This window comes from Pleurodeles waltl, chromosome 6, assembly GCF_031143425.1.
Source record: "Pleurodeles waltl isolate 20211129_DDA chromosome 6, aPleWal1.hap1.20221129, whole genome shotgun sequence".
NCBI lineage: Eukaryota > Metazoa > Chordata > Amphibia > Caudata > Salamandridae > Pleurodeles > Pleurodeles waltl.
In genome coordinates, this window is record NC_090445.1 from 1,070,153,175 (window position 1) to 1,070,441,532 (window position 288,358).

The 288,358-nt window shown below is 45.5% G+C and overlaps 1 protein-coding gene across 1 annotated transcript; it reads right to left on the minus strand.

Moving 5' to 3' along the window:
* Positions 1 to 12,232: 12,232 nt before the first annotated feature.
* Positions 12,233 to 201,050, minus strand: LOC138300552 (alkaline phosphatase-like). Its single transcript, XM_069240084.1, has 11 exons — positions 200,727 to 201,050; positions 148,966 to 149,085; positions 148,069 to 148,184; positions 132,639 to 132,813; positions 120,813 to 120,988; positions 49,398 to 49,541; positions 47,956 to 48,025; positions 32,013 to 32,147; positions 31,153 to 31,344; positions 22,801 to 22,920; positions 12,233 to 13,824 (listed from the first exon to the last, which is right to left on the minus strand). Exons 1-11 carry the CDS (start codon positions 200,788 to 200,790, stop codon positions 13,553 to 13,555), a joined length of 1,584 nt encoding a protein of 527 aa, XP_069096185.1. The 5' UTR covers positions 200,791 to 201,050; the 3' UTR covers positions 12,233 to 13,552.
* Between the last annotated feature and the right edge of the window lie 87,308 nt (positions 201,051 to 288,358).

The following is a 288,358-nucleotide window of genomic DNA, read 5'->3' on the forward strand; positions in this document are numbered from 1 at the left end:
TCATAGTCAAACAATTCTTCAACTTCAATAAGTGAAAGTGATGAAAGTGATTGTGTCATGTCGATGTTTACCTCAGAAAAAATTTGCATGTTTTGCACTGGGCATATGTGAAGAAAAATGTCAGTCAAAGAAAAGTCGACATGTCAAAGCAGCAAAGTCATACATACACTGTCCAAAGACTACAGTAAAAGTATATTGATGTTCAATACCTTTCATTATCAGCAGGGGTGTATTAATAAAATTAATGACTGAACAGAAATACAATGAACTGTCCCCATTACAGTGGCTTACACTGTTGAAGCCTAAAGTGTATACTTGGGCTTGATCAATGCCCATGAAGAGTCAAGGTTGGTTTATAGCGACAGTGAAGCATAAGAAAATGAAGGTACAAGCACCGATACATGTGCTTCAAGGTACAGCAGCAAGTGCTTGTTTTTTCATTTTTTACACGGTTCCTGACAAGGGACTGATTTCTCTGAATTGCAACATGAATGTTCATCAAGAAATAGTAAGTCAATTCCCTTTGTTGTTTCATAGTTTTGGAAAGTTAAAAACTATGAAAGTAAAGCTGTAATTAATGAGGATGACCGTTGTGTTGCTCAGAGACATAGACAAATTGATTTTCATTTAGAAGAAACTGTTGAAAAAGAACTTGAATTGTTATTTAAGCATGACATTATTAATTGCTCCACTGGTCCAACACCATGGGTTCCTCTTCTAGTAATAGTGCCCAGAAAGGACAGTGAAGGAGCTGTAGGCATGTGCGTTTACAAGCATCATGCGAAGAAAACAATTGAAGAAGAACGACATCCAGGGCCCCCCACTGCTGACATGATAACGCAATTGAATGGCGCCAAGGTCTTGTCTCAACTTGATTTAAATAAAGGCATGATCAGCAGAAACTTGAAGAAAGCTGCAGGTACTTTATAACATTTGTTACACATATTGGTTTAATTAGATACATGAGACTTAGGCGCACATTACAACCCCGGCGGTAAAAACCGCCCACCGCCACGGCTGCCAAAAGACCATCGCCGCGGCTACCAGCCATCCGCCCTATTATGACGACAGCCGGATCTCTGCCAGAAGGTTGGCGGAAATCCGGCTGTTGCCATGCAGACCCATGATACGGCCTGGCGGTGTTCTGCTGGCGGGCGCTGCTGCTGGTAGCAGTGTCCCATCCCGTCTCCTGCCAGAGGACCCTCTGACAACAGGTAACATGGGTGCTCCGACAGGGAAGGGGGGTGGGGGTGTTGTGTGTGTGGGTGGGTGTGTGTGTGTGTATGTCTGTGCGTGCATGTATGCGGGTGTGTGATGTGTGTTGTATGTGTGTGCATGTATCGATATGTGAGTGTTGTGTTGTGTGAATGCGTGTGTGCTTGTATGTATGTCAGTGTGTGTGGATGTGTGTGTTAATGGATGTATGCATGCGTGGATAAATTTGGAAATGAGTTTGTGTATGCATGTGTTCGTGTGTGAATGAAGGTGCATGCATGTAGTGGGGGGTCTTGGAAGGAGGGGTGTGGGGAGGAATCTGGGAAAGGGGAGGGGGTGGGGAAGACCCTTGTCAGTGACAGGGAAGGGATTCTCTGTCACTGATAGTGCATACCAACATGGTTTTCGTGGCGGTAAGGTTGCCACGAAAACCATGGCTGTAGGCGGGGTCATAATCCCACAGGTGGGCAAGTGACAGCCGCTGGGCTGGAGACTGAAGTCTCCAGCCCAGTGGTCATTACCGCTGTGGCGGTCGGTCTGGCTTTAGCCAAACCGCCAATGTCTTAATAAGGAGAAAAGTACCGCCAGCCTGTTGGCAGTACTTTCCTCCATATTAACGCCGTCCGCTGGGGTCATAATGACCCCCTACGTTTTGGTATGTCATCGGATGAAGAACTTTTGCACTATGTCATTCAACGCATCATACAGCCTATTTTCAATTAATTTAACAACAGCCATGACATATTCGTTTTCAGAGCTACACAGAAGGAGCACGTTAGAGCTCTCACACAAGTATGTCAATTACTCAGTGATGCAGGTTTGACTTTGAATGCAGACAAGTGTATGTTCAACAAGACAAAACTGAAACTCTTTGACCATATAATTTCTAATCGGGGGATGACACCTGACCCTGCAAAAGTACAAACTTTGTCAAATGTTGACTCCCCCCACCCCCAGGATGTTTCAATGCCACATTCTTTTCTTGGCATGGTCAGTCAATGTTCAAGAAACATAAAGGACTTTGCCACTGTTAGCACTCCCTTACAAGAGTTAGCTAAGAATTTTTTTTCTTTTCAATGGTCACAAGAGTGTGACAAAAGTTTCAAGAGAATCAAACTCAACATTGAAAATGCTGCAGAAATTGCATACTTTAATCCAAAGCTTCATACAGAGGTTGTGGTCAAATCTAGCCCAGTCGGGTTAGGCACTATTCTTGCACAACATGTGAGACGCTCAAATAATTAAAGGCATATTGTGGTCATTGCTAGTAGACATTTGTCCGAAACACAGCATGCTTACTCACAACTGGAGAAAGAAAGTTTAACTTTGGTATGGGCTTGTGAACATTTCCATGTATTCCTGTATGGAAAGCCTTTTTTGCTGGTAACTGATCATCATGGTTTGCTGACCATCTTTGGCAATCCAAGAGCCAAGATATCTCCTCACCTTGAAAGATGTGGACTACGATTACAAGAGAATGATTATACAATTGTGCATTGTCTAGGAAAGGATCAGAATCCTGCTGACTACTTTTCAAGATTGCCTATACAAGGTCAGGGTACTCAATCCAAGACCGCTAAGGCCTACATTAATTTCATTGTCAAGTCAAGTACACCAGCTACTGTATTGTTAGCCCAGATTGTTACTGCTATGAGCCATGATAGTGGCCTGCTGAATTTAAAAGATATAATTACACATTGTCATGGAACAAATACACTTGATCTCTCAATAATGATGGGGAATATCAAAAGTATAAAAAAATTCAAAGATAAATTATCCATAACTCAAGAAGGAATTATACATTGAGGATTGAGAATCCTGATTCCAGAGAGTCTGCAACAGAAAGTGATGGAAGTGGCTTATGAAGAACATTGTGGTAAAGTTGTCACAAAGAGAGCTTAGTTTCCACATCTACATAAAAGAGTTGAAAAGGGAGCCAGGGCCTGTCACATATGCAATTGTCTATCAACCATTGTTGCTCAGCATACTTTGAACATGTCAGAGCTCCCTAGACATGCCTTGGAGAGAATAGCCATCGATTTCTTTGGTCCACTTGATAATGGACATCATCTAATGGTGATTGTAGATGAATACTCACATTTTCCTTTGGTTGAAGATTTTTCATCCACAGCTCATGAATCAAAAGCGGGGCCACCCCTCTTCTCCCCAAAGTACATTAACAGGGTATTTCAGGACTATTATGTCTCCATTTATCGGCTAATAGAGGCTGGCCTTCTTATGATGTTTGGCCCATTCTTGGATCGTCTCTCCAGAGCTTCCCTGCAGAAGAAAATGAGATGCTGACGGGCCCCGGTCTCAGTCCTGAAAATTCCAAGTCCAAATGGGTAAGATGCCAGGCCCTGATGGAGTCCTGTGAGAGTTCTATGTGGTGTTCAAAGTCGAACTGGCACCAAGACTAGAAGAAATGTATGCAGAGAATCCTCCTGCCACAACCAGGGAAGCCTTGGTGATCCCCCTGCCCAAGTCCAGTACCCCTGAGGCAAAGGTTTCTGGCTTCCGGCCTCTCCCCATGCTTAATACTGATTTAAAAATACTTAGCAAAGTGCTGGCCTTTTGGTTATTACCCTATATGCAAGACCTGATCTGTGCAAATCAAAATGGGTTTATATCAACTTGTAAAACCTCCCTGAACCTCCATCAACTCTACTCTGTCCTCTACACCGACAACCGTTCCTCCAACCCCCAAGCAATGATCATGGTGGTAGACCATGAGAAGGCCTTTGACATGGTAAGATGGTACTTTCTAGAGGCCACAATGCCGCAAATGGGACTGGGCGCTCTGTGGATTCACTGGGTGCACTTGCTCTACGCTGGCCCAATATGATGGGTTAAAACGGGGCGAATGATCTCTGAAGCTTAGGAGGTGCTCTGGGGTATTAGACAGGGATGCCCACTTTCACCACTGCTGTTCACTATACCCATTGAGCCCCGGGCAGAGAGGTTCCAGGTGGAGAGTATGTGTAGGGGCATAGAACGACCCATGCCATCTCACTATTTGTCGACGACCTACTCATTCATATTTGGAATAGCGAACAAGACATGCCCGGGCACTGCAGGTTCTCAAGGAATTTGGCATGTAGTCAGGCCTTCAAGTGAAGCGGGGCAATACCTGCGTGGTTCCGGTGGTCAGCGGAACCCCCATGACTCATCTCTTGCCCACCTGATATACTCTGAGCACAGCACACTTTTCGATACCTGAGCATCCAGATTTTCCATGGCGTCATGGACCTCCACAAAGGTAACCTGGGGAAGGCACTTAGATCTCTCAAGTCTTGTGTGCCCTTTTGGCACTCACTGAAATTGCCCATCATGGCACATATAGCGCTCTCCAAAATAATCATGCTCCCACAACCCCTTTACTTCTTCGTGAATCTCCCGGTGAGGGGTCCGAACAGCTTGGTTCTGGAGTCTTGATGTACTCCTTCAGGAGCTGATCTGGGATGGCGGCTGCCACAAGTTCGCAATGACCACCCTCTGTTGCCCCCGACTCGAAGGTGGGCTGTGAGTGTTGGACTTTCAACTACATTTCTTAGCAGCTTAGCTTGAGTGAATAACAAAAAGGTTGAACAGAGTGGACCTGTCAGAACTTGGTCCGATGGGCTCTGGACCCAAACAGGAGATGTTACTGGCCAAACTCCTGAAACCTGCCATGAAGATTCCCCGACTGGGTATTCTTTTGCCGTAGGCCTTGTTTTGCTAGCAGCACAGTGTGCAATGTATGGGGGAGGGTGGGCTACATCCTATGCCCCTAAGCTACCATTGGTGGGCTTACCTCACTGTGACAACTTAACTTTCATCGTGGCGGTGTAACTATGCCCATGGACAGGCAGGGTTAGTGACTATGAGTGACTGCTTCCAAGCAAACATTCTAATCCCTCTTAGAGATGTATTGGTAAAATCCGTCCTACCCCTAGGCCAATTCCTCAATTATAAAATGCTTACACTCACTTTCCGAGGTTTATGGGGGTCAGCTGAAACGGAACCTCCAACAGACGGGTCCTCCAACTCTTACTGACATTGTGATAAAGCAGACACCGGCCGCCAGGGCCACCGACCACGGGAGCACCGCCAACAGGCTGGCGGTGCTCCCACGAGCATTCTGACCGCGGCGGTCGCCGACTTACCGCTGCTCGGGGGAATCCTTCATGGCGGCGGAGCGCGCTCCGCCGCCATGAGGATTCTGACAGCCCCTACCTCCATCCTGTTCATGGCGGGAAACCCGCCATGAACAGGATGGCGGTAGGGGGTGCCGCGGGGCCCCTGGGGGCCCCTGCCGTGCCCATGCCTATGCCATGGGCACGGCAGGGGCCCCCGTAAGAGGGCCCCGCAAAGTATTTCAGTGTCTGCCTTGCAGACACTGAAATACGCGACGGGTGCAACTGCACCCGTCGCACCCCTGCAACTACGCCGGCTCAATTCTGAGCCGGCGTCCTCGTTGCAGGGGCATTTCCTCTGGGCCGGCGGGTGCTCTTTCGGAGAGCGCCCGCCGGGCCAGAGGAAATGTTTAAATGGCCGCCGCGGTCTTTTGACCGCGGTGCGGTCATTTCACGGCGGTACCTTGGCGGACGGCCTCCGCCGTCCGCCAAGGTTAAAATCAGGGCCTTAGTCACAAGCTTCTATAGGGCACTTAACAGCTTGGCCCGGGAGACCATTAGATGCTCTCCGAGTTCGCTGGACAATGGACATGGGTCGGGACTTAGCAGACACTGAATGGAGGAGGGTTTTAGCCTATCCCCAGCAGGTTTCCTTTAATTTGCACCTCAAGTATATCCAATACAACTACACACCAAGGACCTACCGAACCCCACATAGGATAAGGGCCATATATGGCAGGGACCCCAGGGGATGCCCCCTATGTGCGATATTAGACTCTGAAAACGGACATATGACCTGTCGCTGCCCTGGACTCTCTGGGTTCTGGGATGAGCTTGTCCTGAAACAAAACAAGATCCTGAAAATAACTCTTACCAACATTGGCAAAGTCTGCCTCCTGGGTATCTTCCTCAGGCCAACACCTAAGAAGGTAGGAAATAGGTTTCTTGACTTGGCACTGGTCCTGGCAAACAATGCATTGACGTGCTGGAAGTCTCTTGGGGGGCACATGGTAGAACCTTGGACAAAGGATGTCACCCTATGGCCTCGACCTGAAGAGAGCGTCCTGATCCGGGAGGAGGCTCGGCGAATCAGCTGCAGGCCCATAGCACTCTAGTGGTCTGAGGTAGTGGATTAATGAGAGTTCCCTATGTCTGCAATGAAGGTGGGAGACCAGAGGAGGAGACTTAGGGCCATATTTATACTTTTTGACGCAAAACTGCGCTAACGCAGTTTTGCGTAAAAAAAATTAGCGCCGGCTAACGCCATTCTGAAGCGCCATGCGGGCGCCGTATTTATTCAATGACGTTAGCCGGCGTTAGCCGCCGGCGCTGCCTGGTGTGCGTGAAAAAAAACGACGTACACCAGGCAGCGCCGGCGTAGGGGGATATGGAGCTTGGGCGCCAAAAAATGGGGCAAGTCAGGCTGAGGCAAATTTTTCGCCTCAACCCCATTTGCGCCATTTTTTTCCGACTCCCAACCCCATAGAAATGACTTCTGTCTTAGCAAAGACAGGAGTCATGCCCCCTTGCCCAATGGTCATGCCCAGGGGACTTATGTCCCCTGGGCCTGGTCATTGGGCATAGTGGCATGTAGGGGGGCACAAATCAGGTCCCCCTATGCCACAAAAAAAAAAAAAAACCACTTACCTGAACTTACCTTAATGTCCCTGGGATGGGTCCCTCCATCCTTAGGCGTCCTCCTGTGGTGGGCAAGGGTGACAGGGGGGGTCCCTGGGGGAATGGGAGGGCATCTCTGGGCTCCTTCCGAGCCCACAGGTCCCTTAACGCCTGCCCTGACCAGGCGCTAAAAAACGGCGCAAAAGCGGCCGTACGTCATTTTTTTTGACCCGCCCACTCCCGGGCGTGAATTTTGCCCGGGAGTGTAAATACGGCGCACATGCCTCGGAGTCAATTTTTTAGACGGGAGCGCCTACTTTGCATATCATTAACGCAAAGTAGGTGTCCACGCTAAAAAATGACGCAAACTCCATGGACTTTGGCGCTAGACGCGTCTAACGCCAAAGTATAAATATGGAGTTAGTTTTGCGTCGGAATTGCGTAAAAAAAAACGACGCAATTCCGGCGCAAACAGAGTATAAATATGCCCCTTAGCCTTACTTTGTTCCTGAGACCTGTGTCCAAGACTACCCCGCATGTGGGCAGTCAGGGACTCTCTATGGCCAGCCCCCAGAGGCAGATGATGATACCAGAGGGCTTCCCCCTGCCCCCTTTGGACTTGATCCCCTGACACTCTGCCTCCCACCACATCCCTGATGTTACCAAGACACTCCTCTGAGACAGTAAGGTTTGCACAAACACAGTTTAGTTTGCCCCCATTGGACCTGTCTCCCTGACAGTGTGCCCCCACCCACACTCCTGATGTTACCAAGACACTGCCCTGACACAATAAGGTATGCATGAACACAGTTTAGTTTGCATGTTATCTTTTTTTCTGACTATTAGCATTTCTACCCTGGCACTGAAGTCGCACTTCTCCTGACCCCCACGAGGGAGGGCCAGATCATGATTACACTCTGAAAATCTTTACAGACCATGGAAGCTTAATAAGAACAACTTGAAACACTGTCTATAATGTCTTATTGCTACCTATGTTGCCAATACTTAATTATATGTCTATTCTGACTTATAGTATTAACTAAAATGCCAATTAAACATAAGCGTTAAAAAATGAATGAGAAATCAAACAAAATTAATGGCTTCTTTGCGACATGGGGCATAGCAGCCACTTTAAAGTCTGAAAATGGCCCACCCTTCAACAGTAAAGAATGTAAAGAATTTCTAGAGCATCTAAACAAAAAGTATGAAAAGATTACTCCTTTATGGCCACAGGCCAATTGACTTGTTGAGAATTTTAGGTGTACACCAAAGAAAGTAGTGCAGCATGCAACTCTTGAGAAGCTCAAATTCAAAACAGTATTGAATTCTACTCTATGAGCTTATCATTCGAAACCTCACTCGACCACAGGTGAGAGTCCTGCAACTTTGATTTTTGGGAGAGCAATGACAACCAAGTTACCTCAATGGACCAATAAGAGAGTAAAAGTGAAAACATGATTCGTGCTAGAGACTGGATTAACAAACAGAAAATGAAAGCTTATGCAAACAAAAAAAAACATGGAAAAGACATCCCATTTTGAAAAGGAGATTTGGTGATCGCCAGACAGATGCACAAAAGATAATCTGATGCTCCTTATGATGCTGAACCTTTCCGATTGGTGTCTACCACATGGTGACTGCCCAGCATCCTGGGAAGTCTGTTATCAGAGACTCTTCTCATTTTAGGCCTGTGTTTCATCTGTCGTCAACTCAAAAGTATGAAGGAAAGAAGGACTCTGAAAACTCAGTGACTGATACTTTCTCTCTACCATCCCTGGAAATTTCTGACAATAACGACAATAGCTTCCAGTAACCTGATTGGGTGTTATGATCAATGAGCCAAGAAGATTATATATATACTTATATATACATATATACGTATTTTGTATATATACTGATTTTCTATATATATTTCTACTGACTGGGATGCTGCAAAGGTGGTCATCTGAAGTGAACTAATATCCCACTCAGCTACTTCCAAGCACCTCACCAAATGCAAAAAATAGGAGCTAAAATCACAGCTTCTTCAGGCTGAACACTGCCACAAATAAGGTTGTTAATTACAAGTGGCAGTAGTGATGCTCCAAATTTGTGTGGAGCTGAATGAGGTGGCCCAAAAATTGCTCTATATAAAACAAACCTATTATGAGAAGAGAGAAAAGCTGAGAGATTATTAGCATACAAACTGAAGCAATAAATCATATTAAAGAAATTGTGGATAGGGAGGCTAACAAACAAACAAATCACTAAAAACTATTAGATATCTGCTAGGTGTACTATTCTGCAGTCTTTAAGTGCCAGCAATTACCCTCCCCAATATCAACATGTTTATCTTTCTGAATATACTCCTCCACTCTAACAAGAAGACTTTAAAGAACTGGTGGAGGAAATCACATTAGAAGAGGTGCGAGAGGAAAGTAAAGTCCCAGTCATAAAGCCCAAGGCCCAGATAACTTCCCTGCCTCTTTTTACAACACATACCTAAACATACCCCTGAGAAGTGTATTTAATTACTTTTTTATAGTCACTAGTAGTCACAGACAACATGTTGCTCTCCCATCTGACATTACTGCTCAAACCAGACAAAACCCTGCAAGCCACAGGTCATCCCACCCAATCAGGCTCCTCATCTGTGATGTGAAGCAGTTTGCCTTCATCGTCGTTGGGAGACTCCATACATTTTGGCTTAAATTAATATCGGCTTAACAATTGGGCTTTCTTAGGGGAAGAGAAGAGGGGGACAATACCAGACTAGCTTCCATTATAGTTGAGGTGGCTGAGGAAAAATGACTTAAACAGTCCTTCTCTCGCTTGATGATGAGAAGGATTTTGACATTGCTGACTGGTCGTTTCTCTTCAAGGCCCTGGATAAAACATCTGTGGGAGAGGAGATGCTCCTTATGATGCTGAACCTTTCCAAGGGATGTCTATCACAGAACACTATTGATGTTTGCGCTTTTGAAGGAGCCACTAGTCTAGCAAATCCTGGGAAATCTGGATATTAAGGGCACCAGGGTCAGAGAAGTAGAACATAAACTGGCTGTATTTGCAGACAGCACTTTGGACCTCATCTACAAGGAAATGGTGCAGCGCAGTGCAGCAAGCAATCTTGTTGCACCAAGCTGCATCATTTTTAAAATGCAGCAATGTGCCCCAGCTGGGTACCATATTGTAAGTGGAAGTATGGGTTTTTAAGCATTTGAAGCAGCATATGCAGCATAATATAATTTAAAGGGGCTAAAAATAGGTTAAGAGAGAAATCCCTACAAAAGTCCAACACCCCCTTTCCACATATGTTTTTCTCAAGCTTTCCTGTTTCTTAGGGTCAGATGTATGAAGCATTTCTGACATCGCAAGCAGCCTGATTCACGGAATCAGACTTTGGCAACCTCAAAAATTATTTTTGTTATGTAGAAACATCAAACTGTGGTTCTACAGAATCCCAAATTGGGTTTACGATTCAGTATTTGGAAGGTGTGTGTGTTTAGGGCATCCCTTCTAAATACTGAATCGCAGTGGTAAATAATATTGTTTGTGAAAGGGTTTTGGTCTCAAAACATGAATATCAAGCTACTAATTTAAAACTGGACGTAAACCATTCACAAATGAGAAGGGGTCCCGTGGCAACTCTTCTCCTTTGAAAATGTTTTTAAAAAAGAATAATAAGAGCATGCAGTAGTCCCATGTACCACTGCTGACTCTTAAAAGAATGAAAGTTAAACGTTTTTCTTTTTTTTTTTAATGTATCCCATTTCTTTTAAGAGAAATGGGAAGTGTTTTTTTAAGAAGAGATTGCTAAAAGCAATCATAGACACGGCGGTCTGCTGCACCAGCAGGCCACCATCCCTGTGATGACAATTGTTCCTAGTGGTTTGCAAACTGCGGCCTACCTCGTTAAGATTCATGTGATATGTCGATTTGTGACCCACAAAGAATTACTAATTTAAAAATAAAGTTTCATGCATCAGGAATAGAGATATCCCAATTGTGATTCACAGAAAATTTGGAAATCGCTGTCTCCAAAGTTACTACAGCTGGCATTTAGGGCCTGATTTAGAGTTTGTTGGAGGGGGTTACTCCATGACGAATGTGATGGATATTCCGTCTGCCGTATTACAATCCCATAATTGCCTATGAGATAGTAATACGGTAGGCGGGCTATCCATCATGTTTGTGATGGAGTAACCCATCTGCCAAACTCCAAATCAGGCCCTTATTTTCTTTATAACATCTGAATTGTAAAATCGTAACATTTTATCATTTTGGTAGACATAAATGTTTTTTCCAATCTTTCATGTATGTGTATGTAAGTAGGGTTTCCTATAGAAGTGGGTAGACAGATCTAGTAATTAAAATTAATAGCTTTGTGATTCGTGGGTAGTTAGAGACCTGAAGTAGTTTCTGTTTGTGTATTTATTTTTTCTTTTTAATTTAAACCCACTTAAACCCACTTCTGCTTGTCATGAGTTGCATCACCCTGCCTACATGTTTGTACATAATTGTTTTATTGTGAGTTAAATAAAAGGACATTATAAAACATTTCAAATATATAGGGGCAGATTAATGAAAAGTGCCGCTCCTCCTAGTGCAGAGCCACTTTTCTTGCACCCCTTATCGCCCCCTAATGTCACCATGTGCGTGCCGTATTTGAAATACGGCGTACTATGACGGTAGCTAGAGTTACAAGCGTCATCATTTTTTACACTAGTCTGACGCTTTGCATGATTAGTGTCAAAAATGTTGACGCTAATCCTACAAAGCACCCAGAGGCCCATTGAAACCAATGGAAGTATCCTTTTAATGCCTGCTTGGAGCATGCGTTAAAAGTGACGAAAACAATGGCGCAGGGAAATCTCTTCCTTGGGACATTTGTTTGGCACTCCTAATGAGGGAACGTCTGGCGCAGGCATAATGTGGCGCAAAGGGTTACAAAGTGGCACAATGCATGCATTGCACCACTTTGTAAATATGTTGCAGCGTTTTTGGTCTTCTGAAGCCAAATTAGCATCACAAAAATGACGCTATTGTGAAATTAGAATGGCACAAGGCCCTATTAAATCTGGGTCATATTGTTTGTCTATAAAATGTCTCTTGTTTTTCTGTATAACTTATAAACTGCTACCTTCAAAGATAAATGAAGCATATTTAAAACTAATCAACATTGTAAATTGGGCAAAACAATTAGGGTACTATTTTAAAAAACAATGAAAAACTACCAAAGACAGCACAGTTTTTACACATTTGCAACACTTTATATGTATAGAATACTAACACACAGAAAGGAATATTTTCAGGGTTACATTTATTTCAGGGTTGCGTGGTGGTAGGAATAAGAAACATTTCCATGTACATATTAAACCTTCTGTAGGAAATTGAATAATTCTAAAACCATCTTCTCAGGAAGCATACCTCCCACAGCATGCACCTTCTGTGAGATAGGTGAATATACTAGTTCTTTCTTTATCTATGATCTTCACAGGCAGCTGTTATGGGAAAAAGGAATAGTGATATGGAGCTTGATACTGTAATGAAGCTTGTCTCAGGAGTTAGCTGTGAATTTCCTGTTTAGATACCGATCGGCTAGGAGCCAGTCAAAATGCAGCCTCTTTGGCAGTGTACAGCTGTCTCATTTACAATAATGAGTATAATTCAACACTAATTCACTGACAAACACATTTGTTCATATTCAACCTATCTTCAAAATACATACTTGCAGCGGCAGTGGTGACACATAGCTCGCTGTATCTAAAAATGTGCTGGACTGATCATGTTCTTTGTTTGTTGTTTATGCTGTCAGGAAGTGAACAAGCACAATTTTATTGTACTATTCTGATTTGATAGATGGTGCACAGCGTTAGGTGAAATTAGATTGCTTGTTTCCTTTTGACGAAAACAATAAAATAAAAGTTTACTAGTCCTTTGTCTGGTTGGCCAACAAGCGTGGATACATTGTTCTTTAGAACAAGAACATTAAAAACTGTTAAAATTATATTTTATCTAATTTTACCTGGATTCAAACCAATATGTAACATGAATCTTTAATATGTTTAGCTCGGGTAGCAAATACCTACTGCAGAATTTTCAAAGAACTATCCATCCAAGGTATTTGTCAAGTCAAGACAACAACATGTTTAGATGAGAGGCCTGCATCAGGTCACTAATGAATAAGGCGTGCGAAAAACTCCCACTAGGACTTCCAAGCACTTGATTTAGCATTCCTTTATACAACAGGCTGCAATACCTGTGCCAGAGCTACTCTGGGCATATGTATTTGCTGGGTTGGGAAAGCCTTGTTTTTATTCTCTCTAGAAGAGGAAATTACATTGGTATTGTCCACTCTAAGGGAAGTAATATAAAAAATAACGATTCAGAGAGGCTGTGTAGGGGTTTCAACATGACCTGGTATCAGCTCTTTTGGCATCTTGAATGCCTAGGGGAAGGAATGCCAATGAGAACATGTGAAGACAAAGAGCGGTAAAAAAAAAAAAAAAAAAAAAAAAAATGAATCTATACAGCTAAAGTTAATTCTACCATTAAACCCTGACTATGTTTTCACTCAAGACAACACAGCTGAGGTTTGAAATCAAGAGGGGGAGCCTATTCGCTTAGAGCAAGTACCACAACAGGGCCAGTACTAGTAGTGTGTATGCAGAGGCTGTAGGCTGCATGGCCCTATCTTTTTGGTAGTCTAGTTCGCAGTGGTTCAAATTCTGACCAATGCATGTGGCATAGGCCATTGCATGAGGGATGTAGTTCTGCTCACGAACGCCATGAAGAAGGTGTGCCATGGGACCTTTGGCAAAGATTGCCACATCTTCACCACCGTGGGTTTCGTGGCCCAGAGGCACGGCTGCTTGAGCCCCATAGTTCTTATTAGCTGTGGAAACAAAACAAGAAAGTGTTACAAAATGAATGCTCTCTCAGGCAGCCATTTAGGTTTTCCCCTTGTAAAGTGACAGAGCCACTAACATTCTTCCCACGTATAGGTCCCATTCTTGCCTGTGGTTAATATTCATTCTCTGATTACTACTGGTGTCATTACAGAGAGTCTTGCTATTCCTGGGCACATCCCTATGACTATGAAGGTTTGTAGTATCTAAAAAAGATCCAAGTGCATTAGTCCCATAAATTTAACGATTTTTAGCTGTACACTTCGTTCTGACGACACAAATACAGAACCCTCCCTACATGCCCTTTCTCAGTGAGAATTATCACAATGATCAAAGACATAGACTACACAGGTGGGGTTATGAGGACATCCAGGACTTTGATAAGGAAGAAATTAACCACAACATAGTACTCCACATCACATTCCAAACTGTATAACATTGGACTTGGAAGAGAACAGGGAGAGTGACTCTGCTTCCTGTGCTTCCTGGGAAGAAATCTGAGGCTGGCCTTCTGTCCACTGGTATCCAAGGACTACAAGTGCTCTCAAGGCTTACTACCAGGATATTGACATTAAAATGTCCTCCTTCCAAAATAACAAAGTCATAATATCAACTATTAGAATATTATGAAGGTAGACATATAAAGGCACGTAAATGTTTACTATAATTAGCCCTTTTACTGCTGGTGTATTTGTGCACCTCTGTGCCAGAATGATTGTTTTCCCAAACAATCGGTATTAGGTTATTTAAACACATGTACCTCTTTGGTTTCTCCGTGTAATCCTGCTAACCATACGTTTTGTTCAGCACATTCAGGGCTATGTAATAGTGCAAATTCTGCAGCAATATCTCATTACAATACAATAAAAATGTGGAGGTATTTTAATGTTTTTCAAACTACTTTGCTGTGTATTTTGTTGCATTTCTTAAATGTACAAACATAAATCCCAGGGTGCTAACTTGGGAAAAGTCTCTCTTAATGCCAATACCAACTATGTGTGGAATTTTCAAGGAGGTCTAGTCTGTACAATCATTGCGTACTATTCGACCACAGCACAAAAATTGTGTCACGATCGCTGTTTATAGGGCGTGGTTCATTTGATGACAGATGCCAATCTCAGGATTGTATGGAAAATATAACAAATATATATTTTATATTTTTGCATGATATAAGGAATTTGTTGGTGCAGGCTCAGTCTCTTTTGCCCTGAATGGCTGGCCATTAGAACAGAGTGAACATGACATTTGTCAGATTTTTAGATTTTGTTTCACAAAAACACAGTAACACCCTCCAATGTCCCTTGTGCAGGAACATATATCACTGCCAGCGCATGACCTCGCGCTCTGTTCCCCAGAGTTTCCTGAGCAAGGCAGTAGCAGACATGCATGGGTGTTCTACGAGTTCGGGGTATCCATGGGCAATAAGTGAGCGGAGTGCATTTTGCAAAATTAGAAAGAAACTTCAAGCAAAATGCTGTTTTTTGTCACAGCTATCACACCTGGCATGCATGGAAACATACGACAACCATATGTGTGTAGGTGTGTGTGTGTATTTATGCGGTGTTTCTATAGCACAAACATAACCAATAGTCAGGTGAACATTGAACAGGCTCAAAGACGAGCATAAAGTGAACGAGTGATAGAATTGGTAGCTGCTTCTGGACTGTTATGGCATTGTGATGTTCTATTCTTTACAGAGATGCATCTTAAACGCTTTCCTAGAGTGGAGCAGTGTTAGGGCAGTCCTGATGGATGCAGTATTGACATTGCTGAGTGTATATATTGCAAAAAGTCACCTGCTTTGTTTTTTTTTTCTTTTTACAGTACTTAGGGGCATATTTTAGAGCACCTAGTGACATTCTAATGCCATATTAGCGTCATTTTCTTATACTAATGTGGAGTTCGAAGCCCCAAAATGCCACACCATATTTACAAAGTGGTGCAATGCATGCATTGCGCCACTTTGTAACCCTTTGCGCTACATTATGCCTGTGCCAGGCATAATGCATGCAAAGTGGGCGTTCCTCTTTTAGGGGGGCCAAAAAAATGGTGCAAGGAAATATAACAGATTTCCTTGGGTCATGTTTTTTGGCGCTTTTAACACCTGCTCAGAGTAGGCATTAAAGGGGTGGCATGCCATTGAATACAATGGGTCCCTGTGTACTCTGCAGGAGTACCACCAAAATGTTGGCGCAACTCCTGGGGAGTACATCAATAGCATCAAAAAATGACGCTATTGCCCCTTACCCTGTGCCATGGTGCGCTGTATTTTAAATAAGGCACACACATGGTGGTGGTAGGGGCGCTAAAGGGCGCAAGAAAAGTGGCGCTGCACTGTGTGCATCGCCACTTTTCTTAAATATGCCCCTTAGTCTGCAGTCTGATGGTGCCCTGTCTATGGATGTGCTGTGAGCCATTAGAGATGGTGAGCATGTCCTCAAGATAAGCATGGGTGCTGGTTGTAAAAGATGTGGCAGGTTATGAAGATATGAAGGTCGGCAAAGGAACTGAATGGAATTCCATCAGATGGTGTGATGTAATCATATTTCTGCGGGACCTAGATGAGAAGTGCTGCGACATGTTGGATGCCATTAGGGGGCTGCAGTGTGCAGTCTGGGAAGCATGGAACAGGACATTAACACTATCCAGATGTGAGATTACAAAGGCTTGAACAGCAGTTCCTAAGCTGCTTTCTGGAAGAAATGGCTTCACATTTTTTAAGAAGAGACAGCTGGTTCGAGGCTGTCTTTGTTTTTTGGAAATGTGCCCAAGAGAGTGAGGTTGGTGTCCATGGTGAATAAAAGTGACTTGGCATCCAGCAAAAGTTGGCATTCAAAGCATTCAAGGTTCATTTTATCGAGCCTGTTTTGTACTGCTTCTTTGTATAGTTCTAGTCAAATAACAAGATTTTTGTCTTGGTTGGGTTTAGCTTCATGTAAGCACTGAGAATCCACATTGGATGATGTGCAGACAGCGTTTGAGGCATTGGATGTCTGAAGAAGAAGAGACATTCAACAAGAGTTATGTATAATCAGTTTGGTGAATTTTTCTTGCTCTGCAGCTTATCTAGCTCCATTGGGAGCTGAAGGTGCTTATGTGAACAAACTGGTGTTGGGTGTAAAGACTGGAGAACCACTGAAGAACATTGCTGGTCAAAGCTATTCAAGACTCCAGGGTGTGTATAAAGGTCGGATGTTAGATTGTGCTGGAGGCAGCTAGGAGGTCCACGAATATCAGGAGACAAGGCCTATCTTCATCTGTGATCAGGAGGGCATCATCACATATGTGTAAGGTTGCGCTCTCTGTGTTGCAGTGTGATCAGATGCCAGACTGATAATTGTGCAGGAGAAGGTTGACTATATATTATAGCATCTATACATCCTAAAATTTCTATCACTGAGTACCTGTCCTCCTCTCTGTTTGGCTGGCCTGGAGATCACGCTGAACATGACATTTGATCTTTGGTATTTGTCCTTCAAAGCATAGGGCCATATTTATGAAGGCCCTAGTGCCACCTTGCGCCATATTAGCATCATTATTTTACGCTAATGTGGCATTAGGGTGGCAAAAATGCCACGCCATATTTGCAAAGTGCTGCAATGCATGCAACTGGGGCATTCTGATGTTAGAAGGCCCAGAAAAAGGTGCAATGAAATTCCACTGCACAATGTTTTGCGCCATTTTTAATTCTTCCTTAAGGCAGGCATTAAAATAAGGCTCCCATTGTTTTCAATGGGCCTCTTTCACTTTGCAGGATGTGTCAACATTTTTGGTGCTAATCCTGCAAAGCGGCAAACTAGCGTAAAAACTTCTGACACTAGTTCCCTAATGTGCGCCATGGTGCACAGGTCATAAAAACACATGGTGGCGTTAGGTGCCAGTAGGGGGGCCCAGAAAAGGTGGCGCACCAGCTCTGATGCATCACATTTTCATAAATATGCCCCATATTTTCCTCCAGTCTCCATTAAGCAGGAACATATCTGTGCCTTAGCTTGTCCCACAGCTTTGTTCCGCAGGGCCTCCTGAGTGAGGGAGTATCAGATGTTTGGGTTTTCTATGTGTCCTGAGTGTCCATAGATGATCGACTTGGTTCAATACGTTTTGGAAATTCGGAAAGCAATTGCAAGCAAAATGCTGGTTTAGTCTGCCTAGCTTTTAGTTTCAGGTATTACCATATGCATGTAAGTAAACATACAACAACCCTATATTTGGCCACTTGGTGCCAGTCCTGCTTCATCCTGATTGACGGGCCCGGGGATCCTATTGAAGATTATATTTGCTAGATCTTTAGCATTTTGTTATAAAACGTGCTAATTCCCTCAGGTCTCCCTTGCACAGGAACATATTCCTGTCAACATTTGAGCCCAGCTTTGTTTATATGTCTGCTGAGCTTCTGGGTATCAGACAGGTATGTGTTTTCTATTGGTTGGGGTGTCCACATGTAATAAACTTAGTGCAGGGCATTTGGACATATGGAAAGCATCTGTAGGCGAAATGCTGGTTCTGGCCACTTATCTTGTGGTCGCAGGTATCACTCATGGCTTTTTAGGAACCATACTAGATCAATATCTATATTCTTTTCAACATCTACACATTATAAGGCTTCCTTTGCTCAGTTGCAAACCACTCTCACCTTGGCTAGCTCACTAGGACAACACACTGAACAATACAGATCAGATTTTAAGCATTTTTCCCAAAACATGGTAGTTTGCATCAGTCTCCTTACACAAAGACATATTTTTGTCCAGGCTTGGCCCACGTCTGTGTTCCTCTGGGTCTTTTGATTCTTGGATTATCAGACAAGTATTGGATTTTTATAGATTTGAGAAAGCTTTCACACAAGAAACTCCAGGGAATGTTTTTGAATATGGGGGCGTCCACCTGGAATATCTGGAGTATTCGAGCCTGTGGGCGACTGGCTAATCAGGAATCCTAGTAACCAAAACATTTCTGAAAACTAGAGACACCGCAGATCCACAATAAATAAGGCTTCCATGAATCCTGCATGTTTAATTACAGTGAATCTCCTGCAAATGTCAAAGCATGGGTGAAAAATCTCACAATTTCTTTACTTCTGTATGACAGAAACCTCCAGACCTTCAAGTGAATAGCATAAGTCCTATCATCCAAAGTCCGGACTCTTCTCTCAATAAAAACAGTACCCAACATTTATGGATGAGCCTATTGCTTAGGACATAAATAACCAAAATAGTGATCATGTGAAGACCAAATTGACAATATTTTTCCCGAAACTCTTTTTATTGAAGTTTCTTAAGTTCGCACTGTGTATCAACAAGACAGTAACATTTGAATGACAGCTGTTACAATATAGTTCACCACAACAGTCCATGAGTCCCAGTGTATTGTTGGGGATGGGAATGTGTCTGGCTGTGGTGGAGCTGCAGCATTATGTACATTCACCAGAGTCCGGAGTGTGTCTAGAGGTCGTGTAGCCAACCCCTGGGAGAGCTCCAGAGCAATGTGTGAGATAAGTCCACAGTTAGAATGGAAACTGCGGGATACGTGGAGGGGTCTGGCAGCAGCACGGGCATGGTCAGTGCACAGTGCAATAAAGAGGGCTACTGTAGTGACAGGGGCGGGGGTGTCAGTGTTGCAGTGGTGCCCAGGGGTCAGAGGCTTATATGGCCTCAGGGTGTTAGTCGGAGACATCAGCGTGGGCTGGGTATTGCAGAAGGGTTGGGGGAGAAACCACTATGGGTCATTAAGGAGGGGGGGTTATGGTCAAGCACCCAACACTCCAACTGCTTTAGCATGGTGTCTCATGCTGCCGCAATGGGTCATTTTTAAAGATGGCGTACCATCTTGTAATGTAGGTTGGTGCTTTTACCTTCACCCCGACGAAGGAGAGCCTTGTGCCACAGTGCCATGGATGGCAGCTGTGGTGCCCGCCAATGTAGTGTAAGGGTGCTCTTCGAAAGCAGAATGGGGAGGTTCACAAAGCGGGCTACATGGTTCTTGTTGTGCTTATAAATCCAGAGGATGGTTGCGGCCTAAGGTTCAGATGGGTGAGTTCTGTGACTGTAGCAAGGGTATCATGGATGGCGCATCAATATTGTGTCAGGGTGAAGCATACCCTGAGCATGTGTTGAAAACTGGCAGTGGGGGAATTGCACCTGGGGCATATGAGGTAGGCTGTTGAGAAAAGGCACTTTAACTTGGACGGTCTTCAGTAGGCCCTCTCTAGTATTATGTATTGAACACTCTTGAACCTGGCATTACGGAGACATTTTGAGGTGACTTGAGTGTCAATTTCCATTCTGAGTTGTGTAGAGGGTGTCCAATGTCATCCTTCCGCAACTGCCTGAGGGGTGCGAGAGAGGTCCCAATGTGTTTTCTGATGGCTTTGTTGAGCCATGTAATCAGGCGGTGCCAAGAACCAATGATGTATAAGGTGTATATGACAGCATAGGAGGGTGGTTTCTCTTCGACAGTTCACCACAGATGACACCTAGTTAATAGTTGGCCATGGAGGAGGAATTGGCCAGGGGTGATATCATAGTCTTGCCTCAGCTGGTCGGACATCAGTAGGTGATGGCCCTGGAATAGATTCTCTATCGTGTCAATAGACCTTTCATGTCAAAGGGCTAAGTTCTCCAGGGTGAAGGACCCAGGGTATCGCGGTAGGCCTTGCAGGGGTTTGAGGGGGCATATCGGAGGACTTGGCACGTTAATTTGAGTACCTGGGCAAGGCACTTGCAAGGTACCCAGACATGTAGCCACTACGTGCTGCTTATTTTGACTGATTGCTGCTGGAATTAGAAGGTATCAAATGGTAAAGGTCTATCACTAGTACAGGTTTCCTATATATTGCTGCTTGCCAATCAATGCAGCACCCACTGAAGCTAGGCAATAAGAAGTATGATTCAAAGGGCAGGGCTCCCAGCCCACCCTGGCCTACTGGTAGCTGGAGTTTAAGAAGAGCTGTTCAGTGTTGTTTTTACAGCCCATATCAGCTCCCCACAGCATGGAGTCCAACTCTCGGAAGAACGACCCTGGTGGCAAACCAGCACATTAATGAAATAGTACAGGAGGTAGGGGAGGATTACCATCATGGAGAGGGCAATTTTACCAGTGACCGGCAGGGTAAGAGCTTCCAGAACTTGGTCTGGGATTTGAGGACTGTGAGGGCCCACTTCAGATTGCCCTCAAAGAGATCACTCTGTGAGTACTATAGTTGAATCCCGAGATACCACCCCTTATCCCTCACCCAGGTCAGTCGAGTGTCTCCAAGTCGGACGTCGTGTGGGGTGGAGGTGGACATGTCAGCAGAGGGGATCAGCATGGGACCTTGTTCAGTTTACTCACTGGTTCCAATTGTTAGAGAGTGGTGGGAATCGCCGTAATGCCGGTTCAGACATTGCGGAAATACAATTGCAAATCGTCGGCATACAGCAGCGCTGTGTAGGTTGTCCCTCTTAGTGGTATCCCCAGTGTTTGCCCTCCGCCCAGAGGTGAATAGCTAGGGGCTCCATGTCGATGGTGAACAGGACAGGTGAGAGAGGGCAACCTGACCGGTGCCATGGCCAATCAAAAAGGAGGAAGGAGGTGGAGATAAGACAGACGATTAGCACTCGGGATGTGGGGTTGATGTACAATAATTTTGCTACGCTAGGAGACATTCACCAGTGCCCAGCCTATCCAAACCACGGAGAAAGTAGTCTCGACCACATTGATACTATTTTGACTTCACATAGGCAGAAAGTTGGCCTGTTGCTATCAGTTACAATAGGTCCAACCACACGTTTTTATTCATAGAAGTGTGGAAACAGTGGGTGATCGGAGTTTTCCAGTTCCCCACAAACTCTGGACATGTTTGCCTCGGGGAGGCATAAGGGTGGCCCAAGGGACAGCTGCATGCCCTCTCGCCAAGTGCCATTCATACACAGTTTATTTTTTATAGCATTCCTCGCCCCTTCAAGGGGCAGTGTGTGCAATTAAAAAGAAAATCTGCAGGAACAGTGGTCTCCTGTTCCATGCAGGCTTCCATCCCAGCATTCAAAATAGGTTTCAAGGGGCTGCGATCTCATTCTTGATAATTAATGCTATTTGGGAAGAATGTTTGTGAATCCTTGCGACCTCTTCCTTTGAGATGCAGGCTTTAGTATATCTCTTGTACCTCAAAGGGAAAGACTTCTCACAGCACAATGCAATTTCTGCACTAAGGCGAACCTTTATTGTACATCAGGCCATTAGAGCGCATGCACTAGAACTGGCTCAAAGGTTTTTTGACCCTGTTTAGCACTAGTGCCCATTGGAAGATGGTCACAAATCGTGCTAGAAGAAGCGTTGCCACTTAATACAAGATTTTACTGGAGGTATTCAACAACACAAAATGTTAAAGACATAATTGCATATTAACACGTACAAAAGTGAAAAAGATTTGAACACTCAACTCAGTATTTGTTAATATTAAACTCCATACTGAACACATAAACACACCCAATGTATGGCACAAAGGCTGTTTGCACTAGAGTATTTGATCCATAACATACCAAGTGTATATCTCATTGTGTGATTATAGTACATTCACCCAGTGCTTAATTCATAAAAAAAGGTGAGTGCTAGGGCCATTCTCATGAAACCAATGAGGCTTGCACCACCCATTGCCTCACCAGTGCTGCTTGTGACAGTAACAGCTAAGCTACTAACATCACACAAGCCACTGCGAGCGTGACAAATCAGCCTATTTCAATCTACTCAAAGCCGTAAGAATGGTGTGGCAGCAAATACTATTCATGTTAATATATATTCAGTTATTAAACACTGTTGTTGTGCTTATCTCAGAATTAGACAGACAGTGCCATCATGTGGTGGACTATCATTAGTGCTGGTGTTGAGAATTTTGTGCTGGAGCTGGGCACTGGAACCCACTAGCTCAAATTAAGCACTGCATTCAATGTTTCTGCACAGGTTGCCATTGTCAGTCAGTCATTAGTACTTACTGGTATCAACACTGGAAATGTTCTCTCTGCTGCCATTCACTAGTTTGTACCCTGGCCCGTTTCCGTACAAAAGGGTTGTGTAAGGTTTCCCATCAATATCACTCAAGTCAGGTGCGAGACCTATACACAAGAGACAGGGGTTAAGTCAGTAAGGCTAAAATTGACCTAATAGACATATAGATTGTGACGTCACAGATTTGAACTGCTTGTCTGTTCATCCTTTGCAACACTGGAGGGAAACTTTGGAAAGAAAAACAAATAATGGGTTTACCTTTCAGTAAAAATACATACACATTAAGGAACAAAACAGTTTCTTGGCTGAGAGGATGTGTTATAACAAAACTCAGTGCAACATATTCAATTTATTATCATTAGTAGTAGTATCATTATTATTACATTTTTGTTTTTTTGTTTTATAATACCCTCTGTTCAGTTCACACAATATGTTTATTTAGACCGTAGACCATTAAACAATGCCCAGGCAATAATTCCATTTAAAACATTAAAATATTCTCTAAAATAAAACCAGTTTTTAACAATGACATACATCAGATTTTACAAATCCCTTACTTTTAATCATACTTAAAATATCCTTTTCATATCCAAAAAAACTACACAGCACTAACGCTAATCAATCTTTCATTACTTGCACTTAGGAAAAACACTATTGCACAAACCACAGAAAAAACTGCATATTGGATAAAACCTTAAAAGGTTCCTGTCTCTAAAAAATATCACATTTCAATAGAACTGGTTTGAAAACTCTGCACTGCCATCCTAATAAACCGGCAAACTGTTAAACTATGTACATTCGGATATTTAATTCCCAGCCCACAATTACCCTCTGTTCTAATTAATTAACAAAATATGGGCAACTTTAATATGACCATCGTATACAAACAGGAAGTAGCCATCAAACGATACACAACTATTTAGAAAAAATAAAACATTACATCTGGATTTCAGATCATAAATCATACTCTTCTGCTGACATACCCACCACTGCCTGTTATAAAAATAACAAAATTATCACTGGCAGTTTACAAATTGAACTTTAAATTTGACTGCAGCATGCCTTCGTGTCTTTAATCACACATCTCTAATTCTCTGGGGCTAAAGTATATTTCAGTGGCATCAATTTTGATCATACCTTCCACTCCTTACCTTTTTATGTTTACCTTTCCTATTTAGCAGGGTCATTTTGTTGTTTGAATTCACATTTGTTTCTTTCTTCCAGAGGTTGGGTAACATTAGGTTACAGGGAGAGACAGCCATTCCACTTTGTTTCTGATCCACGCAACATTCTACTTCAAACCTTCTACGCGAGGGTGTCTTCAAAACCAGAAGAGGCTAGAGTTCAGAAATAGATGTTTTTGAGTCGGATACAACTTGGCTTTGGAGTGAAGCACTAATGTAGTTTAGCCAGAGAGGTGTACAGGCATCCATGTGTCTTTTGCCCCTAGGCGGAGTGATATGATTGCTGTGGTATTGTGCTAGACTGATTTCACTGATGGCTTTTTAATGCATTATATAGTGACTGGAGCAAAAGTGCACCATTTAGCTGAGAAGTCACTCATGTGAAGGTTTCCAGATTTCTTCAGTGATGGAGCAGTGTCAGCCCCTTTTCTAAGCACATTGATTTTATTCCAAAAGTAGATAGCAAATCTTTGCACCTTGAATGAAGGAGCCAGTAGGGTGGAGCTGAGGACTGGTACTTAAGGAGGCTAAATACCTCTGAATTACATTTTCTGGTATTATTTTACCTTAAGGAATGTGTGCTTTGCTTTATAAAGAATCGTTTGTCTTGTCTGCCTTGAGGTCTTGATTTGTGTGACAGAAATTCAGATGGGTGCGTTCTCCATTTCCATTTCCTTTTTCTCAGTGTTTGCTTTTGCTTGCTTGCTTAGTGAGAGGAGTAATGGGAGTTTTTTCTTTCCTCTTTTTAATGTGGTTAGAGGAGAGGAAGTGGGTCCCAGCATTTTGATCATATTGGAGTTTGTTTCTACAATTGCTAAGTCTGGATTGGTTCATGGTGTGTGGCTAGCCCATGAGGAGGGATTCAAGTTGTTGATGGATATTTTGGTGGTATCTTGTAGCTTTCTGGCATCTTCCTCGAGGTGTGCCTTGCACGGAAGGAGTGAAGTGGAGTTAAAAAGAGAGGTATTAGACTAATATTTTGACATTTTAGAGTGGAGTTGTTATGATTTCTTGCCTGCCAATAAGGATGTCAATTATGAAGACTTTATTTTGTGAATGAGACTTGGCGTACTGGGCAAGATCTTTTTTCAAGAACATCTTTCAGTTTACTGGTGGTCTTCTTTTTATCCTTGTGTGATTGTTTTGGAAGTCACCAATTAATTAGAAGTCATATGGAGACAGGAGTTAGTCAGCTATATATTTGTTGAAATCACAAGTGAAATGGTTATTATTATCCAGACGGTGGAAGATGATGCTAATTCTAATCTGGTTATCCTTGCTGGAGGGAATTTCGTGGTGAGGGTTTGAAATATGAGGTAAAACTGAACCCAGATGCTGCTGCAGTTTTCACACTCTTTGTAGATGAGTGCAACCCCCTCTCTGGACTTTGCAGAATTGTCTTTGCATAAGATGCCGTACTCAACTGTGCATTATTTGGGAACAACACCTCCCACTAGACTGACACATGGTGGCCCGCAAAGCTCAGCACACCTCCCATCTCAACAGACCACACTGGCAACCTCAGCATCATCCTGGATAGCAGATTATCCATGAAGAAACAAGTCGATGCAGTCTTGTCTGCCTGCTTCAACACCCTTTGCGTGCTCCACAAGATCCTCAGGTGGCTCCCAGCAGATACCAGTAGGACTGTCACACAGGCCTTCATCACCAGCAGACTGGATTACGGAAACACACTCTTTTAGGAACCAAAGCACTCCTCTTGAAGAGACTCCCGACAATCCAGAACTCAGCAGCAAGACTTGTATCCACCTCCCCAGAAGGACCCACATCACACTCCATCTCAAAAACCTATACTGGCTCCCGATTCAGAAATGCCAGTTCAAGATACTGACCCATGCCTAAAAGGCCCTGCACAATGATGGACAAGCATACATCAACAAACACCTGACCTTCCACCAACTGACCAGGCACCTACGAACAGCTTCCCTCTCCCTCGCAGACAGCCTCCAGATCCGTTGAGGCAGCAGCTGAGGTCACTCCTTCTCGTACCTGACAGCCAAGGCCTAAAACAACCTCCCCATGCACCTCAGGACCTCACTGTTACTCCAGCAATTCAGAAGAGAACTGAAGACCTGGCTGTTCGAATGATCATTCTTCCAGGCAGCAGCTTACAGCTCTAGTGCCTCCAGACCCTCTCTGGTGAATTGCAGTGCTCTGTAAATGTTTGATTGATTGATCAATGGTAGGTTGAGATGATGGATTGAAGCAAGTCTCATTGAGGCGGCCATTTATAGGGGTGATGGTTGCAGCTGAGTGGATTTGGACATTTGGTTTGATGGAAAATGTAGAAAAACTTGGGCTAAGATTTAAATGGCTGTAGGTGAGGGAAGCACTTGTCTTGACATAGAGAATCAAGACTTTGGCAGCTGTAGACTGAGCTCATGGAAGTACAGAACTAAAAACATCTCTACCTGTTGCAAGCAATCTTTACATACATTAAAAGAACACAGTAAAAGACAAAAACCTTCTACCCTGAACCTCTGTAACAAGGAAAAAAGAACCAATAGTGCTCTATGCTGGTTCCACTGGGCCCCAATCCACAATCAGAAGGCTCCCCCTCATACCATAAAGAATGGGAGCTAATTAAATGTATACATCATACAAAGGAATGGTGCCTGCATTTTTTTGCAACTTTATATAGGGCAAATTTAACACAAGAGTCTTAGAACACTTAACATAAGAATTAGATTACATTACACATTTTTAGGTTGAGTCTAGGCAGCACGTAAGCACTGTCTCTCGACATTTAATCTACATCTGAGGGCTTGCAACATGTACATCTCACGCCCATCACTTCCATTTGTTCCTTGGCCTGTCAAAATTCCCTTGATTTCATAGGTAGATGCTTTATGTTTATCCAGCCTTGAGGCTGCTTTGTTACCACCTTCGAGACTGACCCTGTTACATGGATTATTGCATGATTGGCCATATACCTTAGTGTGGTGCACTACTTTTTTATTTATTATTTTTATTTTGTCCCACCACTTTGCGCTGTGTGGCCATATGTTGTTTCTTCCTCTTACTTGTTTTGGGCATGCCCCTGTTTCCTTGTGGTATCTGCACACAAAAGCTGCAAGCTAGAGGGGGACTCTTTTTAATTTATTTAATAATTTTTTTAAGGTTTATATAGCGCAAACTCAATCAGAGGAGCGCTGTTGGGCTTTTTTTCCTTTGCAGGGTCATCTCCAATCTTTTTGCCTCCTATTTGTTTCTGATCTGTTGTTGTTGGCATTAGGACTCTGGGCACTTTACCACTGCTAACCAGTGCTAAAGTGCATATGCACTCTGTGTAAATTGTATTGTTGATTGGTTTATCCATGATTGGCATATTTGATTTACTAATAAGTCCCTAGTAAAGTGCATTAGAGGTGGCCAGGGCCTGTAAATCCAGTGCTACTGGTGGGCCTGCAGCACTGGTTGTGCCACCCACATTAGTAGCCCTGTAAACATGGGTCAGACCTGCCACTGCAGGGTCTGTGTGTGCAGCTTTATACTGCCAATTGGACATGGCAAGTGTATCCACTTGCCAGGCCTAAACCTTCCCTTTTCTTATAGAATCCCCTGAGGTAGGCCCTAGGTAGCCCCAGGGGCAGGGTGCGGTGTATATTTAAGGTAGGACATATACTAATGTGTTTTATATGTCCTGACAGTGAAATACTGCTAAATTCGTTTTTCACTGTTGCAAGGCCTATATCTCTCATAGGTTAACATGGGGGATACCTTTAAATATGATTAAAGTGTAGATTCCCTTTGGGAGCAGATGGACATATGGAGTTTGGGGTCTCTGAACCCATAATTTAAAAATACATCTTTTAGTAAAGTTGGTTTTGAGATTTTGTGTTTGAAAATGCCACTTTTAGAAAGTGGGCATTTTCTTGCTTAAACCATTCTGTGACTCAGCCTGTTTGTGGATTCCCTATCTGGGTTAGTTTGTCAGTTGGGCTGTTTTCACCTCTCTCTAGACAGTGACACAAAGGGAGCTGGACTGTAGCCTGCATATCCTGATGAGTCATCTATACTAGGATGGAGGGGAGAAGTGGTCACTTACACCTGAAAGGGCTGTGCCTGTTCTCACCCAATGTAGTCTCCAACCCCCTGGTGTGTGTCTGGGGCCTGGCTTGGTAAAGGCAGGATTTCACAAACAAGAGAGACTTTCTTTTGAAGTAGGCCTACTTCAAAGGCCAAAATGGGAATAAGAAGAGCACTCAACCCCCTGAAAAACTAGATCACTACTAGACATCACGAAGAACCTCTGCCAAGGGAAAGAGCTGAAGAGCTGAGAAGTGCTGCCCTGCCTGTGACTGCGCTTTGTGGAGCTCTCCTGCAGTTGCTGCTTCTGCCTGTGAAAGGGGACAAAGACTGGACTTTGTTGTGCATTCATGCTTGTGAAGAAATCTTTAAGGGCTTGACCTGAGCTTGCCTTCTGTTGTTGAAGTCTCGGGGCCATCAAAGACTTCCCATGCTAGTACCTGGACTGTCTGCTGAGACTCCTGCCCTTGAAAGGTGCAGCTGACAGCCAAAGACTGAAAATCCACGCACAGACCGCCGTGAGGGGAAATTTTCGATGCACCTTCCGAGACGTGGCTGAGACATGACACGCCGTTGGCTTCGTGGCTCAAATCTACGCTCCACCTGCATCGCGTCTGGAAGATCGACGCAACGCGGCTGGGGAAAAGATACGCAACACTCACTAATGGAGGCTGATAACAACGCAAACCCCAAGCAGCGAGGTTTTGTGATACTGTGCGACTAGATTTTCTACGCAACATCGCTGGGTGCTGAAAAACAACACAATGCCTGCCCGGACTCGAGGGTGCCTGTCCGGATCGATGCATCGCTCTCCTGCAGAGAGGTAAAACGACACACGCTGACCCGACCAGAGGAGGAACGACGCACGGTCTTGCATGAGAGTGAGAAATCAAAGCATTGCTGGCCTATTCCGATGCACACTCGCCAGTGTGATGTTATTTTGACTCAACCCAGGTACCTTTTCACACTAACAGTGTTAGCACTGTTTTCTAAGGATTTAAGACTCTTTTTGCTTTTTAATTCATAATGTGTATGGTAGATTTTTCGTCGTTTTGGTCTTGTTTTGTTTAGATAAATATTACCTATTTCTGTAAACCTGTGTTGTGTCATTTTATAGTGTTTTCACTGAGTTACTGAGTGTGTTGGTCTAAATACTTTACACCTAGACTCTGAAGTTAAGCCTGCCTGCTTGTGCCAAGCTACCAAGAGGGTGAGTGGGGGTTAACTGAGGGTGATTCTCCTTTACCCTGACTAGAGTGCGGGACCTTGCTTGGACAGGGGGTAACCTGATTGTCAACAAAAGACCCCATTTCTAACAAGCGCTTTACATGAAGATGTGAAGTTTTATATAGTGCAAACTCGATCGGAGGAGTGCTTTACATGAGTACCACTGAAGTTTCGCAATTGAAAAATATACAAACTGGAGCATTTAAAACAGAAAAAAAAAAACACAGAAATCCTCAAAGTGTCTCTCTTGGCACAGCGGGAGAGCCGATACTACAATATTCGCTGCACTCTGGAAACTTGCCCCATAATGCTTTTCGGGGCATTTCTTTTTCAAAACATTGTTGCCCATAACTCTGACTGTGGTGGTCCTATGACAATGGGACCACCACCAAACTGTTCATCACAACATGCTCTTTCTGTCTATGTCATCTCTGGGTTCCCACACTAAGTTGGGGGTACCCAAATATAGTAACCTCTCCCACCAGTCAACATCTTTTGAAGCTCTCTAATTGCTGTAACTTTTGTTTTACAGCTGGGAGCAGTTTGAGTTTTAAGGCCCTTGTTTATAATAGTATTGCTATAGGCCTGAAAATGTGTAAGGTACTACCCCTTCTATGGGTTACATATATGATTGCACTGAATTACATTCTGCTGTTCAGTGTGCATGTCATTACGCCCTCTGGGGCTGACTATGTGGTTACATGACCATGCTTTTTTTACAAATGCTATTTTTAATACAGTGTCCTCTAGGTGCTGCTCTGAGCATTACAATCAAGATACTACAATATTCACTGCACTCTTGCCCCATATTGCTTTGTGTGGCATTCCTTTAACAAAACATTTTTTCTCATAACTCACTGTGTAATGGTCCTAGGACAATGGGACCAACATCAAAATGTTCAGCACAATACAGTCTTTCTGTTTAGGGATTCTCTGGGTCCCCACATTAGGTTGCGAGGCACAGCAGAATGATAATCCCTCCTACCAGTCAATGTTTTTTAAGTTCTCTCATGGCTGAAACTTTAGTTTTACAGCTGGGAGTAGTTTGTATTTTAAGGGCTTGTTTGTAATATTATTCTAGTAGGTCTGCTAGGCTTAAAAATGTGTAATGCACTAAGCTCTCTATGGTCTAAACATATGGTTACACTGCATTACGTTCTGCCATTCTGTTTTCATGTCATTATGCTCTCTAGTGACTGACTATATGGTCACATGACCATGTTTCTTACAAGCGGTGCCCTCTAAAGGCTGTTCTGAGCATTACAGTCAAGATACTACAGCATTCTCTGCACTAGAAAACTCACCCCATAATGCTTTGCAGGGCATTCCTTTTACAAAACAATTTTGCACATAACTCACCACACGATGTGCTCTTTCTAGGTCATCTCTGGGTCCCCCCACTAGGTTGGGGGGACCCCAAATAATAATACAAAAAATATAATAAATAATGACAGCATTTATATTGTTTCTGCAGTTAGAGGAAGATGGTAAATGGAAGTGCTTTAGTTATATGCAGGGCCACTGGAATTATGTGGCAGAGTGGACCAGATTATGTGGCAGGGTTGGCCAATTTATGTGGGAAGAAAAGTCCAGTTGTTCATTTACAATGCCAATAGCTCTAACTCAAGCAACTGTGAGACCTATTTCATTGCAAATGCTTGTTTTATTTTCAGGCACGAGGAGATTAAGAGATTTGCTCAGAATCGCAGGACGTGAGCCCAACCAGATTTCATAGACAGATGTTTGGAGCAGTGCTATTTAGCATGGGAAGAATGTTCGCAGTTAGAGGTTATTTCACTACTACATGACGCCACAGAATTTCTACCTCTGACATGTTTGTGCTTTGACACCACTACAAAAGGGGGCAATGGTACTTACCAAAGATGGAATTTCCACGTCTGGGGTTGCCGCCAATCGTAAAAACATGAGAATGGTCAGCTGTGACCACGGTCAAGGTGTCGATTTCTGAGGTCATCTTGTCTGCTAGGCCAATGGCGTTGTCCATTTCTATTGCCTCGTGCAGTGACAGCTGAGCCTTCCCCGCGTGGTGGGCATGGTCGATCCTTCCTCCTAGTGAAAGAGAACAGTGGCAGAAGCAGGAACCCTTAAGGGCCAGATCTCAGGATGAGTCCTTCTTCAGTTTCAGTTTTTAGAAATTTGGGCAGCATTGAATACATTTCAAATGTGGGATCAAGACAATAAGATCAATGTATAACTTCGTGCCGAAAAATGGCAACGTGGAAGGGAGGGGAATGGGAAGACAGAGGCAGCATTTTGAGTCATTACTTGTACTGTAAACTGAATGACATCCATTATGCTAAAAGAGCTGCAATAAAACAACTCATTCCTTCCATCTGCAACCCCTCCCCATCCTCCATCTAATAGCTGTTGCAGTCTATCTCAACATCCTCCAACGAAAATCTCCTCTTCCCTCTCCCATGCTACACCTATTCATAATCTATCCTTTCCCTCACTCTACCTACCCATTGTTTCCTTCTACCCGCGCTAAATCCCTCTTTTATGAAGAATTCTGCCCATCCCTCCCACTGCCCTGCCATTATTAGTGCATTGTAACTGCTTTCATACACTATTAAAGCCTCCCAGCCCCCCCCCCTCCTTATCTAGTAATGGTACCGCTACTCTCCAGCACTGTCCCCTGACCAATAGCATTCGCTGATGACAAGTGCCGCCTTTCTCATTTCAGTATCCATCCAATACGACGGAGGTTGCCCACTCACCTTCCACGAGCAGGAAGAATCCGTTAGGGTTCTTCTTGAGGATGCGGATGGCCACCCCCACCATCTCCGTCAAGGAGGGGTCCGTGGAGTTCTCTCTCTCTAATTCAAACATCAGATCCCCGGGCTCGAAGAGGCCTGTGACGGGGACAGAAGCACCCAGACATAAGAACGGGGTGAAGGGTGATGGGAGTTAGAATTACTGAACATTTTTATTTAGAAGCAAAGGCGTCTCGGCAATAGTGTAGCAAGAGCAGTGGCACCGGTGCTCAGGGGTGTGAAAGCCACCTTGACCCAAATTACAGCTGCCTGTCTGCACCAAACTGTGAGCAAAGGGGGCATTTTGGTTGCTTGCTTGAGGGCCCATGTCACCTTTTCTAAGCCACAGGCTCAAAGGTGTGGCCAAGATCTCTGTGCTTTAAATGGGAAGGTACTCACAGGTACAGGCACTTCTTGAATCGGGAAGGAAGAGGACCTGCACTTATGAGCAGGCGTGCAATGCTTTTAGTAGGGGAGTACCGGTACTTCTCAGTAGCATACAGGCACACTGGAATAGTGAACACCCGCATTTTTATATTTCAATGCCAAGCACTGACCTCAGCCATTCAAAAAACCGATGACCCCAACTTATCTAAGATGTGGCTTGATTTGGCCACTCATGCCCTTTATTTTTACTCTTCAGTGCTTTTAATGGGGAGAGGCGGCCACATTTATGTAAATATTCTGGCATGCTTTGGCAGGACACGTTGAGCCTACCTTGGTAAATTGTGTTCTCTTTTGCACATTAAAGCCCATATTTATACTTTTTAGCGCCGCATTTGCGCCGCTTTTTGACCGCAAAAACGGCGCAAACTTACAAAATACACATGTATTTTGTAAGTTTGCTCTGATTTTGCGTCAAAAAATGACGCAAATGCAGCGCTAAAAAAGTATAAATATGGGCCTATGTGTTTTAAGAACTGCTTTAGAGCGGCGTTAGTATTTCTCTAGGAAGGGCGTTTTTTCCAGAAATCTATTGGCAAATGGTGTACTTGACAGCTCTAATTCCATTAAAACTGGTCAAAATGTTGTAGGATTTAAATAGTAATTTGCAGTTTTTTTTTTCCAAGGATGAGTATCAAATATTTTGTGGTAAATAGTGGATTTATAAGTGGAGCGTGTGCCAAGTGCTGGTCAAAATGTATCATTTTAAGATTTCTCATTTTCAATGGAGCATTAGGATTAGTAATAGCCAATGAAAGGGAAATAGCTGGATGAGGAAAGAAATAGAAAAACAGGGCAAAAAAGGAAGCAGACTAACAAAGATTTCCATAAGACGTGGGACCTGATTTAGAGTTTGGTGGATAGGTTACTCCGTCACAAACGTGCTGGATATCCCGTCCACCTTAAGCTCTCCATTTGCTATAATGGGATCGTAATTGGCAGATGAGATATCCTTCACATTTGTGAAGGAGTCACTCCCCACGTCAAACTCTAAATCAGGCCCTTTGTGTTAATACACTCTGCAAAAAATACAGAATTGGTGTATAGTTGAAACCTCCGAGTGTCTCCGAGTTGGAGACAGCAGGCCCAGTCTGACTGGGAGCGCAAAGCCAGGGCTCTCAGGCCAATCCTGATGCTGCTCTCCGGCTGCCAGCAGAATGAGAGCAGTGTTAGGATTGGCCGCAGGTCAGGCTGGAAGCCTGTGTCTGGGAGCCTGCAGTCCAGTGGAGACTTGACGAAGTGCGGTGAGGTGCGGCAGGACGAAGTACATTTTTAAAAAATATATATTATTATTTATTTATTTTGTTCACCCTCCCCTTGCCACATTACCCCTCTGCCAGCTGCAACTTTGTTACCTGACTCAAATTTCCTACTGCCTGAGGCCTCAATATGTAAATATTGCGTAGCTTGAGAGATAGCCCTGCTATCTGGTGTCATAATGCATACATTTGAAGTCACTCAAAGTCTAGCTAAGTAGTTTAAAGCAACACCTGTAGGTTTTGTATAACCTGAGAAATAGCTCTGAAGTCCAAAGTCAAAACTTGCATATTCTTTACCACTTATAGGATGGGTCTGCTGTGTGAGGCCTGATGTTGTAAGGTTTGTAAAACCTGAGATATAGGTTTGCTTTGTAAATGTACTGTATAGTAAGTGTAACCTGAAGTAAACATCTGCTGTACGAGGCCTGAGCCAGTTTATTCAGTGTCTCCTGGGATACAACTCTTGTGTATAAAGACAGCGCTGGTATTTTTTTTTTTTAACAAAGTGGAGGAAATATATGAAAAATTGAACTTCAGCTGTGTGGCACAAGCCTGGTTTTACAAACAAACTGGGTAGCCCTTAATAAGATCGACTTCGGTAAGTTCCCTCCTCTCCCCTTGGAAAGAATAATAGATCTTATCAGACACACTGTATCAGGAGCCCGGTCCAACCCTTCCCCACCAAAAATCATACATGATACAGTAGAGAATGTTGCTTCTCCACTAACCACATTATTAAGTAAAATCTGTAATTCTGGTCATTTTCCTTTCAAATGGAAGAAGGCCTGCATCCTACCTTTGCTGAAGAAGCCTTCAATGGATCCAAATGAGATGGAATTGTATATATATATATATTGTCTATATCCTGCCTCCCCTTCTCAGCAAAAATGATTGAGAAACACATGACCATCTCACTCCTTGAGTTTTTGGAGGTTAAAGGAATTTTGGATTTCACACAGTTTGGCTGTATGCCGAATCACAGCACCGAGTCGCCTCTGGTAGTGGCAACGGAGGAGCTTAGAAGTGTTCTGGACAGTGGTGGGAAGGCTGCAGTGATCCTGTTGGATCTATCTGTATCCTTTGACACCGTGAGCCATTGTGTTCTTCTGGATCGTCTGGCAGAGATTGGTATCGGTGGCTTAGCCAGCGATTTTCTACATCCCTTCCTCTCCGATAGGGAACAAGCAGTCACCTTACGGACTTTGGGGGTTATTCTAACTTTGGAGGAGTGTTAATCCGTCCCAAAAGTGACGGTAAAGTGACGGATATACCACCAGCCGTATTACGAGTTCCATAGGATATAATGGACTCGTAATACGGCTGGTGGTAAATCCGTCACTTTTCCGTCACTTTTGGGACGGATTAACACCTCCTCCAAAGTTAGAATAACCCCCTTTGTGTCTAAGCCTTTTTCTTTGCCATGTGGGGCCCCACAGGGGTCGTCACATAGCTTAGCACTCGTTAACATCTATGTGCCCCCTTTACTAGGCTAATTCTAACTTTTGACGTTTCATCAGTTGCATATGCAGATGACATTCAAATTGTTGTGTGAAACTGCTCACCGTTTAAATAGCTGTATGGGTCCAGTGGTTGAGTGGATGAACAATAACAGGCTCAAGCTGAGCTCTGATAAAACTTAGGTTCTTCTCCTTGGCAAGAACACTACTTTCCGGGATGAAACTTGGTGGCTTTGGTCCATGGGCCTCCCCCCGCTCCAGTATCTTCAGTTAGTAATTTGGGAGTGATTTTTGACCCCTGCATTCTTTTAATGCCCAGATCAACAAATTCATTTCATGTTGTTTCTTTTTGCTGCGTACTTTAAGAAAAATCCTCCCCTTCTTTCCATATGATCTCCAGAAATCTGCAGTCACAGAGCTGGTTCTGTCTAAGCCAGGTTATTGTAATGCCTTATGCACAGACATTCATCAACAAAGCATCAAGGAAGCTTCATACTCTGCAAAATGCTTCAGCTCGACTGCTTAGGAAAATCCCTAAGTTGAATTCAGTGCCAAAGGTACTAGTGGAGCTCCATTGACTCCCGTTTAAGAATAAAATTGCTTTTAAGGGACTCTGCTTGGCACACAAAGCGCTTCTTGGTAGAGGTCCAGATCACCTATAGAGGAAATGTTCCTGGTACGCTCCCAGAAGAACTTAGCACTCTGTTACCTTCAGAACAGTTAACGTTCCTAAAATTAAGAGAATTACATAGGGTGTCAGAATGCTTTGTTTACACTACATGCCAACTTTGGAACAAGCTACTGGCACACCTTAGAGGTCAAAATAACTTGTCCGGCTTTAGGAAACATCTCAAGACTTGGCTATTTTCTTGCTCTCTATGATATGTTATGTTATATGCTCATGTCTCAGTGCTACTCTAGTAGACACCAGCGCCAAGACACCCTAGGGCATATGTGCGCTATATAAAATTGCTCAGTATCAATATCTGTGACCTGCAGGGCAGTTATGCCTCAAGTGGCATGAGACTAAGCCCAGGTTTACAAAAATTATGCGTTGGGTTTGTGTTACTTTGTTAACACAGACCAGACGCAAAGTCTACTGGTGTTATATATAATCCAACATAAATCGTGATCTGTGCTGGTTTATAATGCAAAGTAATGCTAAGTGTTTATTTGCATCATCGGGTGTTCGATGGGTGTTTCATAGGCATTACCATGTAATCATCCAAGGGTTTCAATGCAAATCCCCATCAAAAAATAATTTGTTGACAGGGATTTGCGTAAAAATCCTACATCTCCCCAAAGCAGGCATAACAAGGAGAAATGCTTTAATTTCTCCTCATTTTTACCTCTTTGCACCTGTAGTTCTTTCTACAGCACACATACAAAGAGGAAAATGCCTTTAACCATAATTTCTGTACAGGAAGGGAAGGGACACCTTCCTGCACTAAAACTTTGATGGTCACAGCACAGTCGCACTTGCCCTATGATGTGAGGGTGTCTGCATTGGCGCATGGCTGTTAAAAGTGCACCAGCTCAGGGAGACAACAGAACTGCACCACTTCTTAGTAGATAACACGGTTTTGCTCTCTCCTGTTCACGCAATGTAGCACAGCAACTTTAATTGCTGCATTGTATTATGTCTACTCTGTCTACGTCTGGCCCTTAGTTCTGAAGTTTTGTATCAACATTAATTATGTTAACATTTTTTGGGAAGGGGGCTTGGACATCTAAAAGTTTAGTTTTTTCAACTTCTCACACTCTTTTAAAAATACTGGAATAGACAAACACTACAGTATTGGATGGTAGGGGATCAAGAACGTTTTGTAAGTGTAAATGCAGCCTGCAGTTCTCTTGTTAATTTTTTAAAAATTTTCCATTAATTTTGATTATTCCATCTCCCTCCCACAGATTTTGAATATACCATGCCTGCCTCCTCCAACTAATCGTTGTATACTGAGTCCACTGGCAAATGAGGGGATCACTGACAGAATATCGGAAACATAAATATTGTGTCGAAAGAACATCATGTCAAAACATCGAAGACCAAAAACATGAGAAGGTAAGTGCAAATAGGTAAGTGTAAATTTACTATCCTTAACTCCACATCTACTTACCTTGAAGATATATATATTGTCAGGGTACAGATATGCGGAGTTATATATATTAAAACTTGGTTTACTTATAGAAACTTACCATCACAATATTTCTGTCCTAATTATTCTTGGCATGATTTTTTTGTCCCACAGTATTTTTGGTTCCAGAGTTCTGTCTAACCACAGCAACTATTGGAAATGCTGGTGTGGTGTTGAATATTTTTTAGCACAGATACAAGCACACCTTGACAGTGCACTGGGCATTCTGGACTATCAAAAAAAAGAGGGACTGGGAGAATCACCATAGTCCCGTGCACAGTCTCCCAAAGTATAAATATGCAGTCTAGCAAGGTACACTGTTCTGAAAATACTATGCCCCAGTACTTAGTCGTCAAGAACACATTGGTCCTTCAAAGCATTAGCTTTTTAGGATCAAGTGCCCCTTACCCACCATTATGAAGCATGCTTCATCCTCGGGCATTGCTCCTCATTGGGCCGGTGCTGCATTGCCCAATGGGCCCGTGATAGGGCTCTTTGCCAGATATCTTTTCAGTAGGTGCCAGCTAACACCAAGCATAAAGATTCTGCTTGAGTGTAATGGGAGTGGGAATCACTGGAAAAAGTGGATTCAAATTAGCTACAGGCATCAGGGTTGTAACTTTACTATAAGTGGTCAGATCTATGCCAAGATTTAAAAACAACGGGGACAGAAATCAGAACTGATGATCCGAGAATCCCCAATGACTATCTCTGTATATAAATCCTACAGTGCCAGGGTAAGGTCTACATGTTTCACACCCCTCTTAGTTCCTATGGATCTAAAGGCATTTCTTCAAGACCTTAGAAAACAACCTTACTGGAAGAGAGTAAGATGGCCCTCTTGACAAATGTGTCTACATCTTAATGTTTCCTACATGGATGTGTGTATGTACCTCCTTTACTGGTGACCTGTAATAAAAGCAAGAAAACATAAACACATCAAATGAGTAAATGGCAAGAAACATACTGGCTGTGTGTGTTGTCATGCACACATTGTTCGGGGAAACAACAGTGAGTGAACATGCCAAAGTAGCAGGTGGAAAATATAAGATATAACATCCAGTGGTTTAAAATGATCTTACCCTCCCACGGTCTGAATAGGGCTCCTTCAGGTTGTGTGGGCTAAGCAGCGCCTATGAATCTAATAACACATAATGCAAATAACAAAGGTGCACATGTCTGAAATAGGATGTTGCCAACAAGCCAGTACCTGCAAACACAGACAGCAACACAAAAACAAAATGGCCTGTGCATGAACACCGAGGAAGTATACATATTAGTATACTGACATGTTTGTTGTTAGTTCAAAAGCACAGCCATCGAATTAGACATTGTTGTCAGACAGTCAGCCTCAGAGCCACAAAAAAAGTATAAACAAATGCCACTCACAGCCCAGTTCCTGATAGTAGGATAATATCACTGCCTCCACCGAGTGGGTTCAAATCCTATTTGTTATCTAGATATAGTTGCTATTTCAGTAAAGGTGAAGTAGTATGAGAAAACCTTATGTTATTCGGGTGGAATGAAACATGTTCTTGAAAGTTCATTCCAAAGTTTTCTGAGATAGCACCATATCCAATCAACGCTGTGTCAAAGTTACTCTTTTTTCTGTATCTAATGCCATGGCCAAGGTTGCTCACAACAATACTGGGTACAAGAACCTGAAAGCTCAATGTAGTAGGCCGACCCACACCGTGGGACTAAAAAGGGGGTCATCCACTAGCTTCCTTAACACACATGCTTGTACACAGTTAATTTTATATATTAGAATATCTAGGACCACAAAATAAAATAAAAGGAATAGTCCATGATGTACCCTGTCTCCCACCAAAGAGCTCCATTGTGGGCAGAGCTGTGCAGTCTGAAGTGCACCTGTAAGGTGGGTGGAGCTAAGGCCCGAGGCTGGAAGAGGAGCACCGGGCTGGTGATATGCCTGTGCGGGTAAAGAACCCAGATAAGAACCGTTCAGGGAAACATGTCCTCGACCGCTGCCCGGGAGCCCAATCAAATAGAGGTGGAGTGAGCAGAAAACCCCGGCCTCTGCCCAGGGGCCCAATTAGTTTGACATGCTGAGCGCTGATCCAGGGAAATCTCCTTGGACTGACATCTGAGATCTCATATCATAAAGCATCAGCAACAGAAAACCTATTTTATAGTATCTAAAACAGGTAGTTACCTGACATCAGGTTTGGAAACAGTGTGGATGGGCAGCTGGACTGTCATGTGATATGTTTAGGGAATACCATACACATCCAATCTGCAGTCTTGAAACAATGCAACATAGGGAACCTTATGCTGAAGTCATGCCATGCCAACAGCAAGTACCACATGCCTTTGACAGTATAGCAGCTACAGCTTCCCTGTTAATATCTCAGCATCCCATCAAAATGCATAACACAGACGGATGTATGTAGTACACTTGCATCCCCTGATGCAAAACACAAGAAGGGATAATGTCACTAGGCTGACATGGTTAGAGGTCCCATAAACTTTAGACCACATGTACCTTGCATTCATTGGAAGAATTGCTGAATCAACTCAGTCCTAGTCAGCTGCATCCTCTTCATCTGCCTCCTCGTCAGTTCCAGAGTCATCAGCCAGAGCCACTGGTCCAGCTGCCACCTCCTCCTCATCCAACAGTGGAATGTGTCTTCTCAGGGCAAGATTGTGTAGCATGCAACATACTACAATGATTTGGCAGACTTTCCGGGGGTTTTACTGAAGGGCACCACCGGACACATGTAAGCATCTGCGTCTTGCTTTCAGTAGCCCAAATGTCCTCTCGATTACATGCCTCGTTCGGCCATGCGCCTCATTGTAACTGTCCTCCCCATTTGTTGTAGGGTGCCTCACTGGTGTCAGGAGTCAGACCAGGTTGGGGTGGCTGGAGTCACCTGTGTGCACAAGGGTACAAATCATTAGGGAACTATGAAAGGCTCAGAGCTGACTGTGAAGTGAAGTTGCATAGACGGCAGACATAGACAGAGGTACACTTACCAATGAGCCAGGCCCTATCTCTGTAGTCGCTACATCCTTTATGGGACACTGTTGTTCCTCAAGATGTAAGATTCATGTACAGATCCAGGAAACTTTGCTGCCACATGGGATAAGTATTGGTTGCCAAGACACACCACCTGCACATTGATCGAATAGTGATTCTTCCTGTTCCTGCAGACTTGCTCATTGGCCCTGGGAGGAACTAAAGTGATGTGGGTGCCATCGATGGCCCCTATGACATGTGGAACATGTGCAATGTAAAAAAAGGCTGACTTCACAGTGTACAGATCAGCACGTTATGGGACCCTGATGTAGCTGTTCATGTGCTTGAGTAAGACATCCAGTACATCCTGTAACACAAAACTGAACATCAACTGTGACATTCCTGCAGACAATCCCACTGTCACCTGAAAAGAACCTGAGGCGAGGCAATGCAGGACAGATAACACCTGTACTGTTGGCGGGATGGCATATGGATTAAGTATGGCTGGCAGGTGATCCGGCTCCAACTGGGTACACAATTCCCTGACGGTCTGACGATTCCAATGAAAAGTCTGTATTATGTGTCTTTTTTCCATGGTAGCAAGGTCGACTTGGGGCCGGTAGACCGGTGCATTTCTCAATTTCCCCATTGGACGGTTTCTAGGCATAGGACAGAACACATTTCAGGACATCTGTTACACTGTTGTTACTAAAGTACACCATAGAAGGGGTAAATAGGACAAGTCATGAAACCTGACACAGGAAAACAGTTATTCACAAACTGCACAACTGTGATATCCTGGCTGTCAATTCCATTGATCTACTTGTCACAAGGGTTCTGTACAGAGATGAATGTCAGACATAATAAACTCGTCCCTAAGTCGGATACAGTTATCAAACATCCACACATTGAAAAGATTATACATCAGACATATTGGCAGGTGACACTCACTTCACTAGTAAGTTCACCTGAGTTGACATAGTACATCAAGCAACTAGTAATTAACTTCATGCTATGACGCACTAGGATGACATAGAAATCTTTAAAATGTGTGAAATGGCAACCGCCTATCCTGCATGCAGAGGAAAGAGGGAGGTGACCTCATTCCACCGGCATTAGTCGTCATGGCGGTAGGCAGCCGGAACCACGGTGCAACTCCTCACTGGTTAACATTGATATCTATGGGAAACCGGGGCCAATGATGGTCATCGCCAGTGGTGACAGTCATGACCGCAGCAGCTGTGACTGCCATTTTCTATAGCCCAGCTCACTTGACTCCTGACACTCAAGCAAGAAAGACCTCCACTGCATGATCTGCTGTGTTCTGTATCTGGAAGTCACAATGGCACGTCCTGCAGGAGATAGGCCCCCTGCCTTCACCTCGGATGAACTCGAGAAACTGGTGGAAGGGGCCTTACCCCTGTATGGACAGTTGTATGGGGCTCCAGATAAACAGGTCAGTACAATGTGGTGTACTCATCAGCTAGGGTGTTGTTTGATGACGAACGTGCGTGAATATAGACATGGCATCATTGACTGCTGAGGTTGTGTTGTTTGAATGATAATGGTTTATTGTGAACTCTGTATGAGCAAGTGCTGTGCATGCTGTGTATAGGCCACTGCTGTAGGTGTACTGTAACTCTACATGAATATCTCCTTTTGTCTGTGTCTCCCGTGCAAGTCACACCCATCACAAAATGGGGTTTTGGAGGGCCATCGCCAAGCAAGTGCAGACCCTGGGGAGCCATAGCTGGCGGAGTACCCACTGCAGAAGGACCTGAGAAGCTGGGCCCGGAAGATGGTGGAGGCCCAGCTGGGGATGTCCTCCCAACAAGGGACGGGTGCTCATCGGACCCTGACCCCCCCCAGTGGCCCGCATATTAGCGGTGACCTACCTGGAGTTAAATGGGTGCTTGAGGGCAGCACAGCAGCCACAAGGGGGTGAGTACCGACTGTTTCATTTCAGTTTTATGGGCTTCTATTGTGTCAGTTGGATTACGTAGGTACTAATGAGGTATTTGTACATTGAATAATATCACAGTCCTGGCTATTACTTCCACTGTTTATAAGTGATGTGAGTTAGCTTTTAAACACCATGCAAGCAGTAATATGTTGATGCTATACCTCCTTGTCTAGTTACGTTTAGACACACTTCTATGTTGAGTGGTTTCCAAACCTTATTTCCCTATCCCTGTGTCTGCTTAAGTTAGCCAATGTCATCTAGTTAGGGCTGATATTGGGTATTAATTCCTGTGACCAGGTAACTTCTACTTTGAAATCATTGTATCCTCAATGGACTTCTGAACATCATAAGTCCTTTACCAAACTGTAATATTTTGTGTGCAATTAATCTATCCAGGAGATATGAAAAACAATGTGCCAAACAGTCAGATTTTACATATATATGGGTAGTTGGTAGTTTTTACCATTGTAGAATGACTGATGACAGACTGCAGCATTTCCAAACTAGTAATTTTGTTGGAATTAGGAGGTAACAGCTTGCATATTGGGTTTTGTCTTCATGACCAATGTTTGAGGGCAATGTTTCATAGCCATTCCTTGCCACGCCAGAGGAGTGGTAGATTACTTGCTGGTATGTGTAATAGATGGGTAGGTATTGACCCTTTCCTTCCTTTCTTTTTCTCCCACCTTCTCTTCCCATTCTCTTCTAAACTTATGTGCATCAGCATCATCAGGCAAAGGAGAAGTGGCAACAGCGAGTGGGGAAGCTGCAGCCCACGGGACCCAGGAGGCAGAGTCCACTGCCGCCAAAGGGATCAGTGGGACAGAGGGTGAGGGGAGCACCATGGGGGAGACCAGTACAGCAACATCATCTTCGGATTCCTCTTCCGATGGAAGCTCCCTGGTGGTCGCGGACCCATCTGGAACCATCCCAGCACCATTCTTGTCTGCCACTACCCTTACCAACACCACCCTCCTCATAGCCCCCCACTCAGTTGCCCGTGCCCATTCACCCAGGAGGGTGGGCATCTCCTTCACGGCAGACACCTCTGTCCCTGTCCCCGTCAGCCCTGCTGCTCTCAATGAGGAGGATATTGACCTCCTGAGGTCCATCTCTGTGGGGCAGTCAACCATTGTGAATGCCATCCAGGGACTGGCATCCCAGATGCAACAAATTAATGCCTACCTGGATGTCATTCACAGTGGCTTGGCTGGCCTACATAGATCGTTTCAGCCTCTGGCCTCCTCTTTGATGGCAGCCAGTGTCCTTTCATTTTCCATGCCCCCTCCAGCTACCTGTGCCCAATCCAACACCCCTCCCCCCTCCCATTCAGAGCACATATACAGACCAGGATTCACCCACTAGAATAGACAAGGTGTATAAAGACAAACACGGGCACCACAGGACACACCAAAAGCATGCACACAGTCAACACACACCTGCAGACATGACAACAGCCACTCCATGCACTGTCTTCCCCTCCACCTCCTCCATCACAGTCACATCACCACTCACACCTGCCATCACTACACCAACACTCCCTGATCCCGCCACCAGTCTTTTCATACTCATAGACACCACACGAGCAAACCCCATACATCCACCCCACACACCACATCCATACTCACCACGACAACCATCATGACCACATGCAGCACATCCACCTTATTTCCAGCCACCACCCCAACATACACTCACACATCTTGCATAACATCTCCCTGTGTCTTTTCCCCTCTCCTCCCAAAAAACATAAAAGCCTTCACTCACCTACCAAACATACGCACACCACACACAAGAAAACATTGCACACGTCCAGCACACCTACACCTCCTACAACCACACCTTTTACCTCCACTCCTAAACTTTTTACCCATGAACGCCCCGGGTACCTAAAAAAGTTTTCCTTGCCAGTCTTTACCTGTTCCCTGCTTCTGTCCCACCCCGTGATGCCCCTAAGCACCATGTCTCCCTGCCTCAAGCCAGACCTTCTACCTCCCAGTCCTCCCATGCCCCTCTGCCTGCTAAGAAACCACCCCATCCAAAGCCTAAGGTCCCTACTCCTACCCCAAAATCCAAAACCCCTCCCCCACAATCAAAATCGAAGCATAACCCCCCCCCCGGTCAAACCTAAACTCAAGGACCCCTTTCCAAGCCCAAGCCCCCAACAGTACCCCCACCCCAGCCCCCTCTCACTTTTGAGGTGCCTGCCTGCTTGCCCCATTGATGCCCCTGCCATGTGGAGGCCAGTTTGCAGTCAGGAGTCAAGCTAGGGCATGTGAATTTGCCCAATGTGCCTGGAGCACATCAGACATTTGGACTGACAGGTAAGGCTCATCGGTATATAGTTTTATCTATTTATAATATTTTAATACATCTGCCCACATAGATGTGGATGTCAAGTTTGAGAAATTGTCCTGGTTTCCTTCAACATGGTTGTGTTATAGCTGTATACTTTGATGTGCGTGTTGTATGTGTATGGGATGTATCAATGTTGCTGCATGCTTGTTATAATGTGTTGTTATGGTTGTGTGCGGCATTGATTGGTGGTGGTGTGTGCGTCTATGAGTATAGTGATGCATCTGTGATATCCTTTGTATGTTGGTTGGACGTGGCATTCACCTGAGGCCTTGTTTGGGTGTCTGTACTTTTTCTATGATTATGTGTTGTTGCTATTGCTGCCAGTATCTATTGTTGGGTGCAGTTGTTAGACGTGCCTTTCTGACTACGCATTTGAGTGTTTGTGATGTTGTTGTTGTGTGACTGTGGTGTGTTGTGTATGGCTGTGGCCTCTAATGACATTTTATGGCAATCCCCGAAATAAAGTGTTATCAATCAAATCATTTATATTGTACTCGAGGTGTAGTGAATTGTCATGTCTAAGTCACAACACACAAGCTCTGTACCCTAGTCTCGTCTTTCAAAGCCCCTTCGCTGGCAAATGCATTTTTTTACCACTTTCCATGATGTGCAAAGTGCCGCAGGCCAAAAGGATCCCAAATCTTTAAATAAATACAAAAATCCGTGCAAAACTACAGATATGCCACGTCGAATCAACACATTGACATGAACGTTACCAAGTTTGAAAATGTTGTCTTCGGCTTTACTTTCTTCTGTCGAATATCCTTCCACAAGGTATTTGCTCTGAGGCAAATAAGACTTGTTTCAAAACCGAATGCAATGCCTGCGAATCAGTGCATTTCTGTGAAGTTAAATCCAGAAGTAACCATTCTTCAATTAAGTTGAAACTTAATTGGGTCATAGATCGTTACAATGTTACTAATCGGTGCTTAGTCTGTAAAATAATAAATGCTAGGGCCTAAGGTCTTTCACAGGAGGCCACTGAAGCTTGGACCATCTGTGGTCCCTACCAACACTACCAAAGATCAGTAACAATGACACCTACTTGCCATTGTGGTCGTACAAATGTGACAATTGGACTAAACTAGGTGGCACAAAGCTGTATGAATGGTCTGAGAGCCTTAGTATTATATATTTTATTATTGTATCTTGAATTGCTAAACGTTTTGCTTATGTGTTTTTATGAAAAATGGACTGAGAGTGCCACTATTTGTTGGACTGTCATACATAGGTGCCTGTGTTATGAAACACGTGCTGTGCTGGAGCTCAGCAGCAGCAAACACCGGCACATATTACACCCTGTTATCAATGAAAAGAGCACAACACTACATTACATATATGGACGTGGCCTAAGACAAGCAGGTGCAGGTGTGAAACCTGTCACCTTGTGTGTCACTCCCAGTGCGGTGCATTACTGTTGCAGATAGTCTGACTAAAAATGCATCATCTTTTACATTGAAAATCTGATTTCCAAAGAAATCTTCAGATTTGTGTCCCTACATTCTTCACTTTGATACTCACGCACAGGGCTTCTATCCCCAAAGCCATCTTGTTTAAGCATGAGCCAAACAGAATTTGCCACAAACCTGAAACACTTACAATTCTCAGTTCTATGAAGTTATTTCTAATAAATGTTGGATAAATTGGCTAAGAGTTCAGGGGACAAAAATGTATGCATTTTTTTGATTGGTTACGATGCGTCTACTATCAGTAAAGAAACCATAAAATACAGTGAGACCTAAAGGGAACAATGAGTACAGTTTGAGTGAGTATTGCTAGGTGGAAGAGAATATGTTGACAACGAATCGCAGAGTTGTATGTTCTTATCCGAGCTTTAGAACGTGAGCAAACACTTTATCATTCTGGGCAAATCAATTCATCTTCCTATGCCTGAAAGTTTGAATATCTATAGTGCAAAGTAAAAAATCCAACATATTTGTGTGCATATGTCCCATATAAATGAAGTAATTTACTGCATTCGCTTTTGTATGGTTTTGACGCAATTGTTCGATGGAAGTGTTGTTTCTAGCACCACACAAGAATTGTTTTTTCTGTCATGGTTTCTTTGAGTGAAGAGGCATGTGTAGGCATCAATACAGAGGCACTTAGGCCCATATTTATACTTTTTTAGCGCCGCATTTGCGTCGCTTTTTGACGCAAAAACGGTGCAAACTTACAAAATACGATTGTATTTTGCAAGTTTGCGCCGTTTTTGCGTCAAAAAATGACGGACATGTAGCGCTAAAAAAGTATAAATACATGACTAAGTGGGTCATTACGACCCTGGCGGCCGGCAGTAAGGTGGCAGTAACACCGCCAACAGGCTGGCGGTGTTCCGCCAGCAATTATGACCGTGGCGCAAAAGCCACAGCCATACCGCCGGGGCTGTAAGGGGACTTGGGGTGCCCCTGGGGGCCCCTGCACTGCCCATGCACTTGCCATGGGCAGTGCAGGGGCCCCCAGGCATAGCCCCGTCATGCATTTCACTGCCCGAATTTCGGGCAGTGAAATGCGCGACAGTTGCTACTGCACCCGCTGCACATCAGCATTGCCGCCGGCTCTATTACGAGCCGGCAGCAATGTTGATGTGACATTTCCGCTGGGCCAGCGGACGGTAACACTGTTACCGTCCGATGGCCCAGCGGAAATGTCATAATAGGGAGCCAGGAATACCGCCGGCAATGGCGGTATTCTGTCTCCCGCAGCCTCGGCGGTCTTCTTGCAAGACCGCCGAGGTTGTAATGACCCCCTAAGTTTTTTTGGACCACTTGCAGTCTGGTGGAATTTTTGATCTCAGATTTAGGACTTGTTACGAAGTGTCCTGCGCACATTTATACCATATTGGGACAGACTAAATGGCTCTGGAAGATGTTGTCAGTAATGGAGTACGAATAAGAGACACACATCGGCCGATTGGTGATTTTCAAAACTCAAATGCACCATATGCTATGGGTGACTCAGGATTTGGTTTTGCAAATAGCTTGAGAGCTTCATTATGAATGGGGTGTTAATTTTACACCCGTTGAGTTAACTTACTGGGGTCCCTTTAACTACGGGGGTGCAGATTTAACGTGGATTAAGGGTTAAACCCTGAGAATCCCCAGAGTATCTAGGATAAAGATGCTGTTGACATCCAAACATCCTACTAAAGGCAAATATATATATATATATATATATATATATATATATATATATATACCAGCTTTCTCTTGTTATGCTTCTGCAGTTTCCTCCTTCTCCTCTTCCTTCTCACACATGAATCTCCAGCCCCAGCGCCGGATGCCTTCCTGTTCCTTTTCAGCGAAACTCACCCATGAGATAGTCCACGTTGTCAGTGTTCAGATTTAACAGAGCTGTCCGGTTCCAGACGTAGTGAGCCCTCTGTGTACAGTGAAATGATTAGAGGTATGAGTATAGATCACATTATTAAAAGCATTGGATTAATACATTAGAATAGTTATTTCTACACAAGACATCTGCTTTGGTGACCTTGCCGTTTAACCTACAGCAAAATCATTTCCCAAGCAAGAGTGTGGAATACCATGTCCTAGTTAGTAACAGCTAAGGATGGAAAATATATTGTACCTTTTTCTGAAATTGGAGACATATTTGACTTGACTCCTAGTGAGCACTCAAGCCGGAGAAGTTTGTTTTGCCTATGTTGGTATTATTTTTGTTTTAATAGTATTTGATTTGCAAGATGAACCTTTTCCTATTGAAACAACAATGCTGTGATGTACAGAACTGTCTTTCTTGGCATAGGCTGAATTAGACCTCAATTAGGTCTCGACTCCATCTTGGATATAGAAATATCCATGTTTTAACTTTTCATTGACATCGCACACAGTATAATATGCACTGATGTTTTATATTGACACACACTGTTCCTGAAGAGCCAAGGGAGCAGTTCTTTAGTTAAATAGTTGCTCTCCAAAGTCTCTTCCTGTTCATGCACTGTAAGCCTACTTACTTATTCATAAGACTGCTATTGTTTATGTAACCAGATCTGTGCTAATATATCCAATGACATCAGGCCAGAGACGTTTTATTGTTATTCATTTAGGGGGATAGTGCTAGGAATTTGGTGTTATATGACATTTTTATAATGCCGTATTTTGATTTGATGATACGTTGATACATTTGCTCACCCTATGCTAATTGTGTGATTTTTGTCTATAAAAAGATGTGTTTTTTTTGCGGTGAGCTAGAGAAAATCTTCATGGCCTCAAAGAATACCACCCAATTATCTATTGATTTGTTGTTTATTATAGGCTTGGACTTTTCCAGATTTTGCTCAAGCAGCATCTAATTTAAATTATTCCTGAGATTTATGCTTATGACTGAAAATATTATGCATTACTGCATTAATGCATATAGTCTTACCTTCCGTACTGCACTTTAATATTTGTAATAAACCTTTGTGGTTTCTAAATTAGTGACCTCAAGCCTTTCTAAGTCAAGGCTAATTTTTATTTGAAATGCTGATTTAAATGTTATTTTTAGGGACACATTTCCTCATCTATTCTTGAGGAGAACACCGGCCTGGACAACTTATTAGTCACTTCATTTCTAACATGTCAAATTACTAGAATTAGTGCTGCACCTAATTGTCTGATCCATTCTCAGACCTTCACTCTGTGATTTCCACAACAGAGACCCACCTTCGAAAGCACTTCCAGAGCACAGGTTACCTCTTTTATCGATCATTAAAGTTGAGTTTTTTCAACTTCATATAAATAAATACATTCCTTACCTTTTGTGCATGTTTCCTTTCAGCCCACACCTTTACCAAGTCCTCACCATCTAGACGTGTACCATTAGCAGCAGGGTCCTTGGGGTACTCTACATCAGCGGTGCCATTGGGGAACATATACTTCCGCCCGCCCCCTAAGATCACCTAAGGAAAAATAAAGATGTCTGAGTGATGCATATTTTCAGTTTAATTCCATATCTTCTGTTATTCTGTCAGCTCCTGCATAATTTCAGTTGTACCTTTGTATTTTTTAAGGCCAAGTTAATATTCATAAGATGCTGATGAAACTGATGCTGGGTCACTCAGATATTGATATATGAAATATGATAATTATCTCAAAAAGGCCAATAGAGCTGCATCAGAGCTTCTCACGTGCCACAGTGTATGAGACTGGTGGGACTAGTAAACTCACATGAGCATCCACTCTCCCATTGCCTTAAGATACCTTACAAACACTATGTAGCCAGGAGCTATGGAAGCATTGCCTCCGATAGGAGCAGAATGCATCAACGAAGTCCCCAAGAATTAAAATATTCCCACCGATGTGTCAAAATGTACATAAAAAGAGATTTCATATCATTGGTTTTTGCCAAGAAATGTAATGAAACTAATGTGCAGCTGGGGAAATATTTCCATGTTCTTTTTATATGACTAGTATGCGTCTGTGAGGGTACTTATATAGATATAACTTGGAAGAAGACGGTTTAGTCGAAACACGTTGTTTTTTTGCACTGAATAAACTGAAGAAATAAGTCTTAACGGAGTGCGTTGCTATAATCCTTTTGTTTTACACACACACACACATATGTATATATATATATATATATATATATATATATATATATATATATATATATATATATATATATATATATACAAAGGTTACAGGGATGTTATAGTTAGGTTTGGAATTTTACTTGTTCAAAAGCTTAGAAATTCAGCAGTTATAGTTAAATCATACATAGTTTTTCTTCATTAATTTGACTTCTAATGCTTCATTTATATTTTTAATGACATTATAAAAGTTGTCATGATTGCTGTAATATCCCGTGTGATTAGCAGTGCATGGCAAGGGCGCGAGTTATAGCTACCTCAGGGCGCGAGTTATAATTACTTGAAATAACTAAACTATAACATCTGCAATTCTAAGGTTTTAAATGATTAAATGTTGTTTCCCCTGGGGAAGGGGGACAGGCAGCCCACCTACCCCGGCCACAGATACACATACACTTGAACCTGTAGCGTCCAGACTTAGCTAAGACATTCAACCCAAAGTTTTGAGTAGAAAAGTTTTTCAATGGTACATCACAAGGAATGGTTAACATTCAAAACACTGGAAAATAAACAGATACAATGATTTAAACCTTTAGCCTAGTGAGTGACAGTCCAAGAGCTTTACCATTAGGCCAGAAGTGATCATGGTCTGCTGCCCAACAAAAGTAACTATAACATTTTTACCAAACATCTTGTTGGTCTGTCTCTTTGAAGTCGTATGGTGAAACCACTGAAATAACAGTCTCTCACTTTTTCTCTTCCATTCCAATATAGGATGGAAGAGAGAGAGTGACAGAACTGCAGGGGGAGCCTCAAGGCCCTCACGGTCCTAGTCGTTTCCCTGGGTCCTGCGGGAGCCGGCATTGCTCTCACAAGCAAGGAGCTGCTTTAAATAGCAATTCCCTGCTTGCTGGAGTAATGTTTTCTTCTATTTCCCTGCACACATATTTGTATGAAGGGAAACAGATGAAAACTTCACTTTTGCAAGTGAGAGCTGTTTGACAGTGAAGTGAAGTGTTTCCTTCGACTTGGTGGAAACTGTCAAAGCTCTTGCCAAGTGAGAGCTAACAGCTATGTCTCAGGGGTGGGCACCCTAGGACACAGCAAAAGCCTGCCTTGGGGGGGTAGCAGTCCCCAAGGCCATCATTTGCTCCTCAAGGGGGGCCTTGTGGCCCCCTCCAATGTTCTATTTGCCTCAGGGAGGTGGTAGTCCCCCGGACTGTTGGGGGGGGTGCACAGACCCCCATATGCGTAGTGTATTCTGACCCAAGGAGGCAGGGGCTGCAGGGGGGGGGCATGTGGCTTTCCACATAAAATTGTATATTAGCCCCGGGGGGGTGGCGCTCTCTGGGGCTGCGATTACATAGTGTATTTAGCCCCAGCGAGGTGGTGGTCCCAGGGCTGTGGGGAGGCTGTGCGACCCCATGCATAAAATTGTATCTTTGCCCTGGGGAGGAGGCGGTCACCGGGGCTAACAGAAGCCCAAGGATGGGGGTCCGTTGTGCCCCCCACTCCTTTTAAAAGCCCCCAATGCCTCCGGGCCCTGGCCCACCCAGGGGGCTATTTAAAAAGAAAAGGGCAGGAAACAGCCCTTTTTTAAAAACGTTGGAAAAATCGGCAGATCTGGATCCACAGATTTTTCTGATGTTTTAAATCAAATAATTATTTTCAGCCCTGGCGGTGTCCCTCTCGGACCCCGGCACCAGAGTTAAGGTGTCAGGGTAACCGTACCCTGCCCCCTTTTTATTTTTTTTTAAATCTTTTTTCTGTGAGACTTGGCTGAAGCCAGGTCCTAAGATGGCTGCCAACACTTCTTTGTTAAGGTGTTGAGATCCCATCAGATATCAGCATGGGACCCGCTGGATCTGCAGAGTATTCATGTGCCCAGATATGGAGCAGTGTGTGTGTGTGTTTGTGTGTATATATATATGTGTGTGTGTGTGTATATATATATATATATATGTATATATATATATATATACCATTAAGGTCCACGTTTCCTATGAAACAAGCTTTCTTTAGGAAAGAGTAGTAGGTACAAGTAAAAAGGAACATGCATTCTTTTGTTAGGAGGGGAATCAAAACTCACATGCTTTTTATTGTTAATGAGACATGATGGACTGAAGGAAAAATTAACTAATTTTAACTAGTTTGATCAATATTAGCTGTTCAATCGCCAGAATCTAAAACACCAAAGTTGTGAACATCAGTCTTCCAGGTTTAGGTTCCATCATTATTAGCCTCATTTATGCTTTGCTCTTCACTAGTAATAATCCCCTAAAAACTCAAACATGTTTTCAGCACTTTATTCCTCAAAATCAAGAGCAACTGCAATCCCAGAGATCTAACTATAGACACATGTTCAGGCTCCTTTCCATATCAAAGGATTTAGAATCTGCAGCGAGTTATCAACTCTTCACCCCCCTTGAATCTAAGCACTTGCTGGTAGCTTCCAGTTAAGTACCTGCTCCAGCACAGTACAGAAAGAACTGTCAAAAAGTAAATACTCACTACAAGAGACTAAGGTGAAGGGGTCATCTTGATAGTCCTTGACCTTGGTGTCTCATTTGACACTATCGATCAACTACCTTCCTAACCTGGGTAGTGACATCTGCAGAGGTGGGTGACAAAGCCTTATCTTGGGTCTCGTTGCTCCAGTCATACCCATCAGAGGGTGAAGAGTCCCCCAGGGTTCTGCACTTTCAGCCTACTTTTATAAGGTGTACCTAGCCTCTTTAGCAAACATTGTGGCTGCTCACAACGTCGGCAATTATATCATAGGGGTGAAGCACAGTTTCTTTCCATTTCCAACAAATTGACAGTGGCAGTTTCAGCATCAAGTGCTAACTGCTTGATGCAAGTTCAAAGTTGGAGAAGAAACAACTGACTCTATCAGAAGGTATCAATTTTGTTGCCCAACTGAGTCCTTACCTCTCCCGTTTTTCTTTGCCAGACACCAGTGTTTCACCTTCAAACTCAGTTCAGAAGGTTTGTAAACCAGGTGTTCCCTTTGACATTAATCTCACCTTCGCATATCCAGGTGAATTGTCATTAGATTTGGTATTTGTATTCTACTACGGCATTCTCCTGTTCCATCAAGTATTTCAAAAATTACAATTAATCGTCAAGATGGTGGTATCTTGCCTTGATTACTGACATAGCATTTTACAGCCCCCAACCCCTTGTTATTTATTGAAAAATAGCAAATAACTCAAAATCATGCAGCAGCCTTAGGCAAAAAAAACACTATCTACACCCTAAAACTACTTCATTGGCTGTCTAATAAAAAGATATCCCACTTAAAATCTCTCAGCACTGTACATACATCTGTTCATGGTTATGCACCAGGCTACGACACTAAGGGCTGATGTAATACGGCGAAATTTGCCGTTTGTGACCGCTAAATGGCCTTCTACCATGTAGCAACCCTATTTTGCGAGTTGGTAACCTATTACCAACTCACAAAATAGGATTTGTGACTTGCTATTAGGAAGGGCATGCCAAGAGTGTCCCTTCCGTAATATTGAGTTGCAGGGTTTGTATGATTTTTTTGCAACAGGGAATGTGGTCGCAAAACAATCAGTTACCATCAATTTCAAATTGGTGGTAACCCATTTGCAAACCGGAAGGGGTCCCCAAAGGACCCCTTCCCCTTTGTGAATGAGAGCAGCAACATTATTTCAGAGCAAGCAGTGGTCCCCCGGACCACTGCCTACTCTGAAAAAATAAATGAAAAGGAAACTTTTAATTTCTTTTTTTCATTTCTTTTTGTAGTGCATTGACTTTTCCTTAAAGGAAAACAGGCTGCGTTTAAAAAAAAAAAAAGGACTGCTTTATTTAGAAAGCAAACACAGACATGGTGGTCTGCTGACTTCAGCAGGCCACCATCCCCGTTAGTGCTGGCCATTCCCGAATGGGTCGCAAATTGCGACCTGCCTCATGAATATTAATGAGGCAGGTCCATTGCGACCCATTTGCGAATCGCAAACCATGTCCGAGACACTGTTCTACATCAGCTTTTGCGACTTGCAAATTGTGTGTTGCCAAAAATCGCAATTTGCGAGTTGGATAAGCTGACCATCGTACAACTGGCCCCAAGCTCTTTTGGCCCAGATATCCATCAAGGCACCAGAAAACATTCTATACAAACCTCCTGGTTGTTAAACTACCTAAGATGAAAAGATTTGGGGGGAAATCTGTCCTCACACAGGACGTACCCCTGAAACTCTCGAACCGAGCCACTGCGAATGGTAAAAGACTAATGTACAGGGAATCCATAGTCCAAGTGTTCCGCTCTCTGTGTGGCCCAAGCTCTGTATTCATCAGACAGCTTTGTCTGTGATCATTCTGTTACTACGCCTTACATTTGTTTGCCAGCCATATTCCTATGACTGCCTTATTATATGCTCATCCCTTCACCTACAAAGCGTTTTCAATATCATCAAGGCAGTATCAGATCTTGTGTATCTGATTTCCTTCGGATGTCCTGTTTTGCTATCACCTCTGTGACATATCAACGGTTGGGATGATTTGACGCCTTTACCTTGAGATGGCAACCTGAAGTTTGATGGCTTTACAAACACTTTAGATAAGCACATAAAAACAGTTACGTAGATAATTTGAGGCATATGTTAACATAATGTGGAAATTAAATAGGGCTCCACAGTCTTTATCACTTTAAGGTTTGTTCCAAGGTAATAAATAGCATACAGAAGGCTCCTGCTCTTGTTTGGGCGATAGTCGTCCAGTTCATGCTCTCCCTACTTCTCTGTTACCACACGCAGGCCCATATTTATACTTTCTCAGCGCCGCATTTGCGCCGCTTTTTGATGCAAAAACGGCACTTACTTACAAAATACAATTGGCCCATATTTATACTTTTTTAGCACTGCATTTGCGTCATTATTTGACGCAAAAGCGGGGCAAACTTACAAAATACAATTGTATTTTGTAAGTTTGAGCCGCTTTTTCAAATATACCCATATTTATACTTTTTTAGCGCCGCATTTGCGCTGCTTTTTGATGCAAAAACGGCGCAAACTTACAAAATACAATTGTATTTTGTAAGTTTGCGCCGCTTTTGCGTCAAATAATTACGCAAATGCGGTGCTAAAAAAGTATAAATATGGGCCGCAATGTTTGTTTTCTGCAAGAACCTTACTGATTTGTGTTTGAATGGCGCTGTTTGCACCCACACGCCTCTTCAGTCGTTTGCTTCAGTCACAACATGTCTTGCTAGCACGATGGGAAAAGATGTGTTGTAACAACAATTATTACTTTTTCCAGAGTTTATAAAGTCAGTGCAGTTGAAGTGGGGCCATATTTTCCGAACTATCTGCCACAGTGTGTATCTCCCTCAGACGTGAGCTATTCCCTGGTCAGCTTTTCATCCCACCAAGGTCAGTGGAATAACAATTTTTGTAGATATTACAGCAAGGACAGTTTATGGGAGGTCTGTACCGTTCTGCGGAGGCAGTGTAAATCACGTCAGGCATGTGTGGTGCTGCCTTTAACCGAAATGTAAGCTGGTGTAAAAAGAAAATCACACAGGCCAACCCCTCGGCTGGTCTTATACCGTAGGTCTTCATTATCACACGTATATGCATTGACGCTGGCCTTTATGGAGGTCCTGAAGAGTCGGGGGCCGCCTAAGGGTGCCCCCCCATTTCGCAATCTCTTTGAAATGCTAAGAACCAGTTTGAGTACAAATGCTCATGAGGGAACGCCTGCATTTTGGTTTTGCTATTACAAACAAACTTCACGCCCGGATGACCGGTGTAATCCCATGTCACTTCCTGCATTGCGTATTATAAATGTTACATAAAAAGCCTGAGATTATGCAAGTATGCCACATCACCTAACTGAGACCATTCAGGTAAAAACACTGCGGGAGCACAGGACATCCGGGAGTGAATGGAAGGTGAGCAGCAGCTGTTAAAAAATAGGGCACGATGCTGAGGCTGGCATTTCACGTAATAAACCATAACTTCGTGAAACTGTTGAGCATTTCATATGCAAAGTAAGTTATATGTTTTTCATCCAGGCCTTTACAAACTTCAAATCTATCACAATTTAAAGATAATGTAATTGAGAAAGTTACGACCAAATCGTTTGAATTTAATGCTAAACCTACTGATGCCACCCAGTTCTCTGAGGACAGTATGTGCTGTTATGCTCATTCAGATGTAAAGGTTGGGAGAACAGAATAGTTACCCCGCTGCATGACAGCGTTGGTGAGAACAGTATGTATATCTCGGAAACTGGAATTAAAGGGGTGAAAAGAAAAAAATACTTCCAAAAGAGAACCAGTGAAAGAAAATGTGGACTACTACTGTGTAAAATTAAGACGTATTCTTCTAAATTGTTTTTAAATATTTTTATTGAGCAGATAACCAGACAATTAACAAATAATGTAGCTTAAAACCTTATTTACCAAAAGAGAGCAGTACTACTAATCATAATTACTACACATAATTCATTATCATCGATCTTAGGTAATCATCAAAACAGTGACATCCACTCTATACACCGCTTAGCATGTAATGACCCAAAATAATCGACACAGCACATGAAAAAGGTATCAACATTTCAAAAATTAAAGTGTCAATGTGCAAACAAGGTTTAAAAAAACACTTACAAGGAAATTTCATGGTTCCCCCTTATAGCTGCATTGAAACCTATAGATTGCACCAAGGATACAAGTGAAGAAACATAATTTAACCCCTCACCAGATCTAATGTACTACACCCTCTATGGAAAAGCCCATTTTATAGTCTCATCCTATAGTCAGAGGACATCCAGCTTAATGCGGCTAGGAAAATGCCATGGGGCTGGCTTAGTCTATAACTATTTCGTAAATTGCTCCTACCAGTCACTAATGACATTCCTAATACATAGTGCAAAAATTATAAGTATTCAAGCAGTAAAAATACATTACAAAAGATAGCACCATTTTTATCGAATAAAAGGGCAAGCGTAGTAAAGTGCTAAAATAACCCCTCCAAAATGTCAACAATTTAAAGTGCTAAGTGTAGGAAAGTACCATCTTGCCTGGCATGTTACCTCCATATTTCACTGTATATATGGTGTTTTAGTTGTATGTGTTACTGGGTCCCTGCCAGCCAGGGCCCCAATGCTCATAAGTGTGCCCTGTATGTGTTCCCTGTGTGATGACTAACTGTCTCACTGAGGCTCTGCTAACCAGAACCTCAGTGGTTATGCTCTCTCTTTGCTTTCAAAATTGTCACTAACAGGCTAGTGACCAATTTCACCAATTCACATTGGCATACTGGAACACCCTTATAATTCCCTAGTATATGGTACTGTCAAACTACCTTTCCCGGGGTTTCACTGCAGCTGCTGCTGCTGCCAACCCCTCAGACAAGTTTCTGCCCTCCTGGGGTCCAGCCAGGCTTGGCCCAGGAAGACAGAACAAAGGACTTCCTCAGAGAGAGGGTGTTACACCCTCTCCCTTTGGAAAAAGGTGTCAGGGCTGGGGAGGAGTAGCCTCCCCCAGCCTCTGGAAATGCTTTGATGGGCACAGATGGTGCCCATCTCTGCATAAGCCAGTCTACACCGGTTCAGGGATCCCCCAGCCCTGCTCTGGTGCGAAACTGGACAAAGGAAAGGGGAGTAACCACTCCCCTGACCTGCACCTCCCCTGGAAGGTGCCCAGAGCTCCTCCAGTGTGCTCCAGACCTCTGCCATCTTGGAAACAGAGGTGCTGCTGGCACACTGGACTGCTCTGAGTGGCCAGTGCCAGCAGGTGACATCAGAGACTCCTGCTGATAGGCTCTTACGTGTGTTGCTAGCCTATCCTCCTTCCTAAGTAGCCAAACCTCCTTTTCTGGCTATTTAGGGTCTCTGCTTTGGGGAATTCTTTAGATAACGAATGCAAGAGCTCATCAGAGTTCCTCTGCATCTCTCTCTTCACCTTCTGGCAAGGAATCGACCGCTGACTGCTCTGGACGCCTGCAAAACCGCAACAAAGTAGCAAAGACGACTACTGCAACCTTGTATTGCTGATCCGGCCACCTTCTCGACTGTTTTCCTGGTGGTGCATGGTGTGGGGGTAGTCTGCCTCCTCTCTGCACTAGAAGCTCCGAAGAAATCTCCTGTGGGTCGACGGAATCTCCCCCCTGCAACCACAGGCAACAAAAGACTGCATCACCGGTCCTCTGGGTCCCCTCTCAGCACAACGAGCGTGGTCCCTGGAACTCAGCAACTCAGTCCAAGTGACTCTCACAGTCCAGTGACTCTTCAGTCCAAGTTTGGTGAAGGTAAGTCCTTGCCTCACCACGCTAGACTGCATTGCTGGGTACAGCGTGATTTGCAGCTGCTCCGGCTCCTGTGCACTCTTCCAGGATTTCCTTTGTGCACAGCCAAGCCTGGGTCCCCGACACTGTAACCTGCAGTGCACAACCTCCTGAGTTGTCCTCCGGCGTCGTGGGATCTTCTTTTGTGACTTCGGGTGAGCTCCGGTTCACTCCTCTTCGTAGTGCCTGTTCTGGCACTTGAGCGGGTGCTGCCTGCTTTTGTGAGGGCTCCTTGTCTTGCTGGGCGCCCCCTCTGTCTCCTCACGCAATTGACGATATCCTGGTCCCTCCTGGGCCACAGCAGCATCCAAAAACCCTATCCGCGACCCTTGCAGCTAGCAAGGCTTGTTTGTGGTCTTTCTGCATGGGAACACCTCCTGCAAGCTTCTTCACGACGTGGGACATCCATCCTCCAAAGGGGAAGTTCCTAGTCCTCTTCGTTCTTGCAGAATCCACAGCTTCTACCATCCGGTGGCAGCTTCTTTGCACCCTCAGCTGGCATTTCCTGGGCATCTGCCCAATCTCGACTTTGTTGCGACTCTTGGACTTGGTCCCCTTGTTCCACAGGTACTCTCGTCCGGAAATCCATCGTTGTTGCATTGCTGGTGTTGGTCTTCCTTGCAGAATTCCCCTATCACGACTTCTGTGCTCTCTGGGGAACTTATGTGCACATTACACCTACTTTTTAGGGTCTTGGGGTGTGCTATTTTTCTAACCCTCACTGTTTTCTTACAGTCCCAGCGACCCTCTACAAGCTCACATAGGTTTGGGGTCCATTCGTGGTTCGCATTCCACTTTTGGAGTATATGGTTTGTGTTGCCCCTATACCTATGTGCTCTCATTGCAATCTATTGTGACTGTACATTGCTTGCATTGCTTTCTATTGCTATTACTGCATATTTTTGGTATTGTGTACATATATCTTGTGTATATTTGCTATCCTCATACTGAGGGTACTCACTGAGATACTTTTGGCATATTGTCATAAAAATAAAGTAACTTTATTTTTAGTATATCTGTGTATTGTGTTTTCTTATGATATTGTGCATATGACACCAGTGGTATAGTAGGAGCTTTGCATGTCTCCTAGTTCAGCCTAAGCTGCTTTGCTAAGCTACCTTTTCTATCAGCCTAAGCTGGTAGAACACCTCTTCTACACTATTAAAGGATACCTGGACCTGGTGCAGAGTGTAAGTACCCCTTGGTACCCACTAAAAACCAGGCCAGCCTCCTACATTGGTGGCAGCGGTGGGATAAGTACTTGCAACTACTTACCACTTTGTCATTTTGTACTTTTCATAAGAGAAAAATATACAAAACAAGTTCAGTGTATGTACACCTAACCAAAAAGTTTTGCTTTTCTTCTCTTACTCTATTGCTAAGTGCTGAAAAGTACCTCTAAAACTTTCAAAAAGTTTCTAAAAAGTTGAAAAAGTTTTTTTCTGTTTCCTTAAAAAGTTCTGAAACGTTTTCTTTCTTTTTCTGTCCCTTAAACTCTTTTCTAGCATGTCTGGTACAGGTCTTACTCTTGATCTGGCCAGCACAGCTTATGACCACCTTAACTGGAAAGGTGTAAGGAGTCTCTGCATTGATAGAGGTTTAGGGGTAGGGAAGAATCCCTCTAGAGCAGTGGTTCCCAAACTGTGCGCCGCGGCTCCCTGGTGCGCCCTCAAAACTAGCCAGGGGCGCCGCACACAGTCTGGAAACCACTCGGAGGTGCTTTGAATCGGCAGCTTTTAATCGTGGTATTGGAAACAAAACCCCCTGCATTAATTATTGTGACCAGCGGAGGGCGCCAAAGTACCATTAATTATGACCAAAGAACAAAAATAGTTTCCAATAAATGGTTTTCAGCAACCTGAAGGAGAGAATAAAGAAGTCAAACTGTAAATAGTGTAGGTACAGGTACAGGCTGGGATTACGTTCCCCCACCCGCCAAAAAAAAGTTACATAATGGGGAGCAGTGACCAACACGGCCAATAGGTCAAAGGAGCCGGGGATCGAAAAAGTTTGGGAACCACTGCTCTAGAGAATTGTTAGTTAACATGCTCATTGAAAATGATAAGGCCTTAGCTGGCACATCTGTTGAGAAGTTAGCAGATGGTTCACATTCTGACTCTGGGGCAGCCCCAGCAAGAATGTTTGATGGTATTCTTTCCAACCTGCCCCTTAGCAGGCCACCTAGCATGGCTGGTACTAATGTGAGGTCTCATCACAGTAGGGATGTTATTCCTTTAGGCCAGGTTGTTAGAGTGCCAACTGTTAGGGCCAGGTCTCCCTCTGTTCATTCACACAATTCTTCTGTGTCGAAGCATGCCCAACCCACCCACCCTGATGACAGAATGTTAGAAAGGGAACTCAATAGATTGAGAGTGGAAGAGTCCAGACTGAAGCTTAAACAGCAACAGCTGGCTCTAGACAGGGAAACTTTAGACTTAGAAAAAGAAAGGCAGAGGTTGGGGTTAGGACCCCATGGTGGCAGCAGCAGTATTACAGATAGTAATCCTGTGAAAGAGCATGATTCTAGGAATCTGCACAAGATAGTTCCCCCTTATAAGGAGGGGGATGACATTAACAAGTGGTTTGCTGCACTTGAGAGGGCCTGTGCTGTACAGGGGGTCCCTCAAAGGCAGTGGGCTGATATCCTATGGCTATCTTTCAGTGGAAAGGGTAGAGATAGGCTCCTTACTGTGAAGGAAAGTGATGCCAATAATTTTACAGTTTTAAAGAATGCACTCCTGGATGGTTATGGCTTAACCACTGAACAATACAGGATTAAATTCAGAGAAACCAAAAAGGAGTCTTCACAAGACTGGGTAGACTTTGTTGACCATTCAGTGAAGGCCTTGGAGGGGTGGTTACATGGCAGTAAAGTTTCTGACTATGAAAGCCTGTATAACCTGATCCTGAGAGAGCATATTCTTAATTGTTACACCAATATCTAGTGGACTCAGATCTGACCTCTCCCCAAGAATTGGGAAAGAAGGCAGACAAATGGGTCAGAACAAGAGTGAACAGAAAAGTTCATACGGGGGTGACAAGGAAGGCAAGAAGAAGGATGGTAAGTATTCAGACAAGGGTGGGGACAAATCTAAAAATGAGTCTTCATCAGGCCCACAAAAACACTCTGGTGGGGGTGGTGGGTCCAAATCCTCTTCTAATCAAGTAAAGAAACCATGGTGCTATTTATGTAAAGTAAAAGGCCATTGGACAACTGATGCCAGTTGTCCAAAGAAAAGCACCAAGCCTCTCACTACCACAACCCCTACTGCTATACCTAGTGCCCCTAGTAATAGCAGTGGTGGTGGGAGCAAACCTACTAATAGCCAATCCAAGGGAGTAGCTGGGCTCACTTTTGGTAATTTAGTTGGGGTTGGTCTTGTTAGGGAGACCACAGAGGCTGTGTTAGTCTCTGAAGGTGCCATTGATTTGGCCACCTTGGTTGCATGTCCCCTTAATATGGATAAGTACAAGCAACTTCCCCTAATAAATGGTGTTGAGGTTCAGGCCTACAGGGACACAGGTGCCAGTGTTACCATGGTAATAGAGAAACTGGTCCACCCTGAACAACACCTACTTGGTCACCAGTACCAAGTGACTGATGCTCATAACAACACTCTTAGTCACCCCATGGCTGTTGTGAATCTCAACTGGGGGGGGGGGGGTGGGGGTGGTTACTGGTCCAAAGAAAGTTGTGGTTGCCTCAGATTTACCTGTAGACTGTCTACTAGGAAACGATTTAGAGACATCAGCTTGGGCAGAAGTGGAGTTGGAGGCTCATGCAGCAATGCTGGGCATTCCTGGGCATATTTTTGCTTTGACAAGGGCTCAGGCCAAAAAGCAAAAAGGACAGGGTGACTTGGATCCTGGAACAATGGACCAAGTGCTCCCTAAAGCTAGGGTTAGTAAAGGTAAATCACTACCTACTATCCCTCCCTCTACAGTGGATTCAACTTCTGAGGAAGAAGAATTTCCCCCCTGTGCAGAACCTTCACCAGAGGAGCTGGAAGCAGACACTGCTGAGCTTTTGGGTGGAGGGGGGCCTGCCAGGGAGGAGCTGAGTGTGGCACAGTAGACCTGTCCCACACTAGAGGGTCTAAGACAGCAAGCTGTCAAACAGCAAAATGGGGATGTCAGTGACTCTCACAGAGTTTACTGGGAGGACAACCTCTTGTATACATAGGCAAGGGACCCAAAACCTGGAGCTGCCAGGAGATTGGTTATTCCCCTGCAATACAGAGAGTTCCTCCTAACTCTAGCCCACGACATTCCCTTAGCTGGACATTTGGGGCAGATGAAAACATGGGATAGGCTTGTCCCCCTGTTTCATTGGCCTAGAATGTCAGAGGACACAAAGGAATTTTGTAAGTCTTGTGTCACCTGTCAAGCCAGTGGCAAAACAGGTGGCACCCCCAAGGCTCCTCTTATTCCACTACCTGTGGTTGGGGTTCCCTTTGAAAGGGTAGGGGTTGACATAGTTGGCCCCCTTAACCCTCTTACTGCTTCAGGCAATAGGTTTATCTTGGTGGTAGTGGACCATGCCACAAGATATCCTGAAGCAATTCCTCTAAGGACCACTACAGCTCCTGCAGTGGCAAAGGCCCTCCTGGGAATCTTTTCCAGGGTGGGTTTCCCAAAAGAGGTGGTATCAGACAGGGGTAGCAACTTTATGTCTGCATACTTAAAGGCCATGTGGAAGGAATGTGGTGTAACATACAAATTCACCACGCCTTATCATCCACAAACAAATGGACTGGTTGAGAGATTTAACAAAACTCTCAAAGGAATGATAATGGGACTCCCTGAAAAACTCAGGAGGAGATGGGATGTCCTGTTACCTTGCCTCCTTTCTGCTTACGGGGGGTACCCCAGAAAGGAGTGGGCTTCAGCCCCTTTGAACTCCTATTTGGGCACCCTGTAAGAGGTCCTCTAACACTTGTAAAGGAGGGTTGGGAACAACCTTTAAAAGCTCCTAAGCAAGACATAGATAGTGGACTATGTACTTGGCCTAAGATCCAGAATGGCTGAGTATATGAAAAAGGCCAGTAAAAACCATCAGGCTAGCCAAGAGCTCCAAAAGCAATGGCATGATCAGAAGGCTGTTCTGATTCAGTTCCAACCAGGGCAGAAAGTGTGGGTCTTGGAGCCTGTGGCACCAAGAGCACTCCAAGACAAATGGAGTGGACCCCACATTATTGTTGAAAAAAAGGGAGAAGTCACCTACTTGGTTGACTTGGGCACTGCCAGGAGTCCCCTTAGGGTGCTCCATGTCAATCGCCTGAAACCCTACTATGACAGGGCTGATCTCACCCTGCTCATGGCAACAGATGAAGGACAGAAAGAATAGAGTGACCCTGTCCCTGATCTCTTCTCTTCCACAGAACAAGATGCTCTAGTGGAAGGTGTAGTTTTGGCAGATTGTCTTACTGCTGAGCAGAAAGACCACTGCATAAATCTCCTGGGTCAGTTTTCTGAACTCTTTTCTACTGTGCCAGGCACCACTTCTTGGTGTAAGCACACTATAGATACTGGAGACAGCTTGCCTGTCAAAAGTAAGATCTATAGGCAGCCTGACCATGTCAGGGACTGCATAAAACAAGAAGTTCAGAAAATGCTTGAACTGGGAGTCGTTGAGCACTCTGAAAGTCCATGGGCCTCTCCTGTGGTACTTGTACCAAAACCCCATTCCAAAGATGGGAAAAGGGAAACGAGATTTTGTGTGGATTACAGAGGTCTCAACCAGGTAACTAAAACTGATGCTCACCCTATACCCAGGGCAGATGAGCTAATAGAAACACTGGCATCTGCCAAGTATCTAAGCACCTTTGATTTGACTGCAGGGTATTGGCAGATCAAGTTATCAGAGGATGCTAAAGCAAAAACTGCATTTTCGACTATTGGAGGGCACTACCAATTCACAGTAATGCCCTTTGGTTTGAAAAATGCACCTGCCACTTTTCAGAGGTTGGTGAATACAGTCCTGCAAGGGTTGGAGGCTTTTAGTGCAGCATATCTAGATGATATAGCTGTCTTTAGCTCCACCTGGTCCACCTGTGGAAGGTTTTGGAGGCCCTGCAGAAGGCAGGCCTCACTATCAAGGCTTCAAAGTGCCAGATAGGGCAGGGGAAAGAGGTTTATCTGGGACATCTTGTAGGTGGAGAACAGATTGCACCACTTCAGGGGAAAATCCAAACTATTATAGATTGGGTTCCCCCTACAACTCAGACCCAGGTGAGAGCCTTCTTAGGCCTCACTGGGTATTACAGGAGGTTCATAAAGAACTATGGCTCCATAGCAGCCCCTCTTAATGACCTCACATCAAAGAAAATGCCTAAAAAGGTATTATGGACAGCTAGCTGTCAGAAAGCTTTTGAGGAGCTGAAACAGGCCATGTGCTCAGCACCTGTCCTAAAAAGCCCATGTTACTCCAAGAAATTCATTGTTCAAACTGATGCATCTGAATTAGGGGTAGGGGCAGTCTTATCACAACTCAATTCTGAGGGCCAGGATCAACCTGTTGCTTTTATCAGCAGGAGGTTGACCCCTAGAGAAAAGCGTTGGTCTGCCATAGAGAGGAAGGCCTTTGCTGTGGTCTGGGCACTGAAGAAGTTGAGGCCATACCTGTTTGGCACTCACTTCATTGTTCAGACAGACCACAAACCTCTACTTTGGCTAAAACAAATGAAAGGTGAAAACCCTAAATTGTTGAGGTGGCCCATATCTCTACAGGGAATGGACTATACAGTGGAACATAGACCTGGGAGTACCCACTCCAATGCAGATGGACTCTCCAGATATTTCCACTTAGACAATGAAGACTCATCAGGTCATGGCTAGTCTTATTGTCCTTCGTTTGGGGGGGGTTGTGTAGGAAAGTACCATCTTGCCTGGCATGTTACCCCCATATTTCACTGTATATATGTTGTTTTAGTTGTATGTGTCACTGGGACCCTGCCAGCCAGGGCCCCAGTGCTCATAAGTGTGCCCTGTATGTGTCCCCTGTGTGATGACTAACTGTCTCACTGAGGCTCTGCTAACCAGAACCTGAGTGGTTATGCTCTCTCTTTGCTTTCCAAATTGTCACTAAAAGGCTAGTGACCAATTTCACCAATTCACATTGGCATACTTGAACACCCTTATAATTCCCTAGTATATGGTACTGAGGTACCCAGGGTATTGGGGTTCCAGGAGATCCCTATGGGCTGCAGCATTTCTTTTGCCACCCATAGGGAGCTCTGACAATTCTTACACAGGCCTGCCACTGCAGCCTGAGTGAAATAACGTCCCCGTTATTTCACAGCCATTTACCACTGCACTTAAGTAACTTATAAGTCACCTATATGTATAACCTTTACCTGGTAAAGGTTGGGTGCGAAGTTACTTAGTGTGTGGGAACCCTGGCACTAGCCAAGGTGCCCCCACATTGTTCAGGGCAAATTCCCTGGACTTTGTGAGTGCGGGGACACCATTACACACCTGCACTGTACATAGGTCACTACCTATGTACAGCGTCACAATGGTAACTCCGAACATGGTCATGTAACATGTCTAAGATCATGGAATTGTCACCCCAATGCCATTCTGGCATTGGGGAGACAATTCCATGATCCCCCGAGTCTCTAGCACAGACCCGGGTACTGCCAAACTACCTTTCCGGGGTTTCACTGCAGCTGCTGCTGCTGCCAACCCCTCAGACAGGTTTCTGCCCTCCTGGGGTTCAGCCAGGCATGGCCCAGGAAGGCAGAACAAAGGACTTCCACAGAGAGAGGGTGTTACACCCTCTCCCTTTGGAAAAAGGTGTCAGGGCTGGGGAGGAGTAGCCTCCCCCAGCCTCTGGAAATGCTTTGATGGGCACAGATGGTGCCCATCTCTGCATAAGCCAGTCTACACCGGTTCAGGGATCCCCCAGCCCTGCTCTGGCGCGAAACTGGACAAAGGAAAGGGAAGTGACCACTCCCCTTACCTGCACCTCCCCTGGGAGGTGCCCAGAGCTTCTCCAGTGTGCTCCAGACCTCTGCCATCTTGGAAACAGAGGTGCTGCTGGCACACTGGACTGCTCCGAGTGGCCAGTGCCAGCAGGTGACGTCAGAGACTCCTGCTGATAGGCTCTTACCTGTGTTGCTAGTCTATCCTCCTTCCTAAGTAGCCAAACCTCCTTTTCTGGCTATTTAGGGTCTCTGCTTTGGGGAATTCTTCAGATAACGAATGCAAGAGCTCATCAGAGTTCCTCTGCATCTCTCTCTTCACCTTCTGCCAAGGAATCGACCGCTGACTGCTCTGGACGCCTGCAAAACTGCAACAAAGTAGCAAAGACGACTACTGCAACCTTGTATCGCTGATCCGGTCGCCTTCTCGACTGTTTTCCTGGTGGTGCATGGTGTGGGGGTAGTCTGCCTCCTCTCTGCACTAGAAGCTCCGAAGAAATCTCCTGTGGGTTGACAGAATCTTCCCCCTGCAACCGCAGGCAACAAAAGACTGCATCACCGGTCTTCTGGGTCCACTCTCAGCACGACGAGCGTGGTCCCTGGAACTCAGCAACTCTGTCCAAGTGACTCCCACAGTCCAGTGACTCTTCAGTCCAAGTTTGGTGGAGGTAAGTCCTTGCCTCACCACACTAGACTGCATTGCTGGGTACCGCGTGATTTGCAGCTGCTCCGGCTCCTGTGCACTCTTCCAGGATTTCCTTTGTGAACAGCCAAGCCTGGGTCCCCGACACTCTAACCTGCAGTGCACAACCTCCTGAGTTGTCCTCCGGCGTTGTGGGATCTTCTTTTGTGACTTCGGGTGAGCTCCAGGTTCACTCCTCTTCGTAGTGCCTGTTCCGGCACTTGTGCGGGTGCTGCCTGCTTTTGTGAGGGCTCCTTGTCTTGCTGGGCGCCCCCTCTGTCTCCTCACGCAATTGGCGACATCCTGGTCCCTCCTGGACCACAGCAGCATCCAAAAACCCTAACCGCGACCCTTGCAGCTAGCAAGGCTTGTTTGCAGTCTTTCTGCGTGGGAACACCTTTGCAAGCTTCTTCACGACGTGGGACATCCATCCTCCAAAGGGGAAGGTCCTAGTCCTCTTCGTTCTTGCAGAATCCACAGCTTCTACCATCCTGTGGCAGCTTCTTTGCACCCTCAGCTGGCATTTCCTGGGCATCTGCCCAATCTCGACTTTGTTGCGACTCTTGGACTTGGTCCCCTTGCTCCAGAGGTACTCTCGTCCGGAAATCCATCGTTGTTGCATTGCTGGTGTTGGTCTTCCTTGCAGAATTCCCCTATCACAACTTCTGTGCTCTCTGGGGAACTTATGTGCACTTTACACCTACTTTTCAGGGTCTTGGGGTGGGCTATTTTTCTAACCCTCACTGTTTTCTTACAGTCCCAGCGACCCTCTACAAGCTCACATAGGTTTGGGGTCCATTCGTGGTTCGCATTCCACTATGGTTTGTGTTGCCCCTATACCTATGTGCTCTCATTGCAATCTATCATGACTGTACATTGCTTGCATTGCTTTCTATTGCTATTACTGCATATTTTTGGTATTGTGTACATATATCTTGTGTATATTTGCTATCCTCATACTGAGGGTACTCACTGAGATACTTTTTGCATATTGTCATAAAAATAAAGTACCTTTATTTTTAGTATATCTGTGTATTGTGTTTTCTTATGATATTGTGCATATGACACCAGTGGTATAGTAGGAGCTTTGCATGTCTCCTAGTTCAGCCTAAGCTGCTCTGCTCTGCTCTGCTCTGCTAAGCTACCTTTTCTATCAGCCTAAGCTGCTAGAACACCTCTTCTACACTAATAAGGGATACCTGGTGCAGAGTGTAAGTACCCCTTGGTACCCACTACAAACCAGGCCAGCCTCCTACACTAAGGAGCTAATTTAATCCTCTAGTTCTTTCTGGACTTAAGCAACTAAGGGTGCCCATACAGTAATGTATCTTCTCGTATTACCCACCCATCTGACATAGGCTTCTTCAAACATGCTCGTCCTTTTTAGTTTCTCTAACCAATTTTTTTTTTTACATCTGTTTTTTAGTTATTGCAAAATGAAAAACAATAACAGTTGCAGTGTTCAGGGAGAAGGAGGGGACAGGGGAGGGGGCGATAGGGAAAGGGGAGAGCAGGCAGAAGCATCTCAGAGGCAATATTCTATAGCGGGTAGTCATTTTACTCTCATTTGCATGTAACAGGTCAATATTATAGAGCCAGACATAAAAACAATGTGCATGCAATCATGTCCAATGGAGAGGCAAGTATAGAGTGACATTTGGACCATATATTATGTTCAAGTGGAGGGGTGGAGTTGAATTAGTGTTGTGTGGGAGGAGGAAACCTAGGGTTATGCAATACCTCTTTAACGTGTCAAAGGGCCCTCATCTATGACTCCTGGGACAGTGAGCTGGGGAGGACTGCATTTTAAAGGGCGAGTGCACCATCCATACCAGTGCTGGCATTAGTATTCAGAACCTGATGTGACATGGCTACAATTTTTTTGGGGCCTATTCTCAGTAAGAAGTCTTTAAGAACATTAACTCTAATGGTTCTGTGTCACCATTCCGCCATGTATTAAATATTAACTGATGTATTGCACAGTACATTAAGAACTGTCCGGGACCTATGTCATGAGTGTCTTTCAGTTCATCAAAGGATAATATGGAGCTATCATTAAAGAAGTCTCCCACCACTGTTAAGTTTGCTGTTGTCCATGGAGTCATGTTGTTGTGTATGACCAGCGTGCAGGAACTCGGTATGTGGATTATTAGGATTACTGGTGAATAGGGCCGAATGTGGGAATTACCATGTATGAATCTGTGCCAACAAGCGCGGGCCATATCCATCTGGATAGTTCTCTGCAATGGGGGGCATGTCCGGTCTGTGAAACAGGTGTATATGTGGGTCAGGCCCAGTAAGGGAGGATTTTTACGCATGTGAGGATTCCGCCAGCCAACGTAGACGCCTTTGTGATTGTGCTGCTGCATAGAATAATTCAAAGTTAGGCATGCCTAGTCCTCCTTGGACCTGTGGTTGTTGTGTCCTAGATAAGTCAACTTGGCGTCGGTCTTTCCCCCATAGCAGCTACAGCATTAAGCTATGAAGTGTAGTAAAGAAGGATCTGGTAAGTACTGTAGATAATGTCAAAAAGAAATATAGTAGCCTGGGAAGAATGATCATCTTGCCTACTGCTACTTGACCCAGGGTTGAGTGCGGCAGCTAGCATCAGAAAGGCACTGTGCCTTGAATGGAGCAAATAGCACGGTCTAGGTTGCCCTTCTTTAGATCGTTCATATAGTTATATATTTGTATCCCAAGGTATTTGAAAGTAACATGACACCATTGAAAGTGATAAGTCGGAAGGAGTGTCTTCTCTTACTGTGGGATTTGGGCCATAAGAAATATGCAGGATTCCAGACAGTTTACCTTGCGTCCCGAGATTGCACCAAAGGAGTCCAGAAAGCACATGACCTGCGTCATGGAGGTTGTGTGGTTGCGAGGTATATTAATGCATCATCAGCATATAGGGTTATAATATCATGTGTGTTTAGGTCTGAGATCCCCAATGTCTCTCGTGGAGACATAAGCTGGATGCCAATGGCTCTATTGCATTCGCAAATAATACTGGTGAAAGTAGACGCCCTTGTCTGGTGCATCTATGTATGGGAAAGCTATCAGAGATTATGGGGGTCATTCTGACCCTGGCGGTCCAACGACCGCGGAAGCACTGCCAACAGGCTGGCGGTGCTTCCTGGCCAATTCTGACCGCGGCGGTAAAGCCGCAGTCAGAAAAGGGAAACCGGCGTTTTCCCGCCGGTTTTCCCCTGGCCATAGGATTCCGACCCCCTTCCCTCCATCCTGTTCCTGGCGGTTCTTACCGCCACGAACAGGATGGCGGGAACGGGTGTCGGCAGTGGGCAGTGCAGGGGCCCCCTAACAGGGCCCCATAATGATTTTCAGTGTCTGCCTAGCAGACACTGAAAACGCGACGGGTGCCACTGCACCCGTCGCACCCCAGCAACTCTGCCGGCTCCATTCGGAGCCAGCTTCATCGTTGCTGGGTCTTTCCCGCTGGGCGGGCGGGCGGCCTTTTGGCGGTCGCCCGCCCGCCCAGCGGGAAAGTCAGAATGACCACCGCGGTCATTTGACCGCGGTGCGGTCTTCAGGCGGCGGAACTTTGGCGGGCGGCCTCCGCCGCCCGCCGAAGTTGGAATGACCCCCTATGTGCCCTGTTTTTACTCAGGCTACTGGATTGGGATATAGGGTGAGTATCCAACCCAAGAATCTCAGGCAAAAGCCCATGTGACACAGAGTCTCTGTGAGAAACTCCCAACTAAGGGTATAAAAGGCTTTTTCCATGTCTAATGACACTCTTCCATGGTCTTCTTTTACATTGTCACATAGCAGACGTAGGAAGTGTCTGATGTTTATAAACGTGCAACATGCCTGATTGAGCTACATGAATTAACTGACCTATCAGAGGGAGGAGTCTATTTGCCAGTATTTTTCCAAGCACTTTGCAGTCTAAGTTCAGTAGGTATAACAGCATAGGAGAGCGCACGTCAAGTGAGTCTCGGCCGGGTTGGGGTAGGACCACTATGAGCGCCTCGCTCTGCGAGCCCGGGAGTTGGCCACGTGCCTTTGCTTCTTTAAACACCTCTAGTAGTGGTTGGGTTAGGTGTGCGGACTAAACAGAGTTGTATTCTGCCGGAAGGCCAGCCATGCCTGGGGTCTTGTTATGGACTAGCTGTCCCAACACAACGTAAACCTCCTCGAGCCAACTTTGCTCGTCCAGATCGCTTTTCCTCAGTAGGGTTATTCGGGTCAGGGGAAGGTTCTCCACAAACACAGTTAACTGTCCAGGGGTGGGGGCCAGACCTGCCTTATATAATGTTTGACAGTAATCTCTGAAGGTGGTATTAACAGCAACTTGTGTGCTCACCACTTTGCCATTGTCTTACCTAAGAGCTCCGATTAGGGTATGGTGTGGTTCGTCCCGGTCCAACCATGCCAGCAGTGAAATCTCAAGGTAACCTTGGGCATGTTGTCAGGTAACGAAGTGCCTATGGTTCTGTCGCCAAAGATGTATGTCGGTATATCTTTGTTTTTTCCAAAGGGTGCAAAGGCTATCAGCGCTGGCGATCCATGCTGCCACCTTTTTTTCTAAAGTGTGCAGCTCAGTCTCTAGTGTGGTCAGCTCACCGCAAAGTGTGCACCTAACTCCCCATGTTGCTGACAGACAATGACCATGGACCACTATTTTATGAGCGTCCCATTCTGTGGCTTGAAGGGAGGTGGTTCCTTTATTATGTTCAAAGTATTGAGTCATTCACTCAGCCAGTTCCTGGCAAAAGGGTGGATCAGAGAGTGCTTTGGTTTGGAGTCGCCATTTTTGCTACACTTCAGCAAAACCCATAAGGGGCAGTGGTGGGACAGGGTACGGAGTAGATACTCTGAACTCATCGTTCCCTGTGCCAGTCGTGCCGGGCATAGGAACAGATCTATTCTGTTTTGCAAGTCATGGACAGGGGAGTAAAAGGAATATTCCTGCTCGAATGGGTGCCCGATGTGCCAGATATTGAAAAGTCCTCTGCTTGCCCTCCATGATTCAAACTCTTGGGGCGTTTTTCTGCTTAGAGCCCTGATACTGGTGCGTAGGATCTATCTAGGTCTATGTCAGGTGTGCAGCTAAAGTCCCCATCCCAATAGACAGTCAACAGTTGGGTCATGGAAGATGCCAGGTGTAAGCGTTTTTAGGAAGTCCCTGTGTCCCGTGTTGGGTGCATATAACCCTGCTAATGTTAATGATACCCCATCTAATTGACCCTCCAGAATCACATATCGCCCCCTTCATCTACACAAGATCGATCCATTTGGTATGGTACTCCTGGAGCCACTCCGATTAGCATCCCTCCCACGGGCATATGCCAACACTACAGTACTGTGCAACTAGTTCTAAGTTTTTTAAGTGATGGGTTTAACATAATAAGGAACAATTCCTAAAGCCACCTTTACAAGCTGATGGCCAATGGGCCTATCGCCAATCATCCCAAAACATCAGGTAATAAAATTGTAACTTTGAGTGGGAGCTTCCACTGGGAAATCTATCAGTTGGGGAGAATGTTCCAACATGTGGTATAGTTTTGGGCTGTGGATGTATGGTCTTGTCATATCAAGAACCTTCTAGGTTGTCAGTTACTTCCAGGAGGTAGGGACTCTACCATGGGTATGATCACGGAAGATTACAGTCACTGTCCCCAAGTTCAGCAGGACCCAGTGTTAAGGCGCCGATGGTAGGGAGAACATTCATCCGGCCGCACTCTCTCGTCTGTGCATGGCGACTGTAGACCAGCGGAAGTGACCTCAATGGTTGTCAGGAGTGTTTCTGAGTCCCAGTATTAAGCATGCTGAGCTGCATCAGGCATCTGAGTGATACAGACATCTTGGTAGGTCTCTAGAGATCATCAGCTGGGCGGGCATGATCACAGGGCCCTTGATAGTCTTGCACTAGGGGGCATATTTATACTCCGTTTGCGCTGGAATTGCGTCGTTTTTTTTGACGCAATTTCGACGCAAAACTAACTCCATATTTATACTTTGGCGTTAGACGCGTCTAGCGCCAAAGTCCATGGAGTTAGCGTCATTTTTTAGCGTGGACACCTACTTTGCGTTAATTATATGCAAGGTAGGCGTTCCCGTCTAAAAAATCGACTCCGAGGCATGTGCGTCGGATTTATACTCCCGGGCAAAATTCACGCCCGGGAGTGGGCGGGTCAAAAAAAATGACGTACGGTCACTTTTGCGCCGTTTTTTAGCGCCCGCAAAAGGCAGGCGTTAAGGGACCTGTGGGCTCTGAAGGAGCCCAGAGGTGCCCTCCCATGCCCCCAGGGACACCCCCTGTCACCCGTGCCCACCCCAGGAGGACACCCAAGGCTGGAGGGACCCATCCCAGGGACATTAATGTAAGTTCAGGTAAGTGTTTTTTTTCTTTTTTTATTTGGGTGGCATAGGGGGGCCTGATTTGTGCCCCCCTACATGCCACTATGCCCAATGACCATGCCCAGGGGACAGAAGTCCCCTGGGCATGGCCATTGGACAAGGGGGCATGACACCTGTCTTTGCTAAGACAGGAGTCATTTCTATGGGGGTTGGGAGTGAAAAAAAATGGCGCAAATCGGGTTGAGGTGTAAAAATTGCCTCAACCTGACTTGCCCCATTTCTTGACGCCCAAGCCCCATATCCCCCTACGCCGGCGCTGCCTGGTGTACGTCGTTTTTTTTAACGCACACCAGACGGCGACGGCGGCTAACACCGGCTAACGTCATTCAATAAATCCGGCGCCCGCATGGCGCTTCAGAATGGCATTAGCCGGCGCTAATTTTTTTTACGCAAAACTGCGTTAGAGCAGTTTAGCGTCAAAAAGTATAAATATGGGCCTAGATTTCTCCGAGTCTGAGTCCATTTCGGACGTGTGTTCCACTTGAAGCTCTGTGAACAGGTTTGCCATGTATTGAGTGGTTTCGAGCAAGACTCTAGCTTGTTCCTCTGCAAGCTGGGTTCTAGTTGGTGCCGCTCTGGACCCAGTGCGCCGCCTGCGCTTGGGTTGGGAGTCGACCACCCCTCTGCTGCAATTTCCTCTTGCGATGGTTGGGCCAGGCCTTTGGCATTGAGCCATGCCCAGACATCCTCCGGTGCTGTGAAAAGGTGAGCTTTCATGCCAAATCCACTCGGAACTTTGCCGGGAACATTAGAGCATACTTTATGTAGTGGTCACGCATTTGTTGTTTGACCTTGCTGTCCGAGCTCCACAGCTTCTGGAGTACTGCTGTGAAGTCGGGGATGTGCAATGATGAGGGTATCTTTGTATTTCCATGGCCTTTTGGTCCTAAAATTTTGAAGCACTAGGTCTCGATCTCAGTAATTTAGCAGGCAGTAAATAGGAGGTCTGGGGGGTGCCAGGAGAAGGTTGTCTGCCCGTGATTCTGTGTGCTCTTTCTATCGAGGACAATTTGGGAATACGGTCTCCAAACACCGTGCTGGTGAGAAATTGCTCTAGGAAGTGCTCCACACTCAGGCCCTCTGCTCTATTGGGGAATCCCATGAAATGAACATTATTGTACCTCGAGCGCCCTTCCACATCTTCCTTGTTGAGGTGAGTGAGGCCACTTCTGCGCCCATATTTTTTAGCTGTGTTTGCCACTCCAGTACTGTGGGCGTATAGTCCCAATACAGGATACATTTTCCTCTAACCTCTCAGATAATTTAAGGTGATCTGCAGGCAGTAAATTGACATCTTGAGCAACTGCGTAAATTTTCACTTCCAGGGAGGATTTAGGGCCGTATTTATACTCTGGTTGTGCCGAATTTGCGTCGTATTTTTCGACGCAAATTCGACGCTAAACTAACGCCAACTAACGCCATATTTATACTATGGCGTTAGACGCTTCGGGCGCCAAAGTGCCCGGAGTGGGCGTCATTTTTTAGCGTGAACCCCTTCCTTGCGTTAATGATATGCAAGGGAGGCGTTCCCGTCTTAAAAAATGACTCCCAGGCCTTTACGTGGTATTTATACTCCCGGGCAAAAATGACGCCCGGGAGTGGGCGTGGCCAAAAACTGCGCTTTTGCGCCGCTTTTTAACGCCTGGCTCAGGCATGGCGTTAAGGGACAAGTGGGCTCAAAATGAGCCCAGAGGTGCCCTCCCCTGCCCCCAGGGACCCCCCCTGCCACCCTTGCCCACCCCAGGAGGACACCCAAGGACGGAGGGACCCATCCCAGGGACATTAAGGTAAGTCCAGGTAAGTTTTTTTTAATTTTATTTTTGTGGCATAGGGGGGCCTGATTTGTGCCCCCCTACATGCCACTATGCCCAATGACCATGCCCAGGGGACATAAGTCCCCTGGGCATGGCCATTGGGCAAGGGGGCATGACTCCTATCTTTACAATGATAGGAGTCATGTTGATGGGGGATGGGCGTCGAAAAAAAATGGCGCAAGTCGGGTTACGACGATTTTTTCGACGTAACCTGACTTGCCCCATTTTAAGACGCCCATACGCCATTTTCCCCCTACGCCGGCGCTGTCTGGTGTACGTGGTTTTTTTCCACGCAAACCAGGCAGCGCCGGTCTGCTTGCGCCGGCTAACGCCATTCCATAAATACGGCGCCCGCATGGCGCTTCAGAATGGCGTTAGACGGCGCAAAATTTTTTGACGCTAAACTGCGTTAGCGCAGTTTAGCGTCAAAAAGTATAAATATGGGCCTTAATGTCCAATATAGCTTGCAGGACCCTTTTGATTTGTGTGGAGTCTTTATGTAGGGTAGTGTCTAGTTGTTGGAGGACAGCTGCGGTATCACTGGGGAGTGTACAGTGAGTCATTAGGGATGATGGGGTCTCAGTCATAGCCATGGAGGACTTTGTTGATTTTGGCTTTACCATTTTGTCCCTCAGTTGTGGGTCACTCTGAGAGGCAGTATGTTCTTATCACCAATATCGGATACAGCAGCAGTGCGAGCTGATCATAAACAGATTTTCCAGTGTGGGCCGGGGTGGAGCAGGGGTCCCAGTGCCATCCATCATGAAAGCCCGCTTCTGTGTCTGAGAGATGACAGCAGGTCTGCAGGTAGAAAGGTAGCGAATGATCCATTCCTTTTTGGAGGCCTCTCAAGCTGCAGTGCACCTGGGCCCACCACTCTGTCTGCCCTGAGCACGGGAGTCCCTATGTACCCTCACAAGACAGTCCCAAGCATATATATGTCCGGGGTCGCTCCCAGTCTTGTGCCCAGGCAGAGCGTAGGCCCGCTTACTAAGTTTTACTGATGGCAGTCGGCGGCCGTAAAGGTGAGTCGCCAAGACTCTGCTAATCACCATCGTCAATTGGATGCAACTTTCGTGTTGGGTTTAGCAGAAGAGCAGCCGCTCCCTGTCTTCATGCATCCCCCAGGTGTTCGGCACAGCCACGGGATACCGCCGGTGCTTTCCCCTCGCAAGCCAGTCGGCAACCAACAAGGCAATGCTGCTCCTCTCTGTGTAGAATTCCGGGAGCACCATGTGTTCATACGCCCGCCACTCACAATGGGTTGGGACCCACAGTAGTCCGAAAGCACATTTTCCCTCACCCCAAAGTCCCAGGGATCTATGTCGGAGCACTTCACATTGCTCCAGGCGCTGTTACGTGCACACTAGGGTCTCCTCCGGAGACACAGGTGATTTGGGAGCACATTCCACCTTTGCGGTGGCCCTCCGATCGAGGCCGCAGTTGCACCCGCAGGCCAGCCTCCATCAGCGGCGAGCTGGAGCACTGTTGCACAGCGCTCTCTGTCATCGAACGAACCATGGGGATGCCGTACGGTGCTGGCTCACATCGGGACCTATTCGGGCTTCCTCCAGTTACCCGGGCGAGCTGGATGGGTCAGATTCCGGCTAGATATTGTTATGCCAAATGCGGAGCCCTGATTTAGGGGTCCGCTCTGGCCGCCATTTTGGCCACGCTCCCTGTAATCCAATATTAAGCATTGGATCCGTGGTCGTTTGTCAGCTTTGTACTATCAAAAATCTAGCTACTGCTATAGATGCAGTAAAATATTGAGAATGTTTATAAAAACGATACATTAAGCTAGATGCCCCCAAAATAACAAATTTTGCTTTGGGCTGGATTGCAACTGGTAAACAATCAGTCAAAGCTTGAAAAACCACCTTCCAAAATTGCAAAAGTTTGGGGCATAAGAAAAAAGTGTGCAGCCAATCCCTTTGTCATTTTGAGCACATCTAAAGCGCTTATTTGGGATGACGGAAACATTTTATGTATTGCCAAAGGAGTATGCCATCCATCATGATAAAAAGACCATTCTCTTAAAGTTAGCTGCTCTGAGGGATTTATAACCTAGCATTGAAAGTGTCTCCCATTCTCGGGCTGACAACCAGCATCCCACCTTCCACTCTATTTTACTCAAATATTCCCCAACCGGAGAAGAGTCTAAATATTTCTGAAGAGACCTATACCATTTCCCTATCCTGGTCAGTTGAGTTTTATACCATAGTTTTATCAAGGCCTCAGTAGGTTGACTTATTTCTTGCAAGTGGCTAATCACAAAACCTTTCATCTGCAAGAAATTATGCCAAATCTTGTGGCACTCAGTGCCTATGCAATGTTAGGCTTCTTCCCAAGTCCTATCCCCAACATAAAAATTGCCCAACACTTGACACCCTCAGGAGTTCCAAAACCTACATATCGTTTTTTGAGATAGAAAATCCTAGAACCTGACAATCTTGCAGCCTTAATAAATGATGGCCCAACAGGACTTGTCTTGCTCTAAAGAAACTTTTTTATTACCCAACTAATTTCCCCTAGCACCTTGTATCTTGTTCTTTTCGGCAAACTTGACATCTTGAAAAAAAACAGGAAGATTGCCATCAAACTTCTGCACCATTTTTCCCCCCAAAAAAGATATCAACCCACCCTATGCTTTACCCCTTCTAATCATAATATCCAACCATACAACCTGGTTGTTCAAGAAAAAGTCAGGCGAAGCCAGCCCACCCTGCTCTTTATCGAGCTGAAGAATTGATTACCTCACCCTTGAATTTTTACCCTTCCATAGGAACTTGATTGTGAGGGAGTCTAACTCCTTAAAAATCCTTGATGATTTTAACTGGAAGTATTGCAAACAAAAACAAAAATAAGGGAAAAATGGACATTCTTATTAATGAAACTCTCCCTATTATCATAAAAGGCAGGAGCGACCATCTAGTCTTCTCACCTTCTCTAGCATCTTTATATATTTCATCTTAAACAAATCCATGTAGTTGTTCGTCATGTAAAGCCCAAGATAGCAATTTGGGAGGCTACTATTATATTGCTATACTAAGTCTAAAGGCAAGACAGATGGCTGGGTATTAAAAAGAAGAGTCTTGGTTTTGCGGTGGTTGACTTTATATCCACCTAGCTTTGTATAGTCTTGAGTAATGTTTAAGGCCCTTTAGATATTTGCCCTGTCTGCTTTTAACTACAAGACCATCTTGGCTGCAAACAATTTAAGCCTGGACGTGCCTTGATGCGGAGGGACAATAGCCGTACTACGTATTCTAGCCACACATGGATCGAGAAACAAAGCAAACAGTGAAAGAGACATTAGACACCTCTGGTGGGTGCCTTGTTTAATTTGTACAGCACCAGCTACCTTTGCATTGATTATAATTCATACCTCTGCCCCTTGATATAACTTTTTATAAATTTCCACAATGCTATCTGGAAATGGAAACCTATCGAGTGCAAAAAACACAATGGGGGTCATTCTGACCCTGGCGGTCATGGACCGCCAGGGCCAACGACCGCGGAAGCACCGCCAACAGGCTGGCGGTGCTTCTGGGGCCATTCTGACTGTGGCGGTACAGCCGCGGTCAGAAAAGGGAAACCGGCGGTTTCCTGTCGGTTTCCTGCCGGTTTCCCGCTGCCCCAGGGAATCCTCCACGGCGGCGTGATTCCGACCCCCTTCCCGCCATCCTGTTTCTGGCGGTTTTCGCAGCCAGAAACAGGATGGCGGGAACGGGTGTCGTGGGGCCCCTGGGGGCCCCTGCAGTGCCCATGCCACTGGCATGGGCACTGCAGGGGCCCCCTAACAGGGCCCCACATTGATTTTCAGTGTCTGCTTGGCAGACACAGAAAATCGCGACGGGTGCAACTGCACCCGTCGCACACCAGCAACTCCGCCGGCTCCATTCGGAGCCGGCATCCTCGTTGCTGGTGCTTTCCCGCTGGGCGGGCGGGCGGCCTTTTGGCGGTCGCCCGCCAGCCCAGCGGGAAAGCCAGAATGACCGCTGGGGTCTTTTGACCACGGTGCGGTCTTCTGGCGGCGCCGCCCGCCAAAGTTGGAATGACCCCCAATGTCCCATTTGACAAGATTGAATGCCTTCTCAGCATAAAGGATTACAATTGCAGCTTCTTTTTGACAACTGAAAAAAAATCTATTGCCTCTAGCAAATAATGAGTGTTTGCAGCCATTGTTCTATTTGACAAGAACCCATTCTGATCACTGTGAACCAGCATCTGCGAAACCCCAGCTATACGTCATGCCCAGATTTTTGCAAATAGTTTGTAGTGTGTTAAACAGGCTTCTCGGGCTATATGAATTTGTCCTTGAAGTTGGTTTATTCTTTTTTAAAAAGCTTACTACCACTGATTCTTTAAATTAGATGGAATATCCAGCCCCCTCTTTAATCCTATTAAATAATTCCACAGGTGAGGTAGCAATTCTTTCTGAAACATCTTATAAACCACAGTCACAATCCCATCACTACGATACGTTTTGGTATTTGGCATCCTTTGCAAAGCAAGCAGAAGGGAGATTGCCTCCTGTAATGTATCTACCGGAACCTCTGTCAGATGTGGGAGCTGAATCAATCTAAAAAACTCTCAGAGACTTGATCTAGGGATTGCATTGGCAGATTCGTAAACATTTTTATAATGCTGTAAAAAGATCTGAGTAATTTTGTGACCGTCTGCCTGTCTAACATTCGAGCTTGAATCTTTGATTTCTGTACTACGCAAAAAATCTTGCTTAAGGCGCATCGACCAAACCAATTACGGTTCCTGCTAACGGATTCTCCTCATATTGTTTTTGCTGGAAACTAATCAAATTATTGATCTCTCCCAAAACAAAAGAAATGCTTTAATTTCTGATTTGCCTGATCAAACCATTCTTTTAGTTTATCTCTTTTGCCTATCTTTGCCCTGGCTAACACATCTTGCACACTATCAAAAGTTGCCTGTAGCTCACCAATTTGGACTCTCTGAATCCTCTTCTGCTATGACATAAATGAAATTACTTGGCCCTGAAATGCAGCCTTAAAAGATTCCCATACCGAACAGGGCGAGGCAGTACCTTGATTGATTTAAAAAAACTTTTGATTCAAAATTCACCTTATGTCCAGCCAAACCTGTTTTGCCAAAAGAGTTCTGTCAAACTGCCACCACGGCCTTGGGGTACTTAGCTCTTCCAATTCCATTGCAACACATGCTAGTGAATGGTCTTAGAAGACGTGAGCCCTAATATCCGTACTGCCCCAGTTTAAAAATTGTGAAACCACAAAGAAATCTAATCATGAGGCCGTATTATAGCAGTAAGAGAAACATGTAAATTGCACCTGATCTGGGTGCGCCAAATGCAACGATTCAACCAAGTTAAAATCATGCTTTATAGAGTCAAGAACCTAATCGGTTTACGCTTTAGCTGTTTCTTTGGTCTATCTGAGGTATCACGTTTAAGATCCTGGATAAAATAAAAATCTCTCCCTTATATCAAGGGGACCTCTGCCCCCATTGCTAAAACATACAAATCTTTTCAGAGGGTAACTTCTTATTAAATTTTATTTAATGTGCATATATGTGCAGGTATAAATATTCATACATCAAAAATTACAAATCAAAATATTAATAGAAACTTACAGTATGATACCTAATTGCTACTTTGTTTTAAATTTTGCATGAATAGTTGTTCCCTACAACTTCTTCGTATCCTATTTACCCTGAAAGTATCCTGTAATATGATGATATTTGCAATTGGCCCCAATTCTTCTGGCTTTGAGTTGATCTTTAAACTGGACCACTTTCATTTTAAACTCCCAAAGATTATATGACTGAGATAATGGTGTTTTCCATTGCTGCAAGGTCAAAGATTTTGCAATTAAAGATGAAATGAAAAAATTAGTTTTGATTGTATTGACAGCTTTGAGCAGCTAGATATGCCAAACAATGCCCCAATAGGATCTGGCACAAGCAGTACCTGAAACGGCTTACTAATCGACTGAAAAAGGTTATCCCAAAAGTTAGTGATTAAAGGACAGATGAAGCAGATATGAAGCCAATTGCCAACCTCACAATGTCACCTAAAACTACTTTGTGAGGAAATTTAAATCTCCTCAGGATTGAAAAAAGGATCTCCTTTTGTACTGAATCAAATGCCTTTTCGGCAACAAGCATTATTATAGCTGCCTTGATTTTGTTCCTTGAATAATAATCTATTGCCTGAAGCAAAAAAAAATGTTTTTGTTAAAGACAGCCCTCCCTGGAAGGAACCTGCACTGGTCTCTACACAGATTCTCCTAAGTACCTCATAGTCGTTAATAAGAAGACTAATGAGGCGCTAGGAATCTGTTTTTCCCCTGGCTTACCCTTCTTGAGGAAGCTAACTATTACCGCCCTAGTGCAGGAGCTAAGTACTTCCTGGCTGATAAATATTGCATTAAATAATGCAGCTAGGGTTTTGGCATCTGTTCAGACAAAGCCTTATACATTTCTGCAGGAAGACCATCTTCACTGGAAGCTTGACCATGAGGGGAGCGCCTAATAGCCTCAGTTACTTCTATGATGGTAATTGGCCATAACAATGCAGTCTGAAGCTCTTCCTTGAGACTCAGTAGAGTAACTGACTCAAGATATTCGCTTATGTGGTGATCATGCACTGCAATCGTTGGTATATAAAGGTTTGTGTAATGTGCTAAGAACGCATTGTCTATCTCCTCAGCTGGATCCACATTTTGACCATGGGTCCCATCAAATACAGTTTTTAACTGTAGAGGCATTTTGACATTTTTTGACAAAATGAGCCAAGAACCTCCCTACTTGCTCACTCTCTTCATAATACTGCTGAAAGCATGTATTTTAATTAACTGTTTCCTATGATGAAAAATGGTCTTTCAGCTTAAATCTGGCATTCTGCACACGGTCCCATGAATTTTGTTCATGGTAAACTTGATGGGAATGGATGGCATTGATGGGAATGGTTGGCATGTTCAAATTCTTGTTGGAGGTTGTCTACTTTTTCCTTCCTTATTTTTTTAAAGTAAGCCCTGTATTCAATGGCTTCCCCTCTAATGAATGCCTTAGATGACTCCCAATTGAAAAAATGGAAGCTGTTGCCTCATTCCTAACCAGGTACTCAGTAACTTCATCTTGTACGGGGCCATAATATTTAATAAGAGTCAGAGAGGCAGATGGTACCCAGGCTTTCAGCCAGATCCATTTTGACAGTTAGTCCCTTTCTACTACCCTCATCTCCTAGTCTACTGATCTAGAAATAAATATTTCCACCCCCGATACAGCCAGCCCTGCCTAAGCAAAGAAGGCATGTACATACTTCTTTGAGTTGTGAAGTTTTGGATTGCTATACTTAAGGTGGCCTCCTGCAGAAAAATATCTTTTGAATTGAAGAAAGATAGCCAATTTATTGTAGCCCCATATTTCTGTCTGTTTAAAAATCAATTTACATTACACAAAACTACACCTATCTTACACATTTTGCTCATTTTATCTAAGACTTAGGCACTCTCAATATCAAATAAATATTAAACTGGATATCCCCACCCCGTCACAACCCGCAGCAATCCTTCACTGCTTGTTTTAAGGCAGAAATCACACTCCTGATGGTATACCTGCACTTTTATAGCTATAATCCACCCCTTGCCCTCCCCCTCTTCACCACCATCACCACAAGTGCTCGCCTATCCTCGAAGGGGGAATAGCCCACCCTACCCCCAACCATCTTTTCCTAGTTTGGGTTCCCTGTTATAACACCCAGTCATGCTTCCAAATGAGAGAAAAATTCCCTGTGCTACTCCTCAAATCATACTAAGCATAGCTTAGTTTCAGAAACATTTAAATTGACAGCATTTGAATGATTCTTTACATCGCTCATCAGGGCTGGACTTTCTGCAGTAGACCCCAAGCCCCTTCATGAGATGAACGCAGAAAAAATTGGCCTTTGGATAATACTTTTAGTTTTGACTGTTAGACTATCGACGTCTGGGCCACAGCAGCTCTAAATTGTCCCACCAGTCCAATAAAGTCCCTCAGTCTATGTGCCAGTGCTAAGGACATGTCTGATAATACTCGGAACTGGACATTCTCCGGTAACACGAATGACTTCTTTTTGATTGCCTTGGTGAGTATTATTCCTTTCTTCTATAATCCACAAAATTCATAGTGACCATACGAGAATACTTTTCATCCATTGACCTCTAAGCAGGTTTCTGATGAGCCCTCTTAATGGATAAGTCCTCTGACAAGTTCTCCAAATTGTATGATATAATCAACAACTCCATATATTGCAACATATTCTGATGGCTCTCTATGCTCTCAGCCCCTTCTTATACCCTCACAAAACAGAGGTTCAACCTCCGTGCATAATTTTCCATGTAGTCAATTTTACTCTGCGATTCAAGACGTATTTTCTGTATATTACTCAACTTCCTATCCCAGATGAGAGAGCAGTCCTTCAGGTTTGACAACTTGTGCTCCAACTCTTGTAAACATGCTGGAATTTGACACATGGCCTCCTCAATTTTACCCAGCCTCTGGTGGAGTGCAGCGATTTCCTTAGTCTGGATAACTTTCAGCTCTCGTATTTCACACAAGATAAAAGTAGCTGTTGCTGGTCTACCTTGCCCTCATCCTGCATTCTCATGGTTCCAGACCCCTTACCTTCTTGAGAGTTGTCCCTAAACAGGAGGGAATGCTGCACAAATCGATTCTCCACTCACTGTACACTTGAACCAGATTGCACCTATGAAGATTGGTCCTCTGACAACTGAGCAACAATTCGGTTGTCAAATTTGCACCCCCTGTAAGCTCCTCAAACACATTATTTTGGTCCTCGCTGCCCAAGTAACAGAATCCTCAGCAGATAGCGAGCCTGCCACACTTTCAGATTTTTGTGTAAAACTTGGATAATCCTTCTTGGCAGCCCTTGAGATGCTTTCCAGACTCTGGCTGTTCTGCGCCTGCATCTCCACCTCTACCTGAAGACTCCCCTCCTCTCTTACATGCTTCCAGGCTGCCACTGTCGCCTCAGTATCACTACAAGATGGGACAGGAGATTTTATGCCTCCCTGAGTTAGAGCCTCATTAATTTGATTTCCACCAGCACCAGGGGGTACGCTCACTAAATTATTGCTGCTCTCCGCCATCTGTGTTAAAATTTCCATGGACGACATCAGTTTTGCCATAGTAGCAGCCTATGGATTATTGGCGGCGGAGTGTGTTACCTTTCTTTTAGCCTTCTGGTGGTGAGGTAATAATTTACCGGATGAAGTATTGGGCACCCTGCCTTTTAGCTTGCTGCATATTTTGCAGCAGTTCCACCGAAAACATAAATCCAGAAAGAAAGGGGATAAAATCCCAACTGCAGCAGGTAAGCAGCTGACAATACTGTGAGACAGGTAGGGGAGCACCCGACCCAGCGACCCTCTAAATGGGTGTAAGAACCTGTACTATTCCAACCTAGTGAGGCACGCTTCACTTACCCCCGTGAGAAACCCGGCGGCTCCCCCCATTACACACGGCCCACATCTAGCATCTCCATAAGGGCACTCCTCAACCCTGAACTTGTTGTGGCATTTTCTGCAGGTTGCAGACTCAAAGACCGTCCTTTGGGCTGAAAGTGAGAGGTAAAAAGCCCCCTTGGGCGTGAAAGTCCTTGTGGCTGCTCACCCGGAAGGGGTTCCAGAAGGTGACACTACACGTCTAGCAGCGGCTCATGTGGGGTCTGCCACCACCCTCGTGTTATTCTATAAATTCTTAAAGGTAATGAAAATTTCAGATAGTTGCATGTTTCGTTTTCACCTGCAAATTACAGAAAAAATGGGGAAGGATTGACTGTTTTTAGCAATATTTTCCTGAATCTTAAATAATTTAGCTTACAAGGTGTGATTCTTTTATTAAAACTTCTAAAATAAGTTTTAAGTGGTTTTAAAAAGTTGTTTTGCTTTGGCAAATACACTCTTATGTCCATTTTGTTGTTTTTTTTATGGAAAAAAGTAATAAAAGATACTACTAATTCCATTTCTGGGGGACAATTCGAATTACAGAAAACATTGTCTGCTTAGTAAGATACAATTGTGGAAATACTCATTCACTTTCTAAATCTGCATAAATTTCAAGAAGCAAAATTTAACAAGATAAAAAACAAGTGCACATTTCTAGTTCGATTCCATATGGTGACCACTGATCAGATGAATAGGAATACTGTGCATTAGAGGAAATGCCAAATACTTTTTTTTTTTAAGTATGCAAAACTGCAGACTTGGCAGGACTCATGGAAAAGATATTCTGATTAATACTAATAATATAGTTATTCATTTAGTCATAGGGTGGTGCCATGTTTATGGTGTATTAATTAAGTATTGGTAAATGTTGTAGCCCTGGAAATGAAAGGTTGTTCCAGGTCAAGGTGAGAGATGCCAGCTGAAATGTATTCTGTGTTAATTCTAGAGGAGCACAGGTGATTGCAGATCACGATTTGCGACACACTGGCAAGTCTCTGTTCGATTCTAGGCAACGGATAAGTGAGAGGGTATTGCAGTGTGTACCTGTATGTGTGTGCAAGTGCGTGTGTCGGTCATGTGCAACAGGGTGTTGGCTGTCCACCATGGGTATGGACATAGGACCTGGCCAAAGGACATGCCCTGTGTTCAATCCCTGCTGTGTATGGCCAACGACAGCAGCAGGGAGTTTATCTACCTGTGGGGATTGGGTGAACTGCCTGGCTGAAGGCTAGACTCAAGGCCAAAAGCCACTTTGCATGACTGATGGGCGGGCGCAGCATAGGAGTTGGGTGAACACCATAAAAGAACAGAAACTTACTGTAGGAAAGTACCATCTTGCCTGGCATGTTACTCCCATATTTCACTGTATATATGTTGTTTTAGTTGTATGTGTCACTGGGACCCTGCCAGCCAGGGCCCCAGTGCTCATAAGTGTGCCCTGTATGTGTTACCGGTGTTATGACTAACTGTCTCACTGAGGCTCTGTTAATCAGAACCTCAGTGGTTATGCTCTCTCATTTCTTTCCAAATTGTCACTAACAGGCTAGTGACCAATGTCACCAATTTACATTGGCATACTGGAACACCCTTATAATTCCCTAGTATATGGTACTGAGGTACCCAGGGTATTGGGGTTCCAGGAGATCCCTATGGGCTGCAGCATTTCTTTTGCCACCCATAGGGAGCTCTGACAATTCTTACACAGGCCTGCCACTGCAGCCTGAGTGAAATAACGTCCACGTTATTTCACAGCCATTTACCACTGCACTTAAGTAACTTATAAGTCACCTATATGTCTAACCTTTACCTGGTAAAGGTTGGGTGCTAAGTTACTTAGTATGTGGGCACCCTGGCACTAGCCAAGGTGCCCCCACATTGTTCAGGGCAAATTCCCCAGACTTTGTGAGTGCGGGGACACCATTACACACGTGCACTACACATAGGTCACTACCTATGTATAGCTTCACAATGGTAACTCCGAACATGGCCATGTAACATGTCTAAGATCATGGAATTGCCCCCCCCCAATGCCATCCTGGTATTGGGGAGACAATCCCATGATTCCCCGGGTCTCTAGCACAGACCCGGGTACTGCCAAACTGCCTTTCCTGGGGTTTCACTGCAGCTGCTGCTGCTGCCAACCCCTCAGACAGGTTTCTGCCCTCCTGGGGTCCAGCCAGGCTTGGCCCAGGAAGGCAGAACAAAGGACTTCCTCAGTGAGAGGGTGTTACACCCTCTCCCTTTGGAAAAAGGTGTTAAGGCAGGGGAGGAGTAGCCTCCCCCAGCCTCTGGAAATGCTTTCATGGGCACAGATGGTGCCCATTTCTGCATAAGCCAGTCTACACCGGTTCAGGGATCCCCCAGCCCTGCTCTGGCGCGAAACTAGACAAAGGAAAGGGGAGTGACCACTCCCCTGACCTGCACCTCCCCTGGGAGGTGCCCAGAGCTCCTCCAGTGTGCTCCAGACCTCTGCCATCATGGAAACAGAGGTGCTGCTGGCACACTGGACTGCTCTGAGTGGCCAGGGCCAAAAGGTGACATCAGAGACTCCTTCTGATAGGCTCTTACCTGTGTTGCTAGCCTATCCTCTCACCTAGGTAGCCAAACCTCCTTTTCTGGCTATTTAGGGTCTCTGCTTTGGGGAATTCTTTAGATAACGAATGCAAGAGCTCATCAGAGTTCCTCTGCATCTCTCTCTTCACCTTCTGCCAAGGAATCGACTGCTGACCGTGCTGGAAGCCTGCAAAACTGCAACAAAGTAGCAAAGACGACTACTGCGACCTTGTAACGCTGATCCTGCCGCCTTCTCGACTGTTTTCCTGGTGGTGCATGCTGTGGGGGTAGTCTGCCTCCTCTCTGCACTAGAAGCTCCGAAGAAATCTCCCGTGGGTCGACGGAATCTTCCCCCTGCAACCGCAGGCACCAAAGAACTGCATCACGGTCCTCTGGGTCTCCTCTCAGCACGACGAGCGAGGTCCCTTGAACTCAGCAACTCTGTCCAAGTGAGTCCCACAGTCCAGTGACTCTTCAGTCCAAGTCTGGTGGAGGTAAGTCCTTTCCTCCCCACGCTAGACTGCATTGCTGGGAACCGCGTGTTTTGCAGCTACTCCGGCTCCTGTGCACTCTTCGAGGATTTCCTTTGTGCACAGCCAAGCCTGGGTCCCCGGCACTCTAACCTGCATTGCACGACCTCCTGAGTTGTCCTCCGGCTTTGTGGGACCCTCTTGTGCAACTTTGGGTGATCTCTGGTTCACTCCACTTTGTAGTGCCTGTTCCAGCACTTCTGCGGGTGCTGCTTGCTTCTGAGTGGGCTCCTTGTCTTGCTGGGCGCCCCCTCTGTCCCCTCACGCAATTGGCGACATCCTGGTCCCTCCTGGGCCACAGCAGCATCCAAAAACCCTAACCGCGACCTTTGCAGCTAGCAAGGCTTGTTGGCGGCCTTTCTGCACGGAAACACTTCTGCACGACTCTTCACGACGTGGGACATCCATCCTCCAAAGGGGAAGTTTCTAGCCCTTGTCGTTCTTGCAGAATCTACAGCTTCTACCATCCAGTGGCAGCTTCTTTGCACCCACAGCTGGCATTTCCTGGGCATCTGCCCACTCCCGACTTGATCGTGACTCTTGGACTTGGTCCCCTTGTTCCACAGGTACTCTCGTCAGGAAATCCATTGTTGTTGCATTGCTGGTGTTGTTGTTTCTGGCAGAATTCTCCTATCACGACTTCTGTGCTCTTTGGGGAACTTAGGTGCACTTTGCACCCACTTTTCAGGGCTATTTTTCTAACCCTCACTGTTTTCTTACATTCCCAGCGACCCTCTACAAGGTCACATAGGTTTGGGGTCCATTCGTGGTTCGCATTCCACTTCTAGAGTATATGGTTTGTGTTGCCCCTATCCCTATGTGCCCCCATTGCATTCTATTGTGACTATACATTGTTTGCACTGTTTTCTATTGCTATTACTGCATATTTTGGTATTGTGTACATATATCTTGTGTATATTTGCTATCCTCATACTGACGGGTACTCACTGAGATACTTTGGCATATTGTCATAAAAATAAAGTACCTTTATTTTTAGTATATCTGTGTATTGTGTTTTCTTATGATATTGTGCATATGACACTAGTGGTAAAGTAGGAGCTTCACTCGTCTCCTAGTTCAGCCTAAGCTGCTCTGCTAAGCTACCTTTTCTATCAGGCTAAGCTGCTAGACACCCCTCTACACTAATAAGGGATACCTGGGCCTGGTGCAAGGTGTAAGTACCCCTTGGTACTCACTACAAGCCAGTCCAGCTTCCTACATTGGTTGTGCAGCGGTGGGATAAGTACTTTGCAACAACTTACCACTTTTGTCATAGTACTTTTCATAAGAGAAAAATATACAAAACAAGTTTAGTGTATGTACACCTAACCAAAAAGTTTTGCTTTTCTTCTCTCACTTCTTTTACTAAGTGCTGAAAAGTACCTCCAAACTTTCAAAAAGTTCTTAAAAAGTTTTTAAAGTTTTTTTTTTCTGTCCTTTAAAAAGTTCTGAAAACATTTTTCTCTCTTTTTCTGTCCCTTAAACCTTTTCTATCATGTCTGGTACAGGCCAAACTCTTGATCTGGCCAGCATAGCTTATGACAACCTTAGCTGGAAGGAAGCAAGGAGTCTCTGCATAGATAGAGGTTTAGGGGTAGGGAAGAATCCCTCAAGACAACTGTTGGTTAATATGCTCATTGAACAAGATAAGACCTTAGTTGGCACTTCTGGTGAGAAATTAGCTGATGGTTCCCACTCTGATTCTGGGGCACCCCTAGCAAAAGATTTGGGAGGGAATCTTTCCAACCTGCCCCTTAGTAAGCCACCTAGCATAGCTGGTACTGATCTGAATTCACATCACAGTAATAGTGTTGTTTCTCATCACAGTAGAAGTGTTACTTCTGTAGGCCAGAATGTTAGAGTGTCATCTGTTAGGGTCAGATCTCCTTCTGTTCATTCTCACCATACTTCTGTGTCAAGACATGCCTCACCCACCCACCCTGATGACAGAGTGTTAGAAAGGGAGCTCAATAGATTGAGAGTGGAACACTCCAGGCTGAAGCTCAAGAAGCAACAGCTGGATTTAGATAGGCAGTCCTTGGAGATAGAAAGAGAAAGACAGAAATTGGGGTTAGAACCCCATGGTGGCAGCAGCAGTATTCCAAATAGTCATCCTGCAAAAGAGCATGATTCTAGGAATCTGCACAAAGTTCCCCCTTACAAGGAGGGGGATGACATTAACAAGTGGTTTGCTGCACTTGAGAGGGCCTGTGTTGTACAGGAGGTCCCTCAAAGGCAGTGGGCTGCTATCCTATGGCTATCTTTCAGTGGAAAGGGTAGGGATAGGCTCCTTACTGTAAAGGAAAGTGATGCCAATAATTTTACAGTTCTTAAGAATGCACTCCTAGATGGTTATGGCTTAACCACTGAACAGTACAGGATGAAGTTCAGAGAAACCAAAAAGGAGTCTTCCAAGACTGGGTAGACTTTGTTGACCATTCAATGAAGGCCTTGGAGGGGTGGTTACGTGGTAGTAAAGTTTCTGACTATGAAAGCCTGTATAACTTAATCCTGAGAGAGCATATTCTTAATAATTGTGTGTCTGATTTGTTACACCAGTACCTGGTAGACTCTGATCTGACCTCTCCCCAAGAATTGGGAAAGAAGGCAGACAAATGGGTCAGAACAAGGGTGAACAGAAAAGTTCATACAGGGGGTGACAAAGATGGCAAGAAGAAGGATGGTAAGTCTTCTGACAAGGGTGGGGACAAATCTAAAAATGAGTCTTCATCAGGCCCAGAAAAACACTCTGATGGGGGTGGTGGGCCCAAATCCTCTTCAAATCAAAACAAAGAACATAAACCATGGTGCTATTTATGTAAAATAAAAGGCCATTGGACAACAGATCCCAGTTGCCCAAAGAAAAGCACCAAGCCTCCTACCACTACAACCCCTGCTGCTACACCTAGTGCCCCTAGTAATAGCAATGGTGGTGGGAGCAAACCTACTAATAGCCAATCCAAGGGAGTAGCTGGGCTCACTTTTGGTAACTTAGTTGGGGTTGGTCTGATTAGGGAGACCACAGAGGCTGTGTTAGTCTCTGAGGGGGCTATTGATTTACCCACCTTGGTTGCTTGTCCCCTTAACATGGATAAGTACAAGCAACTACCCCTAATAAATGGTGTTGAGGTTCAGGCCTACAGGGACACAGGTGCCAGTGTTACAATGGTAATAGAGAAACTGGTCCACCCTGAACAACACCTACTTGGTCACCAGTACCAAGTAACCGATGCTCATAACAACACTCTTAGCCACCCCATGGCTGTTGTGAATCTCAACTGGGGGGGGTTACTGGTCCAAAGAAAGTTGTGGTTGCCTCAGATTTACCTGTAGACTGTCTACTAGGGAATGATTTAGAGACATCAGCTTGGGCAGAAGTGGAGTTGGAGGCTCATGCAGCAATGCTGGGCATTCCAGGGCATATTTTTGCTTTAACCAGGGCTCAGGCCAAAAAGCAAAAAGTACAGGGTGACTTGGATCCTGGAAGAACGCACCATGTGCTCCCTAAAGCTAGGGTTAGTAAATGTAAAACACTACCTACTATCCCTCCCTCTACAGTGGATTCAACTTCTGAGGAAGAAGAATTTCCACCCTGTGCAGAACCTACACCAGAGGAGCTGGAAGCAGACACTGCTGAGCTTTTGGGTGAAGGGGGGCCTGCCAGGGAGGAGCTGAGTGTGGCACAGCATACCTGTCCCACACTAGAGGGTCTAAGGCAGCAAGCTGTCAAACAAGCAAATGGGGATGTCAGTGACTCTCACAGAGTTTACTGGGAGGACAACCTCTTGTACACTGAAGCAAGGGATCCAAAACCTGGAGCTGCCAGGAGATTGGTGATTCCTCAGGAGTACAAGAAGTTCCTCCTAACTCTAGCCCACGACATTCCCTTAGCTGGACATTTGGGGCAAATTAAAACTTGGGACAGGCTTGTCCCCTTGTTTCATTGGCCTAGAATGTCAGAGGACACAAAGGAATTTTGTAAGTCCCCTTGACCCTCCTACTGCTTCAGGCAATAGGTTTATCTTGGTGGTAGTGGACCATGCCACCAGATATCCTGAAGCAATTCCTCTAAGGACCACTACAGCTCCTGCAGTGGCAAAGGCCCTCCTGGGAATCTTTTCCAGGGTGGGCTTCCCAAAAGAGGTGGTATCAGACAGGGGAAGTAATTTCATGTCTGCTTACTTGAAGGCCATGTGGAAGGAATGTGGTGTTACATACAAGTTCACCAAACCCTATCATCCACAAACAAATGTACTGGTGGAGAGATTTAACAAAACTCTCAAAGGTATGATAATGGGACTCCCTGAAAAACTCCACAGGAGATGGGATATCCTGTTACCTTGCCTCCTTTTTGCTTACAGGGAGGTACCCCAAAAAGGAGTGGGCTTCAGCCCCTTTGAACTCCTATTTGGACACCCTGTAAGAGGTCCTCTAACACTTGTTAAGGAGGGTTGGGAACAACCTTTAAAAGCTCCAAAGCAAGACATAGTGGACTATGTACTTGGCCTCAGATCTAGAATGGCTGAGTACATGAAAAAGGACAGGAAAAACCTTCAGGCCAGCCAAGAGCTCCAAAAGCAATGGCATGACCAGAAGGCTGTTTTGGTTCAGTACCAACCAGGGCAGAAAGTGTGGGTCTTGGAGCCTGTGGCCCCAAGAGCACTCCAAGACAAATGGAGCGGACTCCACATAATTGTTGAAAAGAAGGGTGAATTCACCTACTTAGTTGACTTAGGCACTGCCAGGAGTCCCCTTATGGTGCTCCATGTCAATCGCTTGAAACCCTACTATGACAGGGCTGATCTCACCTTGCTCATGGCAACAGATGAGGGACAGGAAGAAGAGAGTGACCCTCTCCCTGATCTCTTCTCTTCCACAGAACAAGATGCTCTAGTGGAAGGTGTAGTTTTGGCAGATTGTCTTAAGGCTGAGCAGAAAGACCACTGCATAAATCTCCTGGGTCAGTTTTCTGAACTCTTCTCTACTGTGCCAGGCACCACTTCTTGGTGTGAGCACACTATAGATAGTGGAGACAGCTTGCCTGTCAAAAGTAAGATCTATAGGCAGTCTGACCATGTCAGAGACTGCATAAAGCAAGAAGTGCAGAAAATGCTTGAACAGGGAGTGGTTGAGCACTCTCAAAGTCCATGGGCCTCTCCTGTGGTACTTGTACCAAAACCTCATTCCAAGGATGGAAAGAAGGAAATGCGATTTTGTGTAGACTATAGAGGTCTCAACCAGGTAACCAAAACTGATGCTCACCCTATACCCAGGGCAGATGAGCTAATAGATACACTGGCATCTGCCAAGTATCTAAGCACCTTTGATTTGACTGCAGGGTATTGGCAGATCAAGTTATCAGAGGATGTAAAAGCAAAAACTGCATTTTCAACCATTGGAGGCCATTACCAATTCACAGTAATGCCTTTTGGATTGAAAAATGCACCTGCCACTTTTCAAAGGTTGGTGAACACAGTCCTGCAAGGGCTGGAACCTTTTAGTGCAGCATATCTAGATGATATAGCTGTCTTTAGCTCCAGCTGGGATGATCACCTGGTCCACCTATGGAAAGTTTTGGAGGCCCTGCAGAAGGCAGGCCTCACTATCAAGGCTTCAAAGTGCCAGATAGGGCAGGGGAAAGTGGTTTATCTGGGACACCTGGTAGGTGGAGAACAGATTGCACCACTTCAGGGGAAAATCCAAACTATTATAGATTGGGTTCCCCCTACAACTCAAACTCAGGTGAGAGCCTTCTTAGGCCTCACTGGGTACTACAGGAGGTTCATAAAGAACTATGGCTCCATTGCTGCCCCTCTTAATGACCTCACATATAAGAACATGCCTAAAAAGGTATTATGGACAGCAAACTGTCAGAAAGCTTTTGAGGAGCTAAAGCAGGCCATGTGCTCTGCACCTGTCCTGAAAAGCCCCTGTTACTCCAAAAAATTAATTGTCCAAACTGATGCATCTGAATTAGGGGTAGGGGCAGTCTTATCACAACTTAATTCTGAGGGCCAGGATCAACCTGTTGCTTTTATCAGCAGGAGGTTGACCCCTAGAGAAAAGCGTTGGTCTGCCATAGAGAGGGAGGCCTTTGCTGTGGTCTGGGCACTGAAGAAGTTGAGGCCATACCTGTTTGGCACTCACTTCATTGTTCAGACAGACCACAAACCTCTACTTTGGCTAAAACAAATGAAAGGTGAAAACCCTAAATTGTTGAGGTGGTCCATATCCCTACAGGGAATGGATTATACAGTGGAACATAGACCTGGGAGTACCCACTCCAATGCAGATGGACTCTCCAGATATTTCCACTTAGACAATGAAGACTCATCAGGTCATGGCTAGTCTTATTGTCCTTCGTTTGGGGGGGGTTGTGTACGAAAAAACCATCTTGCCTGGCATGTTACCCCCATATTTCACTGTATATATGTTGTTTTAGTTGTATGTGTCACTGGGAACCTGCCAGCCAGGGCCCCAGTGCTCATAAGTGTGCCCTGTATGTGTTACCGGTGTTATGACTAACTGTCTCATTGAGGCTCTGCTAATCAGAACCTCAGTGGTTATGCTCTCTCATTTCTTTCCAAATTGTCACTAACAGGCTAGTGACAAATTTTACCAATTTACATTGGCATACTGGAACACCCTTATAATTTCCTAGTATATGGTACTGAGGTACCCAGGGTATTGGGGTTCCAGGAGATCCCTATGGGCTGCAGCATTTCTTTTGCCACCCATAGGGAGCTCTGACAATTCTTACACAGGCCTGCCACTGCAGCCTGAGTGAAATAACGTCCACGTTATTTCACAGCCATTTACCACTGCACTTAAGTAACTTATAAGTCACCTATATGTCTAACCCATACCTGGTAAAGGTTGGGTGCTAAGTTACTTAGTGTGTGGGCACCCTGGCACTAGCCAAGGTGCCCCCACATTGTTCAGGGCAAATTCCCCGGACTTTGTGAGTGCGGGGACACCATTACACGCGTGCACTACACATAGGTCACTACCTATGTGTAGCTTCACAATGGTAACTCTGAACATGGCCATGTAACATGTCTAAGATCATGGAATTGCCCCCCCAATGCCATCCTGGTATTGGGGAGACAATCCCATGATTCCCCGGGTCTCTAGCACAGACCCGGGTACTGCCAAACTGCCTTTCCTGGGGTTTCACTGCAGCTGCTGCTGCTGCCAACCCCTCAGACAGGTTTCTGCCCTCCTGGGGTCCAGCCAGGCTTGGCCCAGGAAGGCAGAACAAAGGACTTCTTCAGAGAGAGGGTGTTACACCCTCTCCCTTTGGAAAAAGTTGTTAAGGCAGGGGAGGAGTAGCCTCCCCCAGCCTCTGGAAATGGTTTCATGGGCACAGATGGTGCCCATTTCTGCATAAGCCAGTCTACACCGGTTCAGGGATCCCCCAGCCCTGCTCTGGCGCGAAACTGGACAAAGGAAAGGGGAGTGACCACTCCCCTGACCTGCACCTCCCCTGTGAGGTGCCCAGAGCTCCTCCAGTGTGCTCCAGACCTCTGCCATCTTGGAAACAGAGGTGTTGCTGGCACACTGGACTGCTCTGAGTGGCCAGGGCCAGCAGGTGACGTCAGAGACTCCTTCTGATAGGCTCTTACTTGTGTTGCTAGCCTATCCTCTCACCTAGGTAGCCAAACCTCCTTTTCTGGCTATTTAGGGTCTCTGCTTTGGGGAATTCTTTAGATAACGAATGCAAGAGCTCATCAGAGTTCCTCTGCATCTCTCTCTTCACCTTCTGCCAAGGAATCGACTGCTGACCGCGCTGGAAGCCTGCAAAACTGCAACAAAGTAGCAAAGACGACAACTGCGAACTTGTAACGCTGATCCTGCCGCCTTTTCAACGGTTATCCTGGTGGTGCATGCTGTGGGGGTAGTCTTCCTCCTCTCTGCACTAGAAGTTCCGAAGAAATCTCCCGTGGGTCGACGGAATCTTCCCCCTGCAACCGCAGGCACCAAAGAACTGCATCACCGGTCCTCTGGGTCTCCTCTCAGCACAATGAGCGAGGTCCCTTGAACTCAGAAACTCTGTCCAAGTGACTCCTACAGTCCAGTGACTCTTCAGTCCAAGTCTGGTGGAGGTAAGTCCTTGCCTCCCCACGCTAGACTGCAATGCTGGGAACCGCGTGTTTTGCAGCTACTCCGGCTCCTGTGCACTCTTCGAGGATTTCCTTTGTGCACAGCCAAGCTTGGGTCCCCGGCACTCTAACCTGCATTGCACGACCTCCTGATTTGTCCTCCGGCTTCGTGGGACCCTCTTGTGCAACTTCGGGTGAGCTCCGGTTCAATCCACTTCGTAGTGCCTGTTCTGGCACTTCTGCGGGTGCTGCTTGCTCCTGAGTGAGCTCCTTGTCTTGCTGGGCGCCCCCTCTGTCCCCTCACGCAATTGGCGACATCCTGGTCCCTCCTGGGCCACAGCAGCATCCAAAAACCCGAACCGTGACCTTTGCAGCTAGCAAGGCTTGTTGGCGGCCTTTCTGCACGGAAACACTTCTGCACGACTCTTCACGACGTGAGACATCCATCCTCCAAAGGGGACGTTTCTAGCCCTTGTCGTTCTTGCAGAATCCACAGCTTCTACCATCCGGTGGCAGCTTCTTTGCACCCACAGCTGGCATTTCCTGGGCATCTGCCCACTCCCGACTTGATCGTGACTCTTGGACTTTGTCCCCTTGTTCCACGGGTACTCTCGTCAGGAAATCCATTGTTGTTGCATTGCTGGTGTTGTTGTTTCTGGCACAATTCCCCTATCACGACTTCTGTGCTCTTTGGGGAACTGAGGTGCACTTTGCACCCACTTTTCAGGGTCTTGGGGTGGGCTATTTTTCTAACCCTCACTGTTTTCTTACAGTCCCAGCGACCCTCTACAAGGTCACATAGGTTTGGGGTCCATTCGTGGTTCGCATTCCACTTCTAGAGTATATGGTTTGTGTTGCCCCTATCCCTATGTGCCCCCATTGCATTCTATTGTGACTATACATTGTTTGCACTGTTTTCTATTGCTATTACTACATATTTTGGTATTGTGTACATATATCTTGTGTATATTTGCTATCCTCATACTGAGGGTACTCACTGAGATACTTTGGCATATTGTCATAAAAATAAAGTACCTTTATTTTTAGTATATCTGTGTATTGTGTTTTCTTATGATATTGTGCATATGACACTAATGGTACTGTAGGAGCTTCACTCGTCTCCTAGTTCAGCCAAAGCTGCTCTGCTAAGCTACCTTTTCTATCAGGATAAGCTGCTAGACACCCCTCTACACTAATAAGGGATACCTGGGCCTGGTGCAAGGTGTAAGTACCCCTTGGTACTCACTACAAGCCAGTCCAGCCTCCTACACTTACTGAAAGAAACAAAGGTTAAAGTGTTAAAGTGAATATACAGTTAGGAATGGTAATAAGATCTTCCCTACGTTAACCCAGAAATACACTGAAACAACCAAAGGTAAAGTAGCATTATAGTTAGGTATGGTCATACAATCTTAGCCTATGTTAAAAAATCCTAGAAATTCACTAACAGAACAAAGTTTGAGTTGATATTATAGTTAAAGTGAAATGAGACAAAAATGAATGCTTTAAAACCAAAAAAACACTAAAATTCGCCAGTTCTAGTTTACTGAACTAACTATAATTTACATCCCAGATGTGCACTGCTTTTGACTTCGCATATTACATCACTCATGACTTGTTAAATGGCATCATTGATGACATCACGGATGACATCTCAAATGCTAGCATTGATAACCTCACTGATAACACAATAGTCACTGATACCATATAGTTATTGAGTGTACATGTAGGGATTCATTTCATCGAGGTAGCGTAAGCCTTTAGATAGATTATAATTGTGCATGTTAAATGTTATATGTCTCCTGTTTACAAATCACCAAAGCTTGGTGTGGGAGTAGAGCTCCAAGTTAAACAAGGTAAAGACTGAGCGCCTCTGATGTGGGTTGTAGAGTTATGACTGAAAAGAATGTGCCATTAGCAGCTTACTGGGCTGAAGTGCAGTGACTAACTCAAGTTCTACTAGCAATCAGGGCCTAGAGACAAAGGTGCCAAACAGAAGAATATAGTGCAGTCAAAGTGAAATAAAGCGAGCACTCTGGCGCCAGCAAGGTGCTGCTGTGGTTTAACAAAGCAACATGCTGACAACTCGTTTGAGAACCAACACTGTGCAAGTGAGGGAAAGGAAGTAAATAAAAGCAAATAAGAGAAGGGGACCAAGGGAATAATAGGAGCTAAACTGAGATAGGTCAGAGGGACACAGAACTGAGATGGGAAGGAAATAAGAAGTGGGAGGATGTAAAGGACAGGTGACAAATTTGATTGTAAGCAGAGGAAGCCAAAACCACTAGGAAATATTGCTTCAAAGACACATAACTAGGGCACGTGAGTGTATTTTACCTGTCTCTGCCCTTAGGCCCCAGAGGTTGCAACCTTGCCATGGAAAAACCTTTCCACCTGAATTCTGCACAGTGGCTTGGTTTCTTTGAGAACTGTGGATGGAATTACGACATTAATTTGGGAGCATGTACTAAAGAGACAGGTTTTGAGGATCTTTCAGGGACATCATATCCCTTCCAGGATATTAGATGCTGAAACTGCCCAAAACAAATTAAAGAATCAAGGATAACCTCTACCTCATACTCTTGGGAGCCATCAACTAATACAGGAGTAGGTGGAATTCCTTCCTTACACACTGCAAGCTTAAAACAGCAAACACAAAATACAGGATGTATATTCCACCACTTGAGTAACTGACATTGAACTTTAGATCACACTATTAATTTTAAGATGAGATAGGGTCCTCAGATCGAACAGGTAAACTTGCCATGGCATCATGTCAGTGAAAGGTATTTTGGGGAAAACTAGATCTTTTCTCCTGCTTTGTACTCAGAGGAATGTCTACAGGGACAATGGTTTATGGCCTATTTCTACCTTAAGTAAGTGTTGATATTGTTTTAGTACTTTTTTATGTGCCTCGAGAGGTGAGCACAAAGAGAACTATTGTAGGGGAGGTGCTTGAATATATGCCATAAGGACAGTATAATACTTAGGTTGCAATGAAAGTATGCAATTCTGTTCTATTCTTTCCTGGATATTTATAAAGTGCATGGCTACCCAACGGGTCTCCCAGCGCTGAGAACAGTACCATTACTAATTCAACCAAATTAGACAAATAGACAGACATTCAACAGCTTCCGGAAACTCAATTCATCTCCATCTTGCAGAACCTGAAAGACAATGAATTCCAAAATTTAGGAAGAAGACAAACGAAGGAGCAACTGCCACTTCTAACCTTCTGGACTTTAGGAGTCACCGTCCAAAATGAAGTGGAGGACCTTTTTGTGATATGCTAGATGGATCATGCAAAGAACTCTATATTAAATCCTCTCTTTGAAGTTAGCCAGAGCAGGAAGGCCAGAGAACTTACAACAGAGTGATTCTTAAGATCCTTAAAAGAAGGCTGGCCACTGCAGTTAGTTGTTGTATGCAATTACTGCCAGGCTCTTTCTTGTTGAGCGGTCTCTAACTCATTTCAATATTTAGGAAGGTCTCGAGCCATGACCTGTAAGGATTGTTAGCAGAATTCATTAAAAGGTGGATAAACAGCCTGGCAAACGGTCAGGATCTGGTTTTAAGGCTGCGAATCCCGATATAGAAGTAGCCTCATATGTTCACCTGATGACACCAAAGTACTGAATGATAATGTCAGTTATGAAACTGTGGAAAATGAGGGAAATGAAAGACAGCGCAGACACTAGTTTGGAGTGGCACCAATGACAGCCTTTGATCCTCATAGAACCACTGCTTAGTAATATTAACAGAAGAAAGACATTTACAGTTAGTCTTCTATAAATAAAGATATATTCATACAATACATTATCAGCTTACCTCTCACTTTGCAGAGAAATGCTATACTCTGGTCCTATTTGAAATCAGATCTCATGCCAAAGGCGCCAAGAAGAGGAATCCGATGCCACAGTAGTGTAATGTAAGCACCGCGCATGCGCTGAACTAGTGCCCGGGTGGAATGAAGGCAACAAGCTGATGCAAATGAAATGCTGCTATGGTGGAATAAAGTATACATAAAGTGATGGATGAATGCTTGCATTAATCTGAGGTATAGCTTAAGTAGCACAGTGTGCATGGGACCCAAGTGTGGGCATACTCACCGTCCCACTTAGGGCAACAAACTGAAGTATACAAAAAAGTGATGGATGGAATGCTTGAATTAATCTCAGCCCCTCCTAATTACTCTGGTTGCATCCCAATCTGTTGTTGATTTGCACACCCTTCCAGCTCAGCTTGGGCCCAACCATATATTAATCAGTCTTAGTCCTGCTCCAATGGGAAGAGACCAGCCTGAACTGCCTGGCTAGTTCCTCTCTAAACCGGACCACAAGCAACCTAGGAACACTTTTACCCTTATGAGGACTCAGCAGTCAGGTGACCAATGTGTGAGCATACCCATTACACTTAAGGCAACACACTATAATATATCCAAAAAAGTGATAGATGCATTGCTTGAATTAGTCACTGGGAATTACTCGCACCACCTGCCAGTCCATTATTATTTTGCACACCATGTCACCTCAGCTTGGACCCAGCCATATACAAATCAGCCTTGACCCTACTCCAGCGGTAATAGTCCAGCCTGCATTGCTAGGCTAGGTCCTCCCTGAACCTGAACACTGGCAACCCATGACTAGTTGCACCCATATTAGGGCTTATCAGCCAGGTATAACTTGGTTCCATAGGCACAGTGTGTACAGGACCCACGTCTGGATATACCCGTCCCACTTAGGGCAACACACTGAAGTATACAAAAAAGTGATGCATACAATGCTTGAACTAATATCAGACACTGGTGAGATTAGTTCAAGATGCATCCCAGTCCATTGCTATTTTGTACACCATGCCACCTCAGGTTGGATCTAGCCATATGCAAATTAGTCATGAACCTGTTCCGATTGGAACAGTTGAGCCCAAACTGCTATGTGAAGTCCTCCCTGAACCTAAACACAAGCAATATAGGATCAGTGTCACCCTTACTAGGGCTCATTGGCCAAGTATACTTGGTTCCAGTGGCAAAGTGTGCATTGGACTCATGTCTGAGCATACCTGATCCACTTAGAGAGATACACTGAAGTATACAAAAAGAGATGTATGGAATGCTTGAATTAATCGCAGCCACTGGTAATTACTCACGTTCACATATCAGTTCACCTTTGTTTTGCACACCCTACCAACTGTACTTGAACACAGCCATATGCAAATCCGTCTTGACCCTGCTCCAGTGGGAACAATTCAGTCTGATCTGCCAAACCTGCTCCTCCCTGCCCCACAACACAAGCAACCCAGAACTGGTTTCACCCTTACTGAGGCTCATTCATCAGGTATGTCTTGGCTCCAGATCTGGAAATACCTGCTGCACGTAGGGTGACCTACTGAAGCATACAAAAAGTGATAGATGGAATGCTTGAATTAATCTCAGCCACTGGTAATTACTGAAGCTACATCCCAATCCATTGTTATTTGCACACCATGCCACCTCTGCTTAGACCCGGCCACATGCATATCAATCTTGACCCTGCTCCAAAGTGAACAATCCAGCCTAAACTGCTAGGCCAGTCCTACCTAAACACAGGCAATCCAGGCCCAGTTTTGCCCATATTAGGGACCATCAGCCAGCTATAATTTGGCCCCAGTGGCACATTGCGCACAGGACCCATGTCTGGGCATACCGGTTCCACTTAGAGAGACACACTTAAGTATACAAAAAGTGATGAATGGAATGCTTGAATTAATCTCAGCCACTGGCAATTACTTGAGGCAGCATTCCAATCCAGTGTTATTTGCACACCATGCCACCTCAGCTTTGACCCAGCCATATGCAGATCAGACTTGACCCTGATCCAATAGGAACGGACAAACCTGAACTACAAGGCCAGTCCTCCCTAAACCAAAACATAAGCAATCCTGTGTCAGTTTCATCCTTATTAGGGCTCATCAGCAAGGTATATAGTTTGGTTCCATTGGCACAGTGTGCGTGGGACCCATGTCTGGGCATACCCATCCCACTTAGGGCGATACACTGAAGAAAACAAAAAAATGAATGAATGGAATGCTTCAATTCATCCCTTTTTTCTTTGTTTTGCTCTGTCTCTTTAGCCTATTTGTTTCATTTGCACCAATCGATTGACTCCAAGTATCTTTTTAGAATAAGACACCTATGTAGTATAAATAACTGCAAATGAGCACTATATATGATCTACTTGTAGACCATTTGCTCATGTCTATGGGGCAATCAGGCAGTACCTGCGGAACTGGTCTGATAGGTGAATGTATGAGTTGATTTTTTAGATGTTGGTGGGCCTGTTTTGTGTTCTTGGGCCAGTTTTTACTGTTGAATTTCCTGCTATTACCACAAACATTGCCCATAGCAAGCACAAATGCATTCAGTCTTTCATACAGTGCAAAACACCAACACAACATGTCATTACAAGTTCAAAACTGCCCCATTTGCAACAACATAGTCAATGGATACTCCCAGTCTCTGTCTCAGTCGCTCCTTTACTCACTTTCTGCTACCCTCAGATCATCCTTAGACATAACCAAAGACTGTCAATCTGCTTTCAAGTACTCAAAACTGGTGCTTAAACATTTATAAGAGACTGATGATCTGCTGCCTTTTGCAACCCCCCGATTCAATCATCAGAAACTCTCAGCACATCATTAGAGGTCCTCACTTTGTCCTCTGTTACCCACAGCTGGTAATTAAACACCACTGGCCTGCCCTCAGTGAATCTAGGTGTGCCCCAGGTACCATGTGCTTACCCTCGGAGTACACAAGCATGTCTCCAGAGTCACCCTGTCCTCCATCATCCCTAATTAGTCCTACACTCCCTAAGCTGGTCCTTTCAACTCCTCTGTTGACCCATAAACACCTCTAGGCCTTCAAAGTCCATCAAAATGTCTCACAGTCGGTCAGCTGTACTCCAGGCACCCTCGGCATACTGTCAGCAATTCTTATCTCCCCTTCAGACACAAATAGCAGGCCTTTATAGCCCCTTAGCTACTGTAAGAAAACAGTTTTTTTGCAGGTTTACACCATATTTTTACCCCATGTTTGGACTACTAGCTGATGATTTTCGACTTTGTCCAGACCTCCGTGCCAGTGTCATTTCCCTTTGTAAAATGTTATGTTGAATTGCTTACCGCCAATTGGCATGTGCTGAATTAATTGAAAGTCCCTAGTATATGGTACCCAGGTACCAAGTGCATGTAAGACTGCCTGTCCACACAAGAGCTGTAGCACTGGTTGTGCCAGTCTGTGCACAGCAAAGTAAAAACAAGACTTTCAGCTGCCATTGCAGACTGATGAGGCTGTGCATGCACTGCACACATGATGTTGCCATTACAACCAATGTCAAAGTCCTCTAGTCCCTTAACTATATATTTAAGCCTCCTCTAAGGCAGCCCTGAGACAGATTTCTGCATGCCCAGGGAGTCATGAAAAGGACTTCCAGGCAAAGGACAAAGGCTGTTGCTGCACTGGAGGTGCAACCCCCACCCACAAGATGGGCTGGAAAGAGCGTTAGCCCAAAAGGCAAGCATAAAATGGTGATGCCTTCTTTGAAGGGCTGCTGTGACAACTCGCCCATGCAGGAAGCCCTTTGTTTTCCCTAAACAGGGTAGAGCCAGGGCCAAGGAATAGAAAAACAGTTTTAGAACCAGTTTTCCATGGGTGTGCTGCCCATGGTAGCCACACCCCCAGGAATGGGCTACTGAGGTACTCACACTCGAGGAAGACTTCAGCCATGCTGCTTGTGGCATACAAGATGCTCTCTGGGACACCCAGATGCCCCACATAACCGGATATGTACCACCAGATGGGAGGGAACCTAGTAGCCCATTGGCTAGTGACTGCATTGTCCTTTTGGTGCCCTTCACTGGGATCTGATGGGCACGCCTGGCGGAGACTTCAGTACTCACTGGATCTGGACCAAGGATGAGAAGAAGACCACTCTGCACCCATTGGAAGCACACAAAGAGAGGCTGAGCCCCCGGAGCCACTGCACCTGCCGCACTTGACCTAATGGAGTTTGGACCCTGTTCTTTGTGCCTGGCTCAGGGAAAAGTTGATTCCCAGTCCAGAGCAGAGACTCCAAGTGGTAGTTTGCTGGCCCCTCAGAATGGCAAAGGAGAATTTAAAGGTGCAAGAGCCCAAACTGCATTCCTGGTATCCACCGCAGCTGTTGTGTGAGTACTGGACACCGGGCACTATGACAAAAAAATTGGAAATGCACCTGAGTCTGCTGGACATATGGGTGTTAGCTGTGACCAGCTTAGTCCACCCTAAGGGACATTAGCCTGCACAAAAGGTTTGCACCAGCACTGCTGTGATGCAAAAACAAAAGGTGTGCATTGGCAGTCCTTTGCCTCCTGCATAAAGGACTTTGTGGGACCCTGAGATACATGGCCGGAGTCACCTCCCTTCACCTGTGGACTTAGGACTCAACTGGACTTCCCCCCGTGGACCGCAAAGCACCTGGAGCATCCATTGAACATCCTTAAGCCTGCATCCCTCCCCATTAGGACTACTCCATAGTAGTCAGTGGCGGTTGTCCTTCAAAGTTTGGAAGTCGCTTCAAAGATGCTTTGATGGCCAGATAATTGTTCAAGGTTTCATTTGCTGACTCCTAGCCTTCTGCCCTGTCATATTTGTTTGCCCAACCTGTGCCAGAGTCGCTGAACTCAGTGTATCAAACATTTACAAAATTTTGCATAGCTTTCAATTGCCTATGCTTGTTTGCACTTGCTGTTAAAGTTTTTAAATGTTTTAAAAATTCATATCTCCGGGACCCTCTGGTGAATTTTAGTGATAAGGGACTCTAAAAACTCATAAAATATGCTCTATTTTTATACATTGTTGTTGTGTTTCTTTCTTGTTCGGTGACTTTATTTCATTTTTTTATGTTGTTAAATACTTTACACATTGTTCATTTGCTAAGCTGTTAGAAATAGGGTCTCTGGTTGGCAGTAAGTTTGCACTCTGTCCAAGCAGGGACCCTCACTCTAGTCAGGGTAAGGAAATTACATTTCTAAGACAACCCCTGCTCACCCCCTTGGTAGCTTGGTACGAGCAGTCAGGCTTATCTCAAAGGCAATGTGTAAAGTATTTGTACCAACACACACAGTAATACAGTGAAAACACTACAAAATGGACACAACACAGGTTTAGAAAAATAGCCAATATTTATCTAAATCAAACAAGACCAAAACAACAAACATTCAACATACACAAGCAAAGTTATGAATTTTTAAATTAAAAAGTGTGTTACGCCATAGAAATCAATGGATGCCTTGATGTTACACAAAGTACCTGGTTTGTGTCTAAAATAAAGCCTCACGGGCAAGCGTGCATCGGAAAAGTCAGCGATGTGTTGATTCCTTACTCGCAAGTGAGGCCATGCGTTGTTTCTTTTTTAGTCAGGTAGGCGATGCATAGCTTTTTTCCTCTGCAGCGGAGCTATGCATAAAATTCCGGACAGACAACCTTGGATCCACGCAGGTTCATAATTACTTTGATGCCCAGCAATGATACATGCGAAATCCGGCCGCACAGTATTGAAGAGCCGCGCTGCGTGGGAGATGTGTCAATTTTAGCAGCCGCAAGTGGGTGTTGTGTTGTTTCTCCTGCCACAATGCAGATGGTGCGTTGATTTCCCAGCAGCAATGCAGGGGGTGCGTTGATTTTCCAGCTGTGATGCAGGTTCTGTGTTGTTATTACAGCTGTGTTGCAGGTGGTGCATCAATTGTTCTCACACACAGTATGGATTTTTGCCTTGGTTCCATCAGCTTCACCTTACAAGGGCACAGGGACTGGAGTGGACACCACTTGGCAGGGTAGGAGTCTCAGCAAGAGAGTCCAGGTGCTAGCAGAGGAAGTCTTTGATGGCCCTAACACTTCAAAACAGGCTGCAAGCTTAGTCCAAGCCCTTGGAGACACTTCACAAGTAGGAAAATACCACAAAGTACGGTCTTTGTCCTCTCTCAGGTAGAAACAGCAACTGCAGGCCAACCCAGCAAAGCACACTCACAGGCAAAGGGGCAGAACTCCTCCTCCAGCTCTTCTTCTTGGCAGAGGTTCCTCTTGACGACAGAAGTAATCTAAAAATCTGGAGTTTTGGGTCCACTACTTATACCCCTTTCTGCCTTTGAAGTAGGTAAACTTCAAAGGAAATCCTCTGTTGTTGACAAGATCCTGCCTTGGCCAGGCCTGGCCCCAGCCACACACCAGAGGGTTGGAGACTGCATTGTGTAAGGGCAGGCACTGCCCTTTCATGTGTAAGTGACAGCTCCTCCCTCCCCACTCTAGCCCTGGAGACTCATCAGGATATGTAGGCTAGACCCCAGCTCCCTTTGTGTCACTGTCTAATAGAGATTCACAAACAGCCCAACTGTCAGTCTGAACCAGACATGAAATTCACAAGCAGGCACTGGCACAGAATGGTTAAGCAAGAAAATGCCCACTTTCCAAATGTGGCATTTTGAAACTGACAATCCAAAACCCAACTTTACCAAAAGATGTACTTTTAAATTGTGAGTTCAGAGACCGCAAACTCCACATCTCTATCTGCTCTCATTGGGAAATTGCACTTATTTAAAGGCTGTGCACATTTTAACCTATGAGAGAGATAGGCCTTGCAACAGTGAAAAACAAATTTGGCAGTATTTCACTGTCAGGGCATGTAAAACACATCAGTACATGTCCTACCTTTAACATACACTGCACTATGCATATGGAACTACTGAGGGCTTACCTTAGGGGCGCCTTGCATGTATAAAAAGAGAAGGTTTGGGCCTGGCAAGTGGGCACACTTGCCAAGTCGAGCTTAAAACTACACAACACAGACACTGCAGTGGCAGGTCTCAGCCATGTTTACAGGGCTACTCGTGTGGGTGGTACAACCAGTTCTGCAGGCCCACTAGTAGCATTTGGTTTACAGGCCCTGTCTAGTGCACTTTACTAGGGACTTACTAGTAAATAAAATATGCCAATCATGGAAAAGCAAATTACACCTATAGTTTACACAGAGAGCACTTGCGCACTGGTCAGCAGTGGTAAAGTGCCCAGAGTACCGAAGCCAGCAAAAACAAAGTCCAGCACACAGTCGAAAACACAGGAACCAGAGGAAAAAGAAACAGGGAAAAACCACCCCAAGAATGCCAGGTCTAACATAAGCCTTACTGCTCCGTGCCATATCTATTAAAGGGTTGAGCTGAGGGTTGAGCAAATAACTCTGACTGGACCCATGAAGACAAATGTGAGTGTCCTGCATGACAAGGCCTCATTCTTGCCATTTAGTACACCCATTTCCTTACAGCTATCCTTCAGACAAGCCACAGTAGGTCCATAGGTACCATCAGTTTGTCCGAAAAGAGGTTAAACAAACCAAGATGACTGTTGGTCACCTGCAGGTAATGTGTGTAATCTCACCATCGATGACCAATAGCTTTTTAGGATGCACCCCCAGTAGTCAGTCAGCACCACAATTTCCCTCATAGGCCCTTGGCATGCTGTCTGGCATCCCCAGCAGACCTCCGAGACTCTCTGCTGGCTTGTAGAGATCTTTTGTCTGCTTTGAGATAACTCCAGCCACTATTAAATACTTCCAGCTAGCCTTTGCTGAAATTCCCTAAGGATCTGTCAGTGATCCTCTGAAAACCCTCCCTCAGAAATTCCAATGCTCAGCTAACTTTCATTCTCAATGTACGATCATTAGCTCCCTTGGCAAGCCATTGACCCACCCTCAGACACTTCTAGCTGGTTAGTATGTCCCATGATATGGTCCTAGAAATCCTGATCCAGCATTCAAGCTTCTCATTAGGTCTTCAGAGGCCCTGAGTCATCCAACAGACACCAGCACTCTCACTTAAACAACCTTCAAACCATTTTCAACCCCAATCAGTCCTTAGAGTCCCTAAAGTCCCTCAGCATGCCGCCAGCCTACCACTGTACACCTTCATTTGGCCATTCTGTCTTCAGATGACACAATCAGGTATTTAAACAACTTAGGTGCACTTTCAGAGACCCTTGGTGTGTCCACAGACTCCTCCAGCATGCCCTTTGACTATATGAGGATGCTCTCAGAGACACTCAGGCTGCCCCTCTCCTTAGCTGGTTCATGAAGGTTCCCTGTTGTTCCTCAGAGACCATTGGCATGCCCTTGGAGACCAGTATGTCCTCAAGTGACTCTGAGCCTGTTGTCCATCACCACAACTGGTCCTACTACTCACCTAACCTAGAGGTCTTCAGTGTGCCCTCAGACACCTACAACAGACCCTCAAATAGACCCTCAAAGATCATTTGTGTCTCTCTAAGAGAACTGCTTGCCTCCAGATATTAACAGCTGCCCTTCAAAGTGCATCATTCCATTTTAATAGACAAGACCATGGGCAGGCTTGAGGGGCTCATCAACTGAGTTAACCTTTGACCATCTTGGAAAATAATAAGGCTAGCACTTTCCATTAAAAGTTTGACTATAAGGCACACAAAGTGCTAGATAGGGGATGCTGTAGGAAATTTACCAAGAAAGTTCAGGTATTTCCAACAACCTCTGCTCTGTTTACCCTATAACTTGGTGTTTAGACCAACTATAATCAAAATACTCAGGAAATGTGGTGAACACAAGAAGAAGACTCACATTAGAATACTATGCTAGAATACCAACAAGTGATTCCAGAGGGGTTACAACCTGAGGCCTTTTTTCGTGGATCACACTAGTTTTCTGCTCTCAATCTAAAAATCAGGCTCCTACATGATTGACATTAGCAGCATAGAGTAGACAGAACTCTTAACTATACAACATTTTTTACTTAGAGCTGGCTTCCAATGGGAATCTGTCAATAACGTTTATGCCATTTATTTTCCTCCAAAGCGATAAGTCAACCTAATAACATCACTGGGATTGCTCCCACCCCAGGGATCACATTGAGCAACAATTCCATGATTGGTAAGTCTTTCCATGCACTACTCTTAACACATGTCTTCATTCCATTATCAGAAGAGAACCTTCACCGTCCATGTGCATACACTTTTAAATGAGGTCCAAAGAAAAGTGAAATAAACTACAACACACATTGCTCTTGAACCCTCAATACCAATGGAAGCTATTGAGAGTCTTCCATCATTGGGAGTAACTTGAGAAAATTAAACTGAATGTAAATAGAGAACACCGACTATCATTTTAACCTACTAATACGGTTGAAAAAGGTAAAGATGGCAAGTTGTTTAAGATTCTATGCTCATGATATCACATGAGGCAGATGCCCCCTGATATCAATTTTGGGTTTACATGTCGGACTAGAAGCAGATTCCAGGGAGAATGAATATTGATCAAGAAAAGTCACCCAGGGGAGGCTGAAGTGTCAGGTAGTAAGGAGCCCACCATCAAAGTCCCTGAAAAGAGAAATACCAACAAATTGTGATTTGCATTAATAAGTAGAATGTTATCCTCTTGAGAGTTTGAAGATATGCAAAGGAGCATAACTGAGAAAGTGCACTGAAAATTCAGCAGACCCTACTACAAACCATAAGAGCAGTAAAACCAACAGGCTGCGTCTCAGCAGGTATCAGTGTTTACCTGATACTCGGCGCTCTTTGCAGATGAAAAAATACAAATTGGATTGATAATGTTATAAACCACTTTCCACTTGTCTATACTTCATGTTTTGTTCTTTCCTCACTGCTTTTTCTCAATGTCATGATCAAAATCTGAATGTGATTTTATTCCTCAAATGGTATATGAATGCTATTAAGTTAACCTTTTTCAACCTTATTCACCACGTCACCTGAGCACCTGAAACTCTACAATAGTGTTTCACACCACAATCTCTTCTCCACTACGTCTCTCCAACTCATCCCATACTGTTGTGGCTTCATCAAACTCAGCTCCTCAACACACATCCTACAGCCACTGCTTCTCCACAAGTTGCTCCTTCTGTCTCACACCTTCCCACTGTATCTCACCCCACCTCATCACCTTCACAAATACCTCATTCCACCATATCCTCCTCAGTACCTCCTTCCATTTGCCTCCCTCAACCAAAACCTTCCCGGCATTCAGCTTATCCAGCAGTATCTTAATTGACTGAATTGTCCACATAGCCTCCTCCAAGCCATACCCCTCTACCAGTCCCTCCTTTACCTCACAGTACCTTAGCCCACCTTGCCCTTTCACCATAAACTTGCTTCACTTACCGCCTGCACCTTATCCTACCTATGCCCCTTCACCGGTATCCATATCACCCAGTATACCTCATCCTAGCTCAGTCCCTCTATCAGTCCCTTCCTCAATCTGCAGCAGGCACACAATGCTTCTTAGGCTATAGAGGCTTCAGCCTCCTCACACCACTTGTGTCATGTGCTATAGCCTGGGCTGCTGCATCTTCCAGTTTTAACTGATGTGTGCACTGGGCTGAGGCCCCAAGGCCAGTCTCATCAGGGGCATAGCTTCTGGGAGGGGTGTTTGGGTTGTCACAAATGCATTTTGCCTTTCCTGGTAGAGGCCCGGGACTCTAAATTGAGGTTGGCGGTGTCTGAGTTGGGTTTCCCATGGGTTCATAAATGCTCACAGCATGGCACATATCCCTGTTAATCTATGAAGAACGTGTTTGGACCAGACCCACTATCTTCAACAAGGGTTGCTGTTCAAAATTGTAAAACAAGGAGAGAGCAGAGAGATAGGAGAAAGTAGACCTCCATGAAAATGGAAGAAGAAGGACAGAGAAAAAGAAGACGAAAAAACAGAGGAAGTGCATTAACCAACTATGGATTGCTCCGCAATCAAAACCAAACCAAAACTCCCTCCCTCCACCTGGAATCCTCACCGATACCACCCACAGCCAAAAAGAAAACAAGAGCCATGTATACCTCGACTGAACACCTGGCCCTGTAAAGAGCAAGTTGGAGCACAAAACAATAGCAACGCTGGCTTAGCATTATACCAGTATCACTGAAACATTAGTGATCGTGTCTGTAAACTAGCATAAAGGCAATTCTATCTTGAACAGACATAATCGAGTAACACTGATAACATAAAAATAATACTTCTGTTATGCAGGACATAAATGCTACAATCATGAGATATTACAAAAACCTCCATGTGAAAGTCGGTGAGCCCATTCAGAAGATCCCTATTTTAGGGAAGGAAAAATCATTCTGTAAACTAGAGTGTAAAGTATCAAACATGGCTGAAATATGGTACAAAGTAATTGAGGAAAACATATGAACTAGGCATATATAACTTTATAGCATATCTGCAACTTATCCTAATATTAACTGCACAGATGAAAAAAACTTAACCTGCGGTGGAAAAGTATTAAAAGATAGAAGTTAGACAAAGGTGAGCACCCATACTGAGGTGAGAGAGACCTCTCAGCGGAGTATGTTTACAGGGTGATAATAATGAGACATACTGTACATGAGTCCACAAATCTTTTACAAAGGACTCTAGTTCCTGGTAGTGGGGTGTCCCTCGTGAGTGATTACCATTTTCGCTGGGCCAACAAAAGAAAACAAAATATTCAGGGATCTCAAATCCAGATGTAGAGCCATGAATCTTTTCCTGCGGTTTATTGTGGGTTTACCATAGGTTTGGAAGATCCCGCTCTTCAAGCCCTTTCCAATCCATGGCTTTTATGTTCCTCATAGATTGAGAATCATTTTTCTGTTCTGGTATCTTTAGAGCCTAAAGATTAGTAGTCTTGCCTTGGATAACGTAGAGGCAGATTTCGTCGGAATTCTATACACTCTCTCGATTCCAAAGTCTTTTGAAAACAATATCTTAATCTCTTCAGGGAGCCAGGTTTCAATGAATGTCAGACATGATTAAGCGTTGTTTTATATACTTTCAACTAGGTGGAAAACTCTTAATTTGTCTCTCTTATTTCTGTCCTCCAGATCAATTAATTCCCATTCAAGGGATTAAATTTTTCATGCCAAAAAGTCAAACTTTTTCAGTAGTACATTTTCAGTATCCTCTGTTTTCTCAATTCTTGATTCTGTATCCTCTAATTTGCTAGTGCTTTGACATCCTGACAAAACCCACTATTTCTGCTTGCAGGCATTCCATATTTGCTTTTGTTGATGGCATCAAGTTGTGCAGAGAGTTGAGGCATTGAAGGATTATATTGATATTATTGGAGAGATCTTGTTTACCGTTCATTGCAGATTCTGGGAGAAGGAGGTCTGGTATGGTGCACTTTTGACCCAGCTTTTGCCCTCTCAGTTCCTTGGCATTCTTATGATGCCTTTATTTAGAATCAGCCATTGTGTGGACCTTTTAAATATTGCACTAGAACGCTGTTGCTTATGGGAGGAATTCACCACCCAAAAAGCAATAAGCAAGGGATGACCAAGTACGGTGTATTTAGCCAAGAGTTCAGTGGATTGATAGTAGTGGTTAACAGGTAAGTTCCTTATTATCACATATGTTCCTTAAAAGTAGTCACCATCAGGGGCGGCTTCTCCATTAGGGCAGAGGATAGTCACCCCCGCCAGCAGCAGCAGCAGCTGCAAATCTTTTCAAGAAAACGATAATAAGCAGTGTTTATTATCGTTTTCTTGAAAAGGGGCAGGGCCACAGGCGGTGATGAGCACTTGAGGGGAGTGCATGTAGCACTCCCCTCGGAGCAAATGTGTGTTTGACCGGCCAGCTCAGGCAGACCAAACAAACATGCACAGTAGGCTCTCTCCAGCCTGGCAACACAGTTGCTTGGCTGGAGAGAGCCTGCACAGGCTCCTGGTCTGCCTGGGAGTGCCCTGGCTGGGCGCTCCCAGACAATTCTGACGCTGCTTTGACCAGAGTCAGGATTGGTGCAGGGCAGGCTTGAAGCCTGTGTCTGCAGAGGAGCGGATGAAGCTGCGGCAGCAAATGTTTTTTTTTAATGATTTTTTATTTAATTCTTTAATTTTTATTCCCAACACCTCCCCAACCCCCTGCACGCTGCACCTCCCCTTCTGCTGTTTGCGAGTCATGAGTGGTCACCATATGTATAGCGCCAGTGTATGTTTGCTAAAATGCTCTAAAATTCTTCCCCTGCTTGGTGAACATATTCTTCACTCAGTTGAAATAGCAAGGTGAATATCCGGTGTTCTGTATGGGAGGAGAACTAATAGTAGCACCGGATGCACCATATAATCGTCACAACCTTGCTATACAGTGCTGTGAGATACAGTGTCAGTCTGCCGCCAAATAGATTGCGGAAATGTGTGTCCCAAATACCTTCAGTAACTTTTGAGGCAGTTCAAGCCAATGCAGAGTGAGCAGTGACTGACGATTCCCTCGCACGCTGTCAGGCAATTAACATGACAACCCTCCTGATTCAGGCAGGCTACCGATTTCAAGGCTAGTCTTCCACCTCTCAATTCCTGCATGTAAAAACCTGAATCCTCTGCAGGCTTCAACTGACGGGCCTTGTCTTCGGAGTCTGCACTGTCAGTAACCTTCTGCAGGGCAGTGCATAGCACTTGCATCATGCTCCCTCTGCCAGCCATTGCATTTTCTCCGTGCTCCTGACAGTTAAGGAAAATAAAACTTACATTTGCGTAGCTAATATCCAATCCTGTAGCATCAGACTTGCAAATCTCATACATAACAGTAACCAATTCAGGCCCCAATAGAAGTCAATGGGGGAAATACATTCTCCCTGTTTTTTTCTAGAAATCTCCCACTTTTCTCTTCTAAAATGTTGGCATGTATGAATTAATCCCTTGTGTCACCACAAACGCTGCAAGAGGGTCACTTAAAAGCAATGGTTCGGAAAGGTAGGAATGCAGGGTTAATGAGCAGAAGTTACCACATTCATCCGACAGGCGCAGTCGTTTCCATCCTATTCCGTGGTGCCCAGCAGTGTACAACACCATTTTGTGAATCTCCATGTTATTAGCAAAGACGGCTCAAGTGAGCAGAAAAGCACGGCTGGCATCAACAGCTGCAAGTTCTTCAATTCAAAGACTGAATGCAGGGCTTAAAGTGGGCCGGGTCCTGACGGTGCTCAGCACCAGCAGTTCTATAAGGCAGGTGCTCAGAGGGGTCCCTATTGGGCTCTCCATTTTTGCCCTCACCCTCAGAGTGGAAAATAAATCTTAAATTGGCAGCAGTACCACCCTGCGCTGTCTTTGATGTAACTTGAAAGAGACTCGTTACAGTTATTTCACAGACTCATCATCTCAGAACTGAAGCATTTTCAATATTTTATACAACAAAGTAATTGTTGTTAGTTATTTACCTTATGCAACTAATAACCATTGACAAAGCCAACAGTCCTGGCTTGTTGTAGGTATAATTTTAGTTGTTATATTATATATCTGGATTCAATGGCAGAAAGAATCAGCAAAATACAAGTCGGGCAGCACACTATGCTAAGCACTGATTTTTAGCTTCTGTGTTTTAAGACACGCCCTTAATTACATCGGCCACAGCCTTTTGAGAGACCCTCTAGTTTTTTCATCCCACTTAGAGCCCTGATTGAATGCCATTACATTTCAGAAATTAACCACATGTAAGTGTTGGTTTTACGGCTTCGTAGTTCTGGAGATCTCGGTGGCTTTCAGAAGCTCAGGAGCAGAGCTCCTTAGTCACGCTGCCATTACCATCAGGCCTCAGCCATGCCCCAGCCAATAGAAAGTAAGAACATCTTAGAAGGTATACACACATCCACGCACCCATACACAAAACAGACACCTACTTGCACACATTGGTAAATGCATTAGCACCCAAGCCATCTCACCACATTGGAATCTATGACCTAACACTTGCACCCAGATCACTACAGGAAACGCATAATCCTTGAATTATGTCATTGGGATTGGAAACTGTATAGGGCTTCAAGAATTTTTTATTATTTTTCAGACTATCGCCAGCTCTGCCCTTAACAGCCAAAGCCTGTCCTCTTCCAATTCTTATCACCAGCCCTGCATGATGCACCATCTTTTTAGTTGGGCACACTGCAGAGATGGTTGGGAAATTTTCGATTTATGCCCACTGAACGTCGCTGGCTAGGCTACGTTCGTCCCAAACTTTTCAAAGGTCATAAAGCTTTTTGCAAGTCGCCCTAAACTCATTTATAGATACAGGAGGCTTTCTGTTCTTTATTGCTTCTTGTGTCCCCTGCAGTCTTGGCTTCTTGGCTAATTAGCCCATTTGCGAAGTTTTCAACTTAGCATCTGAGATAGATCATCTGGGGTGAAAGGATCAATTAATGCTCTAGCCCTCCAAGCCAGTCTGCTCTTCTAATCCCGGGTAATTGTTGTTTACGGCAAACTGTATTGTGGATTATATAGGCGCTGTTGTACTGTGAATGAGGATGCAACATTTTCCTTCTACAAAGCCTACTTTGAACCTGAGGGGGTAAACCTTCTGCTTTTTTACTTCATGAATCACTGGGTCTGAATCTCCAAAAGGTCACACCCTTCATCTCAGGGCATTTCACTTGTTGCATGCTCTACGAATACTCCCAAAATAGTAATTGTTGGCATGCGGGACTGCTTCCATCCTCACACCTTTCTCTTACATGCATGAAAAGGTGGAGCTGCTAGATTGTTTATGACACGGTTTTAAGCAGCTTCAACCATGCAAATGCCCCAAAACACTTTAAACACATGGCAAAATGCACTCACATGCTTCGATATATGCATTGGCATTTATATAGTACAGGTTAAGCTATGAGCACTGTACATGTTGGAGGAATGGGAGACAATGTACAAGACCATGTAAATCAAGTGGGGATTAAACAAACATAATTCATACATGACATTTTTTACATGTAGGGAGAATAAGTGATTTGATTTGCACCGAATCCTGTAATGGGGAGACATGCACCAATAACAGGATTCAAACCTGTATCTCCAAGTTTCAAAGTCGGCAGCCGTAGCCATTTGGCCTCAGCTCCTCCCATCCATGCAGTAGGGAGGAGAGGTGGCCTAGTGCCTAGAGCTATTGACATTGAATCAACAAATTCAGTCTTCGATCAATATCATGTGATTATGGGCAAATAATGTAATCTCCCTGTGCATAAAAATGTATAATGCAATCTGGCTCGCTTATGAAGCATTCAAATGCCCTCAGACCAAGTTCATACTATAAGAAGCTGCACACAGAGAGGTACGATAGAATCTAAGGCCTGAGTGACCTATCTCTTGATCTCTTTTACTTAAAAAACAACATGACCAGAGCAATACTTTGTTACTCACACAACCCATTCACAAATGCACTTTGGCATCTTGTTGTGATTAGTAAACTGTATATAAATACAACTATAATAGAAAGCAATTTATTGTATCCCTACAGTACTGCAAGGCCATAATAATGGAAATTCAAAGCTAGATTAATCTCTGTCAACATAATTTGCTCTGCCCTCTATAACCTTGTAGACTTTAATTAGGCCGTAATTCCAAGATGTGTTTTAAGCTCTGACCCATGCCAAATGGACTTTTGAGCATAGATTGGATATCTGTGTTGTGCCTCAATTATCACACACTAGGGTTTACCTCTAACAGATTTCTCCAGGAAAAAAACGTGTGAAATCTATTAGGCTAAAATCTTCAGGAATATAAGCAACATATGTGGTACACATTGCGGTAAACACTGAGGCCCAGATTTACACTTTTTTCGCAAAACTGCGCTAATGCAGATTTGCGTGAAAAAGTATACCGCCGGCTAGTGCCATTCCAAGATGCCGGGCGGGCGTCATGTTTATGGAATTACGATAGCTGGCAGTAAGCCCTATCTAGCGTCATGCAAAAGGTTGCTGGCTGGGTGGGGGAGGCGTAGGGGAAACAGGAGCTTGTGCCTCAAAGGATGACGCTAGTCTGGTTAGAGGCATAAAATTGCCTCTAACCAGACTAGCGTCATCCTTTGATACACAACCCCCATGGACATGACTCTTGCCTTAGTAAAGAAAGGAGTCATGCCCACCACCCCAATGGCCATGCCCAGGGGACACATATCCCCTGGGCATGGCCATTGGGCCCAGTGCCATGTAGGGGGGCTCAAGTTAGGTCCCCCTATGACACTTTAAAATCACATTTAAAATTCTCACCTGTACTTATCATACTTACCTGGAATAGGGTCCCCCCCATCATCTGGCGTCCCTCTGGTGTGGGTGGGGGTGTCCATGGGGCTAGGGAAGGGCTCCTGTGGGCTCATTCCATGGTCTCTGACCACGGAAATAGGCCACAGGTCCCCTAACGCCTGCCCTGACCCAGGCATTAAATAATGGCACTAAGCAAGCTTGGCACCATTATTTAAGGCCCGTTCCCCCTTGCTTGATTTTAGCAAGGGGGGATAAATATGGCACTAAGGCCATATCGTTATTTTTTGCACGGGAACGCCTACCTTGCATCTCATTGACGCAACATAGTTTCCGCAAGCAAAAAATTACTTTAACTCCAAAACCCTGGCGCTAGACGCGTCTAGTGCCAAAGTAGAAATATGGAGTTAGGTTTCCGCCAAATGTGCGTAAAAAAATGACCCAAATTTGGGGCAAACATAGTGTAAACCTGGGCCTGAATCCACATTCTAGAACTCATTCTGAGTTGGGTGGCTCTGAAGAGAAGGTAATTGCATCACCTAGTAAACAGCCCACCCTGGGTAGTGATACTTACCAAGGAGCAGAAATTATCACCCACATTCTGCAGGGCCTTAGTTTCCCCATTGGTCTTTATATTATGCTATTCATACATGTACATAGCTAACTATATTTTAGTCTCAGTTTGGTGCAACTAAGCTCAACTATTTTGTCAATTTTTCTATCTGTGGCAAACTCATATACTCTAAAAATACTCCACCTCTGCTGCTTTTGCCCTGACACTACTATAACACATTATGTACACGTGTGTCCAAAATATAGAGGTGTGTAGGGAACGCTTTTCTTTTATGTAAGTTTTCCAGACATCTGGAGTCACCAGATCTGTTTTCATTCCTGCACTAACATTACATCGCATAGACAGGCAAAGCACAATACTCAAGATCATAAGCACACAGATATTGATCATACAAAGCCTTCATATTCCAGTTTTTACTGTGCATTTTCCAAAAGGCTTGATTTGGCGAAAGTTAACGAGGGGTGTGCACTTTATTGCACCCATTAATTAACGTGCGATGAACATCACAACACGAATAACTATAATCCCTGAGCAAACAGGTATTTGCACAAAGATCGCAACTGTTACGTATAGTCAGGCCTATAGTATTTACCTATGTATCTGATCCTGGTGCTTTGAAACTGCCGCCATTTGATAAATAGTGAAAAAGAATACACCACAAATGTACGGATGAACCTTAAACGTGGTTCTTTAGAGAATAGGGCCAGCTGGAAGTAGCTTCGGGATAACAAACAACAATTTTAAATATTATGCCTGCTCTGATGAAGTTACCTGATACTGACAGACTTCTCAAACCCTGATTTATTGTCTTGAAGACTGTGTAGAAATGGGCATTTGGAGAATGTTTATAATGGTGACTGTTCTTCAGCATCTCTCATGCTCGAAAGTATATTTAATAAAGTCTAACACAGGTTTGTGTTCCCCTGGACCTCTTTTATAATACACTTTGCATGCATAGGTTTGTTGAGTCCACAGTCACCAAACATAGGATCAGTGGTGATTTTAGAAATAATGATGGATTGTGGAAGCTTTCTTTTGTGACGGTTCATTGTCATAGAAGGAATAGCTTAGGTGTGTGGGACCTAACTAAGAGATGGGTTGGCTATGCAACACCTGAGCATATAACAATCATAATATTTTGTACTCTTGATGATGAAGGGTTGTTTTTTCTGCCCAGTACATTGTGGGTGATGTGTCACCATGGCATGACTACTGTTGTGTCTCCGCAGGATCATGGCATTGAGGCTTGATCCAGGGCCCCCAACACAGCAGTTCAGTATACACAGGCCCACATCATACAGCATTTGCACATTATAGGTGGCTTCATTTACCGGTGTAGCACACTTGTTCCTATTTACGTGAGGCCAATAGGTGTACATGAGTGGAGTCGATTGACTCTAGAATGTTAAGAAATCCAGGCTGTAGCGAAGATGTTTGCTTTGCTGGTATTGGCTGTATAGGTGTCCAAGGGGAATTGTATATGCTGCCCACTCACTCTCTGCAAAGCATTGATCACTAGCTGAGTATTTTGCTAAAGGTGGATTGAGAATACCAAAGCACCAATCCTAATCCCCTCTGTATGGTGTCTGTTACAAAGAATATGTGCTGCTAGCATTTCGGGGGGTGAGGTGGCAATCGATCCCTCCCTATGTTGGGCTCCTAGGTATCTGTAATAATGAAAATATGGCTTTATGCTGCCCATATCGGGCGTGCACATCCTTTGTGCCTCAGGATGACTCATCTTGGTTCTAGCCTTATCCTGGCTCTCATTTTGCAATAGCAGGATGGTTCGAGTTCATCGATTGGTGGCCTATTTGCCATCTTCATTCTGCATAATTTATTGTAGATAAACACTGTCTCTCATAGTATGATATTGGCCTAGGAGTGCTGTATCCACGGTAGTGCAGTGAAGAATTGAAGTGCGGGCTGCTCCAGTCAACCTAGGAGAGCTTTAACTCTGCGTGGCTGTTTATGTAGGTCTGGTCATGTGTGCAGGTTTGTGTGCATGTGATTTTATTTTTCACCTCAAAGTATATGTACTGTGTTTTTTCAGTATTGTGTTGGTCTTAATTTTTGCATTGGTTATAGCTTTTATTCTATTGACTACACTTTCAGAAATTTTTACCACCTGCATTTATTTTTCATGAGTTTTCAATAACTTCTCATACTTATAATTGTGTTTTATTTACCGCATGTGTTATTTTTTGCATTTTGTAAATATCACGTAGTAAATAGCTCACGTGATAAATAGTGCACGTGGACCACAGACATGTGGTATTTAGCACACGTGACATGCAGTTTTTAACCCGTGATCAGTCGAGTGGGTAAATTAATGTGCTATTGACCGTGGCATGCAGTAGTTACCACTATGCCTAACTTGTAATCAGGGCCCACGTGTCCTGCAGCATTTAGCATGTATCTTTTGCACATTAGAACACCATTCTTTACACAGTTATTTTCTAGCCAGCTCTTCTGGCCTTGTGGATTCCTGGACAAATTTAGCGCAAATATGCATTGCATATGAGAACGGCTAAATACAGGTGCTAACAGGAACTATTTTATTTGTATTTAGTGTAGGGGACTGTCATGGCAGAGCAATTACGAAACAGCAATATTGCCAATGAAGTGCACTCAACCAATCTCAGGGTAAGGAAAGATGAAACAGGAACCTAACATGTGGCTTGCAGTCACAACCCAGCATCAGGCGTTAAACCACGCTGCACAATATTCTCTAAGACCTGCCTATGCATGTGCAACCCAGCAACCATAGGATGCAATATTCAAAGAGCAGATTAGAAACATGCCTGGCCAAGAAAAAGGCAGGGGGACTTTCTGTACATATAAGGATACATTTTTCATGAACACACTGTCTTTTCACCGAAGGAGTATTCTGAGAAACGACAAAAGGGGTTGTTGTCTTGAAAAAACCGTGAAAACTAGTTCTAATGTAGTTTACTATTGAAATTTGTAGAAACCACTTTCTCCTGTATTTCAACTCTGACAGTAGCCTTTACACAGGGATAACTACACAAAAACATTTCTTATTCGAGCCACCCCCGGTCCCCACTGCTTCAGGACTAGCACCCTTCAACATTAGGGCCTAAATGCGCTGCAGCTCTTCAGTACCTCAGTCCAAACCTGCTTCTTCACAACTGTTGTACAACAACTCCTACTCCCTCCCCCCCCACCACAGAAGAGCACCCCAGCTTAGCCCCTGCACCTGTACCTCCATATCAGGGATGTTCTCTATCAGCTGCCAGGCAATATCGGTGCAACCTTGTGCTCTAGCTTCTTGTGGCATGTCACTATCAGAGAACCAGTCCCTGTTGACGACATGAGCGTATGCAGCTCCTGGGGTGGCGTGCTGGACTCTCGTTGTTGTTACCAGACCCACAGACTTCCCTGCAGGGGACACAAAATACATGATCATTAGAGGATGTGTATTGTTACAACAGAAAGACCGATTTGCCTGAAATATTATGAGAGCAATCAAGGAATGCTTTTCCTGCATAAACTCATGGCATTCCATCCTTCGAGCTAGACACTTTCAGTAGAGAAACCAGTGTGTGTCATGGGCCCTAGTGCAAGGGAAGAAGGGTGCCCCTGGCTGTACTTTGAATGATAAAATACATCACTAGTGAAGCTCCAGTCAACCCCAGAGGCCCCTGGTCCACTGCACAACCTGCACCTATGGAAGCAACACCCCTGAACACTTTATTTTAAGAGAGAATGTGAAGTGAAGAAAGAGACCTAGAGAGATAGGCAACAAAAGAGAAAACATTATAATAAGTGGAATAAAAATGCAGTGATCAGGACAGAAAAAACACAGATAGAAAGAGAAAATCGCATTTAAACAGCATAGAAAAAGAAAAAACATGAATGAGATGAGATTTATTTCCTTTTTTTAGGAGGCATTTGCCGCCTGCGCCTTGTCTTCTTCTTTACCATCTTTAGGACACCATAGGATTGCAGTAAAGATCTCAGAGACAGAGATTAATAAAACATGTTGCATTGCTGGAGGTGACCATGCCAGAGACAATATGCAGGCCACAGGAAGTAAACCTAAAGCACTGAAATGCATAATTAGCATAAGCAATGTAGCTTGGCACACACCTTGTCTTCACTACGATGTGTTCTGCTTTTGCTCTGACAGTGGGTGCAGTAGAAGAAGGGACTGTTGAAAGAGGTTTGTTTTTACGTTTGTTTATTTTGTCATTGTATACATTGCTTAAATGACTCAAATGGGTATCAGAGTGTTTAAGAAATTGGATTATTGTTTAGAGTGGGCGACTACCCATCTCAAGAAATAATGACAGCTTTTGTCGAGGTGATCCACAAAGTCATAAATTAACCTGACCTTTAACCCCCTTGTATCTATGGTGCAAAACAGACAGGCTTAATTTAGGCCAATGTGTAAAGTATTTGTGAAGCACCAAAACAGTAATAAAGTCAAAACATCAAGCAATAAAAAAATCCAAAGCATATTAGAAAAATAGAGTAAAATGTAATTAACAAAATGACACAAAAATACACTACGGGAAACTGAGGTGTGAATTTTTAAAGTTTTAATTGGAAATTGTACTGAAAAGCACAAAGGGGATCATTCTGACCCTGGCGGTCATTGACCGCCAGGGTCAACGACCGCGGGAGCACCGCCAACAGGCTGGCGGTGCTCCCAAGGGCATTCTGACCGCGGCGGTATGGCCGCGGTCAGAAACGGAAAACCGGCGGTCTCCCGCCGGTTTTCCACTGCCCTGAGGAATCCTCCATCTGCGCCGCCATGGGGATTCCGACCCCCTCACCGCCATCCTGTTCCTGGCGGTTGTGACCGCCAGGAACAGGATGGCGGTGAGGGGTGTCGTGGGGCCCCTGGGGGCCCCTGCAGTGCCCATGCCAATGGCATGGGCACTGCAGGGGCCCCCGTAAGAGGGCCCCTAAAAGATTTTCAGTGTCTGCCATGCAGACACTGAAAATCGCGACGGGTGCTAATGCACCCGTCGCACCCTTCCCACTCCGCCGGCTCCATTCGGAGCCGGCTTCCTCGTGGGAAGGGGTTTCCCGCTGGGCTGGCGGGCGGCCTTCTGGCGGTCGCCCACCAGCCCAGCGGGAAACACAGAATAACCACGGCGGTCTTCTGACCGCGTAGCGATATTCTGTTGGGGGAACTTTGGCGGGTGGCCTCCGCCGCCCGCCAAAGTTAGAATCACCCCCAAAGTGCCTATGGTAGTTAATATCTGTGGTAGTTGGGGACCTAGGCCCACCATGATGGAGCCGTTGTAAGATACACCAACCAGGTTTGGCCCATTTGGATGTTTTACCTTGAATCTTTTTCTATTCTACGGAAGTTAAAATCCTTCTGTGGAGTGTACCCGAGAAATTCTTTATGAAGTTGGATAGGCACTAAACGAGGTACCTCTGAAGTCATTGGTTTTGACAAGAAAAGCTTTAAGTGGGAGATATTCAAATTTCATATAGGGTGAAGTCCTGTTGCTGGTCACATACTTTTGGTAACTTTATCTGGTCAAGATTTGTTGCATCAGACTTAGCATCTGTTTTGGAGCTTGGAATCCTTCAGCATGGCAAGGCTGCAGCTGTATGCAACATTGAGTTTCATGTGGTCAGATTCTTGCCAAGAGTCTACAAAACCAGATTTGCTGCTGCTGCAAAGCTCTGAGTGGGTGGAAAGTCATGCTTTAGTCAGATAGACTGGGGTAGTTTGTCCTGGTCCTCTGGAATTTTTAACTCCCAAAATGTTCCTAGGTTCTCAGGGATGCTAAGAGAAGTCCAATTAGATATTTCAAAGCATCCATGAACCCCAGGAACAGCGCTTAGGGTTCAAGACTCTATCCAGCAGAGACCATCAGCAGGGTCTAAGTCAGGTCCCGTTGGCACTGTTCAGCTCGGAACTTCAGGAAAAGGCCTCTTGCAGCTTTTTATAACCCTGTAGTCACATAGTAGGTCATCCAGGTGACCCTTGGAGTCCACTTCTGTGTCTTGAGTACAAGAGAAAGCTGGTTCTGTCACAGACAGCAGTTCCAGTCTTTTCTGTTCTTCCATAGGTGCAGAAAGTTTTCTGAAAAGGTTGCATTGAGAAGCCACATTTATGCCTGGCAATAGCCAGTGGGTGGAGGTACTGCCTGGCCCTCTGCAAACAAAAATATTTAAAAAATGATTATGTGGGTGAGCGTGCGGATGGGGCTGTGTTAAGCAAACTGCAGCAGGTAAGGGTAGGACTCAATGTGCAGCAGATGGGAGAAGTAAAATCAGCCCTCGAAGGAGAAGTAACACAGAAGGCTGTGAAGGCTGTGAGAGAAGCACACAGGGGTAAAAACAAGTGAGAGGGAATTTGACGATGGGAAGAAACAAAGAATAGTACCTGCAGCTCATGAGGGAGACAGCAGTGTGGGGGCAGGTATTTTGGGGTGCAGAAGAACAAGAAGGAGAGAATTGAGAGCTGTAAAACAACTGCTTTCTCATGCAGTGCTAAGCCAAAAAGGAAAAAGTGGTTGTCTTAAAATGAGCAATGGAAGGATTGCAGTCAGGCAACCAGAGAGATGGTCAAGAGGCTATGCCCTTCGTGGTGGTAGGGCAAACACAAGATGGACAAGCTTGGACCGGATTCAAACAGGCATGACAATGAAGCCAAACAATGGTGAGCAATGGATGGGCTATAATACCCTTCAACCTCTTAGAAAACCTTCAATAGGTCTCTTGCAGTGAGACATCTGTGCTCTCTGTTAGACTCGACCTAAAAAGAATGGATAGAGCAGAACCTCCCTATGAAGCCAACACATGCACTAATCTATGTTTTGAGTAAATAATCTTTTTCAAAATGTCGTTATACTTTACCAAAGAGAGACTCCGCTGTCAGTGCAGACATCTCTGCCTGGTGACATATATGGACATTTTAGAATATTATTTAATTTGAAAATAAATATTAAAAATATTTTATTTTAAATATGAATGTAAACTCATTTTATGTATTCTCTATAAGTGTAGAACAAAACAGAAAAATGCTACAGCACTATTAGAATTAAAACTTTAATTAATGGAAATATATTAAAACAAATAAAATTTATTTTTATGAAGTTTAAATTGAAAAATAAATTCTCACTTGAAGAAAAAAAAACTTGCTACTGTGCTTTAATAATTATTAAAAGTGATATATTGAAATAATTACTACTAACACATTTATTTAAAAAAAAATGTAATGTTACATTATGTCTTAAATGAAAAGGTTATTCGATATTTTATAATTAAATAAAAAAGCAGTATCATATACTTTTTTTTTTACATTGATGTATATTTATTTTAATTTGTATCTATTTCAAAGGATAATTTAATTTAGCATTACTTTCTATGAAGGTTTATAAAATGTCCCCCTATATTATTTTCTATGGAAGGGTGTTGCAGTAACAGTGGTTTCAACATCATGAAATAAAATGATGGACAAAGTGTTAAAACTTTTCAAACACTCACCCCCAGTCACAGATCTAGGTTTAATCTGTCGTTATTTTACTCGCCTTTTCACCCTAGTTTGGACCCAGCCATATGCAAATCCGTCTTGACTCTACTCGCCATAAGAAAAGTCCAGTCCGAACTGCCAAGCCAGGTCCTCCCTGAACCAGAAACAAGCATCCTCAGACCGGTTTCGGGGTACCACCACTAATCAGCCAGGCTAGCTTGAATTCAGTGGCGCAACGAGCAAGGGACCCACTTCTGGGCATACCCCTAGCCACTTAGGGTGCACATAGCAACATCACAAAATAAAATATCACGGGTTAGCCATGAATAGTGCTGTACTTAGTACAAAAATGTCCATTGCTACAAAAGTGTGAGTTACATGTATAAGTTAGCACAAAAGGGAAAGTTACATGTGTACGTTACTACTAAATGATACGCTACTACAAAAGTGCAGTTTGTGAATAGCACTTTGTAGTAAGTTTTGTAGCACTACTGTAGTACTACAAAACATACTGCAAAGTGCAGTTTGTGAATTAGGCACACAGGGGCCTGATTCAGAGTTTCAAACTATTTCCATGCCTACCTGTAATCAGTTAAGGTGGAAGAGGCAGAGATCTTTCATTTACAATGTGCCAGAGTTCCTACGGTAATTGGGGGTTGAGTCACCTTATTTTCTGCCTCTGGTGCCAACACCTGACTCGTGTACACTATTGATAGTACAACAGTTCAGCAAAACATCAATCAAAATCTTGAATATCTGCGCTCTCTAGATGATCTTCCACCTTGTGCATTGTAAAACGTACAATCTTGGTATTTTTAGTAGGCATCTGTTTTTCATAATTAGCTTGTTGCCTCAGTCTGCTCTATTTTTTCCAATGAAAATGTCACTTTTTAAGCCATCCCCCTATAATTCTCTAGGCCCATGGCTAGTTATTGAACTAGGGCAACTCAAAAGTATTGTTTCAACATGCCAATTTGTTAGTGCCTACACAGAGACAGAGAAATCTGACGCATTTCCAGGTCTTTCCGAAACATTTGCAAGAACCTCCTCGGTGGTCCCAAATTAACAAAAGTGTAACCTAACGCAGTGCAGCCCCTAAAGTTGCTGTGCTGCATTGCATGACAGGAAGAGAGCATGAAAACACCATATCTACAGAGATATGGCACTATTCTACTCTCTCCCTATCGCTTGCACAGAATTAGGCTGCTGAGCGCCAATCACACACCTTTGCACTATACTGCAAAGGTGTCTATGTGAGCCTAGCATAGGTTTTGTACTGGAAAGGTACCCTTACACTACAAAATACTATGGCTAGACAATTTGAAAACTTTAAAACTTTTCTTCTTTGGATACGCGTCATACAGTGCAGCACACATGCAAAGTGGGAAACGTAAGGAGAAATAAAAGCATTTCTCCTTTTTAACACCTGACCATGGGTGGTTGCATGTGAACACCCATGTACTACCCATGGAATGCCCTCTTAATGCACAGTAACCCAAAGCAGGGCTTTGCGCTACTTTGTGCTACTTTCATTTTGCACAAGTGTGGTTGCTTTTTTTAAGCAAAGCCAGCAAAAAATATTTGTTTATCTGGGCTGTGATGTGAACTGCATGCACCTGACATGATCAGACCCATCTGTCTATTCACCAGCCTCATGTGCAAGAAGACATTACAGGAGAAGTTCAAATGTCCTGATAGGTGTTGAATTTTTCACAGCTCACATTTTAACTTTCTCCCATTCGTGTACTAGTATCCTAGTTTTTCTTGGGTAGCCATGATGCCATTAAGGCTAAGCTAAGTTCAAAGCACGGAACATCTAATTTAATATTGGATATCTATAGCTTTCCTGGTGCCATTGGAACCCTAAAGTCTGATGCCATTTGTTCAATTCTCTCAGAAGTCCCTTGCAATGGCCTTGTACATGCACTTTTCCTACAAACTAGAAGATAATACAGCACTTGCTTAGTTCCTGTCATGATTTTGAACACACCAGAAAACTTTGTCTTAAAAACTGTGCCGGGTATTGGGTAACCAAGGGCATTTATTTGTGTACAAATCATTCCTACATATTCAAGTTAGTGCAGCCTTATTTAACTAACTTCTTTTAAATTGTTTCTAATATCTGTTTACAACAAATATCTAATAGGGTTTTGATATGAATAATTTTGTACCAGAGGTTTCATTTTTATTTTTCATGTTTGCAACCATGCTCATGGTTTCACATGACAGAGCTACACACCATGGTTTTAAGTGGCTTGTGATAAGGGTGATGGTGTGCCCATGTATTATGTGAGATAAAGTACCCCCTGACATACATGATATGGATATTACAAGCCACCTTGGTGTTTCATAGCCTTATAAAGAAACTTGGCCTTCGGCCTCATTCTTCTGTATGGTTATGGAGCTCCTTGGTGATTTGCAAAACCCCTTATAATGTGCCCAAGGGGTATATTATTCCTGATATAAATAAATTCATCTTTGAACCTGGATACCTGATGCTCTAGTCTAAATTCACCTTCCTCTTTTTTAAAAAGTATGCATAATGGAAGCATGATTATGTATTAGAAAGCTTTCTGTTTAAAAGTTCACACCATTCGGTCTTTCCTTACGTCCTTTGTGTTTTCCTCCCTATTTCCGCCTTGTGTTTGGCTGGTGCCACTTTTTGGCTCATCATCCTACTTTTAGTCACTTGTAGGGGTTCTGAATTCTACTTTAAAACACAATTCCAGTTTCATAGCACTATTTTTGTCTAGATAACAGACCATTCACATCTTCATGAGCTCTTGCTTATCAGGTGCATAAGCCCGCTCCCAGCGTTAGTCTTCCCCCACCTCTTACTTCTCATACATTGAGAGTAAACTATGTTCCTTCATAACATTGCACCACTTGATGCCTACTCCTACATTTTGAATATTGACACTTAGGCCTAAATTTACAAAAGTTACACACAACACAGCGCAGCACCCAAAAATGCTGCACTGCTTTGCGTGACAAGGAGAAAGCAGGAGAGCACCTTATCTACAGAGATGTGGCAGTCACCTCCCCTCTCCCTACCACTGGCCCAGAAGTTTGCAGCTAAGCACCACATACACACCTTTATGCTATAGTGCAATTGTGTGAGTTTAGCATAGATTTTGTTAAGGAAGGGTACCATACTTTGGGGAAGATTTAAGAGCTCTTGCACCACATTAGTGCCACCTTAGCGTCATTTGTTTGATGCTAAGGCGGCACTAAGGTGGCCTTTTCCCCGGACCATATTTACAAAGTGGCGCAATGCATGCATTGCGCCAGTTTGTAACCCCTTGCACCACATTAAGCCTCCCCGTTAAAGGGCCAAAAAAATGGCACATGGAAAAAGATTTAATTGCGCTATTTTTTTAGGCATTTTTAACACCTGCACAGAGCAGCTGTTAAAAGAAGGCACACCATTGTATTCAATGAGCCTCAATGTACTTTTCAGGATTATAGTCAACATATTTTACGCTAATCCTGCAAAGCAGGTGGCCTTAGGGGGGTGCTAAGGGGTTCAAGAAAAGTGGTGCTGCATTGGATGCAATGCCACTTGTCTTAAATCAGGCCCTTTGTATGTGTGCAGTTCAGTGCTGTACACATGCAAAGTTGTAAAAGAAAAGAGAAATGAAAACATTCATTCTTTTAACACCTGCTTTCCAGCAGCATTATTTTTTGGTGCCAAATTCTGTCTATTAATGTTAGTAGATAGGGTTTTGCATCAAAAAGAAAGGTAATTGCATGGGGACACCCATGCACCACCAATGTAATGCCCGTTGATGCATAGTAACGCAATGCAGTGTTTTGCACTGGTTTGCATTACTTTTCTTTACAAACTAACACAAATACCAATTTGCATTAGTTTGGAAATCCCCAAAAAGGTTTTCCATTGGATTTGTGTTACAAAAACAACACAAACCCGATGCAAAACCTTTGTGAACCTTGGCCCCAATCTTGCATCAGTGTCTAATGCTCATCCCACCTGTACATCCAACATTAGCACTGAGCCATGGATCCTAGCTGGGTGGCACCACTGAATGGGAAGGGAGCCTGAATCCATAGACAGAAAGTTTTTTGTGCTGAGATGGGTTTTATTGGAGCTGTCCATAAAGCCTGAAGTACATATTAAATTTGCCCCACTTGATTGATTTATCTTCCCTTGTGGATGACCTGAATTCTTCAGCTTTCTTAATGACGAGACACTCCTGTATGGATAGTCTTCATAGATTTCCTGTCATATAATGCAGATGTGGACATCCAGTTCTCCACCTTGGACAGCACCCCGGCCTGAAAGACAATTCTCTTTTTTCTTTATCTTTGGAACCTTCTTTGCATCTGATGTCTTTCTACATTAGCTTGACGATCTTTTCAAAGTTTATAGTCCAGAATGTATCATTTGTGGTAGCTATTTCATTAACTGTGGGCGGTTCTGCTTTCTTTTCCAACTGTGTTTCTACACATATTTTTTTCCTTCTTTATTCCCCCTTAATTTACATCTGCTGCACTTGTCTTGTTGCATTCTTTCCCATTTCCCTTCTCCAGCTCCTTACCCCATTCTCGACTAAAATTATCCTTCTTCATTACATCTTTTTATCTGCGCTTCAGATACCAGTCCCTCACTTCAGATTGCGTATTGCTCTCTGTTTTGCAGACTCAACCCCAAACATGCTCTTAGTCCCTTCTTGTGCTGTGTTCCCTCCTCAGAGCTGCAAATTCTCACATGGGGCTATATCTGTTTTTGGTTCCCTCTGTTGCATCCCGCAAATTGTCCTTTCTCCCTCCTGGCAATTATGGTGTTTCACCCCTTCTTTGTGTTGTGAAGGTTTCCTAACTGGAGTCCAGTTCAATTTCCTCTCCTCTCCGAGTCCTCCCCCATTCTTTGCTTTATGTATCGTCTTCTTCCTCTTTGTCCCATTCCCTTTCTTTCTTCATGTTCTGCCTCAGTCGCACACCTGGGGAAAAGTGGCGCTGGAACAATTTTCAGAGTAAAGGTGCTGCCTGCTATCCTACATGGCTGAATTTCTAGGGATACTGAAAAGTCCAAGTGTCACACTGAAAACAAGTGTAGCAAATGAGCCACACCCTTTCAGCAGGAGAGTAGTAAGGGTGCAGCATGTTGCTGTTGTGCATTTTAGAGCACACTGTCACACGATATGTTACTAAAGCATGGTGTGGTAGCACACTGACATTTACAATCATGAATTTTTTTATTTAAAAAACCCACTAAATTTGCACAGACATACAGTTTTAATGATTAAACTATATAGCGCAAACAATTATCCGCAAAGTGGGTCTCAGTGATTATTTGCCAATTGGGCACCACCAAATAAAGTGTCTTGATGTGTTTTGATCATATTAAAAGCTTTGTTTTCATTCCTGTTCAGACTTAAACAAAAGTGATACATTTGTAGTTGCCTAACTGATGATATATTTTCAAATATTTGGACAGTTCATTTATAGCCATTTCCATTTTGTTTTGTGTTAGAAAACGATGACATCCTGCAGCCTCTTTTCACTCCAGTACGATTGTCAAATAGTTCACTTAACCAAATCATCTCACTAGAGAAAGAAAAAAAACACACCAGTCTCCATGCTAAAAGAAAAAAATGCAATTTGGCAGACGACTTAGCCTGACACTTGACTTACGTCTTCAAATGTACAGCAAATATTCCAAGATGAAAACAAAATGTAAAGTAATCTTTGTACTCATTTGCATTTGAAACTCCAGCACAGTTATTTAGGGAGTGGTGCAGCCCCCTCTGCATCACTGCCTCTAGTGCCTATGCTGAAGAGATGCTTCTTGTTTCAACCATCTTTTGTCTCTCTGCCTCCTTCACTCATGAATCTGCCATCTTCTCTTGCTCTCTATTCCAATTTCACATTACATGTGCCCTAGGTCCAATCACGGTGGGTACACTGTGGTTGCACTCAGGTCTGGTCTTCTGCCATATCTAAAATATCAGGCCACAAGGGCAGTGCCCACCTCTCTCTTGGGGAGCATTTGGGTAATGAACCTTTATAAAAAGAAAACAAGAAATCTTTGCCAAATATTGTGATTGCAAAAGATGGCGTTTGTATAGAGATTAACCTCTTAGCTGCTAATACTCCCCGCCTCACACCACCAAGCCCCAGCTAAGCCCTTTTTTATTTTTGGGATAATGTACACTTAAACCTTCATAACATTTTTCACAAAAGGTATCCACCCCAAGTTTCCATCCGGTTTTTCCAAGATCCTGGGTATTCGAATGCAACCCAGGGTTTGTAGATACCCCTGGTGTGAACAGAGAAAATAACCAAAATATAGCAATTTTATTAGGTAAAATAGTAAAAAGTTGCTTTGTAAAAAAGCTTATGTTTAAAACATTTTTCTAAAGGTTTCCTGTGCTAGGATTGCTGTCTTCCCAGCTTTTATGAGCAAGCAGACTTTTAGCAAAACACTTTTCACAACCATTTTTGTATATTCTAAGAAGTAGTCAATTTTTCCTAATTTTTGTGGTTTCAACCTACTTGCAGTTTGTGGTGGAATGAGGTGGGAAACCCCTGGATGATCCTGAAAAGTAGGCAACATTTTGACTTCAGCTAAGGGTCATTTGTGTAGAACCCTCAAGGTTTTATCAAATAAATTAATAATTGAAAAATAAATACAAAATAAGCAGTAAAATAGCAATTTCCACACATTTTTCACTGTAATTGTTGGTCACAATGGCTGATTTACAAAAGCAATATAATAATATGTTGCATAGATCCTTTTGGTTGTGGAGATATACAGAGTTTGTAGGTGCTCCAAAAACACGTAAGAGCCAGACAGCTGGGCTGCAGCTTATACTGATTTTTCATTGTGTACTGACCATACAGCAACTTAAAAAGCAAAATATATGAATGAGAAATGGGTAAGAAGGACACCTATTTATTTTGGAATTCAACACAGATACCTGCTTTGGGCAGGTGGTCAATGTTTTTGGTGGGTGGTGAGTACCTGCTTTGGCAGGTGGTAAATGGGGCCATTAAAACCCACAAAATTGTGAATTCATTGTACACCTGGTAAATCCAACTTTGTATCCAGTTATTTTCCATTCTACAAGTTTTAAATTGTACTAGGAGTAAACCTTTTTGCATATACTAGCCAGAAAAAGTAATTATGGCCACCTGAAATCTGTGCATAAGTTTATTTCTAATTCTTAATCAGGGCCTAAGAGTTCTGGAGCACGAATGAAAAGAGTGGGGAGGCTTGAGGGTTCCACAAGAAGAGGGGAAAGAGAGGGTAGAATACCGGTAAAGCTGTGAAGGAAGCAAAAAAGTCTAGGCACAGCACCATGCTGACCTGAGTAAGAAAGTAAGGCCCTTGTTACAGAGTGAAGGCACAATATTCACAAGATATGTTATGCCATGGATATGCACTGTATATTGTTATTTATGTGCCCAGGTTCACATCTTTCTAGTGGGTACCAAATGGGACTGCATTTCTGGGTTTTCCATTGTGAGACTACGTCTAATCAAAGGGTTCCAGACTGCCTGGCAACTTTGTGGACTTTGCAAGATGAGGTGCAGCAAGGGCCAAGTCCCCAACCTTTTACTGACCTGCAGCTTTGGCCCACTTGAGGATTGAATCCACTTCATTGCCTTTGGTGGTATTGCATTGACCTCTCACAGCAGCCGCACTTACGCCAAGAGTGCCCATGTTTGTCTTTACCCCACAGAGGAAGGCTGTACCAGTGCCAGCGCTGTCTGGCACTTGCTGATCGGTGTTGTAAGTCTAGCAAGAACAAGTTTGGAAAATACTGATGTTATAGAATTGTACTAACAAGACAATGTAAAAATGTTAATATTTTAATATGTAAATTCAGCCCAGACAATAGGAGAAGAAAACAATCAATGGCACAGTTATGAATAAGTGCTTAGTCTAGCATTTAGAAAAGGTGAAAAACAATGTTTTCAATTTAGAAAAAAACATGGAATAATCAATTTCTTCTTGGTGCTCACTGTGTTAAAAACTGAAACAATTGTGATCAAAAGCAAAAATATATACTTATAATACTTTTTATATCTAAAATAATTTGTCTAAGGACAATGTGGGTTACTTAGGTAAAAGTCTAAAACTTTTTATATATCAATAGGGTTCATGCCAGAATTGCAACTCTACAGATATAACACCCCTTAATTGTATATCATAGCAAAAGAAAGACTACACACCAGAATAATTATAGCATGTCTTCAAACAAATATGAAAAACAGGCAGAATCAGAATGAAAAGTAGCAGAACAAATATGATACAAATCAGAATGAAAGAAATTCTTAGCTAATGACATAATATTACATATGCAAAATTGAATAAGAAATATAGTAAACTGCATATACGTTGTACTAAATTAATATGTCCCCACTGAAAAGAATATGGCAAGCACTGGAATTAATATAGGATGCATTAAAAAGACTATGACAGTTGCTGAAGTTGACAGACCTGTTAAGAGGAATTTAACACATGTTGAATAGAATATGATGCAATAAAAGAATACAGTTTTGAAATAAGTTAACATGACACGTTAAAATAAATATATAGGGAGTTATTTACAAGCCACCGTGCACTATCAGAGATTCACTTTTTTGAAGCTCCTGTGGAGCACACTTCAGCGCCTTATCTACCAGGCCACATAAAGCCACCTTCTGTGGCTTTTCATGGCCTTGTAGATATGGAGTGAGGCAACGCAGCGCAAGTCACTGTGTTGCCTCATTCTGCAATGGGGCGGCATGCCATGGGTGTTACCGTTTGTGTTCTCACATAACACCCATGGCATTTGACACATTCCCAGATTTACACGATTTTGTAAACCCAGAGGAGGCATAAGGGGGGGCGCAATGAGGAGAAATAACTTTATTTCTCTCAATTTTTTCTCTTTCTATGTGTACTGCAGAATTCTATGTGTGCTGCAGAATTCTATGTGTGCTGCAGAAGGCGGAAAATGCCTCCATTGATTGTTTTTGTGCAGGAAGGTGTCCCTTCCTGCACAGAAACAATCATCTCTACAGTGCAGCCACTCTTGCACCATGATGCAAGGGTGCCTGCATTGCCGCGTGGCAGCCCATTGTGTGCCAGCGTAGTGGAAAATGACCGGAATGCACCGTATCTCATAGATACAGCACATTCATGCCCTTTTCTTTTGACTCAGGGCAGTGCAGCAGGAATCCTTGCGGTGCTGCCCTGCACCAAAACCTTGTAAATGCGGTCCATGGTACTTTGAAATTAATTTAAAACATATTAAAAAGAATATAACACACCATGAAATTGACATTACACTTATTGCAATGAATACGACTGGTGCATAAGGAAATATCAACCACACTGAAAATATTTTGATGTATTAAAATAAAAAAGGCACACTTGAAAATGAATAAAACAAATTTGTAACTTAATATTAGCCATGCTGAAATTATATGCCCTTGATACAAATATGACAGACTCAAATTATCTTAATGCACTGAAATTAGTACAATAAGTGTTTAAATGACTGTGACCTATGCTAACTGCATTGGGATGATTATATTACTTATTGAGTGGAAAATGACACACATTGAGATTTGTATAGCGTGTGTTAAAATGAATATGAGATGTACTGAAGTAATAGGAAGCACTTTAAAATAAATATTACAAATTTTAAATTCAACGCAATCTATGCTTAAATAAACATGGCATGCGTTGACTGGCTGAAATAAAAATAATACACATTGAAGTGCTTATGGTATGTGCTCAAATGAAATGATTCCTCTCCAAAGAAATACTAAATGCATTAAAATAAATATGGCCCATGCTGGCATGTATAAGACATGAGATGAACTGGCTATGGCATGCATTGAAAGTAATAGCATCTTCTATGAAAATAATTTGACATGCCCTAAACGAACCTGGCCTGCACTGAAATAAGTACGCTGGTAGTTTAAACAACTACGGCATGCATGGAAAAGAATGATAATTATCAAAATGAATAAATAAAATACATTATTAAAATAAACATCTCATGGGTTTAAATAATTTTGAAGTGACTATGCCAATTTTTAAATGAACGTGACATGCACTGAAATTAATTTGACTTGTGTTGAAATGTTTTTGGTACCTGTTTAAATGATTATGACGTGTGTCTAAAAAATATGTTGTTTGTTAAAATGAATATGACTCTGGTTGAATATCATTCAAAACCATGTGAGATATATGTGACGTGAAATGAAATGCCTAAGCACATATTGAAATGAATGAATATGACTTGCATTGAAATGATGATCTTAAGCTGTCAAAATGAATGTGACCTGTTGAAGTGTACATAAAATGAATATGTCACACATTGAAATCAACATACCATGCATTGAAAAGAACTAAGAAAGCATCCTTTTAAAATGCAACACATGGGCATGCATTATGAAGCGGTTGTGGTAAAAGAACATGAAGAATGAGGAGTTTATTGCATGGCTCATGTGGTAATATTACTCAGCCCAATTTCAAACAACACTTTGTCCCATTTCAACAGTCCTGTTGCAAGTTGGTTGCAGCTGAAGCTCCCGGGTGGATAGAAATACTACCGAAAAGCTCTACCTGCTCAGAGCAGGAGGTATATCAAAAATTTACCCAGGAATAATAATACAAAGTTTATAAAGTTAAATGTACACAACTACCACATACACAACTACACCGACAGGAACAAAACTGAAAACTAAAAAAGCTACTTTTCTTGGTCTGCAAATCTGTGCCTTAACAGTAAACTGGTCTTCAGTGAACAACAGACACCGCCCCAAATGCACCGCTGCCATTCAAGTCTATACAAATGCTGATCAGACCTTGCCTCACACATGCCTGCAAGCGCCACCAAGGTGGAAGCAAACGTCAACCATGTTGCCATGTTGAATTTAATTCAGGTTTCAGTCCAGCTGCTCTTACAGTGGAAGAAACAAGAGGAAGCAGGTCAGCTCCAAGTGGAATTGACACTCTCTGAGCTGTATAATGTGTCCCAGGCTAATCAAACGATGCCTAAACATTTCCACAGTCTATATATAACAAAATTTTGGATGGACATGAGGAGCATTAAGCAATTTCTGACTGCTATTGGAGATGAAATGGAATTCAATATAGACATTGTAAATGCACCTACCCTCCTAAGACTACTGGGTTTGTTGCAATTCCTTGCCAAACAGGAGATTTCACTGCATGTCATATTCATTTTAGTGCATGTCATATAAATTAAATATAAATTACAACATGTCATGTTCATGTCAAAGTATGCCAGCATAATTTTTTTCATATTTAAACCACTGTCAGATTTATTTCAGCATGTGACTTATTCATTTCATTGCATGCCACATTTATTCACATTGTTTTGTATTACTGTCATGCAGTGTCACTTTCATTTTACTACACATCATATTAATTTGACGGGCCATATAATTCCAATATGTGTCAAATTCATTCCAGCACAAGTCATATTCATTTCATTGTATATTATATTTATTTCAAGATGTGTAATATTACTTTCAATGCATAGAATATTTGCTTCAGAAAATGCAATATTCAGTTCAGTGGTGGTCATATTCATGTTAACAAATGTCATAATAGTTTCAATGACAGTCCTGTTATTTTCAGTGCTTGCCATATTCAGTTCATTGCGCATCATCTTTATTTCACCATATGCTATATTTATTTTAATGCAGGTCACAGCCTTTAAAAGAGGAGTATTATTCATTTCAAAACCTATAATCATCTTAAACATTTATCATATTTATTGTGATGTGGTATATTAATTTCAACGAGTCATATTAATTTAAGGATATGTCATATTTATTTTAGCAATTGTATTTAATTTAATGTTTTTTCTCTGTTTTCAGTGCATCTTATAATCATTTCAGCACATGTCATCCTAATCACAACATGTGCTATTTTGTACCTCAGTACATTCTATATTAATTTCCATGCATTTGACATTCATCTTAGCACAGATCGTACTCATCTCAGTGCATATTTTTCCAATTGGATTAAATTAATGATCGTGGATTTTTTAATCTTAATTTAAAGTGTGTCTTATTTATTTCATTAGTTGGCATATTGTTTTCAGTGTGGTGATTGCTGCCCATTATCATCTTCACCCAGTGATGTCTGATGACATTGCACCCAGTCTTAGTTCTTAGGCTCATGAAACAGTTTTGTCCTTGATTTTGCCAGGTATATTTCTAATGCACAACTTCCACTTGTGTTGATGATGCAAAATGCCATCTGTGAGTCAACAAACTCTTGATGTATATGTTTAGTGATTATAATTGTGATACGTATTCTCTGTGACTGTGATACAGCAGACTCTGCCCATGGTTTGCTGTGATGCAGCGGCCACATATACTGCCTGTGTACCTAGTGGTTAAGAAATACCAACTGAATAACTAAATTAAATCCATTTAAAAATAAAAAAACACACACAATTCGCTTTAGGTGGTTGGAGAGCCCTGCGTTTACTTGAAGTTTCCAAGTGAGATCCTCTGTCTGCAACCAAGATACTTTTTGTTACAGGATAGCTTTTTGGTTGTACTGTGGAATTTTGTATACGTGTAATAGTATGATCATGAGCAGAGTGTCTGGATGTTCCAATTTGTGCTCTGTCTTCCTGTTTCACAGGGTTTATCCCTCCATTTCCCTTCCTAATTCGTATCCCTGATTCCTGCCTCAATAGACATATGGTGTTTCCACTGAGGATATTAGTCGAGGAATGAAAGTGATTCTGTTCTTCTTCTGCAAAGTGAATCGAAAAGCTCCTCACAATTTTGCAGCACTGAAGCACTAGGGTTACTGAACGTTTGACCTTAGGGACCCAGAGACCTGTCCGCACAGGGCTGCAAAAGGGGCTCTTATATCTCATCGTACTCTGTGCCTATGTTACAGAGGCCTGACATTTCACTTATAGATGACATTAGAGAAATAGAAGTCATAATTTCAGGAAGAGACATTTTAAGAGCGTAATGTCAGTCATACCAAGCTTAGTCTTCTCCAGCATTAGAGTGACCCATACAGATATTAGGAATTTTCCCAAAGCCCATTATCGCCGATAGCGAAAGCTCACGAGGTTGGACAAAGTCACTAACCCTCTGAAATACTGGAAGAAACCAAAACTTTTAGATAATTTGAGACCTCTGTGATGAATGTGGTAGAAGTGGGTGACATTGCTGGCTACTGACTCGAAATGTACTTCAGCTGTTATCCGCAGTATTGTGTCATGTTACTTTATCTTGATGAATATCAGTAACATGCTGGGATAAGGCACAGCCTTTCCTCTGACCTTACATGTTCAGTATTAAAGGGACTGCCCTGGACTGCTTCTCCTCCTACATCTCCCATCGGATCCTACTAGAAGTTCCACAAGGACCAGCCTGGCCCATCAACTTTTCTGTAGGTACACCTCATCAGTGGGTGGGATTAACTCCTCTTCTGATTCAACCTATCATCTCTATGACAATAATACCCAAATCTTCTCTTCTTCCTCTTTTGCCTCATCCTCACCTGGTGACACAGTCTCTCCATCATTTATTTGTGCTTAATAAAATGTTAACCTGTAGCATGCATAACCATTACTTATGTGTATAAATATTATTTTATGCTTAGGCTTAGGAAAACGAGTGATTTTTATATTTGTTTAATGATAGATACGGTATAAACATCTTAACATTGACAAGAGTGGGACTTGATGCCTATATTCATTTTGAAAAGTAAACACTGTATTTCTGCTTCTTGAGCATAATAATTTACCATTACAGGAACCAGTCTTTCCATTCTCTTTTTTTCCTTTTTTTCCTCAAAATCTTAAAGTGCTAAGTGTACAGGGAATTTATGATCAATCTTTTGGGCGAGCCAAGACCTCCAAATGCATACATTTTAAAAGCAGATAAAAACCCCGTTTTGATAGCAGATATCAACCAATCCCCCCACCCCTTAATGGCCTGCCCATCCGGTTGCTAACAGCTCTAAAGGGTTGTATCACAGTAAGAGACTACTCTTCCAATCTAAAAACGGTGCCCACATCTGTTTCCTTTTCCAATTAGCTTTTTTACCTCTCTTTTCATATACAGCCATTTCCAGATTAGATATTGCCAGTAATTGAGCAAATCAGTGTTGAAAGATCAGAGGGCCTTTATCTAGCCAGGATGACGCAATGCACAAATGGACCACTGCCATGGAAATGAATGTAAACTGATTGACAGTGTCAAGAACCTCTTCACCATGTACCCCCAATAAGATGAGTTGAGGGGTTAGCACAATCTTCATGCCCAAACAAGATTAAACAAATTTGGTAATCTCACTCCCAAGTGGTTCCACACAAAGACAACTAAAAAACATATGTATTGCATCAGTCTCAGGGTGTTGACAATGTGGGCATGTGGAACCTGCCGTCCCTCTCCAGCTAGCAATTTTCCTGGGCATATAATACAAATTAAAAATGGTCCTATAATGTTGTTCTTGCAAATTGGCCGAAAGTAGTGTAATGCAGGGTATCTCAAATGAATCCAGAAAAGGACAGTCAGCTGCCCCAGCTAATTCTGCCATTTTTGGGATTGTCTTTCAAGATCATCTAATGTAAGGGCATTCAGGTCTCTATAAAATTGACGAATCGTGCAAAAATCCCTCCTGACCAACCAATCCAATAGCTCACTTTTCTGAAAACCACCCCTTCCCCTTTTCAAGTTAAAAAATCCTGAATTTGTAAGTACTTACAAAAACTCTTTCAGGGACACCTCAAACCGCTCCCACAACCATTTGAATTAAATTATTCCATCCTGTGTAAAGAAATCACCTAATCTCTTTATTCCACAGTCCTCCCAGTCCAATACTGGAGAACCTTGGAAGATGTCTGGTAGCAACGGGCTTCTTAGTAGGAGGTATAATGATGAAAGCAACCAAGCCCCGATTTTTTACAGAGTCAGACCCAAATCCCATATGCTCCCTCAAGGTGTTAACCCGAGTTTTCCTAAAGTAGCTGGGTTCAACTTGTCATGAAAAACATCCACTGGATTCTTTCCCAAGCAAAACCTCATATGTAGATGGAGTTCCACAAACCCTGCCATCTATTCCCTGATCCCTAAAGAGTAAGCACATATATTGAAAAGCTGCTGCCCAACAATAAAGTTTTTAATTCGGACCTGCCCAGCTAGCTCTATCCCTCGGGAGGATTAAATATTTGAGCGCTCTTCTGGTCTTGGAGTATGCCCAAATAAACTGTGTGATCAAGTTGTTTCTTGGCCTCAAACCAACAATTATTAAATTCAGGAAGGATAGCCCTAAACAGATACAACACTTTTGGCAAAAAGATCATCTTAATAATATTGCTACGGCCCACTATAGATAAATGTAAATTATCCAATCTATAAAAATCCCTTTGCCTTCTTGATAATGGGGGCTAGATTGAGTTCAACAAATTGACCCAGCTCAGCCGTCATGGCAACTCCCAAGTACACAGCACTCCCAACTACTCTATTGTTGCTAAACTACAGATATCTGTTTATTGCTACCTGAGTTTTACTTTGATTGAGCAGTTAACCTGAGAGATGCCCAAATGCATGCACTTTGCATTCAATTTGCGTCAAGGCAGGTGTAACTATCACCACATCATCCGCGTAAGCGAGCACCTTAGTATTCCAGCCCTGATCCTGCAAAGGTAATGCCAAAGGATTCTGCTGAAATGTCCAAATTAAAGGGTTAATTTAGAGTGCAAATAATAAAGGGGAATAAGGACACCCCTGCCTCGTGCCTCTTTAGATTTGCATTTCACCTGATTTCCCCCCATCAGTTGCAATCTAGCAGTCAGACTTTGATACACTACTCTCACCGCTTTGATATACTTAAGTCCTATTCCGAATTGGCCCATGACTGTCCACAGAAATTTCCAGGAAACCTTATCAAATGCCTTTTCTCAATTTAAAAGTATCAAGGCCATAGGGTTCTCAGACACAGGCAAGGCATTAAACAGAGTGATAAGACAGCAAGTGTGATCTGTAGTTCCCCTTCCGGGTACAAACCCATGCTGCCTTTGGCTCAAGGGTGAGGATAAGATTTTAGAATAGATTTTAGTATTGCTTTTAATAAGGTTCTTGCGATTGTTTACTTTTTTTTGGAAAAACAATAATATTTGTAGAAGGCAATGAGTCTGGAGCTGGCAGACCCTTTAGGATCTGCAGGAATGTAGATAGCAAATCCAAATTTAATTGTAAAAAAAAAAAAAGTTACAACTCTAGCGGGATCTTGTCCCCTCCTACTGCTTTTCCCGAGGGCAAGTATGATTTTGCCGTTTGCTGTTCCTCTAGCAAGAAAGGGCTTTGAGTAGGTCTCTGTGCTCCACACTAAGGCCCCAATTAAGAGTTTGGCGGACGGGAAAGCCTGTCCACCAAACTCCCGACAGAATAGCCACCACCTTCATGGTGACCACCCCGCCGGAGCTATTAAGAGTTCCCGCTAGGTCGGCGGATGAAAGCCTCAGTTTCCGTCCGCCAGTCTAGTGGAAAACAGACTACAGCATTGTCTCTGGCTCATAATCGAGCCGGAGGCAATGCTGTAGACCGCATGGTGCACCAGCCCCCTCACAGTGTTCACATTGGATGGTGCTGGGCAGGGGGGGCCCTGCACTGCCTATGCCAAGTGCATGACCAGTGAAGGGGCCCCCCTGTGGCCCCCTTCACCGGTTCTCCACCAGCCTTTTCATGGCAGTGAAACCGTCATGAAAAGGTTGGCGGAGAACAAGGTCGTAATCCACAGGGCAGCGCAGTATGCAGTACTCCCCAGGCGGATTACGATCTCTGTCACTGCCAGGCCGCCGGGATCATGGATCCTGGTGGTGCTGGCAGAACCCTAGCGGGACACCAGGGTCCTAATGTGCCAGTTGGACCTCCACAACAACGGTGGTCCTGACCGCCACCTCGACTGTGGCGGTCTGAAGACTGTCACACTCGTAATGAGGCCCTTAGTCTCACAAAGGGAAGTGAGTCAAGGAAACTAATGTCCTTTTCTAGATTGTCATTTTCTTTTTCTTCTTTATATATTTCATAAAAACCCTGAAATGCTTCCCGGATTCCATTGGGGTCAGAGACCAAAATACCACGGGAGTCCCTTATCTCCCTATTTCAGACTGAGAGTTTTTTTTTTTTACCTGGCACAGACTGCCAGCATGTGACCTAGCACTCCTTTTCCCAAGTCATGTATTTCTCAGCAGCTTTCCTGACCGAGATATCAGTAATTGCTGCCCTACCCCTAGCCAGTGCACCCTGTTTTGAGCCCCCTCTATATCAACCCCTTCAAGGGCTGCTGAGATTAACTGGAATTCAGCTTCCTCAAGAGCCCTATGTGCAGCCTCTTTTCATTCTTTTTGCGGTTCAGCTCAGACCAAAACTAAGGATTTCCCCACGTGATCTGGCCTTTAAAGAATCCCAGACTCCCCCTACGGAAGCACTCCCTCGATTGATCTCCAATAGTCTGAAATCAAGCTCTTCACGTGATATATATATATATATATATATATATATATATATATATATATAAACAAAAACTGACGCTGCACTCCCGGGAGTTTAAATTTGCTTAATTTAATTAACATCAGCTGTCGCATTTAAAGAGCCACTGCAACTAACGCGTTTCTCTCATTACGGTCTTGGTCGCAGTGACTTTGCGGCCATGAACGGAATTCTGGTATTTATAGTCCAATCATCAAGAGCAGTGCTGGAGTTATATCATATCCAGTGACGTGAGGAAACCGTCTTAATTATTGTTCATTCCGTCAGCACAGTGCTCAACATCTCCTGGAAACTTCTATTCCTCACAAATCAACATCATTCCACCAGCACTTACTTCTTATTGTAACGCATTTCCAAATCAATTTTTTTTGTAAAACTTCCGGACCCCCATCAATTAGAGGGTCGCATCGACATGAGAGGTCCACTTCAAGAACTTGCACTCACTATTTTCTCGGAGGCTGCTCTCGATGTTTCAGAGAAACAAAAAGCGTTTTAGAAAGTCTCTGCCACTTGGCTATTTCCGTCTCCCCCTATAAAGTACATGCGCAGCGATCAGTGCCGCTTGTTCCTCTGCAGCATTCGCACTTTCAAAATTCCTCCCATGCCGGGCACTGCCACACAAATATATACACTCCAAAACAAAGTGGTCAAAGTATAGCGCGCCTAGCTGCTGGTGCAGTCGTTGAGGCTTGACCACATCCCCAAGCATTTCCAAACAAAAACTGAAGCTGCACTTCCGGGAGTTTAATATTTAATATCATATATATTTAAAAGCAATGCACATGCTGGACCCATTTCTAGGTAGTACGTTCAGGCAAGGCCCCTCTCAAGAGGTTCACCATGAAGTCCCTGATATCACTGCCTTCTATTTTCTCTACAAGGCCCAGAAATCTTAAGTTTGTTCTCAAAGTCCTCCGTCTTCCACATCAAATCAAACATCTGAGCTTGCTGAGTTTCAGCTTGGCCACCAAGCACCCGACATCTTGGCCCAGCGTCGCAGGTCACTCATCCACGGAAGAAATCCTATCCCCAATCTCTGCACAGGTCTTATTGACTTTCCTAATGTCCACTTGAAGTTTCTTAGTATCCAGATGCGCTCTGCACTCTCATTGCGGGTCTGATCCTGCAACTGTTTTATAGAGTTCTAGAGTTATAAATAAGACCCAACGAAGCTTCCTCTCTGACAGCAGGGGTCTGGTGTTCATTTTCCCGAGGGGGCATGGGGGGTTATGTGCCTGGGGGTCTTCCAGATAAACTTGCCTTGTCGCAGAAGAGTCCCATTTCAAGCTCGAACTACCCTTCACTGCCCTTCACTCCTCTTCTTGGAACTTCTCACTCAACTTTTCCCCCCAATGTTTCTTCTGCTGAACAGTACTACATGGATCATCTGATGAGCTGACCTCTGAGGGCTCCGACACCCCTGATGTTTCTGATAGCAGATCTTTATCCAACTCAATGGAGCTCAAATAGGGAGAGTTTGGGCCACTAGTAAGTGAGAAGAACTTATCCCTGTGTTCGGGAGAGTCCACCATGTTACATAGACTTTTTGTCTGTCGGATTTGAGGCTCACTTCTCTCTGTGTGGGAATAGATGAAACATGAATTTGAGGGAGCATTTGAGAGTCATAGGCACCTGACTGAGGGAAGGGGGGTCACCAGAGGCCATAGATGATGTATCAAGCGAGTGCTTCTCTGCCAATTCCTCTCCTGTTTCTCCCACTATTTCCCTCACAGTTGTATTCTGTAGAGCTGCATAGTCTGTATTTGCTACTACTGCATTTAAAGTTAACCCGCTGTGGATGGGTCCCCCACACTGCCCTGTCTAGCCGCTGGTATTGAAACCTCCTGGCTCCATACCCCTTCTGTCGCTCCTTACAAGCTCTCCTGATTCTCCTTCTCGACTACTCGCAGCTGCGGCTGAGAGATTTGAATGAGTCCAGCCTGCACAGAAATTGGTGCAGGGCAATAAGGGTGGCCCCGGCCAGCCTCCCCGCTGCCCACCTGCTCTTGTCTTCCATCATCTAGGGCTGTCTCAGTCCCCCGTCCTGATCTCCGTTGAGGCTGGTGAAAACAAATTGGCAATAGTCTGTTGAGAAGGCACTTCTCTCTGCTCACAAAGCCGATCTTCTTGATTAGAAGCCTTTCTGTTCACCGTCATCGGTAGATGGGCATCTTCATCATAGTGAGCATTTAAAGTGGATTTTCTGATACCCTCATGCTACCACGTTCCATTTTCGGGTGCATCAACCCCATAGTCATTGGCGCTTCTGTTCTCCCTTGCTGCAGCCACGACCCCTTAGGCAGCATACTCTGTCCCCTGAGACACCGGAGCAGGATGCCAAAAACACTGACCACCTGTAGCGCGGTCTGTGATCCAGATACAATAGCTAAGAACAAGACCTGGGTCTCTTCTCGGGCAGTTCACAAAGCCCAGCATGCATTCCGTGGGAAAAAAGATCTGCAATGCAAGTAAAGCCACATCACCAATCTTACTATCAGGTTTTGAGCTTTATTTCTCATCCTATCTACCACTTTACGCACAAACCAGGACCTAAGGGGAGAGCACCGAAACAGGTGTGCTACTCAATCGCCATCTTGCCACCCACTCTCCGCAGATTCATTGCGTTCTCATTTAAAATTATTTTCTGTTAGCTTGCTGTGTGAAGGTTATGTTTGCTACCGTTAATTAGTTCAAGGATGTTCCTTAGTACCTGCTTGGAATGGGAGACACAGGAGGTGAATATTCCCTTGCATGATATTGTGAAGGCTGAGATGATAGAAGAAGCTGTATTGTATTATTTGTTGGAGGCCGACACCAAGTACAGCGGAAACATTTGTTTTTGATTGGGTCTTACTCGGTGGGAGCCTTTATAATGTATCATTTGGAAGTATAATGTATCACTTGTATGGCATTTTATGTTTTAACACTGTGAAGCTTGTCAGTTAGTTTCCTCTCTTGAGATCCAATGCTCCTTATATTTTTGCTCACAGACTTTCTTTCTAGAGCAAATACATTTCTCTTTTTCTGATTGGAACCTTCATTTGGCTCTTCTTTCAGTACTATATTTGCAGACACCTGCTGCTTGAGGGTGTTCCTAACTTACCCACAGCCTTAGTTTATCATTGGGGAGTTTCCCTTCATGGAAATGGGTTTCACCTTATTTTGCATATGCTGTCTTTAACAACGTGTACTTACATTTGCCAATTTGAAACACCTGGATTATATGCATACGTGCTGTATTAAGATGACTATTGATTTATGCTTAATTAATAAGATTTGAAATTGTTACTTTATTAATTTGCTAATAAACATTCATGGTTTGCAAACTTATCCCTCTGTCGTTATTGTGGGTCAAAATCTATTTCACTATCATTGAAAATTACAGAATTTATGATTTCGACTTCAGTTAGAGAAAAAGGTCCATCCTAGTGGATCTAGCGGAATTCCAAGTTTGCACCAAGTTTGTGCGATGCAAATAGCATCCTTATGTATCCCGCTATCGCACGCCCCAATCTTCATCTATCCTACTGCGCTCATGAACTGCAAGGTTCTCCACTGCTTCAGCCTTAATTCATAGAATACAAAAGCTATATTTTTTATGGCTGCCTGGAACACATAACTAATCACACTGCATATCTTTCCCCCCCTGGAGTCCTTCCTTTTTCCCCTTCTACCAAAGATTTTTTAGTTCTATTTGACACCAAAATGCACCTACACTCCTTTACCCGCATCACAGCTAATGCAAGTAGACATAAACTGCTCAACATCATAAATATCCACATGTATCTTCCACTGCAGTGGTTCTTAACCTGTGGTACTGGGACCCCTAGGGGTCCGCAACACCTACCCAGGCGGTCCACAACTGCTTAGAAAATTAAATCATATTAACAGATTAGTAAAGTGTGTAGAAGTATAGAAGCAACATGTAGAAATGAAAAATGTTAAGTGTTCTGTAAATGTGAAGTAATTTGTAATTGGAGGCTAAAAATTAAGTTGGTATCCTCAAACTCATTTGCGGTGCAAGTGCAATTAAACAGAATGTAGTATGGCCCATGAGTAGCCTCAACTGAATTCAGAAAAGCTCCAGCCTTTCTATTAAAATTCAAGATTGATTTTTAAATAATTGTTGTGAATGAAGTTAAATATTTTATCATTTGTGTATTTGTTTGATGAATGCTTCTTTTTCTATATGTTTGAGTGTATTTTTTGAGGGGTCAATTCATCGAAATTACTTAGGCCGTGTCCCAGATTACAATAATGACTCAGTGAGGGTCCCCGGATTCCGGTGCTAATTAGATTGGGGGTTCACAGAAGTCAAAAGGTTGAGAACTACTGTTCTACTGGATTCTTTTACATCCCTCAAAAATATTTGACACATGCAAGCTAGTCTACTAAAATAGTATTTTTTCGAAATTTCTTGAAAAATGCATTCTCTCCCCCTGACAAAGTCATTCGTATGCTTTGTGGGTTTACTCACCAGCTCACCTTTCTCCATTGATACAGACAAGATGAATTTCTACAAGTTTTGTTCAGGTCCAGCTATGGAATGAACCTACTTACATGACTGAAACTGTTTCTTGTTACTCACCTTCTCGACCTCTACAATTTTCTATCCTTTACATCTCATTGTTTAGAAAACCACCAACACACATGTTGCCATTGCTCATTCTACCTCCTTGCCCAATTTCATAGAAAATCGCTCTTAAAGCTCATCTCCTCAGGCTTGACTTTAACCTACATTGATTACCGTACTCCATATTGGTACCTTTTTCCCACTCTCCTCCTTGACTAATCTATTTCGGTTTCCTCAAACCCCATAACATTCAGATGCTTAATACTTGATATGTGACATATGTTTGTTAGTGTATGTACTGGCTTGTTCTGTAGTAATGCAGAATGTGTATTACCATCATCCACAGAGCTGTATGTAGCGGATCATGTGTTCATGTACCATTGGTTTACTATGCACAATGTTAAAATAAATGCTATGTGCTCAAAAATAAATAATTGTCAATCAATAGTATACAATTTAAATACTGGACAATGACAACAATCAAATCCAAGACACGTAGAAGCACATGCCTCATATTTTGACTTCAGAACCAAGCTAGAGCTTCCCCCCTCTTTGCAATTAATGAGAAGCCATTTTGTAAAATTGGGGATGTTTGCTGGTTCACACGACAGCTAACCTGGGACCAGAGTTATCCAGGATTACCTTTGGTCAGAGGCATCCAAATTTACATTTGACCGGAGGGTGCCCATGGGTTGACTAGGCTATGCAGGGCTAGAGTATACAAGCTTAGATAACGGGGTATCAAGGGTTTGTTTGGGTCAGAGAGTAGCAGCATTTAGCACAGGTTATAGGGTACCATGATATCCTAAGGATTGGGGTATCCATTTTTACTTTGTGATAATGGGCATAGTGGGCATACTGGAGTATCTTAGGCTAGAGGGTATCCTGGCGTACCTGGATGAAGGGTGTATCCAGACTTACCTTGGACAAAGCCACAAAGGGAAACTTGTCCATCTCTAGTTGAATCTCCTCTCCAGGTTGACCGGCTAACTGTCCCTTTCGGATCCGGGCTGCAGTCACAGTTGCCACTCCCATTCCTAAAATAGGAGCATATTGCAGTTAATGGAAGAAAGACTACAGCAGAAGCTGGACATCAATGTATATCTATTATGTTACACTTGTCTTTATCATAGTACATGTCTACCCAGAGCCTGGCTGCTGGAAGTATGCATAAGTATCTGTTTATGGTTGTGGGTTTATCCTTGAGGGTCGTCCATAGGCCTGCCCATCAACAGGCCATGCCTATTGGTAGGGGTGTAACACAGGCCCCTGCAGTCCGTGTGGTGCAGGAACTTACAAACATTCAAGGGGGACCAATTCAGCCCAAGCCCAAGGAATATCTGTGAGATATAATAACCCAGATGACCATCTTGATATGTTGGGGGCGGTGTGGTACCCCTTTGTGCTACGCCACTGCCCACTGTAGCGAGAATAGGTGATTTACGGTAGTGTGAAAAATGACCATTATTAAAGTGTATGGGTTGGTGCCAAGAATGTTTAGTGTGAGCTAGACTCATTGCGTGCCATAAGCGAACATTTCCCACCCAAAAACTAGTTCTTGGTTTTGACAAGCCCCCAATCAAGAGCCTTTGCAGGGTAAATACCCAGTTAAAAATGTCCGGAATTCACGCTTTTTCAGGCATTAAAGATTTAAAGCCCTTTTCTCCCCCTTTTTCGTAGAAGTATCAGAATCACAAACTCCTCCCCGACTCAGTCTATGAAAAAAATAGACACACTTTCATGTATATATTTATGGCACTTTGCCCATTGCTCCTCCAGTGACGCGTTCCCTCTCTCTCACGACGAAAGAACACTTACCATCCCCGAGGAATATGATGCCATTTTTAGCCACGTTGGTGTTCAGCACCTGGAGCTCCAGGGACTGCTGCAGTGTCTTCTGGGCGGAGTCTCTCCAGTAGTTCGGGTCTTTCTCTCTGTCTGCGGAGAGAAGAGAAAGGGGTCACTTCAGCCCGACATAGTCATATCCGAAGCCGGACTGGGGAACCAAAAGCAGCCCCGGCAAAAATAATGAAACCAGCCCCGCCCCTTCCCTCCCCTCGCGCAATCTCTCTCCTTGCATCCACCCATTCTCTCTCTCTCCTCTCCTATCTTCTACCTCTCTGATGGATTTTTTTTTTTTTGATGCCCTCGTCCCCCCGCCTTCTTTCTCTCGCTCTTGAAGCCTGCCAGCAATGTAATTAAACTCGGGGAGCTGAGAAAGTGAGAGAGGCACCAGGAGTGGCCCTGTGCTTTCGAAACCAGTCTCCAAAGACTCCTGCCCTCCTGGGAAATGCCCGGGAAAATGAAAGGCTTGAAAGGCCCTGGTCATTTCCAACTGTATTTACTAGTGATCCAGGGCCCTGGCATTTACATCTATCAGAGGTAGTACCCTCGGCTGGGGAGACTGCTGCACACCGCCCTGTCAAGAGAATGCGTCACATGGAGTGCCAAGAGACTGAAACCTTTAAAATAACCAGAGAACGGCACAACTGGCGCCAGGTCAGACTGCTGCACAGAGCCCAGCACACAATGGAATAAGCGCAGGTGCACCCAAGGGCCCTAACGCAAGCAAGGAGATGCCCCTTGCACATCAGCTGGGTAGTAAAAGAGTGATATCAGTGGGATGCAGGGACCCCTGTCACCCTGCGGCTACTGCACCTGCTGCACGAGTGATAGCTATGTCCGTTTCATAGTCCTGTAAGAGCGTTTTTTACTATTACCCCAATATATTGACAAACATTAATGAACAGCAGACGTCTAAGGAGGCGAGTGAGACAGACTGGAACTGTAGGAAGCATCGGATGTTAGAAGGGAGCGCTTAATTCACTCAGCTGTTTACTATTGGCTTGAGGGAGGATGAGAAAGCGGTAGAGGGGAAGCTGAGGGAAAACGAAGGAAGGAGGGGCGGAGAGGAAAAGAGCATGAGAATTACTGATGTGGGAAGGAAAGCTGGGTTATTGAGACTATCAGAAGAGGAAGGGCTGGGGTGAAGAAAAGAGAGAGCCTGATGGGAGAAGAAGTACACCGAGAGGCTTCTGGTAAGTCAAACCCTGCTGGAGAAGAAGGAATGAGATAGAGGAGTAGAAATTAGTATTTCAAAAGGAATGAGGGGGAGAGAGAGGAAAGACGATGGATCAGAAAGAACGGAAGCGTTCCACATTGAAGATTGACGAGATTGGATCTTCATCGTCATCTGGCTTGGGGTCTTCACTCCAGGTAAACCAACGGTTGACCCAAAAAATGTGCATCGCTAATGCACCTGACAAAACCACAAGGTACACATCCCAAGGGTATGTAATTTGGCATGTGCTGCTTTCCAGTTGTGGTGGCAGACTTTCATCCCTCCAAGGTTGATCAAATGAGTACTATTGAGCTGGGTGAAAATAAAAATCTGTTATTTCAGCACTAAAAAAACCAAGAATGAATGTGTGCTTTACAAATACGTGTGATGTACTGTTTTTTTCTGCTTCGGTGGATTCATAAAGTTAAATAAAAGAATGTCATCAACGTTAAATGAGGTAACAGAGAATAACCAAAAGCTTCAAACTATAAAGTCAGAATCTTTAAATATTTAACATGACAGTACGCTGCAGATAAAATGTACAGCACAGTTTAGAGACCAATGATTTTACTACAAACGCTGGAGTAGTAATGAAAGATCGGACCCTTTTGTTAGTGGTTCTTGTGGGTCAGGCTAGTGGTGAGATGGTTGCATGAGGGCCCATGGGACTTTATTTTATTGAAGTTATGATACAGCACCTGCTGCATCAGGTAGTTAAAATGATCATTACTTCCTACACATTTCTAGTCCTCCTCTAACAATCCGCCTCTTGCATTAGCCTTTCTTCCACTCCTCCCCTCATCCCTGCACATTTCCACCCTAACCCTTCACCCGCCCCCATCATTCTTGTTGCTTTGCTTCTGTTCCCTTCATCCACAGCAGTGTTGGAAGTGGGTCTCCTCAGCTGTGGAAGGAGGCCACAACAATGCTGATAGTGGCCTGCATCCTCCTGGGAGAAATATTCGGTGCTGGCACTCTTTGTTTACTTTTATTTTACAATTTAAGTACTGCTGTAACCCCATGCATTTATGTTTGCGCAATGGTCTGTAGGGCGAAATGCATGTTTTAAAACTGATGACTGCATAGGTGTTGACATTGTTCACTTGACCACTTCATTGCCATTTTGTTATTCCACTGGCCAGTTAGAACCGAAGGGTATGTCAAACTATCAAGTATTTTTAGGCCGAGCATACTAGACAGCGCATGTGCTGTCTGTTGTAAGGCATATTGCAACTCACCAAAAGCACAGAGGGGCCATTGCTTACCATTGGTTGGCTTTCTTTGTTACTCTCATTTGCCTGCTTCTTCTTTGTGCCTAGCTTGTCAATATAATGTTTGTTCGGCCCCAATAGAGCATTTTCACTTTGATTTGATTGCGGAGAACACACAAATTACAATTGCGCTTTCCGCAATGAACAACAGTACTTGTAGCATAGTGTTAGAAATGGGGTTTTTGGTTGGCAGTTAGGTTGCCCTCTGTCCAAGCAAGAACCCTCACTCTAGCCAGGGTAAGTCACACACAATCCAAAATCAGCCTGTGCTCACCCTCCGGTAGCTTGGCACGAGCAGTCAGGCTTAACTTAGAAGGCAATGTGTAAAGCATTTGTGCAATAAATCATACAACACCATAGTATAACACCACAAAAATACACCACACAGTGTTTAGAAAAATATAGAATATTTATCTGGGTAATTGTAGGTCAAAACGATCAAAGTTGCAATACGAATTTGTAAAGATAACACTGAAAAGTGATATTAAGTGTCTTTAAGTCTTTAAAAAGCAATAAAGGGTCTTTCAAGCACAGAGTACCTGGTTTCTGGTGGGAAATCTCCTCAGAGGGCCACAGGAGAAGAGATGCGTGGAAAAAGGGGTGTGTGCGTCGATTTCCTCTCAGCACACACAGACTTGCGTCGTTCTTTTCCACGCGGGGAAGTGGGGCGTCGTTTTCCGGCGCGCAGACAGTCTCTTTTTGTGGATCGCGGGGATTACCAGATGTCCCGGGTCTTGTGCGTGGATTCTCCTGCTTATTTTCCGGCTGCGCGTCGTTCTGCGGGGCTGCGCGTCGAAGTTTTGATCTCACGGTAGGCGTCGCGTCGATTTCTCCTTGGAAGTCGGGCGGCGTTGTCCTTGCGAGGCCGTGCGTCGAAATTTTAGTCTCACGGCAGGCGTTGCGTCGATTTCTCCTTGGAAGTCGGGCGGCGTTGTCCTTGCGAGGCCGTGCGTCAAAGTTTCACACTCACGGTAGGCGTCGCGTCGATTTCTCCTGGAAAGTCGGGCGGCTTTGTCCTTGCGAGGTTGTGCGTCGAAGTCTTGATCGTCCCGAGGGCGTCGCGTCGATCAGCGTCGGTGTGCGGCGTTTTTCTCGCCGCGAAACAAGCTGTGCGTCTAAATTTTCGGCGCACGGAGCGTCCAAGTGAAAGGAAGAAGTCTTTTTGGTCCTGAGACTTCAAGGAACAGGAGGCAAGCTCTATCCAAGCCCTTGGAGAGCACTTTCACAGCCAGACAAGAGTTCAGCAAGGCAGCAGGGCAACAGCAAGACAGCAGTCCTTTGTAGAAAGCAGACAGGTGAGTCCTTTGAGCAGCCAGGCAGTTCTTCTTGGCAGGATGTAGTTTCTGGTTCAGGTTCCTTCTCCAGCAAGTGTCTGATGAGGTAGGGCAGAGGCCCTGTTTTTATACTAAGTTGTGCCTTTGAAGTGGGGGTGACGTCAAAGAGTCTCTAAGAAATGCACCAAGTTCCCTTTCAGCTCAATCCTGTCTGCCAGAGTCCCAGTAGGGGGTGTGGCAGTCCTTTGTGTGAGGGCAGGCCCTCCACCCTCCCAGCCCAGGAAGACCCATTCAAAATGCAGATGTATGCAAGTGAGGCTGAGTACCCTGTGTTTGGGGTGTGTCTGAGTGAATGCACAAGGAGCTGTCAACTAAACCTAGCCAGACGTGGATTGAAGAGCACAACAAGATTTTAGTGCAAAGAAATGCTCACTTTCTAAAAGTGGCATTTCTAGAATAGTAATATTAAATCCGACTTCACCAGTCAGCAGGATTTTGTATTACCATTCTGGTCATACTAAATATGACCTTCCTGCTCCTTTCAGATCAGCAGCTGCCACTTCAACAGTGTATGAGGGCAGCCCCAATGTTAGCCTATGAAAGGAGCAGGCCTCACAGTAGTGTAAAAGCGAATTTAGGAGTTTCACACTACCAGGACATATAACTACACAGGTACATGTCCTGCCTTTTACCTACACAGCACCCTGCTCTAGGGGTTACCTAGGGCACACATTAGGGATGACTTATATGTAGTAAAAGGGGAGTTCTAGGCTTGGCAAGTACTTTTAAATGCCAAGTCGAAGTGGCAGTGAAACTGCACACACAGGCCTTGCAATGGCAGGCCTGAGACAGGGTTAAGGGGCTACTGAGGTGGGTGGCACAACCAGTGCTGCAGGCCCACTAGTAGCATTTAATCTACCTGCCCTAGGCACATGTAGTGCACTCTACCAGGGATTTACAAGTAAATTAAATAGTCAATCATGGATAAACCAATCAATAGTACAATTTACACAGAGAGCATATGCACTTTAGCACTGGTTAGCAGTGGTAAAGTGCTCAGAGGTCAAAAGCCAACAACAGGTCAGAAAAAAATAGGAGGAAGGAGGCAAAAAGTTTGGGGATGTCCCTGTCAAAAAGCCAGGTCCAACACATAGTTTCCTATTTCAAGGAAGAGGCAGACTGGATGCAGCTCAACTGCTGAAAACTAAATAGTAGTATAACGGAGGTGCTTACGCTAAGCAATTAACCCCAGTTGTGGGGCCCCATTGTTGGCCAACCGAATTAGACATATGTCCTACTCCCAGTCAGTTGATCAAAGATCTTGGCGTCTGGCTGGACAATAAATTGACCGTGGATCAGCAAATTAGCAAGGTAGCAGGCGTTGCTTTGGATTGCTTAGATATTTTAGTAAGCTCTTATGGTATTTGCCTTTGGATACACAAAAAACTGTTGTGCGTGCTCTAATAATCTCTACAAGAACAACCAACAGAAGCCCTTGTTATGCATCACAAGTCCAATAATTTCTAATGGGGTTCCCTCTTTTTCTTAAATTTCAAGCAAGGAAACGGGTTCTAGTAGATATCTATGAACCACCCCATTGTGTGTATTTGATTAAAAACAGGTCCTATGCCCCAGGGTGAATACTAATTGTAAGCAAAAAGTGTAACTATAGGAAGTGCCTCACATAAGCACCACCAACATGCGATTGGCAGATTCTCGCCAACTTGCTCCCTCTCTCATCATCTGCAAATTTCCTATGTAGGGAATGGAACCAACACGCAAGCAAGTGTAAAAAGAATGTAGGCTGGCCACTTATACATATGGTTTGTGATGCACCCCCACACCCCTAAGTGGAAAATGTGTTCAATCAAATCCAATCTAGCCATCACTCCAAAAACTAGACTGTCATGGCTGGGGGGTCATTCTTTGGCTATTTTCTGGTAATGAAATTATGGAATGCCTTGTGCTGACACTGTGTCTGTGAAACTCCTATGCGCTGCTTAGGAAGATTCTTAACATGTGGCTTTTTAAAGCCTAGCTTAGCTCTCTATAGTCTTTGATCTGCTGGCACTGGGAATCCCCACCAGGTAGCCATGCACTTCATAAATTTGACTTGATTCCTTTGCATATCTGCTTGCCTTGCCTGCTTTTCAAGCACAACTTTTTTCTTCAGTTTTGAGCACTTCATGAGAGTGCATTTGTTTTCAAGCCTTGGTACTTCTCTCCACTGCAGTACTCTCATTCACCTGCCTGACTCCCCGTTGCACTAATCCATTTGCTTCTCTCTGTTATCTCCTCTCCACTTTGCAGAGTATCAAATCCATTGCCAAATTCAATAGGTCACAATGGTGAGACCTACTGCATTTGCCAATGCTTGTTTTTCTCAGGTGAGGGATATCATGTTTGTTTTGATGCAGCCACTTGAATGAGGTCATGGGGTCTCAGCGCTCACTCCCAGTGCAGTCAATAGCAACAGCTTCCATTAGTGCAAGGTAGAGAATGTGAAGAAGAGAGAGAGAGAGAAGAAATTAATGTGAAACTGGTGTTTTCTTCCAGTCATGTCTATTAGCACTTTATAACAAAGCAAAATATGGGAGTCCAAACAATCCATACCCAACCAGGTTACCTGCCACCAGTTTGCTTCCCCACCCACACACTCATAACCTGTTTCTTTTCCTTACTTTTCTGACCCAGGAATCTGCATGGTTTGGACCTACTGCCTCATGCAAGATTTACTCCCTTTGCCTGCACTTCCCCTATTTGACATATGTGTTGCTATACATCCAACCCACCACTTTTAACTTCCTAGGGTAGGTGAGACCACTATGATCCCGCTCTAAGAAGGCAGGCACTGGCTTCCAAAGTGTACTTCATTTATGCTCCATGCCAGTGGACGCCAGTAATGTGCCTGAGTAGAGGGTGGGCCACATGGACACACATACTCTCACTCAACCATAAAACATGCAAGCTCATTCACACCCATTCATTCACAACCGCACACACAGTATCCCACCATTCACAAGAACATACACATGAACCAACCCATTCACAGCAAGCGTGGTAAATAAACACATTCACACAGACACAATATGACAAAAAAAACTACCGGACCACAACAGTGATACTGGGTGGTAGGAGGGAAGCTCAGTGGTTACTGGAGACTTTGTGGAATGAACTGCAGGAATATTCCGCAACCACCTCTCATTGGCTGGCCTTGTCATGAAACAGGCATTAAGAGGAGGACTTTCCAATATTTGTCACAGAGTGGGATGTGTTAGTGACACTTGCTGAAACTTCCCCTCTCTGTGACGAGGCATCACTGATGGACAGTCGGTACTGGGAATTACAGGGCTTAAAACTGCAGCACATAGGTCTGAGTCAATTGGTAATGCGCCCCAACATCATATGGGGGAAGGCTTCACAGTGCTTTGCTGGGCTGAGGAGGTCACACCCTCAGGGCTGTGAACTCTTCAACCCAGCAAAGTTCGGCTCAGGCAGCCTGGCATTTGAGCATTTAGAGAATATACAGTGTCTGGCTTCCTGACCCGAAGATGAAGTGTCTGTCACACTGTCCTTTGCTCAGCCTGACAGACATTTTTCATGCTTTAAAAAGGGTGGAGCAGGGCTTCTGTGCCCTTATCGAGGAGTTGTACCTGCTCCAAGCCCGCCATATTAGGCATCAGTTTCTCCTCACCCACTAACTCCCACCCCGTAGCCAGAGGTCAAGCGTCAGGCACATGTTGTTACCCCATATGGAATCACTTGTTTTGCAGGAAACAAGGGATGTGAGATCATCTTTCACCTACCTGAATGGAGGGATTATGGGGGTGATTCTAACTTCGGCGGGCGGCAGAGGCCGCCCGCCAAAGTTCCCCACCAAAATACCGCTCCGCGGTCGAAAGACCGCTGAGGGTATTTTGGGATTTGCCCTGGGCTGGCGGGCGGCCGCCAAAAGGCCGCCCGCCAGCCCAGGGCAAATCAACCTTCCCACGAGGACGCCGGCTCAGAATTGAGCCGGCGGAGTGGGAAGGTGCGACGGGTGCTGTTGCACCCGTCGCGTATTTCAGTGTCTGCATAGCAGACACTGAAATACTTTGTGGGGCCCTCTTACGGGGGCCCCGCGGCACCCCCTACCGCCATCCTGTTCCTGGCGGGAGACCCGCCAGGAACAGGATGGCGGTAGGGGGTGTCAGAATCCCCATGGCGGCGGAGCGCGCTCCGCCGCCATGGAGGATTCTGCAGGGCAGCGGGAAACCGGCGGGAGACCGCCGGTTTCCCGCATCTGACCGCGGCCGAACCGCCGCGGTCAGAATGCCCTGCGGGGCACCGCCGGTCTGTCGGCGGTACTCCCGCCGACCTCTGACCGCCGGGGTCAGAATGACCCCCTATGTCTCCCTGGTGAGCCTTACCAGGATCAGTTTTGAGACATCGTTCTATCTATTGTCCTGTTCCCTTGGTGACCCCTCTAGTCCTACATACAGAAATGGGTCAGCTTCGTGCATGGCCATAGTATGTGTAAGATGTGCCAGTCTCCTTGCTTGCTTTTCCTACAAGCATTTCTTCAATTTTGTATGGTCCCTTATATTTCGCTTTTTTCGACTGTAGTGCCATTTATAGATTAGTTTATAAATGACTTGTTTCCCTTGAGTGCGCCTTGTGTAGGTGCTTTCCCATATGAAGATATATTCCCATTGTCGAGAAGATGTTGAGATAATTTTCTCATTCTTTTTGGTAATGATGTTTGTTTATTATCTGTTGTAAACTGAGGACTGCATATATCTTGGACAACGAGCTCTTGATGGATGTGAGAGCCTGCAAGAGGCATTCAAAGGGTGTAAGGTCTCTTAGTGCCTCTTTCCTAAAGTCTAGGTGTAAGATCTTATTTTGCAACAGAAGGTATCAAAGGCATTCTGACTCAGCAATGGCAAAATCCACTTTGAAAGTGTTAAGAATAATATTTGTTTCCCTAAATAGAGCACCCAATTGGAAACACCAGTGTACGTTCATGGCTGGAAGGCGGATTTTTCCACCCTTTGGAAAAAGTCAGTGTTGCTAAACAGTGGCATGAGTAGAGATAGAGCACACCTCTTCCACGGACCAGGCAGCAGCACACATCCAGTGTAGATTGTGTGACTGAGGATGTACATATGTTTCAGCCTTGTTAGGATTTCTGTACTCAAGGGATTTCACCCATAGGCTGCTGGTAATGTGCCTGAGCAGTGGGACGTGCCACACATGCATGCGTATTAACTCACACTCACTGATCACACATATCTGACTCACCCTGAAGCCACTCCGCCATGTATAGTTGTTGCATAACCTGGTTGCAGTGAAGTAGATCGGGCACCCCTAGCCTTTTCTGAGCTGGATGCTTTGTACATGTTTTCCAACTCAGCTAGGACTTTTTGCCCAGCAGATAAATGGTATGGATAGTTCTTTGAGCTGGTCAAATTCCTCATTTTTAAGGAGTTGAGAGAATTCTGAAAAAAATATAGGATCCTTGGAAGAAGCATCATTTTGAGAGCGACTATCCTGTCAACCCAGCACAGAGTGTGGGTTTGACAGGATGCAAAGCTAGTCTTAATTTTCTTCATCAGGGTTGTGGAGAGTTATAGGTGAGGAGAGAGTCACCCCACTGGCAGAGGCAGAAGCAGAAAAATAAAACTATAGTTTATTATCGTTTTATTTTTCTGCTTCTGGCACAGCCAGCAGTGCAGGGAGGAATGGGGCTGGCCCCGGGAAGTGAGAGGGGGGAGGAGGGGCGAGTGCACCTAAGTGCGCATGTGTGTTTGGCCGGTCATATGAGGCCGGCCAAACACACATGCGCACTTAGGTTTCTCCAGCCTGGCTGTGTTGAACAGCTGGGCTGGAGAAACTGCACAGACCCCAAGGCTGTGTTTGAGCAGCAGTCACTGCTGCTCAGATCAATCTTAGTGCTGCTTTCATGCAAGTTTTTTCATGAAAGCAGCACCAGCATTGCTCAGGAGCCTCTGCTGGCGTCCCAGCAGTGAAAGCTGGGACACCAAAAGGAGAGGAGCGAGAGGCAGCAGGGGTGTAGGCAAGATAAGAGCTTTTTTATTTTTTATTTTTACCTCGTCTCCATCCCAATACAACCCCACCCCTCCCCTTGAGTTATGCGGTGGCCGCCGCTGAGTTAAATGGCTATATACCTTATGTCCTGGGTTGACCATCTGAAGGTGGTCATGGATTGTAGTTGGGCAGCTAAGGATGGCCAACTCATGGAACTTGGCCTACAGATTTGCCCAATTGTGGGCCTCTGCTACTTCTCTACATACCTCTAGTTCTGAGATCAATTCTTTTAGGTATTGCCTTGGCTGTTATAAAGATATTAAAATGTTGTTCACGAACGCCACACATTTAAAAGTATTGACATGAAAGTGAAACCCTTAAAACCAAGGGTTCTCTCTGATCATGTGTAGTAGGGATTCTAAGGACTGAGCAAAGTGTGAAGGTGAGAGGGGGTGACCCCAGCATGCCACATCTGGGGGATGAAATGTGCCCAGCGTGCCAAACATTCATTCAGATGCTGGCCAAGGGAGTATTGTAATTGATGGAATTGATGGTACTGGGCTCCTGTATGAAGCTTGACTGATCAGCCTATGTCAACAAGGACATGACCCTATCTAGTCTGCTGGCAAGGAATTTCATAAAGAGTTTTGCATTAACCTTCAGAAATGATATCTGACTACAGGAGGCAGAGGGGTGGGTCTTTTACCAGATTGTTTAACAGGGAGATTGTTGTTTCCATCATAGACACCACCCTGGGAGTTACCAATGCTACTGAAGACTCCCAGCATGGTTGGAAAAGGTTAGGGGGTAAAGGTTTTATAGGGATGGAGAAGCCAACATGTCCTTTAGCTTTTTTTAGGCTTCTGTTTGCTCTCAGCACTTCCCGTTTATGCATTGGCTCCAGTGTCACTTTAAGTATTTTTTTGGGCACCGGGCAAGGCATATTTTGGAGCCCAGATTCAGAACAGCTTTGAATTTTATAACACCTTTTCTGCTAATCCAAGTCCTCATGATGCCAAGCAATACTGAATTATATTTAAACTTTTAGTAATGGGGACACACAAAAATAGCTGAAATGTGTCTTGCCCAGAGTCCCAGAAATACTTACGATCACACTGGGTAGAGCGGGAAAGAGTGAGAGGTAGATAATGTAAAGAGAGGCAGAGTGGTTGAGATGAAGAAATAGAGGTGAGACAAAGTGAAAGATCACTTTCCCAGGGGGCTCTTTGGGAGGTGGTGGCCCCAGCTGACTTCCCACTTTTTCCATGGCTTTAAACATCTCCGATTGGCTCATGCAGTCTTTCTGTACCCTGATCAGTGTGCAAGGGCAGAGGCACAGAAGCCAAACAGGAGTGTTTGGCCCGTGGATTGGAGTAGTCAGGTCCACTCAGCCCCTGTTAGAAAACCCAAAATGTTCCCTCTTCTGGCTCTTTAGTTTGCAGTTGCCACACTGAACAATTCTTATTAACTGGGATTAAGCCAAAGTGTGGAAATCCCAGCGAGTTGAAAACGACCTACAATACAACTGAAACTTGGAATATAGTCCAAGATTGCTGCATCTTTTTATGAGTTATGGATGTGGGCTATAGCACACTTAGCCTTGTCAAGTACCGACATTGATGAACATATTTTGAGTCTGTTGTACGCCACAGAATGACGGAAAAGAGCTGCCCAACAGATCAACACCTGCGAGTGTAAATGAGAAGTTAGAGCTCAGCCTGCTGAGCACACACCTTTTGCACCACCTTTTTTTATTTTTTATGAATTTCATTGTTGCTCCCTCCAACCTGCCAGATGCACTGGGGCAACACCTGGATGCTAGAGATAGCTAAATCCATGGGCCTTTGTGATCATCCCTGAGTCTTGTCTACCACGCTGTACACCCTCTGCTTCTGTGGCTCCACAAGACAGACATACTTCCACCATACCCCAGTGTGCAGACATGAATTCGGACAATACAGACGGCGCAGATGGTACTGTTACTACTGTTGTGTTTTCTTTCTGCTGTTGTGTTTAAGAGCTGGGGAACAGCTATGTTTGGAGCCAACTTTTAAAATAATCGAAGCGAAATAAAGTATCCCATTTCGGTTGGAAAAGTAATGATTCTGCATTTTGGACCACAGTGTTTGTATTTGTAAAGCTTCATGAAAAGTGAATGCTTGATAACTATATAAAGCAGTTACTATACTGTCTGCTTCAGCGACAGCCGCCGCAAATCTCAAGGGGAGGGGTAGGTGGAAGGGAGGGGGGAGACGGCGGGGGAAAATAACATAAAAATAAACTTACCTTACTGCTGTCTCCAGCCGCCTTGATCCTCTTCCCTCCATGTGTTTTCCCAGCATTCAGTGGGACACCAGCACATGCTCCCAGCAATCCTGGTGCTGCTTTCATGCTAAACATAGCATGAAAGCAGCATCAGGATTGGTATGAGTAGCAGTGACTGCTACTCAGACACAGCCCTGGGGTCTGTGCAGTTTCTTCAGCCCGGCTGTTCAACACAGCTGGGCTAGAAAAAACTAAGTGCACATGTGTGTTTGGCTGGCCTGAGACAGCTGGCCAAACACACATTTTCACTAAGGTGCACTCTCCCCCCCACCTTCCATGGCCCTGCGCTACCCCTTCCTGTACTGCTACCTGAGCCGGCAGAGGAAAAAAAGCCGATAGTGTGAGTATCATTTTATTTTTTATTTCCTGGCTCTTGGTCGGGAGGGCAACCCTCCTTCGCCAGAGCGAAGGAGCTTCCACTGGTCTGCTTTACAGCTGAACGTCACTAGCAGCAGATGGACCGATTTATCTTTTGATGGACAGTTTTTACTTCATCATGGTGATGGAGTAAATTACTCCGTTGCCCTGACAGAGTAACTGCCTGACACATTTTTAAATCTCCATCAGCCTGACTTGGTGCAAACTTACAAAACACAATTGTATTTTGCAAGTTTGCGCTGCTTTTGCATAAAAAATTGACACAAATGCGGCGCAAAAAAAGTATAAATATAGCCCAAAAAGATTTCTTTGCACCATTTTTTGCGGCATATTTAGTGCCTGCACAGAGCAAGCATTAAAAGGAGGCATACCATTATTTATAATGGGCCTCAACGTGCTTTGAAGGATTAGCGTCAATATTTTTGATGCTAATCCTGCAAAGCACCAAGTTAGCATCAAATATTTTGATGCTAGTTCCCTAACTACCGCTATGGTGCACCCTATATTAAATACAGCACACACATGGTGGCGCTAGGGGGGCATTTAGGGATACAAGAAAAGTGGTGCTGCCGTGGATGCAGTGCCACTTTTCTTAAATCAGGCCCCTAGGGTATTGCACCAGTGGCAAAAATAAAAGCTCGTAACTTGGGAGTCATGGTGGACAAGAAATTGAAGTTTTACCAACCGGTCAAATCGATTTGCTTTACAGGCTTCAGATCACTGCATGTCATCAAAAATGCAGTAGGTTTTCACATGGACGTCTGGGGCTGGAACTGTGTCTGCAGTGACAGAGTGAGATGGTAAGCGCTACTCTGTGGTGGTTGTGAGTGCTGTTAAGGCTGAAGCTTCCTTAGCCAGGTGCAACCTGGAGGAAAAGTCTGCAACCACACAAACAGCTTTATAATTAAAATGAACCGAAGAAACAACACAGGTCTTCATTGAGTTATTTGCATGTATTTCTGGAAGGTATCCATCCCATGGCACGCCTTTCAGAAATATAACACCATTAAAGTGCCTATCCATCTTCAGAGTGGCTAGTAGACACTAGGCATACTTTGGCAGTGTCCCCCTACTTTTAATGCCAGTGCAAACATATGATTGCAGTTTTCGTGGAAAGTCTATCAGTTTCACACTGAAGTATTTCAAGGTTTCCGTCTTGTTAAGCAAAAGTTCACCATCTGACAGAAGCATCGGGAAAGCTTCAGCAGTTTGATCGAGGTGTGATGCAATTACGCATCGTTCGAGAAACTTATTATGGCAGTAGATTAAGCCGTTTATTCAACATCTTAGAAGTGCCATGAGGTAGGTAGAAATAGGCACCTCTATATCAGGAAAGGCAGCATGCCAGCACCATATATACATACACACCATGGAAGGACGAAAACTTCATGCCCCAGAATGAAGTGGGCTCTTGAATAAAAAGGTCGGACAGAGGGAATGTGTCAATCAGGACATCAATATACTCAGTTGCTCTTATTACACTTCTAAGTGGCTGAGTATCGTTTCTTAACATGACAATCGAGATTACAAAACGTTAATGCAACCAAATGTTAAGCGACAAAGAGAAAACATGTTTTTGCACAGAAGGAGATTTTCCATTTCTGATTTTTTATGAACGGATGTGTGCACTGCTGGGGAAAGATTTTGATTTTCACCAAGTAATGAGGCTTACATTTGCTCGCGGGGCTCTTTTCTTTCAAGCACTGACAGAGTGAACCAGGCAGCGAAGGAGCCCATTCAGGGCCCTGAAGCTGGGCATGGACATACACTGCAGTTCGGTGGATTGGGGCAGGAGCAGGGCATTCAGAGATCTGAAGCTGGGCATGAACGTACCGTGGATTGGGGTAGAAGCAGGGCATTCAGTGCACTGAAGCTGGGCACGGACATGGACATACACTGCTGCTCGGTGGATTGGGGCAGGAGCAGGGCATTCAGGCCCATATTTATACTTTTTGACGCTAAACTGCGCTAACGCAGTTTAGCGTCAAAAAGTTTTGCGCCGTCTAACGCCATTCTGAAGCGCCATGCGGGCGCCGTATTTATGGAATGGCGTTAGACGGCGCAATCAGACCGGCGCTGCCTGGTTTGCGTGGGAAAAAACCACGTAGACCAGACAGCGCCGGCGTAGGGGGAAAATGGCGCATGGGCGTCTTAAAATGGGGCAAGTCAGGTTACGTCGAAAAAATCGTCTTAACCCGACTTGCGCCATTTTTTAACGACGCCCATCCCCCATCAACATGACTCCTATCATTGTAAAGATAGGAGTCATGCCCCCTTGCCCAATGGCCATGCCCAGGGGACTTATGTCCCCTGGGCATGGTCATTGGGCATAGTGGCATGTAGGGGGGCACAAATAAGGCCCCCCTATGCCACCAAAACAAAATATAAAAAAATAAAAAATTATACTTACCTGAACTTACCTGAATGTCCCTGGGGTGGGTCCCTCCATCCTTGGGGGTCCTCCTGGGGTGGGCAAGGGTGGCAGGGGGGGTCCCTGGGGGCATGGGAGGGCACCTGTGGGCTAATTTTGAGCCCACAGGCCCCTTAACGCCTGCCCTGAGCAGGCGTTAAAAAGTGGCGCAAATGCGCCGTTTTTAGCCACGCCAACTCCCGGGCGTCTCTTTTGCCCGGGAGTATAAATACCACGTAAAGGCCTGGGAGTCATTTTTTAGACGGGAACGCCTCCCTTGCATATCATTAACGCAAGGAAGGGGTTCACGCTAAAAAATGACGCACATTCCGGGAACTTTGGCGCTATTCGCCTCTAACGCCATAGTATAAATATGGCGTTAGTTGGCGTTAGTTTTGCGTCGAAATTGCGTCAAAAAAAACGACGCAATTTCGGCGCAAACGGAGTATAAATATGGCCCTCAGTGCACTGAAGCTCGGCACAGACGTAAACTGCTGCTCCGTGGATTGGGGCAGGAGCAGGGCATTCAGTGCACTGAAGCTGGGCACAGACGTAAACTGCTGCTCCGTGGATTGGGGCAGGAGCAGGGCATTCAGTGCCCTGAAGCTGGGCACGGACATATACTGCTGCGCGGTGGATTGCGGCAGGAGCAGGGCCCTCAGTGCCCTGAAGCTGGGCATGGACATACACTGCTGTTCGGTGGACTGAGGCGAGAGCAGGGCATTCAGCGCCCTGAAGTTGGGCATGAACGTACCGTGGATTGGGGCAGAAGCAGGGCATTCAGTGCACTGAAGCTGGGCACGGACATGGACATATACTGCTGCTCCGTGGATTGGGGCAGAAGCAGGACATTTAGTGCCCTGAAGATGGGCACTGAAATATACTGCTGCTCCATGGACTGGGGCAGGAGCAGGACATTCAGTGCCCTGAAGCTGGGCACGGACATACACTGCTTCTCCGTGGACTGGGGCAGGGCATTCAGAGCGCTGAAGCTGGGCATGGACACACACTGCTGCTCGGTGGACTGGGGCAGGAGCAGGACATTCAGAGCTCTGAAGCTGGGCATGAACGTACCGTGGATTGGGGTAGAAGCAGGGCATTCAGTGCACTGAAGCTGGGCACGGACATGGACATATACTGCTGCTCGGTGGATTTGGGCAGGGTCAGGGCCCTCAGTGCCCTGAAGCTGGGCACCGACGTACACTGCTGCTCTGTGGATTGGGGCAGGGGCAGGGTGCTAGGGCTGCGGAACATACCACCCATGGGCGCAGAGACAGCAGTCTCTGTGAGGCCGGACCACCTCCAGGGATTTGAAGGTGGGGTGTCATGCTACTCTGCTCCCACGCGAGTGCCTCAGGTAGCTATGAAGGGGGTGCAGCGCTGATTGTACCACAGCTTCGGCTGGTGACATTTTGTTGACCATCGGCTCTTGGAAAAAATCAGCCATGGTTAAGCACGAAGTGTAGGAAGCTGGTCTGGTTTGTAGTAGGTACCTAAGGTACTTACACCTTATACCAGGTCCAGTTATCCCTTACTAGTGAAATGTAGTCAGTGTTCTAGCAGCTTAGGCTGTTAGAGGTAGTTGTAGCAGAGCAGCTTAGGCTGAACTAGGAGACATGTAAAGCTCCTGCAATACCACTATAGTTACACAGTACTTATACACAATAAAAGACAATACTCAGTGTTGCCAAAAATAAAGGTACTTCATTTTAGTGACACAAGGCCAAAAATATCTTAGGGGCAATACTCCTTCTGCAGGTAAGTATTATACACAATATATACAATAGACACCAAAATCAGGTAAGTAAATAGTCATAGGATAGTGCAAACTATAGAAAATGCCATAGAATGCAATAGGAAGAAATAGGCCTAGGGGCAACACAAACCATATACTAAGGAAGTGAAATGCGAATCACTAATTCCCACCTAGGCAAGTGTAGTGTGTAGAGGGTCACTGGGAGTGTAAGAAAAACACAAAGGTGAGTAAAATACCCCACCCCAGAGCACAGGAAAGTAGGAGTAAAGTACTGCAAGTTTCATCAGGACACACCACAAGTCGTGATTAGAGTTATTGCAAGAAACAAGCAAGATTGCAAGCAACAAATGGTGGATTCCTGGACCTTAAGACCTGTAAAGAGAGGAGACCAAGTCCAGAATTTGCAGAAGATTCCAGGAAGGACAGGAGGCCCTGCCAACCTAGAAGATGGTGCAAAAGAGGATTCTCCGGTTGGAAGAAGTCTGCAGAAGAGCACAAAAGAAGATGGCTGCGGGTTCCTGAATGATGCAAAGAATGTCCCACGTGGAGATGTTGGATGCAGGCTAGTTGTAGCGCTGGATTCGTCCAACAAGCCTTGGTTCGAGCAATGTTGCGGATTGCGTCAAAATGGCGCTGTCTGGATCCAGGAGGGACCTGGGGGCCTCAACTCAGACAGAGGAGGCAGAGGGGACTCCCAACACTGGAGGGAACCCACAGATGACCAGGCAGCACCCATGGAGGTCCCAGGATATGGGGACAAAGAAGGTGAAAATTGTGGTTGCTGCAGCACTACAAAGAAAGGTCCCACACCGCCGGAGAAAAACTCAGTGAGTTGAGCGTCACAGGATAGAGTGCTGGGGACCTGGGCCAGGCTGTGCATGAAGGATTCTTGCAAATAGTGCACAGAGGCCTCAGGAGGTGAAGATGACACAGTGCATAGGGGTACAGTCGCAAATGGGGAAGGCAAGCTCTTACCTCCTCCAAATTTGGACAGCTGGACCTTAGGACAGTCTCTGTTGAAGGGGTCCACCACCTGTGTTCCCGGGAGCAGGCTCGTCATCAGGAGAGGAGTCCCAGAGATCCGGTCGTCATCTTAGAAGGTGCCTGCTGGAGCAGGGAAGTGACTCTGTCACTCCACAGGAGAGTTCTTTGGACCTTCTGGTGCAGGGTGAAGACAGGGAGTCCTCAGAGTGTGCACACCTTGGAAACTGTTGCAGTTGCTGGCTGGAGCTGAAGTTGCAGAGTCACAGTAGCCTTCTTGGATACTTTGTTGCAGTTACAGCGGTTCCTGGAACAGTCTGCAGTTGATCAGACAGTCAGAGGATGAAGCAGGAGTTGCAGAGGATTCCTGATGGAAACTTGCAAGCTGAATCTGAAGAGGAACCCAAAGGAGAGACTCTAAATATCCCTGAGAGGGGGATTGGCTAACTAACCAGGTATGCACCTATCAGGAGGGGTCTCTGACGTCAGTTGCTGGCACTGGCCACTCAGAGAGCTCCAGAGTGTCCCCACACCTTGGAAAACAAGATGGCTAACGACAGGGACACACTGGAGGAGCTCTGGGCACCATCCCTGAGGTGGTGATGGACAGGGGAGTGGTCACTCCCCTTTCCTTTGTCCAGTTTCGTGCCAGAGAAGGGACTGGGGATCTCTGAACTGGTGTAGACTGGCTTATGCAAGGAGGGCACCATCTGTGCCCTTCAAAACCTTTTCCAGAGGCTCTGGGAGGCTACCCCTCCCAAGCCTGTAACACCTATTTCCAAAGGGAGAGGGTGTAACACCCTCCTCCCAAAGGAAATGCTTTGTTCTGCCTTCCTGGGACTGAGCTGCTCTGACCGCAGGAGGACAGAACCCTGTCTGTGAGGTGGCAGCAGTTGTAGCTGCAGTGCAAGCCTCAGAGAGCTGGTTTGGCAGTACTGGTGGTCCATGGTGGAGCCCCCAGGATGCATGGGATTGGCCCCCAATATCAGATTTGGATGGGGGACAATTCCTTGATCTTAGACACCTTACATGGCCATATTCCGAGTTACCATTGTTAAGCTACATATAGGTATTGACCTACATGTAGTGCACTCGTGTAATGGTATCCATGCACTCACGAAGTCCAGGGAATTGGCCCTGGACAGTTTGGGTGCACCTTTGCTAGTGCAAGGGTGCCCTCACACTTAGTAACTTTGCACCTAGCCTTCAGTAAACGAAGGCTAGACATGTAGGTGACTTATAAGTTACTTAAGTGCAGTGAAAATGGCTGTGAAATAGTGTGTGCACTATTTCAGGCAGGCTGAAGTGTCAGTCCTGTGAAATTGTTTGTCTGAGCTCCTTATGGGTGGCAAAAGAAATGCTGCATCCCATAAGGATCTCCTGGAACCCCAATGCCCAGGGTACCTAGGTACCATATACTAGGGACTCATAAAGGGGGTCCAGTGTGCCAATTGGAATTGGTAAATGAAGTCATTAAACTATAGTTACTAATTTGGAAGCAGAGAGAGCATAAGCACTGAAGTGCTGGTTAGCAGAACTTCAGTGACACAGTTAAGCACTACTGACAACACACACATTAGGCCACAAACTATGAGCACTGGGGTCCTGGCTAGCAGCATCCCAGTGAGACAGGCAAAACACACTGACAAATAGGGTTTTCACTGTGAGCACTGGCGTCCTGACTAGCAGGATCCCAGTGAGGCAGTAAAAACACACTGACACACACTCACAAACAGGCCAAAAGTGGGGGTAACCTTGCTACAAAGAGGTTACTTACTCACACAAAGGTCGCGCACAGCTGGCAGCACATGCACAACGTGGTGGCTGTGATGGGAAAGGATATAATCCTGGGAGTTCAGGTAAAAAGCAGAGGTGTGCGATAGGGCTCGCAACCTCTTAGTGACTCCACCTCACCAAGGGAATCACTCACTACTGAAACACACAGCCTAGAAGCAGGGCGGAGGGGCAGAGCTTTCACCTTGTCAGGATTCCAGCTTCCCCGCTATTCAATAAACTTGACACTCAGATGGCGAATGTCCCTACTTCTTTGAACAGCAACTCCAAACCCAATTAAAAGCACTAACAAATACAACAGGTCTTGTCTATGAGATCAATTAGCAAAGCTGATAGCGCTTATAAAAATGAAAACTAAATCACAAGAGGCGTGGGTCGTGGGGGCTGAGAGGCCGTGAAAGCAGGGTGGTAAAGTGGACGGAAATGAGAGCAGGGAGGGAGGAGGGACAAACAAAAGCACATGGGAAACAGGGAAGTGGATCGTGGTGGGAGAAAAAAAACACACAATGGTGACAATGGGCGGAAAAAAGGTGGACTCTTATGGAATGCTTCACAAAAACGAAAAGATAGTGCCTGAAAACCAGACACTGGTGAAGCACAGGAGCAGCCAATCAGAGACAGTAAACAGGCTATGCTCCAGGCGAGGAACAGGCACAAGCCAGATCGGCTAAAACAAATAAAGTAAGAAAAGTGAATGAAAAAAACAAAAAGGCAAATGTAAGCAATGACAGAAAGCATTCCTAGGTCAGCCTAATGACAGTCCCCAGGAAGTGCTTCGCAACAAGACAGCTGAGCTGTCGGGTAGACTTAAACCTAAAAAGATGTACTGTCAAAGCATTATGCCTTTGCCATAAGATCCTTTATGGACATAGTAAGCATGTTTATGAACTTCATTTTTTTCATTATATATCCTATTCAGTAAGTTAAGATCTCACAAACGGAGGCTTTATAGTCACCCTGAGATATAGGAAAGACAGACAGGGTGGTCGCCCTCTTGCAGTCTTTACCTCCAAGATCTGGGTAGCGTTCCCTGCTCTGACCGGGCTTCAGCCCAATCTGTTGAGGTTAAGGGAACAAACAACAACCTTTCTGTTCACGTATAGGATGCAACACTAGAGTAAATGTCACTACCCATATAGTGAATGAGCTATGCCTACAGGTTTATTCAGGAGCTATAATTCCCTCTCAAGGACTGAGACACTTCTTAGGAAATAGCTGTTTGCACTATATAAATTCTGTAATCAAATCAAATCATCTCTAAAGAGCTCATTGCTATAAATCATCAGCTTTCTCTCATTTGGAGCGCCCAGTGGCCTGTTTAATTACTCACTCTTCAAAACAACACTCTGCTCTATTCAAAGGTGCACTAGAGACACTTTTCATGTGGACAACTCTCTGGTATCTCTATAAATCTAATAAAGGCACTTCTCAGTTTACAAGCACTATGGCATGCCAAAAGGTGCAACAGGAACACATTCATTTGGACAGTACTCTGTCACATCTAGTGGTGCAAGGGAGGCATTTCCAAAATGGCCAGCACTCTGACACACATAAAGATGCAACTGGGACAAGTTTCATGTGGATGATGACTCTTTGTCACATTTTTAGGTGTTACACATCAACTTTTCACGTGGACAGCACTCTGAGGCACCTATCAGTGGACTAGAGACACTGTCCACGTGGACAGTACACTACACATCTGTAGGCAACCCCGAGACTCTTTCTTGTGTGAAACAATGTGCCACCTCTATATTTGTAATAGAGGCCCCTTCCGTGTAGACATCACTTATATACATCTACATTGGAAGGGTTTGAGTTAGTGGGGAGTTGAATAACTTTTCTGGGAGACATCATTATTCTATATATACAGTTAGATGCACTTCAGCATATCTAAACGTGCTATAGAGACACTTTCCACGTGGACAGTATTCTGCCACATCTCTACATCTTTCAGCAGAACCTTCAACATAGACAATGTTATGTCACAACAGGATGAGCCACAGAAACACTTTCCTTGCAGACAAGAAATTGGCTTAGTCAGCCGTGTTACAGAGGCACTTTAATTCAGTTTAATGCGATTTGATTTTTATTAGTATTAAAACAGAGAGCACAAATTGAGACTAAAGGATGCACTTCCCATTGAGGCAGCAATGATGCTTGTCCAGGCAAGGAATAAGATGATGTGCAGCGCTATGAGAAACTCATAAATAAATAGAGACACTTCTATGCAAAAAGGTATGTAATTTATCTAGAGGTTTCAAAGAGGCACTTCTCAACATAGAGAATCGTGGCTTACCTACAGAGTCAGAAAGGCTTGTTTCATACAAATAGGACTGTGGAGTCAAAGAGGCACTTTTTCATATTGACAGGTTCGCAGTCTACTTACAGGTGTCGTAGAGTCACTTTCCATGTAGATAGGGCGGTGGCTTATCTAGAGGTGTTAAGTGGCTTACCATGCAGAGTGGTATGGGGCTAATCCAGTGGTGCTACAGAGGCACTTTACACATTGATAGAACTGTGGCTCCCCTAAGTGTGTTACCAAGGCACTTCCACAGGAGCAGTACTGGTGTCTACTTAAAGGTGTCATAGAAGCACGTTTTTACATCTGGGCATGTACTTTACCTAGAGCTGTGGTGGAGACCCTTTCCGTACAGACAGGACTGTGGTTTACATCGTCAGTGCCTAGAGGTGCATTTGCATACAAAAGAATTGGGTATATCTGGAGAACTCATAGGAATACTTTTCAAACAGAAGACTGAAAATTTTCTAGGAATGTCAAAGAAGCACTTCTAATACATCCCAGACTGTGGTTTACTTGGAGGTGTTGTAGAGGCCCTCTCCATAAATGCGGGACTGTGGTTTACCTGGAAGTGTCATAGAGGCCCTCTCCGTAAAGACAGGGCTGTGGTTTACCTGGCAGTATCCCAGAGGCCCTCTCCGTAAACGTGGGCTGTGATTTACCCTGAGGTGTCATAGAAGCCCTCTCCATAAAGATAAGACTGTGGTTTATCTAGCGGTCCTACAGATAGGCTTTCAATACAGACAAGATTGTGGTTTACCAAGAGGGATCGCAGAGGCATTTCTGCATAGAAGACAGCGTGACTTATCCAGAGGTCTCATAGAGACCCTATCAGACAGACGGGACTTAAGTTCACCTAGAGGTCTCAAAGAGGTACTTTTAGTGTAGACTCTAATGAGGTTTACTAAGAAGTATCATAGAGACACTTTTCATACAAGCAGGACAAAGATTCAACTACAAGTTACACAGACGCATGTACCTTACATACTGCAATAAAGTCCCGTACAGATGTCATAGAGACCCTTTTTATAACGACAGGGCTCTTGTCTACCTAGAGGTGTCGTAAAGCCAATTTCCAATCCGTAAAGCGTGTTGGTTTACCTAGAGGTTTATAAGAAACACAAGCTGTCTTTTTAATTACATTGAACCAAATACAACTACAACTGAAAAGAACACTGATGGCGTAATAAAATCTCAAGTGGCCCTCCCTCAAAGGGACATTGCACCTAACAAGTTCAAACTTCTAGAATCATATTTACATCCCTCTCACCAGCATACATACACAACCAGCAAAATATTACCAGCTTCCTATGCTTATCAATGCATATTTGGCAGTTCTCCATTCACACCACAGAAATCACATAACACAAACTAAATGCACTTTAATCACAAAAAAGTGACTCCCAGGCCACAATAACACACGCCTTAGACATCCTTGGCCACAGCATCCAATTCTAATTCACTGATCACACACCACACATAAGGCAAGGAAGAGTGTTGTGATCATTCTCCAATACACCTGGCCAAGCAACCTTAGCAAATACTCAAATGAACTGAATTCCTCATGTTCTTTTTGACTGTCTCTGCATCGAAGACCACAATATTTATTCTGTCCTACAGACCCATCCAGCACTAACCAGCTCTCCACCAAAGAACTTTCAGACCTTATCACCTCTCCCTCCATTCAAGACATCCACCTCACATTCCTTAGAGACTTCAACCTCTACAAAGACTCAAGCACAAAGAAAATTAGAAAGTAATTCAAAAAATGCAGTAACACTCTGGACATCAAGTAGAAGATCACCAAACCCACCCCACCCCACCCCACCCCTGTACCTCATAAGTACTTCACCCAAAAAAAAAAATGCAAATTTTTAACATCCCTGGGCTGGACAGACTAGCACAGTATTCCCTTCTGCATTCATCAGGCTTTCCAACTCCCACCAGCCTTCACTAGATGTCAACATAGTCTTTTAGCTATAACACACCACCATGAAAATACATAACGACTTTGTCTCACAGATCAGAATGTGATCCCTCAAACCCAAACCTTCAGCACCATGGTGCAGAAGGTCTTACTGAACAAACCCTCCACACACCAACAAGAAATTGAGGTAAACCAGTGTTCCTGTCAACCTCAGCTAACTCGTTGGACTCCTTTGTATATGCAGATCTCTCATCAATGAAACCAAAGCAAGAGAATCAAAGCAGTCGTCAAAGCAGTTGAGCACTGTGATGGTTCACTAATGGACCCAAGAAACCCTCAATTAGTTGACAAGTTCCTTGCCATCAATTACTTCTTAACTGGGAAGATAAACAGAATCAGAATCAACATAGACACCCCCAAAAAAGACATCCACCTGGCTTCCAACCCCTCACTGATCCTCCTCTTGGTGGACAGCCTTCAATCTCCCCTTTCATACTATACTCACTAAATTCCTCAACACCCTCAGAGCCAATACCCATGAAGATGAGATATTATCAAACATTGTGAACAAGATGCCTGCACTGCCTGGGCTAAGGCGCCTTCTATTACACCTCTGTACTGGAATGATAAAGTTATACAATCAGAAAATACCTCACAGTAAGAGAATTTCAATGAATGTAACTTGCCAATGAATGTAATGGTTGGTCAGATGTAATTCAGATAAAATGAACAAGAGCCCTAAAGTAACCCAAATTATACAATTCATTTGTCATATTGGCTCTCAATGCTATAGTGATCACACAGTGTGTAAGGTTTACAAAGCTTCAAATGTCTAACAAAAAATGAAAGACCATGGACAAAGAAGTTACTTTTTGTTGTTTGTACAGACCATCGATATCAACCGTCTATGAAATTAATTCAGACCGGCGGCATTTTGACTCAATTAGAGTGAATCAACGGTCATCATCAGAGCTGAGAAAAATTAGAGCGTAAGAAGCAGTAGAAGCCCTTTGTCACAAGGATCAGAGGGGTAAGGTATAATTGTATACCAGTAATGCAAAGTAATGATGGAGTCAAATGATTCTCTTAAAGAAGATTTGCCTGGGCTGGTAAATATTACAGAGTGTGTCCACCGAGTTTGAGAGAACATCTACATCGTGAATGTTGTAATGACGGTTTGGAAAAAGTCAGTGTGTTGTTAGAATACTAGACCAAAGAAGACCCCATTACACAGGATTGTGGTTCACCTAAAGGTGCCACAGGGACACTTTCCATACAGACAAGGATGTGTTTTTTGTAAAGTAGTTGTAGAGGCACTTTCCATACTGCAGGATTGTGGGCATGCGGTCATAGAGGTATTTTCCACATAGACTTAATTCACTTGATCTTTTCAGCATTAAGGACAGGTGTTTAATAAGTTTACTTTTTGGCCACTGTTAGACTTTTCATCCTTGGCATTGTCTCCCCTAACTTTGTGCCTCTGTTTCCCAGGTTGTTGATGTGTGCTGTTCTCTGTTTATGCTGTTTTTGTAACTCTGGGCACTTTACCAATGCTATCCAGTGCTAAAATGCATGTGCTCCTGTAGAAAATGTGCATGTAATTGGCTTTCCATGATTGGCATATTTGATTTACTAGTAAGTCCCTAGTACAGTGCACTGGAGGTGCCCAGGGCCTGTAAATCAAATGCTACTAGTGGGCCTGCAGCACTGGTTTTGCCACCCACAATAGTAGCTCTGTAAACATGGTTCAGACCTGTCACTGCACTGTCTGTGTATGCAGTTTTAAACTGCCAATTTGACTTGGCAAGTCTACCCACTTGCCAGGCCTAAACCTTCCCTTTTCTTACATGTAAGACACCCCTAAGGTAGTCCCTAGGTAGCCCCATGGGCAGGGTGCAGTGTATGTTTAAGGTAAGACATATACTAATGTGTTTCATATGTCCTGACAGTGAAATACTGCCACATTCACTTTTCACTGTTGCAAGGCCTATCTCTCTCGTAGGTTAACATGGGGGATGCCTTTAAAAACGATTAAAGCGTAGATTCCCTTTTGGGAGCAGATATACATGAGGAGTTTGGGGTCTCTGAGCTCACAATTTAAAAATACATCTTTTAGTAAAGTTGATTTTAAGTTTGTGTGTTTGAAAATGCCACGTTTATAAAGTGGGCATTTTCATGCTTAAATCATTCTGCGACTCTGCCTGTTAGTGGATTCCCTGTCTGGGTCGGTTCCACAGTTGGGTTGTTTGCACCTCTCTCTAGACAGTGACACAAAGAGAGCTGGGTGTAGCCTGCATATCCTGATAAGCCATCTGTGCTAGGAGGGAGGGAAGAAGTGGTCACTTACACCTGGAAGGGCTGTGCCTGCCCTCACACAATGCAGTCTCCAACCCCCTGGTGTGTGTCTGGGGCCTGACCTGGGCAATGCAGGATTTCACAAACAAGAGAGACTTTCCTTTGAAGTAGGCCTACTTCAAAGGCCAAAATGGGTATAAGAAGACCACCCAAAACCACAGACTTTAGATAACTTCTGGACATCAAGAGGACCTCTGCCTGGAGAAGAGCTGAAGAGCTGAGGAGACGTGCTGCCCCGACTGAGACTGTGCTTTGTGGAGCTATCCTGCAGTTGCTGCTTCTGCCTGTGCAAGAGGACAAAGACTGGATTTTGACTGCCTTCCTGCTTGTGAAGAAATCTCCAAGGGCTTGTCCTGAGCTTGCCTCCTGTTGTTGAAGTCTCAGGGCCATCAAAGACTTCTCCTGCCAGCACCTGGACTCTCTGCTGAGACTCCTGCCCTGCCAAGTAGTGCCCTATCCAGTTCCTGGGGCCTTGACAGGTGAAGCTGGCAGACCAAAACTGAAACTCCACGCACAGACCGCCGTGCAGGGAAAATATCGACACACCTTCCGAGATGCGGCTAAAAGATGACACGCCGCCAGCTTCGTGGCAGAAATCGACAATCCACTGGCATTTCGGCTGGAAGATCGACACATGCAGCTGAAGAAATGATGAGCAACACCCGCTGACGGAGGCTGATATTGTCGCAACCCACATTGTGCGCCTTTACTGATACCGTGCGGCAGGATTTTCTATGCAAATCTTGCTGGGCGTGGAAAAACGACGCAACCCCTGCCCGGACCCGAGTGCTGCCCGTATCAACGCATCACTCTCCTGCGGAGAGGAAAACCGATGCACGCAGACCAGACAGGAGAAGGAGAAACAAAGCACGATCTCGCTTGCGGGTGAGAAATCGACGCACTACTTACCTTTTTCGATGCACACTCGCCCATGCGTGTTATTTTGACACTACCCAGGTACTTTTCAACGCTAAGAGAGTTTCACCGGTTTACAAAAGGGTTTAAGACTCTTTTCGTTTTAAAATTAATAACTTGACTTGTGTATGTGTGATTTTTGTCGTTTTGGCCTCGTTATGTTTAGATAAATATTTCCTATTTTTCTAAACCTGTGTTGTGTCATTTTATAGTGTTTTCATTAAGTTACTGTGTGTGTTGGTACACATACTTTACATCTAGACTCTGAAGTTAAGCCTGCCTGCTCGTGCAAAGCTACCAAGGGGCTGAGCGGGGGTTAGCTAAGGGTGATTCTCCTTTACCCTGACTAGAATAAGGGTCCTTGCTTGGATAGGGGGTAACCTGACTGCCAACCAAAGACCCCATTTCTAACATCCACCCTCAGCACTTCTTATTCCTTTCTCTCTCACTGAATGTCTTATCTATGGCAGTTATGTCCTGGCATCGGTCCCATTCTCACTATGCCACTGAAGCCAAGCTACACACAACTGAAGATCCCCAAACAAGGAGAAACATGTATGGGGCCATTTGTTTTCCAGTTCAGGGATGACCTGGCCTAGCAGTTTGGGATGTACTCTTCCTATTGGAGCAGGGTCAAGACTGGTGAAAATAGGTAAATTATTTTATTGCATGATTACTTAAAATCATTTAAAAAGAAGATGCACCAAAATAAAACGAGATAAAACCAAATGAGGTATATGTGTAGAATATGCAATCAAAGTGCATTCCTTCATAGCAAATCATCTTCTCCATTGATTGAGACTGTATTTTTGAGCAGCTGCGACCCCAGCCTCTGACCCATGCTGATCCCTCGCCTCCCAGAGAGCCCTGCCGGCTTCAGCGAAAAATTACCAAAGCAGGCAAGTTCCATAGGGATTACCGCTGTAAACATGCACTTCAGAGCCTCCTTGCATCATCTCAACCCATGTTTCAGAAATAAAGGCTTTAACAAGGTGCGTCTCTGTGAGGCAAGTCCCGGACAGCAACATACGAGATGGACAACTGATCCTGTGTGATAATTACACAAAGTACATTGTTTCTGAGAGCTGTGTGGAGACTTCCAATGGCATCTATACTCCCATGTGGGAAGAGTTAAAAGCCGCATTTGCAGTATGCTTCAGAACGCGTGGGCAGCCAATGGCGCCTCAAGGTATGGTTGGCAGCTGGTGTCCGCATGTGACTCTGTGAGATCGTCTGCTCCTCTAATAATCCTGATACAAGCAATGTCACTTTCCCTGGAGGAATGCACCCCATGCTCTTTCCAGATCTTCTTTAGCAAGGCCGTTGTAATTAGGGGGCTTTGTCAAAGGATTTCTCAGCACTCTGTAAATACCTGACCCAGTTGCTTGAATTGTCTGTGAAAATTACTTTCAAGGACCCACCCAAGCTAGCAGATTTGGCTCTGCAAACTCAGTGATAGAACTTAATTACATGTTTTTTAAATTCTATCTCCATCCTCACCAAGTCAAATTCCAGACGTATCACTGTGTGCCTGGTAGGTCTTGGAATCTGAAATATTTTCTTGTAGGCTTTTTGGTGGCAATTCTTGAGTAGCATGGTAAGCCTACCAGGGTATGCAAGATGGCCATAAGAAATTGTTGGTAGTAATTTGGCCTTAATAGCTTTCCTAATTGCCTCTTTAGTGGAGGGATTTTAGCCAATGATGGAGTTTGGTAAGGGCATAGGCAGTTCTCTCAGCTTTCTCTGCCAGCGATTCTGCCTGACGTAAGGTTTTGCCAGTGCCTGATATCCAGACTCCAAGATAATTGTATTTAGATTCCGTCTCTATCTTTAGTGGGCCAAGGTTTCATTCCATCAGATGTTTTTTTGGTTGATGGACAAAGATCAGGACCTTAGTCTTGGCAGCATTTGCCCGCAAAACGTTTTTTAGATTATAACAGTGACGTATGTCTTAACCCCTTTTTTAGCCCTATCCGAGTCTGGGCAAGCAGAACCAGGTCACCAGTATACTGGATTATGGAGAGCATTGTTTGACCCAGTTTAGGGGGAATGTATTCCCTTTAAGCAGTTCCACTCTGGGTCAGCAGTGTAAACAGCCTTGTTTTAAACCTCTGTTGGTGTATGTCTTCTCTTATACATGCATTTGAGATATCTGGATTCACACCCATGTGTCAGAACATAAAGTAATTGGGGCAGCTTTTTTGGTATCCGCCGTTTGGCTCGTTGTTTTCAAAGGATATTACGTTCAACTCCATCAAAAGCAGCACTATAATCTATAGAGCAGGCAAAAAGTGGAGAGGATGAGGGCTTCTGTGCCTTGACACCCAAGTATGAAAGAGCAAGTACATAATCTGTAGAGGAAGAGCTGGATCTGAATCCGGTCTGGTACATGGGTATGATGTTAGTTTCCGTTATCCAGTTTTCAAGCTCTTGTAAAAGAACTTTTGTGAAATCCTTGCCATCCACATCCAATAATGCTGTTGGACTAAAGTTTTCGGGTCAAGTAATGTCCCCCTTTTTATGGACTCATTGCAGGATTTGACCCCTTGCAGGGCTCCGGTACCAGACAAATATAAACATTAGTTGAATAAGATTGTCATGGGCTCAACCAAGAAATCTTGATCATCCTTGAAGATACTCCCCGGAAGACTATTTTTTCCGGGTGCCCCATCACACCGGATGCACCTAAGGATATTTTGTACTGACTCAGCTGTGACCTTTAGGGGGTTGTTGTTAAGGCCGTCTAATACATGTTGCAACACTGAAATACTTTGTGCATTTGCATTAACTGGATCCACATATAGTTTTATCACATGGCTCTCCTAGTCGCAGGCAGAGACTGCACTGTCCTTATCGGTAGATGTATGAATCAGGATGTTGACATAACCACAGAATTCTCTGCCTGTCCTTGGCAAAAACAGCACATATATTCGTATCCACCGATCCTCTGTATCCTTTGTTTTTAGTTTCCAGGCTATTTTCTTATGTTCTTTCCTTGCCAACCTCATACTGGGTTCCGTAGAAGTTATTTCATTTTTCCTGTGTAGTAATACAGCCTTCCGGCACACTTTTTTGCTGCGTTGATACTCCCAGGATGCTGAAAGTTTATGAGCCCCACTTCTTTTAACCTTTGATTGCCGATGCTGACTGGAGCCATTGATGGCATTCTGAAGCATAATTACCATTGTGCCCCACTGGTCTACCACCTGGATTGTCCCATTGTCAAATTTTAGAGAACTGTTAGTCAGATTCCATAGTGCATACTTAGAGGAACAGGTGGTGCCCCATTTGACTTGTTTTACCAGTGGACCCAAATTAGTTGGTAGTGGCTTCCCACTAGTTATATATGCCTGATGCCTCATTGCCCTAAGATTGGTCTCAATTACCTCAGGATTATGGTCACTTTTGATTCTGCTGATGACCTAATGGCTTAAACATCAAGCCCACAAAGTTGTATTTGAAAAGACATAATCTAGTGTGGAGATGTTTCCAAAAGTTTGTATAAGTGAGTCGACTACAATTTCATTGTGGTTGGCTGTTCTCAAGCCAAACTCCTTGAAAAAATGTTCAAAGGCTATTCTTTCGGTATCCGTTTGGAGACCAGCCTCCTGACCCAGGTTACGAAGATTAAAGTCTCCAACTGCTATACATTCATGTTTCTGGTGCTCGTGGAGGAATTCCTTTAGCGAAGACAAAATATGTTTAACAATTGCCTGTTTTTTGCCCAGCAAGGGTTGATATACAGGTTTAAAATTGAGATCGGGCTGATTTTCCATTAAATACCAAGTCAAGACTGATTTTCATTTGCTGGGTCCAAACTTAGGTGACGTGGTTCACAAAATAATGATAGACTCTAATGCAGCTGCAAGTAGTTACCAGGCAGAGGTTAATTCAAGCATTGCATTCATCTTTTTTCCAATGCTGTATTCAGACATTTAACTACTGAAACTAGTAGAATAGATGGAGGATTTTTCAACCACCGCTTATCAAGGACATCACTGCTTAGGCCTGAGGTGAATACTTTAAGGGTGTAATGCATGCCCATACATCCCTGTTGTGCAGGCCACTACCAAGTCTCTGGGGCCCTCCATTCAGCCCTAGCCCTGTGAGTATATGTAGGATCTGGGAGACAGGGCCACCATAACATTTTGCAGCATCATTTTATGTTACTAAAATTGCATGCGTCCCTCAAAAATCGATAATGAGGACTTGCAACTCAGTCTGGTTCATCCAGTGCAGGTACATAACTCCATGGTAGACCAAAGAGGCTTAGGATGGTCTTCCCCCAAACCTTTGGCCTGGTTTTCCTTACTTTGGCTAATCTGTTTTCGTTGGCCTTAGGACTCTGGGCACTTTACCACTGCTAAACAGTGTTAAAATGCATATGCTCCCAACCCTAAAACAAGGTAACATTGGTGTATCCACAACTGGCATATTTAACTTACTTATAAATCACTAGTAAAGTGCACTATATGTGCCCAGGGCCTGTAAATTAAATGCTACTAGTGGACCTGAGGAACTGATTGTGCCACCCACTTAAGTAGCCCTTCAAACATGTATCCGGCCTGCCAATGTGGAGCCTGTATGTGCAGTTCCACTTCCATGTGGACTTGGCATTTAAAACCCTTGCCAAGACTTAAACTCCCCTTTTATTACACACAGGACACCCCTATGGTAGGCTTTATGTAGCCCATATGTCAGGGTGTTGTGTAAGCAAAAGTCAGGATATAAACTTTTTAATTTTACATTTCCAAGTAGTGAAAAACAACCAAGTTAGTTTTTCACTACTGTGAGGCCTACCCCTCTCATAGGATAAAATTGGGAATTCCTTAAATCACCTATTAAGTGTAATTCCTGATTGAGAAGGAGTAGGACTGTCATGTTTGGTACCCATGGATTTGTATTAATAAATCCTCCTTAATGGTAAAGTTGGACTTATGATTACAACTTTAAAAATGCTACTTTGAGAAAGTTTGAATTTTTCTCTTCTACGGCCCTGGGTGCCTGCTGTCTGATTCCTACACACGGCTGGGTTAGGTGACAGCTGGCCTTGTGCATTTCCTCTAGAAAGTCACACACAAAGAGAGCTGAGATGTGCCTGATGGGCCATCCACATCCTGAGGGGCCATCACCAGGCTGATAGGCTATCCTAGGTAGGAAGGGAAGGAGAAGCTGGCACTTGCACCTGAATAGGGCTGTGCCTGTCCCACACAAACAGCTGTAATATGTCTGGAGTCAGGGTAGAAAAGGGAGCACTTCAAAGCCCTTCTTTAAAGTCACCCCCACTTCAAAAGGCACCACTGGGTATAAGAACTGAACTTCTGACCCTACCAAATCAGTACACCCTTGGACCTGAGGACATCCTGCCAGGAAGAAAGAATGTTGTGCTGAAGGGACTGTCACTCTGCAGGAACTTTGCTGGACTTTGCTGGACTCATGCTTTGTTGTGCCTGCTCTACTGCCTGCTGCCTTCTTGCCCGGTAGTGAGAAGGACTGGACCTGAACCTCTGCATCCCCAGAACCAAGTGACTCCAAGGGCTTGCTGGCTTGCTTACTCTTCTGCAGAGTCTGGGACATCAACGATTGCCTGCATCTCTCATACAGGACCTGGACTCTGCCATCTGTGAGTCCTGCCCTGCCAAGTGATGCCAATCCAATCCTGGGCCCTTGGAAGTGGGTTATTTTGTGCTGCAACTCTTGACGTCGGTGCATCGCAGCTGCTGCACCCATCAGAACCTCCACTTCCCTGATCGGCACAATGCATTGCCACTGCCGACAAGGACAAAGACATTGCAGCACCAACTGCGTGGCTCAGAACCTGCACATCATCTTCAGCCTCAGCGCATCACCTCTGCATCACCTGGGTGTGCAGCTCGATGATGATGCACCACCTTCGCAAAGGGGTTCGACACAGCATCAATATTCTATGATCGATGACTGAATGGCTCAACGATGATGCATCTCTTGACTGCAATGATCAGAACTGATGCATCACCTTCGCATCATCTCCTCTGCCCATTGCATTGGATCCTCAACGTCGACGCAACTCGTCATGCAAGCTACTCTTCAGTAGGATAGAGTTGATCCCTGTAGCCAACCTGTGCTCCATCTCGGTCGGCCTGAACTTCAGATTTGCCCCGGTCTAGCGAGACCATATAGCCCGGTTGACGCTTCATACTTCTAAGCACCAAAGGTATATGTAATCTTTAAAAAGTCATATCTCAACTTCTACTTATGGGATGTTTGTCATCTTGGTCTTGTTTTACTCATATACATATAATCTATTTTTCTAACTCGGTGTGGAGTCTTTTTGTGGTGTTTTTCATTGGGTTACTTTATTAAGTGTTGCACAAATACCTCTTAAGTTGAGCCTCTCTGTTCGGTGCCCAGCTATCAGAAGGTGAGCACAGGTTAATTTAGGTTGTGTATCTGACTTAACCTGACTAGGAGTGTGGTCCCTACTTGGACACAGTGCATTCCCCTGGCAACTAGAGACACAATTTCAAACATTTACATTTTCAAAGAACCCTCAACTACACTGTATTAAATCCTTATGTCATAGAAGCACCGAGACACTGGGTAGGGTGCCACATTTAAAAATTAAACACAAATTTTGCCTCTCATTTCTGAATGATTCTAGAGAACCTGAACATGTGCTTAATAAAGTCAATGCATCAAGATTGTGCCATTCAGTATCCCGAGTGAAGCATCTGGTTTCTAATGACATTAACTGTATTTGTTTTCTTTCATCAACTGACTTCTAGTTTTGAGAATTCAAAAAATGTACTTTAGTTTGGTAAAAGGGTTTGAGAGCCTGTGAGCACACAGACAAATGTTTGCATTATGGGGTAATCTGTTAACAAGGGCACATATCAGTAGTTACCTTGAATGTTAATCTAGATTAATTGAGTGAATGATCTTTATTTCCATAACTAATTACAATCTTCGCAAAATATAACACATGAAACATGAAAACACCTCTAAAACTTTTACAAATTTAAGATCACTGTTTTCCCTAAAATACATATAATGAAATGCTATGAAAATAATTACCATTACAACTCACGTGTGAAAATATATATATATATATATATATATATATATATATATATATATATATATATATAAATATATATATACACAACTTTATTTATCTAGTGCCATGAAAGTCACTTAAACACCTCAATAAATAATAAATTAGAAATTTGCTAAAAACAAATAAAAACGATGCACAGAGAGTAACACAATCAAAAAATAGTCCCAAAATACAGTATGGGGGCTGGAAAGTGCAAATAGGACTACAGGGACATAGGGCCTAGGCAATCTTGATCAGTTTCCTTCTGATGCGCCACATTCCTCCGAGGAATTTGGCAACTGCAATAGCAATGGGCAGACTGGAGTCTGATTTCTAAATCCTCATGGCTGCAACATGATCTCGAGTCCCCAGTTTTTGCAGATTGGCGCTAGCCATTTCCTACGTAAAGGAGTGTAAGATGGGCATACAAAGAAGACATGGGCAGTTGACTCCTGGAACAGATTGCAGCTGGGACATGACTTATTGGTAGGGGCCCTATTCTGCCATCTATTAGTAAAAGTTTTAAAAGTGTCAGTCTGATCTAGAATGCTATCCAGGTAAGGTTCTAGCAGCCAGGTAGACTTAAAGTCCAGAAACTCGCTAGTTAGTCACACTAATGAGAGCGAGCGAGATATAGACTGAGTTACCCACTCTCAGTAACAAGACTTCACTCTTTCTTTAGTCAGTAGTGACCCTGTGTATGAGGAGTTCCATGAGTCTCCCATCCCAATGGCAATCAATGATGACTTGACTGAGTTGATCCACTCGATCCTATTAGAGGTATCCAAAGAACAAACTTCCCTGAACGCGGTGGCATAGGAGGAAAGTTCGGGAGTTGCAATGATTCTCCTCCAAAACTGCAAGGATATAAGACCAAATATGGCAGATAATGGTTTACAGGCCAGATCCAAATGCAAAGGGAGGTGAGCTTTCACATGAACGTGTTTTCTCTATGGGTAAGCTCTTTTACATCCTTGAATCCTCAGAGTTCAGCCCCGTGAAGTGCTGCGCTGACAGACTTCATGTTATAAATCTGGGAAGCAGCAGCTATTGGGCATGTAGTGGATGCATGGTGCTCCCTTAGAAGGACACCCACCAGCTGGCTACATTTTAGTGATATAGAATTAATATGGGTTTTCCAGGACATTGAGTCTGATAGTTTAATCCTCAAATATTCAAAGGTGTTAACTCGCTCTAATTTAGAACCTCCTAGAGAAAGATTCCCCCTGTATTAATCTGTGTGGGTTAAAAACCATGAACTTGGTTTTGGAGGTGTTTATTTCTAAGCCTCTCTTGGAGCAGAAATCTTCAAATCGATTCAGCAAGGATTGGAGGCCCATCAGGGTGTTTGATACTATCAGGGTATCATCTACAAACAGAAGTGTCATGATCTTTTCGTTGCCTAGGGCTGGTGCATCAGAGGGCTGCAATGTGAGGTGTTGAACGACCTGGTTCAAATATAGGGAGAAGAGAGTTGGAGCTAGTACACAATCCTGCCAAACACCCCTGACTACCTTGATCGGACCTGTGAAGTCACTCTGGTTCCCCCAACATACTTTTTCAAAATTGGTTTCATGTAATCGAATGATTATGGTCAAGAGCCCTGGAGGCATTACCATCTTATTGAGGACCTCCCAGAGTTTACCTCTGGGGACCAGGTCGAAGGCAGATTTAAGGTCTATAAAGGCTACATAGAGACTCCCCTTCCCTATCATTACAACTTTCCAGTACAGGAGCAGAAACCAAAACTCCTGATCTATGGTGCTTGTTTTGGACCTAAAGCCAGCCTGGAATGGTGACATGATGTTATTCTCAGAGATCCAGTTGTGGATTTTCAATACTAGGGCACAACAGAATACCTTTTGCACTGTATCAATAAGGCTTATGGGCCTATAGTTGGCGGGTGGAGACCTATCGCCTTTCTTACAGATGGATATTATCTCGGCACCCCTCCATGACTCGGGAATGGGGGCTCCCCTAGCAATTGCATTGGATAAAAGGAGGATGTACTCAGCCCGTTTGTCGATGTTATGGAGAAAAAGGTCTCTGGGAATGCCATTGAGGGCAGCACCTTTCAGAGTTACAATGTTATTTATTGCATCTCGGATGTCTCCCAGGTTAAAATGGTATTCGGCTGGGGTGGGAGTAAAGAGGCAGAGGTGGTTGCGAATTGGCTTTCGACATTATAGAGGAAATTGAAATGTTGGAACCAATCTGAGGGCTGGATGTTATTGCCAATTACAGGAACTCCCCTTTGGTTTCTTTTGCTTACCATAAACCAAAAGGATTTAGATTTCCAGAGTTCACAAGCGACCTTCAAAAGTCTCCATCTTTCCTCTTCCCAGTCCTTCCTGGCCTTGTTCTGCGTCTGCTTATACAGGTTCTGCAGAGTCCTAACCCAGGCAACATCTTTTTGCTTGATTGCACTAATTAGATTTGTTTGGGCCAACCAAAAGTCTTGATTAAACCAGTTATCTCCCTCGCGGGGTAGAGCGCTATGAGTACTGCGGGCAGCTGGCATGGTTAGTAGCTGTTCCAGTCTTTTGAAGAACCCAGTGTGTACATCTAGTAGAGAGGAACAGTTTCCTTCTTCCTCGTCCATCATGGATATCAATGCTACGCAGTGTGTCAGATCTTGATTGATGGTAGAGAGAATGCAGTCTCTCAGGATGACCTTGCTCCATTTTAGATGCCGTCTGCTGTTCTCGGCCTGAACCACCTTAATTACTTTGGCGGTAGTTGTCACAATAGGTGCCCTTCCCCAAGGAGGCTCTAAACTAAAACAGAGAGGATGGTGGTCACTGTCCATTTGGGTCCTGACTACCATGTCATCTACCAAATGCCAGTGTCTGAGGTCCATCAGGATATAGTCGATGCAACTCTTCCCCTGTGTGCCAATGAACGTGTAGGCAGCATGCCTGTCGGATTTGGTTCTTCCATTGACTGCCCTCAGGCCTTGGCCTAGGGTCAAGGCATGTAATTGCAGGGCAGCCTGGTGCCACTTCTCAATGGGGGGAGCTCAAGCCTAGGCATATGCCATAGGTTATCTTCTTACAGGAAATCCCCTATATTATCCAGACCGAGGGGGTTGAAAATGTCATTGAAGTCCCCCGCTACAATGAGGGCATGTTTAGAGGGTCTTTCACCCAATTGGGTCTCAAGAGACTGCAAGGTGGCAGAGTGGTTGGGCCCCCTTGGGCCCCTAGCGTAGATGTTGACTATGTCAGTGACAGTGATCCCAGATCCCTTGAGACTGATACCAAGAATATCAGAGCTGTCGGTAGGTAGCAATTTCACTACGCACTGCAGTGTGGTTTTCACCCATATTAGGAGGCCCGCCGATGGACGACCCACGTTGGCGGGTATGTGGTAGGTTGCACAGCCAGGTTTGTAGGCAGGTTTGATTAGCCAGGTTTCCTGGAAAATACATATGTCATATTGGTTGATAAAAGTATTCCAGTGAGGCAATGGAAGTTTGGATTTAATACCTGCCACGTTTCAGGAAACAATGTTTGCTTTCCGACAGGTAGTCATTGAGCTAAGCAATGGGGAAGATTTGCCTGGAAATCTAGGGACAGGCTTCTTTGGTGGCTGGTGCAATGACATTAGGTGGTACGGTAGGGGCCTTCCTGTCTCTGTTTGGGCAAGTCCGCTGAGTAACTGATAGTGCAGAGACAGTTGTTGGAGCTTACACAACTATTGAAACTATCGTAAGAGGCCTGTGCCTCGGGCTCTAGGGGTCAATCTATCTTAGAACAAACAATGCCATTGTCTATGACAGCATGGGGGGTGGCACATAAAAAGGTATGGGTGGATCGAGTTTGAACTGTATAATAGACCCATCTGGAGGATTGGTTTTTTGGTCTAGGGCCACTAAGTCATAAGCTAACTGCCTGTTTTCTAAAAGAAGCTCGATACAGTCGGACAATAAGCTCAGAGACTTATGCCATCTGTCCCCAAGGATATCTTTTCTAATTACTGAGAGACAGCTTCTACTATGTTAAATCCAATGGGTGACTTTATTAAACAAGGAGTCTTTCCCTTCCCTCCCCCGATAGTTAAGTTTAGGTACATTAGTCATAAACATTTTATTAGAAGGGAGGATAGTGGTCTTAGCAACATGCGTTCTACTAAAATGATGATCCTCCCCTAGTGTAGGAAGTTTGAAGTTGGGACTTTTGCTCTGAGGGTAGATGGAAGGAGATTCATATGGCACACCTGCAGGGGTTCGGGAACCCGTAGTGCAGGCTCCGACCAATGTCCTAGAGATAGTATCCTCATGTGGTAAACTTGGGTGGCCTCCAAGGTGTTTTGCATGAGGGGGCATATTAGGAACAAAGGGTGCCAGAGCGGGGTGTTGGTCACAACTGGGATGACGGCTCCTTCCCTAGGTGTTCTCCCCCTCTCTTCCATATGACGCCCCACTGTAACCACAAGATTGCCTATCATACACTTTAGGGCTGCTATTTCTGACCTGAGTGTTTGTATACAACCTACCAAATCGTCATTTGGGGGGGGGGGGCATGGCTGGTTGTTTGGGAGGCCACCTGCCCCAACTTGAGTGGGAGAAATTACAAGATCCTGAATTGTGGGTGAATCTGAGAGGCATGTTAGCGGTAGAAAGCGATTGGTACAGGGGATGGGAGAGGGAGGAGGCACTATTGGTGTATCATGAGAGGATCCAGAACTGGGAACTAGATCTACAGGGTTTTGGGGCGCTGTACTGGTCTTGTTCCTCATCCGTACCCTAGCTTTATGAAACATATTGGATATACTTTCCTGCTTATTGGTCAGCGGTTGGATTGCTAAACACAGTTTGGGACTCATTGGTTTGTCTACACCACATGGTGGGGCTACTATTTCCCCACAATCAGCCAGGAGTTTATCAATGCGATCAAGCATATCATTACAGCCCGACTTTTTAGAGTTTTTCTTGTGCTTTCCCCTCCCACCCCCGCACCACCTTCAGTTGCTTTTCTTTTACCCATCTCTGTGGCAATATGTTAGAACCAAACAAGGGGCCTGAGATGATCTGTTAAGGAGGAACTAGAAGAAGACAAAACTATTCAAAACTGGCCAAAAAAGAACCAGAGTCAGGGGGTGGCCCAGCACAGCCTCATTCGTCCGTGGACGGGCGCAGATGGGCCTGCCCTTGGCCCGGGCTTTGCCTGGGCACATCCCGCAATGCGGTATGCCCCCTCGTGCTTTATTGCGCTCGTTGGAAATGGCAAGTGGGAGCAGGTGATGCAGAGAATGGCCACTTCCTGGGGCAACAAAGCAGTCTGGGATATGTGGTCACTCTGGTCTCCATTAGTGGGTCCCGCGCTGCAGTATGCCCCCTCGCGCTTTATAGCACTTGTTGGAGATGGCAAGTGGAAGCAGGTGATGCAGAAAATGGCCGCCTCCTGGGGCTACAAAGCAGTCTGGGATATGTAGTCCCTCTGGTTTCAGATAGCGCGTCCCGCACTGCGGCATGTCCCATCACACTTTATAGCGCTCGTTGAAAGTGGCAAGTGGGAGCAGGTGATGCAGAAAATGGCTGCCTCCTGGGGCCACAAAGCAGTCTGGGATATGTAGTCCCTCTGGTATCAGTTAGCGCGTCCACATGTGAATATATTTTGACCATTAAAATGATTTAAGGCAATTGTACATTATATATTACTCAGAGCTTTTCACTAAACGTATATAAAAAGCCTTACCAGTCTAATGTTCAAGTGGGTGTTCACAGTAGTAGTAGTAGTACCTTTTTATTTCTATATTAATTTAAATCCTACAATATTCTACTAAAATATTTTTTTTCACTTTTAAGACCATAACATAAAAAACACTGGATAGAAAATCAACATTAAAAGAATTTCCATCCGTACTTTCCTATAAAATACATTGTCTGAGATTAAAATGGCAGTTAATACTAGAAGGTAAAGCAGCAATACATGGTTCTAACACCTGGGAACCATTCAGAATCCATCACAGTAGTAGTGTCCATAATATTAGGTGGGACCATTTTTAACTATGGAGTTAGTTCCTATCCGTGGGTTTATGTTGAGATACTCACTTTCAGTTCCAGTTTTTTTGCCGCCCGTTTTGGGAACTTTGTATAACTAGCTCAAAGGGGTATCCAATGACTTAAAACATGCAATTACTACTTGCTGGCACGTACGCACTCCCCGCTGGTTAACAAAAGTTTTTAACAGCCTTCCTTCCTTTCAGTCGTGCTGGGCAGGTAGAAGTCAGATGGATAATGTTTGCTCCCCCTGTTTTACACAATCTGCAGAGGGTATTTTTTGATATCCTGAATCCAAAGCATTGCATGGGAGAGACCAGGAAAGATAATAAACCGCAACATAATTAAATCATTTTTAGATGTCTGGCCCATCCTGTCCCTAAATAGGGCAGTGGTTTGAGAGTTTTATATTCATGTATTATCGCCCAAGCATGAGATCTATGTGCAAATATCACTTTATCCGTTAGCAATGAGATTTTTTTCATCCGACCATTGATAGCTTTTTTAAAGACTCTAATGGCAGGGACATTTCCCATAATAGGCGAAACGCCAAATCATCGATCTCCACTTCTAAATATACTGTGATGGTACATTTGTATTTATTTTCAAATCTTGCCAGAAAGCTTGACATAGTTGATTTGGTTCATATGACTTTATTCTGTTCCATAATTTAATATATAACCCTTTCCACGCAATTGCTTGATTTACTAAGCCAAACTATAGCCTTACCTGGTGCAGCGAGACATTGCGGGGAAGACAGGAGAGCTACTTATATGTTTTGGAAATAATTATATTCAAACTTGAAGCATCCCTGACCTTCAGCGCCTCGTTTTAATAGGTGATACTTGGTAATAATTTTGCAAATATCACTTTTAGTAATGGTAGATAACTTAGTCCACATACTGACCTCCGTAATATATGAAATGCGAGTAGTAGTGTATTTCCCTCCCTCTACAGGACATCTTTATATTGTAAGCAGGAGCCCCATTCATCAAATAATGGTCTCAGGTATATGTATCTTTTAACCTGTTCCAATTGTTGGCCTTGTAGGTACCATTTGTGCTTTTTCTGTAATCTGTTACTCACTACTATGATCTTAGTTTTCTTTTCATTAATCGTCATACCATTAGCTATTGAATAATGTAATATATTATCAATAAGTCGTGGTAAGCTGACTTTAGTTTGACTTAACAAAATCACATCATCCACATAAAGTTGTTCGATATATGCTTATTAACCAGCTTTGGGGGGGTGCACATTTACTTCATACAATGCTTGCGTCAACTCCTGTGAGGATTCAATTTTCCTGGAGATGAAAGTGCTGTTCCCCTATTTTCACCCTTACCCAAGTATATAAATAAAGCATTTAAATTGCTTTTAAAAGGCATGGGGGATACCCACGCATACCAATTTTGCTGGAGTATTTGTAGTTGTACGTGTTGAACGCTGACTTAAAGTCCACAATACACAGGTAAATTGATTGTTTATTTAATTTATGCTTATCAATTAGTACCGAGACCACCAGCATGTTTGGCGCCGTCCTAGATCCTCAGACGAATCCCAATTGATTCGGAGAAATTATATGTTTTCCTTCCACCCAACCTGAGAGTTCGCCTAGGAGAAGATGTGCAAAGAGTTTTGCCTCAGTGTCTTCCAACATGATTAGATGATAATTTTCTGGTTGATGCCAATCTCCTCCTTTAAAAATAACCGTCATTGTGGAATCCTTGCATGATTGTGGGATGGCTTGTAGTTGAAGCGCGCTTTTAAATACTATGATTAAGAGATCTGCCCAAAAAGCTGGGTTTACCTTTACTGGCTTGTAGAATTCCATTCGGTCCTGGTGCACCTTCTTTTCTGCTTAACTTGATAGATTAACTTTCTTGCGCCAAAATCGTAAGCACCTTTTGCCACAAATATTATCCTTGAAAGGTGCACAAGGTTCAACTATGGGGCCTCATAACACCTGCTTATAACACCTTGAAATCATAGTCAGTAAATAAGTGGGCTTCATTTTTCCCCCTTACATTACTCTCATGGAGTAGACCTCCAAAAAACAGCGTTATAATTGGTCTTGCTTGGCTGCTGTCCTACAGCTGATAACATACCTCACTCCGAATACCACTCCTAATAATTTCTCTCTGCAGCATTTACTAGGGATTGACTAAAATTGTTGTCCTGTTATGTGGCAGGCTGGGCTAGTTTACTAGAGCAAACTGTACTGGGACACCCGAGCACTCAAAAAATAATAGTCGCTGTGACAAAGTAGTTCAGAACTTAAGGCATCTTCTTTCAAGTTTATCATCCCAGTTTTCCAGTTGTTGCGTGCTTATAAACAGCCAACAGCCGACACGTGTTTCATCTGGTGCAGACTTTTTCAAGGCTTAATGTTTGTCAGTGCGGTTTTAGATCCCAACGTGATTCTAATGGAGGTAAATATCAACTGTGTCCAAAAACATATAACTTACCACACAAATAAATGGCAACAAGCCATGATAAGCTCCAGAAGACAGATATCGACCTACGTCACAATTGTTTCCAGACGCGATCCAGTAGCTCTTGATTTGGTGAGTGGGTAAGAAATGATCTGTATGGAAGAAGCTAGGCATCTAACATCAGCCCAGTTGGTCTGCCACGTTGACTATTTTGGCTCAGCCACATGGGGAAAGGGAAATCGAGGTGCTAGGCGCAATTTAACAATTAATTTGGCAGACTCGTTGCAGTGTTCAGTATCATGTATCAACATGTTTTTTTCAAGCAATCGAGGTGAGATGCACACAGTCCACTTCAGGACCCGAGACATGGATAATTGTTAATTTATACATTCATCCCAACGCAGGTCTAACACTTGTGATCGATAAAAAAGCTTTGTGCTTTGTATTCATTTATTAGATTTGCCCTGCATCATTCTAAAGGAGATTTTAATTCGAATTTACCATTCATCATTGAGTTTTATGACTTTGTTTAACTCACTGATCAGCTATACGCTCAATTAAGTTTGCAATTATTCTCTTCCCTAGAGGCCCTTAATTTAAGAGCCTTAAATGGCAAACAGAGACAGAATAATCATATTAGAGATTCACATTTCTCACACTCAAGGAACGCTACATTTGATTATACTTTTGTTGCAGCACAAAATGTTACCTCTGTTAATGAGTTTAAGATTATACATAGAATTGAGTATGATCATTCATCTAAAAACCTTTCAGTTTCGAGGCCTTTGCACATTGTAAATCCATTGGTGTTCCTGTTGGTGAAGATGCTTTGAAAACGATTAACTGGGATCCTCAGCAAATGAAGGGATTAATGAAATGGAATGCCCTTCTGTGAACAAAGAATCTCTCTCCGAACTATTATCTCCCATTCTTACTTCTGATAAAAACAGCATTATTTTGGCTGTGATAATTTCAAATTTAATAAAACAGGTAGTAGGTACCTGCAGATCGAAAGCCTTTAAGTCTTTTCAAGATAACAAACAGACTCCTCAGCTATAATTCTGATTCCCTATTGAACGAGTAGAACTAGAAATCAAGCAAATAAGGATATTGGAAAGCATAGACTAAATTACATGGTTGGTGTAGTGACGAAAGCTCTAAATCAAGACTACAATAAGCAACTATGGGCCTCAAAAGACCATTTGCTGAAAAGCAACCTGCTGACATTCATCTTATATGCAGATCTGGTGAAGGCAAGACATTTTGGCATTTTATCAACTGTTTGGACAATCCAAACCCGTTGTAAAATGGCAAGTCTATAGTACCTTCTGAATGGACCAAACACATAGAACAACTATGTCTTGAGGAGGATGTTGCCAGCTTAGTTTAAATAACTCATAAAGATGGCGCTCCGGGCCCAAACAACTGACCAAGCAGTCTAAGATGGCCTGCCCTATTGGCTAAATTATCATTTCATTTATTTAAAGATTTAGCCCAGTTGTATACTTTGCCAACTTCTTGACATGATTCTATATTGCAACCAAAACATAAGAAGGGTTTTGTCTAGTGATGCCCAGACATCAAATTATAGAATAGCTGCATTGCTGAACAATGATGACAAATATTTTACCAAACTCTTACTGCCGGATCTTGAGAATTTGGCCATCAGACAAAATGTAATCCTATTACAATAGAGGGTCTTCAGACCCAACAGTGGACAATAATCGAGTTAGGTCACAACTTGTTGTATCAGAGAAGATTAGAACTAAGAGAGGTCTGAAGCAGGGCTGTGTTTTGCCCCCCCTGCTTTTCAGTCTTTACACCATAGATGTGGGTGCTGCTTTATAAAAAGAACGTGTTCTACAACAAAATTAAACTGTATCTTCTGTAGTATGCAGATGGTAGAATACTATTGGATGTTACTCAACTGGGGCTTCAGCATTTACTGCCGACTCTACAGCGATATAATACTACAAACCCCTTTATGGTCAATGCTTTAAAATCTTTGGAGGCGGCTTTCACTGGTGGATTCATTATAGAGATACTTGGCGGATTGAGGCTCTTTTGATTAGTTGAAGGTGTGAGTATAACTAATTCGGTGTTTGGATGGATGTACATGGAGGTCATTCATTACATCTCAATAAATTGAAGTGAACCTTAATTCACTTATGTATGTATTTAATCGTTCATATCACCTCCTTGGCTCCACTGCCATTTCTTCTATTTTAGCTGTTATTTCTGCCAAGTTCTCTTTTATATGCACAAATAGCTTTTCACGCAAAACGTTTTGATTGTTTCAAATACATGCAATCTTTGGAAATAAGATCTATATTTCAATTACCCCAAAGTACCTCTCATATTCAATTGCGATTGGAGTTTAACTTGGTTCAGCTGGATCTTTATGTAATGCACTACTTTTTAGTAGCTATGTACCATCTGAAAATTGCCCCAAATGGTACTCTGAAAGATGGTTTGTGGTTATCTGAAGTTATCATGATGGAATTCCACATCCATGGCCAATCATTTCACAGCTGAAACTACTAATTTTGGAAGAGGAATTTTCAAACACTATGACCCCAAAGTATTTCAAGGAAACTGCTAAGACATCAATGAAAGCACTTCACCATTCTGAAGATTTTGATTTTTTTTCACCAAACAAGGGGGCTGTCAAATACCTTGATGATTCCTATGTAGTTCATCCTTTCATGTGATATGTGTACAACCCCATTAGTAAATCTACAGGAAGTGTGTTCCTTCTCTTAAGGTGTTTATGCCTGGGTTGCTAGAGCAAGATGAGTGACAGAGGTACTTTCTATGCAGGCAGGAGTGTGGCTCATCTGCAGATGTCAAAGAAGGCACTTTTCATTCAGCCATGACTTGGCTTATGCAAAAATGACAAAGAGGTGCATTATATTCTTTCAGGACTGTGGCTGACTCAGAACTGACATAGGGGTACCTTTCAGACAAAGAAGACTATGGTTTACCTAGAGAGGTGTCCTTGGGGTACTTTCCATACAGCAAGTCCATACGTAGAAGCCTTTCACATTCAAATAGGCTTATACAAAAAGTGTGTTCAAGGTATTTTCCATACAGACAGGAATGTGGTACACTCAAGGGTGTTGTAATAAAATGCCTTTTTTTAAAAACATTTTTAAACTGATGTTGCTGGTTTTTCGACCCTGAGAGGGCACTGAGACCTGCTAACCAGAACTCGGTGCCAGTGTTCTCTCCCCTTACAAAGTGTATGTTGGATTGGTTATGCCCAATTGACAAATACTGACTTACTGATAAGTTCCTAGTATATGGTGCACAGGTTACTCAGGGCAAGTAAGGCAAAGTGTCCACCCAGGGTTGCAGCGCTGATTGTGCCACCCTGTGTGTGATGAAGTACAAAATGACTACTAGGCTGCCACTGCAGACTGGAAGAGCAGTGTTTGCACTGCCAGCTTCACTTTGTCATTCAAACCAGTGGCAAAGTCATCACATCCCTTAACAATATATACAAGTCTCCCCTATCGAAAACCTATAGATCTGAATGGCAGGGTGCTGTTTTGTATTAAGTAGAACATATATTTTTATATATGTCTTATCAGCAACACCTCCAAATTGTCAATTTGCTGTGGAAAACTTAGTAGCCCTACTGGCTAGTACTGGGTTATTCGCTGGCACGCCAATCTGGCTAACTCCTGAATGGTGCTACCTAACTGGGTACTGTAGGGTATCAAATTAATCATGGCATTAAACCTGACCTGGTGCCCAGGTTACATTTATTGTCACTATTAAAGCAATGCAACTTTTATTAAGTTGCCACTCAGTGACCCAGCTGGTCCAGCATCCTCACACAGGCACAGGCCAACAGACAGCTTTCTGCCCACCTGTGGAGTTGTGTGAACGACTCCCAGGCTTAGGAACATTAGCAGGCTGCTTCAGTACGAGGTATTACTACCCCTTCGCAGGAAGCCAGCTAGGCAAGCTTCAAAGGGGAAGCCAACTTTGATGGGCAATTGTCAATAACACTCCCAAGGGGCTTCCCTTTGTTCAGGTAGACAGGTTGGAGATCGGGCCAGAATAGGAAGACTAGTGCCCAAACTGGTGTTTCCGTGGGCATATAGCCCACAGGTAGCCACACATCGAGGGTGGGCCACCAAGCTCTTCACAGTCAAGGAAAGGTTCAGATATCTTGAGGGAGGCTAGAATAGTGCAACCTGGGATTCCCAAAAGCCACACATTGCTGAAAATCCATCACCAAGGTGAAAAAGACCTGGTAGCCCATTGGCTAGTGATCTAGTGATCGCATAGTCCACTCAGGACACATTCCTGAGATAAATATGGCACCCGTGGCACCCTGAACCTTTGATCACGTCAGAACTGGAACAAGGACTGAAGAAGGACTGCCCTGCTGACCCTTGGACTGCACAAAGAGAGGCTGCACCATTTGTTGGACCGCACCTGCTGCACTTTGGGCTAACAAAGTTGGGACTGTGCCTGTGGCTCCTGGTGTAGGGAAAAGTTGTGCTCTAGCACCAGGACAAATAAGTGACTCCAATGTTCAGTTGGCTGATCCCCTGGAACCAGCTCCAGGGACAAAAGAGCTGAAGAAGCCTAAACCGGCAAGTTGGTAGCTATATCTACAAACTCACTGCTGACTTCCGCTGGGTGCCCAAAGAGACTGATCCTCGACAGCCAAAAGTTACACCTGAGTCAGCCGGGCCTAGGAGTGTTGTTAAAGTCCCAATTGATCACCCAAGAGAGAAACTCGTCTCCAATAAAGGATTTCACTTCACCCGCTGTGTCTGTAGACCAGGACCCCAGCAGCACCTGACCTTCTTCAGTCTCTAAGAGGATGTTGTGGGACCCCAACCTCTGTGACCAAAGTCACCCAACAATTCCAGTGAACAGAGGAATAACCACAAAGACACCCCCCATTGACCATACAGCAACCGGAGCATTATTTAATCCTGAATCCCTAGCATCAGGACCACTCCATTAAAGTTTATGTGGTCATGCTGAAAAGTTTGGAACTGGACTTGAAAGCGCTCTGGTGGCCAGTTAGCTGCCCAGGTCTACCCCATTTCCAACCCCCCCTCAGACCTTCATCTTGTTGGATTTGTTTACTCTAACTGGACTGTAAAGCTAAACTAATTTTTACAAACTTTTAAAAAGTTTGCTGACTTTTTGTTGACCAATGCTTGTTTTCGGTCAAAATTAAAAGTGCTAAAGTCTTTGAAAATTCATATCTCTGGAACCCTCTGGTGGATTTTGCTCATCTTGGACTCTAAACATTCATAAAATTATAATCTATTTTTGTAGTTTGGTTTTGTGTTTCTTTCATGTTGTCTAACTTTATTCCATTGGTTGGTACTGTTAAATGCTTGACACTAAGTTCAAGCCTTGCTGCTCAAAAGCCATGGCTACTCCGAATTGAGCTAAGGTTGTTCAAAATAGCCTGACTGGACCCAAGACAGTTTTTGCAATGTATTCCAAAGTAGTGCTCCATAGACATGCCATATAATAGACCCAAATCCCCTCAGACGTCATAGAGGCGCTTTCCATTCAACTAGTGCTGTGGCTTACATAGATGTGACAGAGAGATATTCCATGCCACACATTGCTGGAAACAAGAAGTGTTATAGAAACGCTTTCCTTGCAGGCAAGCTATAGTTTAACTAGGTGTCAGAGAAACAAATTCTTCTCATGCAAGACTGTGGCTTCAATAGGGAAGCCATGGAGACACTTTCCATGGAGTCAGGACAGTAGCAGTGCTAAAGGCGTAACAGCCGAACTTTCCTTTCAAACAAGACTACGGTCATCTACAGACCTCGAAGCACTGTAATATGCACGGAGGCGCTATGTACGCACTTTCGAATATAGATATCTGACCAGAGGTTTCTTATACGAGCTTTCCTTATAGACAGGTCGGTGGTTTACCCTGAGGTATCATGAAGCCAGTCACCACGCAGAGAGGACTGTAGTTTACCTAAAGATACATTAGAGTTGTTTAGCTCACAGACAGGACTGTGGTTTACCCAGAGATGCAACAGCGTTGTTTACCTCACAGAGGGGCTGTGGCTTACCTAAAGATGCCACAGCGTTGTTTACCTCATAGGCAGGGCTGCGGTTTAGATGCCACAGCGTTGTTTATCTCAGAGACAGGGCTGTGGTTTACCTAGAGATGCCACAGCGTTGTTTGCCTTATAGACAGGGCTGTGGTTTACATAGAGATGCCGCAGCGTTGTTTACCTTACAGACAGGGCTGCGGTTTGCCTACATTTGTCATACCGTATTTTACCGCACTGACCGCACTGTGATTTACCTAGAGATCCCACATACGAATGTACTGTAAAGACACGATCGTGATTTACCAAGAGGTATCATGAAGGCAGTTACCACACATAGAGGGAACTTAGGGTTACCCTGAGGTGCCAATACCTCAGGGGGGGGGGGGGGGGGCGAGGAGTTCCACACAGACAAGACTGCTGTTACCCAGAAGTGCCGCAGAAGCATTTTGCACATGGAAGGACCGGTTGCAATCGGCATCTACCGTGGGAAGTCCAAGTTGGCTGTTGCCAGCATTTACACGAATTCTCGTTGATAGTATCTGGGTGTGGGTGATGTTGATTGTTCTTGTTGGCAAGCCAGGAAACCGGGTGAGACGGTTCACTTTCAGTGCCAGCTGTCACCGCGGTGTTTGCGGCAGCGCCCTGAGGATTAGGACTGCGATGCCCTGAGAATGCGGAATTTAATGGGCAGGCGCTACGGACCTGCAATTCCATCTGGGTTCTACATCATAACTGAAGGGCACAAAAGGGTGTTTTTGGTTTGAGTTTCGCAGGGGGACGTACTCGGGCTTGAGCGACCAAGGAGACAACTGATCCTGGAGTCTATGGTGGCTTTTACAGCTGCGGCACCGGAACCACTTTTAGGGCCAAAGTAAGGAATATTTTCGCCATCAGCAAGGCTGCGATTTGTAAAACAGTAGGCTTTGCAGCCCCAGTAAGGTAAGAGACAATGTACTAAAACCACACTGGGAAACAGCGAATGAGTCTTGAGAGAGGCGCCCTCTTCCCTGCAAATCGCATTGGCATGCATCAATGCTCTGCAACCACAGTTGTGCTTGCAAACCATTAATGGGTTCCCAGCCTGTGAAACTAGGTGGTTCCAATTCTTAAAGTAGAAGCTTTACCCTTGTACCCTATGAAAAGTTTGCAGTCTGTGAAACACAGCTGACCTCTTTGGGTGTGTGCGGGTGGTGGGGGTGGTGGTGGGGCGAGGGAGAGGCAGATAGGGTTCCGGAGTGCCGCTGTATGCCCCTCCCAATGCCCATTGCCAGCTTATGCCCCTTCAGCGGACATGGGTCCCTATCTTGGAATTCTGTGGATTTGGGTGCAAGGTCTGAGCGCTCGGACGACCTGTGTGTATGTATGCGGTACTTTTATAGCGCAAACTTACAAACGTAGCCAGCAGGCATTAGCGTGATGTATAGAGGCAAAGATAGTGAATGAATGGAGGGGTAGCAGGGTGCAGAGACCGGAAGTAGACACTTAGACTAAGGGTTCTGATTTATGAAAAGTTAGCACCGCCTTTGCGTCATTTTTTGAAGCAAAAGCAGCGCAAACTTACACAATATAAATATATTTTTAAAGTTTGCGTCGCTTTTGCATCAAAATTGTAAGATTGTTCCACTTTTGCATCAAAAAAATGATGCAAAGGCAGCACTAACTTTTCATAAATAGGCCCTTGGTGTATTTGAAGGCAATTGGAAGGATTTGAAAACGGAACCACTGCCTCGTTAATATTGATGGTCAGAGATTCTGCAAATCATTCCGAATGCCATTAGTGCATCAGTTGATGCACAAAAACATTATTGGGTCTCATCGTAGATGCTGCACAGATATTACATGTGAGATGATACTAAGGATTAGCATATCGAGCGCTTAGTGACTAACTTCAGGGAGACAGACATCCCTCACCACTTCCTAAGGCACAGCATTGCCCAGATGAATCTTCCTTTCAAGCTATAGCCTTTAACAGGAAGATGCATTTCGTAGACAACACAATATCGTTAATAATTAATATTATTTGTAGGATATCACTCATAAAATACTGCCATTATTAATGCTCATCTATGAGTATGAGAGAAAACTACAACTCACAGCCCAGAAAGCTGCTCCAGCTCTTGTTGGAAGCTGGGCACCACATCACTCCAAGTAGAGTGCCACTCATGCTTTAGCAGGATACAATGCCCTTGGAGCACCATCGACTATGTTTAAGAAGATTCCTGAGTAGCTACCAGCATACCAGGTCTTGTCCACGGAATTCCCGGGACATCGATTCATCAAAGTTCCAGGGAGAGTGGAGGTGAAATCATATACCCTTTAAGCCAACATGATATCATGTGGTGGTCCAATCACCCGCTCTTCGCACTGGACACAATCCAATTTCATTCAGAATGGCAAGGACTTGAAACTACAGAAAGAATGAGAGTTTCAATCCTGTCATTGCCTTCAAGACCACTGTGACTAGGAGGGCTACCAAAGAACTTGCCAGCGATAGCACCTACTACCCCTGACTACAATTATTCAAAGTCATTAAAGAAAGCCAATTTGTAACTCAGAGGAGACGGCTACTCTTGTTCTCATCTTTAGAAAGGAGTGTACTACTGACTATGGTCACCAACAATATTGTGTTACTAGAATTTCAAGGGCAGAATTTCGAGGGACAAGATATTGAAAGGAAAGTACCCTTAAGGAAGTATAGATTTGCTATGCCTAACTCCACATCTATGTACCTTGAACACATGTGTACTGCAAAGGTACATGTGTGCAGAGTTAGGCATAGAAAATCTACACTTACCTGTCAGTATTTTTTTGCTATATTTTGTCATTGATATTCTGCCCCAGCAATATTGTGGGATTGATATTCAGGGAGCCTACCTTCAGAAAGGCGCCATGTCCTACAGAAGAAGCCACCACTCCAGACCTCATCTGCAGAAAGAAGAAGCATCCCTCTGAGGTTGCTGATGATATAGTACTGGGTTATGAGTAAGTTATCACACCCATCTCCCATGACCTCTGACTTGATGCTGTGTTCAATGGTGGTTCGTGCGGTTTGTTGGGGCTACAAGAGGTAAAAGCAGATTCAGCTCTAAGTGATGGGGTGGATCAGGTACAATAAAAAGGGAAATGGGAAACTGTAGATTTTAGAGCGCAACAGGAATACTGAGCATATGCTACACTGTGGCATAGGACACCGTGTCTGACAGTTCCCGGAGACATTGTGAGCCACCTACCTGGAAAGTCAGCGATGGCAAGAGAGATTTTCATCAACAGAGGGATCAGTAGGGCTTTCATCATCTCAGTATGAGGGTTCGGGCCCCTAATGTGAAGATCTCTTCTGAATCCAAGAGACACACATGTAAGTCCTGTGGGGGACTGGGAGAAGCTGGAGAGAAAGCAAGCAGGACGCAGCAGCGTCTGGTCTTTGAGGCGTCCTGTTTCTGGCAGCCCTGCGCGATCTTTCAGGTGTCCAGCCTCAGGCCCTGCTCCTGGCTCGCTCCGTGCTCCGCCGCAGCATGAAAGACAGAGGCATGTGCAGGGGACACCCTCCTGCTTACGCCTGCCTACTATTTCTCAACAAGGACAAGGTATTGTGGTGAAGACAAGGGCGGGAGCTGAACCAGGAAAGAGGGCAAGGAACCCCACATGTTTCATGTGCCAACACTGGAAGACGCACCCGGGCAACTCCTACAGCCAAGGGCAGGCAGGCTTCCAGGCCCAGATGTGAGATACCGTTCTAGTTTTGGCAGGGTGAACTTGTCGCTTTAAGAGAGTGGGACTGTGGTAAGGAAGAGGGGGCAATGAGAGTCGGGCATGATAACATTTTCGGACAACGTCTTTGCCCGGGCCTTCAAAGGGGCATGTTGGTTGGGCTTGGCGATGGTCTTTTAGCATCTGCGTCAGTTATTGCAGTGCACCTCGCAACACTCTGCAGTCTCTGACCAGAAAACTCCAGCAGGAGATAAAGAGGGGCTTTTAAAAATGAGCCCTGTATTCGTGCACAGAGCGCCCTGCAGCAGTGCGTAATTTGTGCTTGTTGTTTCCGGTGATGAACACCGGCACTTATTTTTGCGGGCCGACGCTTATTCTTCTGCCCCAAGCATTTGCTGCGAGCAAAATACACATATGGGAAAGACGGAGGAAGAGAAAAACGAAAAACCTTCACCATGGGTGAAAACAGAAAGCTGCAAGAGTGAGCTGAAGGGGCAGGGAGTGACTGTAAATGGATTGAAGAGGGCCGGGATAGCTTCAGGATTACCCTGCCTCAGTATTCCGTGTTCCCTCATTTAATTGCAGCAGCCGCTTGTTTAAGAGGAGGGCTTTAAGCACCGCACGTTTTTATTTACAAATTAAGCACTGCCCTGCAGCCTCTCTTCACCCCTCCACTGTATGTGCAACGGTCCTACGGCCCCGGTAGCTTGTCTGGTTGCTCCTACTATGGCCACACTGTAAGGCAGGTTTGAGAGACCGGGATGAATCGGTTTGGGGAACCCGAGTAGGAAAACAGGAGGGAACGCTGCAAATGAGGGCTGATGGTCCCTGCTTCATCGCCGCGAGAAGGAGCCACTGAATGACGACAGGAGGTGAGTAGAGAGGAAATGGTCAGCAGGGTTGGCTCTATGGCGGTGCCACCGGTGCCGCCGCATCGGGCGTTGATTTTTAGGGTGTGGGCGCTTCGGGTGCTTGCAAGTATATTATATTTTTAAAAACACCTGCTGCAGCGTTCCTTGCTTCCAGCAATAGTCAGGCAAAATTGTAATGTCAAGATAACTCTGGTGATTAATGGGCCTGCTGGAGAGAGAGAGAAATGGGATTTTGTCTAGTGGAAGATCCATATGTCATAAGGCAGCGCAGATGGTTAATATGCCTACTGCAAAGAACGTGTCCCATGCACATTGCAAAGTGTATATATATAGTGTAAATGGGTAAGTGGGTTACAGCTTTTGTTGGAGATATCCTTTAGTTACTTGCAGTTTCTAATTTAAAATCCTAACGTGGAACAGTGAGCTACAATCTGTGACCTAAGAGCTGTGGAAACTGCAAGGTATAGGTTAGAGCGTTTTGTTTTTTAATCCGCTCTTTCATTTGCCTAATGTTGTAAAAAGGGTTCATTTGGGTAAAAATCAATTCTTATAAGTAAAGACAACCCCAACCATGGTGGTACTTTTAAAATCCTGAGTTTGTGCTTCTCCAGATCAAGCGCTCTTAAACTGCACTGCCTATCAGTGTGAATAAGGTGACTCCTACACCTTGTAGGTCCTTGTAGACCTCCTGTAACATTTTCGATGCACTGATACACACACACATGGATTGCTGTGCCTCTTTGTAATGTGTTTGTGATGTAAAGTGCTCTGACACACCACACTAGTATGAGTGGCGCAATAAAGCGAATTAAATGCATGTGAGAGAGAGTGGTTCTGGAGACTAGAGGGCACTGTTGAAGGGTGGCAGTCAGAGTGGTGGGAGAGGGCGCCAACACACATTGCCGCACGGGCGTCACCAGCGGTAAAGCCGGCCCTGCTGCTCAGGTGGAAGACTTGGTGCCAGAAATGCCTACGTCTGTGTGAGGGGAGGAAGCAGTAGGCGGGACCGGTTTAGCAGGCAGTGACGCAGTTCTGGGTTGAGGCGGCTCGATCAAGCATTGGCAGTTTGATTATTAATTATAGCACGAGGGCGGTACAGGATGAGGTGCACTGGCGGAGCTTTTGGGGAATTCCCGACCTATGCATCGGTTGGCTTCGTTGCCTTACAGACATAGAATAGTCGTTACCAGATACACCATTCTCCCCTTTACCCGGCTTTCCTAAATAAAAGGCAGCTCTAGCAGCATGACAGTCCCCGGGTGCATCGCCTCACAGTGACGCGTCCAGTGGGCTGGGGCACTCTGGCAGTCTGGTTGCATTGATGCAAGACTTGTCGTCCTTGTTATGCACTTTTTACCCTTCGTTCACATATACGGTTTCTAATACCCATGCAACACATGAACCGATGACATATAAAATAATTCTTCTACCAGGTATTCAGTTTAGCAATCACACCGTCTTAAAATTCCGGCAAATAAAATATAAAAATGCCACAGTTTTCAGCCTAAGCCCAGCTCATACACCCCCTCAAGCGGTAATGCCGCTATAGTACATAGTGTTAAGCTACCTCCTAAAAAATATCGAGGATTGGCGTATCGTATCCCGCCCTATCGGCAGTGCTTAATTTGAGCCGGTGGTTGCCCAATGGTCACCAGCGCTTATTTTTGGAGACAGGCGCTTATTAATCTGAATCAGACTTTTACCCAGAGCAACAGAGGGACAAACAAATAAAGTGGGAAGCGGGAGGAAGAGAAAGATGGCAGAACAGACACAACGGGAGAAAGCAGGAACCTTCAAGCCCGAGACAGAGATTTCTGATAGTGGATTAGAGAGCCTTGAGGTGGATTTAAGGCTACTAGTATTCAGACATCGCACATTTATTAGCACCGGCCGCGGGCTTCTGAGCAGAGCTTCGGCACCCACACTCTTTATTTTGCAAATTGATCACTTCCTATGGGTATATAAAGCAGTACTTTATAATCCCACCCTGAGCAAAATTTATTTTGTGTCGACCCTCCTCCCCTCCAAGCAGACGTGCGTGGAGAAGATTGCTTTTTTGGAGTATAAGGTACACAAGGGCAGGAAGCTTCTTCAGTTGTGATGCACAGTGGAGACTGTACTGCGTTACGAGGGGTACAGGACTGGACCTTTACTCTTGCCTGATCACTCCAGGAACCTGCAGCATCTCTCACTGCTGAGTCCTACACTGCTTCTGGTCAGCCGGCAGAGCTTCTGTGCCTCCTTCAAGAGTAAGGCCTACTCTGATGGTGATATTTAGGGGCAGTTTTATGAAAAGAGCAGAAAGCAATGCCCAAGGCTTTGAAGGTAAAGGTGGTCATTATGACTTTGCCGGTCTTCCTTGAAGACCACCAAAGCCGCGGGTGCCAGAAGACCACCAGTGCTGGCGGTCTTCCGCCCACCATATTACGGGTCCTGCTGGATTTCCGCCACACTTTGGGCGGAAATCCAGCAGTAGTCGTGCTGGTGGGCAGAGGCGCATGGGCAGTTCCACCACCGGCCCCGCCCCACCAGAAGGACACCACCTGTCGTATTATGTGCATCACTTCCCGTTCCCTGCTAGACGACCTCCTCCCCGGACCAGGTAAGTTGATCGTCCGACAAGGGATTGGGGTGGGTGAGTGGGGGGTGTTTGTGTGTGTGTAAGTGGGTGTTTGCATGCATGGTTGAATGCGTGTATGAGTGCTGAGGTGAATGCGAGGATGGATTTGTGTGAGTGAATGTGTGAATGTAAGTGTAAGTGAATGAGTGTATGCGTGGTGCGTGTGCGTGTCGGTATGCGTGTGCATGTATGCTGGGAGGTAGGTGCTGTACCTGTAAAGGGGGGTGGAGGACGCTGTACCTTGCTGGGTGGGTGAAGGAGTTGTCTACTGATGACAGGGAAGAAATTCTCTGTCACTGGTAGCCTTTCCGTCAGGGTTTTCGTGGTGGTACTACTGCTGTGGAAACCTTGGTGAAAAGGTAGCTTCTAATACCACCGCCGGTCTTCTGTCGACCGCAGTGGGTCCGACCTCCATGGCGGTATGAGTGGATATGTGGCGGGTTGTCCTCTGCCAACCCGCCACACTCATAATGTGGCGGTCTTTACTGCCAGCCCGTTGGCGGTGAAACCACCACCTTTACCCTGGGGGTCAGAAGACCGCCAGGGTCATAATGACCACCAATGAGTTTCTTGACAGGGAGCCAGTGAAATTAAGATGTGATTTGGCTGATTGATATATGGAGATCCAAAGGATTAACCTTGCTGCACCATTTGGAATGACTTGCAGGCCGTCAAGCAGGCGGCTGGGCAAAACCATGTACACGGCATTCTCATAAACAAGTCTGGAAGTATTGAATGCTTGTACAACGGATTTTCAGTTTTTTTTCAAAGTGTGGATAAGAAAAAGAAACAGACGTACTGGCCAGGAAGAAAGCTTGTTGTAAAACCAGACCCTTAGATTATTTGCTACTGAGGTAGGGGTGGAAGCAGGGCCCAGCTCAGCTGGCCACCAGTTGTTAGGCCTCCCAACATCAGCGTTGCCAAACAGGAGTTACACCTCAAACAATTCTCTTTCACTCCACAACCTCCACAAGGCATCTTTTAAAGACAAGATGGCCAATTGGGAGAAGATGTGGGTAATGACCAGAGTTGCCGACTTTGGAGCTGGGGAACCAGGTTCAAGTCTCGGCATCTGCTCATCATTCAGTGATTCTGGGCAAATCACTCAATCTCTGCGTCCCTCCAATACCTTGGGGTTGAATTATAGCTATATAAAACTCCCCCCCACAATGACACCTTTCTTCCAAGTGACAGGATAAGTTGTGTGTCTTCAGCGTATGAGATCACCTGAATAACAAATGCTTCGATGATGGAAGCCAAAGGTGAAATATACACATTAAACAGTGTGGCACTCAAAGAGGAGCCCTGAGAGTCGCCATAAATGAGTAATTTTGAAGAGACAGTGAAGGGCTCATGGATAACTGATTGCCCCTATCAGAAAGGAAAGAATGAATCCACTGCAAGGCAGACACACCCACCACTAATTCTGCCAGGCTGAACAACATGTGATGTGAATTAATGTTGAATGCCTCCGACAAATCAAAGAAGATTAGGGCAGCCATCTGACCCTGATCTAGGCTAGTCTTCAGTGATTCAGAAACTTTAAGCAAACCTGTTTTTGTGTTATGTATAGAGCGAAAACCAAATTGGATGCAGCTATTTGTGCTGTTCCAAACACTTATTCAGCTGATGGTAAACTAGTTTCTCAAGCATTTTGAAGTGGCTGGCAGCAGGGAAATGGGTCTGAAAGTAACCATCTTTGTCTGATCATCCAAGGGTTTTTTGAGGAGAGGAATCACTGCCACTTGTTTTCAGTTTGTAGGTACTAGATTAGAAATGAGTGTCAAAATGTTGTTGAGGACAGGATTAATGACTTCAGTTGCAGAGGCAAGAGCACCAGGCGGAGAGGGATCCAAAGGGGAGCTAGATGTAGACTGTGAGATCTTCTGCCAAGATTCTTTTAAGGAGATCTGGTTGAATCTAAGAAGAGCCTTTTACTGTGGGCATACAATGCACCGACTCAGAGAATAAGTCAGACACTGTCTTTGAAAACGATAATTGAACTTTGTGCACAATTTCATCAAAAAAGGCAGACAGGTTATCACAAAGCTCTTGGGAGGGCTGGATCATAGCAATGCCGACTTTAGGATGGATAAACGCTTGGACAGCCTTAAAAGTTTACCACGAGAAGTTACCAGCTACCTTAGTTTTGGCAGAAAATAATTCGGCTTGCGGCCATCTTGTCGTTTTTCCTAAAATCTTTGAAAGCCTATTTATAGATGACTTTGTCTTTCAGTCTATAACCAGATCTCCAGTTCCTTTCAAGTAGTTTTCAAAGTTTTTTTTGGGATAGAGCAGGGGAGAACCTGGGACCAGGCTGAACATCTAGGGGAGTGTACAACCCCAGGTGGAGCAGGCTTTTTAGTAGCCGAAGACAGCCAACAAGAGATACGGTCTAGATCCTCTTCAACAGAGCAGGAAAGTGAAGGCGAGGAAGACTTTAAAGCATTAAGGAATGTCGTTATTTTCCCTCTCTGTGAGTGGGAGTTTCTTGAATCAGGTAGATATGAAGACACTTTAAGTGGAATAGGAGGTTTGAATGGAATGAGACAGTGGTCAGGCCAGATAACTGTCTGAGGGAAACCAGTAATATTAGGTTCTACACTGGAAATTAAAGGTCAATAGTGTGACCTGCCTCATGTGTAGCGGTTTTAAAAAGCTGCTGGAGATTTAGGGCAGCTAAAGCGTGAACAAGGTGAAAGGCCAGAGGGTCATTATGGTTATCCACATGGAGGTTCAATCTCCTAAGACAGAGCAGTTGGCAAATTTGAACCGAAGCGAGAGAGCATGTCCCATGAAAGTAGCAAATTCTGCTTTGTGTGATAAATGAGTGCACGATATAGGGAAAAATTAGGAAAGGTCAAAAGGAAAAAAATGTACCTATAGAGAGCTTTGAAAATGAGAACTACGCCACCCCCTTATGACCATTCTATTGTGATGAATTATAAGGAAGTCCATTGGGATCTCAAACACAATCTCCTGAGTAGTCAGTGCTTAATTTGTAACAGCAAGTGTGCCAATGCCCAAAGCTCTGGTCAGAAGCATGCGGCTAGTCAGCATGTCGAATATCAAGGCTGAGTAGTCTTGAATCTACCCCAGGCCTCTTTAATCCATTTCCCTGCCTCCTTAACTCACTCTTGCTGGTTCCTGCTTTCTTCCTTTGCACCGTTTTACCATTTTCCTCTTCCTCCTTCTTTTCCCTTTGTGTATTTTCCCTCTTTTGCTCTCAAAAAATCTTTGAAGAGGAAAAAATAATTGTCTGTCCCCAAAAATAAGTGCTGCTTGTTCCCATCGACAACCAGTAGCAGCACAGGTGTGGTTGGACACGATCCAGGTGCAGACAGATGCTGATGGGCTTGCCATTGGTATGCTTTTGGGGCGCCAGCAGTGTGTCCATTGCGTATGTCCACTCCACATCCACATATCTGTCCTGTTTATATAAGGTGTCGGGTGCATTCCCAGTCCACTAGAAGGCCAACTAACAAGATGGCAGGTGTAGGCAGCACAGTGAGGAATATGGCCAACCTAGAATCACACTCTTTCTGACAGCTAAAACGTGGAACGGAGAGTGTGATAATAAAAAAAACAGTGCAGCGAAAGAATACTGCTAAAGTGCAAAATAGCAAAGAGTGCATACCAATTAAAACCAAGTTCAAAATTGATTGGAGAACATTATATCACTATGGAAAAGCTCACAATTGGTTTAAAAAGATAAACCTTTACAAAAGCAGCATCCTGCCTACTTACTCCTGCAGCTCTCCCTCTCACCTTTCTGACACTGTTCTAACCTTCCAGATTCATACACCCTTCCTCCAGGGCAAACTCAACCCATCCTCATCTGCAGGGCGTCACCCTCTGTGCAGTTATTTCACCCAATAAAACCAGCAACATGACTACTGTTAACCTGAAAATAAGCCCTAAAACCATCCCCAACCCCAAAGAATATGAATCTCTTTTTACTTCAATGGGATCACTCTTCAAAATCCCTGAATCTCGCCTCCTTGGAAACTCAAAAGGTAGAGTTGTAAGCTTCAGGATCCTGCCCCACTTACTCCCTCCAAGTTCCTGCATCATTATACCCCCCCACACTCCCAGTGACTCCTCAGTCCATAATTCTACAGATGTCCACCCTCCAAGATTTTGGAGCTCTCCCTTGCTCCTGTCTGGTGCACTTCCCAAGCCCTCCATGCATGCTTCCTCCAGAATTCATTACCAGCCCATCAATATTGACTCCAGCAGGGCCTCTACCCATCTCCTGCAATGCACGTCCTCTTAAGAATCCTGTAGCACTCCATTCCCGCAGTATCCTCTCACTCTGGACTCCTTTCCAGTTCTTCCTCATGAGCTCCTGCAGTGCTTACGTACTCCAGGCCACTTCTAACCAACAGTGTTGCCATTTTATAAGACCTGTACCAAATCCAAAACTGTTCAAGTATAAGCCCAAATTCAGCCCAAGACAGACCTGGATCAGCCTAAAAACAGCCAAAGTTGCAGCTCTCAAATAATAGAAAAATAGACTTCAGTAAACATTTTATGTAAAATTCAATTTTCAATTATATGTGCATATTGTGGGATGAGATTCATTGGGCACCTGCACACCTCTGTAAATAATGTCCATATTCTATTAATAATTGCTCATTTTTAAGATTAATTACAAATGTGACCTTATAACTGGCACTTCTGGTCCAACAAATCCAAACCTGCCATTCATAAATGAACTCTGCAAAAACAGTTAATAATCCACTTTAATGAAGTCTAAGGGCGGGAGTGAAATCCAGCACAACTTGTTAAGCAATGTTTACATTTTATCTACTTGCCTGAAGATATTCAAACAAAGAAAGCCTCTTTGTTCTGTGCAAATCAAGTGTGTTTAAATGTGAATCAACAATGTGAAAACGTAAAAGACATGAGCTAGAGAAGTGTCCTGTCTGACAGCTGCTAGGAACACCACAGTAAAAAGAGCGGCCCACACCCCCTCAGATGAAAAGCACTAAAAAGATTTTAAAAAAAAGACAGTCACTTACTCTGACCAGTCCCAGTCCCACTTTTCCGCACCTCAGGCTCTTAAAGTTTTACAGGACCTATATGTGGCCTTCATGTTGCAGCAACAAGACTAAAGTTCACAGTTTTGAAAAGAAGCAGATGGGTTTGTTAGGGGTCCAAATGAATGCACAGCCATTGAGCAGAGAGGAAAGAGGTGACTTTTCCAAAATCTTCAGGGATACCCTCTCCTCAACATTTCAATTCTAACATTCCTTCAACTCTGCTGACACTGTCATGACTCCTCCTGTCCCATTCTACTTGATTTCCCTTCATCACTAGTGCTGTTCACCTCTTATATGACCGCTGAACTATGCAATCTCACCAGGCTGCTCACTCATTTCCATCTTTTACTGAGGTATTAAAGTGGGGCAGGTCTTAAAACTGACTTTGAAATGGGTCAATTGGGCCCTATATTTATGTTCTCAATTTTAAAAGTAAAAGATTGATCAGTGTCTCAACAATGACAGCTAAAAATCCTAAACTAATCCAAGTTAGCAAAGAAGTTCCTGTTTACATTTGAATTACTTCATCCTGCATTGCCTAAGAGTATTTGCTTTTTTAATATGTTGTTTTTCCGTAGTTTTATTCTTATGCAACCTATGACTCTTCTAAAGTACATGTTGAGATCGGAGTCTAGTCCATGTGTTTGGGTGATTTCAGGTTGTCGGTGAATGTTTATGGATGGGCATGTTTGAGAACCCTGAGGCTGGAGGCATTACCGTTTTCTCATTGCCTGCCAGTGGGTCATTAAGGTGTTCAGACTGCACGCACATCCAATACTTAGCCTCTTCGCAGAGAGCACAGGGCGATGGTCACATACATGGCAGTTGTAAGTGAAAGCAGCACTGTGAAAGCAGTTTCTAATGCCCATCTCTGAGCATGGCGAGGCCATGACTGTAGGGCCATTTTCCGCACCATATGTTTCTTTAATCCTCCATTAGCATCTCTCGCAGGTCATCTCTTTCCTTTTCACTGCCAGCTTTTCACACTCATTCTGTACTTACTTCTTTTTCGTTACAGAAGGAAATGAGGGGGATCCAGCTGGATTCCAGATCTGACACCTATTATTGAACTGCATCCTGGTTCCAGTCCTGGCAAAGTGAAATATGCTGAATTTGTCCTTTCAGAGCACCAACCTGCAGGGAACGAGGCGCTTTAAGGTGGCGCGACTCCCGCTGCGTAGTACGCACCCGGGAGCGTGCCTGAGCCATGAGCGGGCCCGTCTTTGCTCCTCATCGACCGGAGAGACTGGTTTGGGCCCTATCTCTTTATATTTTTTCATTTTAATTTTTTGGTAAGTTCTACCCCTCAGATAACGCTTCGGCCACTTGAGTCTTGTGTAATTTATTATGGGGAAACGTAATTTTCAGAAAAAACAAGGGTTCATCCCAGAAGTACCACCAAGAAACTACTATTGACTCCTTCATAACTCAGGCCATGGGAGTGATTGCCAAAGAAATTGACTTGGCTGAGAGACGGTTATCAGTGGACCCTGGGGAGGGCCCAAGTGGTGTTCTGCAATCAACTGTTTCTCCGTTATTGGATTCTCATCCTCTTCCCACATTGCTCCATGAAAAATTAAATCTAGGAGCCCACAATACTCACTCAAGGGTGGTGGTAGCTGGGGGTGTCCCTTTCGTTGACACACCGGCACAGGACCCTCAAACAACTAGAGACTGTGTGCTGGCAGTTAAACTGAAGTGACAGATAAAGCGAACAGTGATAAATGACACCTTGGGAAGTAGGGTGGGCACTTGGATGTAAATCAGGCTCAGGAAGTGCCCTCCCTGGATTGGGATTGTATCTTGAATAAATTTAAGTGTGTAGTTGAACAGTGGATGGCCCCTTTGATAGAAAGGTTGCACACATTGGAGTTGACTGCCCTCACTAAGGTCAGAGCAGCACCTGCAGTTACTGCTGCTAGGAACTCCACTCTGGGTGGTAAGATGAGTGAGGAGTCTCATTCAATGGGGGAGCCCTGAGTAATCCTGAGGCCAGGGTCCCCCAATTTCTGGAGATCTATCTAACACCCCATCTAATGCCCCTTTCTTTCAGTCTTGTGCACCTGGGTTATCGGCAGGCAACACCAGCTGCTCCCCGTCTCGGGGTGGTAGGGGGCAAAGGAACAATATATGCAAACTGCTGATGGGCTCTTTAGGGGTAATGGTGAGGAATGCCCTCATCGGCCAGCTCAGAGATTGCCGTGTCTGAATTTGCCACCTGAATGCTGCCCATATGTAGCAGTATTAGCAGGAGTCCACCATCTTGAGATATCCTGTGTTGAGTCTATCGGAAATTTGCAGAATAAAGTTTGTAATTGGCTGAGTCAAAACATAAGTTTTAACCTTATGGAATCAAGGTATATATTATTTGTGAGAAGAGTTGATTGGATCAGTTCAATGAGTAAGACTATTGAGGGAGATTGTGTGTTGATTAGCTGTCAAAAACCTGGTATGGCTAGAAGGTTTCACAGCTAGGCAACCACCTAACCTGCGATTGAGTATTAGGACGTTGCCATTGGGTTTCTTCTCTAAGCCTGTGTTCTTGCAAATTCCCAGGGGCCATAACGGCCTTGATCAAAGACTAGGGTTTTTTTCTATTCCCACAAGGCACAGATTCCCTCCTTTGACTGAGTTGGGTGAAAATTAATGACAGTCCAATACTGGGCCTCTGGTTTTCTTAGCTGGAGGCAAATGCCATGATGTTTGCCCGTGGGTGGGAACACCACATACTCAGGCAGGAAACTTAGCTTTCTTTCATGGAATTGTGCGGGTCTAGTTGACAAAATCTATGACCTCCAATGGGTTATGTTTATTTCCCATTATGATATTATACTGCTGCAAGAAACATAGGCGCTGGAGCTGTTTTCTGTGGTGGGGTTCAAGACTCATGTTGTCCTGGCAACCCCTTCTCCATGTTTGAGAGCTAGGGGAGACCTGGCCATCACACTTAGATTCCGCACAGTTACGAGCTGTACTGATCCCACTTGGGCACAGAGGGATACAGATTCTATGGGTTGTTCTTTCTGCAGATTTCCACTTTTTTGTTGTGATTTTTTTTAAACTATGTGTGTAACACAGGACATCAGAATGAGGCTCTATTCCAAGTACTATCAATTGTGGAGGAAAGGGCTTCTCACAGGCTGGGTTGCTTTAACATTTTTTAGCTGGGCATTTAAATTCTAAACTAAGTTCGAATCCCACTATTATAGATACTTTTTCTCTGGGAGATGGTGGTGAATGTAGTGTCGTCTGACCTTAGAGGTAAGCAGCTGATCAACAAATTGGGGCGGGCTGGCTTACATATTGTGTTGGAGCCGGTGGTTAGCCATCACCTATATAAACCTACATTTGGAGGGTGGGGTAAGGGGACTATAATTGATAATATTTTTACCTCCAGTAGTTTTGGAGATTTTTTCACTATGGGTCAGATTCACAGTTCACTGCAAAGTGACCATAATGCCATTGAAGCCAGGATGTTAAGCTCCATTCCCGGCCCTCAGACTGTGGCATTAGGTGTGGTTGGGCTGACCCCAAAGGATCAGGGTACGAGGATCAGTTGGAGAAGAATCCTGATTCCTATTTTAATGGTAAGGGTAGTTAATAGTTGCAGGAATATGCTTTTTATCTCTCTTCTATTGTATGAAGTACCGTTGCCTGCTGTTTTGGCAGATTTTCAGATGCTGAATAGTATCCTTAAATCCATTATGTCAGATCTTTTCGCACTCGCAGGGGGCCACAAAGAGGGATGGTTTGATAAATTGTAGAGCTGCAAGTAAGTGTTAGCATGAAGCCCTTAAGGTTAAACCAAGAGATCAGGAGTCTTACAGCCTAGCAAGGGTAGTCTATAAAGAGTCAATTAGAAATAGAAACCAATGCCTCAAGGAAGAGAGGTGGGAGCAGGTGGTGGATGCTTGCAAGCTGGGGTATGTAAGGAGTTTCTGGAAGATAGTGAATGGTAAACCTGCATACTTAGTTCCCCCGCTAAGATTGTAGGGTCTAATATGCCCGCCCAAAAATGGGTTGCCCATTTTGAGAGGGTTTATTCCTTGGATAGTGTGGAACAACTGACTGACGGGGAAGATGTAGTGTCTTTCCCCTTGGGTCTACATTTTAATTTGGAGGAGGTTCAACAGGCCATAATGGGGAGCCCCTCTAACAAAGACCCTGGCCCAGATGGCATTCTTATGGATCTATACAAGGACAATGTTAGTCTGTGGGCACTGATGTTGACCAATGCACTTGCCACACAAACTGGTATTCCCAAATCTTGGAAGTTGGCGGTTATTGTTCCAGTGTTCAAAAAGGGATGTAGGAAAGAACCAGGCTGCTATCTTCCTATTTCTCTACTTGACTCCAAGGTCAAGATTGTAGGGTGTATTGTTGTGAGAAAGTAGCCTCTTTCTAGCATAGTTACCTCCACTTTTGGACTGTTTGTGAATGTGCGTCAGTGTGTTTTTACTGTGTCGCTGGGATCCTGCTAGCCAGGACCCCAGTGCTCATAGGTAAAAACCTATCTGTCAGTGTGTTTTGCCTGTCTCACTAAGATCCTGCTAGCCAGGACCCCAGTGCTCATAGTTTGTGGCATAATATGTATGCCTGTGTACTGCCTAACTGTGTCACTGAGGCTCTGCTAACCAGAACCTCCGTGCTTATGCTCTCTCTGCTTTTCAACTTGTCACTGTAGGCCAATGACTTAATTTACCAATTTCCTATTGGCATACTGGACCCCCTTTATAAGCCCCTAGAGTATGATACCTAGGTACCCAGGGCATTGGGGTTCCAGAAGATCCATATGGGCTACAGCATTTCTTTAGCCACCCATACGGAGCTCAGACAAAACCTTACACAGGACTGCCACTGCAGCCTGCGTGAAATAGTGCACACACTATTTCACAGCCATTTTCACTGCACTTCAGTACCTTATAAGTCACCTATATGTCCAACCTTTACTTGCTGAAGGTTAGGTGCAAAGTTACTAAGTGTGAGGGCACCCTTGCACTAGAAAAGGTGCCCCCACATAGTTTAGGGCCATTTCCCCGGACTTTGTGAGTTCGGGGATGCCATTACACTCGTGCACTACATATAGGTAGCTTCACAATGGTAACTCCAAATATGGCCATGCAACATGTCTAAGATCATGGAATTGTCCCCCCATTCCAAATCTAGTTTTGGGGAGCCAGTTCCATGCATCCTGGGGGCTCCACCATGGACCCCCAGTACTGCCAAACCAGCTCTCTGAGGCTTGCACTGCAGCTACAGCTGCTGCCACCTGACAGACAGGGTTCTGCCCTCCTAGGGTCTAGGCAGCCCAGTCCCAGGGAGGCAGAATAAAGCTTTTCCTCTGAGAGCAGGGTGTTACACCCTCTCCCTTTTGAAATAGATGTTACAGGCTGGGGAGGGGTAGCCTCCCCCAGTCTCTGGAAATGCTTTGAAGGGCACAGATGGTGCCCTCCTTGCATAAACCAGTCTACACCGGTTCAGGGACCCCTTCTTTCCTGCTCTGGCGGGAAACTGGACAAAGGAAAGGGGAGTGACCATTCCCCTGTCCATCACCTCCCCAGGGGTGGTGCCCAGAGCACCTCCAGTGTGCCACAGTCTTCAGCCATCATGCTTTCCAAGGTGTAGGGGGCACTCTGGAGGGCTCTGAGTGGCCAGTGCCAGCAGGTGACGTCAGAGACCCCTCCTGATAGGTCCACACCTGATAAGGTAGCCAATCCCCCTCTCAGGGCTATTTAGGGTCTCTCCTGTGGGTTCTCTTTAGATTCTGCTTGCAAGTTTCCTTCAGAAATCCTCAGTAACAACTTCAGACTCTTCTGACTTCGGATCAAACGCAGCCTTCTCCAAAAAACGCTGTAACTGCAACAAAGTGTCTACAAGAGACACTTTTCTTCAGCAACCTCAGCTCCAAGTCAGCAACTGCAACAGTTTCCATGGTGTGCATGCTCTGGGGACTCCCTGTCTTCATCCTGCACCAGAAGGACCAAAGAAATCTCCCGTGGAGTGATGGAGTCACTCCGCTGCGTAAAGCAGGCACCTTCCAAGATGACGACTGGTACCCTGGGACTCCTCTCACAGCGATGAGCGTGCTCCTAAGTACACAGAGGGTGGTCAGCCTCAACATAGACTATCCCGAGGTCCTGCTGATGCAATTTGGAGGAGGTAAACCTTGCCTTCCCCGAGAACGATGGTACCCCTGTGTACTGTGTCTTCTTCACCTCCTGAGGCCTCTGTGTACTCTTTGCACAATTTCTTCATGCGTAGCCTGGCCCCGGTCCCGAGCATTCCATCCTGCAATGCTCAACTCGCTGAGTTGTTCTCCGGCAGCATGGGAGCTTCTTTTGTTGTGCTGCATCAACTGCGTTTTGCACCTCCTTTGAACCCAGATCCTGCGACTCCTGGGTGTGCTGGCTGGCATTCTGAGGGCTCTCTAAAGTGCTGAGAGCCCCCTCTTCCTCCTCACACAGAGTTGCGGCCCTCAGGTCCCTCCTGGGTCCATCCAGCGCCATTTTGATGAAAAATGCACTTTTGTCGTATCCAAGGCTTGTTGGCGACTTCTGATATGAAATCTCATCTGCAACAATCTTCACGCCGTGCAACATCTTTTGCATCATGCAGAAACCTGCTGGCATCTTCCTAGGGTGCATTCCTGCAGTCTTCGACTAACCGGGGACTCTTCTTTTGCACCCTCTTCTGGGTTGGCGGGGGCTCCTGTCCTTCCTGGAACTTCTTTTGACTTATGGACTTGTTCCCCTTCCTTTTCAGGTCTTCAGGTCCAATAATCCAGCAGTTGGTCTTTGCAGACTTGGTTGGCTGCTGCAAAATCCTAAAAACAAGCTGTATTGTGTCCTAAGGAAACTTGCAGTACTTTACTCCTGCTTTTCTGGGCTCTGGGGTGGGATAAAGTACTTACCTTTGCTGTATTCTTACTCTCCCAGCAATTCTGCACACACTACACTTGTCTGGGGGGAATTCGTGATTCACATTCCACTTTTTTAGTATATGGTTTGTGTTGCCCCTAGACCTATTTTATCCCATTGCATTCTATAGGATTTCCCACTATTTACTTGTCTGATTTTGGTGTCTAGTCTATATATTGTGTATAATACTTATCTCCAGAAGGAGTATTGCCTCTAAGATATTTTTGGTATTGTGCCGCTGTAGGAAGTTGGCTCTGTATATACTATTTCAAAGTAAGAAATAGTGTGCACAGAGTCCAAGGGTTCCCCTTAGAGGTAAGATAGTGGCAAAAAGAGATAATTCTAATGCTCTATTTTGTGGTAGTGTGGTCGAGCAGTAGGCTTATCAGAGGGTAGTGTTAAGCATTTGTTGTACACACACAGGCAATAAATGAGGAACACACACTCAAAGACAATTCCAGGCCAATAAGTTTTTATATAGAAAAATATATTTTCTTAGTTTATTTTAAGAACCACAGGTTCAAGATTTACAAACAGTACTTTAAATGAAAGGTATTTCACTCAGGTATGCTAGGAACTTTGAATAATCACAATAGCATGTACAGTTATGACAAAAATGGCAATACGCTATTTTAAAAGTGGACACAGTGCAAAAATCAACAGTTCCTGGGGGAGGTAAGTAAATGTTAAGTTCACAGGTAAGTAAAACACTTACAGGGCTCAATGTTGGGTCCAAGGTAGCCCACCGTTGGGAGTTCAAGGCAACCCCAGAGTTACCACACCAGCAGCTCAGGGCCGGTCAGGTGCAGAAGTCAGAGTGGTGCTCAAAACACATAGGGGGTCATTACAACATTGGCGGTAAAAGCCGCTTACCGCCGTGCAGAAGACCGCCAACACACCGCCGCGGACGCGGAATTCCGCCACAGCTATTATGACCCACATCTCGAAATCCGACAAAATTCAGACACCCACACAAGTCTGCCACACCAAAGGTCAGTGATAAACTGGCGAAAACAAAACCTCCACCGTCACGGCAACAGAAATACACCCATGCTATCACGACCCACGAATCCACGCGGCGGTCTTTCAACCGCGGTATTCCATTGGCGGTACACACCGCCACACTCAAAATACACACACTTCTACAAAACACCACCACATTGGACAATTCCAAATACACACACCTGATACACATACACACACCACTCCCACACACTCAATACAATATAACACCCACATCACCCACAGACCCCTACGACCAAAAATTCAGAAAGAAGGCCAGAGAGAGACACCACCATCCACAAACTAGCAGCCACAGGCACTCAACACCATCACCCACACAACTTCCATGCACAAAACACCACACACCACTACATATCACCACACTTATCACCACACACACCACCCCACACATCACCCACACCACCCCATGGCACGGCAAAGACACCCCAGGTTCTCGGAGGAGGAGCTCAGGGTCATGGTGGAGGAAATCGTCCGGGTAGAGCCACAGCTATTTGGAGCACAGGTGCAGCACACCTCCATAGCTAGGAAGATGGAGCTATGGCGAAGAATAGTCGACAGGGTCAACGCAGTGGGACAGCACCCAAGAAATCGGGACAACATCAGGAAGAGGTGGAACGACCTATGGGGGAAGGTGCGTTCCGTGGTCTCAAGACACCACCTGGTGGTACAGCGGACTGGCGGCGGACCCCCACCTCCTCCCCCACAACTAACAACATGGGAGGAGCAGGTCTTGGCGATTCTGCATCCTGAGGGCCTCGCAGGAGTCGGTGGAGGAATGGACTCTGGTAAGTCAAACCTTTAACTATCATATCCACCACCCTACCTGCATGCTATCACAGACCCCCACCCTCGCCCCCTCCCCTATCACTCCAACTCCTCACAAATGTACTAATAACACAAACCACACATCCCAACACCAAGCTCTGCATGACACAACAAAGCATGGACACCCATCACTAAAGCATGCCCACTGCACATACCCATAACACCCCCCTCAACCATCATCACACAAGCCCCCACACAGGAATGCTAGCACTGGGGTACACGGTCACCCACCCATTGCACACCATGACACACACAGATGCAATAATCATGTTTTTACACCCCTGCAGGACCACTACCCAACGTCACCAGACAGGAGGGTCCAGACATCTCCACCCCACCCACAGAAGAGGCCAGCAGCTCTGTCCAACTGGATCCAGATGACCAGCCCGGACCATCGTGGGCCTCGGGACAGTTGGTTCCCCTCACACAGGCACAGCCCACCACAGACCTTCCACAATCTGGTAACACCAGCACAGCACCCACCCAGCGGGCCCATACCTCCGTCCCCAGGACACTTCAAACAGCTGTGTGTCCACCACTACAGGGAACCCAGGATAACCCATCACCCCAACAACAACAGGGACCTGGGGGCAGTGGCAGTGGGCACACGGTCCAGGGGACGGAAGCACAGGAACACAGGGGAACTGACTGGGAGGGCTGCCGTGCGACAGGGGGCGGACAGACCAAGGGAACCCACTCTCCACGAGGCCCTCTCCTCCATCATGGGAGCATACCACCACTCCCAGGAGACGATGGCAACGGTCCTGGCCAAGTTTCAGGAGACCCAGCGCATGCAGGAGGAACAGTATTTGGGGTTCAGGGAGGAACTCAGAACCATCAGCTCCGCCCTGGGCACCATCGTAGGGGTGCTGAAGGAAATACTTAACACCAGGAGGGACACTGTGGCACTACAAGGGGCCCCTGACACTAGCATGGACGATGAACTGCCCACTACCTCCGCTGGCGCTAGTGGACAGGAGGCACCGCCACAGGACCACCACACCAGCACCCCCCCTGCAGACAGAGAACCACCCCGCAAGCGGTCCCTGAGATCCAGGAACAAGACAGAGCACGATGCCAAGACCCCCGCCAAGAAATGAGACCACCCTGCTTGTCAAACCACTGTCCCACTTTGTAACCCTGTCTATATTGGAACTGCTCCAGCTCCACTTCCTATGCCCATATGGGCAATGCACCTGTGAGACTAATAGACTGGACTCTGCCATGGACATTCCTCCACCATCACCCCTCACCATTTTACAACCCCCTCCAACATTGAGCACTTCAATAAACACCCTTGAAGCACAAAACAATATGGAGTCAGTCTGTGATTTCGAAATTGTGTATTAGCAATGACAGTGACAAAATGCTTTTTCAAATGTAATGAAAACATACCTATGTCACACATCTCAAGTCCATGAGGAATCTAAGCAGATGACACACGTTGGAAACCACACCTGTGAAACCGTAAGGGAAATGCACAACTCAGTGACCATATACTGGTTGAAATCGACAGACAGGATAGAGGTAGAAGTGTTAAAGTACTTGTAGTAGGCAGGAATGTTTCCTCACCTGTGTGTCACTGGAAATATTGCTTGATGACTGAGTCCCTGTTGTCAATGTCTTCTTCCTCTGCTTCCTCCTCATCACTGTCCACAGGCTCCATAGCTGCCACAACACCGCCATCTGGACCATCCTCCTGCAGAAAAGGCACCTGGCGTCGCAATGGCAAGTTGTGAAGCATACAGCAGACCACGATGATCTGGCACACGTCTTTGGTGAGTAGAATAGGGAACCACCTGTCATATGGAGGCACCTGAACCTGGCCTTCAGGAGACCGAAGGTGCGTTCGATCACCCTCCTAGTCCGCCCATGGGCCTCATTGTAGCGTTCCTCTGCCCTGGTCCTGGGATTCCTCACTGGGGTCAGTAGCCATGACAGGTTGAGGTAACCAGAGTCCCCTAATAGCCACACCCGGTGCCTCTGGAGTTGACCCATCACATAAGGGATGCTGCTATTCCGCAGGATGTAGGCGTCATGCACAGAGCCAGGGAACATAGCATTTACCTGGGAGATGTACTGGTCTGCCAAACACACCATCTGTACATTCATGGAATGATAACTCTTCCGGTTCCTGTACACCTGTTCACTCCTGTGGGGGGGGGGGCCAGAGCTACATGGGTCCCATCAATGGCACCTATGATGTTGGGGATATGTCCAAGGGCATAGAAGTCACCTTTCACAGTAGGCAAGTCCTCCACCAGAGGGAAAACTATATAGCTCTGCATGTGTTTCAGAAGGGCAGACAACACTCTGGACAACACGTTGGAAAACAGGCTGGGACATCCCTGATGCCATGGCCACTGTTGTTTGAAATGACCCACTTGCAAGGAAATGGAGCACTGATAGCACCTGCACTTGAGGGGGGATTCCTGTGGGATGGCGGATTGCTGACATCAGGTCAGGCTCCAACTGGGTACACAGTTCCTGGATTGTGGCACGGTCAAACCTGTAGGTGATGATCAAACTTCATTCCTCCATTGTCAGCAGGTCCACCAACGGTCGGTACACCAGAGGATTCCGCCATCTCCTCACATGTCCCAGCGGACGGTGCCTATGAAGGACAACAGCGACCACAGAGTCAAACAACTCAGTGATATGTACCCACAGTCTACACAGAACACCATTCATACACAAAATGTGGCCTGTATTTGTGTTGTGAGACAAGGCCTAGGTATGTGTGACGCAGTTGGTAATTAGGCCATGTGGGCCCCTGAAATGGCGGCTGCCTGACCTCTAAACTGGGACAATGGGATGTGAGGTAACTGCGCTGGCATTGTACACCGTCGCGGTAGGCGGTCGAAGACCGCAGCGCAATGCTGCATTGGTTAACATTGGACCCTATGGGTCCCAAGAGCCAATGAAGATGTACGCCGGCGGTGATGGTACGCACTGCCACTGACGTGACCGCTGCGGACGTGACCGCCATTTTCTATCTGTTCAATCACTCGATACCTGATCTTCGACAGGAGAGGACCTACACTGCAAGTGCTGCTGTGACCTCTGTCTGGAAGAGACAATGGCTCGTGTGTCTGGGGAAAGGGCCCCTGCCTTCACTGCAGAGGAGTTGGAGAAGCTCGTCGACGGGGTCCCCCCCCAGTACACGCTACTCTACGGTCCTCCAAACCAACAGGTAAGTACACAGGGAGCATGTTGTATGGGCTATGCCTGTGTGGAGAGGGCTGGTTGTAAGAAGGAAGGGGGCACAGTTCTGCGTGCATGAAGGACTGTGAATGCATGTGCCACATGGCAAGGGTAGGGATGTGGGCCACTCACTTTGACGGTGCAGTTGGTAATGACTTCTCTTCTTCCCCTCTACATGTCATGTAGGTCAGCGCCCACCAGAAGAAGGATATTTGGCGTGCCAACACCAATGACGTCCAGACCCTGGGGGTCCACCACAGACGGAGCACCCACTGCCGGAAAAGATGGGAGGACATTCGCCGCTTGAGCAAGAAGACGTCAGCGGCTCAGCTGGGGATGGCCTCCCAAAGTGGGAGGGGTGCCCGTCGAACCATGACCCCCCCTGATGTTCCGGATCCTGGCGGTGGCCTACCCTGAGTTGGATGGGCGCTTGAGGGCATCACAGCAGACACAAGGGGGTGAGTACACTATCATTCAGCGGACTTTGCGTGCAGTGAAGGTGTCTGGGTGGGGGAGGAGGGCTGTGGGTTTCCCTAGGCCAGGGCGAGTTCCGTAGGCTAGGCCCCTCCGTAATGCAGGCCATGTGGCACCCCACCCCACCTCTGTAGAGTGCCAAGTACAGGTATTCATGCCCCTGTGTCATCTATGTGTGCAGATGTCGTCCATAGCCATGTAGGCCATTTCCCAGGAATTGCATCTGTAGAGCCCAACAGCGCGATGTAGTGCAGGGGGCTGCTGTGTGTGTATTGTCCGCCAACGGTAGCAGTAAGCCATGCACTCAACCTGTCTTTCTTTTGTCCTCCCCCCCCCCTTTTTGTGGTCTCCCTGTTCTTGTGTGCATTAGCATCATCAGGCGGAGGTACAGTGACACCAGAGCACGAGGGAGCTGTATCCCACATGGCCATGGAGGCCCACACCACGGACTCAGAATACACCAGTGGGACGGAGGGCGAGGGGAGCACCACGGCGGTCACAGGATCTGCAACCAGCGACACAGACTCATCCTCTGATGGGAGCTCCCTTGTGGTGGCGGCAACATCTGTGCCACCACTTCTACAGGTACAGCTGCCAACCCCTCTACCAGCATCGCCCTCCCAGGAGCCCCTCAGCCTTCGCCCGTGCCTGCTCACCCAGGCGGGTTGGCATCACCTTCGCCCCAGGCACCTCAGCCCCTGCCCCTGTCACCTCTGCTGCCCTCAGTGAGGAGGCCATTGACCTCCTCAGGTCCCTCACTGTTGGGCAGTCTACCATTTTGAATGCCATCCAGGGTGTAGAAAGGGAGTTGCAACACACAAATGCATTCCTGAGGGCATTCATTCTGGTCAGGCTGCCCTTCATCGAACCCTGCAAACTCTGGCCTTAGCACTGATGGCAGCCATTGTCCCTGTGTCTAGCCTCCCTCCTCCAACTTGCTCCACCCAGACCCAATCCCCTGTACCCCAGCCTATCCCAAGCACACCATCAGACCAGCCTGCACACACCTCACCACACAAGGGAAGCTCAGGCAAACATAAGCACCACACATCCCACAGGCACTCACGCAAGCATCACACACATACAGACACCAACATCCACTGCCTCCACTGTGTCCCCCTCCTCCTCGTCTCCCTCCTCCCTCCCAGTCTCGTCTACACTCACACCTGCATGCACTACCACTACAGCCACTACGTCCCGCACCAGCACACCCACCACCACACCCTGCTCACGTGCAGTCACCACCCCCACTACCATTTCCACGTCCCCTGTGTCCTCTCCCAGTGTGTCTGTGACGCCCCCTCCGAAGATACACAAACGCAGGCACACACCCACCCAACAGCCATCCCCCTCACGACAGCCTCCAGCCCATGCACCTGCACCCAAATCCACAAAAGGTACACCTCCTACAACCACCACCTCTTCCTCCACTCCCAAACCCCCTCCAGCTACCCATCCCAGTGTCTCCAAAAAACGTTTCCTGTCCACCCTTAACCTATTCCCCCCCCCCGTCCAACTCATAGGTTCTGTACTAGCACCTCAGCCAAAAAATCTCCAGGACCAGTGGTGCCTGTTGTTACAGGTATGTGGAGTGCACCGGCCACCAGGCCAGCCAGTGTGGCACGGAGCCACAGCACAGCCAGTCCCCCCACTGTGAAGCACCAGAAGTTGGACAGTGCCCGGCGGGAGAGGGGGAAGACTCCAGCCAGCAAAGCCACTCACAGGGGTCTCGGGGGGAGTGTCGACTCAGCTGTGACTCCTCCCAAGGTGGGGAAGGGGCAGAAGAAATCTCCAAAGTCTGGGAGGAGCAGCACGGCGGAGAGGACCGCCATCATCCCCGCTGCCCAGGAGGCCTCCGCCAGCCCCATCGTTACTGCCAGGGGAGGCCACCACCAGCCCCATCGGCACTGCCCAGGAGGCCACCGCCAGCCCCAGAGTCACTGGCCAGGAGGCCACCGCCAGCCCCATCATCACTGCCCAGGAGGCCACCGCTAGCCCCAGAGTCACTGGCAAGGAGGCCACCGCCAGCCTCATCGTCACTGCCCAGGAGGCCACCGCCAGCCCCAGAGTCACTGGCCAGGAGGCCACAGCCAGCCTCATCGTCACTGCCCAGGAGGCCACCGCCAGCCCCAGAGTCACTGGCCAGGAGGCCACCGCCAGCCCCAGAGTCACTGGCCAGGAGGCCACCGCCAGCATCATCGTCACTGCCCAGGAGGCCACCGCCAGCCCCAGAGTCACTGCCCAGGAGCCACCGCCAGAGTCACTGCCCAGGAGGCCACCGCCAGCCACAGCCCAGCTGGCCAGGAGGGCCCCTCAAGCCACAGCCCAGCTGACCGCCAGCTACAGCCCTGCTGGGCAATGAAGGACCGCCTTGGCAAGGACCACTGAACAGGGCAAAGACTGCCATGGAAAGCACCGCTGAACAGGTCTGACACTGGCAACTCAAGCACCGCTGAACAGGCCAAGGACCGCTGAACAGGGCAAAGACCGCCATGGAAAGCACCGCTGAACAGGTCTGACACTGGCAACTCAAGCACCGCTGAACAGGCCAAGGACCGCTGAACAGGGCAAAGACCGCCATGGAAAGTACTGCTGAACAGGTCTGACACTGGCAACTCAAGCACCGCTGAACAGGCCACGGGACTGTTGAACAGGACAAAGACCGCCATGGAAAGCACCGCTAGCCCATTTGCGGCAGGGGCAGTGACGCAACTGGGATCGTCACGGGGTGTGTGCTGCACTCTGGGCACCAGTCCCCCTCCAGAACCAGTGGAGAACAGCATCCACTCCGTCTGTCCTTGGCAGGATGAAGCACTCTGGGCACCAGTCCCCCTCCAGAACCAGTGGAGAACAGCATCCACTCCGTCTGTGCTGCACAGGATGAAGCACTCTGGGCACCAGTCCCCCTCCAGAACCAGTGGAGACCTGCATCCACTTAAGAGACTGTGGCTTTGCACTCCCCACGATTAAACAGTGGGCAACCCACCCACTGTAGAGACTTGAGAGACTGTGGCTTTGCACTCCCCAGGATACATCAATGGGCATGGAGCCCCCTCGTGGATCTGGCGTGGTGCACTCATCCGGCTGAGGTGCCCCCACTTCCCTTCCCCCTGAGGTGCCTGTTGTATTTCGATCTGATGCCCCTGCAGTGTTCTCTCCGTTTGGATCGAGTATCTTGTGTGGGCCTCGCCCATGCATTTTGGGCCCAGTGGTCCACGGACTATGAATGGTGCAATACCTGCACTACTAATCGTGGTGCATATTTTGTTTATTGTGTATATATATATGTATATATTTGCTTACTGTATTTTGATAGATTACAATGGTTCCACTCATTTCCTTTTGTCTTTGCATTCTTCCGGGGGTGTTGGGGGGTGTTACTGTAATGTATAGATATGCATTGGTGTGTGTGTTGTAGTGGGTGAGGGTCGGGGTGGGGCGTTGGTTGTGTGTGTCCCTGTGTTTTTGCCTCCCCCCTCACCTATATCGTAGGTGCAGTACTCACCATAGTCTTCGCCGCCGGCGTTGATGATCCTCGTAGAGGAGCAGGAAGACTAGCGCTGGCAGAATATGGAGTTCCGGCTCCATGGTGCCCTCCTTCCTCGTGGAGTGTGTAGAGGTGAGCGTTTTCCCTTTGAAATGGCTGTTTCCGCCGTGTTTTTATCCGCGGTGAATCCGCCCCGGAAAAGGTGGCGGATTGGTAGGTTGTCATACTGTGGGCGGTACATTGTCTTCCGCCTGTCTGTTGGCGGTGACCGTCGCGCTGTTTGTTTATACCGCCGTGGCGGTCGGAGTGTTAAAGTGGCTGTCTTTGTTGGTGGTTTCCACCAAGGTCATAATTCCAATTTTTTTACCGCCGGCCTGTTGGCGGTCTTACCGCCGCTTTAACACCGTCCGCCAGGGTTGTAATGACCACCATAGGCTTCAATGGAAATAGGGGTGCCCCGGTTCTAGTCTGCCAGCAGGTAAGTACCCGTGATTTCGGAGGGCAGACCAGGGGGGTTTTGTAGGGCACCGGGGGGGACACAAGCAGGCACAGAAAGTACACCTTCAGCGGCACAGGGGCGGCCGGGTGCAGAGTGCAAACAGGCGTCGGGTTTTCAATAGGAATCAATGGGGAGACCCGGGGGTCTCTTCAACGATGCAGGCAGGCACAGGGGAGGCTCCTCGGGGTAGCCACCACCTGGGCTAGGCAGAGGGTTGCCTGGGGGTTGCTCCTGCACTGGAGTTCGGTTCCTTCAGGTCCTGGGGACTGCGGGTGCAGTGTGGTTTCCAGGCGTCGGGTTCCTTGAAGCAGGCAGTCGCGGTCAGGGGGAGCCTCTGGATTCCCTCTGCAGGCGTCGCTGTGGGGGCTCAGTGGGGTAAACTCTGGCTACTCGCAGTCACCGGGGAGTCCTCCCTGTAGTGTTAGTTTTCCGCAGGTCGAGCCGGGGGCGACGGGTGCAGAGTGGAAAGTCTCACGCTTCCGTCGGGAAACGTGTGGTCTTTAAAAGTTGCTTCTTTGTTTCCAAATGTTGCAGTTTCTTGAACAGGGCCGCTGTTCTCGGGAGCTTCTTGGTCCTTTAGATGCAGGGTAGTACTCTGAGGCTTCAGAGGTCGCTGGACCCTGTTGGATGCGTTGCTGTTGCAGTTTTCTTCGAAGTAGGGAGACAGGCCGGTGGGGCTGGGGCCAAATCAGTTGTCGTCTCCGTCTTCACTGTAGGGCTTCAGGTCAGCAGTCCTTCTTCTTTAGGTTGCAGGAATCTATCTTCCTCGGTTCTGGGAGCCCCTAAATACTCAATTTAGGGGGGTGTTTAGGTCTGGGAGGGCAGTAGCCAATGGCTACTTGCCCTGAGGGTGGCTGCACCCTCATTGTGCCTCCTCCCTGTGGGGAGGGGGGCACATCCCTAATCCTATTGGGGGAATCCTCCATCTGCAAGAAAGAGGATTTTTAAAAGTAAGAGTCACCTCAGCTCAGGACACCTTAGGGGCTGACTGACTGGGGAGTGACTCCTCCTTGTTTTTCTCATTATCTCCTCCAGCCTTGCCACCAAAGGTGGGGGCAGTGGCCGGAGGGGCGGGCATCTCCACTAGTTGGGATGCCCTGTGAAGCTGTAACAAAGGGGGTGAGCCTTTGAGGCTCACCGCCAGGTGTTACAGTTCCTGCAGGGGGAGGTGAGAAGCACCTCCACCCAGTACAGGCTTTTGTTCCTGGCCACATGTGGCCAGCAACATGTCTGGTGTGTGGCAGGCTGGCAAAAACTAGTCAGCCCACACTGGAGTCGGGTATGTTTTCAGGGGGCATCTCTAAGATTCCCTCTGGGTGTAGTTTTACAATAAAGTGCACACTGGCATCAGTGTGCATTTATTGTGCTGAGAAGTTTGATACCAAACTTCACAGTTTTCAGTGTAGCCATTATGGTGTTGTGGAGTTCGTGTTTGACAGACTCCCAGACCATATACTCTTATGGCTACCCTGCACTTACAATGTCTAAGGTTTTGCTTAGACACTGTAGGGGCATAGTTCTCATGCTCCTATGCCCTCACCTGTGGTATAGTGCATCCTGCCTTAGGGCTGTAAGGCCTGCTAGAGGGGTGACTTATCTATGCCATAGGCAGTGTGAGGTTGGCATGGCACTCTGAGGGGAGTGCCATGTCGACTTAGTCATTTTCTCCCCACCAGCACACACAAGCTGGCAAGCAGTGTGTATGTGCTGAGTGAGGGGTCCCCAGGGTGGCATAAGACATGCTGCAGCCCTTAGAGACCTTCCCTGGCATCAGGGCCCTTGGTACCAGGGGTACCAGTTACAAGGGACTTACCTGGGTGCCAGGGTTGTGCCAATTGTGGAGACAAAGGTACAGTTTAGGGAAAGAACACTGATGCTGGGGCCTGGTTAGCAGGGTCCCAGCACACTTTCAAATCATAACTTGGCATCACCAAAGGCAAAAAGTCAGGGGGTAACCATGCCAAGGAGGCATTTCCTTACAGCCGCCCAAATAAATACCTTTATTTGTGTTAACACTGAGTATTGTCTTTACTTGTGTAAAAGTACTGTGTAACCATAAGTGGTATTGCATGAGCTTTGCATGTCTCCTAGTTTAGCCTAAGCTGCTCTGCTATAGCTACCTCCATCAGCCTAAGCTGCTAGAACACTACTACTTTACTAATAAGGGATAACTGGACCTGGTATAAGGTGTAAGTACCCAAGGTACCCACTACAAACCAGGCCAGTCACCTCCCTTGGTGGTGCAACTGTCGGATAAGTACTTGCAATTGCTTTACCACTTTGTTACCTATGCTTTTCACAAGAAAAGCTTGCTCCAATACTTAGAACATGTATAATATATACCTAGAAACTATTTTCTAACTTTCTAAAAAGTTCTTTAAACTTTGCAAAAGTTTTTACAAAGTTCTGAAATGTTTTCTCTTTTCTCTAAAAAGTTAGCTCTGTTATTCCACTAACGTTTTACTCACTTTTATAAACTTTTTTCTTTCAATATGTCTTCTGTAGAAGCCACCCCTAGAGCTGTCCAGACTACCTATGACAATTTAAACTATAAAAGCTTGACGGGGCGCTGCATTGAAAGACATTTAGGAATTAGGAAGAACCCCAATAAGCAGTACCTCTTAAATCTCCTCCTCCAGGATGATGAGGGAATCAGCACTGAGGAAGATGTAGAGGATGACTCCAACCAGGAAGGCTCAGAGGAGCAAGATGACAATCCTGGGGAGGGTCCTTCCACAGACCTATCTATGAACAAACCCCCTGGTATAACTGGTAGTGGTAAGGGCTCACACACAAGTAGGGCTCCCTTCACCCCTAGAGTTCAGGTCACTAGAGTGGCCCGTGTTAGAGATAGGTCTGCCTCTGCACACTCTCATCTTACCTCTGTTTCAGAGGCTTCACATAATATTAACCATGAGGACCAGTCCCTAAATAGGGAACTCAGAAAGCTGAGGTTAGAGGAAGCCAGACTGAAGCTAATGCAGCAGCAGTTGGCCTTAGACAGGGAATCCCTGGCTGTGGAGAAAGAGAGGCAGGGTTTGGGGTTAGTTCCCCATGGTGGCAGCAGCAGTTTTAGAAATACAAATGTTAGGGAACCTTCATTTGATTCTAGAAATCTGCACACAGTTGCCCCTCCTTACAAGGATGGTGATGACATCAACAACTGGTTTGCTGCACTTGAGAGGGCCTGTAAAGTTCAGAGGTTCCCTCATGTGCAGTAGGCTGCTATCCTTTGGTTATCCTTCACTGGCAAAGGTAGAGACAGACTTCTGATTGTCAGAGAGGATGATGCAGATAAATACCAGGTTCTTAAAAATGCACTCTTAGATGGTCTGGGCTTAACTACTGCACTGAACAGTACAGACTTAAGTTCAGAGCGACCAGAAAGGAGTCATCACAGGACTGGACAGACTTTGTGGACTGTTCTGTGAAGGCCCTAGAAGGTTGGCTACACGGCAGTAAGGTGACTGATTATGAAAGCCTATATAACTTGATTCTGAGAGAGCATATCTTAAATAATTGTGTGTCTGACTTGTTACATCAGTATCTTATGGACTCAGATCTGACCTCTCCCCAAGAAATGGGAAAGAAGGCAGACAAATGGGTCAGAACAAGGGTGAGCAGAAAAGCTCATACAGGGGGTGACAAGGATGGCAAGAAGGAAGATGGTGAACAATTTCAGAACAATCATGGGGATAAAATGAAACATAAAGATCCTTCTTCAGGTCCAAAACACTCCTCTGTGGGAGGGGATAAAACGTCTTCATCTTCTTCAAACTCTTCACACAATCAGAAAAAGCCTTGGTACTATGTGCATAGAAATAAAGGCCATTGGCCAGGGGATAAATCCTGCACAGGTAAAGCCCCTGAGCCTACCACCACTAAGACATCAGACTCTAGTGCAGCTAGCAGTAGTGGTAATAGTGGTGGGACTACTGGCTATAGTCAAACTAAAGGTGTAGTTGGGTTCACTTTTGGGACCATAATAGAAACTGGGGTAGACAGTCTCAAGACAGTTTCTGTCACACCTGGTGGCATTGCCACCTTGGCTGCTTGACCCCTTAAAATTGAAAAGTACAGGCAGGCAATCTTAATAAATGGTGTTGAGGCCCAGGCCTACAGGGAAACAGGTGCCAGTAACACTTTGGTGACTGAAAACGTGGTGTCACCTGTACAACACCTCCTTGGACAGAAGTGCCAAGTTACTGATGTCAACAACTCCACTTAGTCTCTCCCCTTAGCAGTAGTTCAACTTGGTTGGGGTTGAGTTACTGGCACGAAACAGGTGGTGGTATCACCTAACTTACCTGTAGATTGTCTCTTAGGGAATGACCTAGAGACCTCAGGTTGGGCTGAGGTAGAGTTTAGTACCCATGCATCCATGCTGGGTATCCTTGAGGAATTGCTTCCTCTAATTTCTGGTGAAATGAGAAAGCAAAGGAGAAAAAAAGGCCTGAAATCTCAGGATCCCTCTCCACCAAAAGGTAAAAAGGGTACCAAAGTATTTCTTCCCCACCCTGCCACTAAGGATACCATTCCTGTGGTGGGAGAAACCTCTCCTGAGGTGGGTGGAACCTGTACCAAAGGAACCATCAGCTACCACAGCTGGACTCCCAGAGGTAAAAGTACCTCTCTGTGGAACTACTAATCCAGATGTGCAAAAATGCAGCATTTTAGTAAAAATGGAGCATCCCTCCAACCCTCCCATAGAAACGTTAGTCCAGCAGCCCTGCACTGCCTCTAAACACTTAAGAAAGCAGCCCTGTCCTGTTGTGGAGCTTATAGGACAGCAGCCCTGCCCTGCTCCAACTCAAGAGAAACAGCAACCCTGTTCTCTCTTACAGCCATATGGACACATTTTTTGCCCAGCTAAGGCTTTATTGAGACCACGTCCCTGTCTAGCATTTCCTGCATTTGACATAGACCCAGTGGACCAATCCCACTGCCAAACTTTAAAACATACTCATAGGAACTCTGAGAATTAACACTCACACTGTTGGTTAGGTTAAAATCTCCAAACACAGTGGTTTACATCCCCACAGGGAAGTAACCATATAGTGGATGATAAAGGGAGTAACAACTCTACTGCAGATCTACTCTCCACTTTTCACCACTTAGACAATAAAGTCTCAACTGGCCAAGGTTAGCCTTATTGTCCTTCGTTTGGGGGGGAGGTTGTGTGAGAAAGTATCCTCTTTCTACCATGGTTACCCCCGCTTTTGGCCTGTTTGTGAGTGTGTGTCAGTGTGTTTTTACTGTGTCACTGGGATCCTGCTAGCCAGGACCCCAGTGCTCATAGTTTGTGGCCTAATATGTATGCCTGTGTAGTGCCCAACTGTGTCACTGAGGCTCTCCTAATCAGAACCTCAGTGCTTATGCTCTCTTTGCTTTTAAATTTGTCACTGTAGGCCAGCGACTTCATTTACCAATTTCTATTGGCATACTGGACCCCCCCTTACAAGTCCTAGGTATCCAGGGCGTTGGGGTTCCAGGAGATCCACATGGGCTGCAGCATTTCTTTTGCCACCCATAGGGAGCTCAAACAAACCCTCACACAGGACTGCCACTGCAGCCTGTGTGAGATAGTGCACACACTATTTCACAGCCAGTTTCCCTGCACTTAAGTAACTTATAAGTCACCTATATGTCCAACCTTCACTTGCCGAAGGTTAGGGGCAAAGTTACTAAGTGTGAGGGCACCCTTGCACTAGCAAAGGTTCCCCCACATAGTTCAGGGCCAATTCCCCAGACTTTGTGAGTGCGGGGACGCCATTACACGCGTGCTCTACATATAGGTCAATACCTATATGTAGCCTCACAATGGTAACTCCGAATATGGCCATGTAACATGTCTAAGATCATGGAATTGTTTCCCCATTCCAAATCTGGTATTGGAGAGCCAATTCCATGCATCCTGGGGGCTCCACCATGGACCCCCAGTGCTGCCAAACCAGCTCCCTGAGGTTTGCACTGCAGCTATAGCTGCTGCCACCTCACAGACAGGGTTCTGCCCTCCTGGGGTCTGGGCAGCCCAGTCCCAGGAAGGCAGAGCAAAGCATTTCCCCTGAGAGCACGGTGTTACACCCTCTCCCTTTGGAAATAGGAGTTACAGGTTTGGGAGCGGGGAGTCTCCCCCAGCCTCTGTAAATGCTTTGATCTACACCAGTTCAGGGACCCCTTCTCCCCTGCACTGGCCTGAAACTGGACAAAGGAAAGGGGAGTGACCACTCTCCTATCTATCACCACCCCAGGGGTGGTGCCCAGAGCTCCTCCAGTGTGTCCCAGACTTCAGTCATCTTGCTTTACAAGGTGTGGGGGCACTCTGGAGGGCTCTGAGTGGCCAGTGCCAGCAGGTGACGTCAGAGACCCCTCCTGATAGGTCCATACCTGATAAGGTAGCCAATCCCCCTCTCAGGGCTATTTAGGCTCTCTAGTGTGGGTTCTCTTCAGATTCTGCTTGCAAGTTTCCTTCAGGAATCCTCTGCAACAACTTCAGACTCTTCTGACCTCGGATCAAAAGCAGCCTGCTCCAAGAAAGGCTGTAACTGTAACAAAGTGTTTACAAGAGACACTTTTCTTAAGCAACCTCAGCTCCAGGTCAACAACTGCAAGTTTCCATGGTGTGCACGCTCTGGGGACTTCCTGTCTTCATCCTGCACCAGAAGGACCGAAGAAACTTCTGTGGAGTGACAGAGTCACTCCCCTGCTCCTAGCAGGCACCTTCCAAGACGACGACCAGCAATGAGCGTGCTCCTAAGGACACAGAGTGTGGGCATCATCGACATAGACTATCCTGAGGTTCAGCTGCCACAATTTGGAGGAGGTAAGACCTTGCCTTCCCCGGGAACAATGTTACCCCTGTGTATTGTGTCTTCTTCGCCTCCCGAGGCCTCTGTGCACTCTTTACAAAATTCCTTTCGCACATCCTGGCCCATGTCCCCAGCATTCCATCCTACAATGCTCAACTCGCTGAGTTGTTCTTGCGGCGGTGTACCTTATTTTGTTGTGCTCCATCAACTGCGTTTTGCACCTCCTTTGAACCCAGATGCTGCAACTCCTGGGGGTGCTGGCTGGCATCCTGAGGGCTCTCTAAAGTGCAGAGAGCCCCCTCTTCTTCCTCACACAGAGTTGAGGCCCCCAGGTCCCTCCTGGGTGCATCCAGCAGCATTGTGATGAAAAACGTACTTTGGCCTAGCCAAGGCTTGTTGACCACTTCTGACACAAAATCTCATCTGCAACAGTCTTCACACCGTGGGCGATCTTTTGCATCATGCAGAAACCCGCTGGCATCTTCCTAGGGTGTATTCCTGCAGTCTCGACTAACTGTGGACTCTTCTTTTGCACCCTCTTCTGGGTGGGCAGGGGCTCCTGGCCTTCCTGGAACCTCTTTCGACTTATGGACTTGGTCCCCTTCCTTTGCAGGTCTTCAGATCCAATAATCCAGCAGTTGTTGTTTGCAGACTTGGTTGGCTGCTGCAAAATCCATAAAAACGAGGTGTAGTGTGTCCTAAGGAAACTTGCAGTACTTTACTCCTGCTTTGCTGGGCTCTGGGGTGGAGTAATTTACTTACCTTTACTGTATTCTTACTCTCCCAGCGATTCTGCACACACTACACTTGTCTAGGGGGAATTCGTGATTCACATTCCACTTTTTTAGTATATGGTTTGTGTTGCCCCGAGACTTATTTTCTCCCATTGCATTCTATAGGATTTCCTACTGTTTGCATTGCTCTATGACTATTTACTTGTCTCATTTTGGTGTCTAGTGTATATGTTGTGTATAATTCTTACCTCTAGAAGGAGTATTGTCTCTAAGATATTTTTGGTACTGTCTCACCCAAATAAATACCTTTATTTTTGGTAACACTGAGTATTGTCCTTACTTGTGTACAAGTACTGTGTAACTATAAGTGGTATTGCATGAGCTTTGCATGTCTCCTAGTTCAGCCTAAGTTGCTCTGGTATAGCTATCTCTATCAGCCTAAGCTGCTAGAACACTACTACTTCACTAATAAAGGATAATTGGACCTGGGATAAGGTGTAAGTACCCAAGATACCCACTACAAACCAGTCCAGCCTCCTACAATTGTTCTTCTCTGTAATGAAGAGTGGATTCAAGTGCATAATGTTATTTGTCCGGCCCACTACGGATTTAGAGAGGGTAAGGGGAGGATGGACCAGTGCCTGAATCTCTATCTACTGGTGAACAAATATGTGGTGGCCAAGAAGAGAGCTGTGTACTTGACCATTATGGATTTAAGCTACGCATTTGATAGGGTTAATCGTTCAGAGCTGTGGTCAAGCTTGGAGGGTCTTGGGTTACCCCAAACCTTGGTAAACTTTCTTCGGGCTCTCCATACGGGTGTAAATGCTTCAGTAAGGCTTGTATGGCAAGGGGGTGTTCTGATGCCTTTAAATTTTCAAGGGGCGTTAGGCAGGGGTATGTCCTGGTACTTTTTATTTTTATCATATATTAACGCCCTGAATTCTCACCTGACTGCCTATGGTAAAGATTTTTTGGAAGTCAAGAGCACCCCGGTGCCTTCCTTACTATATGCTGATGATGCGGTTTTACTTTCCCGTACGATGAATGAGCTTAAAGTTTTGGTGGATATGTTTGCTGATTTTATGGGTGATTTAGAACTGGATGTAAATACCTCAAAAACACACTTTACGGTCTATGGAAAACGGAATCCAAACTCAGACCCATTACAATGAAGGGACAGGTAGTGTCAAGGGTGACTTCTTTCTGTTACTTAGGGGTTACGTTTGACCGGCATTGTAGTTGGACCCCATGTCTTGTTAATCGTTGTATGCGTTTCAATCAATCTTGTGGGCACCTTTTTAGATTTGCTCAGATGGTTGGGAGTAAACCTGACTTGCTGCTGTTGCAGATATATTGACTGAAGTGCTTACAAGTTTTACTGCATGGTGCTGAAATCTGGGGGTATTCTAACTGCAAGTCTATTCAGCGCAAAGAAAAACACTTCTGCAGGAAATTACTGGGTGTGGGCCCTGCTAGTCCGAGTTTGTTTATGCATGAGGAGCTTGGCTTGGATTTTACAAAGGTTATGCTAAAATTGTCCCTATGACGCTGTGGATTGCAGTATGGAGTGTGGAGTGTACCGCTTTTAATAAGGAGGTTATGAAGGACTGCCTTAGGTGTGAGCTAGGCCACAAAATCCCATTATATTAGATCTATAGCTTTGTCGCAGGGGCATCCTGAATTATTTTATAACCTGAAATTGCTAAATCAGACAGACAGAAAGCCTGTGAAGGGGTTATTGCTTCAGCAAACCAGAGAGAGTAGAGAAAACTTAGCTTTGGGCAGTCTCTCTGCCAGGGCCTTGTTACTTTTAAATAATAGTCCTGGTCCGGAACCTTATCTTTCTTTTGTCAGAAATCTCCCTACAATGTTTGGACTAGGTACCGTCCAACATAGACTATGTTTTCCCCCGGGGAATATGAACCATCCTCGATCAAGGTCTGTCCTTGTGACAATGTTCCGCCCCAGACCTTAGAACACCTGGTACTGTTATGAAGTCACTGCAATCCGCCTAGAAGAAGGTTTCTGCTGCCTGTTTTTAAAGCTAAAGGTTTTTATCAATATCGTCCCACTTTTATATACTTACAAACGATGAATGAACCTATTGTTGCCATGGCGGTTTCCGTTTTTTTGAAGAGTGCACTTTACTGGAATAAGGTTATGAATTTTGGGCTGTTATTGTAATTGTCTGAGGCTATTATAATTTAACATTTATTTTACTATGATGTCTGTGTTTTTATGCCAATGTGCCTTTTGTATTGATGAGATTTGTGGATTTTAAGCTTGTGGTTTTAATTTTATTATACGTTTTGTAAATGTTTGTTTACGATCTTGTGCTTTTATAATTATTTTTGTAATCGAAATAAAGATTTTCATTTATTCATTCATTCATGTAGAGATAACAAATCATGGGCAAAGGTATCAAGCTCCTGGTTTGCATTTCTTAAATAGCAAATTTTAAGAAATTGCTATTTAAGAAATGCAAAATGGGATGTATGAAATTTGGTAATAGCGATTTCTTAAAATTCGCAATCGATATTACCGAATCACAGCTTCGAGGACCTCCACCTCCCTGGGGCTTTGATAAAATATAATGTGGGGGAGTTCACAGCCCCCCTCCCACAGCCCCAGGGACCACCACCTCCCTGGGGCTGTAATCAAATATAATGCGGGGTGCTGCTCTGCCCCCCGCAGCCCTAGTGACGGCATGCATGAGAAATATATGGTGGGTTGTGATGGTGCCAGGACTTCTCCCCAGGCGTCCACAAGCAGGAATGGAAAGACTTTCCTCCTGCTCAGTGGTAACGCAAATCCAACCAATCCTGGAGCTGCTCTCATGATGTTATCAAACAGGCTAAACCAGCTCTCATTTTGATGCTGGGGCCTGTGCCAGCAATCCCCTGGCTGTTTGACAGCCCTGGATTGCTGGGTCTAGAGGGCGCATGTCGGGCTGGCCGTAGCTAGACAGCTGGCCAAATCAACATGCACACTATAAGGGGCAGTGGTGTTTCTGTAATTGCAAGATTCACCCCCACACCATCCCCTCATGTTCACGCTGTACACAACGCAAGCTGGTGGGGAAAAATTGCATTATTATGCCATTTAATTTATGTTTGACTGCTGCACTTGCAGGAGGCGGGGCAAAGCTCATCTGCTCTGAAGGAGGACCCACCCCTGCCGCCACCTCCCAGGGGCTGTAATCAAATAAAATGGGCGGGTGCGGCATGCGGCCCCCTGAAGCCCTGGGGACCATCACCTCCCCGGGGCTGTAATCAAATAAAATGCAGGGGGGCGGCATTCATCCCCTTGCAGCCCCGCCCCACCACATCCCGAGGCAATCATTTATTTGTATGTGGGGGCTTGACAGCTCCCCATAGCCCTGGGGACCACCACCTCCCTGGGGCTATTTTACATTGGAGTGGGAGCCACATAGAGCCAATGACGGCCCTGTAACTGTCACCCCCAGGGCCGGCTCCAGCTGTGTCCCGTGGTGCTCACCCCTGGGAAATACATGTTTGCTCTGACTTGACAGGAGCTTTGACAGCTTACTCCAAGTCAGAGCAAACACTTCACTTTCTGCAAGTGCGAGCTCTCAAACAGCTCTCACTTGCAGGAAGTAAAGTTTCATCAGATTCCTTACACGTGAATATGCATGCAGGGCAACAACTGAAAATATTGCTCCCAAAAGCAGGGAGCTGCAATTTAAAGCAGCTCCCTTCCTGTGAGAGCAATGCCAGCTCTGCAGAACGTGGGGAGCAGGCTACGATTGTAGGGGCCTTGAGTCTCCCCCTACGGTCCCATCACTCTCTCACTTTGATCCAATAAAGAGATGTAAGAAACAGAGAGATAGTTATTGCAATGGTCTCTCCATAGACTGACTTCAAAGAGTCAGACTAGCAAGATGTTTGGTACGAATGTAATATCTATGTTTGGATGCAGAGCAGAGCAGAGTAGAGTCCTTTCTGGCCTAAATTCAAGGTCTAGTGCTGTCACTCGCTAGACTGAAGGTTCAAATCCCTGTATCTCTTGGCAGTGTGTTTATTTACTAGTGTTTTGACTCTTAAACCTTCCTAGTGATGGAAAATTCACATTTCTTATCAATCACATTCATAAGTTGAGTGTCATAGCTAGGTCTGGCTTAAAGGTTAAAGTCCCAGACCCTCACACTAAAAGTTGAGGGTTCTACTCCAGGTGTGTTGGTGATCATTTTCCTTCTTTAATTAATTTTAAACTTCAAAAGTTTAAGGTTCATACTGAAAGGTGATCTCACTCTTTTTAATTGACAACAACATTTTTCTTTTCAATTTGTTTGGAAATATCTCATTCTAAGTATATCATTCATCAAAGCCTAAATCGATCTCTCTCTCTCTCAGTCTCTCACCTTCTTTCTCAGGGTTGGATGGTTAGTGGGGCTAACCACAGGGGCTAGCCACAGGCCAGGCCTGAAGCCAACTCCACCGAGCACAACCTTCGGCCATGTGCAGCTTAAGGCTGGCCGGTTATAGGAGGTTGGTCACAGGATCTGGCCAGGATCATGTTACAAAAGATGTCATGAGTGATGTGATATATGGAGTAAATAGCAGTGCATGCAGTACATGCCGAGGACATGAGTTATAGTTACATGAAATAACTATAGCTGCTGAATTTCAGTGGTTTTGTATGTTTGAAATTTGAGCTTAACTATATTGTCCCTGTATCCTTTGTTTTTTTCAGTGAATTTCTTTGTTTCTTCAAAATTCTATTTCCTAACCATAAAGTTCCTGTAACCTTTGTTTTTTTCTGTGTTTTTTTATGTTTCTTTTTAACGTTGAGTAATTTTAATTACTTTATGTTAATCCAAACACTGCTGTGAAAGGCCTTCAGCTGTGCTTGGCTGGGATGTGGCCAGGCTCTGCGGACAGCCACATACAAGCACCCTAACCCGTGCCACGCATGGCCTTTGGCTGTGTGCGTAGCATGGCTTGGACACAGGGCCTATCCCTGGAACTACCCATCTCCTTGCCACGCACGGCCTATGGATATGCATGGCAGATGGTTAGCAGCAGGGCATGGCCTGCAGCCATGCCCTGTGGCCTACCCCTGTAATCACTCAACCCCACGCAACACACAGTTTTCGGCCTTGTGCGGTGGAGGGGTGGGCAAAGGGCATGGCCTGCGGTCAGCCCATGCTGTAAACCACTTATAAGCATACTACCTTGTGCCACACACGCCCTTTGGCTGTGCACAGTGGGAGGTGGCCGCAGGGCCTGGCTTGTGGCCAGGCCCTGTAACCACCCCACACCACACATGGCCTGCAGGCATGCACAGCAGAGGGTTGTGTACAAGGTTGGCCTGCAGCCAGGGCCTGCGGCCTACCACCTATAAGCACCCTACTCTGTGCCACGCATGGCCTTTGGCCCACGCATGGTGGTAATAGGCTGCAGGGCCTGGTATACAGCTAGGCCCCGCAGACAACACCCCATTAAGCAGTCAACTTTGTGCCATGCAGGCCCTTCAGAAAAAAAAGAAAAGAGGTCAGGGTAGGGATACCCTAACTCCCTAGCCCAGGCTCTGGAGTACCTAAGTGGCCCTGCCAGGGCAAAAAAGCATCTTTAAAACATTTTTCACCAGAATCCACAAAGGATACACGAATACAGCAACATTAAAAAAAAAAAGACAGGTGTGTCGTCTCCCGTTCTTGTACAGCATATCCTTCGGGAGCCTGGTCCAAGGGATAGTCACTATAAAAAAAGAGGAAGCATGCACAGGGCCCCACATCCTACAGCTCTTTAGAACCTCAGAGACCACCATCTCCCCGGTGCTGTTTTTAAGTCTTAGAGGGCAGCTGCATGGACCCACTCCATTGGGCTGTTATGAACCCTGGGACCACCACCTTCCTGGTGCTTCATTAATGAAAAGAAGAGGGGCCGCACAGACAACCCCCCTCCTGTGCTTGAACAATGCCCCTAGGACCCCCACCTCCCCAGGGCTAAATAAACAATTATTGAGGGAGACTGTCCGGACCCCCTGGTTTCCGGGAACCACCCCCATACCGCCCCCCCCGGGCCTTTAACTAATTTAAAACTCAGGTCCTGGGGATCCCATTCCCAGTGTCCGACCACATCTGCCTGGATGCCCTGGCCCCACCCAGGTCAACTAGAGTGCAACTATGGGGGTATGAGGGGGAGCCTCAAGGCCACTGCGGTCCCAGCAGGCTCACCATCTCCTGCGGAGCCAGCATTGCTCCTGCACACAGGGAGCTGCTAAATATGCAGCTCCTTGTGTGCAGGAGCATTCTTTCATCTGTGTCCCAGCCCGCATGATAGCAGGCAGGGAAACAGATGAATACTCTGCTCCCAGCGAGCAGGGGCAGTTTGACAGCTCCCGCTTGCTGGGTGCAGAGTTAGTGTTTGCTCTCACTTGGGGGGGAGCTGCCACAGCTCCTGCCAAGAGCAAGCAAACAGCTATCTCCAGATGATGGGCACCTTGGGAGAGAGCAGGAGCTGGCCCTGGGGGTTGGCGGTCCGCAGGACCTAATAATAGCTTCAGGAGTGGGGCTACAGGCCAGCCCAGGTGACCATGGCCCTGGAGGGGGCCATGCAACCCCCCATTCCTGTTTTCATTTTGTAATTGGCCCCAGGGAGGTAGTGTTCCCCAAGGTCAGGGGGGTCCAGACAGCCCCCACATCTTTGTTTATCCCCAGCGAGGTGGTGGTCCCTTGGGCAGACTAAAGCCCCAGGAGGGGGATCCACGTGGCCCCCTCCTTTTTATTAACTAAAGACCCGGGGAGGTGGTGGTCCCCGGGACTCAATGAGCCCAATGGAGGGGAGGTCTGTGTGGTCCCTCGCTTATTTAAATAAAGCCCCAGGGTGGTAGCGGTCCCCAGGGCTAAAAAGAGCCCTTGGAGAGGGCCCTGTGTGCCCCTCTCATTTTATTACTCACAGATGCTCCGGAGTCCTGGCACCACATGGGGCTACATTGAGAACAAGCACGGGAAAACACACTTTAGAGAAAAAGAATTGGGTGGATTTGCAGAGCTTTTTAAATAAAAATGCTTTTTTGAACCCAAAATAACTGCCAGCGCTTCCTGTTTGAAGTGTTGGCAGCCAATCAGATCTCATGAGATGTCTGGGATCCGCTGAGCCTCAGCATCCCTATATATCAATAATTTTCTTTCCTTTATTATCTCCTTTTATATTTGAAACTTCTGAACGGATTTACACCAAATCACAAAAAACACAATCTGCGTACCAAGATATAGCTTTCTTCCAAGTTCTTGTGTAACAGTTCGAGCTGTAGTTGGGTCTAAAGACCTGAAGGGAAAATGTATATATATGAAACGACACACTCCCAGGGGCCTTCTTGTTTTCAGATTTTATTTGATGATTCTCATCCTCTGCACAGCAAATAATGCCTACATGTTTTGACTGCTATCATTTTGATCACAGCAATTGGTGAATCCCCTTGCCGTTTGGTGGTCTCCAGTAGGTGGTTATAGCTAGGACCCAGCTTTCATAGAAAAAGCAATTTTTGACTTGGCTATATCTCTGGTGCCGTTTGATGAATCTTCATAAAATTTTCTAAAAAAAAGAATGCCCATTGATCTTGTTCTACATGGAAAGTTTTGGGGCGATCTGCCAAGCAGGGGCCTAGAAAAAGGGGAGAGGTAAACAAAAGTGTATTTCTCTCATTTTAATTCCCATAGGCATTTTGAACACAACTACAGTCCGAAATGCCAGACAGAATTACACTAAATTTGTCAAAAATGTAACTTTTGGTCAAGAAAGCACACTTTTTGTTATTTGGTGTAAATTTGTTCAGTAGTTTTCGAGATATTAAAGGAAATCTAAATTTGTATATCTGTGCGGAGCCTAAGCACAGATCTCATGGTGAGATCTGATTGGCTTGCAGCACTTCAACCAGAAATTGATGGCAACCATCTTGGGACCAAAAAACATGATAGCACCCATTGAAATGCATTGTAGTGCATAGCAGGTTTTGAGGGTCACAAAAAGGAGAACATATAAAGGGTGATAATAGAGTTTAGTTACAATATAAATCATTTGTTGCTAAGGTGATTTTACCCTTTGAAAAAGCCTTCTGCTGGGATTTCATGAATCATGTTTGAGAGAAAACTGTTTTTTCATGATTTTCCCATTGAGGTTATAGAAGGTGCTTGAGAAACTACAATGAGAGCATATTTTCTGTAAATTCACACTTTCTTTCTCAGCCACATTAGAATGAAGTCTGATATTCTCTATAAAACATGTACTCCCAACTGGAGCAGCTTGCTAGTTGATTCTCTTATGTTTTACTGAAGTCTCCCAGAGTGTTCTAAAGAACAACTAGAGTGCTAACAATCTTACTTATGACAACGTTTGGTGCATCTGAACCCACTTTGATTGAATCAAACTGGTAAAACTTAAAACATTTCCTTTAGAAAGGAACAAAATGAGAGGGTCCATTGTGTCATAGAAATTATGGTTAGGGCTGTAGAAATTAAAATTAGTACATGTTTTAAGTGAGTTCTCAAATATCTTCAAGTTGTCGTTCGACAAGAGCAGTCTGTCAGTTGATTCACCTGTATTCTACTGCAGCCTTCCAGCGTGTTCTAAAGAACTACTAGATCGCTAATAGTCTTACTTATGACAAAAGTTTGGCACACCTGAAGCCATCTTGATTGAACCAAACTGGTAAAACTTAAAACATTTAGGCTCTGATTTAAGAGGGCCTAGCGCCTCCTTGCGCCACATTAGCGTCATTTTTTTACACTAATGCGGCCCAATAAGGCCAAAATCGCAGAGCCATATTTACAAAGTGGCACAACGCATGCATAGTTAGTGGCAGCACAATGGCCATGCTGGGCAAGAGGGAGGGGGCATGCACAAAGGACCATGGAGGACAGAAGGGATGGGTAGGTGCTGGACACTGGCAAGAGATGGCAGGAAAGGAGCTTCACAACAGACGAGGGGTAGGCAGGGGGAGCTGTTGCAACACAACAGAGCATGGAGGGATGAAGGGAGTGGCAGCAAAATTGTTGATGGAGAACAGGAGGGAGGTGATGGGGCATCAAACTCAGACACGGTGGAGGTGGCAGGGACAGGAGGAAGTCATCTGACCATGCTAGGCAGGTGGGAGGGGCAGTGGCAGTTCAACAGAACACTCAGAGTAGATAGGAGAGTCCATAGGGGGTCTATGGAAAATGGTGAGCAAATAGGAGGGAGCAGGGGCAGGCACACAGACATCGGAGGGCAGGGGCAGCAAGCTAAGCACAGAGGCTAAGAAGAAGGGCAACCATGGAGCATAGAATTGGGCAGTGGAGGGCAGGAGGCATGGGCAGGGACATCAAGCTAAATGGAGGTCAGTAGCAGTACATAGGACCATGCAGGGCAAGGGGGAGGGGGCTGGTGTATGGACTCAGACAACAGAGGGCAGGGAGGTGGATAGGGCAGAAAGCTAACTGTTTAGGGCAGGCAGGAAGGGCAGTGGCAAAACAACAACCACTCAGGGCTGTAGTGAGGGAGCAGGGGCATGGACTTGAACAATAGATGACAAGGAGAGTGGTAGGAACAGCAAGCTTGGGTGGGGCGTATTAGAGGCCACACATTCTGGTTTGCTGTGGCGGGGCCCCAGTCAGGCAGAACCTACCGCTCCCATCAGGGGTGAGTGATTACACTCACTGTATAACCTGAGCTCACCCTTAGGTAGCTTGGCACGGAGCAGTCAGGCGTATCACAGAGGCAGTGTGTAAAGCATTGCTAAAGCACTCTCCTGCAATAAATTACCTTAGCATCACAAAAGATTCTTCACATGTGTGGTAGGTGAACACAGTTTGTATTCAATACATACATTAATTACCTTAACATAAAAATCATGAACATCTGGGTATAAATCACACTTGGTAATGTTACTAGCAGTACTAGCTCCAACCACAGGAAAGTGACATGAGTAGCATGCACACTTGGGAGAAATCCTACGTTAGCTCCCCAGCACCCTTATGTGGTGTGAAATGTTGTCAGAAATAGGCCCGCTCTGGCAATTAATATAATGCAATACCATACAGGTATAGGATGCACCTCAGATCACAACAATCTCAAGAATACATATACACAGATAACAACAACACTTTTAGCAGCACCATGGGCCAAGGCCGCATGGGTAGAGCCAATGTCAGACATAAGCCCAAATATAAGAAAAGTGGCATTTAATGCAGCGTCACTTTTCTTGTGCTCCTTATCGCCCCCCCCTAAAGCCACCATGTGTGCGCTGTACTAAACATGCGTTGCACCATGGCGCAGGTTAGGGACAGTAGCGTCAATATTTTTTAAGCTAATGTTGCAGTTTGCAGGATTAGTGCCAACATTTTTGGCACTAATCCTACAAAGTACATGGAGGCCCATTATAAATAATGGTTTGCCTCTATTTAACACCTGCTCTGTGCAGGCATTAAGAAAGGATGGAAAAAATGGCGCACTGGAATCTCATAGATTCCACTGCACCATTTTTGCGGTCCCCCTAACGGGGGTAATACCCCCCTTGCATACATTATGCTTGGGGCAAGCATAATGTGGCGCAAGGGGTTACAAAGTGGTGCAATGCATACAGAATTTTGAATGATAACTCTCTCAAACTCCAATTCACCTGTGAAATTGATTCTGAAGCAATTGAATTTCTTGGTGTAAGAATCTTCGTTGAAATTGGAAGGTTGGAAAGTACCTTACCTAGGAAGAAAACAGCAGGGAACAGCTTACTCCATGCTAGCAGTAATCACCCTCAGACTCTGCAGACTATACAGCATCACCTATGGGGAGTTACTAAGAGCCAGAAGAAACTGCAGTCCTAATGCAGCTTATTAAGGAATCTGAAATCATGATAGAGAGATTTAGGGAAAGGGGATACCCTAAGCATATTATTGAAAAAGCTTTGATTAATGTTAGTCAGGTAAAAAGAGATGCCCTTCTGATGATTAAGAAGAATGTTACTGAGGATGGTGGACCCATTAGATTCATCACAACGTAGCATAACAAGACAAGGGAGATCAAAATATGTTTCAGAAATTCTGGACTGTACTACAAACAGATGAAACATTGGCCAGAGCATTGGATGATTACCCCAGGTTTACCTTCAGGAGAAGTGCGTCCTTGAAAGATTCATTGAGTCAATGTCTAGTACCCTAAAAGGAGGTGAGTATATCAATTTGTGGGTTCTTTGTCTGTGGGAAATGCAAGGCCTGTAAATACAGTGGTAATAACAAAGAGGTTAAGTTTCCTAAAACATGCAAACCATATGTTATAAAAAAAAAGGTATCTTGCAATTCAGATTACAGTGTGTACGCTTTGTATTACCCATGTAATAAGTTCTATGTGGGTAATACAATTCATGGGGCAAAAAAAAACGAGTGTTGGAACATATGAGGGCAATTGTACATGACGATAGGGCCTACCTGGTGGCAAGGCACTTGAAACCCATGGGCAGAATGCAAATTTGTTGAAATTTGTGGTCCTTGATAGAATCCCAATGATAGAGAGAAGAGGGAACAGAAATCTGGAGTACAGGAAACTAGAGTCGCGACTTATTATAGATCTGAATACCCTATTGCCTGTTGGACTGAATATGGACGAGAAATTGACAGTTCATGTAGGTTAAGAAAGGGGACAGTAGGGATAGGTTGTGCCAGGATGTTGTATGATTAAGTGTGTATTATGTTTTCAAACCTGCTTTAGTGTTTTAGCTAATGTGAACATTAAGATATGTTTGATCTGTTTTTAACTTGTAGGTGTTGTGCACTTTTTAACAATTGGACTACTTGGTGGGCACTATTCAATTCCTGGAGAGAGATCAAGGTACACCAACAAGGGCAAAAGAGGTATTATTTCCTTTTTAATGCATGTTGGTTTTGAGTATAACCCACTTGGACTTGATTGATGGGACAACCTTCTTACCTGGGGGATGATTAGGGGAACTTGATGTAAGCCTACCCTAGTAAAAGAGCTTATATGAATTAGCCAAATGTTTGTCACCCACACAGGCAAAATTGTTGTTCTTTTTTTCCCCTTTTTTTCTGTTTTCTTACCCCTCAGTCTTCAATATATACCAATTGGGTTTAGTTGCCCAGGAGGGGTTGGTATGATATTGAGGTGACACTAAGGTGATATAAGTGATATGCATTTTTCCACTTCAGCCCACTAGCGCTTGAATTTTGAAATAAAGATATTAGTTTTAAGCTAAGGTGACATAAGTGGTACACTCACAGACCCACTCAGACCCTCATGCACTCACTCACAACCTAGACAGACCCTCATGCACCCACTCACAGACCCACTCACACAGTTACGCACACACTCACACACCTACTCAGACTGTCACACACCCACTCACAGATCCACTGAAACCCTCACAGACCCGCACACATACTGATGCACCCACTAAAACACTGATGTACGCACTCTAACACCCAGACAGACACTCTGACAGCCACTCTGATCCCCCAGATGCCGATGATACACCCTCTCACACTTATTCTCACACCCATAGAGGCCACGGCCAACTGCCACCATGCACGGCCAAAGGCCCATGCACAACACGGGTTTGAGTGGTTAGGGGGTTGGCCGCAGGGACTGGCTGCAGGCCAGGCCCCGAGGTCATCCCCTCCTGCGCACGGGGGAAATCCATGCATGTGGAAGGTTGGGTGCCTATAGGGGGATGGCTTCAGGGCCTGGCCACCGGGCAGTTCCTGTGGCCAACTGCTGACGCACACGACCAAAGGCAGTGTGTGGCAATAGTTGGATTAATGTATAGTAATGAAAATTACTATAAGATAAAAAAACAATAGAAATTCACTGAAAAAAACAAAGGGTACAGGGAAATTATTGTTAAGTTCTGAATTTACTTGTTCAAAACCCTAGAAATTCAGCAGTTATAGTTCTTTCAAGAAACTAAAACTCGTGCACTAAGGTAACTTTAACTCGTACCTTCACCATGCACAGTTAATTACCCCACATATTATATTATTGATGACATCTTCTATCCCATTTTTCATATTATCACTGCAACATTTGCACTAAAATTATTGATGAGACTACTGTTCATGGCACGGGTGTATGTTATAGTTACCTTAGGGCGTGAGTTATAGTGACTTGAAAGAACTCAAACTATAACTGATGAATTTCTATGTTTTTGTACAAGTAAATTCCGAACCAAACTATAACGGCCTTGTAACCTTTTCAGTGATGAATATATATATATATCTATCTCTCTCTCTCTATATATAAATAAATCTGTATATATATATATATATACACTGAAAAAACAAAGGTTACAGGGACGTTACAGCTAGACTCACACTTTGAACGTACAACACCAGAGAAATTCACCAGTTATACTTAGAGTCACCACAAGTTACCATAACTGATGCCCTAGGGTAACTATAACTCGTGCCCCTGCCATGCACAGTTTTTTCATCAAAGATTTTATTCCAAATATTAGATTGATATTATCAATGATGTTTTCAAAGATGGCACGAGTGCCGTAATTTGTGGGGTAATTAGCAGTGCATGGCAAGGACATGAGTTATAGTTACCTTAGCTCATGAGTTATAGATACATTAGGCCAACGCTTCGTCTGAACGCACTGGAGGTTGCCTGCAAGACCTGGCCTGCAGCCAGACCCTGCGGCCAAACCCCCTAACCACTCAACCCCATGTTGTGCCCAGCCCTTTGTCCCTGCACAGCAGAAATTGGCCTTGGCCTCCCTGGGTGTCAGAATAGGTGTGAGAGGGTGTATTTGGGGGTGAGAATAGCTGCTGCTCTGTAATAAAATAAAATAAAATGAATAAGAAAGCCCGGGTGGGCCAAGTCCCGAGGGATTTTGCTTAAAAATGCAGGGGGGTCCAGGTGACTAACACCACCCACCAGGCCAACTCCTGCTAAGTCCAAGGGTGCCCACCCCCCAGTACATAGTGGATCCACTGCATCTCCGACCATACATTTAAAAAATAAATGGTCTTTAGCCCTGGGGGGGTCCCCTGGAGACCCCACCACCAGAGATAATGCGTCAGGGTGTTCGTACCCTGGCCCCTTTTCTTTATTTTTTACTTTTTCAGCTGAGTCCCAAGATGGCTGACAACACTTCAACGGCTTCAGTTGTTAAAGTGTTATCAGCCAATCAGATCTCAGCACGAGATTGGGAGGGTTGTGAATCCTTCGCGCCCCTATATATACAAATTTGTTTTCCCCTTAATTACTCAAAAACTACTTAACGGAATCACACTACAACAAAAAAGCACTCTATCTGGACCAGGACCTACCTTTCGCCAAATTTGGTGTACTTCCGTCCAGGTTTTTCGGCGCTATCGCTGTTCAAAATCCCCATGGAAAAATTAATGGGGACAGCATGTTTTGCACCCCCCCCCCTTTATCTCGGCCCACCCAGGATGGATCAGCGTGCAACTTTCCCCAGAGCAGCTGACGTGAACGGCAAATTGTTTGGGAAAGTTTTGTGAAGATTTGTCAAGCAGCGCCAAAAATATAAGCAAAGATATAGATTAGGTTATATATATATATATATATATATATATATATATATATATATATATATATATATATATATATATATATCTCCTTGGAACGTGATCCACCCTGAAGCTGGCAATGCACTCAGAGATGGTGCCTCACTCCATAAGGACAGCTCACACAATGCCTCCACAAAGATTCCTCGTGAACGAGAAAAAATGAGGGGCACTCATGGGGTACATTCTCATTTGTTTTATTAGTATAAAGACAAACGCGTTTTGGCACAAGGCCTTCTTCAGTGTCAGTGAAACTTTTTGCAGCACCTGACCTATAAACTTTGCTTGATTGGTTATTTAACATGAACATAGAAATGTAACCTATGGAAACATTAAAATAAGAGAATAATTTATTGCTTCATACTGTACAAAGGATATCACAATGCGGCCACCATTTTGATCCAATGTTTCATATATTTGAAAATAACATTTTCTGTAATTCAGCAGAGGACTGATTATGTTTTCCACATAATTACAATATATAACAACATCCCATCTTAAATAATTCTAACATTTGTTAGCCCTGATGGTTTCCTTTCTCATTGGATGTTTGGTTTGTTATAACAGTTTATCTTACACCTTGCTAATTAGAGATTTTTATATGAGATCATGCCAAATACCTCTTCTTAATACACATTTATCAATGAGCATAGATATTCCTCGTAAGAAGGGTTACAAGGAAATCAAATTAAGCAAAATTAAGCCTCCTGCAAAGCCCCGGGGACCACCACCTCCCCGGGGTGATTTTTGTGATATATGCTGGGGGGGGGGGGGGGGGGGGAGGGGTGAGGCCCTCTTTGCACCAGGGACCACCATCTCCCCAGGGGATCATGTTTTAATTGTGTGGGGGAGGCCCGTCATCCTCCCCCCCACTACCCCAGGGATCACCGCCTCCCTAGGGCTATTCATGTTAGAAGGGGGCCAGGTGGCCCAGGTGATTGCCATCCCCCCCCAGGCCAGCTCCTGCTACGTCCAAGGTTGCCCAGTCCATAGCTGTTTGCTGTGGCTTGGCTGCAGCTTTGACAGCTGCAGCCAAGTCACAGCAAACACTTCACTTTCTGACAGCGGGACCTGTCAAACAGGTCCCACTTTCAGAAAGCAGAGTTTTCATCTCTGTTCCCTGCACACAGGTATGCATGCAGGGAACAGAGATTAAAGCGTTGCTCCAAAGACCTGTTAAAAGGTGCTGCCTGCTTGCTGGAGCACTAGGACAGCGGGGGAGGCCTTGAGGGTCACACCATCAATCAATCAATCAATCACTGCATTTGTAAAGCGCGCTACATACCCGCGAGGGTCTCAAGGCGCTGGGGAGGGGGGGTGCTACTGGTCGAAGAGCCAGGTCTTGAGGAGTCTTCTGAAGGCCAGCAGGTCCTGGGTCTGTCTTAGGATGGTGGGGAGAGTGTTCCAGGTTTTGGCGGCGAGGTAGGAGAAGGATCTGCCACCGCCGGCGGTTTTTCGGATGCGGGGGACTGTGGCGAGGGCGAGGTTGGCTGAGCGGCGGCTTCGGGTGGGGGTGTGGAAGCTGAGTCGGTTGTTGAGGTAGGTGGGTCCGGTGTTGTGCAGTGCTTTGTGTGCGTGGATCAGGAGCTTGAAGGTGATCCTTTTGTTGATGGGGAGCCAGTGCAGGCCTCTCAGGTGGAGTGTGATGTGGCTGCGGTGGGGGACATCGAGGATGAGTCGGGCCGAGGCGTTCTGGATGCGTTGGAGTCGTCTCAGGAGCTTGTTTGTAGTTCCTGAGTAGAGGGCGTTTCCGTAGTCGAGTCTGTTGGTGATGAGGGCCTGGGTAACGTTTTTTCTCGTGTCGAGGGGGATCCATTTGAAGATCCTGCGGAGCATACGGAGGGTGTTGAAGCAGGACGCGGAGACGGCGTTGACTTGCCTGGTCATGGAGAGAGTGGAGTCGAGGATGACCCCCAGGTTGCGTGCGTGGTCCGTGGGTTCCGGGGCTGTGCCTAGTGACGTGGGCCACCAAGAGTCGTCCCAGGCTGATGGGGTGGGTCCGAGAATGAGGACCTCCGTCTTGTCTAAATTCAGCTTCAGTCTGCTGTCCTTCATCCAGTCGGCTACGGCCTTCATTCCTCGGTGGAGGTTAGCTTTGGCGGTGTGGGGATCTTTGGTGAGGGATATGATCAGCTGGGTGTCGTCGGCGTAGGAGATGATGTTGAGGTTGTGTTGTCGTGCGACGTGGGCGAGGGGGGCCATGTAGATATTGAACAGTGTCGGGCTGAGGGAGGACCCCTGTGGGACGCCGCAGATGATCTCGGTGGTTTTGGAGCGGAAGGGTGGGAGGCGGACGCTCTGGGTTCTGCCGGAGAGGAAGGATGTGGTCCAGGCCAGGGCCTTCTCTTGGATACCGGCGTCATGGAGGCGTGCTGATAGGGTGCGGTGGCAGACCGTGTCAAAGGCTGCTGATAGGTCCAGGAGGATGAGGGCGGCTGTTTCTCCTTTGTCCATCAGGGTCCGGATGTCGTCAGTGGCGGCGATGAGGGCGGTCTCGGTGCTGTGGTTACTGCGAAAACCAGATTGGGAAGGGTCCAGGATGTTGTTGATTTCGAGGTAGCGGGTCAGCTGTTTGTTGACAATCATCTGGGTCACTTTTGCCGGGAAAGGGAGCAGGGAGATGGGACGGAAGTTCTTGAGGTCCTTGGGGTCCGCCTTGGGCTTCTTCAGAAGGGTGTTGATCTCGGCGTGCTTCCAGCTTTCTGGGAAGGTTGCTGTCTCGAAGGAACAGTTGATTGTTTTCCGGAGGTGGGGCGCGATGGCTGCGCTGGCTTTGTTGAAGACGTGGTGAGGGCAGGGGTCCGATGGGGATCCGGAGTGGATGGAGTTCATGGTTTTGATGGTGTCTTCGTCGCTGACGCTGGACCAGGCGGTCAGGCGACTGGTGCGACTGGTAGTCGCAGGGGTGGTGGACTCGGTGGTGGGTGCGGGGGGGTCAGGGTTGAAGCTGACGTGGATGTCGGTGATCTTGCGGTGGAAGAAGGTGGCCAGGGAGTCGCACAGGTCTTGAGATGGCGGGATGTCGTTAGTGATGGAGCTGGGGTTGGAGAGTTCTTTCACGATGCTGAAGAGCTCTTTGGTGTTGTGTGCGTTGTTGTCTAGGCGGTCCTTGAAGGCGGTCTTCTTGGAGGTCCTGATGAGTTGGTGATGTCTGCGGGTGGCGCTCTTGAGGGCTGTGTGGTTGTCTGGTGTTCGGTCGTGGAGCCATTTCTTCTCCAGCTTCCGACAGGTGTGCTTGGAGATCCGGATGTCCTCGGTGAACCAGGTGGCTTTCTTGTTGGTGTGGTTGGTTGTAAAGGTCTTGAGAGGGGCGAGGGTGTTGGCGCAGTCGTTGATCCACTGTGTGAGGTTGGTCACGGCAGTGTCTGGGTAGGTGGGGTCAGTGGGTGGTCTCAGGGCGAGGGCGGTAGTCAGTTGGTCCTTGGTGACCTTGCCCCAGCAGCGGCGTGGTAGCTGTTGGGTGCGGTGGTGTGTGGTGGGTTTTCTGAAGGTGAAGTGGACGCATCTGTGGTCGGTCCAGTGTGGTTCGGTGGTGTAGTTGAAGGAGATGTGGGGGCTTGCGGAGAAGATGGGGTCGAGCGTGTGTCCAGTGGGTGTCGTTACGAGCTGTTTGAGTCCGAGGTTGGCGAGGTTGTCGATAAGGACGGTGGAGTTGCCGTCGTTGTTGTTCTCGAGGTGGAAGTTCAGGTCCCCGAGGAGGATGTAGTCCGTGGAAGCGAGGGCGTGGATGCTGATGAGGTCGGCGATGGTGTCACTGAACTGTGGGCGGGGTCCGGGAGGTCTGTAGATGAGAGTTCCTCTGAGGGTGGTGTTGGGGTCGGTGTGGATCTGGAAGTGCATGTGCTCGGCGGTGGTGAGGGAGTCATTGGTGTTCGTTGAGATTTTGATGGAGTCTTTGTGGATGATGGCGATTCCTCCTCCCACTCTGTTGGTGCGGTCTCTGCGGGAGATCTTGTAGCCCTGTGGGATGGCTATGGCGATGTCTGGTGCTGAGGTGGCGTTCAGCCAGGTCTCCGTCAGGAAGGCGATGTCGGGGGCAATGGAGTCTAGGAGGTCCCAAAGTTCGATGGCGTGATTGCGAGCGGAGCGGGTGTTGAAGAGGATGTAGCGGAGGTGGTTGGGTTCTCTGGCTGGTGGTGTGGAGGGTTGGATGCTGGTGAATCTGCAGTTCCGGCCGGCAGGTGAAAGGCCCCTGGGTGCGTTTCGGGGTGGCCCGGTAGCAGGGGTGGTCTCATCTGGTGTTGAGTGCGTGGAGGGTGCTTGCGTCGTAGTGCTGTCTGGTGTTGCGGGGGGTGCGGGTTCTAGGGGTTCTGGTGCTGGGTGCAGTCCAGGTGCGGACGGGCGCAGACGGGCTTGCCTTAGGCGCGCCCGCTTCGCGGCCTCCATATGAGGGCAGAGGGAGGGATGAGCAGCTGGGAGGTGGGAGCGGGGCGGCCAATGGGAGTGAAGGGGGCGGGCAGCAGGGGCTCAGCAGCAAGGGAAAAACCTGGGGAAAAACCCAGGGGAAAACCCGGGGAAAAAACGGCGGGAAAAGACGGCGGGAGAGGGACAACAGAGCACAGAGGTACAGAAAGCAAAACACAGGGGCACAGAATGAAAAAAACGAAGTGGCACAGAAGCCAAGCGCAGTGGTACAGAAAAAAGGGAGCGAGTAGTCAGGCGGCAAAAGCGGCAACGGAGGTTCAACCCACAGGGGGCTGCGTGGCAGATGGGGGGAGCGACCTGCCTGGTGACAGGGTCAAAGGTCGCTCTCTACCACCGCTTCGCGGCCTCCATATGAGGGCAGAGGGAGGGAGGAGCAGCTGGGAGGTGGGAGCGGGGCGGCCAATGGGAGTGAAGGGGGCGGGGCAGCAGGGGCTCAGCAGCAAGGGAAAAACCCAGGGGAAAACCCGGGGAAAAAACGGAGGGAAAAGATGGCGGGAGAGGGACAACAGAGCACAGAGGTACAGAAAGCAAAACACAGGGGCACAGAATGAAAAAAACAAAGTGGCACAGAAGCCAAGCGCAGGGGTACAGAAAAAAGGGAGCGAGTAGTCAGGCGGCAAAAGCGGCAACGGAGGTTCAACCCACAGGGGGCTGCGTGGCAGATGGGGGGAGCGACCTGCCTGGTGACAGGGTCAAAGGTCGCTCTCTTCCACCGCTTCGCGGCCTCCATATGAGGGCAGAGGGAGGGAGGAGCAGCTGGGAGATGGGAGTGGGCGGCCAATGGGAGTGAAGGGGGCGGGGCAGCAGGGGCTCAGCAGCAAGGGAAAAACCCGGGGAAAAACCCAGGGGAAAACCCGGGGAAAAACGGCGGGAAAAGACGGCGGGAGAGGGACAACAGAGCACAGGGGTACAGAAAGCAAAACACAGGGGCACAGAATGAAAAAAACGAAGTGGCACAGAAGCCAAGCGCAGGGGTACAGAAAAAAGGGAGCGAGTAGTTAGGCGGCAAAAGCGGCAACGGAGGTTCAACCCACAGGGAGCTGCGTGGCAGATGGGGGGAGCGACCTGCCTGGTGACAGGGTCAGAGGTCGCTCTCTACCACCACTTCGCGGCCACCATGGCCCCAGATAGCCCATAAAGGGCATACAATAACATAAATTTAAAAAATGGTCAGGGACCGCAGGGGAGGCTTTGAGGTTCCCCGCACAATGCCAAACAGCCAATAAAGAGCTAAAAAAATTAAATGAAAAAAAAAATACCTTAAGTTTGAAGGTCACAGAACGTTGAGGGATTGAGTCCAGGTGTATACCTGATCATTTCCCTCCTTTTTTTCCAAGAGGAAATATGTAAGGCTCATACTGAAACATGATCATACTATTTTTAAATCACAAATACATTTTTTTTTCAATTTGTGCAGAAATATCTCGCTCTAAGTATATCATCCATCAAAGCCTAAAACACTCTCTTTCTCCCTCTCCCTCTCTTTCTCCTTCTCTCTCTTTTAATCTCTTTTTCCCACTCACACACCCACTCAGACCCTTACACACCGACTCACAGACCCACTCAGGCACTCATGCACCCATCACAGACCCACTCAGACCCTCATGCACCCACTCACAGAACCACTCAGATACTCACGCACCCACTCGCAGACCCACTCAGACTCTCACACACCCACTCACAGACCCACTGACACCCTCATGCACCAACTCACTGTCCTGCGCAGACACTGATGCACCCGCAAAGACACTGATGAACGCACTCTCACACCCAGACAGAGACTCTCACAGCCACTCTCACCCCCAGATAAACCCTCTTACACTTATTCCCACACCCAGAGAGATACACTGCGGCCAACTCCCGTCACTCATGGCCAAACAGCATTGTGCAGACTTGGTTTGGGTGGTTAGTGGGGTTGGCCGCAGGGATTGGCCAGACCTTGTGTGCAACACCTGCTGTGCACAGGCGAAGGCCGTGCACGGTTGGGTGCTTAAAGATGGGTTGTCCTGTGGCCAACCGCTGCCGCGCATGGCTGGAGGCCGTGCGCGGCGGTGGTTAGATTAACGCATAGTAATGAAAACTAATATACATTAAAAAAAATCATAGAAATTCACTGAAAACATTGGACAGGGATGGTATAGTTAGGAAAAAGAATTTTAAAAAAACATAAAAATTCACTGAATAAACCAAAGGTTACAGGGACATAATAGTTGGGAAATAGAATTAAAAAAATTATTGTTGTAAAAAAACCATAGAATTTCACCTGTTATAATTAGAGTTAGGGTGGGTGCACAAATTATAGTTACCTTGGGGCACGAGTTATAGTTACTTGAGGTAACACTACAACTACTGCTAATCAGGCTCTGGGCCAGTGCTCAGTGTAAAAAAAGTATATGGCAATTAGGTATAATTACAATTGGTACTGTCAACCTACCTGTAAGTCCCTAGTATATGGTTGGGCATATGGGTTTAGAGGCTCAATAGATTTGATGCACTTACATGTGCACTGCTGTGTAGCTTGCAGTCATTTTAAAAGTCAACCCTTCTTTGCAGGGTGCTTTCAAATTAATTTTTTTTTTTAATTTGACTTTGTAACTAAAGGTACTCCCAAAGTCTTAAATAATTTTATTTTTATATATGACATCCCTAAGGCCTCCCCAAGGTGTCCCGGGGTAGGGTGCAGTGTATCATTAGAAGGGACATTATAAAAGTTATTTTATAAGCCCTGGTGAGGAAAAAAACTGCCAACTTTAATTTTCCCCATTTTAGTGCATTAGCTCGATAGGCTAACATGAGAAGGCTTTATTAAACATTAATACAGTGTTACTTTTGATAAGAGTGAGGTAAAAATGTCATTCAAGCCATCAAATTAATAGTTAAATAAATCCAACTACTTGCCAATGTTGGATGTATTATAATTATTAAAAGAAAGGAGTAGCCTTTCCTGATTGGTCAGCCTCTGGCACTCTGAGCCAAGCTGCCTTAATGAGGTGTGAAGAGGCCTGGGTTGAGACCATATGGTGGGTGGAGAAAAGCAGCAGCAGATGCCAGAGCAGGAAGGGAACTGAGTGGCCACAGTGGACTTCAAAGAAAGAAAAGACAGTTGGTACAGAAACCATACCCCCTGCATTTCCTGCACCCCCCAGCGAGATAGGAGCTCCTGTAATTGAATTAGCAGGTGGGGTGAAAAGGGGGTGTTAGGGAAAGTTACCCACACCAGTGGGTGGGATTAGTCAGACCTAACTCTCCAGGAGAGACTTTTTCCATTTTGGATTTTTGTCGAACAGTGTTTTCTAGGTCAGGAATACGTCATACTTTGGAGGAAATAGTCATACCTAAGGGTGGCCCCCTGCATCCTATTGGTCAGGGATGTCCCCTGCTTGTTATCCCAGAAGCATGGATAAATATGGGACAGCTGGCAAGTAACTAAGATCCCTGCTTGGAACCAACAGGAAGAAGAACGGCCCTGTTGGTCCCATGGTCTGCACCAAGAAGTACAATCCTAACAAGGCCTGCACCTTCTGCCCACTCTGGGCTTCACAAAGAAAGAACTTTGCCTTACTCAAAGGATTCAGGAGTGGACACCCTGCAAGCAGCAGGTACAGAGGAGCTACCAAGAGTCCTCTGCATCAAGTCCTGCAAGAAGAGCCCAGCTAGCCAGCACCCAGTGGACTTTTAAGGATTTGACCCAACGCATTGTGGGAATTGTAATCCCACCTTCCAAGAAGCATCTCAGAGTTTCTGGGACCTTGGATCAGGTTTATGGACACATCAAGACCCCCAAAAATGATCTTTTGGGAGAGATCCAGAAGTTTGTAGGAGGCTGAAGCACTTTAGGAAAAAATCTTCATAAGGTGACCGACTCATCATCGAGAGCCAAGTCAGCAACGTTGAACTACGGCCCAGCTTGAATTCCAGATTTGTTCCGCCAAACCTCCAGAGCTATTTGCCATCGACGAGACCTGCAGGAGCTGACTGGGGTATCGCACTGAGCAAAGATGACATTGTTGAACCGCATGCTCGCCTGGAGAGGAGATCCGCTCGACATTGTGAGAAAAAGCTCCAAAAAAGAGACTAAGCCCGAAGGGAAAATTGTGACCCATGCCTACCCCTCACTGTATCTGACCAAGGCTCTATCACGGTTGGCCTCAACCTTTGACTTTGCCCCAGTCAGGCGACCTGATGCTGCAGTTGGCTCTTTTTGCTTTTAGGCACTAGAAAGCACATTTTGTACAGTTAATCTTTAAAAATTCACATCTCTGGTTCCCTACATTGGATTGTTGTCGTTTTGGTGTCATTTTATAGATAAAAACTATTTCCTAAATTGAGGTTGGATCTTAATTGTGTTGTGTCTTTGTTATTTAGTGTTTTGTTGATATTAAAAGACACACACACTTGTCTCCTAAGTTAAGTCTGACTGCTCGTGAGTCAAGCTACCAAGGGTAGAGCAAGGATAAATGTATTGAGACCTCGACTGGACCTTATGTGTGGTTGTGGCCTTATTACTATCTCTTAATTTATTGTATAGTGTTATTAAACCATTGATAAAAGCAAAACAACATAGCACACAGACCAAGAAGACACAATCCACATTGCAATGCAATTAGTTTAAACCATTATGACTGCTAAAAACAAGTGGATGACAAGTGCAAAGCAAGGTAATCAACATTTTAGACATATAGGAATAAACACTCAAGTTATTCGCTATTATCAGCAGTGTTGTTCCCTAAAGTGTCAGTGCAATGGATATCGCAATAGGTGTAACAGGGAATTGTACATCATTGGTAATGTGGGGGGTGTACAGTTCACCATGGTGTCAACTGAGTGTTACTTTAAACAATCACAATCATGATTACATTGTGCTGAAATGGTTTGTTATTACTTTATCTAAAAGGGGATTACTGTGCATAGGTAAAATGGCCTACCTAATCAGTCAACAGTTGCCCACAGGGATTCTAGACATGCTGCTGCAGAAAGCATGGCAGTGGGTTTATTCGTGAAAACCGACCGCAACAAATGCAGTTAGTTGGATCCGCTTGTCTATGCGCGCACTCCATCCCTGTGTAAATATCAACGTTGTATAAGAAAAGAGAAGATTCAAATGTTGGCACAAAATTGTGTAACAAATCAATATTTAGGCCCCGGAGCTAACATCAGAATCCCCCTGATGAATCCCCCAGACGGTTAAACCTTTTTAATGCAGTAATGACAAATTTTGTCCAAAAGATTATGTTGCCAGGATTTAAGGACGCAATGATAGCTTGCTGGAAAGTGCCAATTTCCATCTTATTCCACTCTCTCCATAGCCTGGATGTACCTTCATTCAGTAACTCTGGGCAGAGGCATACAACGTGTTCAAGGGATTCTTCACATCGTTCATAGCCCCTACAGATTGTTGCAACTGAGGGCTGGTGTCAGCTGGGTTGATGTTACAAAAATGCCCACTCTCCGAGCCTCAGAGCCATGAATCTAACCTTAAAATAGATGGTATATGTACACCCAAAATATCTCTGTGGGGAGGCTGGCTGGTACATGTTGATGACTGCCCAGCCATGCTTATGCTTAGTGAGAAGAGCTCTGTCTGAGTGGTATGACAAAGTAGGACACATTTTCTAATAAACGCTTTAAATGTTGGTTGGCACAGGTTGCTAACCCAGAGTTCTTTTGCATTCAATAATTGCTGCCAGTCCTCAAGGAACCAATGGTGCGGTCGCCTTGGCCCAATAGATCTGATTTCAGTCCATTACAAGGCCTCCAGGCAGCCTGCTCGGGCACTCAGTAACTTATGGCACATGTTGAGTTATGCACCTGCACCGGCTGCCCACTGGTCAGGGAGGCCAAATTCCAACATGATCTGGGCAGCAGATGAAGACTTCAGCAGCCTGAAAATCCTTCTGTATATCTTTGTGACTAGATTGTTCAACAGGCAACTATCCCTGCTCTGTTGAATTTGCCAGCCATGGGTCAGTGAAGGGGTGATCTTAGCTCTCATAACTTCTAGCAAATGGGAAAGGCTTGGCCCCTATAGTGTTTTGGATAATTTAAATATGGTCATGTGGAGGGTCAGGGCCTTTGCTTCAACCTCTTTTCTCTGCTTCACGAAACAACCACTGGCATCAATATACACCCCTAGGTACTTATAGGTTTGATCCAACATAATTTTGTTGCTGTTATAATACCAGCTGCCTCCCTGATATTTTTACATGCCAAAAATGATGACTTATGTTTTCTTCAACTTCACCTTAGATTGTTGGTGGTCGTGTAGGCATGACCTACCCTTGTGAAACTGCACATGGCAAGGTGGTCTGCATACAGCTGGTTACTAATCATTGTACCTCCAATTTTTGGGGGGTGACAGTTGGTGGCATCAAGCAGTTGTGATAGATCTGCAATAAACAAACTGAAAAGCAGAGGAGCTAACACACATCTCTGTTTCACTCCCCAGAATGTGGGGATTTTCCTAGACAGGCTGACACCGTCTCCCAGTTTGATGCATAACCAGGTATCAGTGCGCAACTTGATTATGGCCTCCAGAAGATTTGAGGGTATTCCCCATTTCTGTAATTTGGTCCACAAGGCAGTCCCTTGGTACCCAATCGAACACTGCCTTAAAGTCACAAAGTCCACAAAAAGCAATGCATCATGGAACGTGATGTTGTTATCTTGGCCATCAGAAATGGTATTGCCATTACGTTAGTTAGCATGTCAAACTTGGAAATAAACCCAGTATGGTGCATTGGAAGTAGCCCCTTCTGCTCAACCCACTGCCACAGGTCCTCCAGAAGCAAGACGACATGGCATTTGGCTTCATTGTCGAGGATCACTATTTACCTGTAGGTGCTCGGATTGGCTCTTGAGCCTCCTATTTGGACCAGTTTGATTATGGCACCACGCCATGATTCAGGTATTCTTGAACATCTTTGGCAGTAATCAAAGAGCTTAGTGAGTCAACCCGCCCAGAACGTTATACCCTGTGTGAAACTTGCCTGAGACAAGCCATTGAGCCCTGAATCCGCATCTGATCTTGCTTTAGATTTTACGCACTCTAAGTGGTTGTGAGAGGCAATGGTACCCTGGCTGGAGGATGCAAATGATCTGGACCTTAAGTAGGGAGTGGGTTGGTGCTGCAGTAATATTTTGCACGCCCCTATCTAATGGGCTAGCTTCCCCCTCTTTGGCAGAAAAATGTCCAGCAAGAAAGGAAACCCATTCCATTTCTGTTATATTTACGCAGCCCAGCCCTTTTGGCCCGTTCTTTTGCTTATTCTCTAGAGCCCAAAAATTCCTGGAGTTGGAGTCTTTGTTAGCACAGAGAAGTTTTGTCCAAGATTTCTCTGAGCATTTGTGTATTTCCTCAAAGATTGCCTGTCTGTACAGTTTCTGTACCTGCTTGAAGTGGTTCCTTTGATTCCGGGTTCTTTCAGGCTCTCCGCGGGCCTTTTTTTTTTAGCTTTCTTTAAATCCTTGATCAGGGCTAAAGTAACAATTTGTTTGGAAAAGCCATACCGACAAGTTGGCTGCTTGAATTTTGTCAGCAGTCGAGTGATAAGGCATGCCCACTCTATAACTGGGGAGCTCCAGCTGTGTCTAGATACTCAGTACATTTGCCCATTACAATGTCACTGATGGAGCCACTCCATTAGAGGTGCTTAAGATTCTCAGTGTGTGTTCCTCTGCATGTGACTCTCGCTGAGGCATGGTGAGGTAAATTAGACATTATAATTGTGATCTGTGGGCAGTGATCACTCTCTGCCCACGGGGAAATGTGATAATTTTCAATTAAGAGGAACATTTCTGTGTTACAGATGGTATGATTGAGAAAGGAGCAAGTTTTACCATCAGTTCTCGACCAATTTGCGAGAGATATCTTGCTGGAAGCGGCCGTTCAGTACTTTGTAACCCATGCTACTGAGCCGCGAAACCAGGCATTCACCCAACAGGGTACTTGGGCAGCACCTTAGCTAAGTTTGTTCAAAGATGGACAGGGCACTTCCTGGGTAGGACCCCTTGTGGTCCTTGGTGAGGTCTTGAAAGAGGTTTGTAATAATGTCCCCTGTAATCAAACAGTCGGCCTGGAGGTGGTCAGAAGCTAAGTCACACCCCATAGACCCAATTACAAACGTAAACTTAGGCCAAAAGTGTAAGTTTAGACCAAAAGTTTAAACTGATACTAAAAACCTAACTTTACTACAAGTAAAGTTAGACTTTTGGTCTGAGTTTAGACCGAAAGTCTAAACTTATATTAAAAGGCTTACTTTACTATGAGTAAAGTTTGACTTTTGGTTTAAGTTTAGACTTTTGGTCTAAACATAATCCAAAAGTCTAAACTTAGACCAAAAGTCTAACTTTACTATCAGTAAAGTTAGACTTTAGGTCTAAACTTAGACTTTTGGTCTAAGGTTAGACTTTTGGACTAACTTTACCTTTGTGAATCAGGCCCAATTTGTCTAAGGCGGTTGAACTTTGACCTCTTTTCCTTTGCACCTGGGTTAATGTAGACATTTATCAGTTGAAGGGTGTGCTGCGGTCTCCAGTTGCTGATCTTAATTCCTTGCGGCCAGTTCTCCTGGAATGTTATTGGATCGAGTTCCCTTTTAGGTTTTCTGCGGTATATACAGATAACCAACATTTTGGTCTGCCATGTCTGTGTTCCCGAAGGGCAAGATTCGAGGACTCAATGTGGCTTGTTATCAGATGGCTCAAATCGGCTCAGGCTTCCTGCAAAGCTATAATTTAGTGGGCATTTAAAAACGTAATTAAGTCTGAGGACTGTAGTTTCTGAGCCATACCATTGATGTTCCAGGTTTTCTGCGGTATATACAGATAACCAGCATTTTGGTCTGCCATGTCTGTGTTCCCTAAGGGCCAGCTTCGAGGACTCAATGTGGCCTGTTAGCAGACGGCTCAACTCGGCTCAGGCTTCCTGCAAAGCTATAATTTAGTGGGCATTTAATAAGTCTGAGGACTGTAGTTTCTGAGCCATACCATTGATGTCCCAGGAGCACAGGGATATCGGTGGTGGATTGGGCCATGGGGGCGTCCAGGTCACCATTCAGTAAGATCGTTGGTGAGATAGAGCTGCGGGTATCCAGTCCCAGTTTAACGCTATAGGCTCAATAGTTTCGACCCCCGGCTCATTGTATTTTCTGATGGCACAGCCATGAGCATTTTTCAGGGATTTATATGGGGCCAAATGTACTAAAAATGCAATTTGCCATTTCCTAATTAGCAACTTTATAGAAATCACTTTTTAGGAAATGCAAAATGCTATGCACAGAGATACCAATTTCCATACGAAGTAGGAATCCCTACTAGGAAATCGCAAACAAGGAATCGTATTGCATTTGTGTCAATGGGCCAGTTTTGCATTTCCCAAACAGCAATTTCCTATTAGGAAATCGCAAGTGGGAAATGTAAAACCAAGGATGGCAATTGGCAAAAGGCCCTCCTTGGTACTCCCCAAAAATAGTGGTGCACATGTAGAGCACACATATGCCAAAGGGGCATGTATGTGCTCTATTGCAATTTAAAAAAATAACATTTTGGGGTGTTTTTTTTAAATTGCACATGGTTACCATCCAGTTCAAGTCAATGGTAATTACATTTCCTAAATGCCCACATCTCATTTAAGAAATGCTTTGTACATCAGAATAGAATTGTAAATAGGTAATCCCTATTTGCGATTTCCTATTCTGGGGATCGCAAATTGTGATTTCTACAGGGTAGAAATCGCATTTTGCACTTTCTTAAAGGCCTTTGTACATCAGAAAAGACCATTTTGCATTTCTTAACGGCCTGAAATACCAACGCGGACCCTTAAGAAATGCAAAAGGACTTTGTAAATCTGGCCCATGGTTTCTTTCCATAGAGCACTCTTAGGGGTTTGCGATTTTACCAACACAGTGGGATACCAAAATCTTTTGAAAGTGACTGATCTTGATGCCCCATGAGTAATGTATTTCCGATCTGGGTAATATTGACTATGCTAGCGTTGGGATGCAAATGTTGCCGGTGTGGAGACCACAATTTAGGCGCATTTGGGGGGTGGGGGCAGAAATTCAATTGAAGCAATATCACACAACTCGAGGCCTCTCAATTCAGGGATAGCCTTCAGCAGCCTAAAAATGTTCCTGCTATTTAAAATGTCATGGGATCCGTGTGAGAGATACCCCAGGCAGAACAGCAGTTTAGTATCTACACTTTACGGGGCAGTCTTTTGCAGTGATCTCCGACATCTGAGGGGGTTCTGGTCTGTCTTCGGTGACTCCCTTGTGGACTGCTGTTGATGCTCCTCCTGCTGGTCATGGTGTAAGTTTTTGGTTACATAGATTAACTCCCGTTGAAGGGTCGAACGGCCCTGGTTATTTGCTATCATCACTTGGAGAATGTCTGACCAAGATCTTAGTAGGCTGCTGTTGGCTGTGTGAGGAGATTCAGTTTGTTTGGCTGGGGCGCCTCAAGTGGTTTCCTGCCTTTGTTCATGTAGGCCCGTGGTAGCTATTGTTGCTGTTTCTTATTTATTACTTGTTTTTCAGTATCAGTGCGATTGATCTTGCCCTAGTCCACTCGGGCCTGCAAAAGTGAGCCTTGGTATTAGGGCTCCTTCACATATACCTGGTTCTAGACTCTGAGGCACTTTGGGGCATTAGCCTCTGACCAATGACACAAGGGCATTGTAATGGGTTTGGACCGACTGGTACTGTGTCAGTCAGCATTGGAGTAGACAGTGGCTGCAAAGGGCTGCTTTCATCACTGTTAGATTGAGCAGGTTATGTGCTTTTACTTGTAAACAATGGGAACAAGCTAGAGGCTGCAGATGAGGTGCGACTGGTTTCTTTTTTTTTTGCTGTTTGTCGAGCCTTTTCTTTTCCCTCCTGCTGAGGGGGCGTGGAGGTGAGGACTAGTAGCTGTTGCACCTGGGGCTGACTTGGTCACTAATGATGGAGCCTTTTCTAGGGGCATAGGACCCAGTGATGCTTGTGGTTGCTGGGGCTCAAATTTGAAGACCCAGTATTTGTGTTACTGGAGCAGCAGGGCGACTGTCCTTTATCTGGGGTCTTTACTCCCAAGGGGCTGGCCGGAAGGCATGCTGGGCTATCGTGGTTTATTTTTGCAGCTGATGCACTGGGTTCTGCCACAGCAGTATATCTGTTTTTTTTGCTTTTTTCATCACTCAGTTTTTGACTTTTTGCTGTGGGTGAGCCTCATTACCGGTGTCACACCCTCAGTAATGTCGTGGTAAATGACATGCAAGTGTTGCCGCCAGTAACCACCTTTTAAGGTATCATCTGTGGTGCGGTAGGGGGCACTTGGCTGGGTACAGGTGAACACATGTGCACACAAATGGGAGATTATTGTCATGTGCAGCCTGGTAACAGCGCACAGGTAGCTTGGTGCAATGGGGGCTCTGCAGGTTTAGGTATTCACCTGGGAAAGGCCTCATGAGGGAGGTATGGGAATAGTCAGTGTGCTTTACTATCTTAATAAGAGTGGCACTCTATGATACACCTAGGGAGGGAACTGCCTTAGAGTGTAGTTTCCCTTCCCCTTGGCCTAGAGAGACCATTGACATCTTAAACTAAAGTATAACTTGTGCAAGAAAATCAAATTTGCTACTTTCAGAATGATAACTGTACATCTTGTGGGTCATTCTGTTTTCATAGTCTCCTAGCTCAGCTCAGGATCAGAGCCCAGGCCTGTTGTCAACCTGCTGTGTCCAGTAATTACATTCTCTCCAGCAGCAGGAACAAAGGCCACCCTCACACAAAAGGAGCACTTAGCACTACTTTTCCTTGCTCCTGATGAGGAAAGGGGTGGGACAGAATGCTCTGTATCAAGCACACAGCTGTCATACTGCATCTTGAATGGGCCTGCCCAAGCCTCCTAAACAAAGGAGAGTGCCCAGACAACTGGAGCCAAGCCCTCGGGGGCTGCCTTTGAAATTCCATTGTACAGGTCCCTAGCAGTGATGTCTGCGAGGGGTGGAGCTGAGACCCCACTAGCTGATGTGACCAGTAGCTCCTTGATTACACCATTTTGGATTGTCCCAACATGCCTTGCAGGAGGGTTGGGACAGTGCTGGAGAGGTGATGTGGCACCCCAGAATTGGTTTGGGATGCCTTTCTTCTGGAACTTTCCTCTCCCCTTTGAAAACTCTTCCTGCTTCACTGCTGGATCCTGGGACTGCCATGGAGAATTGGAAAGAGGAATACCCTGACCCCCACTTAGGACCCAGGACTCTGTCCATTCAACCCCAGAACCAGTGGGTCTCCCCAAGGACCAATGAAGCTGGCCCCCTTATTTCCCCTGAGGACCAGTTAGGGGAAGTCCTGGACTTTTCTGCGCCCACCAACAAAGCCACAAAGGAGAACTGGTGCAGGGAGCCAGGAGCATCAGCTTTTAGAAGACTGCAGTGCTCTGAAGGTGAGAAAGATTATTGCAACTGTCACTGGTGGATAGGCCTTACCACCACGAGTAAAATGAGCCCAGAATCGTCCAAATCGGCTAAATGGGACTTGAGTTATGACAATTCAAAGTTTGGCGACCTTTGACCTAATATTCCTCCGAAGCGCATGGGCCTTCCGCTGCCATGTTATTATTCTCCCGTGGGGTTGACCAGAGGCCAGGGGACAGCGCAAGAAAGTTACATTGTTCACACTAGGGGAGAGGGCATGAATGGGGCCCTCTGTCCGTGTTTGCATCTCGCCCAGAGACCAGATGCCCCAGGCGGACTTATGAAAAAGGTTGTCGGGACCCCATCCCTGGACCACCAGGATTGCAAAATGCAGGGAAGTAATTCTCCATCAGTAGCCAGAGGGGCCCAGGATCCCATCCCTGGGTACCAAGAAGCCAGTAACCCCTGCACACACCTGCCTGCTGGAGTGGACAGACACGAAGAAGGATTGCTGGTTCCCACGTCCTCATGCAGGGGTGCAGACTGTGTGGGGAGCCAGCGAGGGCAGCTGGGGGTGGGCCCCCCATGTTGCCCTCCAATGTCCTCCAGCTCTGATATGCCCATGTGTGAATAGGCACCCTCCCATCAGGAAAACCAAAAAGGAAAGAGGCACGAGTCTGCATCAACAATTCGAACAAAAAGGAAAACCTCATTGCAGCTCTCCCCAGCACAGCAGGAGAAATGCTACTATGTTATTCACTGCACTCGAGAAACTCACCCCAAAATGCATTGCGAGGCCATTCATTTGCTTCACATTTGTGCCCATAACTCAGCCTGTAGTCATCCTAGGATGATGGGACCACTACCAACATGTTCTACACAACGTGCTCTTTCTCCCTGCATCACTTTCTGGGTCTCCTCCTTAAGTTGGGGTGGGCCCAAAATCATCACCTTTCCCACTTTACAAGGACTTTCTAAACTCTCTCATGGTTGGAGCTTTTGTTTTATTGCTGATGGTAGTTTGTCTTCTGGAGGTCGTGTGTATGTGACATTTTAGGAGGTCTAGAAGACCTGAAAATGCATGCACTGTTCTCTCTAGGGGTTGAATATATAATTACACTGCAATGTTTTTCCCCATGTTGCTTTCACATGGTTATGCTCTCTAGGGGCTGATTATATGGGTACATTACAATGCTTTCAAGGGTATGAAAGAATGCGCAAACACATTTATTTCTGCTAATTGGTTTCATTGGGTTTACATGATGACTTCATATGTTTTATTGATCCACCATTATAGCAATTACAACAATAATTCATGCCAAAGTAATATCCTTATTACACCATAACGGTTTGAATTTGCATGATATGTTTGTGTGACCCCTCTAGGGGGTCACCAGTGGTTGAGCAATGTCAGCTATGGTATGTTCCATCTGCCAATATATTTATGTAAATATTGTGTAGTATTTTGTAGTGTGTGTATAATAAATGTACTTCTCCTTTTCCAAAGAAAAGGTACTGGCTGGACAATCATTTATTGAGTGTTATTGTTGTGTGCCATTGATTGGTGATCCCTAGCCCACACCACCTCCATTGAGTAGGCCATAGACTGCTCCGCCTCGCTACACTAGGAGAGTCAAGTACTACAATAGGGTGTTTGGCTCCTACTGAGGACAACTGAGGAACTATTACTTCTGCTGCCCACACAACTAATAGTCCAATTTCTAACAGTGGCTGTCCTAGTAGGCTCCACGGTGCTAAGGTTCAACTTGATAACTTCTGTTTCCCTGTTGGAGATAAAAATAATCATCCAAAGTTTTGCCGTTTGGTGGTGTGGAAGTTGGTAGGAAGGGCACGCCCACGGCTTGCTCAGGATGGCCCAAACCACCAGTCACCTCTTGATTTCTGCCAGGATTCTGCTGAGAAACATTGCGAGCAAAGACAGGCCTTCTATGATAGGAGAGCAGCAGCATACTGATTGAACAAGGTTGATGTTGGCTTGCTCTCTGATGATCAACTTGCTTAGATTGCCTATCCCAGCCAGAAAGGTGTCTAGTGAATTCAGGAGTCAACGTGCACGTCCAGGGGCTTATTTGCAAGCAGCTTGTGCCACCAGTGCGTCACTTTTTGTGATGCACCAGCGGTGCAGGCTGCCGTCCCCTATCTACAAGGCCATGCAAAGCCACTTTGCGTAGCTTTTCATGGCCTTGTAGATATGGAGTAAAGCAACGTATCACAAGTCTCTACGTTGTCTTACTCTGTGTCACAAAGGTGTTCCACAGGTGTTGCAGTGGGTGTTCTCATGCAACACCTAAGCATTTTGACTCATTCCCAGGTTTGCAAAGTTTTGTGAACCTGGAAATGCGTCAAAAGCCTACGACACCCCATGGGTGGCGTAAGGCTAGTGAAGTGGGATAAATATTTTTATTTCTCCCCATTTTTTCCTCTTTCTATGTGTGCTGCATTTTTTAGATATGGCACATTCCTTGCCCTTTTATTTTGATGCAGGACAGTGCAGAAAGAAGGCTTGCAGCACTCCCCTGTGCCACAATGTAAACGAGGGCCCCAGTTTTTCTGAATAATAGTTTAACCTATTGTATCAGGAACAGTTTTGGAATGCACACCCAGACTCCCAGAGGGCTCTGTATGAAAAAAAGATAGATCCCGAAAAGATTTATCATTGGGTTCCATACCGAGCCATCCAGGTTAGGCAATTTCATAGGTGAGAGAGGTATTATGCTGCCTGTCGGACCCCGAATCCATTGAGCAGCTGGTGGTCTTGTGGTGGATTCCACTCTTGTTTCCTGCTGTGGATTGGGCCATAGGTGGCCACTGTGATAAGGGCCTTACACATTCTGTTGCACAGGTTCGTGAGACAGAAATGCAGCTTCTAAAATGGTAGATGAGTTGTCACTTGATATAACTATTGGTGAGAAGTTATGCCCAAGTGGACCGTCTGAGAGGGGGACTGTTGTCCAAAATGCTGATTTAAGACTGGTGAGGCCGGGGCGGCGACTTCATTCTTTGACTCTGCCAGTTGAACAACTACACCAACGATCTCTTGGCAGCTGATGAAACCATTGAGGTCCAAGGGGGTCAACGCTGTTGGGAGCAGCTGGTGGTCTTGTGGTGCATTCCACTCTTTTGTTCCTGCTGTGGATTGGGTTGGGCCATAGGTGGACACTTTGATGAAGGCCTTACACATTCTGTTGCAGAGGTTCGTGAGACAGAAAATCAGCTTCTAAAATGGTAGATGAGTTGTCACTTGATATAACTATTGGTGAGAAGTTAGGCCCAAGTGGACCCGTCTGAGAGGGGGACTGTTATCCACAATGCTGATTTAAGACTGGTGAGACCAAGGCGGCGACTTCATTCTTTGACTCTGCCAGTTGAACAACTACACCCACGACCTCTTGGCATCTGATGAAACCATTGAGGTCCAAGGAGGGCAACACTGATGGGTGGGAATTTACCATAAGCTTGGAGCCTAAAATTAGGGAGCCTTTTCGATGAATGCTTGCATCCTGTGGGTACGACTGCACTGTCAGGGTTGGCTTGCGAGTAGCAAGGGAGCCAACCACTTTGCTTGTTTCCTGGGGTGCAGTTTTTATGTGGCTGGAAGACATGAACTGCTCAGTGTTTTTTAATTTTGTGGGGACGGTGTCCAATACAGATGTCAAGGGTAGAGCTGTTTTTTAGAGAGATTTGCTGACTGTGCTCCAGGCCTGGTGGAGATAGTTCCTTTATTCCACAAGGGGGCCTGGTACAACCAATCCTACTCTTCCTGCACCTTTGGGTGACTGATGGCTGTTTTCTTGTTCTACCCAAACTCATGGTCACAGTTTAAGGGACGGCAACCAATGATAGTCTGTTTGGTTATTCAATGTTGATTACTATTATCACAAGTCTAGCATGGTTGTTTGCTTTGGAGTTATGCCGTATTGACTGTACTATCTCACATTTAGAATCAACTGTGCAATTTAAATTACCAATATTTAATTTATTTGTCTTTAATTGATCCCAGTAACCTTATTTTGTCTTGCAGCGATACAGATGCTGGTACAACTGGGCACTTAAAACTAAACATAGCACATGCACACACCACAGCACAGGCATGCTTTAAACACTAGTCATGGGACTGAAAATGCCCTCAACCTAAACATAATCACCTAAAGAAACTATACCGTGCACCCCCACCATGCACAGTGTTTTAATCAATTATGTATTTTCAGATGTTCCGGTGATGTTCTCAATGATAGCATAGAACATGTCATGAGAGATGTAATATGTAGTAGTTCATGGTGAGGTCGCAAGTTTTAGTTACTTTAGTGTGTAAGTTATAGTTACTTGAAATCACTATAACTGGTGAATTAAACATGTCTTTGACTCTTCCTTTAACATTTTTCGGGCCACAAAGGGAAGCCATAGACCCAACCACAAGGGGTCCCTGCACTCCAGCTCAAGAGCATACACCTCTAACTTAAAGTGCTTTGAAAAATATGGTAAGCATCCTTGGGGTCATTAATTCAATGACCCAGGAGACTTACTGAAGTATTTTGAAATTTGGTGGGGGGCTGCCCTCCACAAAACTACAAAAATGCCCTTTCCCCTTCTAGGGGCACCACCAGAATCCAAATATATTATTAAAGAGCCCTTGCAGGGCACTATGGGGCACTCCATGCATGGAGCAGTAAACAATAAATGAGCAGCTCCCGCCTCTAATTTATTATTCATTTGTAATTTTTTCATGGGTGCCCCAGTTCTCACCTAAGGCACCACTGGCATGGGCAAATGTTGGGGGCCACACAGGCAGCCCCAGGGCCTCCACAGCCCCTATCAGCTTCTCAGCCAGCAAACATCCTGGGTGCTGTTGAGACTCGGCTTCGTTTAATTCTTCCTGTTCAGGTGGTAGTAGCTTTTTTCTATGCTTGAGCTGAGCAGGAGCAAGGTTGTGTTCCCTGGCCAGGAGAGTGTGGCAGGGAATGCCCGCACTCTCCTAGGCAGATACCAGCAGTTTCCTGGAACATAGGGGGTCATTACAACATTGGCGGTAAAAAGCCGCTTACCACCGTGCAGAAGACCGCCAACACACTGCGGCGGCAGTGGAATTCCGCCACGGTCATTATGACCCACTGCTCGGAATCCGCCAAAATTGAGACATCCACACAAGTCCGCCACACCAAAGGTCAGTGATAAACTGGCGAAAACATAACCGACACCGTCACGCCAACATGAATACGCCCACACTATCACGACCTACGAATCCACATGGCGGTCTTTCAACCGCGGTATTCCATTGGCGGTACACACCGCCGCACTCAAAATACACACACATTTAAAAACACAACCACATTGGACAATTCAAAATACACACACCTGATACACATACACACACCGCTTCCACACACCCAATACAATATAAAACACACAACCACATCACCCACAAACCCTTACGACCACAATTGCGACTGAAGGCCAGAGAGAGACACCACCATCTACAAACGAGCATCCACAGGCACACAACACCATCACTCACACAACATTCATGCACCTCACACAACACACCACTAAATATCACCCCACACATCACAACATACACCACCCCACACATCACCCACACCATCCCATGGCACGGCAAAGACACCCCAGGTTCTCTGAGAAGGAGCTCAGGGTCATGGTGGAGGAAATCATCCGGGTAGAGCCACAGCTATTCGGATCACAGGTGCAGCACACCTCCATAGCTAGGAAGATGGAGCTATGGCGAAGAATAGTGGACAGGGTCAACACAGTGGGACAACACCCAAGAAACAGAGATGACGTCAGGAAGAGGTGGAATGACCTACGGGGGAAGGTGCGTTCCGTGGTCTTAAGACACCACCTTGTGGTTCAGAGGACTGGCGGCGGACCCCCACCTCCTCCCCCACAACTAACAACATGGGAGGAGCAAGTCTTGGCTATTCTGCATCCTGAGGGCCTCGCAGGAGTAGCTGGAGGAATGGACTCTGGTAAGTCAAATCTTAACTATTACATCCCCCACCCTACCTGCATGCTATCACATACCCCCACCCTCACCCCATCACTCCAACTCCCAACAAATGTCCCAATATCACAAACCACCCATCCCAACACCAAGCCCTGCATGCAACACCAAAGCATGGACACCCATCACCAATGCATGGCCACTGCACATACCCATACACCCCCCTAAACCATTATCACACAAGGTCCTACACAGGAATGCAAGCACTGGGTTACACGGTCACCCACCCATTGCACACCATGGCACACACAGATGCAATAATCATGCTTTTACACCCCTGCAGGACCCCTACCCAACATCACCGGACAGGAGGGTCCAGACATGTCCACTCCACCAACAGAAGAGGCCCACAGTGATGACAGCAGCTCTGTCCAACTGGATCTAGACGACCAGCCCGGCCCATCTGGGACGTCGGGACAGTCGGTTCCTCTCACAAAGTCACAGGCCACTACAGAGCTTCCCCCCTCTGGAAACACCAGCACAGCACCCACCCAGCGGCCCCATACCTCTGTCCCCAGGACACGTCAATCAGCAGTGTGTCCACCACTACAGGGAACCCAGGCTAACCCACCACCCCAACAACAACTGGGACCTGGGGGCAGTGGCAGTGGGCACACGGTTCAGGGGACAGAGGCCCAGGGAAACAGGGGAACTAGGAGGGCTGCTGTGCGACAGGGGGAGGACAGGCCCAGGGAACCCACTCTCCACGAGGCCCTCTCCAACATCATGGGAGCCTACCACCATTCCCAGGAGACAATGGCAACGGTACTGGCCAAGTTTCAGGAGACCCAGCGGCTGCAGGAGGAACAGTATTTGGGCTTCAGGGAGGAACTCAGATCCATCAATTCTACCCTGGGCACCACTGTAGGGGTGCTGAAGAAAGTCCTCAACACCAGGAGGGACACTGTGGCACAACAAGGGGCCCCTGACACTAGCCTAGACGATGAACTGCCCACCACCTCTGCCGGTGCTAGTGGACAGATGGCACCGCCACAGGACACCACACCAGCACCCCACCCCCTGCAGATGGAGAATCACCCCGCAAAGGGTCCCTGAGATCCAGGTAAAGACAGAGAACGATGCCAAGACCCCCGCCAAGAAATGAGACCACCCTAATTGTCATCCTTCTGTCCCACTTTGTCACCCTGTCCATACTCAAATTGCCCCAGCTCCACTTCCTATGCCCCTTTGGACAATGCACCTGTGAGACTAATAGCTTGGACTCTGCCATGGACATTCCTCCACCATCACCCCTCACCATTTAACAACACCCTCCAATATTGAGCACTTAAATAAACACCCTTAAAGCAAAAAGCATTCTGGAGTCTGTCTGTGAATTCGAATTAGTGTATTAGCAATTACAGTGACAAAATGCTCTTTCAATGGTAATGTCAACATACTTATGTCACACAGCTCTAGTCCATGAGGAAACAAAGCAGATGTCACACAGTGGGACCCACATCTGTGAAATCGTAAGAGAAAGTGACAACTCAGTGACCATACACTGGGTGAAATGTACAGACAGTAGAGAGGTGGTAGTGTTAAAGTACATGTAGTAGGCAGGTTTGTCTTCTTACCTGTGTCTCACTGCAAGTATTGCAGGATCACAGAGTTCCTGTTGTCGATGTCCTCTTCTTCTGCTTCCTCGTCTTCACTGTCCACAGGCTCCACAGCTGCCACAACACCTCCATCTGGACGACCATCCTCCTGCAGAAAAGGCACCTGTCGTCGCAAAGCCAAGTTGTGAAGCATACAGCAGGCCACGATGATCTGGCACACCTTCTTTGGTGAGTAGAATAAGGAACCACCTGCCATATGGAGGCATCGGAACCTGGCCTTCAGGAGGCCGAAGGTCCGCTCTATAATCCTTCTAGTTCGCCCATGGGCCTCATTGTAGCGTTCCTCTGCCCTTGTCCTGGGATTCTTCACTGGGGTCAGTAGCCATGACAGGTTGGGGTAACCAGAGTCACCTGCAAATGGCGAAGGACAACTGTTAGGCACACACTAACTCTTAGGGATATCCCCAGACCCAGACAACTATTCCCACTGAATTGGTTCCAGGTGCTCACCTAGTAGCCTCACACGGTGCCTCTGGAGTTGGCCCATCACATAAGGGATGCTGCTATTCCGCAGGATGTAAGCGTCATGCACTGAGCCAGTGAATTTGGCATTAACATGGGAGATGCACTGGTCTGCCAAACACACCATCTGCACATTCATCGAATGGTAACTCTTCCTGTTTCTGTACACCTGTTCATTCCTGCGGGGGGTCAAAGGCCACATGTGTCGCATCAATGGCACCTATGGTGTTGGGGATATGTCCCAGGGCATAGAAGTCACCTTTCCCTGTAGGCAAATCCTCCACCTGAGGGAAAACTATGTAGCTCTGCATGTGTTTCAGCAGGGCAGACAACACTCTGGACAACACGTTGGAAAACATAGGCTGGGACATCCCTGATGCTATGGCCACTGTAGTTTGAAATGACCCACTTGCAAGGAAATGGAGTACTGACAACACCTGCACTTGAGGGGGGATCCCTGTCGGATGGCGGATAGCTGACATCAGGTCTGGCTCCAGGATTGTGGCACGATCAAGCCTGTAGGTGATGATTACATGTCTTTCCTCCATTGTCGAAAGGTCCACCAGCGGTCTGTACACCGGAAAATGCCGCCATCTCCTCACATGTCCCAACGGACGGTGCCTATGGAGGACAACAGCGAGCACAGAGTCAACCAACTCAGAGGTACGTAAACACAGCTTACTCAGAAAACTATTCAGAACCCGAAATTTGCCTGTATGAGTGTTGAGCCAAGGCCTAGGTATGTGTCACGCAGTTAAAAATAAAGCCATGTGGGCCCTTGAAACGGCGGCTGCCTGACCTGTGAAGTGGGACAATGGGATATGAGGTAACTGCGCTGGCGTTGTACACCATCGCGGTAAGCGGTCGAAGACCGCGGCACAATTCTGCATTGGTTAACATTGGACCCTATGGGTCCCAGGAGCCAATGACAATGTACGCCGACGGTGATGGTACGCACCGCCGCGGACGTGACCACCATTTTCTATCTGTTCAATCACTCGATACCTGATCTTCGACAGGAGAGGACCTACACTGCAAGTGCTGCTGTGACCTCAGTCTGGAAGAGACAATGGCTCGTGCGTCTGGGGAAAGGGCCCCTGCCTTCAGCACGGAGGAGTTGGAGAAACTCGTGGATGGGGTCCTCTCCCAGTACACGCTACTCTACGGTCCTCCAGAGAAACAGGTAAGTACACTGGGAGCATGCTGTATGGGCAATGACTGTGTGGACTGGGGTGGATGAAAGATGGGAGGGGGGAGAATGAGGCGTGCATGAAACGACAGTGAGTGCATGTGCCACATGGCAAGGGTAGGGATGCGGGCCAATGACTGTGACGGTGCAGTTGGTAATAACTTTTCTTTTTCCCCTGTACAATTCCTGTAGGTCAGCGCCCACCAGAAGAAGGATGTTTGGCATGCCATCGCCAAGGACGTCCAGACCCTGGGGGTCTACCACAGACGGAGCACCCACTGCCGGAAAAGATGGGAGGACATTCGCCGCTGGAGCAAGAAGACGGCGGAGGCCCAGCTGGGGATGGCCTCCCAACGTGGGAGGGCTGCCCATCGCACCATGACCCCCCTGATGTTCAGGATCCTGGCGGTGGCGTATCCGGAGTTGGATGGGCGCTTGAGGGCATCACAGCAGCAACAAGGGGGTGAGTACACTCTCATTCTGCTGATTTAGCGTGCAGTGGAGGTGTCTGGGTGGGGGAGGTGGGCTGTGTGTTCCCCTAGGCCAGGGCGAGTGTGCTAGTTAAGTCCCCTTTTTCAGGCAGACCCTGTGGCACCCCACCCCACCTGGGTACAGTGCCAACTACACCTAGTCAGGCTCCTGTGACACCCATTTGTGCAGATATCGGCCATAGACTTGTAGGCCATGTCCCAGGGATTCAATAGTGGACCCCAAGAGCGCAGCGTAGTGCAGTGGGCTTCTGTGTCTGTCGTGTCTGCCAACGGTAGCGGTAATGCATGCACCCAACATGTCTTTCTTCTGTCTCCCCCCCCCCTTTTTGTGGTCTCCCTGTACTTTTGTGCATTAGCATCATCAGGCAGAGGAGCAGTGGCAGCAGAGCAGGATGGAGCTGCATCCCACATGGCCCTGGAGGGCGAGACAATGGACTCCGATTTCACCAGTGGGACGGAGGGCGAGGGGAGCTCCACAGCGGGGACAGGAGCTGACACCAGTGATGTGGACTCATCCTCTGATGGGAGCTCCCCTGCGGTGGTGGGCCCATCTGTACCCCCCGCATCTACAGATACAGCCGCCACCACCCCCTCCGGCACCGCCCTCCCAGCAGCCCCTCAGTCTATGCCCCGTGCACGCTCACCCAGGAGGGTGGGCATCACCTTCGCCCCAGGCACCTCAGCCCCTGCCCCAGTCACCCCTGCTGTCCTCAGTGAGGAGGCCATTGACCTTCTCAGGTCCCTCACTGTTGGGCAGTCTACCATTTTGAATGTCATCCAGGGTGTAGAGAGGCAGTTGCAACAAACCAATGCATTCCTGGAGGGCATTCATTCAGGTCAGGCAGCCCTTCAGCGAGCTTTTCAGACTCTGGCCTCAGCACTGATGGCAGCCATTGTCCCTGTCTCTAGCCTCCCCCCTTCAACTTCCTCCACCCAGACCCACAGCCCTGTACCTCAGCCTATCCGAAGCCCACCATCAGACCAGCATGCACACACCTCAACACACAAAGGAAGCTCAGGCAAACATAAGCACCACACATCCCACAGGCACTCACACAAGCATCACACACATGCAGACATACCAACATCCACTGCCTCCACTGTGTCCCCCTCCTCCTCGTCTCCCTCATCCCTCCCAGTCTCCTCACCACTCACACCTGCATGCAGTACATCTTCAGCCACTACGTCCATCACCAGCACACCCACCACCACACCCCGCTCATGTGCAGTCACCACCCCCACTACCATTCACACATCCCCTGTGTCCTCTCCCAGTGTGTCTGTGAGCCCACCTCCCAAGGTACACAAACGCAGCCACACACACACCCAACAGCCATCCACCTCACGACAGCCTCCAGCCCATGCACCTTCACCCAAAGTCACCAAACGTACACCTCCTACGACCACTACCTCTTCCTCCACTCCCAACCCCCCTCCATCTACCCATCCCAGTGTTCCTAAGAAACTTTTCCTGGCCAGCCTTGACCTCTTTCCCTCACCTCCCCCACCCCGTCAGTCTCCTAGGGCCCGACTCTCCAGGTCCCAACCTAGCACCTCAGCCACAACATCGGCGGGACCAGTGGTGCCAGTAGTCACCGGATTATGGAGTGCACCAGACAGCAGGGCAGGCAGTGTGGCAAGGAGCCATAGCACGGACAGTCCCCCACCTGTCAAGCATCAAAAGTTGGCCAGTGCCCGGCGGGAGAGGGGGAAGACACCAGCCACCAAAGACACTCCCAGGGGTACAGGTGGGAGTGTGGAGTCAGCTGCGACACCTGGGGAAGGGGCACAAGAAAACCGGCAAGTCTGGGAAGATCAGCACAGCGGAGAAGACCGCCATCAGCCCCGCTGCCCAGGAGCCGACTGCCAGCAGCCCCACTGCCCCAGACAGGACCGCCAGCAGCAGCCCCGCTGCCAAGGAGCCGACTGCCATCAGCCCCACTGCCCCAGACAGGACCGCCAGCAGCAGCCCCGCTGCCAAGGAGCGGGCCAGCAGCAGCCCCGCTGCCCCAGACAGGACCGCCAGCAGCAGCCCCGCTGCCCCAGACTGGACCGCCAGCAGCAGCCCCGCTGCCCCAGACAGGACCGCCAGCAGCTGAACCGTTGCCCAAGACAGGACCGCCAGCAGCTGAACCGCTGCCAAAGACACCACCGCCACAAACACCGCTGCCAACGACACCGCCGCCACAAGCACCGCTGCCAAGGACACCGCCGCCACAAGCACCGCTGCCAAGGACACCACCGCCACAAGCACCGCTGCCAAAGACACCACCGCAACAAGCACTGCTGGCAAGGACACCGCTGCCACAAGCACCGCTGCCAAGGACACCGCCGCCACAAGCACCGCTGCCAAGGACACCACCACAACAAGCACCGCAGGCCCATGAGCGCCAAAAGCTCTGACGCTACTGAGGCCGCCACGAGCAGGATGAAACACTCTGGACACAAGGCCCCCTCCAGAAGCAGTGGAGAGTTACATCCACTACCTCAGTCCTTGGCAGGATGAAGCACTCTGGGCAAAAGGCCCCCTCCAGAACCCGTGGAGAAAGACATCCACTACCTCAGTCTTTTGCAGGATGAAGCACTCTGGGCACAAGGCCCCCTCCAGAACCAGTGGAGAGTTACATCCACTACCTCAGTCCTTGGCAGGATGAAGTACTCTGGGCACAAGGCCCCCTCCAGAATCAGTGGAGAATGTTATCCACTTGAGAGACTGTGGCTTTGCACTCCCTAGGATGAAGCAGTGGGCATCCCACCCACTGTAGAGACTTGTGATACTGTGGCTTTGCGCTCCCCAGGATTGAACAGTGGGCACACCACCCACTGTAGAGACTTGAGAGACTGTGGCTTTGCACTCCCCAGGATTGAACAGTGGGCAAACCACCCACTGTAGAGACTTGAGAGACTGTGGCTTTGTACTCCCCAGGATTGAACAGTGGGCATGGGGCCCCCTCGTGGATTTGGTGTCATCCACTCAACCGGCTGAGGTGCCCCCCCTTTCCCTTCCCCCTGAGGTGCCTGTTTTATTTCTATCTGATGCCCCTGCAGTGTTCTCTCCGTCTTGTTCGGGTATCTTGTGTGGGCCTCGCCCATGCATTTGGGGCCCAGTGGTCCACGGACTTTAATGGTGGAATACCTTGGACTAATATTATTGGTGTATATATTTGTAAATAGTGTATGAATATTTTTTGAATACTGAATTTGACTATATTACAATCGTTCACCTCATTTACTTTTGTCTTTGCATTCTTCCGAGGGGGTTAGGGGGTGTAACTGTTTTGTATCATGCTGTATTAGTGTGTGTGTTGTCATGGGTGAGGGTGGGGGTGGGGGTGTTGTGTGTTGCGTTTGTGTGTCACTGTTTTTTCCCTCCCCCCTCCCCTGTGTCATAGGTGCAGTACTCACCGTGGTCTTCGCCGCCGGCGTCCGTGCTCCTGGTAGAGGAGCAAGAAGATAAAGGCTGGAAAAATGTGGAGCTCTGGTTCCATGGCGTCCTGGTTCCTCGTGGGGTGTGCAGAGGTGAGCGTTTTCCCTTCGAAGTCCTGTTTCCGCTGTGTTTTTGTTCGCGGTGAATCCGCCCCAGAAAAGGTGGCGGATTGGTAGGTTGTAATTCTGTGGGCGGTACATTGTCCCCCGCCTGTCTGTTGGCGGTGACCGCCGCGCTGTTTGTTTGTACCGCCGTGGCGGTCGAAATATTAAAGTGGCTGTCTATGTTGGCGATTTCCGCCACGGTCGTACTTCCATTTTTTTTACCACTGGCCTGTTGGCGGTCTTACCGCCGCTTTAACACCGACCGCCAGGGTTGTAATGACCACCATAGTGTCCCCTGGACACTGCTTTCACTGGGCACGGGGGATTGGGTCCCTTGGTTTTGTAAATGTCTCAGGGAGAGGGGCTACCTCCCCTCCTCCCCAAAATGTCAAAGTTGTCCCCAGGAGATGGGGTCCCTGACACCTCTAAAAGGCTAGGGGAGAGGGGGCTGAATGTCTCTCCTCTAAATATGAATGTCAGCCCAAGGAGATCAGGTCTCAGGGTCCCTATAAGACTTGGGTGGGGGGCAGAGTTGCTTGCCCAGCTCCCCTAAAAAATAAATAATTGTGTCAACCGCCAAAGGCTCTGACCTACCCGTGGGTACTTATTTATGAAAAGGGCCGGAGCCACACTTTTATTTGTAAATGGGACCTCAGATCTAAAAATAATTGCTATTTTGGCCGCAGAGTGGGTCCCTCTGAGACCCCTGACAAGGCCTATGGGGGCAGGGTATGCCTACCTTTCCCCCTATATGTTTTTTATAATCAGTTCACAAGACAGGGGTCTGAGACTCAAGTCTTAAAATGGCTGCTGCCACCTCTTTGTTGATGTGGTTTCAGCCAATTAGATCTTATCTTTTGATCTGTTGGATCTACAGATACTCAAGAACATGATAGATACAAGCATTTTAAACCTTAATTTCTCAAAAGCTACGGACTGATTTACACCAAATCACAAAAAGCACACTTTCTGGACCAAGATCTAGCTTTCAGTCAAATTTGGTGTCATTCCGTTCACTCATTTTTTGTGGCATTGCTGTTAAATTTTCCAAAGGAAAGTTGCATGGGTTGAACGCATTTTGGGACCCTACCTGCTTCAAGGCTCCCGCTTGACAAATCATTCGGAAACTTTCCAGGAAGAAGCTGAGGTGGATGTACGTGTTCAAAGACAGTTTTGGGAGGATCAGTCAAATTAGCACACCAACAAATGCTTTTCCTAAGGAAATGTGGTCCTGAATATAACTACCCAGTGATGGAGGTGAGAAAAGGTAGAGGGCCAAAAAACAGCAACTATTTTTTATACACCACATAGATCAGCTAAAAATTCCAAGGGTGGGCCAGGGCCTGAGGGGTCAGGTAACTTTCTTTAAAGGTGAGCAGCTGTGACAGGGTGTGGAGCCCCACCACCAGAGCATCTAGGAGGCACCAGGAACCGCATACCCTGGGGCAGTTAATATTATTTGGAGAGGCTGTTGTGTGGCCCCACTCTCCAAGCCTCTAGGAGGACTCAGGGACCCCATCTGCATGGGCCGTCAATATTATTAGGGGAGGGGCACTGTGTCCCAATCCTGAGCCTCACTCGTCTCCGAGGACCCCATCCCCTTGGCCTGATCGAAGCAGTGTCCCAGGGACCCAATCCTCCAGACACTGCTGTTTTCTGCCTGGGAGAGTGTGGGCATACCCTTCACGCACTTTCCCAGGCAGAAAACATAACTATGCTCCCACCCAGTGGGAGCAGTGGAAAATGCTGCTCTCACCCAGACAGGAGCAAAGTTAGTGAGCCTGGCTTTCGTCAGCATCTCTACGGCTGGCTGGAAAGCCAGCGGGGGGCTTGGGTCATCCCAAGCAGCCCCAACAAAGCCAGGATTTTGGGTGTTCAGGGTGGGCACCAGAGGCATCCATATATAACACACAAAAAAATACTGGGTTCCACCAACACTCAATATGGGTGCTGATGGGGAGCTGACAAAGAGCCACAGGGGCCTTGGGGCTCCACCCACAGCTCCCAACAATTATGGTGATGTGGGTACCCTGGGTTGGCACCCAATTTGAACAATCAAATAAACTGAAAAAGGAAAAATAAATGAGCAACAGGAGCACCGTTGAAGACACGCTCAAAAATGCCCCAGAGAATTTTTCACCAATATTTTGTATTCCTGATGGCCAGGTGCTCCTAGAAGGGGCAGCGGCACCACCAACCTTCTTTTCTGATGTTGTGAGGGGGTTGCAGGAAGTATCACAGCCCCCCAGCAACATTTAAAAACACAGTAAATTAATCCATGACCCCAGGAGAGTACCATATTCTTTAAAGCACTCCGCGGTGGAACAGTATGATCTTCAGTGGACTGCAGAGCCCCCTTGTGCTTGATTTTATAGCCTGCACTTTGTGGCTTGAAAATGTTTAAAACAAAGAGTCACCCTCATCTTGCCACCACAAACTGGAAGGAGTTGGATTTAGCAATGTGAGTGTGCTTAGGGGGCACGAAAGACACAACTTCCTGAGGCTCGTGCTTTCACTGGAGTGAAGGATCACTAAGCACACATGCAGAAACTTGACAGGTAGTAAAAACGTAGTCAAACGTCTTTTCATTTGTGAAGGTTGTTGAGGTACCAACAGTCAATATGTCTGTCCATCTGCGTGTACAGGTTTGTTTGTGGCATGTTTGTATGCAAGTTGCTTGATGACTGTATGAGATCTGGTTTGATTCAGGATTCTGTCCTGTGGTGTATGTATGTGGTGGGCCCTTGAATGGAGGCAGTATATTGATGTGAGTGCACTGATGTGTTGGAATTGGACAGTGGCTGGCGATATGAGAGTCTCGTGGGTGGTGCACAAATGGAGTGTGAACCATCGATAAAGAGGTTGATGTCTTGCTGTGGCTTTATCAGTCTCCTTCAGTAGTCTCGGTTTCCATATTCTGATACTGTGATTGATATCTGTTCTTTGAAGCTGGCACTTCTGAAGATGTCAAAACCAATGTGTATGAGTGGTGGTGTTATTTTGAAAGTTTAGTGACAACCCTTCTTTTTTTTTAAACTGAACAACTGCAGATGTCCAGTGTGGTACGTACAACTTGCATTTATCCCACTCACTTTCACTTTACCGCAATGGCCTGCAAAACTTGAAAGTGAGTGTAAATGGCTAAGATCACTCATTTTTTACATTTTGTGATGGATATTTCTAAAATGTGTTGCAAACTACAAATTGCACATCTAGTACTTTCACATCTCCACATCAAAATGGAGTCCATATTTTGTGCGTGTCCCTAACACATACAATTTGAAAGTGCTAAAAATGCAACATGGATACAACAAATGTTTCATAAAACGAAGGTCCATGGGAGTCCCCCCGCGAGGGCTCTGACTGACCTTTGTTTCATCCATTCCGGTCACGGTCACTAGACCAAGCCACACAGGTGGCACAGCATTTTTATTGACACAAGTGGGTTAACGCTGGGTTGTGGGAATTGTGTGGATTCCTGCAGATTCCTGAAATTTTTATGACAAAAATGTAAGTAAAATGTGTGATTTTAGTCAAAGTTTGAGATGTGCAGGACATTGTGGATAAGAAAACAATGTGAGATTCATGCAAGGCACATTACCCTGCATCCCCTGGTTGTCTAGTTACAAAAAAAGTCTGTGGTTCGTAGGTTTGCAAGGACACGGCCCCAAATACTGCAGCTACCGCTATTGCTTATCTCACAATGTTGCACTATAGGGTATTTTGTGTGGTAGTCTCTTGGCCAAGCCACATAAGTTGGGTACCTTTCTTATTGGGAGACATATGGGAACTCAGGATGGTAGGAAATTTGCTTTTCCTCGCAGATTCCAGAACATTTCGGCAGAGAACTGTGACAAAAATGTGTCAGCCAAATTTGAGGTTTGCATGGACTTCTGGGTGAAATTGCCTGGTGGAAGTCACACAAGTCACGCACCCCTAGACTCCTGTGGTTGTTTAGTTTTAAAAAATGTGCAGGTTTGCTAGGCTTCCCTAGATGCTGGCTGAGATAGGGTTCAAAATCCACAACTATCCACATTGCAAGAAAAGAGCCAGTTTTCAGTGGTTAAATGTGATATGTCCATATGAAATTTTGGGCCTTTTCCTGTCACAGGCACTAGACATACAAACACAAGTGAAGTAGCATTTTTATTGGTAGACTTGGGGGAATAGTGGGTGGTCAGAGGTTTTCCTTATCGAAAATTAAGGAAAGTGTTTTTTGCTAAAGTTTGAGGCTTGAAGTGGCTCCTAGGTAAGGAAACTCAGAGCCATGCAAGTCATCCCATCCTGGATTTCCGTTGATCACTAGTTTTAAAAAATGTGCAGGTTTGCTAGGTTTCCCTAGGGGCTGGCTAAACTAGTTTAAAAAATCCACAGCTACTGACATTGCAAAAAAATAATCTGTTTTCAGTGACAAAATGTGATGTGTCTATGTTGCATTTTGGGCCGTTTCCTGTTGGGGCACTAGGCCTACCCAGACAAGTGTGGGGCCATTTTTGTCAGGAGACTCGTTGGAGTGCTGGGTGGTAGGACACTAGTGGCTCCCTAGAGATTCCAGAAGTTTTCCTAACAGAAATATGAGGAAAATGTGTGTACTTAGTCAAAGTTTCAGGTTTGCAGAGGCTTCTGATTATGAAAAGCTGGTGAGAGCCACACAAGTCAACTACCTTAGATTCCCCTAGGTGTCTAGTTTTGAAAAATGGGCAGGTGTACTAGGTTTCCCTTGGGGCATACGGAGCTAGGATCCAAAATTCACAGCTACCCACATTGCAAACAGGGCCAGTTTGCAGTGGGAAAATGGGATGTGTCCACAGTGCTTTTTGGCCTGTTTCCTGTTGCAGGCACTAGGTCTACCCACGCACATGAGGTACTATTTTTATCAGAAGACATTTGAAAACCCAGAATAGTTGAACATTTGTTAATGTCCATTGGATTTTGCTGCCTTTATGCCTTCCGAATGTATGCCAGTGTGTAAGAAAGAAGACATTTTGTAAAAATGCCCTCTGAATCACATGCTAGAATGGGTACCCACAGAGATGTACAAATAATCATTGCTCCTAAGCTCCATATCTGGTACCTTTTTTATTGGAAGTCATTTGTAAACATAGAACAGTAGAACATTTGTTATTACCGATTGGATTTCATGGCATTTGTGCCTTTGAAATGTAAGCCTGTGTGAAAGAAAGATTATGGGGGTCATTCTGACCCTGGCGGTAAAATCCGCCAGGGCCAACGACCGCGGGAGCACCGCCAACAGGCTGGCGGTGCTCCCATGGGCATTCTGACCGCGGCGGTACAGCCGCGGTCAGAAACGGAAAACCGGCGGTGTACCGCCGGTTTCCCGCTGCCCTGGGGAATCAAGCTGCGCCGCCATGGGGATTCCGACCCCCATACCGCCATCCTGTTCCTGGCGGTTTTGGCCGCCAGGAACAGGATGGCGGTATGGGGTGTCGTGGGGCCCCTGGGGGCCCCTGCAGTGCCCATGCCAATGGCATGGGCACTGCAGGGCCCCCCGTAACAGGGCCCCACAAAGATTTTCAGTGTCTGCCACGCAGACACTGAAAATCGCGACGGGTGCAACTGCACCCGTCGCACCCCTTCCACTCCGCCGGCTCCATTCGGAGCCGGCATCCTCATGGAAGGGTGTTTCCCGCTGGGCTGGCGGTCGCCTGCCAGCCCAGCGGGAAACCCAGAATACCCGCGCCGGCCGGGGTCAGAATGACCCCCTATATGTTAAAAAGAAGGCCTCCAAATCACATGCTAGTATGGTCACCCACAAAGTCAGAGATGTACAAATAACCACTTCTCTTAAACTCCATATCTGGTGCCCATTTCTGAAATGCATAGGTTTCCTTGAGGCCCATTTTCACTCTATATATTTCACCATATGAATTGGTCTATACTCAGAACACAATGAAAAACTGATGCACAGTGCATCTCAGCTGTTGGCTCGAGGTGCCTCAGGTTCTCGAACAACCTACAAACCTTATATATCCACACAGCCAGAAGGGTCTAGTAGGTGTATTGATATATTGCTTTTGAAAATCAGCATTATGACAAAAAGCTACAGATAAAAATATTGGCACATTGTTTTTTTCCTACTTATTTTCAATATCTCTTTATTTCAACAGTTAGGGCCGAATTTAAGAAAAGTGGCACTGCATCCAATGCAGCGCCACTTTTCTTGCACCCCTCAGTGCCCCCCTACCGCCACCATGTGTGTGCCCTATTTAATATATAGCGCACCATGGTGCAGGGAAGGGCTATAGCGTCAAAACTTTTGCCTCTATGGGTGTACTGTGCAGGATTAGCACCAAATTTTGGGCGCTAATCCTGTAGAGTACTTTGGGGCCCATTTAAAAGAAAATGGTATGCCCCCTTTTAATGCCTTCTCTGTGCAGTTGTTAAAAATAGGCGCTAAAAATGGCGCACTGAAATCTCTTTGATTCCACAGTGCCATTTTTGTGGTCCCCCTAACGGGGGAACGCCCCGTGCATACATTATGCCTGGTGTAGGCATAATGTGGCGCAAATGGTTACAAAGTGGCACAATGCATGTATTGCACCACTTTGTAAATAATGCGCAGCAAATTTGGCCTCGCTAATGTGGCTCAAGGAGGCGCTAGGCCCTCTTAAATCTAGGCCTTAGTTTCTTCAGGAAAACCTTGAGGGATGTATACATACGACCTCTTGTTGAATTCAGAATTGTGTCTACTTTCATAAATCTATAGCTTTTCTAGATTACTGGTGGATTTTACACTGGGTTCTACCACAAAATGGAAGTAGGTTGAAAGTACAAAAGATCGCTTTAAAAAATGCCAAAACTGTGGTAAAAACAGTAGCCCTAGATCCATGTCTGCATCTTCCTGGAAGTAGGTAAGATGGTGGCTTTAGCACAGCAAACCTTTTGTTGATGCCATTTTTTAGGAGAAAAAAACAGACACTTTTTTTGCGGAGCCCTTTTTACTTATTTTCCCCAAAAACTCAAAATGTAGCTGTATTTTGACTATTTTCTCGGTCCCCTCCTGGGGAATTCACCAACTCTGGGTACATTTAGACTCTCAATGATGTTAGAAAAAAAGGGTAGGAATTTGGCGTGGCTACCTTATGTAGAAAACAGATTATGGAAGCCTAAGCACGAAGTACCCCAAATAGCCAAAAAGGGGCTCAGCATTGGGATGGTAAAGAAAGCCCCAGCAGTTAACAGATTATCATACAACAATGCCAAGATAAAGGACTTGCACATTTTTATGGCACCCAAAAGACTGAAATATTTTAGAACGCCACTGGCTCCTTCCAGTACTAAAGAAAAAAAAGAGATTAATAACTTGAATATGCTATAAATAAACACTGAAACATTTATAACTGTTCCCGCAATGTAAATATGCAAATTAAAGAGGATCTTTATAGAATCCACTTGCGCTTAATTATAATAATTATAAAATCAGCTCATTTTGTGGCAATGAATACATTTATAAGTCAATGTTAAACAAGTACAGGCCTGTGCAATCATTGGCAAGGGCGTTCCATGTATAGATAAAAATACTTAGGAGGAAAATGCTTTTCCTCTGAAAAGTGAGGGGTGATGCTTTAGAACTGTAAACTCTGAGAGACCACGCAAGAAACAGGTGCACCCTGACCACTAACACCCATACAATTTGCCTATTATCGTACCAGTCTTATTGTGTACAGCCATGGTGGACAGGTAGTGTAAAATAAATAAATAACCTCAGCCACACCTAGTAGCATAACGAAACTTGAGGGGCTCCCCTCTTCAAAGTGCCTGGAGAGGGGCCCCTCCTCCATGGCCCAGCATACAGCATGGGGGAATGGATCACCCTACTTAAGCCACTGGTTACCTTCACTGAGAGTAACTGCATTTAGGCCTTTCACAAGGACCACATCTGCACACAAGAAAGTTCCCATGAGTCCCAGTGTTTTTTTAAACTTTATTATGGCTTTAGTGTTGTGTTTAGAGCCTGATGTAACCACACGTTGCTGTTGATGTGATACACATTCCAACTTTATCAATTCTTGTCTTCTACCAATGGTGCTGCAAATCTCTTTTGGAGTGCCCTTTGCTTATTTAGCTCACTATTCTAGAGTGGAACACTGTAGTGTGGTGTTGTAGAGTGGAGTGGGATAGAGTGTGGTGGGGTAGACTATAGTGGTGTACAGTGTGATAGCGTAATATGGAGTAACATAGAGTGGAGAGTTTTAGAGTGGAGCAGCATACAGTGGCATAGAGTATATTGGGGTAGAGTGGAGTGGCATACAGTGGAGTAGCGTACAATTGGTGTAGAATGGAGTGACATACAGTGGAATAGGGTAGAGTGTAGTTAGGTGCAGAGGATTGGCGTACAGTAGAATGGCATACAGTGGAGTGGGCATGTAGTAGCGTACAATGGATTGTTGTAGAGTGGAGTGGCATGAATTGTATTGGTGTACACTGCAGTGGTGCAGACTGGAGTTGCATAGAGTGGAGTGGCAGATAGTTGAGCAGCATACACTGGAATAGCACACTGTGGGGTGGTGTATAGTGCAGAGGTGTACACTGGAATGTGTTAGAGTAGAGTGGCATACAGTGGAATAGCGCAGATTAGAGTGGATTACAGTGGAGTTTTGTAGGATGGAGTGGTGCAGAGTGTAGTGAGGTACAGTGTAGTGGCGTACAGTGGAACAGCATAGAGTGGAGTGGCGTACACTGGAATGGCATACAGTTGTATAGTGTACACTGGATTGGAAAAGAGTGGATTGGAATAGAGTGCATTGGAATAGAGTAGAGTGTCTTACAGTGGAGTTGGATACAGTGGACAAGTGAGTGGAGAGTGTATTGGCTTATAGTATAGCAGCATACAGTGGAGTGGTGTAAACTGGAGTGTTGCACAGTTGAGTAGCATACAGTGGAATAGCATATGCTGAAGTGGTGTGCAATGCAGAGGCGTACACTGGATTGTGTTAGAGTGGAGTAGAGTAGCATGGAGTGGATGGGAGTACAGTGTTTCAAACACTAGAGTGTCATAAAATTGAGTTACGTAGAGTGCAATAACATACAGTGAAGTGGTGTACAGTGGAGTGGTGAAGAATTGTATGGGGCAGGTTGGAGTGGCATACAGTGGATTAGCATAGGGTGGAGTGGGGTATAGTGGAGTGACGAAGCGTGCCCTGGCGTAGAATGTAAAAATGTAGAGTGAAGTGGCGTAGAGAAAAGTAGCATAGAGTGCAGTGTCGTACAATGGAGTGTAGTAATTGAAACAGACATAGCGTGAAAGTGTGTTAATGGATGTAGATGTAATGTGGCAGAAAAATCTATTATTTTATGTAAATGGTAATTTTTGGTAGTATGTGTTAATAGTGTAATTAATTTGAAAGTTATAATTTTTAAAATAATTGATTATTTATTGTATGCGGTATACTGTGGTACGTTTGTGGTGTATTGTGGTACATGATCATGAAAAGGCAGTCCGTGATTGCCTAATGGCTCTGTTCACCAAAGGTAAAAGGCAGGCATGTCATTTTCAGCACATTTTGTCAGTGTTTTTAGTTTCACTGCATCCTGGCTTATGGTCTTAGGTCGAGGTAAGTAGCAAGTTTTATTGTTATTCCCTATTTATTACCAGTTTGTTAAATAATAGTATATGATATAAGTAGAGTAATGTACTTATAATTTTCTATATAATTAAACAACAGTTTAGGGAGACCTACGCATTTTTAAAACACTTTTTATGTAGCGTGGTAATGTGTAGGTATCACTACACTACTCTGTAATCTATTTACTGAAGATCTAAATAAGATAAAAATAGGAACTACACCCTAGTACACTATGGCCCTCATTACAACCCTGGCGGTCAGTGATAAAGTGGCGGTAATACCGCCAACAGGCTGGCGGTAATTACCGCCAAATTATGGCGGTGGGAACTCAGATAGACAGCCACTTTACCACACCGACAGCC

Coding starts and splice junctions, on each gene's coding strand:
- LOC138300552 (XM_069240084.1), bottom strand. CDS start 200,790: ATGATGAAAGCCCTACTGATCCCTCTGTTGATGAAAATCTCTCTTGCC. Junction 149,086..200,726: donor TGCCATCGCTGACTTTCCAG/GTAGGTGGCTCA, acceptor TTCTCTCCGCAG/ACAGAGAGAAAGACCCGAAC. Junction 120,989..132,638: donor CAAGTGGGCCAAAGCTGCAG/GTCAGTAAAAGG, acceptor TGTCCCCTGCAG/GGAAGTCTGTGGGTCTGGTA.